Here is a 288,358-nt window from a genome sequence, read left to right on the forward strand (position 1 = left end):
AAAAGCGGCATTGTCACTGAATAAAGCCCAGTCTTAGTATAATTTAACGTATAGTGCCAGGAAACGTAACGACCAATTACACTGTGCAACACGAAATGTATCCTTTACATGAAAATATGTTTTTCTTATGTATTTTTGCATGAAAAAAAAAACAAATCTGTAAGTACTTTTTGTGTATCACGTACCAATTTTGTAAACGAAATTGAAAAGTTTGAAATTTTGTACTGTGAAATACCGTATTTTTACGGGTGGTGATGAAATAGATTAATGAATGGATTGGTAATTGAAATTTAATTTAATTTTTCAGCATCAAGGATATAAGAGACGTGATCCTACAGTTTAAGGTGGAATCCGAGCCATCGCGTCGTTTAATGTTCTCCTACCTGGAACCAAATCCGAGATCCCATGCACCGAAGGCGCGCGTGCTACCCACTAGACCAGTGGAGAGAGCAAAAATTTGCTTAAGATAAAAATTGTTGTATATGTAGTACCTTAAAATATACTCTCATTTAAAAATCATCAAAGCGACATTTTTTCCTTTTTTACAGAAGGAATAATTACGCTGTTTAAAGAGGGGTTCTTCTTATCCCCCAATTTTCTCCTACCGCATACGAGTCTTTTTCTGTTATAATAGGGAGCACTAGTCTCATATTTCTCCTCACTCTTTCAGGTAGTAGCCTATTAATATCTAGTAATAAACAAGTTCAGATTTGTGTTGACTAAAACTGCTGCCATATATTCTATCATTTAAGTAATTTTGGGTTCGATTGTATTGTTATTTCCTGAGTGGTGTTTCGTTAGGAGTGGTCGGACTTGCCGCGTTGTGTATTTTTGTGGTAGTGTGTGCTGTACATCTGGGTTTCAAGAAAATGTTGAATAACTGTACACCTTCTGTTAAAAAGGCTTATGAACTGCACTTTAGCTGTAGGGTTGGAGGCTAGGGTAAGTCTTGGGCTCCGCACGTATGTTGCACTACGTGTTACAGGAATTTGAGAAACTGGGTACAAGAAAAATGTATTTCTATGAAATTTGCTGTTCTTATGATTTAGCGCGAACAAATAGATTATGTACTGACTGTTACTTTTGCGAATTATTGTAATCATTTTGCAAAATTCTGCCATTATTTCAATTTATTCACTCCCAGCAAGTTTTAGTGGGTGATTTTTTTTTTTTTAATACGAGGCGCATCCAGAAAGTAAGTTTCCCACGCGTCCCATAGCTAGGAAACCGTTTGTTGTGCGAAGCGACTGCATGTACGTGAGAGAGTAAGGTCCTAACATGACGCATGCGCCAGCAGAACTTTCCTAATTCTCCCAGTAGCGTCGTGGCAGTGATTGAAGATTGGCGTCCCTATTCCAGCTCCCGCCGCGTGTGAAGTGCGAGCAGTGATAAAGTTTTTGAATGCACCGATTGAAATCCATCGTCAGCTGTATCGTTGCAAAAATGTCAATGCTCACCCTATTCGCCTTGCTTTGTGCTCTAGGGTCAGTTGCTTCAACACAGAACTTCTTGATCAACAGGCACTCCGTGACAGTGGTGTGCAATAAGGAGCGGGAAATCTCCGGAACTGCTTGCTCATGCCGTCAGGCCCATGGACTTGGCATAGCTAACGATGGATTTCGATTGATGCTATGTCCTGTGCATTCAATGTCCTTAAATCACATTCGTTTAGTAATTAATACTGTACATAGTTGCAATTTCAATATTTTAATGTTCTAACCCTGTTGTTAACGTTAGTTGTTGTAATTTTATTTGATCTCTTAATCTTCGCTCCTGCCCCTTTCTGGCTACGTTATTGGCTCTAAATATCTTTCATAAGAAAATTATTCATTGATTTAATTGTTTTCCAGAAATCTAGTTTTTCAATTTACAAATATTTTGAATCTTTCTGTTTTGTCTTTTTTAAAATGCAGCGTAATTTTAATAATCCGCTCAATGAATTTACGTGACTAAAAATGTACCTTACAAAAAAAATAAGCTAGCGACAAATGCGTCCCTGCATAACACTAGACTCAGTCTAAAATATATATAATTTTTACTTTGATCGATCTCTTCATTTCTAAAAACGTTTTGACTACACCCTTCTAACTTCCGTCCATTGATACGCCCCTTCCAGAGTAGCACTTACTGACTGAATCTGGTATAGGCTTATTATTACTGTATATTGTCACATTTTTCCTTATTGAGGAGGAGGTAGGTGAATGACCGCTCAAGACGTTCCCAATTTCAGTCATCTGCATCTGTGCATCAATCTCTTTTCTCGGAAACGACCGCGGAATCCAGGAGGGTAGGTATGAGAGGGTCTGTTTTGTCAATTGTTTTATCGAAACACCGCCCGAAACAATGAGGTCATGTGGTTCTCGAAGCAGTATATGAGAACGAGGTCGCATCGTATTTTGAAGTGAAGTAAATAAATAAGAATATCGCCTTCTTTCCTAAACGTTAAACGTTTCTCAACTTGATGTAATAAATAACGTATGATACCGATTGATACGATTGGCTTTGGGGGAGTATTTCTTTTTTATCCAGGGGTGTGTGTAAATAAATTTGGTGGGATGTTGGAGGGTGTAGATTACTCCCTGCCAACAAAAATGTGACGTGATGGAACATTTTGGTTTCCACCAATGGATTCAGCACCTGTCATTTAGCTGAAATCACATAATTTCATTTGAAGGACAGAAAAAAAGTTCAAATTTATTGCACAGTGTTATATTACACATTTTATGTGACGGAGAGACGTAAGCGACACCAATGGCGCTTACGTTTTTACGTAAAATAACAAGCAATACAAGATTGTCGTTTACGTCAGTTGAACATTTCTTACTGGAGACAAACTATTAGAGATAGAGTTACGCCACTTCGTCAGATGATAGAGTAAGATTTCAAGAGTCCACAGTTGAAATATTTCATTTTTTACAATTTTGGCGCTTACGTCTGTACGTCATATAAGCGACGATATATATATGACAACACCGACATTTTTATCTTTTTCCTACCTTTTGTTTTAAAATGAGGTGTCTTCAAATAAGTTCATCTAGTTTATATTTTCATGTGCCATATAGAATTGTTTCTTCGTATGCATGTGTGTAATCTTGTCTAAATTCATATAAATGTCGTGTTTTGAGCATAAGCAGATTTAGGGGTTGTCTATCGTGGGCGATTCTTCTTGGGGTTTGGAATACCCCTCAGTCGGGCAGGGGTGGACTGGCTATGTAAAAACGGCGCGGTCATATACTCTGGGAGGGTGCCGTCCATCCTAGTTTTTCGCTTGTATGCAATACCCCCTCCTAATAAAAGAAAGTAGCGGGGGGCTTCCCCCGGGAAATTAGTACACAAAAAGCAACAAAATATTAAGTAGCTATTGCAGTTAATCACGATAGAATTATAGAAATTCAATATTTTCATAAACAAACAAAGTGACTTTGAGTACTAAATATATTTGGCCTATATAAATCTGCACACTTTAACTGAGACTACAAAAATCACACCAGTTGTTTACATTCTTCGGCTACATTTGTTAACAGCCTAATTATAACTGAAGATTTGAGATAATGAAATGAAATGAAATTTTCGAGTTTTACGTCCCACGGTTATGCCAGTTAGGCTAAAGGAGACGGTGATGATGAGAGATGAATGAAAATGACGGAATAAAGAAAGTGGGAGGAAACGGGAGAACCCCGAGAAAACCCACGCACACGGTGTTTGTCCACCACAAAGTAAATTTGAGTTAAGTTTGGGGCTTATGCTATTTTTCATACTTCTCTCCTTTTAGAGCTATGTTCATCATAACATTAACTTATTTTTCATCTATTTTTAAAATCGTTAATATAAAGTATACATGAAACATTTACTACAAATTAACAAAAGTAAATTTAGAATAATTATATAGCTACCTAGCGAAAAAAGAAAATTCAAAAACAAAACTGGAAAATGAAATTAAAGTCACTGCTTTATGCTTGAAGAAGCCTTCGCATCTCCTTGCTTTTCTCACACATGTTGTCAATAAGATTGTTGTCGATTTTGGTCAGAATGTCTCTTTCTGAGTTCATCAAGAACAATGATTCCAGATGTTCATCGGTAAGTCTTGAACGGAGTCTTGTTTTTATGTAACTCCACTAGCGCCCCTAACGGCGAGAGTGGGAGGGAGAGACATGTAAAAATGATACAAAATGACCGAGATTAGAGTCAAATCAATATATTTCGAAGTCGCTGAGATCATTAATGGTACCACCAAAGCCTAAAATAGAAAGGGCAAGGTTGTAGGCCGAGTAAAGACGGAATCTGGGGGCGGAGCAGTGGGGGTGGGAGGGTTGATATATAAAAACCATCAAAAATGACCGATATTAGAGTCAAATCTATAAATTTCAAGGTCCCTAAGATATTATAATGACATTCCCGAAGCCAAAAACAGAAAGAGCGAGGCCGCAGTCCGAGCAAATACCGGGGTCTGGGGTGGAGCTCTAGCTGGCCAAAGGCTAGCGAATTTATAAAATAATTATGTAGCTTTGTTTTCTTTTTAAAAAAAATGTGTTCAGAGAGGATCTTTGCGCCTTCCCGAGGCTAAGACGGGTCTTAGCCCCTCCCGAGGAGGGCGCAAAGGCACTGATGTGAGGAGGGCGCAGCGGCCATCGGACCGGTACTTGATTATGGCCAGTCCACCCCTGCAGTCGGGTGAGGGTCAGAGAGTTTTCCCGCAGGAAATTGTTGATATAAAAACTCGGTTTTTGAGCAATTCTCTGTAATAAAATATAATATTTTTTTACTTATTTTTTTCTTTCAGAAAGTTGAAGGCGATGGATAAGTCCCTCCAGGACCCCCTCCCCCGTGACTAAAAGAAGCTCGCCAGTGGTTTTCAGTCATTATGTAAATAGAAATGCAATCTTTTAGGTAACATACCTTCATTGTATTTCAATATTTAGATAGCCGGTATGTCGAGTCAAAATCGCAATAAAACATACCGCCTCTGCTTTTTTTTCCACTTCGAACACTGACTAAATGGTAAGCGTTTCCGGCTTTTCCGCAGAGAATCTTAGAGAAAACTTAATGCGGGTTAGATCGCACAGTAAACTGTTAAGTACATGTCTCATGGAGGCTCGTTGAGGAAAAGCTTACTGTAACTTCTTAACTAACCACCGACCATTAACTAACTCTCAAGCAGCAAATGGTGTCCTTGCTAACGTAGTCTCTGACACTCTCGCCTTTAGTGCGAGCGGTCCTGCATTCGATTCTCAGTGGGGATATTCCGTCGAAAAGCAGTAACAATTTTTTCAGATCAGCAATCTTCAGTGGGACTTTTCGTGGGTTTTTCTCATTTACACCAGATAAATACTAGGATGGTACCTAACATACATGTCCCAGCCCGCTTCATTCCCTCCCCATTCTTTTCTTTCTTCTCTTTCCCCAGATAGTGTGTTTGCTGAAGATGTCATCCCTCATATGTGGCGGGATTAAGGCTATTATGCCGGTAATGCCCAATAGTCTTTCTAAAAATGGATATATGTATATGTGTGTCTCTATGTATGTTCCAGCATAACTTTGGAACGCCTGCAATTTTAATCATCTCGGTACATATACTACAGTCTGGAAAACAGTATTGTTGGAGTGAGATTCCCCTAGTATACCTAGAGGGGAAGGAGAGGGATGATAAATAATCACTCAGATGAATAGTGACACTTCTGATGTCATTTAAGTCCGATTTAAGCTCTAATTGGCACCCAAGAGGGGTGAAGTGGTGAAGACATCGTAAAAAAACATCGAAAACGACCGATATTAGCATTGAATCATCAGTTTTTATCTTTGTTAAGTTAATTGGTGGCAGTTCTGATGCCATTTAAGTCCAAGTTCAGTCCCAGCGAGGGCAAGACCCTCTGAACATCCCTAGAGGAGTGGAAGGGGAAGACATAAAAATGATAAAAATGATAAGATACGACCGATATTAGTGTCGAATCCATAGTTTTCAGGATCGCTTAGATATAGTATGAAACTCCAGACCCCATTTAAATTCAAGTTCAGGGCCCATTATCACCCTGGGAGTATAATGATGACATGCAGAAATAATTGAGAATGGCCAATATTAGTGTCGAATCCATAGTTTTCGGGGTCCTTGAAATGAATAGTGATGCTTCCAATGCGTTTAAATTCAAGTTTATCCCTACCGGAAGAGGACGAGGGAAGGAAAGAAGAAAAATTAAATGTCAAAAATTACTGAAATTTCAGTCGAATTCATAGTTCTCGGATCAAGGAAACGTCTGACATGTTTGAAATATCTTCTGGAAGATAGTACTCAGTTTAAGCTGGGATTTTAATCATATCAATTTGATTAAGGACATATTTCTGTGTCCCGGGTTCGATTCCCGGTGGAAGCTCATGTGGTTCGGATCCCACGTTACTCAGTAGGTTCACGTCTCATATAGCCTCGCTGCTGAACGAGACATTAAACCCAAAGTCAACTCAACTCAATATTTCTGGGTGTAGGGTCTTTCAATGTTTATGCTAAAAGTAGACTATCTTCTGTATTTTTATCATTACACTTTCACTGAAATAAATATTCTAAAGGCAAGGGGATTCAAATATTTCCCATAAATTTATTCTCCCCATGCGAAGAACGGGCATTTGAGATAGTATGTATATAAATAACAAACATCAAATTGTGTCGTGGGCCGCGGTGGCTCAGTGGTAGAGCGTTCACCTCTGGTGCTTGGGGTCCCGGGTTCGATCCCAACCCCCGCTAAGTGAACTTTGTGGTGGACAAACACCGTGTGCGTGGGTTTTCTCGGGGTTCTCCCGTTTCCTCCACTTTCTTCATTCCACCATTTTACTCATTACTCATCATAACCGTCTCCTTTAGCCTAACCGGCATAATCGCCGGACGTAAAATTCAAAGATTTCATTTCATTTTCATTTCAAATTGTGTCGTGTGTGGTTGCAAAACTTTCAAGAATAATAACAGCTATTTAATGAAAACAACAACAAAATACCTTGCACTTTCGACTGACTTTAATTGTAAGCAATGGGGTGAATTTAAAGCCAAACACACACAGGCACGAGGCCTTATTCCATTATAAGATAAATTATGTGAAGGTAATTGTGGGGCAGACAGACACGAAAATGCCGTAGAAGTTTGCATTAAAATTTGTGTTGCTTTTTACTACTAACATATCTTTAGGAACCATGAATTGTAATTTGTGATGAGTGGCATTTTTGCAGTTGGGAACAGTTCTAAATAGCCGGAAAGAGGGTTCTCTTTTGTTACGAATGAAAAGAGGATATTTTGTCGCACCTGCGGCCAACATTCTGAAAGTAGTAGACAATAACCCACTTCTATCTTGAAATTTCTTCCCTTCCTCGCTCCCATTCTCAGTCCAGATGTATAGGCTACATTTCTTTGTAAGCCCTTCGTTTTCCTCCAGAGTTTCGAACTGAGCGCTGCAAGCTTTCTTTTGTACTCGCTAAAGGCATTAGCAATTGCAAAGAGTTCAAAAAACAGCACCTGGTCCTCAGAAAACATACTACCTTCGCCGGAAAAGAAGACTTACGTATACAACAACCTTAACGGATAAAGGCAAATGTAACGGTCACATTTTACAAAGGAGTTGAGTTGATTTTGAGTTTAACGTCCCGTTCTGCAGCGAGGCCATATGAGACGTGGACCTACTGATTAACGTGGAATCCGAACCACATGAGCTCCCGCCGGGAATCGAACCCGGGTCTCCCACGCCAAAGGCGCGTATGCTAACCGCTTAGCCACGGAGGAGCTCATTTTACAAAGGAGGCCATAGAAACACACACTTGCATGATCAACTTGCATGAAAGATTTGTTTCATCATGCGTTCCAAGATTTTTTTGCCCTCACACATACCAACTTGCTGTCCAATTTGCAACCTTGGCATTACGGAAGAAAGAGTCACTTCACAGTGATTTCTTCTAACTAACTAACTAACTCTATGGCCTATGGAACCCGGAGGTTCAGTGCCACGTTCACAAAAGCTCTCCACTGACTTCTATCCTTAGCTAATTGCATCCAGTTTCTACTTTGTATTCCTATCTCTGCGAGATCCATCTTAATATTATCCTCCCATCTGCGCCTAGGTCTTCCTAATGGTCGTTTTCCTATGGGTCTACCAGTCAAGACTTTGAAAGCGTTTCTACTTTCTTCCATTCTAGCTACATGACCTGCCCACCTAAGCCTCCTAGACTTGACGACCCTAACAATGTTGGGTAAACCGTATAAACTATGTAGTTCCTCGTTATGAAGCTTCCGCCATTCCCCATTCTCGTTCCTCTTGGGTCCGAATATTCTTCTCAGGATCCTGTTCTCAAATACTTTCAGTCTATGTTCTTCCCTCAGAGTAAGCGACCATGTTTCGCAACCATACAGAACAACAGGCATGATTATCGTTTTATATATTTTAAGCTTCAAATTCCTCGACAGAATTCGCGACGACAAGAGATTTTGAACCGAGTAGTAACACGAGTTCCCTGCTTTTAGTCGACATTTAATTTCTTCGTGAATATGATTTTCGTCTGTTAATATTGATCCTAAATATTTGAAAGTATCCACTTTATCAAAAGCATTATTTAATATTTTAACGCCTCCACAATTTGCCGTATTACGGTCCCGACGCACTTCCATGTATTTAGTTTTCTCTGCATTTACTTCTAAACCCATGTCCCTGCAAGCGTTTAATAATATCTCTGCATTTATTTCTACTGTTCTTCTATCATCCCCTATTAAATTTACATCATCAGCATATGCCATAACCTGGTGAATGCCGTTCAACTCTAGGCCCTGGTTGCTATCTTTGATTTTCCTTATGGCGTATTCCAGCACGAAGTTAAATAATAATGGCGACAAGGCATCTCCTTGTTTCAGGCCATTTTCGACGTGGAAGCTCGTGGACAAAAATTTTCCTACCCGGACTTTACTTTGGGATTCACTTAAACATATCTTAATTAATCTAATTAACTTTCTCGGTATTCCAAGTTCTGTAAGAACGTTGTATAATGTTTCTCTCCTAACCGAGTCGTACGCCTTTCTAAAATCAATAAATAGTTGATGTACCAGAGTATTGTATTCCCACTTCTTTTCGAGTATTTGGCGAATGGTAAATATTTGGTCGATAGTTGATCGATTTCGTCTAAATCCGCACTGATAATCTCCAATAATTTCATCTGCATATGGGGTCAATCTTGCTAACAGAATATTTGAAAGGATTTTATAGGATGTTGACAGAAGAGAAATGCCTCGATAATTATTACAGTCAGTTTTGTCGCCTTTCTTGTGAATTGGAACAATGATTGACTCTTTCCACTCTTGTGGCAATTCTTCCTTTTTCCAGATAAGGAGAATGAGTTTGTGTATCTTGTTCCACAATTTTTCGCCTCCAGCTAAAATTAACTCAGCCGGAATTTCATCTACACCCGGAGATTTGTGTTTCTTTAATTTCTTTATAGCGGCTTCCACTTCTATTCGATTAGGTTCTGGAATATACGGTTCTGCGGTGTGTATCTCCTTTTCTCCACGCACATTAGTTTTTGGCTGCGTGTTCAGCAAATCGTCAAAGAAATCTTTCCATCTATTTAAGAGGCTATCCGTATCAGTGAGAACTGTTCCGTCAGATTTCTTTAATATATAAGCACGAGGTTGATAGCCTTTCTTAAATTCGCTGATCCCCTTATACATGTCCCGAATATTTTTATTTTTACTATTATCTTCAAGTTCCTTAATTTTAGCTTTCAAAAAATCCCGTTTCTTTGTTCTAAAAGTTTTGGAAGTTTCCCGCCTGATATCTGCGAAATTTTGTGTAGTTATTTCATTCGGATTTTGTAGCCACCGTAATTTTGCCTGTTTTCTCTTCTCTGCTAGTTTAATGCATTCTTGGTCGAACCATGGTTTGTTCCTACGTATTTCCGCGTGTCCCAATTTTTCTATTGCTGAACTTTTAATGCTATCTCTAATTTCAATCCAAGTATCCTCGACACTAGTGCACTCCGAGTCTTCTAAGACCGAGAATCTATTCGAAACCTCAATCTGGTATTCCTCTCTTACCTGGCTCTCTTCTAATTTCTTTAAATTAAACCTCTCCGTTTTCGGACATTGAATATTACCTTTATTCAACGATAATCTCTCCCGTATTATCGCTACTACCAGGTAGTGATCAGTGTCACAATCAGCCCCTCTAAACGACCGGACGTCAATTATGCTAGATTGTCTTCTTCTATCTACTAAAACGTGATCAATTTGATTATGTGTTTTTCCGTCTGGTGATGTCCAAGTGTATTTATGAACGTCGCGATGTGGGAATTTTGTACTCTCACTGTGATTTCTTCTACTGCTGTAATTAGCGGACCTAAATATAAAATAACCAACTTGCATGAACGAACACATACACGGTAAACACGCATGAAGAACGGCAAAACCATAATGCATGTTTACAGAAGATTTTGAAAGCTTTCAACATGCATGAACGAGGCCATACACGATCAACTTGCCTGTGGTTTCTTCATTTTCCATGCATGTTGGAAGGTTTCTTCATGTGTCTGCGTGTATGGGTCACTTCACACATATCCCATACATGAAAGCAAATTTTGAAATTGTTTCTTGCAACGAATAGCTAAAGCAATTATCTCGAGTAAGGTTCGTTAATGGACGCAATCCGTTAACGTATTAACGGATAACGCTGACTTCAACGGTGGCTAACTACATTCCATATGTTGTATATGCAAACGAAAGTTTGATTTTTTTTTTTTTTTTTGTAATACACAGCTAGGATGATTTTATCGGCCAAGTTTGATAGTGGAGTCAATCCATTAACATATTAATGTATAACAGACTTTAATAGTAGCTATCTCTAGTCCATATCCCATATATGGAAGCGAATTTTTAATTCTGTTTCTTGCAATAGATAGCTAGAAAATTATCTCGGTCGAGTTTATTAATGCAGACAATCCGTTAACATATTAACGGATAACTGCGATTTTAACGGCGGCTATCTACCCATATCCCATGTACGTAAGTGATTTTTTTGCAATAGGTAGCTAGAGGAATTTTCTATTTCCAATTCGTTAGCAAGTCAGTCTGTTAACATATTAACGTAGAACTCTTATTTTAACGGTTGCTATCTATATTCCATACATGGAAATATTTCGCGTGATCCCCCTTTCTACTGTCTTCACCTAGTTTATTCTTGCCTTTTTCTGCATTTTAGGTAAGTCAATTTTGAAACTTTTATTCTGAAGATGCTTACGTGTTTAATTATAATTTCAAAGCGAAACATTCCTTACATTGAATATCATCCGCGGCGAGAGTAAAATGCTCAGAAAAGCAGATTGTTACTGTATTGTTACTGGCTAGTATTTTGTATGCTGCGGCTTTTGTGTTGGTCGTCGCTTTATTTTTGGTTACTGCTGCAGGTTGTCAATGTAAAAATTGTGACTGAAATCTGCCATCGATGTTCTTGTGTTGCTATCCTTTTAGACTTCCAAACTATATTATGCATAAGTGTTTGAAGTCTCCTTCGTGGCTAAGCGGTTAGTGTACGCGCCTTTGCTTGGGAGACCCGGGTTCGATTCCCGGCGGGAGCTCATGTGGTCCGGATTCCACGTTAATCAGTAGGTCCACGCCCCATATAGCTAAGTTGCTGAACAGGACGTTAAACTCTAAATAAACTCAACTCTTATAGAACAGCTGTGTCCGTCCGTTAATCCCTCTATTGACAAGTATCTGAGCAAAAACGGTAAAAGATATCGATATGGGATTTCTTGCAATCGATTCAGCGTTCAAAGAATAGGTTTCATTTCCTCCTTAACTCTCTATTCAAACGGGGAGTGGTTCAAATTAACCATTTCAAGCTTCGAAGTGTATCGTATAAAACGAAAACGGTATCATATATCGAGAAGTGATTTTCTTGTAAGCAATTCAACGTATCATGGCTATTCTAAACACTGCGCCAAAACCGGAAGTGGTTTAAGTTTAATATTATTTCCGGTTTCAAATACTGATTTCCACAAAGCTAAAACTGTAAGAGGTATTGAGATGTGGTTTTCTGCAATCGACTCACTGCCGAAAAATAGGTTTCATCTTCTCCGTTAATCCTCTATTTACACCGAAAGTTGTTCAAATAAGACATTTCCGGATCCAACACTTATCTCATAAAAAACATAGTAATAGATTGCGACAAGCGATTTTCTGCAATCGATCAATGTCGCAAAACAACATTTTGCCACAACCTACAAAGGTCTACCAAAAACGGAAGTATTTGAAATTTACTACTATTTCCGGTTTCAATACTGACTTTCACAGAGCAAAAACAGTAAAAGGTATTGAGATGCAGTTATTGCAATCAATTTAGTGTTCCATGAATAGATTCCTTCTCCGTTAACTTTCTATTCAAACCAGAAGTAGTTCAAATTAGTCATTTCTTGTTTCGCCGTTTATTTCCATAGAAAGAAAACTGTCACATATAACAAGATGCGGTTTTTGCAAACGATTCAGCGTTTGAAGGTAACGTAACATGACTATACCGAATACTGTACCAAAACGAGGGGCCGCGGTGGCTCAGTGGTAGAGCGTTCACCTCTGGTACATGGGGTCCCTGGTTCGCTCCCAGCTAGTGCCAAGTGAACTATGTGGTGGACAAACACCGTATGCGTGGGTTTCCTCCCACTTTCTTCATTCCACGATTTCATTCATTTCTCATCATCACCGTCTCCTCTAGATTATTCAACATTACGGTGGGACCTAAGACTCAAAGATTTCATTTACTCTAACGAAACCAGAAGAGGGTGAAATTTAACATTACTTTCGGTTTCAATACTGATTTCAACAGAGAAAAAACGGCAAGAGATATCAAGATGCGATTCTCTCCAATCGATTCATTGTCCCAAGAATAAGTTCTGTCTTAATTAAGCCCCTATTCAAACAGAAAGTGGTTCAAGTTAGCCATTTTCGGTTTCAACATTTATCGACATAGAACAAAAGTGCTAATAGCTGCAGGCCGTTTTCTGCAGTGGATTCAGTCTCTCGAGAGAACATATCATCTCTAGAGTGCGGGAGAGCATACACCCACAGTACTCTACCAAAACTGGAAGTAATTCAAATTTACCACTACTTCCGGTTTCAATACCGATTTCCGTAGAGCAAAAACGGTAAGAGATATCGAGATACAGTGTTTTGCAACCAATTCAGCTTCCGAAGAAAAGGCTTTATCTCTTCCTTTAACCATCTACTTAATTTGCAAGTGGCTCAAATTAACGATCTCCCGGCGCCTTAGAACAAAGCAGTAAGGATAGCGAGTATTGGCTTTTTGATATGGATTCAACGTCTGAGGAGCAGGTTCTATCTTTGGTCTTATTAATCTATTGCAACCAGTAGTTATAGATGTACTCAGCAGCGGATCCAGGATATGATCACGGGAGGGGCTAAACTATAGTTTTCCGCTTTATCCAATATAAAGAAAGTAGGATTGAATCCCTTTTTATCCAGTGTATATGAGTGTCAATGGGGGCTATAGCCCCTATAGCCCTCCCCTTCGATCCGCGCCTGGATGTACAACTTCAAGTTTGAGTTGATTTCCCATAGTTTGAAAGTCCACTATAGTTTCACACTGGGAAGCGAAACTCGCTTGTTATTGTTGTAAAAAGAAACGAATTGAAGGACGGAAATGATACAACAGTAGGAAATATATTTCATTAGGGTTGTATATTTCAAATGCTTAATAAGCTACGAAACATTTAATTAGTACTGTACGTATGATGCTCATGATCAAATGCTTTCAAAGAACAATAAGGGTAGTATTCAGAGAGAATTCGTTAATCAATAGTTAGTCACCGACTAGTTAGTGTCATACTAGCACTTCAGTAAGAAAGGTGTACTTTTTGGTATTCAGAGTCTACTTTGAGTACAACTAAAAAATTGATTTGGGTGTGATTACCTAATATAACCCAATGCACCAGGTGAGAAAAATAAATGCGGCAACTACGGAAAAGAGATGTGCGCATGCGTAGTCTGTAAAAATGGAAACACATGACATACGAAATCCATGTGTCGCACAAGTTAAACCGTGGCTAAAAGGGTATCCTCTGCTCTAGATTAATTAGTCACATGTAATGAACTCCGTCGATTACTACGTCCTAATCAGGGTCTCTGAATACAGTTTTGATAGCCATCTGTTAGTCAACCTCGTAGTATTGCCTTAATCAGACTTCAAAACGACTCTGCATAAGGCCCTAAGTATTTTAGTTTGTTGGGCCAGAACCTGAATCGTTCTGCAATAACATTAATGACGTTCTATGATAACACTGCATAGTGTAATGATAGCGAACAAATGTCATGCAATACATGTTTTATTCTAATTTGATAACGTTAAATATTTCGCTCCTTATGCAGAGTCGTTTTGACGTCTGATTAATACCATACTACAGGGTTGACTAACGGATGGTTATCAAAAATTGTATTCAGAGTCTCTGATTAGGACGTAGTATTTGACGAAGTTAATCACATGTAACTAATTAATCTAGAGATGAGGCTAATCTTTTACCCACGGTTTAGCGTGCGACACAACATTTCGTATTTCGTATTTCCTGTATTTTCATTTTTACAGACTACGCATGCGCTGATCTACTTTTCCGTAGTTGCCACATTTATTTTTCTTACCCGATGCATTGGGGTTATAGAAGTTAATCATACCCAAATCATAATTTTAGTTGTACTCAAAGTAAACTCTGAATACCAAAAAGTGCACCTTCCTTAGTAAAGAGTTAGTATGCTTACTAACTATTATGTGACTAATACTCGATTAACGAATCCTTTCTGAATACCGCCCATACTGTCTAGTATGACTTATAATTTTGTATTAGACATTAACTTGCTTGACTTGGCAAAGACTTCAAAAATTTTTATTGATTAGTGTAACTTTTTAGGACTTTTTAAAATTATTTTCTACTTTTTAGCTCTTCTTTATTGTTTTCTGATTTTTTTAGGGCTTTTTAAAGTCGGTGAGTATTTTTTAAAATGTTTTCAGATATTCTCCTTATTCTTTCTTTCGAAGAACGGGGATTTCTATTTGTTCATTAGAAAACAGTTTAATCAATCGCTGTTTCAAATAACGCGTGCTAACTCTGTTTGTAGTCCCAGGTTCTATTGTTGGCGAGAGTCACGTTAAATTATATGTCTTAGACAAATAGATTTAGTTCTACAAAGGAAATTAAATTCCAAACTAAGACAAATAGATAGATATAGATATAGATATAGATATAGATATAGATATAGATATAGATATAGATATAGATATAGATATACAAATTAAAACGTTTCAAACTCTCTGGCGATATAGCCTACAAAGAACTATGACCAATTAGTTATACGTTTAGTTGGGTGTTGTATGTTCAGCAGATTGATTCCAAACACTTTTTATTTTTGTCTTTCGGTTGAATTAACTTGACATATCATCATCATGGTGGGTAAACATAGAAAATTCTCTGCCCCATCAGGAATATAACCTAAGACCGCTAGAACTAAGCGTATGAGCACTAACCATTTGGCTACTCGTGAGCATAGTAAATATACAAATACATGCACTACAGTTAGTGAACGTCAATCAATTGATGTGTCCAATATTCTTCAACAAATATATGAACATGCTATAATTAGTTCGTGATTTTTTAATAAATAATTTCGGCTTTAGGGAGCATGGGGAAATATTTAAGGAAAGGCGTATTTGACAATTAAGCAAATGTACAGTGACTCAAAAAAGTATTCATACACACAAAGTTTTTGACGTAGGATTATATATAAAGGTTAAATAAAAACAATGTTATAATCATCTGAAAATGTACATAATTTATTGTTTGTTTGTACAAAAAATATCAAAAGAACAAATATTTAGATTACAAAAATAAATAAATATACTTTCTCAACTCAAAAAAGTATTCATATAGCAACATGAACTACAAATCTCAACGAGTTCTAACAATCTGTACTAGAAAATCAAGTTTTTAATACTCTGTATGCATACCTTTAAAACAAATCATTGCCTCGAGACGCCTTGGCATGGACCGAACAAGCGTCTTGGTCATTTCTGAGGAAATCTTGGACCACTCGTCCAAAAATATTTTTTGTAGTTCTTCCTTGCTCGAAGAACGGCGTTTCTGTATTGTACGGGTGGTGGTGTCGAGATAACCCCACAAATGTTCGATAGAATTGACATCTGGGCTTTGTGGAGGAGTCAGAAGCCGTTGTGGAGCTTTGTACAGTAACAATTCCCTAATTTTCAAAGCGGTGTGCTTAAGGTCATTGTTCTATTGGAAAACAAAGACTCTGTCAAGACCCAACTTCTGCACACTGTTTGATAAGTTAAGGCGCAACATATTAATATACTTATTAGCATCCATGACTCCTTCAATAAAAACTAAGTTTCCCACTCCAGAAGACGCCATGCATCCCCAAACCATCACACTTCCTTCTCCGTGTCTTACTGTAGGGATAATATGTTGCGATTGCAATTCACTGTTTGGCTTTCGCCATACCCATCTTTTGTCATCTGATCCGAATATATTAAACTTCGATTCATCGGAAAATACAACAGTATCCCAAAATTCGTTAGGTTTAGTATGGTATTCGTTGACAAATTTTAGGCGCTTTTGTCTGTTTACTTCTGAGATGTATGTTTTTTTATTTTATTTTATTTTTTTTAATTTTGGATGCCCTAGCATGAAAATTGGCACTATATAGGCCTAGTACATTTCGTATAGTTTGAGGATTCACAGTGCAAGTAGATGTTGACGCAATTTCTTCAACCAAAGACACAGCACTTCTGAAGGGTGATTTTCGTGCTAAATTGACTACTTTCCGTTGGTAGCGGCGTTTAAGCACTTTTGGGCGTACTGATCTTCGTCTATTTTCTGTTGTTCCAGTCTTTTTATACTTCTTTATGATGGAACTACAGTGTCAAAACTTATTGAGAGAATTTTTGCAATTTCACGATAACTTCTACCTTCTTTATAAAGAGAAACAACTCCATCACGTTGCGTCAAGGAAAGTTCATTTTTCTTGCTCCCCATTTTGACTACCAGCACTCACAACAAGAGCAGACTAACAGACAGGCAATGAGCTGCAGGTAACGGACAATGCAGGTACAGTACGATTGCTCGAGCTGAATAGTACAAGTGTTCAAGGCACAGAACAGGATAACAGTCCCTCTGTATGAATACTTTCTTGAGTATCATAATTCAGTGATTCACATTGTGTTCGTCTCCTTATAGTCTTTGCAGATTTTCAATTCATGCAACTGTTAGTGCTCTTCCGTCTCTTTGTTTCAATATAACTTTTAATTTTCTGCTCTCTCATATAACTCACCAAGGCCGAAATTTTTGGGTGTATGAATACTTGTTTGAGTCACTGTATACAAGTAAACCATATGGCGAGTAATAAAATCATATGTACGAGTAATTTTAAAATTAATATTGTAAATGGTTATAAATGTAAGTGTTTAATAAAATAATTGAAGGAATAAGGTTCGTTCTTGTTGCTTTATTGAGTTGCGTAAGAGAACCATTCAAATGTATGCTTCACCGTCTCGAATTCGCAGCAAGTAACATCATGTATTTTGGTTTGCATCCGAAAGAGTAATAAGTAGCCTACAGTTTCACTCTAGACGTAATCCTCATTGCCTCATGTTTAATTCTCCATGAAAAAAGGAAACTTTGAGTTTGATAGCGCGAAGCATGATTTTGAATGTGGCTTAGGATAGCTTTAGGTTTTCCTATAATTTGAAAGAAGAAGGAATAATTTCAGGTAGAAGGAAGACTATGCTACGACTGTTCACGTAATGGTTCTTGAGTGAAGAAGCAAGGAAGTGGAAATTGTTATTTACGTCACGACACAAGATAATAGAGTCTTCGTCTGAATTCTTTTGATTATAGCTGTACAGTTGTTCTCAAGGTCACAGTGGATTAACTGACAGAAGATGAAAGGGATTTGCATCGTGACAACATGTCAAGCTCTTAGATTTAACAAATGTTCTAACAAAGCGCTTAGATACTACAGTGAAACCTCCCTTAACGGACACCTCTCAATTACGGACACTTGTATAATACGGACAGATTTTTTTGTCCCGACAAAAATATATGTTCTCTTAAGGAACAAAACCCTCCCTTTTACGGACACTCTCAGATACGGACGCGGACAATCCTTTTTTCCCCAAACGTTTCAATAACCTCTCCATAACGGACAAGAATTATTCTCAGTTCTGCGATCATAGGCGTCATTTCACACTTCACTTGAGGAAGGCAAGAGCACCACCGATATAAGACTTTTACGTTTTGTACTAGTATATTAGTAGACAATCGATTAAAGTATATGTATTCCTCAAACTCTTGGGAGGAGGCAATTGCCCCCTCCTGCCCTCCCTAAATGACGCCCCTGTCTGCAATAGGCCTATATTACAGTAGACAGAAAAGTCTGTTCTCCACAAGTGTAACTATCACGAGTCTAGACCTAGTAAACCATCAAACAGAACGGCTTCAAGCTTAATTTGAAATTCTTCTCTTTTTCTGTTCGCAATAAACTGCTTTCTGGTGGAAATCCTAGAAAACCTTCAAGAAGCAATAATACTCATGCAGGGTCAGTCGTATGGCCAAGAATTCTATGCGAAAGATCTTCGCTTCCTTAACAAATTTAATCCTTTTTCCTCTGGGCTTTGCATCTTTCCCGACAATTTCATAGATAATAAAACAAACATTGTTAGCTTTACAATAACATTTTCAACGAGCAATGTTTCTTCTCTTACGTTTTTGGAAAAGCTACATTTTTCTACTTCTGATAATGGAACAAGTCTGGGTTGGATTTTTTCCCGGCTTCCTTTTTTAATTTCTCTAAGAAGATCTTTGTAATTGGGGCTTGATCAATGAACATTTGCATTCCAATAATTTGCCTGTTTATCAATTCCGCCAACGAAGATAGCGCACCAGTACACAAACACAAACACAAACAAACACACACACACACACACACACACACACACATATATATATATATATATATATATATATATATATATATATATATATATCCGCAACCGTACTTAAGATTCTCAGAGGGCACTTGCTAATGAATGTTATTACCCTTGTAGAGGAAAAAGCATGCCTTTTTCGCTAAACAAAAGAATTTAGCCGTTTAGTTGGTTCCTAACTTGTCCTTTGAGAAGGGCACAAGTGTGCACGTACAAATGAGGCATATAGTCCATTATCTTTTGCAGTATACGAATATAGAGGGTGAGCCAGGTCCTTGGACACCTGCATAAGTTTGAAAAGCGATGGGAACGTAAAATGTGATGATGGGAACAGAGGTTTGATGAGGGGCCGCAACTTTTGGAGTGTATGTCATTCATGGCCGCTATCTTGAAATCCGCCATTTTGGATTCAAGTCATTTTTTTAATGGGAAGGGGGTGTACGACACATCAAATAACACTAGCTTGAGCTCAGGAATTTAGTGGTATAATTTGTTTTTTTTTTTTCTATCTTGTACAGTTTAGAAGTTATTAATGTTCAAAGGTGGGAAATTACCTTGATACTGACCCAGTTCTCTCTTTGTTCCAGGTGATCTAAAATAGGTCTGACACGTGAACAGAAGATCGAAATCACCTTATATCAGGGAAACGCAGCTACCGAACAATAGCAGCTGACTACAACAGACGGCACCCAGACAGAGAACCGGTATCGCACAATACGGAGGCTCACGTGATCACCAAATTCTGGGAGACGGGCTCTGTTCAAGATAGGGCACGTAGTGGGCGACCAAAGACTGACACCAATGAGGAAACTGCAACGGCGGTTGTTGCGTCGTTTGTGAAAAGTCCTAAACGAAGTACCCGTCGTGTGTCCCTAGCATGTGCAATAAGCCAATCCTCCGTTGTCCGGATATTGCACGCCAATCAGTGGCATCCTTACAAGCTGCACATGCAACATAAACTGAACGAGGATGACCCTGATCGCCGGTTGGAGTTCTGTATGTGGGCTACTGAACAACACAAACTGGATCCTGCGTTTGCCAAGGGCATACTGTTCAGCGACGAGGCGTATTTCACTTTGAACGGGGAAGTTAATCGACATAATTGTCCATACTGGTGTGACGCAAATCCGAACTGGGTTGACCCGAGTCGAGAACATAGTCCAGCGAAGGTGATGGTTGGTGTCGCATATGGGACACCCGCATCATTGGGCCATTTTTCATTTACAACACCTTAACTGCACCACAGTATCTGATGCTGTTGCAGGACCTTGTGTTCCATGCCACACTGAACCCTGACAGCATTTTCCCATCTTATTTTCAGCACGGAGCCCCTCCACGCTATGGACTTGGTGTCCGTGAATAGTTGGATGGACAACTGCCAGATCAGTGGATTGGTCGCCGTGGTCTCGTGGAGTGGCCGCCCAGATACCCTGACTTAACGCCCCTTGATTTTTATCTATGGGGACATCTTAAACAGATAGTGTATGCTCAGACAATCCGTGATTTGAGACACCTGGAGGAACGCATCCAACAAGCTTGTGACCAAATTTCAGGAGACATTCTCCTCCGTGTGCAGTCAGAGTGGTTGCGGCGACTACAGTTGTGCATTGCACGGGATGGACAACACGTAAAACATGTGTTGTAGCATTCAGTATCAAGGTAATTTCCCACCTTTGAACATTAATAACTTCTAAACTCTACAAGATAGAAAAAAAAAAAACAAATTACACCACTAAATTTCTGAGTTCAAGCTAGTGCTATTTGATGTGTCATACATCTTTTCCCATTTAAAAAAAATGACTTGAATCCAAAATGGCGGATTTCAAGATGGCGACCATGAATGACATACACTCCAAAAGTTGCGGCCCCTCATCAAACCTCTGTTCCCATAATCAGTTTTTACTTTTCCCGTCGATTTTCAAACTTATGCAGCTGTGCAAGGACTTTTGACTCACCCTGTATTAGCACAGCAACTATATATTATTTAATAGAAATGAATTTCTCCTTCATCCCTCCCAGTAATTCAAATAGTACTAAATAGAGTATTTTCGTATTGAATTTTACGAATTTACGCTCATACATAATGTATTTACTGCATACAATTACCGTCGTTAGGGATGGGCACGAGACGAGTCGAGACAGGATTTTCCTGACAAAATTCGAGTCGAGACACGGCTCTTCCAATAGAGAAATATACATTTTTCGAGTCGAGACATCACTTTTACAGTACATTTTTGAGACGAGACAGCCACAAATCTTGTCTCGTGCGCATCCCTAACCGTCGTGATAAATTAAATTTCTGTAACCTCTCTGTAACGGACAAAAATTCATGTCCCATTGGTGTCCGTTATTGAGAGGTTTCACTGTACTACAAATGTGAGAGTAGAATTAATAGTGAGTACCGTTCCACTGCACTGGCTATCTTCTTCAACTGCGAAATTCGATCTTGAATTGAACATATTCCCTTCTTCCCTTCTAGGTTGAAGGAGACAGCTAATACCTGTTAGTGGAACACAGCTACTGGAAGTTGTTCATTTTGCAATAATTTTAAACTAATTTTGATAATGGTCAATTTAATTCTTATCAATACCTACTCGACGTTCACAAATAGTCCTTCTCGAATATTTTGCTGCGATTAATGTACTTATCATTATGCATTGTTCAGCTCATTCAATGTCTATGTAAACATAGAACAATGCAATTTTAACTAATTAGTGCAAATACAAATTATAAATGCAATTTAAGGTACCGATAGTTGGATTTTCATACATTACAACATGTATTACCACTTAATACAAGGGTTGATTCATTTATATTAAGCCGAATTTGACTGTCACTTACCTAGGGAATGTTGTGTTTGCACCACTGGTTGTGTTCGACCTGTAGGTCACCTCTACTGACTATTACCTGCCATTGGATTTCCCACTGCAGGAGACTGTCTTGTAGCTGTACCGTGGGTATTTCATCCCACTCCTCTTTACGGTTTTCCACAGGCCGGAGACGGTACGAACTCCACAATGGTCAGGCATTGCTTGAGGAGTCCGAGAGCACTATAGTCCATTCGCCAGATATCTGAACTCTTGACAGGGATGTTAGAGAAGGTAATTGTCAAAATTCCAGTTTCATGTTTCATACCGCACATCGATAGAATTCTAGCGGTGTTTTCACCGTGTGGCTGGATGCTTTGACTTAGTACAGTTCATCTTGGTTCACGTCTTGTCCATACAATGTTGGGATTTCATACTAGTACATTTCAGTCAGGACATGAGTTTGGTACTACGCAGCATTTATTCTGGTGTCTCGCTCTACCTTTCGGAGAAGCAATTTGCTACTGTACGAGAAACTGGCCACGATTATAAAACTTTTTTCGGAAACTCTCTGTACGTAATGGCACAAACTTTACCACAGTCTTTGAGGTAAACCCATGGTTCATCAAGGGTAACAACCAACTTTCAGCGATCATCCGCGAGATGATATTCATACAGCCTGCTGCAGTTCCTTTCTCGCTCAGCTATATGTCATGGTTTCATGGCATGCATACTGCTTTTGCGAAAAACCGTGAGGTGTAAATCAATGTGAATGGCGCAATTGATTGTCGCCTGCGATGTGTAGCATTTGATGGCCATCGCATGCTGTGCGGCATTTGATGGCAATCGCACGCTGTGTGGGGGGATTTTCGGAGATCCCATGCGTTGAACTACACGCAATAGCGTCAGTGTCCTCTTTGCCGGAGGCCGGTTTCTAGCTGCTCGCATCGCTGTGATGGGTCGAGGATTCTGTGCCGCATATTTTCGTATTATACGATTACAAGTGGCATGACCTACACGAAAATTACACACTTTACACATTTCTACACTATGCGACGCCGTGAACTTAGCGTCGGAAAGGGCTACAATGAATCCCTTCCAGAATCTGTCCAGTTTCGGCGGCATTAGACTACGCCCCCTACACTGCTCTACTGCGTGACAAGGTACTGTTGCTTGCTGCGTGGCTATTTCACGGGGATGGGTTACACATGGGCAGTACAATTGCATATTGACTTCGGCTTCATATAAATAATTCAACCTATGTATAATTGGGAAACACATCTTCCACGTGGGATACTATACATATACCACATTGACTTGACATTTAGCCTTCCGTTCCAGGCGCTGCTATCGGCTGAAGGAATTTCACTCCCTTTCTTTCACTTACCAACAGCTGAACCCTTATTGGTTCAGCGTGTGGGTGTATCGAGTGTGTAAGCTTTAGTTTGCATTTTTGCCACGGATCAAGACATTTTGGCAGCATTATAGGGTTCGATTCCCGATAGGAACACGTGTGATTCAGATTCAAAGTTCAACAGTAGGTCTACGCCTTAATGCTGAAAATGAATAGTAGCATGCTTTCTTATTTCCTTTACAAATGATCAAAATTGAATTTCAGTGCATCACGAAACTATTATAATGTCCGTACTTTACAAGTTAATAAATATTCTGAATATACCTGAAATAAGGCTAGTTAACTTTTCATCATTACTTAGCTTTTGTTTGCTTGTTTGTTTGTTCATGTGTCTGTCTGTGTGTGTGTGTGTGTCCATTTCTAATTGCATTGTTAATAATTATGTGTGTTAATGGGTATGAAACCAAATGATTTTTACAGAATCAATTGAGAAATCAGTTTTGAAGAAGTAGTTTGAGCAGTGTTGATAACACCAACTATTTTTCAGTTCTTGAGTAGTTCGAAACCTTTGTAATGAGTAAAGTATCTAAAATTAAGTAAAATAATTTTGTATGAAACGTATTGAATATATAATTATACGATGTCAAATTCTTTCTGTATTTTCTATCTAATATTATCCTTTCTGTAATATTTGTACAGTCAAGAACATAAATAAGTTGAGTTGAGTTGATTTTATTTTAGCGTCCCGTTCAGCAGCGAGGCTATATGAGACGTGGACGTACTGATTAACATGGAATCCGAACCACCTGAGCTCCCACCGGGAATCGAACCAGGGTCTCCCACGCCAAAGGCGAGTACGCGGTAACTGCTTAGCCAAGAAGGATCTCCGGAACATAAATAAGTATAGTTAAGAGTTTTTATTTCTTATGCCTCCAACCTCTATTTATTTATGTTCGTGGCTATACCTCACATCAGAATTTAAAAAGTGCCTTGAAAGTGGAAAAACACTGGGGATTGATTTCGCAAGGGAAGGGTGCAAAACCAATTTTTCAGCCATTGTCACTGTGACTTTCATCTTGTAGAGCCACAGAGCCGCCACTGATACGACCAACAAGCTAGAAGAAGGAGCTGAAGTATGCAAGGTTTACGAAGGGTGTGCCAGGTAAACAAGGATGGGAACCACTGCACTGGAGTAACATAAACTACAGTACTTATCTTAATGTAGAAATCTATTAAGATAAATTGACCGCCTGTGATTTGTGATATGAAAAGTAGTCCTAAAAACTCAAACGGATAGCCACATCTGGTGTAGAGTTTCTGTAAAGAAAGAAAAAAAGCAATAAACATGGTTGAAAATGCGTCCTTTACAAGTTATAAGCTGCGACGGAAAATGAACATTAAAGTTCAATATCTGCAAAACTGCAGAACCTATTCAAGGAATTACTTAGAAATTAATTTGTGTTCTACCTAAATATTCGTATTTCAGAATTCTGACGTACTAATGCAACATTTTTTTTACATAGGAAATTGGAGTGTGGGATGATAATTTGAATACTGATTAGGCATACATGGCAATTTCCATGAAAAATTGCTTATACTTTCTTTCATAGTTTCCCATTGAGAACACCCCACCCAACCAGGTACATTCTAGGAACGTGCCATTTAAGTTCCATATGTACCGTTTACGTACCTGGTACTTGAAAAATGTACATTTCATATGCATAGCACGTGTCGCTAGGTACGTGCCTTTCGAGGAATTTCTGACACTTGAAAGGTACTTTTACATGCTTCACTGGAATGTGAGGAATGTGAATGGCACATACCCCATGTACCATGGCATGGTTGTGCGTAAGTTGCTTCGTATTGCGACTAGGGTTGCCAATTTAGCCCCTTTGTGACGAGATCTGGCCATTTTGAGAACGTCGTTAGTCACATAATTTCCAAAGAGCCAATAGTGGCTTTTTAGCCATATGCTTTTCACTTCTATAGCCACTTTCTGAGTTTAGCCACATTGTAATATATTGTGTGTGTCATTTTGCAATTTTCTGACGTTTGATGCGTTCTCTAGGTTGTAACATTCTAAACCCCACTGGCAGAATTGTCCTCATAAAATTAGCATTGATGGTTATATTGTGACGTTGCACAGCAGAGAATTAGTTCAAAACCTGTACGTTAAAACTAGACGTTAAATAAAATTGTCGGGAAGACGTAAGTTTAAGTATAAACTAACTCCTTAAAGAAATTCAGCCTGATAATATAGACATCCTTCAGGAAATGGTTATCCTTCCTTTTCCATTATTATTTGGCTATGAAACAAATGCCGGAGACATATACAACCGCTATATACAACAGTGTGGTGTTGGAATGTGTAATGATTAGGATGTGATGTTTTATTTTATGTTTTTGAAAGTTCAACACTTCCAATGTACCCGTAAAAATGTACTAAAGAAATAGTGCCCATGTTTTTTAAATATTCAATTAGAACTGGACAATCTACATGAAATTTGCAATCGATCAGTGAAAACGTCATCTTTCTAGAGCCTGTAGTTTCTGAGATCTCATTGTCGAGAAACATATATGTGTATTTTAAAAGAGCTCCAAAGATGGCAGCACAATTCATTTGCATGTATTTCGGAGAAGGCTTACTAAAGGCACAGGCCTTTGAACAATAATTTAAAAGGATAAACTTTGTGAAAAATATTTCTTTCAGTAATTTATTTAAACTACACTCTGACCAATATTTGTATTTGTTATAAACGTGAAATCACAAATAACCGTAAATCAAAGGTTTGAATGCTAAGATTATAGGTTAGAGCTCGGTCGCTCGTAAATGTTACTGTAGTATTTTAATAGATAGTTAAATTGCCACACAGATGCCGGAGGAGGGCATATATTTTCAGAGTTAGTTGCTTGGCTTTTTTTAAAAGTACAAGCTTCTAAATTCGAACGTAAAAATGAAGCGTTAAGGTTTTAGTATTTAAGTACTCGCACCCCCAGTTGCATAGCACTGCCCTAAGGAACATTACTGACATGCCTAGTACATTCCTGGCACATGCCAATGCCAAGTAAATGTGTCAAGTACATACACGGTACGTGATATACACATAATAGATACATTCCTCGGTATGTGTCATGCACGTACTTTTGGGCGGAAGTAACCTTATTCCTTACATGTGTATTTCACATGATTGCTCTATTCACGTACCTATCATGTACATTCCAATGTACCTCGAGGAACATTCTTTACACATGATCAGTATGTACTTGTGTTGGGTGGGACATGTGGTTCGGGTCTCACATAAACTTACAGTTCAACACCACATATAGACACTGTGCTAAATGGGATGCTAAATTCTAATACAATAGATCAATCAACCCATTGAAGCCTATTGCTTCTGATTGACTGACAACACTGAAAGGAGGGAGCAAATTCATTCCAACTGTTTAGGGTAAATTTTGTAAAGAAAGAAACCTTATTGTAATGAAACACCAAGGAAGTTTTTAGGCTGTGTTGATTGGGATTGAGATTGTGAATGGTAAGGCCATAAATATTTCCAATTGAAAAAAAAAAAGAAGAAAGAATTCGCTCAATCCAACAATACACAACATCATTAATAAGGAGGATACGGGGTCAAAAAGGTTAAAAATATCTGGATGTATAAAATAATTTTTCCATCGTTTAGCATGATGCAGACTACAGTGACTCACATTAATATTCGGACACTTGCATTTTCTTAAAAGTAGGAAGGTTTATGAAATAAATGAGAGCCGTGTGAGTGAAAAAAATAGGTATTTATATATTCATATATTTACAGAAAGAAACGAAGTACAAATACAGTGTCTTGAACGAAAGAAGCAGAAAGAACTTACAGATACTGATGACACTGTGTATTTGCAACGTCACTTTAATATTCGGACACCTACTACATATATGTTTTGTGTGTGTTGTTTCTTGCTCACAAACGCTTCACTAGTACTTAGTGGGAAACCCACGACGTTTCATGACTTCCTGTAAACAGTTGGACATGCTTCCAACAAGTTTGTTAGTAGAATGGGGCGATATGTCATCCCATGCTGCGCGGAGAGCCCTTTTCAAATCGTCTCGTGACATTACTTGTACCCGTTTGACCTTATGCTGTAACTCATCCCAAATATGCTCTCTAGGGTTAAGGTCGAGACTCTGCGGTGGTGTTTCAAACACTTTCGGACAATTATACAGCAATCATTCGCGCACCACATGCGCTTCATGCTTCGAGTCATTCTCCTGGTAAAATTTAAACATCCCCATAATTCCTAATTTTTCAGAACTTTGGTGGAGATTTTGCCAGAGAATATTCAAATAAACCTCCTTTGTCATAATCCCTTCAACAAACACGAGTTCTGCATCTCCCGATGCAAAAATATACCCCCATACCATCACACTTCCTCCTCCATGCTTTACGGTAGGTTGAAAATTTGCAGGATCTAACTCTGTATTTGGCTTCTGCCACACAATTACCTTGGCATCGGACTCATGGAGATTGAATTTTGATTCGTCCGTGAATAACATGCCATTCCATCAAGTTGCGGGCTTCTCAATATGAACTTTAACGAATTTAACTCTTTTATCTTTGTTAATTTTACTAATAAAAGTCCTTTTTTCTAGCTATTTTCCCATTAAACTCCTCACTTCACAACACTCGCCGCACAGTTTCAGGATGCGCCGTCTTCCCTGTGTCTTCATACAGCTCTACAGTTCATTTCGGCGCACTTATTCTGGAATTTGTCTTCACTTTCTGAATCAATTTGCGTTTCTCTCCATCATTCAGTTTCACAGGTCGACCCTTTCGAGGCTCTGACTCGATCTAATCATCTCTATTAAGTCTTTGCATAATGTCAAAACGGTGCTTTTGCAAATATTGAGTAGATCTGCAATTTCCCTGTACGATAGACCTTTCGCATGGTGAAAAATTACTAAATGCCGTTGCTTAAACGTTGTATTTGGTCCCTTCCGCCCCATTTTCCTTTTATGCTTTCTCTTGGTCACACTAATCACTCGTAAACGAAGCAGATACACATGTCCTGTGTCGGGACAAGTTAAACTGCAACTGGAACTTTTCCGCTGTCTCGCTTATTATTGATAAACAAACGTCAAAACAACTGTCCGAATATTAAAGTGGCGTCCAAAATACGATATATTGTAATTGCGTGCTCATAAAGTAGACTTAATTTGCATAATTTAATTAACTGATAGCATATTTGTTCGATCAAACCATTGCCTTTTTGCTTGTTTTCCGTTGGTTTCCCATTTATTATTTTTTCCATGTACAGCAAGCAAATTATGTGTAATATCTATGGTGTCCGAATATTAATGTGAGTCACTGTATGTTAAATGAAAAAAAGAAACTCCTCTAAGTATAATGATCTGTTACGGTACATCTAATGATAACTTTCTCTCTTCCCTAAGGGCTAAGGGGGCGATTTTCTTTTCTTTTTATTTTTTCTTTTCTTTTTTTATCTGTGTGTACGTGAGCGTATTCGTTATATTGCACTGGATTACTTCAGCACAATTACCTACAGCACTTTTGCTACGTTTCATTTCCGCCCGACAATTGAAGTCTTTGTCTTTGATGCTGTACTTCTATGTTCTTTTATTTTCCGAGGTTTTTTTCTTCTTTTTTTTAAGTAAGGAAGCGGAAGACAGCATAATTGCTTACTGTACACATATGCATAACAGAGCTTCTAATATTAAACTCAGCATGAATTAGTGTGTTTCTCTGTCATTTTCACGATAACTTTCATCAGTTCCGATTTTAATGAAGCTTCCTTTCAGGCCTTTAAGAAAATAAGTGTATTGCTTGGAGTTGAAATTCATCAAGAATAACCCGATAAAATCAATTCCAACTATGAAGATTGGGCATACAGGGAATGTAATAACATTTTTCTCCGATAATCGTTGGAAAAATTATTAGATTTTGATGCAATAAGATCTTCCAAGCACTGAGGTTGCAACCATTGCTTGAGGTTGGAATCAGTCAAAGAGGGTAAAAGGAATAGATTCACCTTTACTAAGAAGTTACCACATGTACAGTATTTACTTAATTTGATAAGAAAAAAAAACATGAACTGAAACGCTTTCAACAATGCGCCGCACATCGTCTGATTTGAACGAAATGCGCACCACAGAATATGTGTATGAAAGAGCATGCACTTCTTAGTTTGAAGATGCTAAATTACTACACCAGCTACCGTAGAGAGCAGGCAGGTTGCAGCGCTCGTAAACTTTGAAGTTTTTCGGACAACGCGATGAGTGTATTTAATCGTGTTCATTCGTTGTGTGTAGGTTGCAATTTTTGTATATTTTATTGGTGTGACAAACACCGTACACATGGGTTTTCTCGGGGTTCTCCTGTTTCCTCCCACTCTCATCATCACCGTCTCCTTTAGCCTAACCGGCATAAACGTGGGACGTAAAACCGAAATATTTCATTTCATTTCATTTTATTGGTATGACTGAAATGTTCAACTTTACAACTGGTGGGAAACTACTACTCTCTATAATTCAACAATTGTACGGACCGAGGTCACGCGTGAACTCTTCTCATATTCAGAAAACAGGCTGGATGTCTATCTAGCCAAGAGGCAATGTGTTCTTGAACAGAGCCATGTAAAAGTGCACAACCGAGAACACAAAATTATGACCAATTTTCGGTTTCAAACTGGGAGATTCTGAACATGTAGACACGAAAAAGACCATAGCCGAGGAATAACGAATGAATGCACCGTATGTTATTGGTTTGTTTTCATACTGTTGACACAACATTGAAAAATGAGTCCTGCAACCACCAATTAACCATCTTTTCTAATTAGCTCCTTAGGAACAAAACGAAAATTTAAAATATTACATTTATCATTTAGTGTTGCAAACTAAGTATGTTATCACAAATATCCAAAGTTTGCAAGCCTCTATCACACATACAGCACAACGCAGATGGGCAAGAGAATGCACATTGGAAGTACCTCAGCGTTGAATACTATGGTTATGGTATGACTTGTTTTGAACGAATAGCAACGAAGTTAGAAGGGCTTGAAAATTTGAATTTTCTTGAAAGGCTTTATTTCGAAAACGTGCTTAGGTAAGCATCATATCTAGTTACTTGTGTAGTTTTCAATGGATGTGTAAATTATTTTGCCGTTTACAGCACTTCGATATCACAAACCGTTCCGGAGATATTATAAACATTGCTGAAGTTAGCAACACTACTTAAATCATGTAATTGCAATGACTTGTTGTAATTACACTTACTAAAAGTTATTCCTGCAATGCTATAAAAGAGAAGGAAAACAACAACCAGCTTAAATACGTATTGTCCTCAAATAAGCCATTTTCAGCAGTGTTGCGAACTTCATCAGCGTTTATCATGGATAATGTTAAGATAACGAAGTGTAAACGGCAAAATAATTTGTTTGCCAATTGAAAACCACACAAGTAATTAGATATGATGCTTACCAAACAACATTTTCGAAATAAAGTATTTCAAAAAAAATCAAATTTTCAAGCCCTTGTAACTTCGTTGCTATTCATTCAGAACAAGTCATACCATGACCATAGTATACAACGGTTTGGTACTTCCAATGTGCATTGTCTTGTCCATCTTAGTTGTGCTGTATGTGTGATAGAGACTTCCAAACTTTGGATGATTGTGATGTGTTCAGTTTGCAACACTGAATAATAAATGTAACATTTTAACAAGAATGTTATAAAATAGAGGATCTGCCCATACGTATCTTCATTCTATGAACTCAGTGAAGCCGAAAAACAACTGAGCATTGTCTGAGCTGGTACGTCTGATTGGCTACTCTCGTTTCCGCCATGTTTGTTGGCTCGAAACATTGAGATCTTAGTGGGACGGAGCGGGCAGAGTAGGTGTGGCGAAGCTGTGACATGTGGCTTCACGATTTTGTTGTATGTTCAGATCCTCTATTTTATAACATCCTTGTATTTTAAGTTCTTGTTTAACATGTTGATTTGAAATGTGTAATATTCTGACGTAGTGGCATTTGAAAAAAAAAAAAAAAAAACTTTAAACTGGGATGGCAAAACTGTTCACTGGGTGGAGGTCTTCAATACGCAAAGCGATGTTGTCCCCCTCTTTATAGTTGCTTCATGTAAAGTTTCACTTTTCTCCCTCTTCTGGTTTCTCCGTTATAACGGATGATTCAGATAAATTGTCCACCATATATATATATATATATATATATATATATATATATATATATATATATATTAGTAGTAAGTATTCTGCCTATTGGCAGGTCCTAGGAGTAATGAGTTGTTTTTCCTTCTTCTTAAGTTTCAGTTTGGGCCTGGAAATGTTTCTTCCACTTTTCTCGATTTTCAGCTTCCTCTTTTAACTCCCAACTTTTTCTTCTAATTTTTAAGTCATCGATCAGTTGTGTTCCTCTCCTCCCTACTCCTCGCTTTCCTTCCATCTTTCCTTCTATGGCGGTATTAAGAAGACAATTTGTTTGCAAGATGTATTCAATCCAATTGGCCTTTCTACGAGGAATGGTGGCTAGAAGCGTCCTCTTCTGTCGTATTCGTTTTAAAACGTCTGTTTTTGTTACTCTTTCTGTCCATTTTATCTTCTCCATCTTCCTCTAACACCACATTTCGAAGCTCTCTAAATATTTCTTCTCAAACTTCCGTAATGTCCAAGTCTCTGAACCATAAAGTCCAATGTTCCATATATAAAACTTTACCAATTTCTTCCTAAGTCCAATATTAAGACTGCTAGTTAAGAGTGACTTTTTCATGCTGAATGCTTCTTTGCCTATGGCAAACTCTCTGGTGTAATACTTGTCTTTCGTCAAAATACTTCCCAGATATTTGAAATGGTCGACCTCTTCAAGTATTTTTTGTATTACTCTGACCCGTAAGGGTGAATTTCCACGTGATATTCTCATGATTTTCGATTTTTCGATGTTGATTTCCATTCTATATGGTTTCCCAGTGTCAACTACTTTGTCAAACATCTCCTGTAGTCCTTCTTTGGTTCTATCTATAATAACCGTATCATCTGCATACCTGATCTTGTTAATGATCTGCCCTCCAATCTTGAAATCTCCAAATCCCGTTAATGCTTCCTTCATTAACCATTCACTATAATTGTTGAATAATTGAGGCGACATACTACATCCTTCTCTGATTCCTCTTCCAATCTCAACATTATTGGTTTCTCCTTCATTCAATCGCATCTTGACTCGTTGTTCCATGCACTGGTTTGAATGAGCCGTTGGTTTCTTCAGTTGACCCCAATTTCTTTAAGTATTTGCAAAAGTTTCGTCCAGTTGACCCTGTCGAAAGATTTTTGCTAGTCTGTGAAGCACAAACACAACTCTTCCTTTATGTCCAGAACTGAGAGAGAGAAAGAGGGCTCGGCAGGGATCCCTGCCCTCTTGCCCTGGCCAGTCCGAGCCTGGGCGTAGAGATGGCCAATTCCGGATTTTTTACTTTCCGGAATCCGGAAAGTAAAATCGGAAAAAATCGTAATTCGGAAAAAAATGCGGAATTTAAAAAATCCGATTAAAAAAACCGTATCAATAGCATCCGCATTTGTGCGTTAGATTTATTAGCGTCACATTCATAGATGATGCCCATGGAAGATCTTGTCTTAAGTAAAATGTTTTGGGTAAAACTTAAAATTTCCCACTTGAAACAACTTTTATCCATAAACATCTTTTGCAGATTTCTTAGCCAAAACGCATCTTGGTGAAGATTGTTATCCCTGTCTGTCAAGTTTGACTGTGAGTTAGCGAAATCAAAAGCTTGTCTTGAGAAATGTTCATGAATAAAGTCACAATGTCACTTTCATCAAGACCTTCTTACTGAAAACCTATATATCAAAACCTTACCTTTGTTCGGTTATGAAACAGCAATTCACTTCTTGAGACAGATCTTGATGAAAAATGTCATTAGGATGCATCTATGAACACGGCTGTTAATCAATCGTATCACTGTTGTCCACCAAAAACTTACTTGGCCGGGGATCGAACCAGGGGTGTAAAAAGGGCCCCGCAGACACCGCGTTTCGGGGGGCCCAAGCCATCACGGGGTCCCCAAATCTTGATGTAGGATGCAGAGAGGGGGACCCATTGCACGTTGTCTGCGGGGTGGCCCCCAAGCCCTTAGTTACGCAACGCCACTGGATCGAACCATAGACAACAAACGTAAGTACTCTACCACTGAGCCATCGTGTCCCCTATTTCATAGAAAGAGACCTGAGAAAATTTAAGAAATTGCTTAAACTTGTTCGAAACTGTATCAAATGGAGTCCACATAGACGTATTTTTTTAAGCGTGTGCGGACAACTGACGTTGCGAATAATTGACCTACCGATAAACGACTTTCTACTGTATTTATTGGTGTATGTAAGAACGGGTTCCATGTCCTAATCCTCTCTCGAACAAGATATATGAAAATAAACATATTATTCGGAATAATGCGTGCTACGATGTTTTATTTCACGCTTGTGAGTGAAAAAACGTGAAATAAACCATGGCAATATGCATCGCAGTACTCATTATTCCTAAGGTGACCAGACGTCCCGTTTTAACCGGGACAGCCCCTTATTTTCTGATTCTCAAACGGGACGCCTAAATGTCCCGTTTTTAAACAAAAATGACCCAGGTGTCCCGTAATTATTATTCAAAATATAAATGGTCAATGCAAATTCTGCACTCTTCCGTACCAACACTCATTGAGCAGGTTCAGCTCTGCTTGGAACCTCTGAATGTTCAAATCGGAATTGAGTGTTCTGTGCTTTGAGTAGTACTTAAGTTACAAACGCTGTGTTATCATTTTTACTTATGTATTTTTTTAAATTAAAAACACTGCTGAGTCCCAAATTGCAATGTGGAATGCCCCCCTCCCATAGCCGATCCGTATGCGTCCCGTTTTTGAAAGTAAAAGTTCTGGTCACCTTGATTATTCCGAACACGACGGAATGTGGTACTGGCTGTTCCTAATACATCCAACCTTCCACCGAAACATTCCGTGTTCACTGTTGCAAAGACTTTCCTTCCTTACTATTTTTCTTCCTACTTTGGAACCACCTTAAAATCCGCGTATATCTGTCAATTATAATGAGAGCATGTCTGGAAATTATACCCTGTATAGAATCTCTAGTACATGCATTACACATTGATAAAATATGCATTTTTGATTTGCGTATGTATGACTTCCTTTACATTGATATTGACGGCCGCTGCACGGTTTCTTAAATTCGAAATCGGACTTTAAATTTAGCTCTTCCAAGACTTTGGACAGCTCTAGCTCTGAAACTATGCACTTTTCCCTACAGGTCCATATACACTTTTTGTCTCATCTTAGTGTGAGGAATCACCTCCCACAGTTTATCAGTAAAGTTCATTAATGCCCCATATATATTCTAAAATGATATGAAGTTGGAACTTTGAACTGCCCTTTGATGAAATTCTGCGTACACTACTGCTCATATTAATAATTTCACTGTAGTGCGCAATCCTTCCCACCCAATAAAACAAGTGTGAATCAGTGACAATGTTAGCTGTAATTTCAAGGGGCAAACGAACGTGCAGAGAAAATTTTGATGCGCAGCTATTTTTGTGTGTAACAGAAAATATAGTTTTATATTATTTGATCCATATTACAATATAATTTGTTCGATGGGGGGGAGATGCCATACATAGCCACCAGGCCGGGAACTCGTCCCCTAGGCCCCTTCTGGCGTCGTCACTGATATGATTGTAGTGTCTGCAGTCTATCAGGAAGGATACGTATCATTGTACTTCTCTTTAACCGAATAGAGTTAAGTAAACTTAGAGGATCTTTGCACGTGATTATTTCAGGAGATTTTTCCAGGGCAACTTATAATGTACAGGGATAAAGATAGTACTGTAAATGAACTGGTATTCTAGATCAAGCATGAATAGTGATATGTTGATATTTCCCCTCAGGCTACCCTTTGCAGTAATCAGTGGTCATTGCATACTTGCTAGCATATTTACGTATCTCGTTCTCTAGAGAGCCGGATTTACTTTATTTAGTCACTGTTGCAAAGGCTTTCCTTCCTTACTATTTTTCAAGATTACTGAGTCCATTAATTGAAGTCTTCATGCCCATTTATGCTACAAGGCTGTCTAATGTTGTGTTTTCGTTATGAAAATAGAATAGCCTAGTAGTGGCACAAATATGAAATTACATAACTAAGAGTACATTGTATTCGAGTACATTGTATTCAAGTAGCGCTTCTATATGAACTTAGGACTTAGATAATTTGCATACTGTACTGTAATGTCACCATTACTAGACACTTTTCGTCTGTTGTATCTACCAATGAGGACTCGAGTCAGTATAGACAGAGTATAAGGAGCAACGGACACGAAGAATTTTTGTCAGTACAGGAATTCTGATAAACTACTTTAAGACCTTTTTTTTTCTGTGGCACTAGTGATCCTTGAACATGAGAGACAAGGGTCAGTAGAAACCAGCTTATCTAGCCTCGAAACGGGTGTTTCTACTTGGAGGGCGGGGAGGGTGCTGTAGTAACTGTAGAAGACACCGGGTATAGCGGCGGGAAGGTTGTGCGTGTGAGTGAGTGCTGTGAAGATTGAAATCATGGATGAAAGAAGCAGCAAAAAGCGAAAACTTAGTTGCTGTGAAAATGCAGAAGAAAATAAACAACATAACCTTGAAACAGTGGGTAAGTGAAAGGATTCGTTGATGTTTTTTGTCTGTCCATGTTAACCATAATTTTTTTCCTCCTGGATGGAAGTCTATAATCAAACGTGGTGTGTGGTGATGGTTAGTTGTGTCGTGTCAATGTTTATTTTGTATTTGACTCCCGACCAATTCAACACCAACATGAGACTATCCAATTATTTACAATAATAGCTATGCAATCTACACGTTTTTCCAATTCTTGTAATTGAAATTGGAACAAGAATTGATACACGTGTTTAAAAAATTGAGTGATTTGCTTGAGAGAAATCCTATATAAAAGGTTACAACTAAGTATTATTTTATATATAAGTATAGAAGATAATAAAAATCGTAAGCATCATTCTACTTTTGAACTGCTTGTTAGTGCAATGTGGTGTAATCTAAATATTGTATGCCAGTTTTTATTTGTTCGCGCCGCGTTGTCGTGTAATTTCTTTGTGACCTTGGCCTTCCCGAAGGTTAATTGTGGATGCTCACAGCACCGTGGCCTGCCCCTGCAAGAACGTGATCACAGATAGCACCAGTGACAGAAGTATCACTGCCAGTGATTCACTATGAAGAGAAAAAAGATATAGGGATTTTCTGCAGATTTTATTTACACGAAACTCAAATAAATTGCTACGATTAGTTATAATCGCGCGCAAAGGGCTGTTGCTCTCCGTGGATTTTCGAAAAGGGTCAGTTCTACGAAACACGTGGTGTTTTTATAAATTTACTTACTATAGTATATAATACATGTTAAGTATTATAATTACTTTAGTTACTAAAGTTATCCCATGTGTGTAAATATGCGTGTAGTGATAATTTCATGTGGTGGCCCGGGCGAGAAAATTCTCCTCGGAGCGTTTCTCCGATCCTCTTCAACCTGCGTGCGTTACCAATGTTTTTGCGGTACTACTTTCACCCCAAGTTAATTTATATTCCCCCTCGTCGGGTGAAATCTGAAATCATCACTGCACGTATATCAGATATGCTTTTGTGTGTTTGCAGCTTTGCTTTGTGTCGGCCTTTCGTCTCCTTTTGAAAACATCCTGTAGGCATCCGCAACTCTGGCTGGAGTGTTATGATCCGACCTTCTGCAAGGAAATTACGAGTGACAGTAAATTACAGATGCGACTTGAAGTCGTGGTTGATAAAGAATATAACCTTTTTTATACTTTTTTTTTCTTTTGCAAACTGTTTCACCAATATTGTTTATAATCAGAATTGATCAGTTGTTGTTGAGTTGAGTTTAACGTCCCTTTTCAGCAGCGAGGCTATATGAGACGTGGACCTACTGATTAACGTGGAATCCGAACCACATGAGCTTCCGCCGGGAATCGAACCCGGGTCTCCCGCGCCAAAGGCGCGTACGCTAACCGCTTAGGCACGGAGAAACTCAGAATTGATCAGTGTTCGAAGTGGAAAAAAAGCAGAGGCGGTATGTTTTATTGCGATTTTGACTCGACATACCGCCTATCTAAGTGCTGAAATGCAGTGACGATATGTTGCATAAAAGATGAAATTTCTATTTACATAATGACTGAAAACCAATGGAGGGCTTCTCTGTAGAAACGGGGGAGGGCTATATGAAGAGACTTTGACCCCCGCCAACAACTTTCTGAAAAAAATATCCCCTTATATTTTAGTGTAGAAAATTATACACGAAAATGCTCAAAAAATGAATGAGGATATTAACAATTTCCTGTGGGATAATTTCTGGTCCCTCACTCGACTGTGGGGTATTCCAAACCCCCGGAAGATCCGCCCCATCAGCAGACAAATCCTAGATCCGCCCATGCTCAAAACAGGGCATTTATATGCATTAAAGCAAGAAGACACATACATACATACATAACAAAGAAACAATTCAATATGGCATATCAAAATATAAATTAGGTCAACTTCTTTGAAGATGCCTCATTTAAAAACATAAAGTTGAAAAAGATAACAAAAGCGTCGGTGTTGTCAACTTAGAAATTATTTCTACAAAAGAAATAATCTTTTTACGTACAAAGCTATTCGTTATTTACTGTGTATAAAAATGGATTTATTAAAGGTAGCCTATTTAGCACAGTGTTGGGAAGTAACGTAACGCAAGTAACGCGTTACTTTTTAAGTAACGTTTCCTAGTAACGCGTTACATTTTTTCCAAAGTAACTGTAACGGTAACGCGTTACAAATTTTTAAGTAACGTATCTAGTTTGCGTTACTTTTTTCGCGTTACATTTCGAATGAGTAACTACAATATATGTATTTTTTTCGGAAACGTTTCTTTCCTGTAAGTGAATTTCTCAGAATGAAACAATCTAGCATGAACTACGTATGTCAGTGACCGACAGTCACAACACACAGAGAAACAGATAAGTTCGTAGTGCCACTTGCTGTTTTTGGAAGATGAGGACAGCCTCAGGGAAATGACGTGTACTGATTGCAAGCACCTGGAAGATTTTGTCGTAGATTTTAATAGCTCCAAATCAATAGCCTACATTCAGTGAGTGAACTAGGAGTGCAATGATAACGATAGTCTATTTTACTTTGATTGGTGTTGTTTTTATATAAAAAAAAAAAAGAACGAAAATATTTTACCGTTCGAACATTTGAAAGAATACTTTTTTCTTAAGAACTGAGGATGATGGTAGACAAAATTTAAAAGTAAAGTGTCTGAAGTGCCCCGCGGAAAATATTTATCGACAACTAGGGTGCCATAATTAATGTGAGGGGTTAATATGAATAAACTGTGTTTTGATGAGCAAGCCTACTTTATTACTAGAAAATAGTTTGCTGATGGTATGTAATATAGGATTTCTTTCAGATCAGTTTGCTTATCCTAGAGTCCCGTTGATTATAGAGTAGCGTTTATCTATATTCTTTATTTTTAATTTTACATAACAACATTGTTATTATTATATAATTAGTTTAGCTGAATAATAATAAGCAACCATTTTTTCTAACGGATAGGGATGAACATGAGTCAAGCTAAAACTCGATCGACCTGAATTCAAGTCTAGTTTCGAGTCAAGTCAAGGGTAATATCCTCGAGTCGAGTTCCGAGCCGATTCAGTTTTTCGCGTCGAGTTTCGAGTCCAGTCGAGTTTGATAAATGGCTCGTTCGTTTTAAGTCGTCTTGAAATCATGGCCTGATTACGCTGAAAAACGAAAGCTATGGAATAATTTTAGTGCTGCTTACGAGAGGGGACACTGCTCGCATCTCGTCTTGTCTCGATAACGAGAACACAAGAATTTTTTTTATAACAAGCTCAGCTCGGTTTGGCTCATCCCTACGAGTAACACAGTATGGCACTTTATCAATGTTACATTATATGAAAATATTCATATATCAAGTAAAAATTTGTCCTTGCATTTACATAAAGCGATTCAGAACGTGCAATAATAATAATAATAATAATAATAATAATAATAATAATAATAATAATAATAATATTAGCGGTAGTAATAGTAGTACGGAAAATTGTAGTCATATTTTTTTCACATTTTTAAAGTTTCGGACCTAAAAGTAACGCGTTAGTAACGCGTTACTTTCGAAGTAAAATAACAGTTACTTTTTGGGGACAAGTAACGCGTTACTAACGCGTTACATTTTAAGAGAAAGTAAAGTAACTTGTAACGCGTTACATTTTTACAAGTAACTTACCCAACACTGATTTAGCATCTACTTTCCAGTGACGCTATGTTTTTATCATTGAAAAACACAAACGGTATGTCTTCATCACTATAAAACCAGAGACTATATGGCATACCACCGCGTACCGTCTAACTTCGACCACTGGAATTGATCCCTTAGAATAGCTGACTCACTCGCTAACGCTCGCTTGGCAATACTATGTGAATTAAATATTAAACTTGGACACAGAAAGGAACCGACATGACTACTAACCTATATGGGAGATCTGTGTTCTAGAACCTTGCCGAATAGCTAGCAGTGCCCATCTTTATGTGCTTGGGCACAATCCCCCAAATTTACTATTTTTTTTTTAAAAAAAAAGATATAGTAGATTTGTAGTAACTTCTTGTAACTTTTTATAAAACTTTCTAAAAGTAAACGATATAATGAAAGTTTGATTTCAAAAATTATGCTCCCTCCAAAAAAATCTTACGGGCGCAACATGCGTCCTAAGTCTGCGCCGCCTGCAATCGCCCCTGAAAATAACTACCAAGTAATAGTTGTCATATTTTGAAATTTCAGTTATTGAACCCACTTTCAGAAGTGTTTCCTATTATAAACATACATTAAAAATTTAATACAATTGTAAGTATTTTACTTTATTGTTTTTCTAATTTCAAAAGAGGCATATAAAAGCACTTAATTTGATACAATTTAATAAATTTGTGGTTAACTTTTTTTTTTTTTAATCATTAAAAACATTTCTTTGGTAGAGCACAGGTTTAAGTCTTGACTCAGGGATTATTTCAGGGGGTGACCTGGGTTGGGATAATTTTCCCCCGGGAGTCATATCTTCGTTTATGTTCAATGTGGTTTACCAGTGTATTCACAGTGGTATTTTTCATTCCCCTGTGTATTGGAAGTCTCCGGGGGAAATCTGAAATCAACACACTCTTGCCCGTTCATCACAACCCAAATCACCCTTCCACACACTGTACTGAATTTTAGAATTCAACGCTCAACATAAGGTTGTGACTAACCTATCAACAGAATAAATTATGGCAGCTCAATTTAGGAAAAGATCGACCTGCAAAAATGGGGAAATCAAGTTACTATAATCATTGGATAACAGAGACGTCAATTTTATTTTAAAATAATGAACGTTTATATTTTTGAAAGACTGATATATGTCTATATAACATATTTAGTCCTTAATAAACTGCACAAGTTCCTCAAATTCGCATTATTTTGTAGATTTGCCGGCTTTTACATAAAGCTATCCAGTTTGTGGTGATGCCTTTTTTCATAACAGTGTGCACATTTTGAATACTGTGAAAAGAAATTAACAAGAATGGAAAAAAAGACGTGGAAGAAAATCTACCAGGGCTTTTATTTAAGGGTACCATCTAACATTCGCCTGGGAGAATTGAACCGCAGTCAAGATAGCTAGCCATAGGATTCGATACGGGGATCTCGCAGAATCGAGAAAAAATCCACAAGGGATACTTGACTCTTGAGGGTGGGCTTCCTTCTGGTGATTTTCTGAGAAATTAGTCAGCCGATTTTGTTCATATTTCATAAATAAATGTTTCACTAACAACCTGATAATATGGTATAACAAATTTGCCCTGAAAACTTCCCACAAGGAGGTAGTTTACTTGTGGGAATGTCTTTTCTTCGAGCTAAGTTTCCAGAAAATCTTTATAATTTTATTCGTATTTCGAAAATAAATGTTCCAGTAATAACTGCAGTATAGCGTAGGGTACGCGGTAGCTCAGTGATAGAGCGTTCACCTCCTGTGCTTGGGGTTCCTGGTTCGATCCCAGCTCGCGCCGTGTGGAGTTTGTGGTGGACAAACCGTCATCGTGAGTTTTCTCGAGGTTCTCACGTTCTTTCTTCATTCCACCATTTAATTCATTTTCTATCATCATTGTCTCCTTTAGCCTAGCCGGCATAACCGTACGACGTAAAACTTAGATTTCATTTTTTTAGTATAACGTGATTTAGTTTAAAAAACTGGAGCGAGAGAAAGTTTAGTACGGTGGCCCGTACCTTTTCATTATTATGTATATAGCATACAAAACTATCTGATATCGTACATAATAACCGACTAAGGCAAAACAGTAAAGGTCGATTCGGCACATTAAAAGGTTAGGGTGAAGGCTCCCCGCTTTACCGAATTTGGCACCATGATAGTTACGGCCCTGCATCTACATGGTACACCTAGGCTTATATATTCAAAATGTATTTTGAGGGTATTCTCCCCTGCCCTGAAACCTGTCTGGATAAAACACTGCTGAAAAGTAAGAATAAGACGCTAAACTCCATAGTATGAGAAATACTTTTTTTTTCTGCTTGGTGGAGAACAACTCTTGACTGAAGTAGTTCGTGTTTAGTATCGTCTACAGTGCCATGTGCCAAGTATTTGTGTATGGCATTGTGGATGCTTTGTCCCCACTTAATAACATTGTAGACATGCATGTCCGTTGCTCAAACTGATAGACAGTGACTACTTTCTTGCGTCACTAGAACGAACCGCTGTTTTGAACTGCTTGAGCAGATGATTCAGAAGGGATGGGGGGATTCTCTGCCGCGTGACAAGTGGCCCAAGCGCAACCGTGATAATTTCACAGAATTCTCGTATAAAGAGCCACGTGATTTGTCTTGATCTGGCTGGATGTTTGGCGGGAAACAAGTGTATGCATTATTGTGGAAAGCTTAAGAAATAGAGGGATTGTAAAAGATAAGTGTTGCCACTTAAAAAAATAAAAGAATGCGGTTATTAAAAGTCCTATCAATAATCAAATATGGAGCTGCAAGAAAAGTGAAAACTCAGAGATGTTATTTACTGTGTAAACAGTCATTTCCAGTTAATAGATATTTGACGTGGGAACAAGTTTTATCCATGGAGAAGTGACAAACAACAAAGGAGGGAGGGAACAGGATACAAGAAAGGAGTAAGAAGTGTTTGGGGTATACGACTAGTCACGGATCCACGAGTAGTTTATCTGCAAAACCATGTTCTTATTTGCCTGTCACGATTGCTGTGACGTTTTCCTCTGCTCCCGTCAAATGCATAAGCATTTTAGTCTGCTTCTTACGCTTTCCTTGTAATTTACTGAGAATGAAATCAGTAAACTATGACATCTCAGAGCATCGGGCTGTGAATGAAATAATCACAATACAGGCTATTGATATGAACAACTTGGATTTTGTTGTTTAAAATGGACGATAATACACTGTACAATAAGTATACGTCAAGAGATACTTTATAATTGGTTCCATAATACGCATTTTTAAGCAATAAATTATCACAATCATAACTGGAGGTTCTGCTAAGGCAAAGAAAAAAAGGAATTCAACTGCCACTCTAACTGCTTATTTACAGTATAAACCTTATTCTAGACCAGCGTTTCCCAACCGGTGCGCCGCGGCACACTGGTGTGCCGTGAATGGGCCGCTAGTGTGCCGCGAGGAAGTCGAAGCAAATTATTAATTCTATAGCAATCAAATTGCAAGACGAAGGAAAAATGTATATTTTTATTTCACATTACTATGAACCTCTACTATGAATCTACAACTTTAAGTTTCATACCGTGTTACTTTTCTGTACATTTTTAATGTTGAAAAAAATATTTGTTATCATTGTTGTGACTATTATTGCTTCTTTATTGTTGCAGACTATTTTGTAACTTGAAAATTTAAAATAACATTCAATCCTTTCGACAAATTAAATACATTTGTGTTTTAAAAGTAAAAAAGATTTGTTTGTTCGTTCGTTATTTAGTGATCTTACTTCTAAGTGAAAGGTTGGATACAGTTTTCGAATAAGAAAGCTTAGTTTTAAAAACCTGAGTCCAATATTTCATTGCAATTGTTTTATATTTTTAAATTAGAATGAAGAATAAGCATAATAATTTACCACGGAGAAAAAACAGTGATTGAGCTTTCTTCTCTGTGAGAAGGAGATCAATAATCGCAGAAAAAATACTAATTTTATATTTACAAATAATTATATCTATGAGTGCGCCGCGAGAATTCAAGTTACATCCGTAGTGTGCCGCAAGTTGAAAAAGGTTAGGAAACGCTGTTCTAGACCCTGTATTGGCTGACATTAATTGTAATCGATTGGTGTCGAACAGGTCCTGGGTTTGAGCCTCTGGACCTATAATTGTGGCTAAATTTCCAACGTTTTACACGTGGTTAGAAATGCCGAAAATTTATACGTGTAACATAATACGACTACGAAACACCTTCAACCATACAAAGAATAAAATATTTACCTGGACAACGAACATTTATTGGCAATTCCACTTCAAAATTATGAAAATAGAATTGGAATGTAAAGGTGCTTTCATCTGTAGGCTACAACGACTAAAGGAAATTAGTTTCTCATTAATACACCAATATATAGGAGTTTTTTCTTTTTTGAACATAAACAATATACTAAAACGGACTTTTCCTTAAGTTGCCTTGCATAGTATGGGAGAAAAGAATATATGGACCCGGAAAACGGGAGCGAATTTCATTAATATATTGTATAGAGCGAGTGCCAATAAGAAAGCTTAGTTTTAAAAACCTGAGTCCAATATTTCATTGCAATTGTTTTATATTTTTAAATTAGAATGAAAAATAAGCATAATAATTTACCACGGAGAAAAAACAGTGATTGAGCTTTCTTCTCTGTGAGAAGGAGATCAATAATCGCAGAAAAAATACTAATTTTATATTTACAAATAATTATATCTATGAGTGCGCCGCGAGAATTCAAGTTACATCCGTAGTGTGCCGCAAGTTGAAAAAGGTTAGGAAACGCTGTTCTAGACCCTGTATTGGCTGACATTAATTGTAATCGATTGGTGTCGAACAGGTCCTGGGTTTGAGCCTCTGGACCTATAATTGTGGCTAAATTTCCAACGTTTTACACGTGGTTAGAAATGCCGAAAATTTATACGTGTAACATAATACGACTACGAAATACCTTCAACCATACAAAGAATAAAATATTTACCTGGACAACGAACATTTATTGGCAATTCCACTTCAAAATTATGAAAATAGAATTGGAATGTAAAGGTGCTTTCATCTGTAGGCTACAACGACTAAAGGAAATTAGTTTCTCATTAATACACCAATATATAGGAGTTTTTTCTTTTTTGAACATAAACAATATACTAAAACGGACTTTTCCTTAAGTTGCCTTGCATAGTATGGGAGAAAAGAATATATGGACCCGGAAAACGGGAGCGAATTTCATTAATATATTGTATAGAGCGAGTGCCAATAAGTAGCGCTTTTGGCATTGCAAGTAGATACGTTTTGTTGTGTTGTTTTTGTTTTGTTTTACTCATCGGCGGCTACTGCATGTTAGCTTGATGGACTTACGTACAGATTACTTCAGCGGCACTCATAACGCCGACGTTCTTAGTACGTTAGAGATTGATATCTCAAATATGTCACACTGTTCTATTTCATTTTCGTGAAACGAAACTAATTACTCCACTGATATGTAGTATCCTCCAGATGGTGATCAGAAAAATGAAAACAGCTGAACGAAATTGCAACTTACCAGATTAATATGGTGTCGGGCAACCTTTCGCCTTCAGAACAGCCTTGATGCGACGTGGGATGGAGACATAGAGGTCGTGAATGGTAGCAAGTGGAATTTTACACCATTCCTCGTGCAGGGCATCAGACAGTTCTGTGAGAGAGGATGGAGGTGGAAATCGTCGCCGGAGTCGTGTTTCCAAGACTGACCACAGATGTTCAATTATGTTGAGATCTGGGGATTGGGCGGGCCAGGGGAGGTGTTGAACTTCATCCCGATGTTCCTCAAACCACGCTGCAACAACGCCAGCTGTGTGAATGGGTGCATCATCATCCTGGAAGATGGCGTCATTGTCCGGGAACAACATCCGGACCATAGGTTGCAAGTGGTCTCCTAAAATTGTGACATAATCGTTGGCAGTGATTCGTCCGCTAAGTGTGACCACAGGACCCAATGAAAACCATGAAATGGCGGCCCACAGCATCACCGATCCGCCGCCATGTTTCACAGTTTGGCGGAGACACTGCAGATCATAAGCTTCTTTGGGCGTTCTCCACACACAAACACGGCCCGTGGTTGAGAATAGGGTGAAGGATGGCTCATCTGACCATATCACACGTTTCCAGTCCTCAACGGTCCAAGTTGCATGGTCGTGGCACCATTTGCGGCGTTCGAAAGCGTGCGTTATGGTCCCTGATGAGCGGTTTGGCCCGTGCAACACGACCCCGTAAGTTCATGACATGTAATTCGCGGCGGACTGTGATTGTCGAAAGAGGGTGGGGGAGGTGCTGATTGAGTTCCTCCGTCACTTGCTCCGCAGTGGCACGACGGTTCTGCGTGACAATGCGCTTTAATACCCGGCGTGACCTGTCACTCATGATTTTCTTCCGCCCACTGTCCCGCTTTCCCGATGTGGTTTTCCCGTGTGTTGTGTAGGCCGTCATCACCTTCGACACTGTCTCACGCGACACACCTAACACAGTAGCCACTGCCGTCACACCCACTCCACATAACCGCGCACCAACAATTTGCCCTCTTTGAAAATCTGAGAGATCTCCCAGTTTACACTACCTCGAAGACGAGGCGAAGACAGACATGTGAGGAACTGGTACTACAATTCAGTGTCAATGGAGAAACCAATCGGCACCACCACCATCAACTTGGGAAACACTGCAAGTTGGGTTGATGGGTCTTACATGATTTGACTTGGGGCCAGAAGGCAACGCGAGCAAACACCTGTGTTTCTTTGGTGTCTCGTCTGAGGAAGGAGCCATTTCTGGACAGAATGTTGACATATGATGAGAAGTGAGTCCTGTACAAAGCTGCACGGAACCGTCATCATTGGTTAGCATCCCATGAACCGGTTCAAAACCAACCCAAACCAGCACTACACAAGAATAAAGTTCTCCTGTGTGTTTTGTGGACTGCTCGCGGCATCGTCCATCGGGAACTGCTACCAGCTGGTCAGAGCATCAATACAACTGTGTACTGCCAACAGTTGAGCCGTGTTCAGGACAAGCTCAAAACTGGATCCAGCACTTCTGAATCGCAAAGGGGTCCTCATGTTACAGGACAACGCTAAGTCCCACGTGGCTAAGATGACCCAGGACACCATTCTACGCCTTGGATAGGAAACACTATTGGATCCGGCTTACTCCTCGGACATTGCACCTTCCGATTATCACATGCTTCATTCCTTGGACAATCACCTTAGAGAACGCCAGTTCAAATCGCAAGTAGATGTGCAATATGCACTTGATACCATCTTCGCTTCACGTCCCACCAAGTTCTACCGCGATGGAATTCATATCCTTCCAGAACGTTGGCAGAAGGTCGTCGATGCTGATGGAGACTATTTTTTATATTCCAGGTACGTCTTAGGTTACATATCAATGTTCGAAGGTGGTGGGTGAAAAAGCGACAGAACTTCCTTGGCCACTCTTAATAATAATAATAATAATAATAATAATAATAATAATAATAATAATAATAATAATAATAATATGTCCTGCTCAAAGGCAGATGTTTGACCCGAAGGTCCATGGGTATTGATTCCAACTCGTACCAAGTAAGTTTTCTGGTGGACAAACACCGTGTGCTCGGGTTTTCTCGGTGTTCTCCCACTTTCTTCATTCAATCACTTCAATTATTTCTCATCATCACTGTCTCTCTTAGCGTTGGTGCATAACGTGTGACGTTAACTAGATATTTCATTTCAATTTCACTTAATGTGATATTTAACTTGACATAAAAACGCAGAAAGGAAAAAAGTCAGTCGTAATATTAATTACAATTACCGTGCCAATTAGTTAATATAGGCTTAAATTAAAATTTTATTACTATTTCAGCTACAATTAGTCACAATTATCATTCATTCCCCAACTTTGGATTGAATTCTACAACAAAGCTCCTTATAGTATTTCAAAATAAGTGAAGAATGTGACGACACGACCAGACAACTCAATTCGAGCTGACCCGACAACCCGACCCTAGCTGAACCGACCCAACAACCTGATCCGACAACCTGACCCGACTCGTTTGATAGCACTACAAGTGAGATTAGTGAGATCTGGCCCTATTGAGGAATGAGGATAATGAGCCTAAGCACACGCGACTGCGAGTGGGCGCTGATTATAAAATTGGTATGTCTAGTTCATGACCGTCGCAGTTGTTACTTTCTGTTTCAGTCCAGTTGATGTTGGAATGTTACTTTGGATAAAGGGCTGTTAAATTTTCACTCCTTAACCATTCAGCAGGCAAGTCCAAGATAAAACAAATTTGGCATAAAGAGCCTATAAGCAGTTTTGCAGTCCATTCTTAATTTTCGGAAATACATATATCTATTTGATTTGATTTTCAGTTTAGCTTCCCTTTTAGCAGCGGCTATATGAGACATGGAACTACAGCTTAACATGGGATCCGAACCACGTGAGTTTCCGCCGGGAATCGAACCCGAGTTTCTCCCGCCAAAGGTGCATATGCTTACCGCTTAGCCACGAGGGAGTTCGGAAATGTCTTTAGTAAATAGGTGCCGAGATCCCTCGTGGCTAAGCGGTTAACATACGAAAATTTGGCGTGGGAAACTCGGGTTCGATTCCCGGTGTGAACTCACGTGGTTCGGATCCGACGTTAAGCTATAGGCCCACTTCTCATATAGTCGCGCTGCTGAAAGGGACACGAAACTCAAAATCAAATAAAATTAAGTCATAAGTGTCTAGTTGAGCAGAGAAGAAAATGTTGAAGAAAAACTACTTCTCTCATTCCATTTAAAAAACAAAATGATAAAGAAAGACAAGTCCCGGAATTTTGTATATAATTTTCGTGAAACAGAAGATTTGATGAGCAGAAAAGCAGACTTGACTTCTATAAGTGTATACAGAGGCAGGGACAGCGAGAGAGGACACTTCTCTTCAGAGCAAAAGTTCTCTGGTTTGATCCCAGGCAGTCTGAACTTGTAGTTATTATACCCATCGAAAAAAATAAAATCTTTGTTTTACGTCCCACGTTTATGCTGGGTAGGCTAAAGGAGAAGGTGATGAAAGATGAAGAAAATGGTGGAATGAAGAAGGTGGGAGGAAACGGGAGAATCCCGAAGAAACCCACGCACAAGGTGTTTGTCCACCCACAAAGCTCACTTAGTGTGAGCTGGATCGAACCAAGAATCTCATACACCAGAGGTGAATGCGCTACCACTGAGCCAGCGCGGCTCCTATATCCATCGATTTTCTCGAAGTTCGTTTTCTCTCTCACTATGTTCAACAATTTTTTTTTCTAGGATTATTCTACTTCGTACAACAGGCATTGAACTAGTGCTATTAAAAGTCAGGCATTGGAACAAAAACATTATTTGTATAGTTATTTCAATAAACTCTAATAACGAAGAACTTGTTTGAGTATTTGCTACAGAATTATTCAGATAATTGTGATACACTGGTCTGTTCTTTATTTGGTGTTCGAAATCATCTTACAAAGTTTGTGTTTTCATTTGCATGTACAAAGTTCAGCAAAGTTTAGAAATGTATAAAAATGAAACAAACTCAACGCAAGGCAAAAGCACTATGCGGTTAGGAACCTTCTTAGATTTAACAAAATGAAATTTGTAGTATAATGTCCCATATTCATGCCTTTCAGGCTAAGAGGGATGGACGAATCATGAAAGTGAGTGATTATAAAAGAATTGTGTAAATTAGAATTTGGGAGGAAATGAGAGAACTCCCGAGAGAACCCGTGGACACGATGTTACCCACCACAAACTTACTTGGACGGGGATCGAATCGCTGACCCCACGCACCAAAGGTAAGCGCTCTACCACTGAGCCATCGTGCCCCCATATAAGCACGAGAACTGACTGCCACAGAGCAGCTTGGTATTGCTACTCCATCACCTTAAATGTGATTTCGGATTGCGCGTAACTGTTATTGGGTTTCTTACTTCACAGAACCCCTCATATATTCTCAAGTTCCCATGTGACAAGCAGATATCCGAATCTGAATGTTAATTTGAATGTACTTGTATACGTGATCTGAATTTCAGATTTCTACGTGCAATCACAAATGCGTTTGAATATAGACTCAAGCCTAACAGTAAATTCGTTGCTGCCCTTGGATGGACATTTAGAACTGGCGGTGAGTGGGAACAGTAATATAATGTATAGCAGACAGAACGTTCATCAGTCTGGGTGTAGTAGTTCTAAATGTGAAAGATGACGTCATGTTGATTATAGGTAGTAACATTCTTCTTCTGAGTCTTCGAAGATAATGAATGGCTTAGGTTGGCGGATGGAAAGTGAATGTACTACAGAGAATCCACGGCTTAACAAGTAGTTTTTCCCAGAAAGGAAAGCGGCCGCCGGGCATGTCATTTTCAGTGGGGAAAAAAGTAATTACGATTATTACATAACGTTTAGTTCGCGAAACATAGTACGTCCTTCTTAAACATTTTATGTTGAAGTTCTGTTGTTAATGTTTCCATAATACATTCATTCTAAAATTCATTATTCGAACCATTGACTGGTTGTCAATTGAAGTACATAGAATATGCTATTAGCAATGAGGTATAACTATTCCTCTAAACTTTGGCGAGATAGAAATTCCCAGCGGAGTGCTCTTTTACGAAAATGATTTGCGTTCATAATCTCAGATTTGATTATCTGTAGCACGCATAGCTTCCAGTGTTGATCCGCATTGTAAAGCAGTTGTAGGTCTACTTGAAGCAAACTGTCCAGGAAGCCCCCGTAGCCAGCCCAAAAATGTAGAGGGGGCCCGGTAGAAGTTAGGGGGGCTCGAGCCAAGTATATTATAGTTCATCAAATAGTAACATCAGCAATTCATCATATCTGCTCTTGGATGTTTAAGTATTTTGCTTCTACATAATTCTATTATCCCCCTCTACACACACACACACACATTAAGTTAACATTCTGTAATCTACATGAAAAAACTTGATTTGGTATGATTTTCCGTTGATTTTATTAAATAGGTATTACTAACTACACGAATTAGAATTAAAATAGGCCTATATATGTTTCAATAGTCCCACATGTAATACTGTTATCTGTAAAAGCCAGGTCGCTACAATAATAAAATGTCCTACCAATGAGGGATACTTTGTGTCCACAACATAAAAAGATGTCAATTTACGATAAATCAGAACATTAAAATTGAATAGATGATTAGTATGTTTCTGGAAAGCACAGGGACAATAACTAAGAAGTTCTGAAAATTAATCATATTACTAGTGAATATAATGAAAAAAGGATAACATGTGAGCAAAAATTAACCCCCCGATTGGTAGTGCGAGGGTTACAAATATATAATAGAAAAAACAGATCTATTTTGTTACTAACTTTATTTGTTTGTAAAACCCCAAGGATAAATAAGGTAAGAGTACAGGCTGCATTTTTACAACACTAACACTTAAACTCATTTTACTAACTCCAGCGCAACACATTTTTAGCAGTGTCTTTGTACAAGAGTCAATATTTTCTTTAAAAAACACAACTACCAGTAATGTATATTGAATGGGGGTCAGAAATATGCAATTATCGTCCCTCTAAACAGAGCGGTAAAGTTAATGGAAAATATCTATGAATATTAAGATCAAGAATGAGAGATGATCTACAGTGGACAGATGACGAGAAGAACCCTAGCAGAAGTAGTATGACGTAGGTATGGGCTCGCGCACTTTTCGCACGGGGTTTCAAATGACACCACGGAATAGCACACATAACTATACCCGGAGTAGCAGACGACATCTAAGTATAGACCACACCTCAAAAACCGAAAATGGACTTGACCGTGTCGTTGACCTTTCCCCGCTTCCCCTGTTTTAGGGTTCTTCTCGTCATCTGTCAGCAATACTGTGAAATAAGGAAATTAAACTTTACTTAGGCTCTTGTTTAGGGTTAACTTGCGAAGTTGCCCGTCCGTTTTTATCAAAATTTTGAAAATTTACCTAGAAGAAATAGATAATTTGATTGCTTGTGTGCTTGATAACATGTAAGTAAAGCGTAATTTATGTGTAATCAACATTACGTGCAAACAGGCAAAAATTAAATTTTTGGGCCCATTGCAGTCACTAATCACGTTTTCTATAGACATATACGGAATCTTTTTAGAAAGAATTACAACCATCCTTTGTTTTATATTTACAACGGACATCGACATGGCTTACATTACAATAAAACTTTATTTCCTGTTGTCCTGTGGTTATATTAATAAAATTTCATTCCAAATACCACAGCAATAAAATTGTTAAAAAAAAAACTAATTGGCTTACAGATTACTTAATTAACACCATAGACAGGACAGAGGCATTGGGGGTGATTTTTATTTTATTTGATTCTTAAATAAATGGTAACAGTGTGATAATATGGTGAAAATGTCAGGGGTTACAAGGCTACATGTTGGTTTAGGGGAGAAGGAGATTATGGGGGTGCAAGCATGTTTTTCGCCTGAGGTATAAAATATTTTAGAGCCGCCCCTGCCAGGCAAATGTCCGATATGGTAACTAACAAGCAGGTCCCAAGCCACTTCTTTTCTTCCCCCTTCCCCGGATAATGTGTTTGCCGAGGGACGTCACCCCTCTTTTATTGGTAATGCCCAAAAATATGTATGAATAAATAACATTTTGTATGTACTAGAAGATTACGCATACAAACTGTGAGATAATTCTTGATAAAAGGTGCGTGGGAGACTGGACCGTCATACACATAATGCTTTAAAATATAGTAATATACACGAACATGGAATATTCACAAATGATAATAATAATTCCAAAATCACAACCTTATTCTTTTTCACTTGTTCTTAAGTTGCCAGGAAACTGAATTTTACATTACGTAACTACGTGGAGAGAATCTAAACACGCGTATTTATTTCTGAGTAGAAATTGAATATCCTAAGGGCAACAGGAGAGCAGTGCCTCAAACCACAATGATGTGGCAACGTTGTACTCAGTCTTTGTTTGGATCAAGTGTGCTGTAATCATTTTACATCACATTACTGTTTTGCATTGCTTTAGCATTACTCAGATAGTAATAAAGAAACTTCAACGGAATTTCGTCATATTGTTTGCAAGTAATCATTATTTTATGATCTACAAAACTGAATTGATTGCTTGCATTTTGTTGAGCTATGATTTTTTAAAAAGTTGTTAAACAAAGATAAAAAGTTGTTACATGGTAGTGGAAATGTTCCATTTTTTAACAGTATTTTCATGAGTGTTAAAATGTGTGGAATAAAATGTTTTGCTTTCAGTCCTATCAGTAGTTGCGTAATTGTAATATTACTTATATATAGCGTTTTTTTCTGGCAGTACGCAACAGTACGACGTACCAGCACCTTTTTAATAAAAACTAATATTTCCTCTTCTGTCTTAAAAAGGGGTTGACATGAAACTTCGAAAATACCAAATAGTAAATATATAGTTTTATTGAAAATCAGAGTTTTTATTGTTTTAATTTTCCTTTTTTTCTTTCTAGAGAGAGTTGCGAATCTTTGTTTCTTCTTGAAGTCAGTTAATTGTATTCAGGGAGTAGAAATATTTGGGCCCTTCTGTCTTTCGTTCGCTGGCACGTCCACTCTCAATTTTTCATTCCTTTCTCGCACGGTAATATAAACCATAAAGTCTCTGAACCTATCAGATGTCTTAAGGAAACGAACAGTAGCAGCTTACTCTCGCCCGTTTACAGAATGAGAAAAAAGCAAGAAACAAATCACTAAAAAATATTGATTATCATTAGGTTTATCGTATTATAAAATTAAGACGTTAGAATCAGACATTTTTTAAAGCATCTTAATATATATGTTCGTAAGAGTTTTAGTTACAAGACTGCAGTGATATGATACTGGATATCATCATAATTATTTTGTTATTGTTGTAGTTAATAATAATAATAATAATAATAATAATAATAATAATAATAATAATAATAATAATAATAATAATATCCTGTAAGATATACAACCTTTGAATCATTATGAACCTTTCTCATAGATTAGCAAGAACTTTTCTCATTATTCTATAATTAAATCGGTCATTCTAAAAGGGATTATGTTCCATTTGAAATACATTGGACACATTTCTTTCTAACAATGACCGATTCAATTGTTAATTTAGTTTTGATGAAAATATTCGGTGTTGCGAATGTGCCGGTAGAATACGTAGAGGAAAATAGGATGAATTGCATGCACCTAAGAAAGACATAATTGTGAAGTTGTTTTGTGGCATATGAAACTCAAAATTTCATCACATCCCTCCTGTTTGCATGAAAAGAGAAAAATTCTGTAATTGTGTTAGGAACAAAATATTTATTTTTAAAAAATGGTATTGCGTTGCGCTGAATTGCCTACAATATCCGGTTAATTCCACACAGTTTGCTGGAAGTATAAACCCATGAATAACTTGTGGTATGTTTCAAAGTGGTATTGTATTGAAACACACATCTATTGTTACAATTGGGAGCTTCTGAAATCTGGAAACGAGGATTACAATTTGTGGGATTCACCACATTAAGAAAATCTTTTCCAGTTAAATGAAATATCAAGAAACGTAACTTAAGTTTCTTAAAGATTAGAGTGTAACTTACTTCAATTTAAGAGGCATGAAAGAAACTACGCGTACATGTAATAATACAATTCACCACCATTCATTTGTTTAAAATAGTAGTTAAACCAAACCATCTCTGCATTCTGTGTGAGACAACTTAGAACCGCAAGTTTCCGTCTACAAAAATCGTTGCAGGTAATGCATAAATTTCCACAGCTTGGTAAGTGAGCTTTATCACACAAGAGAGATCCTCAGAATAAACCGCACTTAGATGTCTCTGGTGGAATCAAATAAAGGATCTCCAAGTGTCACGAATGTTAGGGACATATTTGTTTATTTTGTATTGCTTAATTATAACTGTTTGAGAGTCTCACACGGGAGGGCCCACAAGTTGTCGCTAAAATCTGATTGCCACATAGCACATCTGATAGAGCATCATGAGAAATGAAAATCAGCAAAATTTAAGGTGCTATGGACCAGAAGGATGGGAGCTACAGGGCTTCAAAATTTGAATATCCAGAAAAAAAATAATAATAACATGGAAATATTTACGTTTAAAGTAAATATCTTGAAAACCGTTAAAGCAATCAAAACAAAAATTGCCCAATATAATGAGAACACAATGCCCTATCAAAAACCATAAACAGTGTTGTCAATTCAGCATAAAAATATTTTGTACATAATTGGAGCCACGTGTGCTGTAAATGTACAATGGAGAAGTCAACAGATGGTAATAAGGGAATCTGGGTCTCATACTACGAATTTAGTTCAAATGCATAACACAGTATAACATAGCAAAATGTCAGCAGTGTCACAAAATATTGATGCATTTGAAAAACGAAATTGAGTGATGCCATTTTTTACGTCGTGTCAGCTCCGAATCGATGTAGGAGTGTAAAGTGGGATCCGAATCGCTTTGAAAGAGGAAGATTACAGCCGTTTATAGAGCAATAATATTTTCCTTGATTTCTTACCTCAAGTTCAATCCTACGAACTTGGAACTTATTACAAAGTATTTTGTAAATAAAATTTCGTTAGTTAGAGGTATAATTCAGCCCTGTATGTCAGGTAGATATAAAGGTACAAATGATAGTGTAGGGTTGCATCTCGTAATCTTTTACCTGTGTTCGTTTCAAGCGTATGTTTTTTTATGATTTTCTTGTTTCTTTATACATATAATATATATATGTCGAGAATGGGCATAAAACGGAAGTTTCTGTAAACTTCTTTAGTAAAATAGTCCGTAGAGAAAATGTTATTTAAGCAAAATTGTTTTTTTTCGTTTTTTTATAAACGATAGAAATAATTTATAGTACATAAAAGACACAAAAATTAACCAATCCTTGACACTGTGCACTGTTGGTACATGCACGATACGGTTGAATTGGATCAAGACCCATTGCTGCTTGATGAAAAAGTCACTGAAACAACAAGTTTTAAGGAGAGCGTTTATGTTTTAATAATTGTTTCATATAATAAACTCTGCTTCTTTTAGAACAGAAAAGGAACCTATTACACTGAAAAACTAAAAAGAAAAGAAAAAAAGAAGGAACTTTGGAAAATTCATAAACGTAACATATAATTAGAGGGTAGTTCAAAACTAAGATAACACCAACATATCACTTTAATCTTGTTTCTTTGATTCCCAAAATGAGGTTACCCTACAATTAATGCACGTCTGAGTAAAACAATCTCGAACAATAACAGCTGAACTAAGAACATGAGAGTTTTACATTTGCAATACACCAGCTTCACAAAAGAGTTTGATACTGGTATGTCCAAGCAAGTAATTTTTTTCCTTCGAGCCTCAATCAATTGCTGGAATATCTTGCTCCAGCTGAGTTTGCTTCTGATAGTACGTGTTGTCTGCTCGCACTTGCTCTGATGGGTAAAACTGAGGGATGAGTGACTGGTGTGAAATAAGTCTTCTGTATGCGAAATAACGACAGAAAGTCACTATCATGCGATGCACAAAAGTGTAATTGGAAATGTTATCCCACTTTTATTAGTTCTTCAGGATTCGTAGTAGATTCGTTGAATATACTCACATTCTCTCACAATTAACTGTCTATATCTCTAATAGTTTCTAATAAGTTTTCTTTCCTTTCTAGAACAGAGACAGTATTGTCTCTTCCTGAAAATTCATGTAAGGATAGTATCAAATCATTCATATTTTCTCCTGTATTTTCATGTATTTAAACATTTTTGCTGGTTGATAAAATCTGCCTTCTTTATGAAAGAGTTGAAACAATCAGAAAAATACACTTGAAAGAAACAGATGCAAGATTAAACGGCACAAGCCTATCATTTGTAACTTTATATCCACCTAACCTACAGAGATGACTTGTATATCAAACAAAGGAAATTTTATTTACAAAATATTTTGTTACAAGTTTGAAGACCGTATAATTGAACCTAAGGTAAGATTTAGATTTCTGGGCTTTCAGCATCTATGGCCATTTAGCCCATCGCGTTTTTGAAGGATGACGTCCCTCGGCGAGCACACTATCCAGGGAAAGGGAAGGAAGGAAGCGGCCTGGGACTTATAAGTTAGGTATCACCCCGGTATTTGCCTGGTGTGAATGAGGAAAACCTCATTCAGGGTGACTGGCCGGAAAAATCGTTATACACTTTTTCGACCGAGTGGACCCCCGAACCTAAGGTAAGAAATCATGGAGAACAAGATTTATTCTATAGACGGCGGCAGGGGCCGCGGTGGCTTAGTGGTAGAGCGTTCACCTCTGGTGCTTGGGGTCTCGGGTTCGATCCCAGCCCTCGCCAAGTGAACTTTGTGGTGGACAAACACCGTGTGCGTGGGTTTTCTCGGGGCTCTCCCGTTTCCTCCCACTTTCTTCATTCCACCATTTCATTCATTCCTCATCATAACAGTCTCCTTTAGCCTAACAGGCATAAACGTGGGACGTAAAACTCAGATTTCATTTCATTTTTCTATAGACGGCGGCAGCATGAATATATACAGATTTATAGATCTTTTGGAACAGGAGCAAGCAGTAACAAAATGACAATGTATCAACTCCAGATGGGACATGTCGCTAAATCAAAGAAAGCAAAGTGGTGTCGCCTTAATCGAAGTGTTGTGGAATTCAAGAGTTGAATCCAAGAAACAGCCATAATACAGCACTTTGATGAAGTGTCTCACTGTATTTTATTTTGTGACTAGTGATTCTTGGTACTTTGTTTATTTTATGATTTATGCAAACCCTCGTAGAATGTGTTACTTTATTTTGTTTTCCGTAATACATTCTGTAACTTCATGTAACATTTTCATATCTCGATGTAAAACATATAATATCTAGTTATATAGTGTAAGTGTGCTTATACTGTTTCAATATGTACTTTTTAATTTATTTTTTTTTTTTTCATTTAGAAACTACAAAATTTTGTCATTTTTTGTCAGTATTACCAACATAATTTTGCATTAGGCAAATCTTGAAAGACGAATCTTGAATTCAAGATTCGTCTACACTTTCTCTTGAGTTAACATCCGTAAATTCCATTGCCTGAGGTTATTAGGCGAATCTTGAATAGGCGAAAGTTGAAGTCACCCAAACTATGAGTATGATAGAAACTACTGAAATTCGGAAGAAGGCGGAAAGGAGAGGTAAATCTATCCTCAACAAGTTGAAATTTTCTACGGTGGAGTTTTGAGATCCTTCTCCGAGACGTACTTGGGTTTATTGAAAAGTTCCAACATTATTATTATTACGAATTTATTTTGAAACTTAGTTATACATAATATAAATATCTCATACAAAAGACTATTTGGTTAAATATTGATACTGGAAAGAGACAGAATTATTTTTTGCAAAATTTAGTTTGAAGGGTGTAAATTTCTAATGACAATTTCCACGAAATTAAGAAATTCTGATTTCGGGTTTGGAAAGCGATATAAATTTGTCACAACCAGAGGCGGATCCAGGATGGATTTCTGGGGGGGCGGTGGGTTGTAATACTGCTACATAGAGCTACTTTTAAGAGCTCCAAACTCTGGTATGGGTTTTATTTATGTATATAATACGAAAGCTTCCTCTTCTGGGAGGCGATTGCCCTGATCGCCTCCCCCTGGATCCGCCCCTGGTCACAACTGACAAAATACATGTATAGGCGCCCCAAACGTATACATTTCGGGGTGTGATGGTGAGTGACTATTTTTGTTCCTAGCGATTTCCATTAATTAGAGTGAATCGACTGTTTTGGGGTATGTCAGAACTATTTTAGTCGGTCTTGACATTGTGAAAAATTATTTAAAAGAGTTTACTGAGCACTTGTAAGAGTATTTCCAGCGTAATAGAACTTGAAATGATCCGTAAAACTTAGTTTTTTCCTTTGAAGAGCGAGCATTCTGCTTGATAATATTAAAGTGTATAAAGTATATTTAAAAATACATGCTGATTTCTTAAACTGAAAGTTTTGATTTAAGACGTTCCGATATGTGCTCAGTTACTAAAGTATTTCTTTTTTCTTCATAAGAATGTTCACTTCTCATAAATATACATTTCCTTGCGTGTGTCATGCAACTTGGAAGCAGAGTGCACTGCCCGATGGTATTGTGTCAATCAGCGTAAAGTTTTAGCTGTGATTTATATGTAACTTTATTTTTGTAGAAAGATATTTTTCGGTGTAAGCGAATAGGTCATCAGAACAAATATATAAAGTCGAAAAGTGAAAACAGAAGTTACATTACGTATGATAAAAGCTGCTGACGTAGAAGAATAGCTTTTTCTTTAACTACAAAGTAAGCGTCTTAACTTTTCATTAGTTCATTCACACCGGAACTTTAGTCTTCTTTTCGTGTGAAATGTATTGATTTATGTTTTCTTGGGATGTATTTGAACCAAGTGACGCAAATACGGGGTCTTGATATGATTGAATGCCACATATAACGTGCACAATGTCATTATGTGCATTTACAACAACTTGGGACAATGAATAGAAGGTATTATTAAATGCCGAAATGGAGAACATTCAAATCAATATGTATGTACGAGGTCTATCTGGAAAATAAGCGGACTGATGGCAATAACAATACATTTCTATGCCAAACTGAAAACTATATTCTGGTTCATTCCGTAGCGGTGTGCCTCAACGCAACGGTAAATCTGTTTGTTTGCGATAAAGAGCATAGCAGCTGTAATTGATTTTTGCATGTTTTGTGTTGTGTTACGTTACACTCCATATTAAGTACGAAGGCTGGTCCATTTCACATTAACTCGTTTCTTCATCAGTCTCTGCCGTGCGTTGATGGACAGCTGAAATGATTCTGATGGAATTTTGGAAGTAGGGCTACCAACGTTAGTTTCTTACTGCCTTCTTGATGGCCTCCACGCCTTAAGCTGATCGTGATAATTTTAGTGCTATTTAAGGATACCAGGGTTCGGAAATTTTACAGGTAAATGTGAGTGATTGGCATGGAAAGGGGCAAATTTTGCAGGCGACAAAGATAACTGAGAAAAATATGATCAGAGGCAGGCCTACTACCCCATAGAGCAATAGGCAGCAATCGTTACGGAAAAAATATAAAAATGTGTCCGCTCATACAGACAAAAAACGCTGAAATATTGAAGCATGTGAATTATGGCAAGAGGTTATTGTTTAACGTACGCTTCAATACCACCAGACTAACATTGTAGCCCTCAATATAAAATAGTATATTTAAAAAAAAATAGCAGTAGGGGAAAGTTGTACAAAATGGGGACCCTTATATATTTTAGTACATGAAACCAAATCTGTCAATGATAAAATTGCTAGATGTAAATCAAAACATTCAGTGGAATGTTGGCTACCATGAAATAGCCCTGTTTGTATCATAAGAACGTTTATTTTAACAAAAAAATAAGGGAAACTGAGAAAGGGTGAAAGTCCCTGTTTTATACTACTAGTCGGGTAAAATGGGGTTGCCTTTAAAAACTTACCAAATACTTTCAAAACTTACAAATATCTTGCTTAAAACTCTTTACATCTTGTTTACAACTTGTTTATATCTTATAGACATATCTAGTTTACAAATATCTTGTTTATAATTAATCAAAAAAGAAATAAAAATGAGATTTTCGTACTAAATAAAACTAATTAGAAATAAAATACTTTTGTCTAGTAAGCAACAATTTAAACTTTACGTGCTACAAAAGTCACAAACAGATATATCATCCTTTTCGTCCACGTTAGAACAGGCATCGTGTGCCCACCCATTGCAGCCAGAACACCTAATCCATCCTTCTTTTGCTTTTGAATGACTATAGAGTCCGTTACAAAAAACACAAACCACATCAGAATTCTCTTCCTCTTCCGACGATGAAGATAGTATTGTTTCCCTCTTGAGTTTAATTTTCTTTAATTTCGGATCTCTAAGAGTATAACCCTTATCAGACAAGATCTCACTTTTCATTTCAATATGCTTGCTCACTTTTCGTTCTTTACTAGTAGATCCTAGGATTAGCCTTATTTAGCAAACTTTCTGTAGATCTTTAGGTGAAGGTATGAGCAATTTTGATGAAATGCGAAAACTTGAAAAACTTTCCACCGGATCCCAATTAATCCCAGATATTGAAGATTGAGAAGGTTTAACATTTTTATGTCGGAGAAGTGGCAGCCTCATACGTGGAGTGTTGATATAGTTCTGCAGCTTGTGGCAGGACAACAAATGGGCACAGAGGTAGGAAGTTGAGAAAGCTCCGCAGTTGTTGTCGATCCGCATGGTCTTTTGGTCTTCTCAAATAGAGTGAATAAGTGATCAGTAAATGCATCTCTGTTTAAGGGGTATATTCCAGGTTTCTTAACCCTTAACAGTTCACTACCTTTGAAAATTATCAAAAAATTATGATATTTGCAGTATGTCGTCTATTTGGTTTGTATATCATTTGAAAGTAGTTTTCTGAATTTTTCCGCCAATAGTTTTCGAGAAATGAGTTGTGTCCAAATGGTTACTTTGCACAGTTTTCCGTAAAGTGATTTTTGAGTACTGGTAGCCATATAGTAATAAAGAAAAGTTGTCTCATAAGAAAGGAGAAATAAATGAAACATGGTAAGAGTTGTTTACTTTATAGGATTTAATATCTAAATCTTGAATATTAATTTATAAGAAAATGTAAGGCACTATCTATGAGTCCACATGGAAAAAAATTATGTTTACATTTCGCTGAAAATACAGATTGAATAAATATTCTTCTTTTTTATTTCATTTGTTATATTTTTAAATTTGAATATATCAACGTAGTGTAACAGTGACTTAGGGGTCTAGAAAGGATATCAATTACCAAGTGACAAGAACATTCCTTATCGTGGTACATATACTTACAGATGGAACTGCATAAAGGAATTCTTTAGTGAGCTTGTTACTCCGACTTACAAAAACGACATCTTCCCTGAGATGTGTGGGCTGGCCAGTGAGCAACAAACTCTTTCCTTGTATCATCACATGGTCACGTAGCAACAGGTCGACATATTTTCACTTCAGGTTCGCCCAAGCTTTCTAAAGATGGTTTCTCTTGTTTAGGCTTTCTGTATGATACTAGTGCAGATGCAATCAGCCCGAAACACTTTAAGATGTCTGGATGATTTCCCAAGTACGTTACACTCTCTTTCGTAAGGTAATCAGCTGTTTACAACAACTAAATCTAGCATGTACCCAAAAATCCTAAGACACCATCGTTTTGATTTTATTGGTGTACGGCAGAGTTCTATGAACATGTTTGACTTGTCTACACTTCTCATGTGTTTGCCTCAGAAGATAAGAAAAAAATCTTATCTTCTGCCTCCTAAACGATTTTGTCTCATTGTTGGAAGAGTTGAGATTTCCATTACATCCTTCAGATATTGCATTAATTTCACACTTGTAAAAAGTTACCAATGTACACGACTAAAAACTCAGACTCCTTTCTCTTGAATGAGGACGGTGATTTCCCATAATTTTTCAGCAAGACGGAGATCCACCTCACTATGCGTTATGTTCACGCCAATGGCTCGATAGACCATTTCCGGGACATTGGAATGGGCGACGGAGACGGATAGAGTGGGCCAAATTTTACGCCACTAGAGCTCTTCCTCTGCTATCATCTGAGGAACCTCATTTATCAAGAACCCATCCATGATATCCACCATCTGATGCAGATAATTTTGCAATGTTGTGAAACCGTTGACATGCTGTTGCGAATCCATGCGCTTTGCGGTTTGTCTTGCTCAAGAAGGATAGCACATAGAGCAAATAATGCTGTAATGCCAAATTTTCATACTGTGACAAAATAACTTCTGAACCAATAACGGTAGGTGAAATAGTCTGTATCACTGTTTCCCTGAAATTGAGGTCGTGTCAGGTGACACCCCACATATCCCCTTCCATTTAAAAATCCAAAGTTGGATCCAAGATTACGGCTTTCAAGATGGCCGCCAGGGCAACCATGTCAAACAATATGGTCCAATACCCACCCGAAAAACATATCCCATAAACCAAATGTGAATGCCAAGATGTTCCTGTGCTACAGGAGTCTTAACTGACTGATGCCTCACTCTGTACTATATCTCAGGTATATAATCTGGATCTGAATCACTGAAAGTAAAATCAGGTTCTGAATCCGAGGTTCCGAAATCCGATAGATTAGAAGAGAAAGAGATCACTACTGTTGGCCTTATGCTTAGTTTCCTTCCATAGGATATATCAACGGAAATAAGTTCTTCATCCATTTTTGACGAAACACAGTCACCTGCAAAAATGTAAATAGCCTATCACAATATTTCTCCTTTGCATCTGACATGAGATTTCACAGTAAAACTTATTTATACACACATATACATTTTGAGCCTGTGTATGAAATTTAAAATTTGACTAATAAACAGAGTACTATGTTTATTATTCACGTTAGATTTTCTACAAAAATATCAAAAGATACATCAATATAAGCTAGTCCAATATTTTGTATTTTTTCCTGTAGAAAGTATCCGTTACTGAACAATGTAACCGAATGGCTACGTAGTATATTTTTATCGTAAATAGTAATCAATTTTTGACATTATGCCGTTTTCATACTTGCACATTGTTGGGCAATGACTTACAAACAAGAACATATTGAGAAAAATAAAAACATAAACTGCTTACCTTCAGTACTTAATATTTTTTGTCTGCTTCCAGCACTGCTTGCAAAACAACAACATATCCACACACTATTTCCCGCATAAAATTCACCAGAGTTGTCCCAAGGGGGCAATAGCTGCTCTCCCTTCGCAGAAAGTATGTACAGGGCCATTCCACGCGAAAGTGAGCCTGAACCCAAATTTTCGAAAAGTGTCAAAACCAATGCATTTTTACATATATATGAAGTAAATAGAACAAAATTTACTTTTCCACAAAGAAAAACTTATTTATACTTACAATTCACGTAAAATTTTAAATCTAAGTTGTGATTTTGTAACGTGACAGCTGCGGGGAAATTTTTTATTCTTGTTATCGGCAACATTTTACGGTAATTTGTGCATGTTTGGCTGAAGTAACTTCGAGCTATTCAAGATGCTTCTTTTTGCTACAAGCTGCAGTTGAAAAAGTGTTTACAGGATAAAAATTGTTTATAATATCATTAAAGATATAAACGTCAATTTGAGTGTCCTGCCCGTGACAGAAAACTACCAAAAGTTATTGTACTGAATTACTAAATTTGAGAATGTGGTTCGTACTTAGTAGAAGTAACAATTTGCACGTATACTTCACATTTACCAAATTTTGGACTAATGCTAATAATATATTTCGATTTATTTCAATTTGAAAACTTGTCCTGCCCGTGACAGTGGGCATGCCATTGGTGCGAAAGTTTGTGTACATTGGTTATTCATGATAGAAAATGATTCCATGTCTACTAAAATAAAGTTTTCTAAGCATGAACATTATTTACTTAAATAGAGGATTATCTATTACTGCCAGTATGGCGTTTTAACGTTAAATAAGTGTCATATAAATATTATCATTAGCGTCACCTTTTTGTTCGTTTCAAGGGAGAAGTGGATGGGATTGGAGTACCTACAAGAAGATCAGCATGGAACTTTGTGAAACAAAAGTAATTGTAGAATGTGCTCCTGATTTCGTATCAGCTTTAAGCTTTTCGTTTCAAAATGTATCTGTTTTACTATCATCAGCCGAAATTGAAAAAAAAAAAAAAAAAAAAGACGCTTTGAATAAAAGGCGAGAAAATGCTCTTATCAATTGAATGTCTCGAACCAAAACACTTATATTCTGCAATTTTACAGCGAAAATTGAGTAGTTTGTCGAACTTTTAAATCAGAGCTTCATCCGTGTAAAATCTTTAAACTCCTAACAGACTTTTATTGAGATTCTGAAAATGATGATTCCGAAAGCCATGAAGCTATCCTGAGCGACGATTTAGGTTTGCATGTTAACAAGGCTTGTGTTAGGCCAGCTGTTGAAGATATAACACAAGGAACATTTTTGTTGATGGAATTTTTCTCTAGTGGACAGAAAAAGAAAGCATAGACATGCAACCAAGGATCTTATACAATATTAGATATATTTTATAAGATCCTTCCATGCTACTATTAGATATATTTTATAAGATCCTTCCATGCTACTATCTCACATAGCCCAGTGGAAGAGGACGAAGAAGTCAAGGAAATTCGTATGAAGACCGTAAGCAATTGCTGTAAAATTCTCAAGACTGTTGAAGATGTGTCTTACATGCATTTCAATCAAATAATACCTGTGATACCAGCAGTGTCGTGGCGTTGAGGGGGAAGGGGCGAGCGGGGCAACGGCCCCGGGCGTTAAAGCATGAGAGCGCAAAATTCAGGAGGAAAAAATAAAAGATATATAAAAATGGAAGGAAAAGTATTAAATAGTGCTCAAAATCAAGGAAAAGCAGGGTTTATTTTTGAAAATTTTCTTACGCATGGCGCCAACCATGGTGACGCTTTGCGGCTGGTCTTTCGACCTCACTCATATTTTCGGGGGCGCCGTCGTATACTCTCGCCCCGGGCGCTGATTTTCCACGGCACGGGCACTGGATACCAGCACCTGTTTTATATACTGTTAGACAGTGTTTTGTACGAAGTTCCCTACAAGGTGGGTGTAAATGGGCAAATAAAACCATTTCCTAAAGTGTAGGTGGTGAGAAATAAGTGTAGTACATATTTTATATTATATGATAAAAGCGAGTTCCAAGTAAAGTAAATATAATTATTTATGTAAAATGCTATAACAGAACAGCAGAAATTAACTTATTTTCCATTTTATTTCATTTTTGAAATCATTCTTATTGAGATGTTGTGTGTTGATTCACACGGTGTCCTGCCCGTGACAACCATGTGTCCTGCCCGTGACACAGTAAAGTTGAGTTTTTTTATTAATATAAATATTTGGCAAATTTCTCTTAAGTGAAGTTTGGTAAAAAATTTCATCATTTATACATTTGCGTTTAAATAAAAACATTTTGAGCTAAGAATTCACAGAGTTTTGTAACATTCACTTGGTGTGTCGAAAGTCACTTCTCTTTTTTGTCCCCGCCCGTGACAGACGTTTAGGAATTAATATTTTCTACTCTAAACAGAAAAAAATACTGAAAACATCAGCTACATATACTCCTAAGTCTGTACTGCTCATGTATCATACAATTAGCAGAATTAATGTTGTATTTTTAGAAATATACAACTTTAAAGCATCAAAAATGCAGTGTAAATGTCCTGCCCGTGACGATGGAATGGCCCTACACAAATAACTACAACGAACAATACCGAAATATAACACTCTTCAACCCAATAGGCAAAATCAAAAAATGTGTAACCAAATGGTTACGAAAACTCGTTAAGGGTTAAAGCAACTTACTGCCGTTTGCACTGAAGCTGCTTTACAAAAGCTACTTTGAAGAGTTTTCCCGACTTGATAAATGGTTACTTTCCGGCCAGGATGATTTATCAATCATTTCCTTACTTTCCCAGAATAGTAGTTACTTAGAGATGCCATGAAACTAACATCCAGAGGTTGTAATCTGTGGGATGTGTAGTGGAAAGCAGAACAAAAATCATTCCTTTTCTTTGCTAGATTTGATCAGTTATAAGCTCTTGGCATGTTAATTGCGACCGTCTAATAGAAGTAGCACAGGTTTCTCAGAAGTTGGATTTGCAAACTCTAAATATTTATTAAACCAAACCAAAAATTTTCCTTATTTATCCAGCCACTCTTGTGATACACAACAAATAAAACAAGAGGTGCATCATCCATCAACATATGATTCTCCCTTTTCCTGGGGAAGACAAACATGGCAGGCACAAAATTACCAGTAGCGTTTATACATATTTTTGTAGTCACTAAAACCCCTTTTTCAAATGATGTGAAAGCACCTACTTTTTTTACAAAGAGGGCAAGCACTTTAGACGGCTTATTGGGTACCATCATGATGCCTGTCTCGTTAACATTATAAATATCATTCGGAGTGAAATGATATTGTTCATATAAAGACTCCAATAGATCAAACACATTTTGACAGTCTAGCGATTAAATCCCTTTGCCCTAACCATAGATGTCTTCTTAGGATCACGCGAAGAAAAGTTAGGGTGCCTCAGAGAAAACCGTAAGCCAGTGTTTTTCAGCAATCTTCTTGTCCCTGTTAAACGAGTGGGAAATACGGTTCGCTTCAGTTAACTCGAACGCATGAGAACGTAAATCGGTTAGTGTCAGGCCAAAAAGACTTTCTTCTAGTGTTGGTATGTGCTGGACTGTAATACGCAGCCTCAAGCGGGCTGTAATACGCGAACTACAAGTAAATTGTAATGATGTTACATGTCGTCTAAAATGGGGACGTCTCCAATTTGTACTACCTTCTATGTCCCCGTTTTGGCAGAATGTGACATACATGGAAAAACATGGCTTCCCTATACTCATAGGTTATATAACCCAATAAGTGAAACGTGTAAACAATAGCTTAAATCTAATGAATACATTAGTGTATTTACCAAATTTATTTTTACATGTAATCAGAGAGTAAGTCAAATAGTAGAACTGCGACACATCGGAAAATATTTCGCCAAAAACTTCAAAGCAATACACATCCACACTAACTGTACAGTGATGTTTTTATTCCTGCCCAAAATGGTATAACCGTTGTCTTGAACAATAATGCATAGCCTTGCCGCTGTAAGCGGCGCCAATCATGTAGAAACTAGGGATGGCCACAAAGTTCCGGTTCCGGCGGAACCGGTTCTCGAAGATCCGGTTTTCAGAACCGGTTCCGGACCTGGATCCGAAAACCCGGTTCCAGAACCGGGTCTTAGGAACCGGTTCCAGATCTGGATCTGAAAACCCGGTTCCAGAACCGGATCTTAGGAACCGGTTCCAGAACCGGATCTGAAAACCCGGTTCCAGAACCGGATCTTAGGGACCGGTTCCAGACCTGGATCCGAAAGCCCCCAAAGGCCCGTAAAGGAGGCACAAAGTTCACCTTCAAAAATGATGCAAAGAGGACCATGCGCTTGTGCCTTCCCCGCCCAGACCCGCTTGTGCCCCCAGAAAAAAAATTTGGTTCACCAGTGGGTGTTTAGCCAAATGAGTTGGTCAGTTTGCCTGTTTAGCCAATGAGTTTGCCAGTTACCCAGTTTATTTAGCCAAATGAGACAAGCTGCCGCCGCCTGGGCGCCTGCCTGTCGCTTCCACCATTTCATCTAGCATACTGTTCACAGCTTGCCAGCAGCTCGCGTTTAGGTAGGGATGGTAACAGTTTCCGTTCCAACGGAACCGGTTCCGCGAGGAACCGGTTCTGTTTTCAGAACCGGTTCCAGACCTATATCCGAAGAACCGGTTCCAGACCTGGATCCGAAGAACCGGTTCCAGACCTGGATCCGAAGAACCGGTTCTGGAACCGGATCCGTTCAGACCCGAAAACCGGTTCCACCAGGAACCGGTTCTGGCCATCCCTAGTAGAAACACCATGTCCCCGTTTCAACCGCCGTCCCCGTTTTATACAACTATCCCCTACGCCAGATTATTACATATTTCAAATCTACATATTAAATAGGCACACAAAATACCACAATTATTGTTGTGTGTTGGAAACCACGGACGGTGCAGTATCATAAACATTGAAAAACAACCGAACTGTTGAGGCGTCTACAAGAGTAATAATGCAAGTGAGACAGTTGGATCATTTCATGTCGATAGTACCTTGTGTCGAGTGGCGTGATCATCATAATTTCCATAAAAAGTCACCTCTCATAAGACTTTGCAAAAAATATAGCGAATTGATACAATGCAATCGGGATATAGGTTTCTCCTTGTAATTTAAGATATATTTATCTAGAATTAAGGGAATTTAAGTCCAAACTAATACTTGAGGGTATTGTAAATTTCATACCTTATTTGATACATTTATTACGTAAATACAGCTGTATGTATATATAAATGGATTATATAGAAAAACAATTTAATAATTAACACCCTGTTTCAAAAAGAATATACGTATTACGAAGAATTATTTTGTCCAAACTATCGATCGCTGCGCCTCGGCTCGGCTATTGGGAGAAATGAATACATCGTCTAGTTTATATTGATAGCCGCTAGATGTCAGTTGTCTTCTGTTTAGGACTAGCTCAGGAGAGTAATGCTCCCGGAAGTAGGAACGAAAAACACAGTTCTGATTGGTTGGCGTTATCCATTTCTTGCTACGTTGCATTCAAATAGCAGAAATGAAACGATTGTTGTTGTCGGTCTTTGTTGGCGAGTGGGTTAGCACTATATGCTAGTAATGAAAGTCTTTTGGCGTGAGTACAAACCCGACCCGAGGAAAGTTATTTTTTAACATTTTTTAAACATTTTTATAACATTTTAAAATTAAAATAATATGAAAATAATACTCTAAAAAGTGATTTACTTACTTTTGTGCAGATAAGTAGTAGTAGTAGTAGTAGTAGGAACGGGTTAGAAGTCCCGCAGAGCTCGCTTTGTTCCCCTTGTACTCCATGATATAAATTTTGTGATGAATTTAAAACAACTGGCTAAGACAGCGCGTAAAACCGCTGGCTAGAGTAGCGCGCGAAAAAAAACGTACTTCCGGGAGTATTACTCTCCCGAGCGGGTCGTTTCTGTTTTGCTTGGTAACAGTCATATGTTTAAAATGGCTACTCCGCAGGAGAAATCATTTTGTGTTCTTGAGTTTGCGAAGTGCAGTTCTGTGATTACAGTGCAAAGACGTTTCAGGTTGAGGTACCAAGTTGATCCTCCAAATGGGTGGAACATTCGGAAATGGTATAGACAGTTTGTAGATACAGGATGTGTATGTAAAGAAAAATTCCTGGCCGCCCTCGTATTCCTGAAGAAAATGTTGCACGAATTCAAACTGCTTTCCAACGTAGTCCTTCAAAATCAACTCGTCGTGCCAGTCGGGAGTTACAAGTGCCGACAACAACAATTTGGTCTGTTTTGAGACGTCGGTTGGTTATGAAGCCGTACAAGTTACAGCTGTCACAAGCTCTGCGTCCTGATTACAAACGGAAACGTGTGGCATTTTGTAACGAGATTCTGGATGCTATTGACAATGATAACACTTTTGCACAATGCATTGTGTTCAGTGATGAAGCGACTTTCCGTGTTAATGGTTAGGTAAACAAACAAAATGTTCGAATTTGGGGCCTACAGAACCCACATGCAGTCATTGAACATGTACGAGATTCGCCCAAAGTCAATGTATTTTGTGCGATATCCTGATCATCTGTTTACGGCCCATTCTTCTTTAATGAAAACACTGTTAACAGTCAGCAGTATCTCGCTATGTTACAAAACTGGTTGTTTCCGAGGCTGCACGAAGACAACTTTATTTTTCAACAAGACGGGGCACCCTCACTGGAGTTGCCAAGTGCGTGAATATCTGAATGAAACTCTACCGAACCGTTGGATTGGTCGTCAAGGAGCTGGCGATTTAGCATCTCAGCTGGCCTCCACGGTCACCGGATTTGTCACCCTGTGATTTCTTCCTGTGGGATTTCGTTAAAGACAACGTTTATGTACCACCACTCCCACAGAACCTGGAAGAGTTGAAGAACCGAATCCGTACTGCCATAACATCAGTGACGCAGGACATGCTTGCTCGATTATGAGAGGAATTTGAGTATCGATGTGATATTGTTCATGTCGCTGATGGAGGACATATTGAACATCTGTAATTTGAACTTTGAACTGTAATTTGAACTTGAGAGGTTCGTAAATATGTGTGTAAAATTTCATATTCGTGTGTCTTAAAGTTTAATAAATATATGCATTCGAAATACGTATATTCTTTCTCAAACAGGGTGTATATGGAGAGTGATGAGACTTGCTATTATGTTCTACTTTCTGTATCTACGAGAATATGTTAAAATATGAATATCAAAGTTCGTTTTTGTCCGAACAGTAGAATTTAGTTACCTACATTAATTGAGACCGAAGGTTGTACGGATAATCAAACATCCATTTATTTAAGAAAAGCACGCATAGTACAAGTTTAGTTTTACTTTCGAGTGACAATAGGAGAGAAGAACGTATGATCGTGGAAAACATCGAATTCTATATTTCAAAGGATTTAGCACGCTTCATGACCCCCACAAGCCAAAGACGGGCCACGGCACTTAAATTTTCTTATGAAATACGAACAGAATTTCGGAAAATTTCACCCAAAGAAAATTTATCCTCAGAAGTAAACTATCCCGTCGAGGCTTTGCCATGAGAAATGACAATACGTATGCAAGATTTATCTTACTTTGAATGTATTTTATCACGCTAGCAACAATTTAAGCTTGAATACTGAAACATTGTTCAATTTCGTTTCTCAAGATTTTCTTTCCTCTCTACCTATTATTTTGTCAATAGTTCACAGAACACTGGCACCAGACATTTTATATGCATAATCTTTGAAACTTTTTCCCATACTTTTCTCATAACTTTCTCAGATTTAGTTGAATATTTTCCTTAACACCTTTTCAGAACTGGAAATTGTTCATCTAACAGCTTAGCATTAGCCCTAATTTAAAAAGTGATTCTGATAAAAAGGAAAATTAAACTGAATACTCACAATATCATGTTTAGTTTACTAATCTTGCGAAAGTTTATTTGCTATTGATATCGTGTACTCTTACCTCTTAGCAAATTCTGTGTGCGTGGGTTTTCCCGTTTCCTCCCACTTCCTTCATTCCACCATTTCATTCATTTCTCATAATCAGTCTCTTTTAGCCTACCCGGCATAACCGTAGGACGTAACACTTAAATTTCATTTCATTTCTCTTAATAAAATATTTCTTACTGCTGCAATTTGGGTCACTTTGGTCATGACTTTTCCATGTCACATGAATCTGGGTCTTGCTTTACAGATTCGGTCTCCCTTGGACAAATCTGATGACTCAGACAAACCTAGCGATCCGGACAGGCCCGACGGCCCAGAAGTAACCCAAATATCTGCTCCACAGCATTTTATAGCATTAGTGATTTCCACTAATCGAGCTAGAATATTTACGTGTTTCATTCCCTGTGAGACATTTTTAAATCAAGGTATTATGTCTTGAAAATTTTAAACATAACTTTATGTATAGGTATATTTGTCTTCCCACACTGAAAAATAATGCAGTAACTTTCAACACAAACTACGCTAAAAGATTTAACAAACCATTGTTTGGGCTCAGCGGCATCTTTTATGCTCTACGTAAGTTTTATGGACTCCCTTGATTAAATTTGACAATCCCTTATAAGAAAAACATATAACCTATCTTTTATGTAATTCTCAGGCATTAGTACTGTTACAGAACTTGTGACTATCCTTCTATTCAGTGTTTTGACACATACAGACGCAGACATCAAGAGAGAAAGAAGGTTACAGGTTTAATGAGAAGAGAGGAAAGCAAGCAGAATAGTTTTTGTTAGAATCTATCTATTAAAATGTTACAATAGCAATTAAAAACGCCTGAGCTCGAAGCTATAACTTCGGCTGTCAAATATTTCAATTACGGTTATATGTGAATTCACGTTTAGCAGAGAAAAACATTTTAAATGTGTGTACTTTAAATAAATTATTTAAATACATCTTTTTCAATTGTTCAAAGCCTTTATATTTTAATAAGCCTCCAAAATCAATGCAAATGAACTGTGCTGCCATCTTTGGTTCTTTTAGACTATATATTTGTGGACATTTATATGTTTGTGGTCAATCCTTTCGACAATGAGATCTCGGAAACTACAGGCTCTAGAAAGATGACGTTTTCACTGATCGATTGTAAATTTTTCGTAGATTGTTCAGTTCTAATTGAATATTTAAAAATAACATGGCCATTATTTCTTTATTACATTTTTACGGGTACACTGGAAATGTTGAAATTTTTTTAAAAAAACTAAAGCGTCATATCCTACGCATGATACATTCCAACACCGCATAGTTGTATATTGGGGTTGCATATATATCAGGCGTTTGTTTCATTGCCAAATAATAATGAAAAAGGAAGGATAACAATATCTCCAGTCTAAAATGAATAATTTTTGAGTGTTTTGCCCAATGAACACCATATATCACTCACATAATTAATTGTATATATAATGTATTTGCTTATTACATACTGCATGCAAAAAGAAAGAATACACTTATCATACGTGAATTAGAAACTTTAATCGGAAGTAGGCTCAAATCTTCCAAACGATCCGAGATATTGAAAAAATAATCGAAAAAATCTCCCTTTTATAGTATTCTTTACGATTTTTATCACGACGTCTTTAACTTTTGTCTATAAAGGGACATGTACAGATGTGAGGAATGGCAAGGAGATTCATGCTCATATGTGAATGATGCGCTGTGTAGAGAGCGCAGGTTCAGCTAGTCTATGTATTAAAAGTTAGGTTTATATGTTTGTCTCCAATCCTTTCGACAATGAGATCTCGAAACCACAAGTGCTAGAAACGTGTCGTTTTGACTGGTCGATTCCAAATTTTGTATAGATTGTCCAGTTCTAATTGAATACGAGTATTTAAAATATATGACCGTTATTTTGGTTACATTTTTGGGAGGTACAATGGAATTGTTGAAATTAAAAAAAAAAGTAAAGCAACATATCCTACTAGTTGCACATCCCAACACCACACATTCGTATACAGGGGATGTATATCTCGCAGGCGTTTGTTTCATAGCCAAATAATAATGGAAAACGATGAATAACCATTTCTCCAGTCTAAGATGAATCTTTGTTGTTTGGAGTGTTTTGCCCAATGAACACCATATATCACTGACATTATAATTAATTGTGTGTGTAATGTACTTGCTTATTACATGCTGCACGCAAGAAGAAAGAAAACACTGATCATACATGAAGTAGAAACTCCAACCGGAAATGGGCTTAATTTTTGCAAACGGTGCGAAATATTGAACAAATAATCGAAAAAAAATCTCCCCTTTATGGTACCCCTTGTCTTTTTTTTTTTTTTAAATCAAGACGTCTTTCACTTTGTCTAACAACAAGTTGTGAGGAATGACAAGGATATTCACGCTCATATGTGAATGATGCGATGTGTAGAGAGCGCAGGTTCAGCTAGTTACATTTAAAAATTAAATGAACGTAAAATAGAAAATAATGTAAGTTCCCACGGTTATGAGCTTTGACCTAAAGGAGAGGGGTGATTATGAAAGTAAAAGTTTAGTGATTTCCCATCGGGAATCACACCCGGGACTATGTGCACGAAAGATGCACACGCCAGGCACTAGACTAGTGGGATGGACTAGAATTAGATTAATAGCATACGTATTTACATGGTATTGTCATAATTATGGTAATGTATGTATGTAATTACCACTAAACTATGAGTAGTAGTTTATTTTTAGGGTGATGTATATTCGAACAATTTTCTCAAAAATGACTCAGGCAATTCTGTTTATATTCCATAAGTAAATAGTTCGTTAATAATCCTCCAGTTGTGTAAAATATTCCTTATGAAAATAAAATACAAAGGATAGTTTACTCTTTGGGATTATTTTTTTCAGACTACTTTCTGAAATACGACTTACGCGATTTTGGTAATATTTAAGAAATAAATATTTCATTAATATTCCTGTAGTGTTGCACAAATCACTTCGACGAGAATATCCACAAGGGATAGTTTAGTCTTCAGGCGTTTTCTTTTTTTTTCAGCTTTGTAAAACACCACTCTTGCGACTTTATTTTATAATGAAATATTGCATTACCCTTCCATATGGCATAAGTCATCTGTATTGAAAATTCTACAAGGGTTGATTTTGAGTTTAACGTCCCTTTAAGCAGCGAGGCTATACGAGACGTGCATCTACTGATTAACGTGGAATTCGAACCACATGAGTTCCTGCCAGGAATCAAACCCGGGTCTCCCACGCTAAAGGCGCGTACGCTAACCGCTTAGCCACGAAGGAGCTCAACTCTACAAGGGGTAGTTTACTTTCGGCAATAAGTTTTCTGTGGGTGAAATTTTCCGAAAACTTTTTTATAATTTTGTTCGTAATTCACAAGAAGATATTTCATTAATAATTGCGTAAGTACATTATTTAGTTTAAGTAGTTGGAGATTGAAAGTTTAGTGCAGTGACCCATACCATTAATTTTGTTACGTTGTGGCAACTATTTTGCAAAGGATAAAGTCTGCAGAGCTTCCTAAAGTTTATAAAGGGAAATTTCATCATAAAAAATCTCTAAAAGTCTTTTCATCATTCTCGACAGGAATGTCATAAGCCAATTGAAAACCTGGTTAATTACAAAAAAAAAAAAAAAAAAAAAATACACGGTGTTAACAGTTACTCACAGTGAAAGTTAAACACCTAAAGAAATGCCTTCATAAAGCAAGGATATAAAGCGATTTGCAGTAAATTCGCGCCATTTTACGTGTTTGGAAGTAACTTGGAAAGAAAAACGTCATATTGAAATGTTGAGGATATAGCAGGGTAGAACATAAGATTATGAAATAGAATCGTAAGTGTTTGTGGCGTGTGAGTTTAGCTGAGAAATACGTGCTAAAGCTTATGACGTTAATATATTCAAAACAAGATATGCTGTCACAATACTTATGTTCTAGGTCGGTATATTCTCAACATTTAACGTTACCTTTTCTTTTATAGTTACCTTCAAACACGTAAAATGACACGAAGGGAAATCTTCAACGTTCTACACTTGTTTTGTAAGCTGAATGGGAAATTGATGAATACAAAATAAATAAATAAATAAATAAAATAAAATAAAATAAAATAAAATAATAAAAAAATAAAAATAGAGAATAATTAGTTTAGCGAGTGTTTGGAAAGGGGAGAACACCGATAAAACCTACCGACACTATTTGTGTAAAATGGCGCAAATTTGAAAGCAACTGATTCATAACTGGTTAGTCATAGCACGAAGTTTTCCCAGAAATTTTCTCAGGATTTTTTTGTCTGGGAAAATTCCCAATCGTAATTAGTATCCGATTAAGAATTAATATCTATCAAATGGCCAGACTACTGAAAGTTTTAACGTTTTTTTCGCATTCGGTCTTAAATATGCAAACTTCAACATTTAGTTATAGGGTTTGGTGTATTTGCATATACGCTTGTGTGTATCGAAAATGTTTCATTATTTGGAGCAAGTTGCGAAGAATTTTCTCACAAATAAAATTGTATCATAAAAAAAAGGTACTTTGTGCTAAACATCATATGAGAACATATATTTGATGTAAATTTTAATACACGAGTACTTGATAAAATTTTTAAAAACATGTTCTTAAATTTAAATTTTCAGAAAATTTTCTGTAGGAATATTTACACCACGTAACTAATGTTGATTACCTAGCGAAGACTTGAAAATATTGCTTTATTCAATAAAAAAAGGGGGAGATTTTGATGAAGATTTTTGCGGAAAACTATTAACCCTTTTGGGATCTTATGTTTTTGGGCTATTTTTTAGACTTTCAGTCAAGCAGCTACTGCATCGTCTCTATTTATGCTAGGATCATGGTTCATACCTCATTCTCTTCAGAATAGAGCTGGCTTTCAAATGGTACCACTTGCATGCTCATACCATATACCAAAAGCGGGAAAAAATGTCAAAGTGAAAATTTCGGAGGGAATTTTTTTTTCTCGAACTTTGGCCCCCCTGGATCCCCCCCCCCTGTGTGAACGTAGCCATCTAAAAATATCTGGGAAATAGTACTTGGTATACTGAATGTGTGTGCCAAATTTCAAGTTTCTATCTTGAATACCAAGGACGAGAGAAATTTTATCAGGAATTCCCACCATGCCCCAAATTACCGTAAAACACCATGATCTCAGGTAAAAAATTTCCTGAGACATCCCTAATTAACCTAGGGTCATGTTTCGCCGATCATTCTCTTCAGAATAGAACTGCCTTTCAGGCGGTATGACTCACGTGTCTCCATCATGTATCTAAGGCGGGAAAATGAGGAAAAACGGGATTTTTGGGGTCTAAATATCCTTTTTTCAACTTTTAGCCCCCCTGGACCCCCCTGTTTTAACGCAGAGATCTGAAAAAAATCTGGTAAATACTACTCGGTGGGCTGAATGTTTATGCACAATTCCAATTTTCCAGGTGCAAAAGTAAGCCCGCCAAAAAAAAATATACCGACAATGTCCCATATTCCCGTATACAGAGGGAAATTTTTAAACATTCCCTGAGACATCCCTAATTACCCTAGGGTCATGTCTCGCCCATCATTCTCTTCAGAATAGAACTGCCTTTCAGGCAATACCATTCACTTGTCCCCATCATGTATCTAAGGCGGAAAAATTCCATAAAAGAGATTTGTTGGTAAAAATTTCCCTTTTTCAAGGTTTAGCCCCTCTGTACCCCGCTGTTTTAACGCAGAAATCTGATAAAAAATATCTGGTAGATACTACTCGGTGGACTGAATGTTTGTGCACAATTTCAATTTTCTACGTGCAAAAATAAGCCCGCAAAAAATAATACCGAAAATGTCCAAAATTCCCCTATACAGAAGCTTATTTTGGTAAAAATTCCCTGACACTTCCCTAACTACCCTAGGGCCATGTGTCGCACATCATTCTCTTCAGAATAGAACTGCCTTTCAGGCGGTACCATTCACTTGTCTCCATCATGTATCTAAGGCGGGAAAATGAGGAAAAACGGGATTTTTGGGTTAAAATATCCGTTTTTTCAACTTTTTGACCCTCTGGATTCCCCCCTGTTTTAACGCAGAAATCTGAAGAAAAAATCTGGTAAATACTACTCGGTGGACTGCATGTTTGTGCAAAATTTCAATCTTCTACGTGCAAAAATAAGCCCGCCAAAAATACTTTACATAAACCTCCCCAAAAAGTATTACACGAAAATATAAATTTTAGACTTATGACGTCATCACCTCCTATGTCTTGACGCAGGAAGGTGTGAAACCATACGTAATGTTTTCTACAATGCCTCTGGACTTGAAAGAAAAAAAAAAAAAAAACCGGACGAAAAAGCTCAAATAGAAGAGTTATAACGCAATGTACCATGAAACACCCCGTATGGTACAAAAGTTACCATAAGATCCCCAAAGGGTTAACATTTACTTCTTACATATAAGCAAGCTATTCATATTTTTGTATGAGTGGTTGCACGTTGAAACTCTCTATTTTAAGTGAAGGTTAGCGTCTTATGTAAGGCAGACACAGCATTACATAGAATACCTACTCTCTACGTCCAGAAATAAGATCAAGAAAAAAAAAAAAAAAAAAACCTAAAGCTGAAACTTTAATGGTCCAATTGCTAGATACTCAGAAGAGTTAGTTGGCGGTACCACAAACTTACCAAATGAACATTTTATGGATTCCTGATCATTTTTATAGTACTTTGTGGCAAATATTTGCTTAAAGTCCGTAATAGAGACTACGACTACGCGTTATTCTGATTAACAAATAGTTACATTCTTCAAAAGCATACTTCACCATTAACAATGTCTTTTCTGGGAGATTCTTATTTTCAAAATCCTAATCGTGAAGTTGATAACGAGAGCTAAATAATTGCATCGAATCGAATTAGGTATGTGCTTTAATCCAAGAGACTGTTTTCCAAGTTCCTTTAGGAAAGTGTTACCCTGTGATTCATGTGGATTAAATAAATGAATAAAGCTCAAAGTACTACGATAGCACGTAATGATATCCCTTTTATCTGCTTTGTTGAGAAAATCTGAGGCTGAGAGTTTCTTTTCATATTTCGCATAGCATTTTAGTTAATCTAGCTTGGTTCATTCCCGTTGTGCCTACTTCCCGTTGTGCCTACAGACCCTCCAGCACTTTAAAGAAAATATTTTTAATTATCTTATCTCTAGGCAGAACGGTAATTCCCGTTGTGCCTACTCTTTCGAGACGGGGAATTATGTGCAGGGAGGAATTTTTGTAGGGAATATTTTTTAGTATTTCTAAAAGCTTCTGTAAAAACAACCACCACCTCTACAAGTTTCATCATACATGGAAAATTGGTTGACTCAGTTGCAAGAATGTTAGACATTGTATGTGAAACAAACATTAAAAAAAAAATAAAAAAGATCTAATATCAAGCAATTTCAGAACAAAATTTTATTTGGGTTTCCAGTAGTTTACCTCCAGCATGCTAAGACTTGCAGTACTAAAAAATGCCACAGTTCACATCCCCAAGACATGTCTGGCCAACTATTAAACAAACAACGCAAGAGGATGCATAAGGCGGCCTTTAAAAAGAGTGTTTGTCTCCATCATATCTCTTTCCTCGAATTGATTGATTCAGTTGCCAGTAACCCGTTTGACATTGTATCTGAAACGAACACGAAACAGACTTACTTCGGGCTAATATCAATTCATTTCACAACCGAATTTTAATCGGTTTTCCAGTAGTTTATCTCCAGCATACTAAGGCTTGCAGTACTAAAAAGTGCCACAATTCACATCCTCAAGACATGTTCGGCCATACATTAAACAAACAATGCAAGAGGATGCATAAGGCGGCCCTTTTGAAAAAAAAAGAGCCTTTGTCTTTTACATCACTGCTCCTTCTTTGGCATTACCTTAACAGGTAATTTGTCTTCTAACACGATTCTATACTACATGCAATGTTACATATACTTATATTGTCAATGTAAATACTACATATCGTCAATGTTAATACCATATATCGTTAATATAGCCAATATATTTAAAACATCTCACCATCACTGTTCTAAATGCAAACAGTATGCAACTGCATCTGTGTAAGCCACCAAGTCTATTACATGTGATTCCAGACGTGCCTTCAATGATTTTATTTTTTGTTCAATTCGCTTATATTTCAGCTTTGGTTCCTTCGGCTTTTTTCCTACCTCCAACATCAGCATACAAGCTTCATTCTCACTCTGTTCTTGCTGCAACAGCTGTACAAATGTAAAAATATTTGGATGTTCTCTTGTCAGTTTTCTGTTTAATTTAGAGTGCCAGCCCTCTACAACATTATTTGTTCTTCCCTCAACATTATCATATTGGTTCCATATATCTCTGGAAAAGAGAGAAACATTAATTACATAAAACAAATCAAAGCTTGACAATAGACATTCAACAACGATTGGAAGTTGCATGTTAACGTCTGTCGTAGATAACGTTAAGGATAACGTCTGTTGTTTGTTGTTAGTAACACGGTAAATTTATAAGTATTCAGTTTTGTAATCATTACACTAGTATAGAGTTAATTTCAGATCTCTGGTATGAGCAGATTAAAATTTCGTATTGGCATGCAGATCTCAGAAATGATTTTTTATGGAATGAGAATAATAATTACGCTTACCACACTCCATTAAAGACACTATGCACCATTTCATATCCAGACACTTCTGAGCTCACAATTGTAGAACACATAGGCAATACAACAATGACAAACGAAACTAATGGAAAAACATAAAGGACTAAAATGACCGAATGAGTAGGCCTATATATGAAATACTAATCACTGCTAACGTAGATTTCGTTTCCCAAACGAAAACCACATATATTTGAAAAAAAAAAAATCAAACGAAAAACAGATAGTGAAGTAGCGTAGAAAATAAGGTAACTACTATATCGTACTTACTTTGTGAAAATGGCGTCTGCATCGTCCAGCCATGTTTCGACTAAATAGTCATGAAACTTCTCTGCGTTTTGTACTTCCGGGGCATTTTCCTGGAGATGCAGGAACATGTCACCCACTTGCTCCACTGGCACAAGTGGTAGTGCAGCAGCACGTCTTATCCACTTCCTGACCTCTCTGTCTTCTTCATAAAAAGTGGACAACCCCAATGACTGAACTTTCCTCCATAAACATTGGGTGTAATGGAAGAAACACCCACGAATGGCTGCATCCGGAAAAACACCAGTAACGGCATTGATTACCGCTCTTTCAAAGTCTATAATCACTGTAGTAGGATTAAAGGAAAGACCATTTGCAGAAGCCGCATCTTTAATGAGAAGCAGCATCCTACGATAGTCTTCCTCTTTCTTAGAAGGCAATAAACAAAATAGAAACGGAAAAGTCTGCCCCAAATATGTCCCATGTATGGTGTACAGCTGCTGATATATACGGGGAGCTGCTTTAAAAGTACCATCCATCCAAACTGTCTTTGTGGTTGAAAGCTTCCGTAAATTTCCGGTTGTCCCAAAGACCTGCAGAATATAATATTAATATTTAGCTCCCCTAATATATTGATAATTATTAGTGTATTAGCTAATTAACATATTAACAAACTTATTAAATTCAAACAAAATATATATTTAATATTGAATTTTCAGACATGCTGCAAGCTTGAAGTGTGATGACCAGCATACTTAATTCTAGCTAAAAATTTAAGGATGCATACTTGAATGTTAAAGTTATCTAAAGCTCGTGCCCAGAATATAATACAATTGAAATCCCTTATTTGAATCAGTTAATTGTATTAGTACACCTCTGGCTCCAAAACTAAACTTTGAGGATCCTATTAAGTAAATTCAAACTAGATGATATTAATTAATGTCTGTAAACTTAACACTGCTAACATTAAGTACTTTACGAAAGTTATTGTAATTAAAATTGAATAATAATAAATTCAGTTACCAATAATCGATCAGAATCAACACCATCATCAATTAAGAGAAATTCCTCTCCTGTTAATGTCTGTCTTCACCTGCCCTCTAACCTAATACAATTTCTTGTTGTGGGAAGTTCAGGCCTTTTTGCGCTTCTACAGTTATACAGGGTATGTTTAATTCCCTCAAATGTTGGCAAAGCGGCTGCAACCTCTTCCTGTATCCCTTCCTTTGCAATCACTTCTCTGAAGATAGAAACAAATGAAATAAATAAAAAAAATACATGAATAGTTTCGTTAAAATTTACCTGCAAAATACATTCATCTGACTAGTGCAATAAGCTTGAAGTCAAAACTTGTAAACTGAGATTATTTGTACTGCTAACTTGAACTTGTATCACACGACTAGCGAGATACTAGGCTACCTTCAAGAAACTGACTTCAGTTTACCCAGATCAACTATTTGGTGTCTCTTAACGTAATGTTAAAAAACGAAAGAAAAAAGTAGTTAATTTTTAACTAGAAGATAGAACTAACCAATAAAATAACTACTCATTTAAAAAGAAAATTTAGTCTTACCTGTAAACTTTTGGAACTGCATCTACAGGATTCTCGGACACTTTACACTTCATCCTGTCTATTAAGCATCTTGCTTCAATTTTGCTCCTTTCTGTTTCATGAGAGTGTACTCCACTCTTTGATAAAACATCGTCACCCAAAACAACAACTGTCGCTTTGCACCCACGTGTACATTTCCAATATGTCTTTTCTTTACTACGTCTATTAATCCGGTATAAGAACCCTTCGTACGCGAGCACTTTCCCCCCGTATTTCGAACTGACAAATTCTGCCATTCTGTGCTGCTTACTATTCCTATTGATACTTATAAAGTGACAGATTAAAAATTTGAATTGAATTTTATACAGATTACTGTCTCGATCTCAGAACTTTCACTTTTCGAAGCCGTCAGGTGTTCTGAACGCTGATTGGCTACCGGTGAACACAGTAGCCAATCACCTTCAAGAGTACCAAACTGAAACAAAATCTTATAAATCCCTTTCCCTCCCCGATTATCTGACCTTTTGATTTGAGTTGAAACTCTACAAAAACATTCAATTATGATATTTGTATTTTGTATTCCTGCTATTTACATTGACAATATAAATATGAAAATAGAAGTATGTATGATATTATGGCATATAGTATAGAATCACGTATAGAAGACAAATCAGCTGATAAGGTGATGCCGAAAAAGTAATTTTAATGTAGGAGACTAAGACCCTTTCTTAAGGGCCCCCTTATGCATCCTGTTGCATTAGCCCTATTTGTTTAATATATGGCCATCAAACATGTCTTAAGGATGTGAACTGTGGCACATTTTACGTACTATGAGTCGTAGCACGTTGGAGATGAAATACTGGAAAACTGAATAAAATTTTGTTGTGAAATGACTTGATATTAGACCGAAATAAGTTTATTTTCTTGTAACTGAATCAATTACAATATAAGTACGACATATTGCGTGTAATACAGAATCATGTATAGAGGACAAAGCACCCTCTTTGTGATGTAGAAGACAAAGGCTTTTTTTAGAAAAAGAAAAGAGACCGAATTATGCATCTTCTTGCATTGTTTGTTTAATATATGGCCAAATATATTTTGAGGATGTGAACTGTAGCACCTATTACGTACTGCGAGCCTTAGAATGTTGGAGATGAACTACTGGAAAACTGAATAAAATTTTGTTGTGAAATGACTTGATATTAGACCGAAATAAGTTTATTTTCTTGTAACTGAATCAATTAATTTTCCATTTCTCTGTAAGTATTAAAAAAACACATCTCTACTAAAGTAGACGTGAATAACGCTGCTAATAACAAAACTGTGCCTAGTCATTTTTTCTGAGAAGAGCAAGTAAGATAACATTTAAAATATATGATGAAATTTAAAGGAATAGTTATTCTTCTTACAGAATCTATTAGAATTACTAAAGAAAAAATCCCTAGAAAAGATCCCTCCCTGCACAGAATTCCCCGTCTCGAAAGAGTAGGCAGAACGGGAAGTAGGCACAACGGGAATTACCGTTCTGCCTACAGATAAGATCATTAAAAATATTTTCTACAAAGTGCTGGAGGGCCTGTAGGCATAACGGGAAGTAGGCACAACGGGAAGACACCAACATGGAACATCCGTAAATAGTCCAGTCAACGTACGTAAAAAAGACACTTTACCTTGAACAAATTGCAATAGAAATTAAACATGCGACAAAATGATGCTGAGTACATTCTAAGCAAACCTGAAAAAGTACTCAAGAACATTCCGTCTGGAAGGTCGTTAAATCCAATATGGCCGCCGTTGATGGTCGTTTACGGCAGATATAATAACATACGGAGTAATTATGTGACTTCGTAACAAAAACTACAGGCTCGTAAACGACAGTAACTTCATTCACTTATGTTGTGGGTTCCGTTAAATGACAACGTTGCAGTTTCATTTAACATTGGGCACATAGAGTGTATAGCCCAAACTGTTCGTCCGATTAAAAAAAAAAAAAAAAAAATCCTTCACTTTAGATTGAAAACCTCATAAGTTTTTTGAAAGTAACAACTATACTTTTCCATTTATTTCAATTATAGTGATTCTTTCCGCAATGCTTTCATGTTTACCTTTCATGTGTCTGACAGAGTACGCTTGCTCAATAGTACAGCTCCTGTTCCATAACCTTTAGTAAATCACATATGGTAACTTGCTCATTGTCGTTCATATCCAAATATTCAACTATTCGCAAGAAAGCATCCTCTCTTTCAGTCTACATAGGCCTGCCCTTTTTCTTCGGTTCATATTTATCTGATGACATCCGCTTCCTCCTCTTTCCTGGAATCCGCTTTCCTTTTCTAAAATGTACACTGCAAGTAATGTGGTACACTGCGTCTTTCGCAAACAAATCTCTGGCAAATTCAATACGATTTTTTACAGTCATGGCCAATCATCGTTGAATTCTTTACATAATTTCAATATTGTCTCTTGAAAAGTGTTTGCTTTTAGTGGATTTAGGCTGTTTTCCTTCCACTTAACCGTCATATCTTTCAGGCTCCCCACAAAACAAACAGTTAAGAGCAAAATAAAATGCAGGCGAATTTGAACGCACAATACTTGCAGATGTCTCTTCATCAGATGGTATTCTTGATTATGTATCCTTCTTGATTTGACTGGGATTCACGTACTTCCATCGGCATGTTTGATGTACTATTTTTCCAGAATTGGCTGTCAGTGCAGCTGTACATAATTTACTCACGTTCCGAATTCCTTGCTATCCTTTCTGAGATAAACATGTGGATCTTTCATCTTCTGTGAATACCTTCTTGCATATAATGCAACTCTCCATGACAAGTGAGCAGTATCATATTCAATGTTTTCCACTAGGTGTAAGACACAACAACAATAGGATGAACATTAAAAACTTGCATAGTAAAATTGAAATCACTAGTTGCAGTTCAGTATTCAACCATTCAGCTATTTGAACAATAGCCACAGAGTTAGCTTTACACTTACAGGAATAATAAAGGACCTACTATGTGTAGATAGTGAAAAAAATACAAGGTGTCTCAAAAGTCCTCTGACATAGGGAAATTTTGTTATTATCACAGTTACAACAAAACGTAAGAAGGGAAACCATCTCCAAATATGATGTTTTCAATCTAAAGTGAAGGATTTTTTTTTTTTTTAATCGGACGAACCGTTTGGGCTATATACTCTATGTGCCCAATGTTAAATGAAACTGCAACGTTGTTATTTAACGGAACCCATAACATAAGTGAATGAAGTTACTATAGTTTACGTTAACGTGTTTATGGCCAGCCCCAATTTCAAACGTGCCCCCACTCATCATACCCTTACAAAATGTATCCACCTCCCGGTAAATGGCAACGTTGCATTTTTATTTAACATTTGAAGCATAAAGAGAGTACAGCACAAACGACTCGTCTGATTTAAAAAAAAATCATTCACTTTAGATTGAAAACATTATATTTGGAGACGGTTTCCCCCTTACATTTTGTTGCAACTCTGATAATAAGAGTTACTCTATGTCAGGGGACATTTGAGACACCTTGTATATTAGAGGTATGTTCAAAGCTTCATTCGAAAGAACACATAATGGTGAACAGCTTTCACAAGGGATGTTGAGCCTGTAGTTTTTGTTACGAAGTCACATAATTACTCTGTATGTTATTATATCTGCCATAAATGACCATCAACGGCGGTCATATTGGATTTAACGACCTTCCAGACTGAATATTCTTGACGACTTTTCCAGGTGTGCTTAGAATATGCTCAGCATCATTTTGGCGCATGTTTAATTTCTATTGCAATTTGTTCAAGGTCAATCCTCGTCTTGACTGGACTAAAAGTGTTGCACAGATTTCAACGAAATTTTGCAGGTAGATACTAGACAAAAAATAGTGACCCGTATTTTTCATTTCTGCCTAAATGGTTTGAAGGGGCCTAAACCCCTACCGAAATATTTTCAAAAAAGCTCGAAATCTGCAAAAGAACATGAGCAATTTGCAGAAAAAGGCTTATACACTTATTAGATAGAAAATTAAGGAATACGGGTTTTCTCTTTTGTGTGAGGAAATGGTTGCAGGGGGAGCAACGGCTGCTATTCAAATATCTCCAAAAATAATGACAAAGACCAAAATCAAAAAGTGGCAGAAGCGATTCCGAGGAAACTATGCATGCAGATACTAGACTTAAAAGTAAGAAATATGTATTTTTCTTTTCTTCCTTCCAGTACATGATGTTCATCTATGACGATGGGCTCTGCAGGACAGCAATATATTTCACCTTCCATCATTTAAGGCATCAAATACTTGGCTGTGGGAGTTTAAAACAACACTCACAATCGTATCGCGAAAGGTGACGAAGTTTATATCTACGACACATATGTCTGAAGACAGAGGACATACTGTGAACCGTAAATGTCTTTATTGACAATGTAAAGCACCATATTATCCAATTCGGCCCAGGTAATGTATACAACTCCGATTAAAGTGGTTTCAAAGTATAGAAATGCATGGCGTTCGAACCATGGCTGCTCAGGGAATGAAGAAAGTGGAAACAGTTGTCCAATCCTAGAGTGCGACAACACACAGTATACAATACAACCTACTATCTCTGCCGATGGAGCTTTGCTGGCGCCATTACTTATTGTTCTGAAGAAGCCAACTTATGAGTTCGGCCCACACGTGCACAACACCGGGGTTCGCCCCTGTAACGTACATCTTGCCGCCTCAAAATCAGGAAAAATCACAAAGGAACGTTGCCGCTGTTGGCTAGAGCACGTGTATTTTCCTACAACACAGCGTCAAACAGTTCATCTATACGCTGCTGAAGTCGTCTGCTATGAATTTTACTGGGCGCAGCCATATTGGTTAAAAACAAACTTGTTGTCAAGGTGGTTGCTAAGGCAGTTTCGATGGCGTCGTATGTAGCACCTGGGAGCCTTGTGAAATAAACTTAACGGGATGATCTACCTTTTCTCGGCAAAAAATTTTTATATTGGACCTTATGGGGAGAACATGGCTACCGAATTTCCTCAGTTTCTAAGGAACTAGGTATCTCTAATGGGAAAGAAAAATTTTGCAGCATTCTACAGAAGTTTATTAACGGGTTGAAATACTTAAATTGTATATGTGTCTGCTAATTTAGCAGAAATAAATTATTAAAAAATAAATAAATTAGTTTCTTTTTATACAAATTATATGTCTAACTTTGGAACGAATTATGGTAGAAAGATCAACTTTTTTTGTTTTATTCCTTGAGAAGAAACGACTCTAATAGTTTTAATCACAACCATATCTGATACGCTAATTAAAAATAGTATTTTAATATAAGTATTAAAGTCCACCTGTCAATGTTTGACGAGGGTAAGTCACGCCCCACTCTAAGCTTGGCCACGGAAAGGGCGGGGGTTGGTGAAATGGAGGGGGAAGGGGGTGGATGTCTGAATGAAACAGGTTCTCGACCAGTTTCTGAGATTACCTGTCAGCTGCCAAATACTGTTAGCTTTATAGAGTTTGTCTCCCTCAAATGGTTCCATACTAAGAGACTAAACGATGTGGTGTGAAGTATCCTCTTTTCCCCGTTACCTCTGGAAGTTCATCAAGATGCATTCTAGAGTGCGCGGGAAGAACAGTATATATCAGAAAACGCTGCTATTTTGGAAATTTTTTCCCCTCCGGACAAATATTATAGCATACAGTAGTGGCGAAGGGAAGGGGGGCAGAGGGGTGCCCCCACAGGATTCCGACAATGTAAAGTCCTGGCCCCCATATATAGGTGTCCGTAAAAATTGTCCCCTAAGTTCTTTTTAAAATAATGTCTTGGGAATATATTTCAAATTTGAGGTGTTTTCCTGGTAGCCGTCATTTTCCAACATGGCCGCCGCCCTACTTAAATCTCTCTCTCTCTCTCTCTCTCTCTCTCTCTCTCTCTCTCTATATATATATATATATATATATATATATATATATATATATATATATATATATATATATATATAAGAGAGAGATTGTGAACCAAGGCACTTAGAAAGATAATTTTGGTGTCAAACTATAGGTTTCTGAGGCCGATGAATTTAAATATGGCATTGTTTATTGCCACTTAGAAACCTTACAACCTGGCAACACTGTTGTCTAACGATTAACTGTACAAAGTTACAAATGCGTATATGCACGCATTACTCTAGGATGTAGCGTACTTCCTTAGGACTAAACGAAACCTACTTTTTCTGGTAGCTTTCATCACGACAAGACATATTTTACATGGTAACATGAGAGAACATTTGTCTAAATCCAATATGGCAGCCAATATGATGGCTAATTACTAGGCAACCAAGTAATGGACTTATTCAAATGCCTGTGAGTCCTAATTGGCCTAGAGAATGGGAGAAAGAGGCAGGATAAGGTCTTATTGAAGAAGCGTCTCCTGAGGGGGCGAGGGAAATTTAAAATACTCCATTTTTTAATGAAAAACACGGTTTTGCCTCCTTGTCCGCAGACAACACTGCACACCAAATGCTTTATAAGACGTTCTCTAAATAGCCCTGTTAGATCCAACCTGTATTGTGTGTAAACCGTGTATTTTCACGGGGGAACAGCGGAGCAAAAGCCCTGTTTTTTTTGGTGATATTTCTGGTTTCTCGTGCTTACTTCGCTAAGACTAAGCACTGTAAGCCAGTCTCCAATTATCCTATAGCAGTGTTAATTTCAGATCATTTCCTCCGGAGGCACCACGCACAGGGGGGAAAGCGACTAAAAATTGCGTGCTCCACAGAAATTTCTGCGAAAATCTCAAGCACCTGAGGGTGAATTTTGTAGCTATTGGGAGAATTTCCCCTCAGAATCCCCCCTGAAATCATCACTGTCCTAGGGAGTTGAAACAAGAAGCAGGATACGCAGAAAAGAAGATTGTTCTGAATGGGGGCAGCTATGTGTATGTTTAGCCAATGGAGCCATTTGTATCTTCGTGGCTTTTCACTCTAACACCAAATAATAATAATAATAATAATAATATAACTTTTGCCTCCTGAAAATAACTAGATGGTAAAGTTATGGTCGATACATTTTTGGAATTCGAAGGCATTTTAGAATGCTTGTCTATCATCTAGCTATCAGAAATAATTGATCACCATTTTCTCTACATATCTATAATTTTCTTACAAGGTAGAAACACCTCCTCGGAAGAGAGAGAGAAAAAAAGAGAGAGAAAGTGGCCGAACTTGGGCTATTGAACGTGAGGGCAGGATGTTTACATTCGCATTGACACCTGCTGTGAAAACGGTCCCTTCATATCTCTCGGGACGGAAACAGAAGAAAAGGGTGGGCGCGGATTCCTTACCCTCGTCAAACTTCTTGACAGGTGGACTTTAATACTTATATTAAAATACTATTTTTAATTGGCGTATCAGATATGGTTGTGATTAAAACTATTAGAATCGTTTCTTCTCAAGGAATAAAACAAAAAAAGTTGATCTTTCTACCATAATTGGTTCCAAAGTTAGACATATTATAATTTGTATAAAAAGAAACTAATTTATTTATTTTTTTAATAATTTATTTCTGTTAAACTAGCAGACAAATATACAGTTTAAGTATTTCAACCCGTTAATAAACTTCTGTAGAATGCTGCAAAATTTTTCTTTCCCATTAGAGATACCTAGTTCCTTAGAAACTGAGGAAATTCGGTAGCCATGTTCTCCCCATAAGGTCCATAATAAATTTTTTTGTGCCGAGAAAAGGTAGATCATCCCGTTAAAATTATTTTTTTTAAAAAAAGGCAAATTTTTTCACGAATAGCAATGAATTTATTTACTCTATGCGTATAGGAAGCCTATATTTATCACAATATGAAAGAAAATTACTCAACATTTTAACTACTGCGATCGCTAATAAGTTACTGGCGTGAGTGACAATTCTAAGCATGTACATGGGGACCCTATAATAATTATTTTAGATTGAGATTAATTAAAATTATGGAAAATTGTTATGTTATACACTTTTGTCGTATTGTTTGTTTATCTTGAGTGAAAACGTTTAGTATGAAAGGAACTTGTTTTTTTTTAATTAATGATTAGATATTCGGAGTAAAGGGATAATTACAGCGCTAGAATAACCAATCCATTTTAAAACATACAATTACGAATACTTGATGTCAGAAACTTAGCATCGCTTTATGGAAATAATTTCCTAATTTATTCTTCATTTTGTTTTGTTAGCGAGTGTCCATTCCCTGCTTTGAACTGGTAAAGTTGAAAGGTGCCACCAGAAATGATTATTTAAAAGGTATAATTCTCTAACTATCCTATCTAATGTCCTATTGTTAACTGAATTATTTTCTTTGCGTCTGCCACGAACTGCGTAAAGATTTGTAACATGCCAGATACACATCAGTGTTTCTTTCAGAATAAATGTTCCGGGGGGGCATACTTAGTAGTACGGGGGCACTCCTTGTACTATTCTATTTATTATTATATTATAGACGTATTACTTTGGTCTCCTCCGGGGGGGCACTTTCAGAGCTCCGGGGGAGCAGTGCCCCCCACAAACATGTCTGAAAGAAACACTAATACACATGTATTAAAACTTATAAGGAAAACACGTACCAACTTACGCTGGGTGGTCACTTTACGTAACACTACATCTATGATTATTCAGGGCAGTTGAAGCTCGAGCGCATGTAAGGATGCATTTGTAGGGAGCAGGCGGATCAGTGAAGTTGGGTATGCGTGGGAAGAAAGACAGGTACATAGAGCGTACACCAGCCTGGGCTAGTAATCACTACAAGTGGATTTGCATTTCAGTTTCTTAGTAACCATGACCCTTTTTTAACGCTGTTTCTATGTTCTCCCTCTACATAAATACTTTTGTTGCACGGAACTATTTTTGTAGATTAATTTTCGAAAAATAATTCCGTATTCGTCATGCCTACTTAGTGTAGATCGGTAGGATGGAACAATTATAGTTTGTCAAACGAAATGAGACAAATTAACAAGTCCGGTTTAAAGTTTACTATATTGCCTGTACTATATTCTTACCAACATTCATGTGCGGTAAGGTACGGTTAGGTTAGCTTGTACTTATTTAAATGTGGTTGTCTTACATATATGTGTAACGCCGATTTACCAATTTTAAAATCATACATTGCCTGCAAATCTCAATTGTTTCAAATTTGTATACCTATATGTTACCACAAGGATAAAATCATGATCAAACTTGCGCTATTGACGTATCACACTCCAAGCTGGGGCAGGCACTGTTCGAAGATTATAGTATGTTTTTTTTTTTAAACATGTGATTCAGTTATCAGTATTAAGAAACGATATTAGTGTTCTGAACATTAATATATATTAAACAGTTAGTGAAATTAGCCTAAAAATGTCACAAATAAACAAACAAGAAAAGACAGAGCAAGGGTGCTTTTGGTTAAAAAAAAAAAAAAAAAGTTTGAATTTCTTTGTGACAATATGCAAGGAGAGAAAGCGTCCTTCAAAAAGATTGAGATATTCGACTGTTCGCCCAATCGTTTGTTGTATAGTGTGGCTTTGTTATTGTTCCTCTTTAATATATTATATAGTACAATATTTCTAATTTCATTCTTGTTAAAACGAAAAAAATGCATGTATCTCAAACTATTATGGTTATATTAGAACGCGAAGCAAATCATTTTCAGAGGCGAGTACGTAAACTTCTTTATATAGCCCGCTCAAAGCTGGTTTGTTTGTAACCAGCTACCTAAACAGGAAGCGGAAATGACGTTTTCTTCACCAGCGTATTGGACGCTTGGAGTGGGCATTGTGAAAATACCCTACGCGCCATTGAACCAGAAGAAAAAAATACTGTGCTACTTACAATACCTCAAGGTTTATCTTGGAAGTTGCAACCACTAAGTTAGATGTGTACTTTTTTTGCTTGTGGAAGACATTTGTGTGCCGCTTTTCGGACACTGTTATTTTACAACAGTCTGATATTAATTTGTATCTACGGGATAACATAATCAAACTACAATCTCTGACACATACAGTGGCTCAAAAAGTATTGGTCTGTGAAGATATGTAACATGTCACGGTGTGAAATGGAACGAAAATGCAACAATAAACGAACATTCGCTGTACTTCCAACTTATGTATTATCCCATGTAACATGTAAGATCGGAGACAAAGCAGTAACCGTGTCAAGAAAACAAATTTAAAAAGCAAAAAAAATCATCACAATTGCCACCAAAAAGGTATTGGAGAGTCAAGAATGATTACTAGTTTTTCTAAACATTGTTACCATTCTTAGAACTTGTAGGCAGGGGCGGATAGGTCCACCGGGATACCGGGACAATGCCGGTAGGGCCCCGCCAATAATAAAGTAACGAGACCCAGTGGTGGAATAATACTGTACTTAATTTGCATGTTCCATTCGTTATGACAACTTCCGACAGAATTAGTAATTGACCATTAAATTGTTTCTGAATGCCAAGGGCCCTTGAAATGTATTCTAGTACTCAGCAATCTTGAGGTGTTTCATGAATGTTGTAATTTCAGGATGTACGAAAAGAAAAATAAATTGAGAAAAATGTACACTCATGTCCAAAATGATTGTCGCATATCTATAACTATCTTCTTGAAAGAATATAATTTGATAAATTATTTTGCAGGGTACTTTTAATACTGATACTATATGTATAATCGGGAAATGTATATTTGTGTAGGGATGCGCACGAGACAAGGTTTGAGGCTGTCTCGTCTCGAAAATGTGCTGTAAAATCGATGTCTCTACTCGAAAAAAGTATAGTTCTCTGTTGGAAGAGCTTTGTCTCGACTCGAATTTTGTCAGAAAAATTCTGTCTCGACTCATCTCGTGCGCATCCCTATATTTGTGGTAAATTTCATAGGAAAAGAATTATAAATACGAAAATAAGAATGAGTAAAACAAAATGTTGCTAAATGGACAAGAAAGTTCTATTGTTTTTATTTACTGCTCTTTTGACATGAAATTTGCCACATACATGTCTGCCGATTATACACATACTAACATTATAAGAAATACCGGGCGAACTCGTTATCAAATTATATTCCTACAACAACATATCAATAGACATGCGACAATGATTTTGAACATGAGTGTACATCAGTAGATAACGCTTATGTGCTGCACGAAAATATTTCAAACCTAAATTCTTAGTCAGATCTGAAACTGATCGATACATATTTTTTTTATGCATAACACTTCTTAAGACTTTAAATTGCACTTTGTTTTGCATGAGATCGAGAGGGTAGCCACAGTAGGTATGTAGATATGTCCTTCCTTCCCTCTGAAATTTCTGTAACGATTAAGAGAAAAAACAGAGAAAAGGGAAGAACGTAGGAAAGAGAAAACTCTAGGAACTTAAAAGAATAACGATTATATTTGACGTAAATATTATTTGATACTTTAGAATTCCGCCATTGGACTCCTCCGACAGAAGGCAATAGCAAACCACTGTCAGTGTTTAAGTTGCCTGGGGACCATAAGGTCAAAAACCAGTTCTCGGCTGAACACTCATCATCATCATCATCATCATCATCATCGCTTTAAAATCAATAATAAATAAAACATTTACGAGAAAATAAATAACCATTTTCGCAGGAGATCATGAGCAGCTGAAATTAAAAATTTTACCCGAGTAGGACATTTGGCGCCCATCAGAAAAATACTCGGCCACCAATTGTTACTTTCATAACATTTGTATACTAGAGAAGTTTGCAGTACAATTGTCTGAAACATTGGAGCCGTGTTGGGATTTCCTTCAATCCGAAAAATGTATGGCCGAACAGTGAGGGGAAAATTTTTGATCTGAAAAACGCCTGGTTGCACATAATTTAGTACGGTATTCCCTGTCCTCATGGTAACTGAAATGTTTGTTTTTAGTACAGTTTTGAAAACAATGCAAACGTTGCTTATTCCTAATTGAGACGTTGATGAATGAACATGCGAAAACATTAATAATGGGAATTTTAGCAATTGATATTGAAAAGCGTTTATATGCGTCTCATTTAACAAATCCTATTGTTATGAGGGTATTTCAAGTTTTGAAAATGGAATCTAAGTTTTACGTCCCACACTTATGACAGCTAGGTTAAAGGAGACGGTGATGATGAGAAATGAATGAAATGGTGGAATGAAGAAAATGGGAGGAAACGGGAAAATCTCGAGAAAACCCATTTACACGGTGTTTGTCCACCACAAAGCTCACTGGCTGTGCTCCAACTAAGGATCCTATGTACCAGAGTTGAATTTCAAGTTTTGTTGCAATGTACAGCGTGGTCCAAAAGTACGTATACAGTTCCGTACTGATCTGTCATGACATTTTATATCATTTACTTATTGTTATCTATACAGGTATTTTCTTAGTTTCTTCCTTATATATTCTTAATTTATTTTCACTTATAAGTTAAGCTCGGAGCAAAACAAAGCAAATAAATTCATTATCTTAATAAATTAAGATGTCATATTTAATTGAAGCTGGTATGTATACCTATTTTTGGGCCTATTATACGAGCTCTGTATAAGCTCTTATTTCTCATTTTGTGATGCAGCTGTAGAGATAGCTGTAGTGATTCAGAGCCATCAAGGACTGATAGGAAACAAAGTTCCGTTCATAATAAAACCAAATCATATTGTAAAAACTGATTGCTGTTTTTCAGTCCTCAAGCAATATAAGTTGTACACAAATGCCTTTCCTAGGCTCTTTCTTGCTTACAAAGTTATACTTACTTTGTTTTCAGGTTTCTTACGAAAGAAGATTCTCCAGGTTGAACTTGATAAAATACAGATTAAGACATACTTTATCTCCAAAAACATTCGGAAATATTTATGCTTATGGCAATTGAAAGGGACAGTTTAGTATACCTTAAAAATGATAACATTATAGATCATTTTGCAACAAAAAGGAAAATTTTCCAAAATATGTTACTTTAGTAGGAAAATCTCTGTTGTATTGTTATGTATGTATTCTACATTGTTCTGAGTCATTTACATTGTCTTCAAACTTGTATTGCTTTCAAATTGAAAAATTGTAACAAAGAGACGTTGGAAGCTGAAATTGTGTTTTCTAAACATGAACACAAGTTGCAGATTGAAAGCCGTTCATAAAATAATAAAAAATATTGTTATGCATGAGTTGTGAGAAATCAGAGGCTCCCGGGCCCCGGTTATAGCACCTATCCGCCCCTGTTGGTAGGTTCTCTGTTACTCATGATTGCGCACAAACTCTTCGGCATCGAACACACCAAGCTGTCTGTGGTCTCACGAGAAATTTTACCCCGCTCTGCTAGTAATGCACTTTTCAGGTCCTATTTGTTACAGATGTCGTGTTTGCAAATGTTTTGTTCCAACCAGTACCATAAATTCTCGATTGGGTTGATATCGGGTGATTGTGGTGGTATTTCCATCCAACGATGTGTGTTATATAACAACCAGAGCTAAGTATTTAGGGCTGTATGCTTGGGGTCATTATCCTGTGTGAAGACATTGGGGAGGGAGACCCATTTCTTCCAAACTTGGTGGAAGATGTGTCTTCAGAATGTTCATGTAAGCCTTGTGGTCCATTGTCTCTTCAATAAAGTATAAATCACCCACACCACTTGCGCTCATACAACCCCATACCATAACAGAACCCCTCCCCCACCATGTTTCACAGTGGCCCACCATTTTCACATCCAGTTACTCATAAGCATTCTTCTTCCTCCACACTATCTCACGTCCGTCTGACTTGAAGATATTAAACTTACTCTCATCGGTAGAAATGACTGTTTTTCAGAACTCATAATTGTTATTTTTGTGTTCTTTCGCGTATGTCAATCTCTTTTTCTTGTTCACCTTACTTATAGAGGGTTATCCACGGGCTGTTCTCCTCTATATCTCCTATCACGAAGCACATTTCTGGTGGTTTCAGCACACACAGTCACTCCTACATAACATTTCACTTTAGCTGCCAACTTCGGCGCACTTAACCTCGGAGATTTTTGGCCACTTGACGCACAATGTTTCGTTTTGCTGTCACTGAAAGCTTTGATGGTTGGCCGCTTCTCGGTGCATTATCTACTCTATTTGTTTTCTCATACCGGTAAACAATATTTTGAACCGTTTTCTTGGTCTCCGAATAGTTTTGCTGATTTCCGCAAACAATTTTCCGTTCCGAATCAGCTCCACTACAATCTTGCTTTCTTCTTCCGTTTTTCCTTCGCTTTTCTTCCTATTGCTGCTTCACGAAAGGCAAGATATTACTGCTGTCCACTTTGCTACAGCTCGAGTATCCAGGGGCGGACCAAGGGTCGGGCAACCCGGGTAACTGTCCGGGGCGCCACAGCCAGGAGGGTGCTAAAACAAGCCTCAAAAAGTAAATTTTATAAAGTGTTTTCTACTGACTTTTTAAATTTATATTCTTGTAAACCAGCGTCAATTACGTCATCTTTTCCCATTCCACCATTTAAGAAGAGAATTTTATAGTACTCAACAGGAACTATTGGTTTTACTGTTCCTACTACCAGATGAAAATGCTAAAAGTTCTCTTGAAGTATTAAAATATGTGGCGAGTAGTCAGCTGACAAAATTTCCCTAATGTAGCAATTTCACTCAGAATTGCCTTCACTCTTCTTGTCATCGTGGCTTCAAGCAAAAGGGATCTCTCAAAATTAAAATTAACTAAAAGTTATTTGAGATCTACCATGTGCCAGGAGCGACTCGTGGGACTCGCCACAATGTCGATTGAGTTCGACATTCTTCAAGACATTGACATAGATGCCATTGTCAGAGATTTTGCAGACAAAAATCTCAGTACGTTATATTGTAATTGTTGTGAGGTGCTGAAAATAAATGTATTTAAAATTGTTTAATTTGTTGCTAATTTTCAGTAACAGTGTAATTTAACTTTTTATTTGTTTTTCTTAAGTTTGGTTATGCTATTAATTATCACGCCTGAGACCAAAGGTTGCAAAGTTAGGAAAACAAATTGTATAAATTATTCTAGTACTGTTTTTATGGAAGAAAAAGATATGGACGCCTTCTCATAAAATTTCCTAAATTGGCTTTGATATGGTTTACTTATCAAACTTAAGAAAGTTACAGGATTTCTAACACTTGATAAAAATCTGTTATTAAGCTTTAGTCTTGTAAGAGTGTTCAGCTTTTGTATAAATTCATGAGATACGTTTTATAAATGCTATGGACTTCAACTACTATGACCTACATAAAAAAAGGTTGTTTATGTTGCTGTGCGTAAAACACGTTCAACGTATGTGAAAGATATTTATTGGCATTTCACGTTATTAGAATAGATTGTTACATGGTCAGATATACGGTAGAATCACTCCTAATATTATTGATATAACAAAACAATTTAAAATATAGCAGTAATCATTTCACCATTAGTATAGTATTCAATAAATGATGTTTGATATTGTTTTTGTTTATACATATCGATACATAAATAATAAAACACAATGTAATTGATACCATATGTATATTTTTAGGTACTAAATATACCTGTATGAAGTAATCGAGTATTATTTTTTCTTTTTTGAAAAATGGGTTTAAAATATTAAAATCACAAATGTAAAATATAGGCTACGTCTAGAGGGCGCCAAAATGTCACTTTGCCCGGATGAAAATTTTGTCTTGATCCGCCCCTGCGAGTATCTTGTGTTCAAAGAGACACGGGTCCTAGAGGGTGAGACCACCTCAGAGGGCGCGTGTTCATAACCAAGATGTTTGCTCGTAAATACTTGGCGTTGAATGCTGCCCGACCTCCAATATTGCTGTTCTGTTGGAAAACCACGAAGCATATTCCAGTTGTCTGGGTGCGTACGTCATATACACAGGTAAGGGAAGTTCCTCTAAGAGCGCGCGGCCTCTAAGAGTACGCTCAACAATTTGCCAGATCTGGCAACGCTGTACGATGTTTGTTTGTATTCCTGCAGAAGCGTCGTTGTATGAAAGGTGGTTGTACACAAGTTGTCTGCTGCCAGCATCTGTGCCCTACGTTTTATTGGTAAGTAAATATTTTTGATACTTCCAGTGTAATAATTGAGTTCCCATTAATTAGTGTGTGTGGTTGAATACAGATATATTCTGTTTCTAAGCTTAGTATCAAATATTAGGTGTCACAATCAAGTTTGGGTATAAGGCAGATAATACCATCATATCTGGAAATTACTGCACACTTGCGATAGATTTGTAAAATGAGTGCGATTCCTCTAAGAGTACGCATTTTCTTTCCTTCAAGAGTACGCGCGCACTCTTGGGGACCGGTGATGCCGTACTTTTGGAGGACTGTGTAGACAATTGAATTTGACTATCAGAGAAGATCACCTTGTCAGATTCTTTTCCAATTCTGACACTGCGGGGTTACTTTGAGGCAAAATGAATAGGTTTCTCTAATATAAACAATAGCAGTGTGCATCGCTGTTGATTCGCATAGCCCGAGAAAGTAGGTAGGCCTAGGTATGATGTGAATCGCTGGCGATTTACATGGCTCACTGAAGTAATACTAATGTGAAATCACCGATGATTTACATTATAGCAATGTGAAATTACGCTATTCCTGAAGTGAATGAAGTAGGACAAAATCTCAGAAAAGTGGGTATGATTACTTTCAGGATCAGAAAATGACAAATTTGAACCTACTGCATGCGAACTAACCTCGGAAAAGAGTCAAGTAACATACTGCAATGATTTTTTAATGGTTTTTGTTTAGCTACAGTTTCTTTTTTTAAATTTTTCCAGAAACTGCCCCAACGTCCGTGCGACAGATAAAGCCAACATTCAGCCCTCTGCAAGAACAAGAATTGGCTTAGTACGTAAGGGACCTTGATTCTATGCTTTACGGTATCACATGCCAACAATTGATGGACTTTGCGTTCGACTATGCAGAGAGAAATCAGATCAACACACCTTCAAGAGAGAGAAGAAGAAAGCCGGAAAGAATTGGATATATGCATTTTGCAAAAGGAATAATAACATTGCGCTCACCGGAGAAATGCAGCCTTGGAAAAATAATTGACTTCAACAAAACTCAATACACGATATTCTTCAGCAACTTTCAGGCTGTGTTACAAGACAAACAATTTCTCTCTCATATAATGTTTAATGGATGAAAATGGAATTTTAACTCTCCCAAATAAAATTCCAAAAGTACTTTCGCCAATCGGTAAAAGGCATGTGGGTAAAGTTGTCTAGTTAGAGGGGACAGACGATTACTGTTCTCTGTTACATGTCTCCAATTGGAGTTTACGTGTCTCCAGCAATCATATTTCTCAGAAATAGAATGAAAATAGTGTTGAATGAAGATGGACCTGAAGGAACTTTACCTCTGGTCTCAGATTTTGGATACATAGCCAGCGAACGTTTTTCGGATTGGTTGAAACATTTTTCTCACCTCGTGAAGCCAACTCAAAATGATGAAGTGTTGCTACTTTTTGATAACCACACCACACACTGCACTTTGGAAGCAGTGCTGTATTGTAGGGATAATTACATTACCTTTCTTTCTCTTCCTCCGCATGCAAGCCACATGCTGCAGCCCCTTGACAAGGGATTTGGACCTCTGAAGACTACCTTTGCAGCTGAATGTGACAAATGGATGGTCAACAACCATTGATCACCCGTGGGAAGAATAACACAAAGGGACATTTCCGGTAGCATCCACATTGCATACGAAGGGATTGCAACAATTGAGAAAGCTTGGAGTTCGTGTAAGCTACAGGGATTCACTCTTTCAATCCTGATGTCTTGAGCGAAGTAGACTTCCAACTTTCGGCACTGATCGATCAACAATTGTGCTCTGCTGACAGCGAAGAGAATGGTGTAACAACATCAGATGTTCCAAATGAACCAGTAGCAGTATATCGTCAGCATGTCTGCCTCTTCCTAAACACTCAGGTGTACAGAGCAGGGAAGAAGTCTGAGATTATGACGTTTCCACCGTTTAAAAACAAACTTAAAACATCCACAGGAGCAACTTGCAAGAGGAATAGGCCTAACGATTAAGTTGATGCCAAGACTGAAGGAAGATATCGTGTTTCTTCAGACCAACCACGATCTTCATCCGAGAATTACTTCTGCCCTGGATGTGATGAGGAGTACACGCAACCCATCATCGAGGTTTAGGTGCAGTGTCATGCCTGCAAGAAGTGGTGGCATGAGGCCTGTTCAAATTATGAGGGCCTCGGGGTTTTTAAGTGTGACAGCTGCTAATGATCATATAAATGTCAGATTTTAGATGCATAATTTTATTGTAATGTTCTATTTGTTTTATTTGCGCATATAAGTTTCTGTTTAGTTTAAAAGCATACTTTGGCATAAATTGGCAGTTTTCAATTCTATTTTGTAATCTAGGCCTAGGTTAATTGTAGGCTATCTTTTGGTTTCCCTCATTATCAAGAATTTGAATACTTTTGATGTTACATTTATATTTGTATTCATTTAAACCAAAAGAACTTTGTACCTCTTTTCGTATTTCTGTCATAATTTTCTTTGAATTGTGTAATATCATCTTCGTTTGCTGCCTTGTAATAGTATTATTCTCACATAGCAAATGCGTACTCTTGGAGGACACATTGCGTACTCTTAGAGGCATAGTCCTTCAAGAGTGCGCAAATGCATTGTTTTATAACAATGCGTCTATTGTTGTAACTATTGCGTCACTGTCTTTATATTTGCCTCCAATTTTGACCTTAAGGAATGAATAAAGATTTGTGATAGAAATTATTACTCTGGGTGATTTCCCTTTTTTTCGTTACGTGTTTAAAGACTAAGTGCGTACTCTTTGGGGAACTTCCCTTACATGAATATCCTTCGTAAACTTTACTATTACATGTAATACGGTTGTCCTACTATTCCTACTTTTGTCTCATACCTTTTTTCCGACCAATACTTTTTTGGGCCACTGTAATCAATGCTCCTCTCCAATATACAAAGATGTCATCAAATACGCATGATATCACATTAACTGTACAACAGACAAGCCGGCACAGCAGCAGAGTTCTCCTTTGCCACGAATCACATCCCGACATGTGACATTTGTGCACAGGTTGCTGTGATTCGTTATGGTTGGTGTAAGAGATTACCTTGTTTACAACATTTCTTTGTGGAATATCATTATTGTGACACACTTGTTGCGTAAGATATTGTGCTTAAGAAACTGTTGGTCTGTGTTATAAAGTGGTGGATAGTACTTGCAATATGTATTTCTTCAATGCACGTCTAACATATGCATTTATACTTTCATCAGAATTGTTTGTGATCATTTGTGGATTGTGACCTTTCTAAACTATTTGGATTAATTTGGTGGGGATGTGGCTCCCCTTGCAACAGTTTTGTTAGCTTCCAATAAGCGTAATGTCACCAAGGATGTTACTACTACCAAGACAGCCTTCTACAATTTTAAAGAAACTCAATATCTTATATATCCCTTTATTCTTAATCCTCACCGTATCATTCTTCTAAATCTATGACATCTAATCTTCCTTGAATTCACATTTATATTTCATATCATTATCTTAACAAATACTTCTTTATATCTTTATAATCTTAAATCATATCCATCTTCAACCAAACTGTCATAAATCTATGTCATCTCTATAACTTATTTGCACAGGTTAACTATCATTTACTTGGTAACCGCAAGTATCACATTTGTAAACATTTTCTGCCCAACAAGTTTTTCCGCAGGAAATAACAAATACGTATATTTTAGTTGCATATCTAGTATGTACATACGCCTTTTTCTGCAAATTATTCCTGTCCTTTTGGAGATTTCTAGCTTTTTTGAAAATATTTCCAGAGGGGCTTAGGCCCTTTCAAACCATTTTTCCGCAGAAAAGAAAAGTACGTATTTCTTATTTCCATGTCTAGTATCTGTATGCACAGTTTCCTCGGAATCACTTGTGCCCTTTTGTCGATTTTGGCCTTTGTCATTATTTTTGGAGATATTTGAATAGGGGCCGTTGCTCCCCATGCAACCGTTTTCTCACACAAAAGAAAACACCCGTATTAATTAATTTTCCATCTAGTATGTATATATGTCTTTTCCTGCAAAATGATTCGTGTCGTTTTGGAAATTTCTAGCTTTTTTGAAAATACTTCGGTAGGGGCTTAGGCCCCTTCAAACTGTTTTTCCGCAGAAATGAAAAAAAAAACATATTTCTTATTTTAAGTCTAGTATCTGCATGCATAGTTTCCTAGTAAATGCTTATGATCTTTTTTCGATTTTGGCCTTTGTCATTATTTTTGGATATAAAATACCTAAATGGGGGCCGTTGTTCCCCTTGCAACCGTTTTCTCACCCAAAAGAAAAAAAACGTATTCCTTAATTTACTATCTAGTATGTATAGGAGGGGCGCGGTGGCTCAGTGGTAGAGTGTTCACCTCCGGTGCTTGGGGTCCCTGGTTCGATCCCAGCTCGCGTCGTGTGGACTTTGTGGTGGACAAACACCGTGCTCGTGGATTTTCGCGGGGTTCTCCCGTTTCGTCCCACTTTCTTCATTCCACCTTTTCATTCATTGCTCATCATCACCGTCTCCTTTAGCCTAACCGGCATACGCTTTTTTCTGAAAACTGCTCATGTTCTTTTGGAGATTTCGAGCTTTTTTTGAAAATACTTCGGGAGGGGCTTAGCCCTCTTCAAACCGTTTTTCCACAGAAACGAAAAGATACGAGTCACTTTATTTTGTGTCTAGTATCTACCTGAAAAATTTCGTTGAAATCGGCGTGCGACACTTTACGGGTGTTCCGTGCAAGTCCCAAATGTCCTAGAATTTCTTTCTAGAAGTTTTAGCCATTAAAGTGGCAATGTCGTTGGTTTCTTTATTATTGAAGCATTTGCTGAGCAATGAAAGACTTTTTTTTTTTTTAAATGTTTTTGAATGTAATCATATCGTGCTTAAGTATCATAAATAAACGTTGCGTGACTCACTGCATATATGTAGCAATACCTGCAATCTCTCTCCGTACTCGGCTACTTGAAAGCCAGTTTCAAATTAAAAATGAAAAAAAGCTGCAAGTGCAAGAGGTGTCATGGGGTACGTGGAAAGTTTTATTTTTTTAAATCTTGATGTAGAGAAAATATTGAAATTTAGTTATTGTTAGTGTTTGAATTAAAAAAAAAAAAAAATAACACATGTTGTATATTTTAATAAGATTTTGGCGAGACACATCAATGCTAGTGACGCTATGCTTCCAACTATAAAATCAGAGTGCATGCCGTTTTTCTCCAATAGTGGAATCGTATCATTTGTTGTTCCAAGTTAAGAATTTAATCGAAATCGTTAGTCTATCGTATTTTTAATATAATCTATAGTATAAAATATGGGCATTAAAAATGTATCCTTGTCAGAAATTAAGCACAAACACAATTTGAAAGTAAGCCATCAGAGTGAAGTTTTTATTTGTCTCGATTCAATCTGTGTCTTAGGTGTGTTATAAATTTTATCTTTAACACAACTGATAACTGTGACACGCGTGAATCTCGTTGAGGTTTATCAAACATACGATTAAAAGAAAATACGTGGTGTTCATGAAGAGATTTGCAAATACAAATATAGCGTCTATTATCAGTCACAATAAAAAATGCATGTTTTTCGCGGATTAGTAGCTTTACCTCCTCGTAGCACTGGAAAATATAAGAAAATCAGTTCACATATTTATTTAATTGACCTTATTAAAATTTTTGAATCTATGAATCTTGGTAGCACAAAATAATATACTGTGTTTCCAAATGCAGCTTACGAAACACACAATATAAATACTGTAACAAGAAAAGAAAACAAAACAACAAAAAAAAATCAAATTACACACAATCTATATACAAGGTGTTAATGAATTATACCGGCAAACTGTAAGAGGTGATCCCTTACATCAAAATAAGAGAAACAGTTCATATGGACATATGGCGAAAAGTGCGTAGTTTCAGAGCTAGGGCTGTCCAAAATCGCGAAAAAGTTAAATTTCAATAGGCCCTACTTTGAATTCCAGAAACTGTGGATAGTGGTTCTTATCAGCGTAAAGGAAGCCATGCATATACAATCGAAAAGTGCATATTTCATCAATTGTCAATAGATGTAGACGGTATTCCCTACAGGGTGTATTTCTCAGATATGTTTTTAATAGAATTTTCAGATAAACCCTGATTTTCAAGAAGGGTCCACAGGAGGCAGGAGGTAAGCCTTGACAACAATGCACATCCAGTGCTTCGGAGGGAAGGCGGAAGCGTTAGGAACCGGCTGCTCCATGTTTCCTTGTGTTCGGAATAACGTGTGATGATAATGTATTTCGTCATGTACGTTTCGTCACGTTTTCTTCACTTACAAGTGTGAAAGAAAACATCGAATCATGCGTTTTCCCGAGTACGAGAAACGTGCTGCTGACTATCCTTAACACTTCCGACATCACACCAAAGGATTCCGTGTTCACTTCTGTCAAGGCTTATCGTTTGCCTACTTTATACCAATCATGAAGTCAGAGCATATCTCAAAATTTGGTTGATGGCATGTCTGGGGAATTTCACCCTGCAGGGAATACTTTCTACACCCATTGAACATTAATGAAATATGCACTTTTGGATTGTGTGTGCGTGACTTTCTTTACGCTGACAAGGATCACCACTCTATGATTTCTCGAATTCAAAATGGGGCCTCTTGAAGCTCGGCTTTTTCGCGATTTTGGACAGCCTTTGCTCTGAAACTATGCACTTTTCCCCCCACAGGTCCATTTTAACTTTTTGACTTTTGATGTGAGGAATCACCTCTTACAGTTTGTCGGAATAGTTCGCTAACACCCTATATATATATATATATATATATATATATATATATATATATATATATATATATATATATATATATATATATATATAATATATGGCTTATGGAATCCGGAAGTTCAATGCCGCGTTCACAAAAGCTCTCCACTGACTTCTATCCTAAGCAACTGAATCCAGTTTCTACTTTGTATTCCTATCTCTGCGAGATCCATCTTAATATTGTCCTCCCATCTGCGCCTAGGCCTTCCTAATGGTCGTTTTCCGATTGGTTTTCCAGTCAAGACTTTGAAAGCGTTTCTACTTTTTTCCATTCTAGCTACATCACCTGCCCACCTAAGCCTCCTAGACTTGACGACCCTAACAATGTTGGGTAAACCGTATAAATTATGTAGTTCCTCGTTATGAAGTTTCCGCCATTCCCCATTCCCGTTCCTCTTGGGTCCGAATATTCTTCTCAGGATCCTGTTCTCAAATACTTTCTATGTTCTTCCCTCAGAGTAAGCGACCATGTTTCGCAACCATATAGGACAACAGGCATGATTATCGTTTTATATATTTTAAGCTTCAAATTCTTCGACAGAATTCGCGACGACAAGAGATTTTGAACAGAATAGTAACATGAATTCCCTGCTTTTAATCGACATTTAATTTCTTCGCGAATATAGTTTTCGTCTGTTAATATTGATCCTAAATATTTGAAAGTATCCACTTTATCAGAAGTATTATTTAATATTTTAATGCATCCACAATTTTCCGTATTACGGTCCCGACGCACTTCCATGTATTTAGTTTTCTCTGCATTTAGTTCTAAACCCATGTCCTTGCAAGCGTTTAATATGATCTCTGCATTTCTTTCTATTGTTCTCCTATCATCCCCTATTAAATTTACATCATCAGCATATGCCATAACCTGGTAAATACCGTTCAACTCTAGGCCCTGGTTGCAATCTTTGATTTTCCTTATAGCGTATTCGAGCACAAAGTTAAGTAATAATGGCGACAACGCATCTCTTGTTTCAGGCCATTTTCGACGTGAAAGCTCGTGGACAAATATATGCAGGGTGAGTCAAAAGTCCTTGGACACCTGCATAAGTTTGAAAATCGACGGGAAAAGTAAAAAGTGATTATGGGAACAGAGGTTTGATGAGGGGCCGCAACTTTTGGAGTGTATGCCATTCATGGCCACCATATTGAAATCCGCCATTTTGGATACAAGTCAATTTTTTAAATGCGAAGGGGGTGTATGACACATCAAATGACACTAGCTTGAGCTGAGGAATTTAGTGGTGTTATTTGTTTTTTTTTTCTATCTTGTACAGTTTAGAAGTTATTAATGTTCAAATGTGGGAAATTACCTTGATACTGAATGCCAGAACACATGCTATACGTGTTGTCCATCCCGTGCAATACACAACTGTAGTCGCCGCAACCACTCTGACTGCACACGGAGGAGAATGTCTCCTGAAATTTGGTCACAGGCTTGTTGGATGCGTTCCTCCAGGTGTCTCAAATCACGGATTGTCTGAGCATACACTATCTGTTTAAGATGTCCACATAGATAAAAATCACGGGGCATTAAGCCAGGGGATCTGGGCGGCCACTCCATGGGACCACGGCGACCAATCCTCTTCCCTGGCAGTTGTCCATTCAACTATTCACAGACACCAAGTCCATAGTGTGGAGGAGCTCCATCGTGCTGAAAATAAGATGGGAAAATGCCGTCAGCGTTCAGTGTGGCATGGAACACAAGGTCCTGCAGCAGCATCAGATACTGTGGTGCAGTTAAGGTGTTGTAAATGAAAAATGGCCCAATGATGCGGGTGTCCCATATGCCACACCACATCATCACCTTCGCTGGACTATGTTCTCGACTCGGGTCAACCCAGTTCGGGTTTGCGTCACACCAGTATTGACAATTATGTCGATTAACCTCCCCGTTCAAAGTGAAATACGCCTCGTCGCTGAACAGTATGCCCTTGGAACGCAGAATCCAGTTCGTGTTGTTCAGTAGCCCACACACAGAACTCCAACCGGCGATCAGGGTCATGCTCGTTCAGTTTATGTTGCATGTGCAGCTTGTAAGGATGCCACTGATTGGCGTGCAATATCCGGACAACGGAGGATTGGCTTATTGCACATGCTAGGGACACACGACGGGTACTTCGTGTAGGACTTTTCACAAACGGCGCAACAACCGCCGTTGCAGTTTCCTCATTGGTGTCAGTCTTTGGTCGCCCACTACGTGCCCTATCTTGAACAGAGCCCGTCTCCCAGAATTTGGTGATCACGTGAGCCTCCGTAGTGTGCGATACCGGTTCTCTGTCTGAGTGCCGCCTGTTGTAGTCAGTTGCTATTGTTCGGTAGCTGCGTTTCCCTGATATAAGGATGATTTCGATCTTCTGTTCACGTGTCAGACCCATTTTAGATCACCTGGAACAAAGAGAGAAGTGTGTCAGCAAGAAGGTAATTTCCCACATTTGAACATTAAAAACTTCTAAACTGTAGAAGATAGGGGAAAAAATACACCGCTAAATTCCTGAGCTCAAGCTAGTGTTATTTGATGTGTCATACACCCCCTTCCCATTAAAAAAAATACTTGAATCCAAAATGGCGGATTTCAAGATGGCGGCCATGAATGACATACACTCCAAAAAAGTTACGGCCCATCATCAAACCTCTGTTCCCATCATCACCTTTTACTTCTCCCCGTCGATTTTCAAACTTAGGGAGGTGTCAAAGGACTTTTGACTCACCCTGTATATAATCCCTCCCAGAACTTTTGCGGACCTCAATTTGGATTTAAATGGCATCAGATGTGTCACTGTTCATCTCTGTGATCTGAAAAACAATAGATTTGACATTAATATAGGTCATTTTCGATTATTTGTAAATGTCTTACCCCTTCTTTGTTACATCGTCAAAGTGATATGACATGTTTGAACTTCATCTAGGTTGAAAATTTGATCGAGATCGGTTCGGTGGTTCAAGAGCTTGAGTCACAAACATAATCACTTTCAATTTTGTAATATAGATAGATTAATAAAATATTTATTTGTGAAATATGAAAAAAAAAGTTGAAATATTTTTGAAAAAGTAGTCTGAAAAGCAACTCACCTCAAGAGTGAACTATCTCTTGTAAATGTATTTGTAAGGAGTAATTTACGCAACATTATAGTTAGTTAATGAAACAAATACTTACGAAACTAATAAAATCTTCTAATTGCTTTTGAGAAAATCGTCCGAAAAAAAATCATCCCAAGAAGAAACTACTCTTCGTACATTTTTCAAGACAATTGAGTTGGGCCATATTGGCAGGTTATTAATGAAATGTGGACAAAATTACGAGTCGTTTTTCAGAAAATCGTTTTACCTCCCACGGTTATGCCGGTTAGGCTAAAGGAGACGGTGATGATGAGTAATGAGTGAAACGGTGGAATGGAGAAAGTGGGAGGAAACGGGACAACCCCGAGAAAAACCACGCACACGGTGTTTGTCCACCACAAAGCTCACTTGGCGGGGGCTGGGATCGAACCCGGGACCCCAAGCACCAGAGGTGAACGCTCTACCACTGAGCCACCGCGGCCTCGAAAGAAAACTCACCCCTAAGAACAAACTACACTACCCGTCCTCGATTTTCCCCACAGAAACTAGTTATACCACATTGTGAAGCTATTATTGGAAAATTGATTTGTGAAATATAAAAATCGTTATAGCTGTTTTCGAGGAAGTCAAAAATTTTAATTTTCACCCTTCAGTAAACTACTCTTTATTTTTAGAGTAGGATAGACATTCGAAGTTCCTCTGGAAAATAATAATACTGATAAAAAAACTTGGAGAATCAAGTAAAAACCTTGTTGACAATTTGATTTTTATTCGTTCAGCGATATGTAGCTACTACTTTACTACATCAGGACGAACAGACTTTGAAAATCACCTTTTCGGTATGTATGGTACGTCTAAAATCGGTGAAATTTCGAATTCGATTTTTTCATGATCACCATAATTCGTTGTCTCTTTTGGTTGCTCGAAAGTAAAAAGGAATAATTGCGGACCGGATTCTGCCCGTGGGTCACCATTGGCAATAAGTGGTACATAATACGCTGTCATTTTAGATATGGATATATAATGATTTAACGCTCATTTTTTTTTTTTTTTTTTTTTGGCGTTAAAATTTGACTTACACGCAACATTCGTCTCATTTACCGTATAGATTTCATTTCACTTCTAAACTACGTTTGATAAATTTCATGTTGAAAGAAAACTACTTTCTGTCATTTATTGCCGCAAAGCTTCCCGTTCTCCATTGTATTATTATGTAACTTGTCTATAGCAAATATCTTGTATTTTTTTTCTGCTGAAAGGGAGAGTGAAACATTTTTAAAGGAAAAATAATAATGTCATTACATTATAAAAATTTCCAAGAAAGTAACAATGTGTTAAATAATGTACGAATCAATTTATTAATTTGCTTTGTCGTGAGCTTGTTAGATATGGCAACCGTGCAAGTTATTATGAAGTTTCCGTTCCATCAAATAGAGGGTGTGAGTGAGCGAAAAGCTGGGTAAGTCAAGTTTCCGTCATCGCCTACTCTTCGCTCCGCTGTTCGCTCTTCTCAGTTGAGGTTTAGCGATATCTTCATAACGTTCTGCAGGCAGAGCGAGATAGGTTACTGGTGGCAATCTAGTTTAAGTAAACTGTTCCTATAATTTATTGTTTTCAAGCAAGGTGAGACATCTATTTGGCTTCTTATATACATTTGCTTATACTATTTTTCATTCAGTAATCGTAGTTTAAAATTTCAAGTTTAGTGGGTTAATCCTCTGTTCGGAACTGGTAACATTTGCTGCTTTCCTGTGGAAAGAACCGCCTGGGTTTTGAGAGGGGATCATTTGGTGTAAAGCTGTAGGATATTCAAGGAATTGTTATAAGTAATGTGCCATCACTTATTTAGTTTTCTAAAACCATAGCGTTTAGTAACATGTTAATATTGTAATTATATTATAATTATGTTCTAATCTAATGACATGTCAGCGATTCTCACCTCGTGTTACTTCAGCCAATGTCTGAAATTTTGATAATATGGCGATTAATGTTCGTAAAGATTTTTCCCCCTTGACAGTGTAAACTGTGTTTAAAAACTTTTTGTACTGCATTTTTAATCAATTAACTAGATAAAAAATGTCTTTAATTTTGTTTTTCTAAAGTCTAGAAATAATACTTTAGTATTATAATTTGAAGTACACACTACTTACCGTATAACGTAGGTAAGATGGGTAGGTCAGTTTATTTTCAAATATACCATGATGTATGAGTGACCGATATTTAATTAATGACAAGATGTATAGTATAATGTACTTCGGTTGCGTAATAGTTCGAATGACTGCATCGAGAAGGAAAACTACCACGTGCTGGAGCCGGCTTGAGTTCGCGCTTGCCTTACGCTGGAAGTAAATAGTGAACATTCATTCCCAGGAAGTTAATTTACATAATTGTGAATTTATGCGATGGCTTTATTATTCGTAATAAAACCTGTGTAAAACTGGTATGCAAATGTTGATTGTGACATGATCACTGTATAAGGAAAACTTTGCAGAAGTCTAGTAGTCAATGAAGCTGTTCAGTTTTTTCTCGCATAGGGTGGTATAGAAATGCGCGCATGCTTATTGCTACAGATACTTGAAAGGTTAGTTGAGTATATCGCGTGTGCAGAATTAATATATGTATATATATATTTAACTGCTGAATATAGGTAAAATTAATAATTGATGCTGTGACAAATGTAAACTCCTCAAATTACTCTTATACAAAAGCTTCCGGTGTTTATAAATTTCGGATATTCCATTAATGGACGCAGATTGAGGACTGGGATATCTACAACGTGTGGAAGTATAACTGCAGTATATAAAACATGAATTAATCCCAAACCAATTCGTGCTAGGTGGCCACTAGAAAGCACGAATGCTATCGAACTGTCAGAACAGGCGCGGAGCAAAGGGGGGGCTCAAACAGTAGCAAGGAGATGCGTTAAGGAAGCAGGCGCGTCAGTGACCGTGGGTATACGCGTAAACGTGGATAGTGGAAAAATTGTGGCATAAAAAAGTGCCTTGTGTATGGCACATTTATGCGACACTTGTGTAGTCACTTTGTGCACTGCCTTCACATAATGTCTTACAAAGTACTACGTGTTAGAGCACGCTTTCCATTTCGTATTTCCCATCTTAATATATGATACTGATGTCGTAACTTACAACGTACAAAACTTCATGCCGCGTAAAATGAAATATCTAAAATTTTGCCTAATTTGTCATTTGGTTCAGATGCAACTCCCCTCTTAGTAGTTTTTGCTCTACTAAATTTATTTCCATTAGTGCGGCATACACGTCCTAGGTTAATAAGAGTGGGTTTGAAGCTCTACCATATTATGCTTTGTCTTTTTACAGAACCGCATCAATACATCAACTTATATAGACCATAATTTAACTTAGTTTTTCTCTCTAATTAATCACCCTACACTGAACGTTACTTTGGGGTTAAGTTCCAAAGTTGGGCGTCCGTTTCCAGCAAAAATTTTAAAATTTACAGGAAAGATATGGATAATTTGATGGTTTGTGTGGTTGATAATACGAGTCTCAAAAAATCTGTTATATATAAGCGGTTATAAACACGGAATTATACGGCGAGCGGAGGAAACTACTTGGCGCAAGGTAACAAAACAGTTGCATTGTGGGAAAGAAACGAGCATTTATCAACAGTGCGAATGTACACCCATATCCAAAATGATTGTCGCATATCTATAACGGTCTTCTTGTAAGAATATAATTTGATAGTGATCTTGCAGGGTACTTTTAATGCTGATACTGTGTATAACCGGGAAGTGTATATTTATAAAAAAATTCATAGGAAAAGAACTATAAATACGAAAATTATAACTAGTAAAACAAAATGTTGCTAAATGGACAAGAAAATTTTATTTACTGCTCTTTTGACATGAAATTTACCACAGATATGTCTTTGCCGATTATACACATACTGACATTATAAGAAATACCGGGCGAATTCGTTATCAAATTATATTCCTAGAGCAACATATTTATAGACATGCGACAATAATTTTGGATGAGTGTAAAAGGGCAATGAAGTAAGTTTTAACATTTGTGAAGCAATACGTTGATAAAGAACAAAATCTTTTAAAAGCTTGAAGAGCACGGATTAATGAACCTAGTAACAAATTGCAGAAAGTGTGCAAAGGAGAGAACAGCGAAAATACATGGCGAAAGCGGACGCCCACCTTCGGAATAAATGCCTTACTTTGTTACTTATGCTGACATTTCGTCTGATTGTTAATTTCTCCGTAAATTTTGTATTTCGAGGCCGCCATCTGCGGCAGTTGACCCTTCCAGAATGTTCTTTATGGACACCTTCGATCCTAGTACTCTAGTGTTAGCGGAAGTGTTTGTAATGTAACTCGTTCAACTCTTACGGTAAGTATCCTATCAGTTGTTACAACTTGGACTGTAGCTTTCAACTGATTCTTCTAATAAAATATCTGAAGACTGCCGTAGTGTTTAACGAACGGATATGATGTGAATGTAATTGTTTTAAATAATGGTAGTATGTTCTTACTTGCCCATATGAATTTAGAAAAGTTACATTAACTTGCTCTTCAAAGTAAACAATTCCATCAGATTGGAAAACAGATATTCTTCCCCGGATTCAACGTAATATTTACTGAATGCTTAAAGGCACTTTGTGTGCAGAACCTACGAAAAATGGTAGTTTAATAAAGAAGCCATGTGGTTAAGAGCCGGAAAGGAGGTCCAGAAGCATGAATGCGTGAAATTTACGAAAGAGAAATGAATCTGAGATTTTTCTTGGAATTCGTACAAAGTAAAGAAGTTGAATGTCTCATTTGTAAATGTTAAAAGCTTAATCTTGGCTAGATTTTAAGTAGACTCATGCTCACATCAGATATTAGGGTGTAATGAGGCAATTAGTTCCCTATATCCGAAGTTAGCAGTTTCAAGTGATGAATGTGACATTTCTATTTTATCTTTCATAACGTATATTGGTAAGGAGGAATTAAGTTTTGTGGAGCAGAAAGTGTGATGAATGTGGGAGAACCTTCTAAGTTTTGTCTGCTTTTCACCTTTCAATTAAAGGGTCCCGTGTTCAATTCTCGGTTCAGTCCTTTCAAGTGTAAACCAAGTAGCGGTTTACGTGTCCCTTTAAGCGAGTAGTCTTCTTGATAACCTTGGTATTTCTTAAGGATGTTAAGCCTAACATTCAAAACAAAATACATTTCTGCTTGCCTGATTGCCTGTTTTATAAAGAAGTCAAGGTTGCTTAAATACAGTATATTGATAGGAGTTGCCAAAATTTATCAACTGCCTACGTAGCTTCCAACATTAGCTTGGTTTGGACTTTGTTTTAATTTTATTGAATGATATCTACATACTAAATTTGTAATTTAATACCCCAGTTTTAGCGAACTGATTGATACGTTGATCTTAAAATTTTACATGCAAATACATTTAACGTAATAACAGGATTTTCCCATCGCTAAGGCGGAAGTTTCCCAATTTATATATAATTGTGTTTTTACTTGTGTAATTGTATCTTTTTGTCCTTCTGAAATTACTCGTGACAATTATATTAACAAGTAGGCCTGTGTAAAGGTTAGTACAACGTATTTTTATCAAGAGTCCTTCATGAGTCGGTACTCATTGCATTTGTAACCAATTAGTCCCGGTTTCATGTCCAAATGGACAATTTCTCTTTTGGCATAAGCCGAGAAGCAGTTTGAATTTAGCTTTAGGCTTATGTGATCCCTTCCTGCATAACCTTGTTGCATAACACCAAAGCGAAACACTTATTTCTGTCCATATGTAATATAAATACATAGGGCAAATTATTTAAACAAAAAAAGATGGTTTTCTATAAGTGTTTTTTTGCCAACCCTGCAATTGACCTAGTTTAATAGACCCATCGTCGCTGATGCGCCTACGGACGCGCTACCCTGCTAGTTCACGGGCTTCGAGCTTTTTATTGGGCGCCTAGCCATTTCCTCACTAGTTTTTATGGGATGTGTCCTGACCCTTATGTGAAGTTATAAGGCCCTCCTGAAGTGATTCTACACCGATGAATGCAGTTTCTCCCTTAGGAAACGCTAAGGTAGTAACAGGGAATTTACTTATAAGAAATGAGTCTAAGTTTTTAACCCTGAGCAATCTATTCCCGCCTCAAGAGCGCCGGTTCTTTTTAATCTGAGTTTGATTGCAACTCTCTGGGAAGTAGTTCTAGTAAGCAAATTAGTAATTGAAGAATCTTCGGTACGAAGTAACAGAAGCTTTGAAGCAATTATTTCTGTGGCACGAACGATTAGGTATTCCTGTTCATTGTTTAGACTACATGTAGGCCTAATTTGAGTGCGTGGAGAATCATGGTAATGGGAGCAGTGAGTGGAATATTGTAAAATGTAATTTCACTTTCGGAACACTATAATAAATAAATAAATAAATAAATAAAGTGGAAAGAAACTCTACCCAAACCTAACTATAACATTGAAAGTGAATTTCAAAATCTTCTGTTGTCTACATGAGCTTATATTGTAATTTACCTAATTAACTAGTACGACAAATAATCTTACTCCGAGAGCAAAGCTGCTATTTTTGCTAATTAAAAAGTGCGGATGAAAGAATAGTTGTCTTAAATAAAAATTTACCATTACTTACCATTAATTTAACATTTAACCGCGAAGCAACTTTAAACTAACCACTAACGTATTTGGGTATCTTCCATGTTGCCAAAAGAACACCAAAGAACCAATTAGTCTGCAGCATCTACAGATTAGGAGCAAATGAATTAATAAAGGAACGTAACTGTTACTAGAACCGGAACTGCTTGAATGCAAGAACTGTGAAAGAACTAAATTGAACGAGTAGAATTGTGCGTGCCATATAATTACGTAGCCACAAATTTAATTGAAGATCAGTTATAGCTTTAATAATGGATGGATCAAACATGTTTTCCGATAGCACTTCCGGCGTAATTTCAGATAGTTTTCATACAAGTTGCGTATAGAACTTGCAATGGTAACGATTTGCTTAAATGTTGTAGTGAGATAGGATTGTAATTTTCATGTAAAATTCCGAAAGAAGGGACTTGAAACAGCAAATGGGCCGAAGTAGATAAGGGAGTGTATTGACATGAAATGAAGATTAAATAAATTTGCGTATGCTTTACCTAGTGGACATGTTCCTGTTTAACCGAAGAGGTGAGTTTTGGGTACGAAGGTTGATAGCGGGAGTAACGAAATTACTGGATTCATTCATGGGCTAATTACTGCATTTTGTATTTTCTTGCATTCATTAGATTATGAAAGTGACAGCGTGTGGGCATGTTCAGAAGAGTCCGAACCAAAAACTTAGTCCTTGTATTATATTTATCACCAAATTGACGAAAGTGAATTTTTGGAATTTAAAGTATTTTGAGCCATAAGAACGAATTTGTTTTGAATAAGGGGGAAATTTTTGACAGCATTTAGCTCCGTTGGCAGAAGTGTAAGTTCACCCAACAAATTTTCAAGAAGCTTCTGTTAATGATATGGATCAATGTGATCATAACTAAAATCAGTAATGTTTCTAGCATGAGGTTTACGTACACTTCATTGTTTGGTTTAAAGCAAGAAGTTGTCAGGGGAGAACATACGACACTGGATTTCTTACTTGTAGCAAACTTCACTGTTATGATCTATACGCATGCAGTATGTTAGAATTATTTGAATGTGAAGTGGTCATTACGATAGTTTTCTTTAACGGGAGGAGGGTACTTGAATAAGTTTGAAGTTCGGCAGTGAACACTATCAAACGAATTACTGTATGACAAAACTGTCATAGCCCGATTTGTCTGTATGGTAATTGTTAATGTTACGAAAGGTTTAGTGTAAAAGGTAGGTGCGTGCACGCTTAGTTCCAACAGAAAGGATCGTGAACCTTGAAGCAGGTTTAAAAAAAATTTTTTTGAAGTAATGACTTGTCGCTGCTTTTGAATTGTTTCAGATATTTTCAAACATCGGGATGACTATTAAGAGTGTGTGAATGTTCGTGGTCATGTAGCAGGTATAGGCCTATTCCATAGAAGTTTTTGAGACTGCTGAAGCGCATTAAATAAAATCGTGCACGTTTGCGAAATTCTGTACCCAGTTAAATGATACCGTAAATTATTATTGTACCAGACTGGTTGAGACCTTAGGGCAATTTATATCTAAGTAACTAGGTCGTATTTTTTTAAATTGTATTTTCAATAACTGGCTAGGGCGAAGTAACTTCATAGTAGTCACATTGGAGTGAATTAGGTACATTTGATGTAAAGTTAAGATTGATTCACTGAAACTGTAGTTTCGTCTTTATTGTTCCCTAATGTAATGTGTATTTTCTCATATGTGAAGCAAGTTTATATTCGAATAGTTAATTTTTAAGTGGTTTTGAAATTAGATTCTAAAGTTAATTTTTCTTTTTCAAGGACATAGAAACATGCCTCTCCCAGAACTGCAGAAACCAGCCCCAGACTTCAAGGGTACCGCAGTGGTCGATGGCCAGTTCGAGGAGATAAGTCTATCTAAATACAAAGGAAAATATTTGGTTCTATTCTTCTACCCGCTTGATTTGTAAGTATGATTTCTATAGGATCTTAAGACTTCATTTCAATAAATGATCATTTAACTAAAGCAAGTATTTTACTAATTTGTTAGTGACTAAGTAGTGAAAGAAATAAATCTTGAGATACTGTACTAAATTTTTATTTGAGGAAATAAAATACAATGTTTACGCTATTTTATCAATTGTCCATTTAAAGCCATTACGATCCTTAACAATATATTTCCTTCGGAAAATAATATATATTAAAATTTTATTAATAGTGCCAAATTTTATATTAATAGTGTATATATATATGAATGACTTCCATAATTCGTGTAATTTCGTAGAGCACTGGAAATTTTCACACTATTAATATAAAATTTGGCACTCCTATTGAGAAATCAGTTTTTCGAATTTCTAAAGAGGAGAAAATTGCAGTTTAGCCCCCGTTTTGGGGGTGTAAACACACAACTTAATTTTCCTTATAGGAGATTCAATGTTAAATTTTGGAAGCAGTTTTCTCCAATAATTATTCGTAAAGATTTTGGGGCAAATGAGTTGTATTTGTTACAAAATGCAAAAACACTCATTCACAAAACTGGTAAAGCAGTCTCAAACATTTTGGGAAGGCCCCACTTTTGGGGGGCAAGGGGCGTAAAAAGGTGGTGGGTGATGTTATCAAAATCCCCAAATTTTCGGAGTGCCAGTAAGCGTCAGATTAATCACGAATGTCAGAATTAATGCTTCAATGCTTCTTACATGTAAGAGTGATAGGGGGCGAGGTATTAGATGGATCTTTATAAAAATTCAATTTTGTTCCGCAAATGCCAGTGGGCGTCAGATTTTTCACAAATGTCACAGAATTAATATTCAAATGCTCCTTTCATGGCCAGTGACTTGTGGGGCTATAGCCCCCTTTCAAAAATAAAAAAAATACCGTAAATATTCTTAGTAGGGACATACGAGAAGGTATTTTTTGTTAATGTGAAATTTGACGTCATTGTAGCAAGAGTATTTTTCAAATCTGGAATGTTATTTTGGTAACGCACAGGCTTACGGTGCATCCATCAGATGATTGATCTTTATAAAAATTCAATTTTTTTCCCTTGAATGAGCGACAAATGTCACAGAATTAATATTCCAATGCTCCTTGCATGGTCTATATGGGGCTATAGCCTCCTTTCAAAAATTAAAAACATCATAAACATCCTTACTATTGACATACGGGAATGATTTTTTCTCAATGTGAAACTCGGCGTCGGGTTAGCAAAAAGTTATTAATTTATCAAATCTGGAATATTATTTTGGTAATGTACCGCCTTAGGAGGGCACGGGGTGAAGCATAAGTTATTGGATCTTCATAAAAATTTCATTTTATTTTGGATAATCCAATGTGTCAGATTGATCACAAATAATACGAAATTAATATTCCAATGCTCCTTGCATGTGGCAGTGACTGGTGTTGGGCTACAGCCACCCTTCCAAAAATCACATATTTTACGGTAAATATCCTTAGCAGGGACGTACGGGAAGGAGGTAAATATCCTTTACAGTTTGCAGTTTGTCATTGTAGAAGAACGTTTAGATTTTTAAAAATTTCGAATCTAGTGTAAATGAATATCGTCTGTGTAACAGATTGAGAGTATAGCTTTTTAATCACTGGAATATAATCACAGAATCTTGCGTTTCTAAAAACCAAATTGGACTCCTCTTATAGCATAAAATGTCACCAGCAACACAAAACAATGGAAAATGCCGCAGGTACCACGAACGAAAAGATCTTAATGGGAAGTAATATTTTAAAAATTAAAATGTTTTCTTTATTCATAGAAAAAGCTAATCTTTTCCCTACTTCTTCCACAATAACTGAGATCCCATCTTCCACGCAGTAGCCTACTCGTATACTGCACATACGTCAGTAAATTGTATACTATGGACACATGGTTGTAGTAAAAACAAATGTCTCGCGAGGAATAAGGATCAGGTTGAGTCAGGCTATACCATAAACCCAAGAAAACATATTCCTTTCTAAAAACGCTTCTTTTGGATCAGTTGTCATTAACTAAATAGCTTAGATTTTATTAATCTAAGTGTAAGACAGATAAAATGAACTTACTCTTATTCAGCATGCCCTCGTGAACGAGCAAGACATGAATTAATGCGATTTACTAGAGCCACTGTGAACACCCTCTCCAACATCTGGATGACTATGCTCTGCACAATTTTTTGTTTCCCAATAAGGAGGAATGACCGTAATAATATCACAAGAATAATCATAGAAGCGAGTGTTATTGTATTTTCTAACTAAAATTGCAAATTTACCCATGTGACATTCCCGTTAGGCAAAAGAGATTGAGTCAACGCTCCTGAAAGAAATCCACATATGGGTATTATCTTATTGTCACAAACATTTATTTTCTAAAATAATACCAAATTTCACATTGTTAAAGAAATGCTTCTGCTAGTAGGTCTTTGCGTAAATGTTTTGAATTCCTCTGCTCTTGCTCCGCAGTGGCACGACGGTTCTGTGAGACAATTAGCTTTAATACGCGGCGTGACCTGTCACTCATGATTTTCTTACGCCCACTGTTCCGCTTCCCCGATGTGGTTTTCCCGTGTTGTGTAGGCCGTCATCACAGACTGTCCCACGCGACACACCTAACGCAGTAGCCACTGCCGTCACACTCACTCCACATAACCGCACACCAACAATTTGCCCTCTTTGAAATTCTGAGAGGTCTCCCATTTTACACTACCTCCGTCTGTTGCAGCCACTGGACACTGCTGTTCCACTGCGTCTGACGTAGTAGGGAGACCGACCTAACACACCACCACCAGCGGTCCGGCGCTGCGGGCGCCACGACGCCACTGCCAACCCATACATCTGACGTGTTGCAAACTACAGGTGTTTCAATTTTTCTGATCACCATCTGTATTGCGATAATTAAGTTCGTGAGTATAAAGTATAATCACTTTCTGATAAAACAATGCTAGTCTTGTCTCACGCATCTACACCACGTTAGAGATGTAACTGCGAAATTTAGGTGAGGTTCAAGGTTTTCTTCAGTCATACACTACCCATTTGAACTCAGAACTCATCTGTGTGGGAAAGCTTCAACTAAAGTAGTTGTTCTGGTTCAGTGTGCTGATCATGAAACTTGAGATTTATATATGATAAAAGGATTTTGTTCTCGCGAAACAGGTATTAAGTTCGAGAGTTCAAGATGTTCGATATTTTTAAGATAGCTATTGTTGGAATACCTAACTAAAAATGGTTTAAAATTCAATTGTTGGTAACTATAATCAAGGTTGATATGTTTAAAACGAGGGCTGTTGTTTTATTCAGTTTGTTTTAAAAGTTTTAAACAAATTGTTTTAAACGTTTTTTTTTTTTTTTTTCGATGCTGGTTGGACATGTTTAAAACAACTAAAATATCAGATTGAAGAAGCTAATTTAATTTTCTAACAAACAACCCATCCTCCGCAGGATTTGTGCATGGAGTAAATTACAAGCAGTTATATTATAACAGCAATTACTGAACGAAATTCTGCACATCAATGTGCGTATAACGAAACAAACAAATTCAAGTGAAGTATTTGAACATTTCTTAATTTCCAAGAATAACGGAGGTTAAACACACTATACACTATTCTAAGATCCAAATTCACAAATTCAAAACTTGGGTATTTTATCATTATCATTTCCATAATAATGAACAGTTCTCACATCATATGTTAGAAGAAATACTTTGACAAATACAATACAACTCATAGAAAAGAGCAGTGACTAGCCTACAAGGAGCAAATGACATTTTAACTAAACAGTTTTCAAGATAAATTTCTATCTGCAACATGGGTAGCTAATAACGATTAGTGTCTACGGCATAACACAATTAACTCTAGACACCCGCCAGGGATTTTAACAAAACGGTACTCTCTCATGTTCGGGGCTCTGGTGACCCCCCTAATTATCAGTGTCATGAGTTATACACCATTGGAAAGCTTATAGACCACAAATTCCAACGAGGTAACATTCGTGAAATTCCCGCCGTATTTGTAAAAAAAGAACAGACATAAAAAATCATTAAAAATATGAAAATATTGACTTTGCGGGGCCCTGGCAACCCTTGCAGTCTCCCTACGCAGACAAAATGATGCTAATGTGTAGGCCACATACTTGTGACAATAATATAAGAAATGGTAGCCATTGCGTAATGAACTAGTTTTATGTGGGAAATATTTTAAAAAAATATATACGCAGAAAAACATTCATTGAATTAGACATTCTTTCCTCTGCCCCACTACAGTACCACGTCCATATGCAAATCATTTTTGCTGCACACATCATGTATACGAACAAGAATTATGCTTCTAGACCACCTCAGTGAAATATATCTTGTGTTATATGGGATCGTCCCGAAAATAAATGTAAATTAACCAAATTTGACCCCCTCTTCCTCTGTAAACAAGAAGTACACATACAGGTTACTATCATGTAGGGGACTACTTCATTGCTTCACATACCAATTTTTATGGATGTACCACAAACGGGGGAGAAATACCCGCCAAAACCTGATGAGACAAATTTTAAAAAACTTCATCCAACTCCAAAAATTGGCTAACTTTGCCCCTTTCCTGCTACCCCATATAAGCAAGAAGTCCAAATACACGATATTACCATGTAGTGGCCTACTTCATTGCTTCATGTAGCAATTTTTATGAATCTATCCCCCAAGAGGGGAAGGGCCCCCAAAAAGCTGTTGAAAAAGCAAAAAAAAAACCTCCTTCCACATACATAAAATCCACATCAGCAAAGCTGCATCTTTCAGGAATAAATTGGTACCTTAATTTGAGGTTTAAGACTGAGCCATTGAGGTTTAAAGCCCTGATAGAACGTAACACAAAGAAACTAAACTACATATTCTGTGAACGGAGATCGGAAAATTCCCGATTTCTTTCTCCGGAATTGAACATTTGGGCGGATCGAGATTAGGGAAGTTCCCGTAATTTGATCTAGCGGTTGAATATAGATGGCAAGCAATACCTAAGTGTGTAAAAATGTAATATATATATACCTATTTAGATTGTTTTAAACAAAATATACATTTTAAACATGTCTTTTTTTTTTGTTTAAAACAAAGCACTTTGTTTTAAACGTTTTAAACACAAAAGAAAACATGTTTTAAACATGAAAAACTTTCTTTGTTTTTTTTTTTTTAAATCATGTTTTTTTTTTCAACCCTGACTATAATTAGGCTAACAGTTATCGGTTAATTTTCCAAGGATTTTTATTTTACGTATTATGCTTTATTTTTTGAATACTTTTTAAAGTATCTGAACCCGTAGAGAACCAAAATTATGTTCACAGTAGTGATCGCATGCCCAGTGTCGTGCTTTTGGGTTGCTCTAGTGATTAGATAAATATGTGAGTTAGTGTGCTGGGGAATTTTGCTGTAGATTTCTAGTTTCGGTTTAAGTATGGACTGATTGCTGTCGCTAAGTGTACTTGTAACTTTTATCATTACTGTTCATGTTAAAACTTCCTGCCAAAGATTACTATTTCCTTTCAGTACATTTGTTTGCCCCACCGAAATTATTGCATTTTCCGATAGAGCTGAGGAATTCCGGAAGATCGGCTGCGAGGTAGTTGCTGCCTCGTGTGATAGCCACTTCTCTCATCTTGCATGGTAAGTTCAACAGAAATTTTGTACTACTACTTCCTGTTTAGCCGGTTGTTTGTGCATTCTATAGATCTTGCATCTCTTAACCTTACTGCATTAATACAATATAAACTGTGCTGTTCAGAAAGATTTTCATTCTCTTGAGGTGGCGGGGCGTTCCAGAAGACGTTTCATTTGCTACTATGGTGCGGTGTCTTAGTATTTCTGGTATGTCGGATACGAGATGGTTGCTATGAAGTCCAATGAAACCTGTTCGCCATCTGCTGAGTTTGGCCGCAGATCTCGAACCAAAGAAGTGTAAACTTGTAGAAACTTCCACTAGGCTGTAGCTGAAGCAATCTGCTCTTGGGAACGGCACGGTTTTAGTGGAAATAGATTAGTAGTTTAAAATATTAACACGAACGGACTGCACAGGAATTTCATTAATATTAGACCACTATATTTTTTTATTACATCAGTAAAATGATTTATTTGTACTTTAGCATGAATTTAAATACAGAATATTTCTCCGATTGTTCAGGTTAAATTTAACACTGCTTGGGTAATGTTTCTTTCTGCATTCAAGTGTTGCCCACTGGTATAATTTTTGTGGAACAGTGGTGCTCACCATAGGTCTGTACATTCAACAGGAGATAGTATTAACTTGGAGGTTGGGAATAAGTTATCCTTATGCTTTTCAGCACAAAATATAAATCAAATTGTAGTTTCCTGTGAGAAGTAATCTACCAACCACAATTCGTTTTACGGGGGGGGGGGGGGGGGGTTGAAAGGCTTTCTGTTTGTCATAGAAAGTAGAATTGATTAGATTCTTTAATGTTCAGTATGGATTTTTTTTTTTTTCATTGCTGTATTGGAGTGCAGATTTACTTGCTCTTAGGCAAGAGGGCGATCAGATGTCCTCAAAGTTGAAATAGTTTGCTAAGTGGTAAAAAGTGGTTTGGTAAGAATGTACGTACAGTCCGCAGCAAAAAACCTGAAACACGAACATGTAAGTTCGTGAAACTACGCCTAACCGTGCAGAGAATCGACATAACGTCTAAGTGGCACGAATCACGTCAGGAACCTCGACGTCCTCCCCTGCAGTTATTTTGGAGCAAGACTTCATTGTTGCACAATAAGCTTACATGCTAATGTTGTAGGTTTTTTGCTGCGGACTGTACCAGTAAATTTCGTGCACTATAAGTGTTTTGTATTAATTTCGGGAATTTTATTTTTTCGGGTTTAAAATGATCTAGTTTGCTTTAGTTAATGACATTAATGCCTGTACGTTAGACCTATCAAATACCGTGCGTTATTTTCCACCAGAGGCAGTACCATAAGCATTGGCAAATATAGCAGTTGGCTGTCAGTCCAGTTCGAGTCAGTAGTACAACTAGGGCTTGTCACTGCAGTTTTTCTTAGCCTAGTAAAATTTTTCATCTCCTTCGAGACTCAAAACAATACTTTAAATTTTTATTTTTTTTAAATTGAAACTGTTATTTTCTCGCAGTTGATTGTCCGATTATCAGGTGTTGCCTGCAGCGTTGAGAATGTCAAGCCTACATTTAAACGTCCTGAACAAATGTACCCAGTACAAGACTCGGTTTCTCAATAATTCGTGTTCATTCGAGTGCAAGCGAATATAATTTGTGTAAACATTGTATAGCGTGTCAATAGAATCTGAATTAATTCATTAACTTCAGTTAGATATTTTGTGTGTCCCTTGTGACAGCTTCTACAGAATTTGCCAATAATACGCATGCACTCGACCTCAAAGGGGAAAAAGCGCATGGGATAGAACATCATTGAGAAAAAGGAAATTAGGTTGAACAAGCATTTAGGAATTTAATATTGAAGTGTGTACTCATGTGACTCTTAAATCTACAGGATTAACACCCCTCGTCGTGAAGGTGGTCTAGGCACCATGAATATACCTCTTCTGGCTGATAAGAGTGGTGCCATTGCCAGAGCATACGGAGTCTACAAAGAGGATGATGGAATTCCATTCCGTGGGTTGTTCATCATAGATGATAAACAGAACTTGAGACAAATAACTGTCAACGATCTTCCTGTTGGTCGGTCCGTGGATGAAACTCTCCGCTTGGTTCAAGCCTTTCAATATACCGATACCCATGGAGAAGGTAAGCTTATCTGCCATCTCAGCTTGGTATGTAAGTGTACGATCAAGTATACTTTGTCTGATTCAGGTTCTTTGGTATTTCGTGGGGTGCTGTCCAGGAGTGATGACACTTTGGTGGTGGAATGAGTTTTGTTCGGTATCTTAGTGTGTTCAATGCACACAAATGCAGTGCTACCAGAATCCACTGTGTCTTGACATAGGTACAAAATAAAAACAATTAGTGAGTTAGCGTATCAGTGTGTGTAACCTATCACACTTCGACTAGGTTCGTCCACACAGTCGGTACGTCTGCCGTAATTGCCAGTTGGCTTGATTCTTGCTTTCAGGTGAGGTTCGCATTATCGATATACAGTGTTCGATAAAACACTGCAATAAAAATGAAAGGTGAAAGCTGAGTCCACTGAAGGGTACTTTACGTTCCAATCGATTGATCTCCAAAACTAGCATCCGAAACACATGAAAAAAGACGAGCTAACTGAGGGATGCTCCATCGTACTAAAAATAACTTTCAAGGCAGGTCTCTATGGTCTTGATTTGCGGAAAAATAGTTCTTACATATCCAGGTACAAATTTGCAGAGAGTATTTGGCGAACAAATTGGGGTAAATTTCGTCATTGGACTCAATTTACCCCCACATTCTAATTCCACCAATTATTTAATTTTAATCAGTCTCCGTTAGACTACAGGGCGTGGTACGTAAAACAAGGTGCCTACTCATCCGTGAATTTAGTTATCTAACATTAATAATGAAGAAAATTTTCAAATCGATGGGACTCTTATCAGAATAAAATGTAAATGTCTGAAGATTTTTTTTTTTTTTTTTTTTTCAGTTTCTTGTATGTGCATTCATGTCCAAAATGATTGTCGCATATCTATTAACTGTCTTCTTGTAAGGAATATAATTTGATAATGATTTTGCCAGGTACTTTTAATACTGATATTGTGTATAATCGGTAAATGCATATTTGTGGTAAATTTCATAGGAAAAGAAGAAATAGAAATACGAAAATTACTGCTCTTTTGACGTGAAATTTGCCACATGTCCTTGCCGATTGTACACATACTAACATTGTAACAGATACCGGGCGAATTAGTTATAAGATTATATTCCTACAACCTATTTATAGACATGCGACAATAATTTTGGACATGTGTACAGTTAAGATTGAACGAGGGCAAGTTTAGTTATTCTGCTGCAACATACAGACCACCGGCCGGTTTTTTCATTGTGCGGCCAGGAAAATATATTTTTATAAACTTCCCGATCATAAGATTGAAACATTTTGGACTGTAAAAACGAAGTTGTGAAATCGATAGTTTGAGTGGAAACCCTGTAAAAGTAATTTTTCTTAAATTAAAATCTTATTGTTAGTACATTACAATACCAGTGTCAACCGTCGGTTTCGTAAGGAATAAGTTAAGAAACTTCACATACTTACTCAAATTGTTGGCGCAGGTATTGCAACATTTTACTAGGGAAGAAAAAAGAAATTGTTGAGCGTCACGACGGTTATACTGTTTAGTCTATAGAAAACTGAAAATTCTGTCCGTGGCCGAGAAGCTAACGTGTATACTTCCTGTAAGCATAGTCCAGGATTAATTTTTGACTGGGACAATCAGTTTGAAGGCTCTTGCTGGTGTATCTTGGGCAATAGTTAGGCAGCGCTACTTCCCGTTTACGGAAGGACGACAAACGTCATACTTTCAGGAATTATTCATTGACTATCTAGCATCGTAAAAAGTAGGTAAGGCTCAGTTCTAATTAATGTCATTGATGAACAAGAAAAGACGTGCCTGTGTTCCGCTCTCGTTGTGTTTTGTAGTTTATTTACTTTGACAAGTAGCGCTTTTCAAATGTTTCATGCCACGTAACTGAGTGCATGCTACTGCGTCTGCGCAGATTGATGTAGGTGGCGAGTGGGTTGTCGGGAAGGGAACGAAAAGAAAATAGAAAAAAGATGGCCGATGGTGTCCTCATGGTGGTGCCCACGTGCACGGAGTGCACAATGAGTATGGGATAGTTGACTATTGATTCAAGAAAGGAAGATGCTATACGGTTGTTACAGGGACACGGCGTGCTTCCGTTGGGTAAGTTGTGTTCCAAATGTAGGGAAAGGAATGTGTTTCGCTGTCAGAAATCAGGTTTCGTTTGAAATTAGAGGAAGACGACGAAGTGCTAGTTTTTCTCCTAGCTTTTCAGGGGAACGTTTTGTAGGGCAAAACTAGATTTTTTAACGGTGATGCGCCTTATGGGTTACTGGTGTTTGAATAGTCGTCCAAACCTCAGTAATGCTACTATGGATCTTAATATTTCCACACAAACATATGTCGATTGGTTTAGCTTTTGTCGTGAGGTTTGCGTCTACTGGGCTATGGATTCCTCTACTAAACTTGGGGGGTCCAGGGATAACAGTTCACATAGATGAATCCAAGTTTGCGAAACGCAAAAATCACTGCGGCCTTGATCGATGGCACGTGGGTTTTTGGAGGTTACGTGGTTGGTTCTGGCAATGTATTCATGTCAAGAACAGAAGTGCTGAAGAGATGTTGGGAGTTCAACAGTGGGTGAAACCTGGTACAATCCGCGGCAAAAAACCTGCAACATGAGGATGTAAGTTTATTGTGAAACTACGCCTAACAGCACAGGGAATGAACATAACGTCTAAGTAGAACGAATCACTCCAGGATAAACCTCGGCCTCCTCCCGTGCACACTTATTTTGGAGCAAAAGACTGTCATTTCGCAATAAACTTATATGCTCATGTTGCAGGTTTTTTGCCGCGGATTGTACAACTATTCATAGCGACTGCTGGAAGTCATACAATAGGTTGGATTTCAGCACTTCAGTGTGAATCATAGCCTGAATTTCGTAGATCCCGTTACTGACGCTCATACGCAAAGGACAACATTCCGAGATATGGGAACAAAAGACACCATTTCGTCGGACATCTGGCCTACTTTCCTTTCAAGAAAAAGTATCTCCTCATAACGCGGTTTCACACCTTCCTGTTGAAGTCGCTCGATTATATTCAATCATTTGAGGTTTGTGAAGATAAATGCTTCATGGCACTTTCTCTTTCATTGCATTTCTGAAATTTGCCCTTGTACTTAATGTATGTGTGGGAGCAATTGATCGCATATCGCATGTTCCGTGCACGTGAATGATTCTTTACTGTTGCACTACCTACAAAATTGATCTATTTGATGTACAGGTGGTAATAGAACACACAACAAACGGAGATCACGCTGTATCCTCAGTGCATGTTGCAGTGTGAATACAGCAGGATCTGAGTTTGTGTTCTATTACTACTTGTACATGATATAGAATCATTTCTGTAGGTAGTGCAACAGTATCCTCGTGCACGGGAGATAAAAAGTAGCTGTTCTTAACTATTACCGTATATTGTCCCAGTTTTCAGTCTTGACACTGTTTATCCTTTGTGTGTAATCCTCATTAATGTAATATTCTTCGTACTACATACTTTCACATTAACTTGATTTACATATAAAAGTTGAATGTTAACTCGCGACATGTCCCTGCATTCTGCTCATGTCGAATCTTTGGATCTAAGGTACGTGTTACTTTCCGGACCATCATTATTCATACGACAGGAATGAAATTAAAATTAGTCCTGTGCTACTGGTGGAAGAACTGGAAGTTCGCCTTCCGCCAGTGCCCAGATTTACAATAAAAGAATACAGTAACCCTATGGATGGACGAGCTTGCATTACACAAATCGGAGTATTGTTTTGAATCCCAATTTAAAACTGTAGGATTGGTAGCCGAAAGTCATGCGTCAAGCTATTCTTGCACGATGTCGAGCACTCGGCTTTAATCATGCTCCTACTACTGACATTTGGCATAATTTCGTCGCCTTCTTGATTACAAAAGTGAAATTACGTAGTGTGCGGGTTTGCCTCCAGTTGAACTGAAGATAGTTCAATGAGCACTCTTTGCGCCAAAGTTTGTAGTTTTCATGGCTTAACTTTCGAAGTTTCTGCCCATCTTGCACAAGACTAATCAGACCAGAAGCGAATTGCCAACTAATTGTGCCAGCATTTTGCTGCAGTTTCTAATTCAGCTAATTATTCTCTTGCCTTCCTAAAAGTTAAAGCACGAGCTGGTGTACTTTTACGTTGTACTTCAGCAAATGATTTGCTTTTTACTGGTGCTGGACCTTACCACTGCTCTCAGTAGCACTAAAATCTGTACCTGCGCTCGACTCGCTGCATCATGCTATGCTTCAGTCTTCCTGCTACTGGCAAACATCTTAGACCACTTATGATCGTATAAAGATTGAAGAACAATTTCCTGCTTCCTGGAGTGAAGCTTATTCCTATCCTGACACCTGGAAAATCTGCAACATCAATCTTGTTATAGGACCCTGGCATCGGGGATGTACCGACCCCATAGCCGTTTTTGGGAACTGCAATAGAGACTGGTCCTCCAGATTGGGAGTTGAAGGGACTCATCACCCTTCCCATTAAAACTCTTGCTGCGATTGAACGCCTAGGTTAATAATCTGCTGTAGTGGAATGTTACTGAACAATGCCTCATGAAGCTTGCCTAATTTTGTTCACTTGGCAGATTTATAGACTGTTGGTTTATGGGCCGGATTTCAATTTGTCCTGTGTTCTCATGACGCTAGAGTGAAGCTTCTTGGCACTTAACCATATTAGAGTAAGTCCCTGAAAGGGAAAGCTGAAAATTCATGTTGTACCTCCGAAGCCTGGCCTGCCATGATCTGGTGGAACGATGGTCTAATTAAGTAGCGATCAGTCGAGGATGGAAGTTGTGCTGGCTAGTTGCACATTCGACTGTCATTGCTCAGCTTTTTAACAAGGGTTGTAGATAGTACTTGCCAGTCTCGTTAGCCTTCCAGGACGATGAAGGGTAAGTAGATTATAATTTTCTCATAACACAGCAAATTGAGATACAAATAGAAAGCAAAACAGGAAAAGGTCGTGGAATGTGCCACGGTATTTGGTTATTCGATTCAAAGAAAGAAACTCAGTTTGAATCAACGTACACCATTGTCTGATATTTGCAAACTTGGAAATTGAACACTTTTTGTACAGAATGACAGTTATTGATCACGCACACCACATTGGGCAGTCCCAATAAAAGTTAAAGTACATAAATTGAATATTAATAAAAAGACTTGATTACTTGGTTTGACTTTCAAAGATGTCAGAAGGAGAGATAAAGGACGAAATGCTTGAGCAGCATGTGGACGTTAAGCGAATCCACGTTCGCAAGAGTTCTGCTACATCGAATTCCTATCATTGTCTTGAAATCCATAATTACCTGCCAATCTTGCTGTAGCAAATTCTTGTTTCAACATGAGACTGCATTTACTTTCCCTTTGCACTGTTTTAAGTGCCTGACTTTTGGTCACTCATTTACGCAATATCTGATGTGTGGAAATTTTGACGTAGCACGTGTTCCAACATAGTGTTTAGGCATGCTAATTGTGAAGCAGCAGATCCGACTTGGTCTCATGACTGTCTGACATTCAAGAAAGAAAATTAAAGAAAATCCGCTGCTGAGGCCAAGCGCTGCATCAGGCTGATGCAGACTTTTGCCCCTGCTTTGTGTGAAATTACTTACAATTAGTTTCCAAGGATCACATTGTCAGCACTAACATTTGATCCTCTTGCGCCAGTAGTGAGCACTAGAAAGGACTCACAATATCGAATTACTATCCAAACTACCATTACTGGAGAACTTCCGGGGATCCTGCCCTCACGATTTTTGAGGGAACAATGCTTGGAGTACACAATCACCTAAGTCGAAACAATCTAGTCTACTACTTCTACTAATCAAAATCAGCATCGAACCTTGCAGTTGAGCTATTTAAATCTCGATCTGTCGCTCGCATAACGTCTGTGAAAAACCTGTACGTCCGCACTGTCCTCCAGATAAAACTAATTACTCAGTCCTGCACAGTGAAACCTCGGATGGAAGGTAAGGACGATCGTAATAATTTGCTCTTTTTAAAAGGTAAGAAGAAAAAGGGAACACAAATCTTCAGTAGTTAATTCTAGCCCATAATGACTAGTCTACAATGGGATATGAATTGCTATTCTACTCACTTCGAAGAATTTATACACTTTGTCATTCAACTTGTAATTGTCTGAAAGAAACTAATATTACTTGCTCTTCTATTTCTCCATGACCATGACGGGGATAGTCGTGCAGCTGGCAGTAGTATTTAGAATAAAGGAAAAATATTCCACTTTCATCCAGGTGAACAGTGATTTCTAGGTTCTGTTAGTTTTCTTTGACACCTGATCACTGTCTGCAACATATAGATCACACGACCTGAAGAGTTTGCATAGACTAGTCTACACGGCATAAATAAATTCCTACATCAGTTATTTCGGTGGGGAACTTCAACTGTTGTGAATTGCGGGATTCCCATTGTACCGAGCGTCGAGGTCGGGAATTTGAAACTTTCCTCGACACTTCACACCTTATCTTTAAACGATGGCAGTCAAATTTTTCCATCGCCACAGCTAAGTATTCACATCGGGATCTTTGTTTGCTGCCCACGACTTGCAGTTAGTATTCAGTGACATGTCAGTAACATGATTTATGTGGCAGTGATCACTTTGATTTTCACTGGGTTACCTGCTTTAAAATTCTATACATCGCCTTCGTTCCAGAGCACGGTACGTGATTAAACAAGGGAAACGACGTAGCTGGCGCGGCATGTCTCAAGCTGAACAGAGAATAGTTCGAGTGCTGTAGTTTCATCCAGTTCATCTTCAGGTCTATTCCACTTCCGTCGACGTTGTTGCACTCCTTTTGGAAGACTGATAACCGACCACAAGCGTATCGCCAATGAATTGAGCCAGCATTTTGCTCGTTTTTGGTGCGGCCAATTAATCACCTGATTTCTGTAAATTAAAACAAGTAGAGTATATACCCTTAGTCACCAAATAATGATCAGAACTCTTTTGCTGCTGCTGAACTTACCACTGCTCACTAGTACTAAAAAAACTCATCTGGACCTGTGCTTCCAATCTTCAACATATGCAACATGTTTGATCTATAATTATATCTGGATTAAATTGACATACGACGCTTGTTCTATCCTGAAATTTGGAGAATCTACGTCCAGCTCCAGTTGGCAAACTTTTAACCAGTTGCTTATGCAAGGTATTGAAGAAAATGATCAATGGTAATTTAGTGTGGTGCTTGGAAACTCGTTGGTTTGCAGTAACACTGGTTTCCGAACGCTCTTTCCACTTGTTCGAGTTTGCAATCCAGAACTCTTTTCGCCAGCGGAATCTTTTTTAATCTGAAGGCTTGGATTCATTTGGCTTTATGAAATATTACGTCTACTACTTTGGGGAGTATGGTGTTAGGCTTCTTTCTACACTAGTTTCTTGGTAATTTTGATTTTGATTAGAATCTACCTTCCCACTGCTTTGTGTAATAGTAGTTTCATATCTTAATGGGGCATAAACCTTTTTTGATAGCATCCAATTTCTGAGCCTCAGTTTGATCACCGGCTGTCTTGGGCAGTCCATCTAAGAGAACTAAAATATCGCTAAGAGTACAGAAAGTGTTCTTACTTTTGCTAGGTGCTTATTGTATTGTCCTAAGACTGTATCGTACCCTAATCCGTTCAGTTGGACTATGGATGTATTTTTTTTATGGATCCACCATTTACAACATTAAAATTGAACACTATCTTGGTTTACATTTGGCGACGTGTGCATTTCGTACCAGTCTTACTCCCAGCTTATATGTTGAAGCCTACGAGCCATCTTGAACTAAGCGCAGTCATCGGTTGATGCTCTATTTTGCTAATCTAAAATTAATGCGTCACCATCCTTTTGTACTGAAAGCTGGAGATCGCTATCAATATAAACACCGCTAGCAAGCCTTTTGGATTCGTGCTTTGAAGCTTTTAGGTGAAATTTCTGTTGAGGATTCCCCTCCTTTCTATTTATACCCCCATGAAATTTACTTCGATCTCTTTCCATTTGGACCAATAGAAGAAGCCCTGCACTAGCCCTCAAGAATTTCAACAACTTCACGTCTTCGCGGTCTTACTGATGGTTCCAAAAATGCTAATTGTGTTGCATGTTTAACTCCTTGGCATTGCACATTCATACTTAATACGTAGATTTCACTACTTCGTGGCGAAGACCCATTATTGTGTACGGCGTGTGGAGGTAGGTGAAGTATTAATCTCGTGAATTGTCCTGATCATGCTCAGCCCATCGAGCTAATTTTACTCTACCAGCAAATTTACGTTGCTCAGAGATGACCACCAAACTATCGGTTAAGTTTAGTAACTTCGTGTTAAGTGTCCTACCCGCATTGATTGTCCTAGTGTTAGTACTTATCCTTTTCCATGGGTTTGTCCCCTGTTCAGTCACTAAACTCTTTAGTTTCCAGTTGACTATCCCGACAAGTATGAGTTAAGTTTTGTATTAACTAGGTCCTATCTTTACCCTTGCTGCGTAGCTCCAATAAAAATTAATATCCCACTGGTACTAGGTTTACTCTAGTGCTTTTTACTTTGAATGTTTTCACTTTTCTTTCGTTGCCGAGTTGATGGGTTAAAAAGGAAATTTACAGTTTAAGGCAACCACTCCAATGTCATGCTCATTTTAACATTTAACACGTGCTTAAATCATACCTGCAGTAGTAAAAATTCAGAAAGTTTATGCATGTTGCCGTATACTCGTAATCTTCCCTTTCGCCATATTATTTTACTTAAGTGACTATTCGTATTGAGTTTAAAGGTTTCTATATGAATGTACAGTCCGCAGCAAAAAAAACCTGCAACATGAGCATATAAGTTTGTGAAACTACGCCTAACACTCAAGGGAATAAACATAATGTCTAACAAGAAGGGTGTCCAAAGTGTAAATCAGATTTCAAAAATGATTGTGCAGATCGTTAGGGGGTCTCATGGAATAAAGATCGGCACAACAAATTTCGGCGGAACCCCATATTTGGGTGGGGCAGTGCCCCGTTTGCAATTTTCGGCTTTCGTAGTAAAAATCTGCCTTTTTGATTTGAAAATTGACTTATTGTTGTCGACAGTTATTATTAGTTTTTATTTGCGCAAGGGCACTTCAATTATGGGTCGAAGATCTCTGTGGAGATGCCTCCCCGCCACAAGTGTGACACATGTTCCCCTTCATTTTGACCAGCTGAATTCAAATGTCATTAAAAGTTTTGTTGAGCACATGTGCGGCACAGCTCTCTACCTAGTTTCTGGGATGCTGAATCACAAGTTGAAATAGAACTGAAGGGCTTGAAATAGAAGTGTGGCAGAATCAGTGCTTACTGTGTGGATTGAAGCAGATATTTCATGCCTGTACATGACATGGATGTTCGGAAATGGGCAATTGAAAAAGCAAAATAATCATCATCTTTGAGTTTCAAAAGTTGGTGCACTCATTTTAAACGGAAACATATTGTGTACTAGAAGTCTGGGATACGTTACCGGAATTAGATATAGACAATACTTGCAATTCCGATCAAAGTGCTTTTGCAATGGAACTGCACTATAATCGTATGTTAGCTATAAAAGGTAAAAAAAAAAAAAAAAAAAAAAAAAGTACAAGCTTCTGCACAATCCAAGAATACCTTATCTCGTAGCCATACAATAATGCCAGTGGAAAATTAGCTGGGTCATTATATATTGTGTTGCAAGGACAGACAGGAAAATTTGGACCACAGGTCAGGAATAATTTATTCCAGCCCCCAAATGTTAAGCTTTCTGCTTCAAAATCGGGAAAGATGTATGTATAATCTGTATTTGGAGTTGATCCGTGACGTTTTGGTTCCTAACATAAGGGACAAAAGTGTCGCACATGTCGACCATGCTCATAGATTCATAGTCATCTTTTAACGAGAGATGCAGCAACACATTCCGGACCAAAAACTTTATGTATCAAATACTCCACTGGGAACAACTTGGGCTGTATAACCATGGGATGTTTGGGATTTAGAATACGGAAGAATTTTGTACAGAAAATATGTCATATTTTCACACCAAATTGATATAAAATCTCTCCAACGTAACATTATAAAATTACAATCGCTAGTTTATGAAAAACTATCATCGCCAAGATACCATGATGTGTTCAAATATAGTTGGTATAAGTCACATATGTAGATGCGAGGCCGCCAGAATTTAATCCAGTGAGTTTCTAATTTTTTTTTTTTTTTTTTTTTTTTTTTTTTTTTTTAACTACGCTATCATATGTGATGAGTGCGAAGATATAACTCCTGAAATGTAGTTGGTGCTGCAAGTCTTTGCGCGGAACATTTTAGAACAGTTTCATTTCTGTAAAACATAAAATTCATAAAGTAAGCATAGATTCTGCCAAACTTCAGCCCTTCAGTTCTTTCAACTTGTGATTCAGCATCCCAGAAACTAGATAGAGAGTTGTGCCGCACATGTGCTCCACAAAGAACTTCTAAGGACATTTGAATTCATCTGGTCAAAATGAAAGGGAAACATGTATCACACTTGAGGGGGATCAACCTCCTCACACAGATCCCAGACCCACAATTGAAGTATCTTTAAGCAAATGAAGACTAATGATAACGACTGTCGACAATGTCTATTTTCAAATCAAAAGGCCGATTTTTAGTACGAAAGCCGAAAATCGCAAACTGAGCACTGCCCCACCCAAATATGGGGTTCCACCGAAATTTGTTGTGCCGGTATTTATTCCATGAGCCCCCCCCCCTAACGATCTGAAAAAGCATTTTTGAAATCTGAGATTCACTTCGGACACCCTCCTTGTAAGTGGCACAAATCACGCCAGGAGAAACCTCGGCGTTCTCCACTGCACTTATTTTAGAGCAAAAAACTTCGTAGTTTCACACTTACATGCTCATGTTGCAAGTTTTTTGCTGCGGACTGTACAAACTTTCCCCTTTACATCCAGCAGTTCTAAAGAAACAATATAGTAATGTCTCTTGACCCCTTCGGGATTGTTTTCAAAAATTACATAAGCTTGTTGCGAATGGATATTATAAATTTCTCATTTCACTTTTTGCATTTCAAAATTAATACCAGTTTCATTATGCAAGTGATGCTACAATTTAACATTTTTAAATGAGCTGATAGTATGCATTATACTTCGACCGACCCAGCGAATATTCAGCTAGGCTGAGGTCTTTGATCCTTTGCAGCTTTTGGCTGACATTCTCCTCAGTGGTGTTAGAAACTTATTCTAATGTAACTTCGCAATATTTCATAAGGGTTATAAGAAACATTCATCGTTGGCAGAAGAAAGTATTACAAGGAGATTGGCTTTATGTAGCAAGTGTTAACTGTATCTATATTCAGTAGTCACTCACTTGGGAGTTAATCTTCTGATTTTCTAGCTGTTTAATTTATTCCAAACTTATTGTAGCATTTGGAGTAGAATGTATGTAATAAGTTTTAGCATAATATAGCTTATTACACCTCATGATTTTATTCAGAATCTAGCTTTAAAGCTCTCTATTGCTTGCAAGTTGTTGAATTTTAATTTTTAAAAATGTTTTTAAAAAGTTGCACTTTGTTGCAATTACAATAATTTGCACGCAGCCTTATGCTCAATAGTATGCCCATAACTTGGCTGAATTAACATTTTTCCATGGGTACTTATACTATCACCGTAATGTTTTAATCAATTGTTTTAATGGGGGAAAAATCGCTGGCACAAAAATGTGTTCAAAGGCTGAAGTGTACTTAGTCCCCACATGTAACTAAAGAGCACACATTTAAAAATTAGAACTGCAGAAGTACTACTAATAATTGACTTAAAATTGCTCCTGAGTATGATTCAAGTGCCATTTAAGAGAACACATGATACAAAAAGTCGTAAGGGAACGGCTTAAATCTCTCATGAATTTTGAAGGTGTTCTTTTTAGGTTAGTAAGTCAACTTATGGTCTTGCACTAGGGAGTTAATTGCAAGACATGAAGCTACAAGTGTTTCATTTAGTGATGTACACTCGTGTCCAAAATGATTGTCGCATCTGTCTTCTTATAAGAATAAAATGACAATGATTTTGCAGGCACTTTTAATACTGATACTGTGTATAATTGGGAAGTGTATATTTGTGGTAAATTTCATAGGAAAAGGATTATAAATACGAAAATTGGAATGAGTAAAACAAAATGTTGCTAAATGGGCAAGAAAGTTTTATTTTCGTTTTACTGTTCTGATTTACTGCTGTTTTGACATGAAATTTTCCATATACTTGTCTTTGCCAATTATACACATACTAACATAAGAAATACCGGGCGAATTCGTTATCAAATCATATTTATAGACATGCGACAATAATTTTGGACATGAGTGTACGTCGGCCCGTAAAGTGTTTACACGTAAACAATCCGTAGACAATGTAAACATCGTACTCTATGTAATCTATAAGGGGCCGCGGTGGCTAGTGGTAGAGCGTTCACCTCTGGTGCTTGGGGTCCCGGGTTCGATCCCAGCCCCCGCCAAGTGAACTTTGTGGTGGACAAACGCAGTGTGCGTGGGTTTTCTCGGGGTTCTCCCGTTTCCTCCCACTTTCTTCATTCCACCATTTCATTCATTACTCATAATCAGTCTCCTTTAGCCTAACCGGCATAACCGTGGGACGTAAAACTTAGATTTCATTTGTATGTAATCTATGTAAACAATAGGAAATCAATTTAATATGCCAATTTAAAGTTCATAACTAATGTAACTCCTAGTAGTTCGAAAAAAGAAAACATAGGTTTAATAGTAGAAATTGAGAATACATTTTTTTTTATTTATTCAAACATGTTAATAAGTATGGAGTAGAAATAATGTATTGTTTGTTAGGTCGACCAGGTATCTGCACCTTGCAAGATAATACTGTGGAGAAGTACTTTTTATTTTCCAACATAAGTGTAATAGTTACTATTGATACTTGTAGAAAGTGAATGTTAATGTTACATGAGAAATTTAGTTTTCAAAAGGTCAAGAGAAGAGACGTTGCTTCAAAATAATAAAATTGGAACTGCTTCAAGCATTTTTTTTTTTTTTTTATTACATCTCCGCAAGAGTTGTTTCGGTAATGTATATAATTTTTAAAGTTACTTCATTATTCTTTCAAATTCTAGTGTCTTAAACATAGAGATGCAAGGGCTCGGAAAAAAACCGGCTTTTTTGGAAAAAAACTCTGTTTTTTCTGCTTTGCTTTTTTGCTTGGGAAATTTTGGGCTTTTTTCAAAATACTGCTTTAAATTGATAAAACAGACTTTGTATCGCTTCTCTATAACACAAAAAATCATTTAATTAGTGGTTGATGCTGATAATATAAAACATCGAAAATAAACTATGAATTTCGAAAAAATATTTCAAACAATTTTTCTTCAACATATTTACATTATGAATTCCACAGGATTAACCAATGTATATAATAAGAATTTTTTAACCTCCTATATACAAAAGTAAGCAGAGTTGGCAAGAACCGTGGTTGTTTTTGAAAATGCCAAAAACCCGTTTTTTGGGGGATGTTTAAACCAGGCTTTTTTGGTTTAAACCAGGCTTTTTTTGACTTAGATTTTTTGCTTTATGTATTTATATTACATATTCACAGAAATAGCCTAAGTTTGTTTCGCCTTGATGTTATTATGCAACAGCGGGGTTATGCCGGAAGAACTCCCATAAGCTTAAAGAAGTGCGGTCAGTAAATTTCTTAAGTTGAGAATCTCCCGCCCTAGCCATTGGGAAAATCCCGTCATTACTTGAAATGTAAGACAATAACGGGAAAATCCTGTTATTGCTTTGCATGTAAAATTTAAAGGTCAACGTACCATAATCAGTACGCTAAAACTGAGGTATTAAATTACAAATTTAGTACCGGTACTTAGATATCATTGAAAGTCCAATCCAAGCTAATGTTGGAAGCTACGTAGGCAATCGATAAATTTTGCCAATTTCTATCAATATATTTAAGCAATATTGGCTTCTTTATAAAACAACACGCATTTAGGCATGTAGAAATATACAATTTGGTTTGTTTCGTATATTTAGGCTTAACATCCTTACGAAATACCGAGGTTATCAAGGAGAAGACTTTCGCTTAAACTGACATCCGAACCGCTACTTGGGTTACGCATGAAAGAAGGATTGTGGTTCGACCGAGAATTGAACATGGGACACCTTGATTAAAAGGTGAAAGGGAAATAAAACTATTGCAGGTAGTTTATCTGGAAACGTCACCATGAAGTTCACACGATTCGCATTTTTCATTCTTTTTATTTTTGTGGTTTAAACCAGTTATTAAAAAAAAAAGTTGGTGTAAACCAGCCAACCCTAAAAGTAAACACTTCTTTTTAAAGAATACACAAATAACTAGCAAAATAGTATGTAGTATTTTTACTTCAAAATATTCCATACCCTCTTTTTGAAATAAAATAAAATTAAAATAAAACATAAGAGAAATACTTAGATTTATATGATACACTTAAAGGCTGCACATCTAGAGCTTTTGGTTCTGTATATTCTTGAAATTCTACAGTTAAGTTTTATAGAACCACCATCACAGTTTACCCAATCCTCAAGTTTTCTGGATTTTTAACAAGAGGGATTCAACATATTACGGACCTCCCCCTTCCCCCCCCAAAAAAAAAGACTACGGAATATATTTAAGTTAAGCTAAATACAACTGCACAACAAACATGACTGAGTGATTAGCTTTTGCGCTTCTATCGGGAAGTCCGGGATTCAACCAGCATTCGACCATTCTGACAAAGCTTTATTTAATTCCATCTGTGAATGTAGAAATAGTGCGTGTACTGTGAGTTGGGCGACTTCCTTTATTGTTTTTAAATCGTTATTATTACTAATTACCAGCAGTGACGGTTTTGCGAAGGTTAGGGGGGCGGTCTTTCGGACTGAAGCCCGTTCCCCAAAGTTACGGAATGTCTGCAACAAACGAAATATCTATTATTTATGCCTTTACTCATAAACTTTAAGCTCCCGTCAAATAAAAATTACGAATGTTTTAAAAAACTAAACATTAGTAAGAAATCCTTCCCAAAATACTTTTCTAAATCTGCCACTGATTCTCAGTATAAAATGATTTTTAAAGTTGTATCCGGAAGATTATTGCTAAACATATAAACGAAACGAAATATTAGTTATGCTTGTACTCATAAACTTCAAGCACTTCCCAAATAAAATTAGGACTTTTTAGGAAACGAAACAATCAGAAAAAACCCTCCTAAAGCACTTTTCTAAATCCGCTACTGATTATTTGTATAAATTGGTATTCAAGGTTGTGTCCGGAAAATTATTGCTAAATCACTTCACAGCTACAGTATAACAGAAATGTGGAAGTACGGTTTGACGGATATATTGAAAAACGTACGCTTTGACGGATAAATAGAAAAACGGGCAAGTTTAACTTTTGCGCTAGAAGCTAGAGTACTAAAAGCTCTTAGAAATGAAACACGGATGAGAAACTAGAGAAGAAAAAAGATGTCGATAACTCAAAAGTTAAAATAAAGTTAAATAGCCTCTAAAATTACCCTCAAATACTACATTCTTCTTGTTAGCTTTAATTCGTAAAACATGTGCTCCATCCATCTTGATGGTGAATTTCAGAGCGAAATATCACATTCAGGTCATGGAATTTTTATCTAACTATAGAATATACTATAAGAAAGCTATTTAGATAGAAAAATTATGAAGTTGAAAAAAGCCAAAATTTCCAAAATTCTCGTTTCTTTCCCAAAAAAGCCGGCTTTTTATGTGAAAAAAACCATCGATTCAAAAAAGCCGGCTTTTTTGCATCTCTACTTAAACATGCGTGCACATTAAAAATATGGGTTCAATATGTAATGAGAAGCATGTTATTTCTGTGGGAGAAGTGTAATGTTATTTTAAGAACCCTTATTAAATTAGCGGGGTGTTAGTTTGCTAGGCAAGCTTGCAGAACACAATAACTTTCGTAGTAACCTGGGTAGTTTAAGCCTGCGGGAGCGAGGGCAGATGAGCACCACAATGGGTTAGGAATTTTAATCTAATTTAAAGAAAGTTTGGCAAACAGAATATATTTGTGATGTGAAGTTGTTCCCTTAGGTAGATTATATAGATGCCATTATACAATTAGTCTACTACTACTACTACTCCCTTCAGACTAAAGATAAAAATAAATAATTGTAAAGTTAAAATTTGTGCCAACCCCAGACTACCTGCACCAAAAGCGGGCTAGCCATTAGACCAGCGGGGGAGGACTTTCCTTAATTTAACACGAAGAAAGAAATTACTTATAATTTCCTTTTGTGATTTTAACGTATGTTCGAAATTTTGTGCACATATTCTCAATTTGCACTTTTCTGTGCAAGAAAATAAGTACACTAGAAAAATAATGGCGTAGATTACAGTAGAAACTAGTGTAGACATAAAATTAGTCTACCACATCAGTTTTCGTCACCTGTCCACAACTGAAATTGGCCAAATCGTCAAGGAACGTACTGATGTAATGTTGCATCAAGAGTTGAACATAGTTTGGTATTGGCAGAAATTGTTGGAGGATGAGAGGAACAGTTTCCGGAACTTCGTTCTTTGTCAGGCTTTCCAATGCTCCCATATTTCCTTTTTCCTATATATTTGCCTCTCTTCCTATACTCCTATATTTCCTATATTTTAACGAATCCTCTTATATTTTTGTGGCATTTCTACTTCCACTTGTGAAAATAACAGCATTAATAGATGCTGTGCAGAACGCCTGGGGAAAGTATAAAGATTAACTTACTTAAGAATGCTGATCCAAAGAGACTGCATGGGCAAAGGTTTTCAGAGAAGAATGTGCGTTAAGAAATGTGAAGAAAGAAGCTATATCAAAGGAAGTTTGAGTGAATATCTGAAGAAATTAAATGAAATGGACGAAACCGTACAGAAGGAAATGGAAGTAGCTACTAGACTGAAAGATGCTGAGACAAGAGTATCTTCTGCGCTATCAAAAAAGGATATGGCTGACGTCAGTGTTTCCAGGCAATGATCCAGACCGCATCCTTGAAGATGAATGAAGTACAGAAAATTCAAGACGAGCAGAACAAAAAAAACGGAAGATGGCAAATAAGTATATTCAGGCACTGAAGAAAATGCGTTAAACTGCTACATTTACTGTTGTGTATATATTTCCGTAGATGCACTAAGTTGTGTGCATTTGGTATTTAGATACTTAACAAACAACTCTCCGTATTTGGGGGGGGGGGGGAGAAATTGACATAGAAATGATAGGATCTTGCAAGTGATCAAATTAGTCACATCTTGGAGACGTATATTTAAAAACACTGATTTTTCTGAGCAGATCCTTTTTACACTTTCCTTATGGTCGTTGCTTAGTACTGTGAGCTACATACGAAAACTTTAAGAAACTCGTATAAAATTTTGCAACGAAATTACTAATTTAGTTATATTGAGAGTAGAATGTATGTTCATATAACAATTGGTGTAATTTCCATGTGATTTTTTTTTTTTCTACCTATTGGATAATTGAAATGTTTCTTCCAATAGAGAAATATCAGTTTGTTCCTTGTTCTTTCAAAATGTTTCAGTAAACATTTGAAATCTTTTTCACAGCTTCACGAAACCACCTATATTTTTTTCGGCGTGATTTTTATTATTTTTATTATTATTATTATTATTATTATTATTATTATTATTATTATTATTATTATTATTATTATTATTATTATTATTATTATTATTATTAGAATTGGGAAGCCTGCTATGTACAACCCTTAGGACAAGTACCAAATTATTCATTTAACTCCCATGAGCGTTTTGCTAGGTCCACTGATACGAGCGTTGCTAGAAATTTTCTCACACATGCTAATATATACTTCAAGAAACCGCATAGGATTCAGTCAGTGCCATGGCTCATGTATAAAATGATTGCATTCGCAATGTTTTATGTAGATAATAAAGAAGCCCATGAATAAAGTGGAGGTTCTAACTAAAAACTTCGACACTCATTACCGAGTTTAATAGCTATAACTTTAGTGTACATAATTTACTGTTAGATTAAGGAATGATTTAAAAGCATACAGTCTAAGAAAACATTGCAAAACTTGAACATGTCAGGTTTCATGTTTGGCTTTCTTTTTCAGTGTGCCCAGCTGGCTGGAAACCCGGTGACAGAACCATGAAGCCTGATCCTAAACAAAGCAAGGAATACTTCAGCCAAGAATAGTCCTCCTGTAATAAGGTGCTAAAATTCATGTGTGAAATTGTGATCAGAATGTTACCGGCACAGTATTTTATGTTCAAATTCAAATGTTCAGTTTAGTCATTGTATTCAGTATTTTTGAAAAATGTTAAAATCACATTGATATTTTAATATAAAGCTGCAAAACTTCGTAAGTTGTTCAAGAATGTTTCCAAAGGTTCATTGTATGATTTGTGCAGCTTAAATTGTGATATATCCTGATCTTAAGGTCATAATTGTACCTTTCAATGAACAAATAAATTCTAAGTAAGATTTATTTTAGTTTATTGCATTAAGTATAAACAAAATTAGAAGTACGTATGAATCTTGGCTTTTCGAAAGATATTCTATGCCCTAGTTTTTCATTTGATTGGAGCAAATAACATGAGCAGTTTCTAAAGAGATTGTCATCCTTCGTCGCGCTTAAGGGGCTATTGTAGCTCTAGCTTTCACTGTACTTACGATGTTTTATGCTTTTTTTTTTTTTTTCTTTCTTCGCAGTGAAATCTCGGTGCCATGGTTTAGTCATGAAATAATGAAAATGACTCCTGTGCAGAATAGCTTTTCCTTGTACGACTACCCCAAAGGAGTGTCGTAACTTGGAATAAGCTCTAAATTAGATTTTTTTTTTTTTTTTTTTGTGTGCAATAATCATTTGTATTAAGGATTTTTTTTTTAATGCAATAAGTAATACTATATGCAAAATTTCCCCAAAACAAAGTTTTAGATAAAAACTTTCTGGCGTATCTGTAAGACATAAGAGTTACTTATTCTGCTGATTGTTCGTTGATTGCAGAGAAATTTCACTTATCTGTATTAGTCATCGTAGTCCTTGACTGTAGACGCAATATGATGCAAAAGTCGGGAGATGGCGTCCTGGAAAATGTTTGGGGATCTTGCGATTATTTGTCACCCTTCATGATACTAGTGGCAATAATTCCTAAAAGTTCGTGCATAGAACCAGCGTTTTTATTATTATTATTATTATTATTATTATTATTATTATTATTATTATTATTATTATTATTATTATTATTATTATTATTATTATTATTATTATTATTATTATTATTATTATTATTATTATTATTATTATTATTATTATAATAATATTAATTTTCGTTTTACAAAATAGCGAATGTAAATTCACTATTCTAGCTAGAATTGTTCCAGACAATTTGTATGTAGTTAAATTTCTTGAATTACGTTGTTCCCATATCTGTATCTCTACCCTACAGGCTTTGAAACTGTAGTTTAGTACGGACGAAAGCAACGAGATTATAGTTCGTGATATTACAACGCTAGAAGAAAATTATAACTGCCGTTAGAAGAAAGTTAATTCTACTTCCTGTATTTTTTTCTGATTTGTTTTGAGACTTGCAAGTTTTTTTTTATAATTACTTCAATCACTGAGAGTAGTAGTTAATAGTAAATTCGCGACATTTTACCAATATATTCGTGTATTAATCTATATTCAGTGAGGTAAGACTAGCGCTTAGCAGGGGCGGCTCTATAATTTCATTGAGCTAGGGGGGAGAAATATAGTAATACTTATATACATTAGTGTGTAAAACGTAGGAGTTTCGCGTGCTGTCACTCCCAATTGACATGTACTTTAACTATACATAGTAGTGCTACAGTATAAGGAAAAACACAGAAATAAACATGTGATCTGAACAAAAATGACGCTTCTATATAGAGGTAGTAAGACTGTCTTCCCCCAAATATTATAGGAATGAAATACTCTTCAAAAGACTGATCACGAGAACGATGTATGCACTGCAACGTGCTCCCATATTGCCCATAATTGATAAGTTGTATGTAGTCCCATTATTCTGACAACTGCTGGATGGTCAATAACGCATTTGGATGTGCTGAGACTTCTCTCCACATCATCCCAAATTGTTCCATTAGTCGGGGAACACGCAAACAGTCCATTCGCCGAATGAACTTTCGTTCCAAGAGCTCGGCCAGCATGACTGTTCAATGTGGTCACGCATTATCTAGAAAAGTCTAAGCAGACTGCATCTCTGAAGACGTATGTGGATAAGTAGTACAGTGCCATTGACCGGTGTGTAGTCTTCAAAAATTTGGTCTGTATGTCCATGTAACATTCCTCCCCGCAGATGAACAGCCTCGGTAAGTGCTAATGAGGGAAACAGTGCCATTGTAACTTGGCTGTAGCGTTAAAAATTCCATTAATTTTAGAGGAAAGAAAAATACTTTTCAGAAACAGTTCACAAAATATTCAGTTCTCGGAAATATCATTGCGACAGTTTTAGGTTATTGAGCAAGCAATAATATGAATAGGTATACGTAGTTTAAACAAGTCACTGTCGCACAGAGGAGAGGGGGGGAAAAAATTGAATCTTGTTAATGCCTGCTCTGAACAGAAGAGGGTAGTTAATGTATTCTGTACGGCTTCTATGGGTAAGTTATATATTTATACTTCTGTAATACCTCATATATGCGTACTCTTTGTGGCAGAGCAAGTCTCCGAAATTATCTACAACAATTGAAAAAGCAGTAAAACTTTCAATACAGCAGTACAGGTGAGTTAAAATTTAATGCATACTAGACAATGAAACTGAGCAATACTCTGTTGGTACTAGACGTGGTGAAATACATGAATTGTTTTTAGATTTGATGTTGAAACGATTGGAAAGACTAGGTTCTTCAATTATTTGTGGTAATAAAAGTTCTGTGCAGGAGACTGGTTTACGTTGCACACCTTTAGTGCAGGCAGTCTGTTTTAGGAGCTGATAGTTTTCGATGTATAACACTCAACTGGGAAGCAGTTTGCAGAAGCTGACCAAGCAACCGAAAGCCTTTTATTTGGCCTTAACATTTCGTGGACTGCAGCTTTTGAGTTGAATATATGGAACAGTACTGCAACGTAGGCAAATTGAAATAGTAATTCGATTATCACTTGTCACTGAACTGGAGGTTTCAGAAACCTTTACTTTTAAGGTTGACAGTTCAAACTGTAGTGTTAATGTTACAACCAATCGTATAAAAGATCTTCAAATCTCTTACAATATTTGATAGTGAAGTGTGGAGGTATGTCATATAAGAAGGTAGCTTAAGCTTTTTGTTTTAGGGCAATGAACTTTCGAGTTTAAGCTCTGATCACATCCGATATCAAGGAAATAAAACTGCACTCGAAAAATCTTGCCATAGTATTCTTCCAAGTTTTTTTTTTTTTTTTTTCTGTCCTCAGAAGATATGAAATATACCTAAGCATTTAGATAATTAAAAAAGTCAGAAAAGGAACAAGATGGAGGGGCGCTGAAGGGTTAAAACTTCAAAGTATGAAAGAAAATCAAATTAAAATACTGAAGAAAGTAATGTTCCTGGCTTTTAATAAGCATGTATTAAAAATAGCGTATAATTATTGTAGATACTAGGTTTTTACTATACTCAAAGTACAGGGAGTTGACTCTGTAAGTATTTACAGTAAGAAGTTAGTTTACACTGTATTTTTGAAGAAAAATTATCAAAAATAGTATTGAACGCGAGTCATAAAGGGTGTCATCCATACAAAAGTATTGGGAAATTGGTCACGAAATTTGAGTGCTTGTCAGGATAGAACTACTGAATAGTGCTAAACAACTTTTGAGTTTTTGCTAATCGAACCAAAAATGGCGGAAAGGTCATGTGTATTGAATTTGTACTGGACATAGAATGGTGTACTTTCTTTAATGTTTTTGCATAAATTACCGATGTGTAGTTTGTCTTCCACGGCAATTTTTTCATGTACAGTCAAGTGTTTGCTTTACTTGAAGCGCTAATTGATGAAAAATAATTAATTTACAATTTTCATAATTTAATTTCGGAGCCCATTCTGTACGTCTTGGTGAAACTTAGCGGAACTCAGCGCAAGCTATTGTATGTGTTATACCGATTATCGAAAAGCAAAATGTACATTTTGCGTTGTGTTGACGCAAATCCGTACGGAATGAAACTCACGATCTGCAAAGTGAAGTAGGAAGGTAAGTATATTACGTACATTTTATTTACCGTATAGGTAAGTTACTTCGGGTTAGCATTAAACTGTCAGCATATAGGTCTACTTTAATTTTATTGAAATTGTCATTGTAAATAGAAATTCTTGTAGAAGACTTCGCTATTTTACTCTAGTAGTACTTCAGTACATATTACTTGGAAGTAGACCTCACCACTTCGCCAATGCGTTAGCGAAGAGTAGAGATGAGTATTGACTCGGGGAAAGCAAATGGAATCTTGCATGCAGAAAAGCGATGTATACTGTGATGCTATAGTTCCAAAACCCATTTTTCCTGAAACATGCGGGCACAATATTTCTGATGTCAACAATGTAAATCGTGTTAGTCTGTATTTTTATGGTCTAAGTTCTAAAATTTGCGTCAATAATCGAGGATTTTAGATTTCTGAGCTTTCGGCATCGACGCCCATTTAGCCCGTCACGTTTGAGGGATGACGTCCCTTGGCGAGCACCCAATCCGGGGAAAGGATTGGGGAAGGAAGGATGCGGCCTGGGACCTATAAGTTAGGTACTACCCCGACATTTGCCTGGTGTGAATGAGGAAAACCTCATTCAGGGTGAGGAAATAGAGGAAAGCTGGTTTTTCTATTTAAAAAAAAAAAAAGTGTAAGAACCTGACTTTGGTGACTAAAGTAGGATTCAGAAATATTGGCGGATGAGGCAACTCTTCAAAGTGGGAACAAGGATCAGCGTACCGTTGCATTGGAATATTGCTGTGCTATCTTTGTTACCTGTCGATGGATCGAACAGACGTTATCATAGCGATAATAAATATATATCTTTCCGAAAATAATCTGAAGTGCAGCTTCACTCGCCAATATTTTTGAATCCTTGTATAACACATATTGTAAAACTTTGTCCCGTATAGTTTAAAGGTAGAGCGTTAATAAAAAGAGCGTCCGGAATCTACTCCCACTACTGGCTTTTATTATAAAATTTCCACTATAAAAAGTATTTTTACAAAATGTTAGACAAATAATAGCTTCAAATTTACAAGGTTATAGGTACTTTGACCGTAAGGTCGCAGACAGGATCTCTGCAAAACTTCGAAGCAAGCAGTGGGTTAGTTATGTGACCACAGAGCCCCGAAGCAAGCTAAGCGGCTGAGGTTGGAATTCACGACAAAGCCCCGAAGCCGACTAGAGCCCTGGGGTTAGGTTACTCCTAATGCTCCGAAGCAAACAATAGGAGGGGCACCAGGGAACTGGTCAGAATTTGCGGTCGTCCAGCCAATTTATAGAGGTTCTCGGGTGGCGCTGCTGCTCAGTTATCTTCTGCTCCATAGAAGGGGCGAAAAGCCCGTCGTCTGTAGGTGATGTATCTATCTGGTGTGTGGAATCCTCTTGCTAAATCCCGTAGTGGTGTTTGTAAACACTGGCGTGTGGAATTGTTGATACAAAATGCCACGTAGGACATTACAATATCTTTAATAGGGGAGAATAGAATAATAAAGAAATACAGAGGTGTTAGTAAACGCTTGCAGGAACTTGGGTTTAGAAGTAGATGCAGAGAAAACTAAATACATGGAAGCCCGTTGAGGTCGTAATACTGCAAATTATGGATGCCTTAAAATATCAAACAATACTTTCAATAAAGGGGACAGTTTCAAATATCTAGGATCAATATTAAAAGACCAAAACCATATTAATGAAAAAATTAAATATCGATTAAAAACAGGGAATTTATTATTCAGTTTAAAACCTTTTGTCGTCGCGGATTCTGTCGAGGAATTTGAAGCTTAAAATATATAAAACGATAATCATGCCTGTTGTGGTGTATGATTACGAAGTATGGTCGCTTACTCTGAGGGAAGAACGCAGACTGAAAGTGTTTGAGAACAAGACCCTAAGACAAATATTCGGACACAACGGGGATGGGGAATGCTGGCAATTTCATAATGAGGAAATTTATACGGTTTACCAAACATTGTTAGTCATCAAATCTAGAAGAGTCAGGTGGGCAGGTCATGTAGCCAGGATGGAAGAAAGTAGGAGCAGTTTGAAAGTTTTAACTGGAAATCCAATCTGAAAACTACCATTAGGAAGACCATAGAGCAGATGGGAGAACATAAGCTATATCTGGCAGAAATAGGAATGCAAAGTAGAAACTGGATCCTGTTGGCTAAGGATAGAAGCCAATGGAGAGTTTTTATGAACGCGGCATTAAACCTTCGGAGAGTGAGTGAGTAGAATATTCAAATACGTCCTTAAGCTCTTCATTATGACATTGACACGACTACAATACATAGTGGGCCTTATGCAGTCATTCTGACGCATGATTGTCATACTAACGAGTTCGACTAACATATGTTTCCTTCAGTCGTAAGGTCTTTAGTATGAAGCTAATCATACGTCAAAACGACTCTGCATAAGTCGGAGAATGTTTTTGAGATATAGTCCAAAATTTCTATTAACTCCTAATTGATGTTTATCTGATCTTTAATCGATAGATCACATCAAGCTGAAGAATCAATATGCTTAGTAGTAAATTCCCGTATATAGTTTCGAGAAAATCTGAAAAAAAAAAAAACTAACTTCTGTGGCGCTAAAAAGTACTTCCTTCGTTAATAGTAATTGGGAAGAAATTATCAATGTATATGTAGCTTTCCACTGTTAACACTGTATCTATTTTTGTTTCCCTGTGATACGCATACACCTTTACCCAAACATGTAAGTTTGGGTTTTCTTTTTACCCATAAATAATAGTTCTTGAGTCGGAAAATTTAGTCAGTCTTCAATGCCAAAATTTCAGTGTGAACTGTAATAGAATATTCCTGATTGGAGAGGATTGAACACACTACTTGTTCAGATTTCACTTTAAAGTGTATGGGCCTTATGCAGAGTTGTTTTGACATATAATTAGCTTCATACTAAAGGCCTGACTACTACAGGAAACCTGTTAGTAAAACTCTTTTGTATGGCATTGATTACGCGTCAGAACTACTCTGCATAAGGCCCTATATCTCGCTCTGTAGATAAGAAGTCCCAAAGGCTTCAGCCGAGAGACTGAAGTTTGTTTTTGAAATGAATGTAACTTGGACTTTGAAACTAAAATTTCAATTTAGCACAACTGTTTGAAAACTGCTTGTGTGGATTTGAATTTATCAGGTTATCCATTGTTGATTGAGGATCGAATCCATTATTGTTTCGTGTCTCAGATTTTTGATTTCAATGCCATTTCTCAGGAAATTTAACTACGCCGTTCGATAATTCATGTAGAAGTCAATACAAAGGTAAGTCATGAATTTCTAACTGAACGAACGAAAAATCAGTCTTGGTCTCTCCATGTGAAATCAACTAAGCCCAAAACCTAATGTAAGATTTCGATCCAACTTGGTGTACTATGCTCCGCCATAAAAAGTTCGCATATACTGTAACTTCCACATTTTCATTAATAACTCAGTTTTCTTAATATATTATCACTTCTTTGTGCTTTCCTTAAGAAAGCAGTGTAGTAATGAATAATTATAATTTTGGAGAAAAAATAAGAAAATTGTAAGTAAAAAACTTTTATTCTTCTGAAATCTTAGTTTGTCAAATAATTACGCGAAGAATATCCCGAGGTAAAATGGCTCGACACAGTGCACAGGTATTAGAAACACTCACTAACATGTCAAGTTTTTGAACAAAAACATGAACTGAACAAACAACAACATATTTCTACGTTGAAGTCTGAAATTCACACTTTATGCACAGTTGCAATTTGCAAAATCAATCAAGATCTTCAGTTAAAATTACTGAAATAGGGAGAAAACGACTATTTAAAATGAACGACTATTTAGTGTGAACGTGCGCTTGGCGCTATATATTAGCAATATTACAACGTATTCTTTCAAAAGTTGTCTCGGTGGTCAAGCGTGTTTAGTAGTGCTCTTGAAATTCTAGCATCGAAGGGCGGCAGTTCGAATCTGCCTCCAGGAAGTTTCTTTTCAATATTATGGACGTTTCTTTAAATATAAAGTTCCGTGTTGAAGTGCTTGAAAAAACAAAATCAGATGAACCATCACGTTTCAAAGTTTAGTCACATTTATTCACCCCTTTCATCATTTATATATGAAGACACTAAAATGAATGTTCACATTATAATGGGAACAGATTTCTGATTTGAGTACCAACCTTAAACCACAAGTCCAAAATGAAAATTACTCATGTCCCTGATACCTGCAATATACAGGTGTATATGTAGAGAAAGAGAATGTGAGAGAAAAAACAATATACTTGTATTTTTAATTACAACGTAAACAGTTATTGTAATTCATCATCTAGATTGTTATAAAGCGATTTGAACGCTTGAAGCGACTTAATGTTCATAAAGCATCTTTTTCTTGAAGCTATTATAATTAATGTCGCAAATATCCCGACGCTTTGTAATATGTGACAGAGAAATAAATACGTGTTTTTAGCAGGATAGTATCGTCTACCCCTTGCTTCTATTGATGATATAAAAGTAATTTTGAGTTTATTGTCCCTTTCGGCAGCGAGGCTATGTGAGACGTTTACCTACTGATTAGCGTGGAATCCGAACGACATGAGCTCACATCGGAAATCGAACCAGGTCTCTTACGTCAAAGGTGCGTACGCTTATCGCTTAGCCACAAAGGAACTCGGTATGAAAATAGCATACCACACATTATACCATATCACTTCACCGACAGATTTGTTTTATAATAAGTTAAAATAGTACTTCTGGACACTAGCGAAAAATGCAATTGCTATTTCATGTACCGTGAGAAAAATACAAAGCATAAACAGCAAGAACGAAGCAAGGAAAATGATTCAATGTAAAGTGCTTTGCCTCTCTCGAATAAATCACCCAATATATTACAAGGGCATATCTCGAGCATTTCTAATAGAATTAATAAAACGTGCTGACTTTATAATTTGCCTGTGTGGTCTAGTAGCTAGCAAGTGAGTCTCTGATGGACGGGGTCCCGGGTTCGATTTCCGGTGTGAGAACTTTTTGAATTTTAAATGTTATCAGTGTGTCTGTGTCCCTGACGTTCAAGGTTACTGGAAATAACTGTAAAAAGTGTATAACCAAGTAGGAAATGTACACAAGTTACTGACAAGGGGAAAGCAGACTTTGGTAAATGAACTTCGGGGCCACCTTTCGCGAGGTAAGAGTGCACATTTAAAGTGTCAATATTACAAACTGCAATAGCCAGAAAATCCGTCTTAGAGTTTCTGACTCTCCGCATATGTGATAGAACGCGTTATCAAGTGGCAGAGTGAGGAGAATCTACACCTCACGCACAAAAGGTCCCGCTCGAGTCACTTTTCTTGTTTTAACCAATAAAATAGCCATTTGTAACTACAAGTGAAATATTAATTCGCCATATGTACATAATGCATACAATAATAAAAATGTTCAAATCAGTTGTATCCGTAAATATATTGACAGTGGCGTATTCAGAGGATGGCTATCGGGCTCAAGCTCCCCCAAAATAAATTTCGTATATGCACACTTTCATTAAAATTTGTCGGCACCCAAAACGAAAAATGTAACTACTTATTCACGTGTTGTGCATAGCCCCTCCCCGAAACAAAATCCTAAATACGCCACTGTATATTGATATCACTAGATGGATTATGGTTACCACAGTCGTTGAGCAAAAAATGTTCTTGACGCTTCGTATCCATATTTGTCCGGGATATGAGCGGGAAGTCCCCTTTGGTAATAATGGATATATGCTACGACCAGAGGCATCATTTGAGATTTCGCTTGAAGGTGAGAGGAGCACCAACGACATAAGATTTTCACGTTTTGTACTAGTATATTAATAGACAATTGATTAAAGTATATGTATTCCTCAAACTCTTGGAGGTAATTGTCCCCTCTTGCTCCCCTAAATGACGTCCTTGGCTACAACTGTTATAGTTTCCCATCAGGGGCGGCTTGCCTATAAGTGCTGCAGAGCTGCAGAACTACCAGCTATTTTAGTGGCATAAATGTATTTTCAATTGAGTTGAATTGTGTTTAATTTAATCAAGGTAATAACATGTAATGATGATATTTGGTCTAACGGTGTCCTGAAATTGTACTGCTGGATATGCTACATATCGTAGTATTACTGGAAACACCTTCTGAAGCTTAATAATATTGCAAGAGCTGTGCACGGATTGCCCTATGCTTTAGCATTGAAACCAAAATCTTCACCAGCCGCACTGTATTACGTTTTCCTTGTCTCTTAGATAGGATTTACTAGAGCTGCACTCCCAGCAGCTCAGAACTTCACGAATACTTCCGAAGAAGTCGAAGACACACGACGTGATGTACATGAGGCTCCCTTCTCTTGTTTTTGATAATGGTGTTGTGCGCTTTGAAAGTAATAGTATTCCATGTTCAAGTGTGTGCAAATTTTCTGAACAAACACAATTTGTGTGACAATTTTAAGGAAACCGTAAACCTTTTGGAAATTCTTCAATTACCCCAACGACAATAGCTGAAGCAGAACGTTACTTCTCTAATTTTCAAATAGTTAAAACATTTTCGGGAAGCACAATATGTCAGGAAAGAATCAATGCTTTGGCTGCCTTATCAATCGAGCGTGATTTCATATCCATCATGCCAAACTTTAATGATAGAGTAATAGGACATTTTGTACAGCAGAAGACACGTCGGATAGACTATTTACAAACGATAAAATATTTATAATTCAGCAGTATTAATACAATTTCTACCTGTAGACATTACATGAATCCGAAATTGTTATGGTATCTGAAAACAGTGTTTCTTGCGATATGGGTATGGTATTTTTAAAGTTTGTTACACGCAACGGTGGCGTATTTAGAGAGGAGCTATAAGGCTCAAGATCCCCCGAAATTCATTTAAACTTGTAGGCATCCCAAAGGAAAAATTAAGTGCTTATTCATATGCTGTGCATAGCTCCTCCCGGAACAAAATCCTAAATACGCCAATGATACCCAATAAGCAAAACAATAGTGTTTTGGTTGCGATACAGTAAAGTTGTATATATATTTGTTAATTTCAATTATAATTGCCATTTACGTATAACGATTAGAGTGCTAAAAGATATGCAGTTCGTGTAGATTTTATAATTAATTACTGCAAACGGGAAATTTAATATACAAAAAACACACTGTGCAGAACTACCTCAGATTATGGTATCGAGCCGCTACTGTTTCCCATGCTATTGTCGTCTGAAATGACGCTCCTGGTTATAGCTTACATCCAGCATTACCAAAAAGGATTTCTCTTTTTCCCCTTTTGTAATTCGCACACTGTCCACTTATAAAGACACGAAGCGCCAAAAACATTTTTGCACTACTGTGGTGCCATAATATATTTAGTGATATCAATATACAGTGGCGTATTTAGGATTTCGTTTCGGGAAGGGGCTAAGCACAGCACGTGAATAAGCACTTACATAAGCAAAGGAGGGGAAACAAAACGTGATGAAAATGTGGGTTGGTAGACCCGTGCAGTGTGGTCACACGGTTAGCGTATTGGCCTGCGGAATCAGAGATCCTAATTTCAATTCCAACGCAAAGTAACAATTTGGTGTACTTTTTGTACTCAAATAATAAGTTCATACATTTTAACTTCGATAAAAATAATGTATTTATCCGTAATTTATTAATTTGCAAGAAAATATAAATTGCAACAAAAGTGTTTTTGTTGTAAATAACCTTATGATCTCTAATCATAATAACCCTATTACTAAGTATCACTTCATAAAGCTAATTTGCAAACAATTATCGAAATTTGTATTGTATGTAACTGGAGTAAAGTACTAATTGAAGTTAAGTGTATAACATTATTATTTGGGAAAACAAATAAAGAGGTTTCCTTGCGGGGGATTGAACTCAAGACCTCTGAGGGTGGAGTCCAGTACGCTAATCATCTGACCACAGACTACGGGACTGACTGACAACCGATATTTTCATAACGTTTTCCTGCGCGCTTTATTTGTATGTCGATTCAAGCGCAATCGGTGAAGGACCTGTCTTCAATTCTGGGTCAAATCATTGATCATTACTTTCTGGAGAATGCAAATGTGCAATAAGAAAGGTGGATCACATTTAAAATTTTAAAGTTACTTCACTTACCTCGGAAGGAGGTAGGGATGGGGTTGCGTTTGGTATCATTGGATAGCCTTTTCAAAACTATTTAACACGTTTTTGTTTTCCTGATCTGTATATTTGGCGAGATATTTGACGATTCCGGGTCTATACACACACACACACATTATATATATATATATATATATATATATATATATATATATATATATATATATATATATATATATATATATATATATTCAGGGTGGTAGGAAACTCCACCGAAACAAGAAAAAATGTCCTTTTGCACTTTTCTCGAGGACACAGAGTTTCGGAGCTACATGGTGCCGAAAACGTGGCAAAATACACTTTAGAGCGCTATATCTTCTCTATTTCGAATGATAGAGGCAAGGCGGCATGGTCACCTCAAAGGAACGAAACCTGCTCTATTCAAAGATGGGTATGTCGCAATCGTGAAATCAGTGCACAAGGGATCCCCAAAGGAGCGTAGGAACTCCTGGAGAAACTGTCAGGTATAGATACGTCAAAAGAGGCGTGACGGGATTGGTTCCCACCTGGTAACCATAATTAGTTGTAACCATATCGAGATCTCAGAGACGAATTGATGGACGCGTCATATGAGGTATGTGTGGTTGCATAACCACCAGGTACTGATGGTGACCAACAATGAAGTTGTGCATATGAAGTGTGGGTGAATACACTTCGGGAGGTGACTCCACAACTGGAAACAAGGAAACAAGTCATGAACAGAAGTCGAAAGAGGCGACGTGTTGCAGCATGAACCGAGCAAAAGATCGCCGACACACCGTGGGTAAAGTAGAATATCTCCCGAACGAATTGAGATAGTGACGTCGGTCCACAAAATGAGAAAGAAAATCATACTCAAAGGAACTGATGGTGCAAAGAGAATGGAGCAGATGGAACTGCGCAATGGGAGTCCATACAGGAAGAAGGGGATTCCGCAAAGCTGACATGGTAGGGGCAGTGAAATGTGAAACACACGTATGTACTATGACGTGTTACGTATGGCTTACGTACGAACTGTGGTATGAGAGCTGGAAAAGTGGGGATTCCCCATTGCTGCGTCGGGGACCAATTCAAGGGAACACCGCCGGACATGGATGTTGGTACAGTGGTTCCGCAACAACCTGAGTATGCAGACATTGCAGGGCCGATAATCGCTGTAGGCCCTACCGAGTAGGCAACTGAGGCATGGAAGACATGGACGAAAGTAAACATGCGTACAGGCAAACATGGGCTGTATTTTCAAGGATGATACACTACAGCTCATACTGGTGTCCGTGATGAATACGTATCACAAAGAATGACACTAAAGGTTTCAGAAGTCTTACAACAGTCTTGCCTGTGGAAACACTAAAGAAGATGCTCAAAATGACGTCCACCACTCTGAACACAGGCATTCAGACGTCGTCGCACAGACCGGCGCACACGTCGAAACGTGTCTGGTTCTTCCCGCAAAGCGGCTCGGGCGTGTTGTTCCAACGTTTGGATATCAGGTACCGGAGTAGCATAAACAACAGTTTTGAGATGCCCCCATAAATAGAAATTCAGACGATTTAAATCCGGCGACCGGGCAGGCCACGACAGGACCGCCACAGCCGATCCACTTGCCCGGGAAAACAGAGTTCAAATAATCACGCACGGGGCGACAGAAATGCGCCGGGGCACCATCGTGCATATACCACATACGTTGTCGTAAGACCAACGGCACATCCTCCAGAAGTGTAGGAAGTATCTCGCGCAAGAAGTTCAAATAGATAGGCCCAGTGAGTCGTTGTGGAAGAACAACTGGTCCAATGAGATGGTCACCCAGAATCCCTGCACAAACGTTGATACGAAACGTGCTTGTGGCGGGCCTGTACCATTCCATGTGGATTATGCACAGACCACAGATGACTATTATGAAAATTCTGGATACCATCCCTTCCAAATTGGGCTTTATCTGTGAACAAAATGAAGGAGAGAAGACCGACAATTGTTGCCACCAAATGGAAAACCTAATTACAAAAGTCCAACCTGGGAGGAAAATCCCCTGGCAATAGACCCTGTACCCGTTGCAAATGATAGGGGCAAAAATTGTTTGCATGAAAGATCGGCAACACCCTCTCATGACTAACATTATGCTGACGGGCAAGCTCGCTGGAACTTACACTCGGGTCATCGAGTACTTGTCGCAAAATACGTTCTTCGGCATGCACAGTGCGTTCCTCACGTGATCTTCCCGTGTCATACATGGCAGGGTGGAACGTTCCGGTCTCACACAAACAACGAAACAGCGTTGCAAATGTTGTATGATGTGGTTGGCGGCTATTGGGATATCGATCGTTGTATAATCGGCCTGCCTGCTTACCATTTCCATGTGCTTCTCCATACACAAAAATCATCTCGGCCTGTTCCTGATTGGTGTAATGGGCCATTGTCACAACACACTACACTATGAACGTGATTCACAACTCAACGTAGTAGTTGCCCACTTCAACTTCACGGATTACTTTGACAGACAAGGTAGGTCTGCTCAATGGTGATGTATTGTTCGTGGGTTGTGCACTCATTGTTTCTTCAGTGCTAACTCCGTGTGCATCGGAATGACCTGGATCGGCAATTTGGGGATCCTCTCGAGGCAAATCAAAGAAGTACGTATGTAGTTGAGTCTAGCCGTATGGTAGCTATGGCCCTCTGTTTGTGAGCGTGCAATGTTCCCGAAAATAGTCAATGTTTTGCTGTAGGCAGTGTTCGAATAAACGAGGGGGTGCAGGGGAAATCACCCTCACGTAAAAGCTTATCCCTGGTTTATATCATGAAAATAACATGGTATCCCTGGCAGGAATAATTAATACCACTGCATTGTTGGTTACCACCAGTACCTGGTGGTTATGGATCTTCACCACAGCGAAATGAAACTCCCGCTAATTTTAAAGTTTTTTTATAATATCTTGAAAACAAATAACATTATTGGAAAAACAAAAACATAGTGCACTAAATAATATTCTGCATGTGATACCGTTATCACAACTCACCTATCTTCTTTGGGTGTGCCGCTATTTACAAAACCCGCAAAAATGCTAAATCTCTCGGCAGTTGCAAATGGAAAGCAGATAAGTGAGTTGTGATGACGGTATCACATGCACAATCACAATATCTAGCGCACTATGTTTCTGCTTTCCCAATATTTGTATTTATTTTGAACATATTACAGAAAAACTATAAAATTAGCAGTAGTTTAATTTTCGCTGTGGTGAAGACCCTTATGCAACCACACATAGCGAATATGACGTGTCCACCATTTCGTCTCTGTTTGAGATCTCGACATGGTTACAACTAATTATGGTTACCAAGTGGGAAACCTATCCCGTCACGCCATTTTGACGTATCTTTACCTGACAGTTTGTCCGGGAGTTCCTACGCTCCTTTGGGGAATCCCTTGTGCACTGATTTCACGATTGCGACATACCCATCTTTGAATAGAGCAGGTTTCGTTCCTTTGAGGTGACCATGCCGCCTTGACTCTATCATTCGAAATAGAGAAGATATAGCGCTCTAAAGTGTATTTTGCCACGTTTTCGGCATCGTGTAGCTCCGAAACTATGTGTCCTAAGGAAAAGTGTAAACGGACTTTTTTTCTTGTTTTGGTGTCGGGAATCACCTCCCGAATTTTGTCGGTGGAGTTTCCTACCAACATATATATATATATATATATCGGGTGTTGCAAAATAAGTGTTACAACTCTTGGGAGGTGAATCCTGCCACTGAGATAAGAAAAAAAGTTCTCTTGAACTTTCGGCTATCGGACATAGTTTCAGATCTACAAGGTGCCGAAAGCGTGGGAAAATGACTTTCGGACGCCAATAGTTCGGAAACTATCCAACGTAAAGAGGGCGGGTAAAAAATTCACTGAAGAAGTCATACCTGCTGTATTGAATTTTACGTGTTTCACAATCCTACCATGCACGCGCAAGGGATTCCCCAAAGGAACGTAGGGAGTCCCGAATAATCTGCTAAATGCAAATCGGTCTAAATGGATATGAATTGATGGGGTTTCTACCAGGTAACAATAATTTGTTTGTATTAAGTCGATATTTGGAACAAATACAAAATGGCGGACACTTTGATGTATGTTGTGTGTGGTTGCATAATCACCAGGTACGGATGCTGGCCAACAGTGAAGTTCTGAGTATTAAGTGTAGCGAATTTGTACTTAAATGCTCTAGAAAGACATCTGGAGTGTCGGTAGAGCGCAACACATGGAGCAGAGTGATTCACATGTGTGGAAACACGTAACGAAAAATGCCCAGAAATGAACTCATACTCAGTAATTGTGAGTCCAAAGCGTCGGAAATATAAGGATTAGCGTCAGGAACATGAAAGTCAATTCACCAACAATATTCCCTCAAACCGATTCAATATGATGTGCACGGTTGCATACCAATAAGGATGCAACAACTGAGGACAAGTTGAAATTGTGCAAGGGGACTCACTAAGAAACTGGGTAAACTAAATGAATGTCTCTAATGAGATCACATGATCGATATTAAAATGCGGACAATTTGTGTATTGATATCGATATGGAGCTAGTGGAGAAATATCAACATGTGCCACTACTGCTGGGACTCCATCCCACGTGGGAAAAATATGAAAATAACTACTCGGGTCTTGAATCTGAGGCCGTGGGCTCCCAGTAGGATTGGAAACTGCGACCACGCGAGCGAAAGCGAGCGCTCTAGCCCCGAGGTTCGACGGTGCCTGACTTTCTCTGTATACATTTCTTTGAGGAGTACCCTCTTTGTTTGGCAAGCGCTCTTGTACAGCCTCCCAACATGTTTGTGTGTTACATTTTCTTACTACTACTGCACAGTTGTAAACAATCAGAGCTTTAAGATGTTTCTTCCTATTTCTCATGGCGTTTTATCTTCCATGTGTATGGTGTTCCAGCTGTAGTGTTACATGTGCCAAATTGGTTCATTTTCGTCTTTGTCTTGGCATGTGTACTGTGTGTAAGATACATATTTCTGGAGGTATTTGATATCGAGTACGTCATATGTCCCAGAAGACGTGAGACATGATACAAGTTTGTAATTTTCACGCTCTATCACAATTTGAACCATGGATTAAGAGATTTCATATGTGTCGACTGTGGGACAATGTCCGAAACAAAATGGGACATTGATACAATGTTGTTCTAGTTACGTTCTACCAAAAAGTGCACCAGATGCAATAGCAGAATGTACAACGTTATTTTCCTAGTTTTCGCATGTGAGACGGTGTCCCAGCAGTGGTGAGACATGTTGGCATTTGTCCATTAGCTACATGACGATATCAACACACACATTGGCCACATTTCAATATCGATCATGCGATCCCACTACAGACATTCATTTAGTTTTCCCAGTTTCTTAGTGAGTCCCTTTGCACAATTTCAACTTGTCCTCAGTTGTTGCATCCTTATTGGTATGCAACCGTGTACATCATATTGAATCGGTTTGAGGGAATATTGTTGGTGAATTGACTTTCATGTTCCTGACGCTAATCCTTACATTTCCGACGCTTTGGACTCACAATTACTGAGTATGAGTGCATTTCTGGGCATTTTTCGTTACGTGTTTCCACACATGTGAATCACTCTGCTCCATGTGTTGCGCTCTACCGACACTCCAGATGTCTTTCTAGAGCATTTAAGTACAAATTCGCTACACTTAATACTCAGAACTTCACTGTTGGCCAGCATCCGTACCTGGTGATTATGCAACCACACACAACATACATCAAAGTGTCCGCCATTTTGTATTTGTTCCAAATATCGACTTAATACAAACGAATTATTGTTACTTGGTAGAAACCCCATCAATTCATATCCATTTAGACCGATTTGCATTTAGCAGATTATTCGGGACTCCCTACGTTCCTTTGGGGAATCCCTTGCGCGTGCATGGTAGGATTGTGAAACACGTAAAATTCAATACAGCAGGTATGACTTCTTCAGTGAATTTTTTACCCGCCCTCTTTACGTTGGATAGTTTCCGAACTATTGGCGTCCGAAAGTCATTTTCCCACGCTTTCGGCACCTTGTAGATCTGAAACTATGTCCGATAGCCGAAAGTTCAAGAGAACTTTTTTTCTTATCTCAGTGGCAGGATTCACCTCCCAAGAGTTGTAACACTTATTTTGCAACACCCGATATATATATATATATATATATATATATATATATATATATATCGGGTGTTGCAAAATAAGTGTTACAACTCTTGGGAGGTGACTCCTGCCACTGAGACAAGAAAAAAAGTTCTCTTCAACTTTCTGCTATCGGACATAGTTTCAGATCTACAAGGTGCCGAAAGCGTGGGAAAATGGCTTTCGGATGCCAATAGTTCGGAAACTATCCAACATAAAGAGGGCGGGTAAAAAATTCACTAAAGAAGTCATACCTGCTCTATTGAATTTTGTATGTTTTAGAATCCTACCATGCACGCGCAAGGGATTCCCCAAAGGAACGTAGGGAGTCCCGGATAATCTGCTAAATGAAACTTGGTCTAAATAGATATGAATTGATAGGCTTCCTACCAGGTAACAATAATTCGTTTGTATTAAGTCGATATCTGGATCAAATACAAAATGGCGGACACCTTCATGCCCGTTGTGTGTGGTTGCATAATCGCCAGGTACGGATGCTGGCCAACAGTGACGTTCTGAGTATTAAGTGTAGCGAATTTGCACTCAAATGCTCTAGAAAGACATCTGGAGTGTCGGTAGAGCATAACAGATGAAGCAGGGTCATTCACATGTGTGAAAACACTTAACGAAAAATTTCCAGAAATGCACTCATACTCAGTAAACGTGAGTTCAAAGCGTCGGAAATATAAAGATTAGCGTCAAAAACATGAAAGCCATTGCCAATTCACCAATAATATTCCTTCAAACCGATGCAATATGATGCGCACGGTTGCATACCAATAAGGATGCAACAACTGAGGCCAAGTTCAAATTGTGCAATTGTACTCACAAAGAAACTGGGTAAACTAAATTAATGTCACTAGTGGGATCGCATGATCGATATTGAAATGTGGCCAATGTGTGTGTTGATATAAACATGTAGTTAATGAACAAATGTCAACATGTTGCACTACTGCTGGGACATCGTCCCACGTGCGAAAAATAGGAAAATAACTACTCGGGTCTTGAATCTGAGGCCTTGGGCTCACAGTAGGATTGGAAACTGCGACCACGCGAGCAAAAGCGAGCACTCTAGCCCTGAGGTTCGAAGGAGCCTCACTTTCTCTGTATTCATTTCTTTGAGGAGTACCCACTTTGTTTGGCAAGCCCTCTTGTACAGCCTCCCGACATACTTGTGTGTTTCATTTTGTTACTCCTACTGCACAGTTGTAAACAATCAGAGCTTTAAGATGTTTCTTGTTATTTCTCATGTCGTTTTATTTTTCATATGTATGGTGCTCCAGCTGTAGTGTTAAATGTGCCAAATCGGTTCATTTTCGTCTTTGTTTTGGCATGTGCACTGCGTGTAAGATACGAATTTCTGGAGCTATTTTCCTATATTTTGAGTATGTCATATGTCTCAGAAGACGTGGGACATGATACAAGTTTGTTATTTTCACGCTCTATCGGAATTTGAACCATGCAATAATCGATTTCTATTTATGTGTCGACTGTGGGACAATGTCCCAAAGAAAGAGGGACATTGATACAATCGTGTTCTAGTTACGTTCTACCAAAAGGTGCACCAGATGTAATAGCAGAATGTACAACGTTATTTTCCTAGTTTTCGCGCGTGGGACAGTGTCCCAGCAATAGTGCGAAATGTTGACATTTGTCCATTAGCAACATGTTGATATCAACAACCGTGCACATCATATTGCATCAGTTTGAAGGAATATTATTGGTGAATTGGCAATGGCTTTCATGTTCATGACGCTAATCCTTACATTTCCGACGCTTTGAACTCACGTTTACTGAGTATGAGTGCATTTCTGGGCATTTTTCGTTAAGTGTTTCCATACATGTGAATCACCCTGCTTCATCTGTTATGCTCTACCGACACTCCAGATGTCTTTCTAGAGCATTTGAGTGCAAATTCGCTACAATTAATACTCAGAACATCTCTGTTGGCCAGCATCCGTACCTGGCGATTATGCAACCACACACAACGGGCATGAAGGTGTCCGCCATTTTGTATTTGATCCAGATATCGACTTAATACAAACGAATTATTGTTACCTGGTAGAAAGCCTATCAATTCATATCTATTTAGACAAGTTTCATTTGGCAGATTATCTGGGACTCCCTACGTTCCTTTGGGGAATCCCTTGCGCGTGCATGGTAGGATTTAAAAACATACAAAATTCAATAGAGCAGGTATGACTTCTTTAGTGAATTTTTTACCCGCCCTCTTTATGTTGGATAGTTTCCGAAATATTGGCGTCCGAAAGTCATTTTCCCACGCTTTCGGCACCTTGTAGATCTGAAACTATGTCCGATAGCAGAAAGTTGAAGAGAACTTTTTTTCTTGTCTCAGTGGCAGGAGTCACCTCCCAAGAGTTGTAACACTTATTTTGCAACACACGATATATATATATATATATATATATATATATATATATATATATATATATATATATATATATATATATATATATATATTGTGTGTGTGTGTGTGTGTGTGTTTGTGTGTGTCTATAGACCCGGAACGATCAAATATCTCGCCAAATATACAGATCAGGAAAAGAAAAACACGTGTTAAATAGTTTTGAAACATGTGTTAAATATGCTTGTTTTCCATAGAAGGCTGCAAGTGTAAATCATAATTTTGTCAATTTACAAAATGTTTCAAAATGCAAACTTCCCACTTCCCAATATGGATTTAAATCGCAATACTAACGATCAGTGATAGTCAGGTTTTGTAATTTTTTCACTTATGAATAGCCTCGCTGCTGAAAGAGACGTTAAATTCAAGTTCAACTCAACTCATATCCTGATATAACCGTACCGACACAAGATTTCGGATAAAGGACACACGCTATGACTGTTGTAGATTTGAATCGGGCTTCGGGAGTGGATCTTTAAAATTATGTTTTTCTTATGTTTTGTAATAAAAGGATATACAGGTGTAGAAGTTTCAAAGGAAATATAAGGCCAAGGAGCAAATCTGTCGAATGATATTTTTTTTTTAAATATTAGCATCCTTGTCTTTGGTGCGAGACATCTGAGTTTGAATCCGAAAGTAACTCCGGTTTCTGAATGTAAAAGCGCATATTGTTTATTATAGAGGAGATATTTGAAAGTAATTTTCTAGAGGAAGACTAATTGACATACATGTAACACTTCCCAAGTGTAACATTCCGATTTTGATAAAATTCAGCAGTTAGATACTACACATAAGAGAATAGGTGTTTTTTTTTTTTATCAAAATCTGTTTTAGGGAGCAAAAGCCCCACTCAAAATTTTGAAAGTTGAGGCCCGAAAAGCAAGAAGAAGTGGACCGAAGTGAATGAAATAGTTCACAGATATTGTATACGTAAAATGAGGGAATACGTATTTCGTATTTTCCTGAAAAAACGGTTGGGTGGAACACGGACCCCTCCAAATCTCTAATCACAAAATATCAAAAGTGCTAATAACAGTATGTCAGAAGTGCCTAAAGGACATGAAGAATTGCAACAAAACTTTGTATAGTGACAATACGCAAAAATAAATGAATATGCGTTCTTTTATTTTATGCCGAAAAACAAAAGCCCCTTCCCAAAATTTTGAAAGTCAACGGATGGAAGACAAGAAAAAGTGGACCAAAGTCAATGAAACTCTGCACAGATATTGTAGACGTAAAATGAGGAAATACTGTTTCGTATTTTCCTTAAAAAAAAAAAAAAGTTGGGTGGCGCGCACACCATCTAAACCGTTGATTACAAAATATCAAAAGTGCAATTCGGAGGGGTCTTGACCCTAATACTGTTTTGGGGGCCAAGGCCCCCTCCGAAAAAAGTAAATTTTACCGTAGTAGCACAGGAAGGAGTGGACCGCAGCAAATGAAATTGTGTGTAGGTATTGTATATGTTAGATAAGGCCTCTCGTGTTTCCCAAGTGTCCGCATCCAATTTGCATCAAATTTGGCACATCAACAGTAAATAGGAAATAAATCGACACGTATTTCTGTTTATGTGGAAAAACATTGTAAGGAATAAAGGCACCTCCCGAAATACTATAAAATACGCTATAATGTTTGTTCTTACTGTTGATGTGCCAAATTTGAACAAATCGGAAGGGGACACTTGTTGAACATGAAAGGCCTTATTTTACATACATAATATCTACTCAATTTCATTCGCTTCGGTTCACCCAACCGTTTTGTTATTATTATTATTATTATTATTATTACTATTAGGAAAATTCGAATCACGTATTCCCTCATCTTACGCCTACAATATATGCACAAAATTTCGTTTACTTTGGTCCACTCTTGCCTTTCGGGCGTCAACTATCAAACTTTTGAGCGGGTGCTTTAGCCCATAAAACTTTCTCCGCAGAAAATAAAAAATCCGTATTGTAATATCCCATGTGAAGTTGTTTACAAACAAATCCACGCATCAAGTGTTTATAAACACCACCTCGTGCTTCATCAAGAGGAACTTCCACCAGGGGGACCTGCAATCACCTGCAGACGACGTTTAGCCCCTCCCACGGAGCAGAAGACGAAACTGAAGCAGCAGCGCCACCGCCACCCAAGGGACGCTATAAATTGGACAGAAGAATCCAGCTCAGTACCAGTTTTCTGGTGACCCTCCTTTAGTATGCTACGGGACTCTTGGAGTAACCTAACCCCAGGCCTCTAGTCTGCTACGGGACTACGCCTATCCTATCTCCTGGCTTAGCCTGCTACGGGGCTCTGTCTGGGAATCCTAACCTCAGCTGCTTAGCCTGCTACGGGGCTCTGTTGGCGACTTAACCCGCCTCTGCTTGCTACGGAGCATTGGTTCCCTAATTCCACTCCTCTTAGCCTGCTACGGGGCTCTGTTGGAGATCCTGTCTGTGACCTTACGGTCAAAGACCACCTATACTCACCTTGATTCTAGAGAAATCAATTTGTATAGTATTTTGTAAAAATACTTTTATAGAGGAACTTTTTATAATAAAAAATACTGGTAGTGGGAGTCGATTCCGGACGCTCTTTTTATTAACAGTTCTACCTCTTTCTTATATATGAGACAAAACTACACAAAGTTTTGCATGGTAGAGGCTTGACCGGCTCAGAATAAGCTCTGGATACTCCCCTACCGGACAGTACTTTTATTAACCGGAAGTGGACTTTTTTTCTTTGGAAGGTATGTGAATTTTCAAGTGCTAGTGCTTTTAGTGAACTGAATTTGTTTATGCCTCAAACTAGAACTGGTAAAAACACTTTTCCAGAAAAGATTTTTAATATGGAGCAGAATTCGCATCTTTCCTTTAATGTACCACACCTTACTAAATACTCGGGTCATGTGACGGAGGATCCCGATAGGTTCTTTATGCTCTTTGACCATCTTGCATTATTACATTCGTGGAACGAACAGAAAAAGAAAAAGCTGTTACCTACGTATTTGCAGTATGTCGCTCTGGATTTAGTTTTGCAATTAAAAGCTCAGAATCAGTTGGACACACTAAATTATAATCAATTAAAAGACAAACTAATAGATTTGAGCAGGCCGAAACTTCCAGCGTATAAGGCGGAATTTGAAATTTTCCAGGTTCAGCAAGGGGAAAATGAACCTATAAATGCTTACTTTCTTAGGAAATTAAGAGTAATTAGGCAAGTTTTACCTCAGGCCACCGAGGAACAGAAAATCAATTATTTATCATTAGGTTTGCAGAATTTTTTATTTTTTTTTTACAAAAAATAGCATTAGAATCCTTTACAACCGTTCAGGCTCTACAGACTCACTTACATAATTTAGAAAAAGCAAATGACTTGATGAAGAAACGTGATTATGTTGAGCTACAACAGGCCATTTACTCGCTGTGCGAACAAAATACCCCAGTCAGCAATTTACATTCGAGACCGATCGCTGGCGCTTCCTTTGCTGTTCTCCAGCAGCAACAACAAATCACATATCCGTTATATAATCCAGCGCATAATTGGAGTCAATATCAACAACCTCCTCCTATGTTCCCTGCACCTTCTGCACCACAATTACAAGCTACACCACAAAATCAAATACCTACAAGTTCCTCCCACCAAACTGCGAACCAGAATCCCCCGCCCGACCCCACGGCGCCTAGCACTTCTAGTAATTCTAATACAACTAATTCGTTAGACTTTTCTAAATTAGCAAACCAGATGGCCGAACTATCACTTTTGGTGGCCCAGAATGCTATGAAAGCTTCACAATTTAGAAAAGGCGGCCGTAATAATCATAAATCGAAAAACACAAATAATAATCAGAACCATCAGAAAAATGGGAGAAAGAATGGTCCTAAAAACCATAATAATAACAATGATAGGCCTAGACCAGAAACTGTCACTGTATGTGGGACATGCTATAAGAGAGGACATACTTCCAGCGTATGTTTTAAAAATACACAACAACAGGGAAACGTATAGACGGGCCCCAGGACAGACCCTTACAAGAAAACGTTCTGGAAGCCGAAAACATAGATAAAAATGAATATCAGATGACAGGGAACACATCGCTATATGCAGTGGCTCTTTTTTCGGAAAGAAGAGAAAGTGTTAACACGTTAAATCAAGACCATAAATTATTAGTTAATGTATCGGTTAATAGAGAAAAATATCCTGTAATTATTGACACCGGAAGTTCGTTGTCTCTTTGGCCTACATTAGCCTTTCCTCCTAATACAAAATTAATCCCTTTTAACACTAATTTGAGAGGAATTGAGAATTCTATTATAAATCTAAGATACATAGCTTTAATTAAGTTTAGATTGGGCTCAACGACATTCTCACATTATTTCAGAATCTTAGAACATGGAGACTTTCTACCTCTATTTGGCGAGGATATTTTAAACCGATTGCAAGCAAAGATCGATTTGCAAAATCATACACTGTCAGTGTATAAAAAACCTAGACCTCCACAGTATCCAAGGGAGATTAATACTCAGGAAAAACTATCGGCTAGTGCCATGAATACAATTAGGCAATGCAAGTCGGCTGATGTTTTCACAACCAGAAAAGTCACTATACCTGCCAGTACGCATTTCTTTTTACCTATTAGTATTAAAAATCAGCAGAAAAACACAAACATTTTTCATTTCTCCATTAGAGAATTTATTAGACAGGCATGGTCTGCAAACATTGCCTACCAAAGTACCTAAAAATAACCTCACTCTATTAATATCGAATCCTACAAATAACCCGGTAACACTAGCAAAGAACACACCTGTAGCATACGTAGAAGAGAACCTTCAAGAAATAGATTTACAGGGTAATTGTCCAGATAGTGGCCATGATGACGAAACTTTTTACAGATCAGAAAAAGAAATTCAGGATCGATTAGAAGAAACAAAATCATTTTTTGATATTAATTTGTTTGACATAAACCCGGATTTATCGGAAGAAAAAAAGAAAGCCGTACAAGATTTACTCTTTAAATACAGAGATGCTTTTTCCTACACACCAACAGATATTGGATATTTCCGAGGTTATATACATAAAATAAGGATAGACAAAGGAGCGTCCTTTCATCAAAGATCTCCTACGGTTCCATTAGCGGTAAGGCCTCAAATTGACTTACAAATTAAGCAACTCTTAGGCGCTAATATTATCAAGGAAACTAGCAATCGTTCGTTTTCATCGCCATTGATCATTGTGAAAAAGCTCTGGACTTCGGAATTCCGGCTAATTTGAACCTCCAAGCTTGCAATAAGTTCTCACATTATTTGAGTATTCCATTTCAAAATACGGAGGATATTCTACACATTTTAAGAGGAAAAGCCTGTATATCCACCATTGACATAAAATCTTCATATTTTCAGCTATTGTTGCATCCCAAAAGCCAAAAATACATGACTTTTGAGGTCAACCATACTAGAAAGGCATATAAATTCCAGAGGTGTACCATGGGTCACTCCAGTTCCGCCGCCGGACTCAGCATAGCTGTACGCATGCTTTTAGAGGGCCTATCACCCCGTATAACTGCCTTTGCTGATGATTTGGTCATAGGAAGTAAAAATTGGAAACAACAGTTATCGGATTTAGAATTACTTTTTCAAAGATTAAGAAAGCATGATTTTCGTGCCAGTCCAAAGAAGACCCACTTATTATACACAGAATTGGACGTTTTAGGCTTCACAGTTAGTGGGAAAGAAATTAAGATTTCACCCAAAATCGCTAACAAGATTCGAAATTTTAAGAAACCAACTACTAAAAGAACTCTGAAAAGCTTTTTAGGATTATGCTCTTATTTAAGAGCACATGTCAAAAATTTCTCGGAAAAAATAGAACCATTTCAGTGCCTTTTAGACAAGAATCCAAAATTTAAATGGACCTCTCAGCATGACGAATTATTTGAGAAACTTAAGACAGACATCATACACGCGCCATCTTTGTTTCTCTTCGATCCCTCATTGGAAATACGCGTGTATACTTACGCTTCCTCTATCTCCGCGGGAGGCTTATTAGCATGCTATAACCATAAAACGAAACAAGAACGTGTTGTTGCCTATGCTAGTTGAAAGGAAAGGAAAGCATCCACTTGGCAAAAAGAGCTGTACGCCTTAATTTGTTTTGAGAAAATTTAGATACTTCTTACTAAATAGAAGATTTAAATTATTTATAGACGCCAAATGCTTGACATCTCTCACAACACAAGCGGACAAAGTTGGAAAATTTAGTCGCTACCAAATATTCTTAGCAGACTACAATTTCGAAATACAACACATTAAAAGTCAATCACACCCAGCGGACATCTTTAATCGTTTAGAGAATAAACAAGAAATTAAACTGGAAGAAAAACAATAAGTTGACAACTTTTCGGACACAGAAGATTCTAAAGTATTTGCATCCCTTTCTTTAGACACTACTCTCCAAATTGAACAACCTATAATCCTACCAAATTTAGCTGAAGAACAAAGGAAAGATCCTTCATTCTCTGACATTATTTCTGTTTTGGAAAATAAGGAACCTAATAAGTTGTCTACTCTTCGGGCCGCAAAATATTTTTCTCTAAAAGACGGGATATTATACAGAACACAGAAGCATCCCCAATTAGGACTGCTATATTTACTTTGTGTGCCGAAATCTTTATTAAGTAAGTGGTTTGATGCCTTACACAATAACCCCATGAAACCACACTTTGGATATACCAAAACATATCATTCGGCGCTTAGGAAATACTACTTTCCTAATATGAAAGCGTACATTGCCAACAGAATTAAGACATGCATTTTCTGCCAGAAACTCAAGAAATTACCAGTTAAACCAGCGGGTCAATTACTCCATCACCCACCTAAGCCGATCGCAACAGCTTGGCAATATGATTCTATTGGAAAAATAACAGTGGGAAATGAACAATTTAAACACATATTAGTGGTCATAGAAATGTCCACAAGATATTGTGTGACCAAGGTTGTGGACAACATAACAGCGGAAGAAATTGAACAATTTCTTATATATGACATCATACTCAAATTTGGACCTTTTTCATATTTATATCTGGATAGACATCCAGTACATAGCGCTAAGAGGCTGCAAAATTTGACATTTGCAGCAAAATTTAAATTTTGCCCCGCATACGACCATAAAAACCTAGGCATAGTGGAAACATTCCACAAGACAATACAGAATGCACTTAAATTTTTCGTGCAAGAAAACCAAAATCTTTGGCTGAAGCTGGTACCATATATTATTAAATACATTTGCAATTAATACATCCGTACAAGCCGGAACTATATATTCAGCTTTTTTCCTCATGTATGGGTATGAACCTAAGACCATCTCTGATATTGCGTTAGCGTCAACTCCAACATTATGTGTCAACAAAGAACATTTGAATAAAATACGTGAGAGTGTACAGAATAACTTGATCGCTAGCTATAATAAGCAGAAAAAGTATTTCGACAGCAGACACCGACAAACTCAATTTGAAAAGGGACAAAAAGTACTGGTCTACTTTCCTAATCGGCAAATAGGAGTGCCGGAGAGATTCTCAGCTTCCTACGTGGGACCCGTCCAAATCCTGGATAGACTGAATCTTAACCTTTATAAGATAGAATTTCCAAATTCTTTTCGGCAGAAAATACAAGAAATCTCAATAGACCGAATTAAGCCATTTTATGGAGATAGAAGATATAGAACAAGAATAAATAACTTCTTTTTATTTTCTACACGAGCGAAAAAAATATACAGTACTCACCACTAGGAAGAAGGAAATACAGAGACACGACTTTAGCAGATAAATACACTTTTCATTACGATGCAAACATTCATTTCCTCTTAACTTTACAAAAAGCTGATTCATTTATTTTACGGTGGACTGAAAGAATGCTGAGATCTGCATTTTTGCATTTAGGAGGGAATTGATCTTTACAAGGACAATTAACTTATAATCATACAACTTCTTCATTCTTTGAGCTAGCCACCAACATAGAATATAAATATTCTACAGGATGTTCCAAAAATCACGATCACTATACAGGACCATCATCATTAGCGGCAGTATTTAAAATTGGATTTTTCTATTAGAATATATATATATATATATATATATATATATATATATATATATATATATATATATATATATATATATATATCTTTAGCTCAAGTATTTTACATCTTATAAAGGGTTTCCGCGAAATCAAATTCATAAAGCATTATTATGTTTCTAATTCTAAATTAAAATAACGATTAAATGTAGAACAAAATTATTACTTGACTGCTATTTAATATTATTTTTGCTACTCAGCATTTTTTCTTCTCTTTTTGTAGAGAGTACGCATATTCAGTAGCAGAATGCTGATCCTTTTCACTTATCACTTCCTAGTACTGCTTATAGACGGCATAAGTGGCAATGAACTTGTATTTGCACAATATGGGATTTCTATAGCTAAGTTCAAGCCCATAATCAGTTACGACAATATAGAATTCCTACCTTATAGGCTCCATTTAGACTTTTCGGCAGTACACCTTCCGAATGATTCTTGTACTGGATATGAACAAATAGTATCACTTATGCACGATAAAGAACGTCAATTCATTAATAAAGTCAAAGATATAATACCTTGTGATTTTAAAACAGGGTGTTCCAAAAGACCGCGGCGGATGATTTTTAACCTATTACTTGGACTCGCAAGTTTTGGACTTAGTGGATATAATCTATATGAGGTTCATAAATTAAAATCAGCTATTAGTCAAATGCACGCACAGAATGATTATCTAAATTCTCAAATACAAGAAATTAAGAAAAGTAATTTTGAACTCACACATTTGGTGACGAACTTTTCAGTAGCTGTCGAAAAATTGATAAGCGAAACTCATCATAGTATTTTGAAATTGATATATACAACGGCCACAAATGAACGTTACCTGATCGCTCTTCTTAATTTTCAAAATGTAGAACAACACTTTGATACTATAATACAAAGCATTCTTCAAAATAAAGTTAACGACGCTTTAATAAAACCTGCTTTAGCTAAAGAAATGATTAGACAGAATATAAACCTAAGAGGCACATTAATGGAAAGAGATCTTGGTTTATTTTACCAATGTTGAAAGGCATTTTTAATCTCATTCCACCCAGAATCTGCCAATTTAGACATTATAATACAAACACCAATTGTGCACACTAATGATTATCACATTTTATATAAAATTTATAACAATGGATTTCTAACTAAGACAGCTCATATACGTATTCAGACACCTGAATATGCAATTTGGACAGACCAAGGAATCTATGAGTTAGACTTATCACTATGCCAATCACATAATATGTTCTCTATATGTAAATTACAGGCACAATCCCGCTCTCAACAAACAGGCTGTCTATTTAATTTAGTTTTTCGAAATACAACCGATAGCTGCCATCTGAAACCTACTTTGTCACGGACAGAGGAATTTTATCTATATACGCCCATGGGACTTCATCTTACTACGCGTAAATCTGCTAAAATAGCACTCCAAAGAAACCACATGTTAGCCGCTGATGGAGTTAATCGCTCATCAACTTACTTTTTTAAGTATGAAGAATTTCAACGCATAATTACCGATACTTTGAATCTCCCTACTAGGACCTCAGCTAACTTCACGTTAATATATAGAAATTTGCCAAAAAATCCAAATTTGAATTTTACTCATAACCTTCAAAATTTACAACGCACCATAACTTCGATGCATTCCTTACTTCAATACGAACAAAATTCTTTGCTGGATAAGATGCCACAATTACATCTTTCCACCGCATTCCCGTGGACTATAATTGTTATAGCCATTCTTATTATCATATTATTGATTGGTCTTGGCATATTCTTATATTTTATTTATAAACGCATTATTCATAACAATGCCTCATTGACATTTTACATTGTACAGGATCTCCACTAATTATCAATCGTAATAATTTTTTTTCTCTCTCTCCTTCCAGTATGGAGCATCTTTATATAACCGTATTAATTGCAACTTTTTTAGTATTCCTAAGTCTTATTATTCTATACATATTATAGCTTCGTCTTCGCTCGTTACCAAACAAATCTAGAACGACCCGCATAGAAATTTCATCTCCTATTCCATTGGAAACATTTAATACCAATAATACAACTAAGGAGCAATCGCTAAGACAGACTCCAACTCCACTTACTATAAGTGAATTAGTATATATTTATTGACGCCAAACCAAAAACAGCCCTATCTCGAGGGAAATGAAGTATCATGTACCATGTACGGATCCTGCCTGTATATAGGGACCATCTGTTTAGTGCTCTATTCCCTTACCACATTACTGCTCCGAAAAAGTGATTTTCATTTATTTCAGTACCACAAGTGTTTAGTGCTCAGTGATTTTTTGCGTGTGATTCCTCAGTGTTGCCAACTATCGCATAAACAAAAATAACCCTTCGGCTTATTTTTAAACAATCCAGGGGGGTGTAATATCCCATGTGAAGTTGTTTACAAACAAATCCACGCATCAAGTGTTTATAAACACCACCTCGTGCTTCATCAAGAGGAACTTCCACCAGGAACCAAAAGATTAGGCTTTCTTTTGGTAAGAATTTCTACTTTCTGTAATACATAATTTTTGAGATATATTAGCATTTTCATTAACTATGCTCATATTCAACTGACTTCCCCTATATATATAATATACAGCTAAATCTTTTTAATTCGAACTTGGATAATTGGAATTATTGGATAATTCGAGCAAAAGTTTATTCCCCTTGAAAACTGTATTAAAGGCAATGGTAAAAAAAATTATGAGTAAATCGAAGTTTTGAACCCCTGTTTGGATAATTCGAAGTATTTAAGTGGAAAATTTTGCAGTGTTCGACAGATTGCAAATAGAACAATGCAATTTCAACTTTTTAAATTATTATTATTTATCTGTTATCCAGAGGCGACCGTGGGAAAGAAAAAGCTTTGTTTGTTGACACCACCTCCGCTGAACTCCCTCCTGCTGTTCCGACAGAAGGTGCTTGGTATGCATCTCTTCTCAATAATCTGGAACTGTAGAAGTTTCTACCCTTCTGTAGAAATTTCAACGATCTTGAACCCTGTCTTCCACTACCAAATGACAAATGACTTGTACGAAATATTTGTGCAATTCTTTCTAACTGTACTAAAAGCAGTGATTAAAAAAAAGTAAGCAGATTCGTTTGTGATCTATTGGCGTACATTATGCACAATGTCGAAGCGCGGCGCGTATTCTAATTCTTTACGAAAATGTTGTGCTTTAAAGGTAAGATGCACTGCATGTTAGTCAGTTCATATACAATACAGTTATTTTGTTCCCTTTATCCCCCTTTACTTAAAAATTAGCGTTTTTGGTTAATTCGAATTTTGGATAATTCGAATTTTTTTCGTGTCCCCTTGGACTTCGAATTAAAGAGACTGCACTGTATATATATATATATATATATATATATATATATATATTAAAAAGCCATTCCCAAATTAATTGAAAAAATAAATTTACTCTAATCAGGCTCGATCCGCCGCCCTCCGTTTTTAGAACTTCAACAGCATGGGCGGTGATTAGGGGGACAAAGGGGGGCAGTTGCCCCCCACTTTTTTGAAGTGACCCATTGATGTATATACTTCCATTTGGAAATGTAAAGTTATTGTATATATTATTGGTTCATAAAAAAGAATGATACCATATGTTTGCCGTTGCGTGAAACGTATTGGTTATTTCTCTTCTGGTGATATTAAGAAAGCTACAGGATGTTTTAATTGCCACGGTAAATAGTCCAAAATTTAATCTATTGGAGTGCAATAATTCCAGCGTACTTTCGTTTCTTCGTATAATGTTAGTCAGCCGCTTTGAAACTAATTGAGATAACACTTCGAAAAAAAAAAGTATTTCCCCAAGTTATTCGTTAATTGCATAAAAATTGACAGTTCCTAAAATAACTTTTCTAATAGCAAGAAATATTGATAAAAAACAGTAATAAGAAACAACTACCTTTTTCATTGTTTTACAGTGTAATATACGAGTGAAGTGGTGTGTTTAGGAGTGTACTAGTGTATATACAATTAAATTTCGTGAATTCAACATAATTCTAGGTTTCAGAATTATTTTGTGTAACTGGAGTGTAGAGTGATTCTAAGTATTGTTGAGTTTAGATGTATTCCAAGAAAGTGAAAACTGTACCTAATGGCAACGAACATGTTTCGGTAAACATGCATTGCTCGTAGTATTTATTGTCTTTCTAAGAGTAATAATATACATTTAATAGCATGTGTGGAATTAAAAATATGTTTTCATTAATCCCCGGTTTCAATGTAACTTTTGAAAAACAAGCCTCATTATTCATTACTATGATTAATATTACCCTTTCTATTTATTTGTTTTGCAAAGTTGTTATTAAATAATCTGATCACAAAATTTTTCATACAGAATTTTAAGATGTTCATGAGCAGGAAATCAAATCTCTTCTTACACTTCTTACACGTTACTAGTACCTACTTCCGTTGCTCTTGCCAATTTACTTAATAAAATACGAAACATGATATACGGTATTTTAACTGGAAAAGATAGTCTCCTATTAGTTATACAACCTTTCGTCAAACAAAGTGTTAGCATCAACCAGGTAAACTAACATTGATATGCAAATATTCAGATCATGTCTTGCCCCTCCAGTTTAAACGTCCAATCGCCGCCACTGTTCAACAGCATTATTAAACACGCTTGGCGACAGAAGGAACTCACGAAAATGTGTTTGATATAGCTAATAGAATCGCTCCAAGCGCAGGTTTACACTTGGAGTTTAAAATAGCCTTTTTCTGTCTGTTTCAGTAATTTCAACTGAAGATATTGATTGATTTTGCATATTGGAACTTTCGTGAAGTGTGAATTGTTTGTTCATCTCAAAAATACATAATTTTCTGTTCTTTCAATTTTACGTATTTGTGTGTGTTCCTAATACCTGTGCACTGTGTGGAGTCATTTTCCCTCAAATTTCCCTCGGAATATTCTTCGCGTAATTATCTGACAGACTAAAGTTTCATAACAATCAAAGTTTTAAATATAATTTTGCTTTATTTTTTCTAAAAAATCCTAGATAATTATTCATTACTACACTGCTTTGTTAAGGAAAGCACAAAGAAGCGACAATATATCAAGAAAACTGAGTTATTAATGAAAATTTGGAAGTTACAGCATATGCGAACTTTTTATTACGAATGACGATGTATGTAGGCCCCTATGAGAGATGATCATGCACAAAATAAAAGCCCTGTACCCCCTGTAGTTTCAGAGTACAGGGTAGTAAAATGGACAAATTTGAGTTTTTGTTTGCTTGTAGAGTCTTGTTTGCTTCAATTGATCATACTGTATATCCCATAAATATTGAGCTAGAGAGAAAAATAATATATCATTTTGAAGTGGAAAGAATAGGCTCCAAGATATGTAAGGCACATTTATTTGAAAATCAAATATTATTTTCCGGGAAAATTTTGGATCAGTAATATCTCAGAAAGTGTCCATTTGATGCATAGGGTGCATATGTGGCAACTTGCCAACTTGCCAATACTGGTGAAGTAAGGTGTAAGAAAATATTTAGCTCTTACTGACCTGCTGGAAGTGATGAATTTTCAGTGGTGCCTGTGTTGAATCAGTCGACTGACTTCTTCCACCTCTTTGTTGCTGAGCGTGTATGTACGGCTAGTTGCAGCTACGAGATCAACAAGAGAGATGATGTCACAATCAGGCAGTGAGAGAGAGCACATCTGGTATATCTGGATATACAAAGGAGGGTGCTGGTCCGAATCACCCAAGGAGCGACATAGCTTTTGAATGCACAGAGTTACAGGTAATGCTGCACCTGGATCACAGGACTACCCACTACTAACACTCGGAAATCTGCTGTATAGTCGTACGCTTGTAGAGGTATAAATCGTTGAAGTGTTTTTAATTTGGCTAATCAGAGTGCTCCTTTAACTGTGTATATTCGACGATAATCGTTTGGAATAAGATACAATGCATTCACCATATAATTTTATAATAAAATGACACATGTCTATTTACTTTATTTCATACTTCTCCCATATTCAGTTTCTAATGATCGGCGACAGTTGCCATCTACATTCATACAAGTATACGCACTCATCTCAAGATTTTTCACTTCATGATGTAGAGGCAGGGGTTACTCTTGACATCCGGATCTCACTTTAGGAACAATTTGTCATGAAAAAATAATATATAATAATAAACGCATGCACATGACTGGCGATAGTTCGTGTTGGTCCCTTCGAATCGAAGGAGCGCGGACCGAAATGAGTCCTCGGTGCTACACGGTGGTAACTTCAACACCCCGATTCTAGATATGTTTCGACTCGACGACACCCTGCCACTAGTGGCGCACTAGCGGGAATTCTTTGACGCGTCTCTATATCGACGATCGACATTTACCGGAAAGTGGGCCACGAGGTGTTAGCGATGTTTACGGCATGGGGTTGGTACTCAATTTCAAGGAAATTAAATGAGCACTTTCTGAGATACTGATCCCAAATTTCCCCGGAAAATTATATTTGATTTTCAAATAAATGTTCCTCACATATCTCGTAGCCTATTCTTTCCAATTCAAACTGATAAATTATTTTTCTCTCTAGCTCAATATTTACGGGAGATATGACCAATTGAAGCTAAAAAGGTTCTCTAGATATCGTAGTCGAGACGTTTAAGGCGTGTGGTATTAGTATTTTTAATGACCATGAGTATGGGTTCAATTTTTGTTCTTTACTAATTGGAAATTGCGTTTGCATTCAAAATAAGATTAATTATGATGGTATTTGTTCGGAAATTTTTCTCTTTCGGAATGAAGAGAAGAATAAAAGCAATACGCAAAGACAGAAAGTATTACCAGTACTAAACATTGTCAATAATAATTGCTACGAAAGACTAAAACGAACAGATGATCTCTTAACGAAGGGATTTAGAGTTGTGGCCAAACTATGTTAAGAACCATTGTGTTCAATAGTCCCCAACGGACTCGAACCAACGTCCACTCGCACCAATACAACCAAGATATTCGTTGAAGTGACAACTATACAATGAAAGTGAATATATATTAGTATTGTTGCTGTTACTTTTAGTGTTGTAAAATTTCCGGAAATTTTCAACCCGTTGGTAAAAAACGTTTTTTCCGGTTTCTTTCCGAAAAATATGAGAAAATAACAAAAATCTTTGTATTAAGTTAATTTTACTAGTAATGCAACAGTTTTTTTTCAAATGAATGAAAGTGTAAGTTGAGAAACTTCAAAATTGCGAATAATTAATAAAAGAAGCAATCGTAAATAGAACTGTTGTAATTATTCTTGAAAACTAATAGTCTGCACTCATTTCCTTTATATGCTTTTTCGTCGTTTATTCGTGGTTGTGCGTTAATTACAGGACTTTAACAGCTGCGTAACATCTACAATCTCGAAGCGTTTCTGTTGCAACAAGTAGGTCTCTTGAATGAAACTGAGTTCTTAATATGCTCTTTGATCTGGTGAAATTTTGTTAATTTTAAACAAATTAATTCTGAAGGGAGACAGCAGTAGACAAATTTCACTAATACTCATGCACGAAAACATATAATTACTATTATTAAATATTCTAATATAGACTTCTATATAAACTTTATGAACAAAATTTTGTATGTAAACAAATACCTGTTTTCTAGTGTGACATTATATGAAAATGAAAGTGACTATATGAAAATGAAAACTTCACTTTTGAACCACCAGACCGATCTCGATAAAATTTTCAACATAGATGGGGTTCGGATCTAGCATGAGTTTTATCATTTAACTTTGAAAGTGTAACTTGGAGGAAGGAAGGGGAATATATATATTGAAAATGACCGATATTAGTGTCGAATCCATAGCTTTTGAGGTTGCTGAGATGAAAAGTGACATTCCGATGCCTCTTAAATCCAAATTCAGCACTGCAACTTATGGGAAGGGAAGAGGATAATATATATATATATATATATATATATATATATATATATATATATATATATATATATATAGTTATCACTTAATCAAAGGTCCTCAGTTTATATTTATACAGTACCTAAACTAGGCTACGGAAAACTATAAAACATTTCATATTGCATTTATATATTTTCCTTTTATTATGGCATACGATTACTAAAATAAGTACACACATTCAAAAATTATACGTGTAGTCCTCCATAAGATGGTTCCAGAATTATATTTTATTGATATTTTTTGCTATGACAAAGAATCTCTATTTTAGCACAAAACAGCAACGTATATCAACAGCAAAGCAACTACATTTTTATTTATATCCTTTTTATATATTTCTTCTTCCTTTTCTTAAATAGTTTGTGCATCAATTGCAAATACATTCTGTCCAGAAAAGTGAAATACAAGTATTAAATACAAGCAAAAATATACACGTATCGTTACATATATGGCGCCATGAACAAATGGACCTTTTTTCTTTAAAAATAAAAAGAGAAATCCTGGGCCGTTAACTATTACATACGAGGTACATGACTTTCCGAATGACCCTTGCATGTATAAAATTATTATTCTCATCATCATTATGTCTCATATTTCATTTTCACAATAGTATTATTTTTATATTTTACTATGACATCTTACTTAATTTCACTTTAAATATATATTAACGTCGATCATAAAGGTGCATTCGAATTCCGGCGAAACAGTTGTTTAACTTTCAGGTCCTTTTGTAGCCATTGATACACAAAATAAGATGTAATTTAGTAAAATTTATATCTCAGATTAACGGACAGATTTACGAAAATTGCGAACTGAAATTGACATTTACATAATCATTATTATACACAAGGAAAAATGAAATACAGGATATAATTACACAAAATATAAATTAAGATTGAAATATCGATAATATCCAGAACAAAATATGATAATTAATTTCTTATCAAGATCACAAATGTACGAATTATTCCATTTATTGATTCATTGAATTATCTTTATAGAATTCAAATGAAGTACGAATAACAAACAAAATCATAACGATATTTACAGTGGAATAAAACAAGAATCAATTGCATACGGTTTTCTCGGACGCTGTAACATTAGCTTAAGTTACATGACCAACAAATTAATTCAAGTTGCTTTGAAAGTCATAGATCGGGATACAGTCTTGCGCGTTATTTACCTCTACAGTTCTTTATTTCTTACTTTGAGAATTTGTACTATCTATGAAATTTCTACGAAATCCAATTCGAACGAAATTAGATCTAATGAGTACATGCTTCTTAAGTGTACGATTACTATTACTGTTGCTACCAAGGTTAGGTTCGGTTACGCGATTACTATTACTGTTACTAATAAGGTTAGGTTCGATTATCTTACCGGCAAAATTAGGTTCAGTTCTCATTCGTTTTATTGGTGGCGAAATGTCGTGTCTCCTAACGGTTCTGTATTTGTCCTTTACACGATATCCACGGTGGTCTGTCCCACCACGGTTTTTTGATTCTTCTGTAATTAGGTTCGGTTACATAATGTGGAGGAGGGTGTGATTTTTAGTTGCAAAAATTTTATTACTATTTCAGAACACTCATCCTAATAAAATTATCTTAAAATAATAAATTTTCGAAAAGTAATGATAGTTTGAAGCACACTTCATGTTGTGTTAACTTTAGAATATTTTCTGCAAACCTATGTAATTGGTTGTTTTTTAAGCCAATAATTCATTCAAGAAAAGTAATATTTGAGGCGTTCAGAGCACTATGAATCCAAGTCCATTTTCAATAAGGTTCAGGTTTGCTCAGCAAATAAATTCTATTTCCAAACGTAATATCTTCGCAGTCAAGAGTCCGCAATAAATATAACTAAAACCACGTGAAAGGCCGTGGGATAGTTTCATATGACAGCCGCTAGATAGGGGTGTCAATGGGGCAGGAGGGTGTCCGCACCCACCCCACCCTGAATTTCAGATTTTGGGGGCAGTAAGGCAGTTTTAGAAACCTTTCGACAAGCAAGGTCCAACAAAATAAGCTTGAGGTCCTTACACTGAATAAATAAGGAGGAAATACAGATGATCGAAACTGGAAAGTTGTTCCAAATGATGTCGTTTTTTCTTCCCGTAAAACTAATGTTAACCGATTCCAAGTTGTACGGAGACTGACAAAGTACATTCGCGAAGTGTCCCCTCGGGATTCGTATAACATTGATTCAAATGCAAAGTTCTCCGTGGCCCAATGTGTATTGTACTAATTTAAGCGGCCCATACCGGTAATTTCCATATTTATGAGCCTTCATATATCCGGAATTCAATCATACACTACTATAACACTCGGACACATAGTTGCTTTTAGTTTCTTTAGATGTCACTGGACATGAATATGGTCATATGCAGAACAAATTGAATCAAGTACTCCTCTGACATATTTTACCCACATTGGCCGCCATCTTGGATTTAACTCTGTTTTTCAAATGGCAAGAGGTGCAAATGATACGTCAAATTAATGTAAACTTTTCTCGGAATTTCATTGGTGTACTGAGTTTTATCGTAGCTTATTGTATATACCATTAAATGTCAAGCACTTCATATTGAACCAAATAGAAAGTTGTGCAGGGCCCCGTGTGTATATGGAATCTTTTATGTGAGTTATCGTTGATGAAATATTCTCTGAACTTATATACATGCAGATACACATATGTCAATACGGAAATGGTAAGTCTTCATCCAAATCTGGCCGTATCTGGATCTACATTAGGCATTTTCACCGTAATACAATACTTCCTTATTATAGTATAACATGGAAGTAATAACAATCACTCACGGAAATGTAATAAGATTATGACACCTATGTTGTAAGGAGTTTTCCAGTTAGAAATTGTTTTGATTTCTCAACATCAAAAACGTAAGCGTAACTGATATTAATTTGCAATGCCTATTCGCGGAGTGCCTGGAGGGAATGAACCTGTAATACCTTCCAAACGGTACAAGCTACGGTAAAATACATTACACCAGTGAATATAAACGTAAATGTCCGGTGTAACACTTGCACCTATTTCCATTTGAAAAAGGGAAAGTAAAATCTAATATGGTGGATCTAAGGTAGCGGCCGGGGTGGGTAACATGTGTCAGAAGCAGTACTTGATCCAATTTGTTTTGCATATACCCATATTCATGTCCAGTGAGTAACATCTAAAGAAACTAAAAGCAATTTTGTGTCCAAGCGTTATGGTAGTGTATAATAGAATTCCGGATATATGAAGGCCCATAAATATGCCAATTACCGGCATGGGCAGCTAAATTTAGTACAATACACATTAGACAGCAGAGAACTTTGTATTTGAATCAATTTTACACGAATCTCGAGGGGACACTTCGCGAATGTACCTGGTGAGAACCAACATGTAGGCTGGAACCAACAACGAGTGCCTGCGATATATTAATTTCAGAACCGCAAGAACCCTATGTTTGTTTTCTGAATACAACATGAAAAATGTGTTTCCATGATAATTCTTTTATTTACTTTTTAATATTAGTTCTACAAGTAGAACAACCTTCGACTATGACACTTTCTCGCAAGTTAACTTATAAGCATTTAAACAATACAAGGAACGTTAAAAATCAAAGGGAGAAAATGAGACAAAATAAACTGTAGATTACCACATTGCGACGAGAAGTCAAAACATTCACATGAGAAGAAAATTAGTCTTCTGAATGGGTAACACTTTTTGACAGTTTTCTTTCTCTGGCAGATTTTTTTTTACAAAAATAAGATAAAATATAAATATGTTTAAAACAAGTCTTAAAAATGCATGTTTAAAACAAAATGTTTAAAACGTATATAAAATTTGATTTAAACAAAACCAATTGTTTAAAACCAGATTTAATCACTTGTTTTAAACATTTTGTTCTAAACAAAACAACCCTGCACCAGATTCATATTTCTAGTTGCCATGGTGACCTGGCACTCCGGATTTTTCAACCCATACACACACACACACACACACATATATATATATATATATATAATGCTTGTGTGTTGGCCCCCCTTGATGAGTTTCTCGCTACGCCACTGATGTCTGATATGTATTTCATTTATAAACTAAATTGCTTGCAAGGAAATGAAATGTCCTTCCTGCTTTCCTGGGGGCCAGTGTATGTGTAACTTTGGTGTATGTAGCTCCGGGTTCGATCGTTGGTGGGAAGTGAGCTCGAGCTTCAACCACATTGGCCAGTGCAAGTCTGTTGTAAAATAAACACATATGGTGACTACCGGCAGTGAGCTCCTTTATAGCTAAGCGCTTAGCGTACGTGTCTTTGACCTGGGAGACCCAGGTTCGATTCCCGGCGTGAGCTCATGTGGCTCCGATTCCACGTTAATCAGTAGGTCCCGTGTCATAAAGCCTCGCTGCCGAAAAGGACGTTAAACTCCAAATCAACTTAACTATCGGCAGTGTCATAACAAGAAGTAAAAGTCTTATCAATAAGCTTATATTGAAAACTTCACTCTTTGATCATTTCTCTTTTTCCTCTTTTTAAATACAGAACAATCAAAGTAATGCTATTCCCAAAGGACATGTGCCTGGGGGCCTAACGTGTTTACTGAATCTTAAGTATGAGGAAAAAGAAAACAGACAAAAACGTGGAATTTATTTACTAGTAAAATGGAGATTCTTTTAAAGCCAACCTTAGACCCCCTGTCGCCAAGGATGTTTAAACGTTATTCAAGCCTAACTCCAGGACCATCAGAATTGAAGAAGAAGATGAAATACAGGTACAAAAGGTAACCGATAAAGAAAAGAGAAACATAGAAATGGTACTCATCATAACAAACATATATCTACTTACACAAAAATGTTCTGCAGAATTCAATACGTTTCATATCGCTAAAATCAAAGAACAAAACACTTTGGGTTCGAGAGAGAACTGGTATTCATTGGAACTAGTTTTATCTTAACAATCTAGAGCAGGTACGACATAGTTGGGTATTTCGAGTAACGCTAATCCCTTGGCCACTGTAACTACAGTACCAAAATGCAGAATATTCCACTGAGTAACGTTATTCATTGTAACGTAATTCAGAGCGTACCATTTTAAAAGTTACACTGACAGTAGCAACGTAGCACAATCTGACCTTACCACGTGAAACAGGTATACAGGTATATACGGGCTTACGATACTTTTTATGTGCTTAGAGGGACTTTTTTACCTGTTTGTGGACCGATAATGACGTAATTTTACCCATAATTCATCTGATTTTTCATTAAATAAACACAATTCATTTTTTATTTTCCCTATTCATTTTTATTAGGCATTAGAAACCCCTATTCATTTTTATCAGCCCACAGAAAGCCCTGTTCATTTTTTATCAGTCCACAGAAAGCCCTGTTCATTTTTAACAGCCCTGTTCATTTTTTATTAATCAACAGAAAGTCCTGTTTACTTTTTTAACAGCCCATGTTTATTTTTTATTACGCATTAGAAAGCTCTGTTTATTTTTTATTAAGCAATAGGAAGCACTGATTGTTTTTTATTTACTTTATAACATATGTGTGACCTTTGCGCTGTTGCCCTTACTGTAGGAGTCCGTCGCGACTTCCCTTTATACTTTCACCGCTTGCTTTGTATATCTTATCACGTATGTGTGACCTTGTGCAATTATTTTTATGTCCCTCTTGACTTTCTTTTTTTCTTTTACCGCCTGCTTTGTATATTGTTACCCAGCACCGGACGCTAATGGTATTTTCCTTTATAGATACCGGCACACTTTGTATGTTTATCCAATACTTTAACTTAAGTAAGAAGACAAAGTTTACTTACCTTTGATAACATCTTCGCTGCTGCCTATTCCCTGGTTGCGGCCGATGGTTCATTGATGTTAACAATCTTGTTTATGACGTAGAATAACTTGTTGCGCGAACCGAAAGCAAACAAATATTGCGATACCGCAGTTATAGTTTCCGGTTTTAGGGTATAACCTCGGTTGACTATTTGATTCAGGTTATTATTGAATTTAATAAAACAATAATTAATTGGGTGAATATATAAATTTGATATTGTAATTTTATGAAAAACATAATTATTGTGCACTTATGTATTGAAGAAATTTTAAAAAGTACGAATACTATACATTATTGCAATATGTAGTCGTATATTTCTATGATACGTGTTAGACATGTGGATATTATTTGAAACTAACTATGTTTACAAGCTTACGCTGCATGCTGCTAATTGTTTATTACTCTTTTCCGAAACTTTGACTTATTTGATATTGATTGCGCGCACCATTTGATTGAAGGATATTTGCTGATCCTTACAAGATTGAACTATGTTCTTTATAGACAACACTTTTTGTTATTGTTAATACAGCTTGAATTGGAATTTTATTTATTTATTTATTATTATTATTATTATTTGAATTAAGAAAACAAGTATTATCTTACGTAAATAGAATTGGAACTTGGGCCCTTTGAATTACTACTGCGTTATGTCAGGATATATATGACTGGAAGAGACTTAGTTTTTGTATGTTGCAGGAAATTATCATAAGTGTGTGATTGTGTTTTTTTTTTGTATATGAAACTGGATATAGAAATAACAGTACATAACATGTAGATGCGATCATTTTTATTGCATGCCCCTATTATTTAAATGTGAAATTACACTTTACAATTATTTGATATGTATAATACACTTATTATTTTGTTACTAATTGCGGAGACCATATGATTTTAGTTTACTTTTGGATTGTGATATTCAGATTTTAATGTTTAGTGTGTGTATCCTATCAGTTATGTAATCGGTAAGATCGAACAAACAATTTGAAAATGCGTAGAAGTCTTGTTTACCAACCTAATTTTGTGCTGTTTAGATTTTCATATTATATATGCATAAAAATAGACATTCCATACATAGGTTGAATATATTTGAAACTGGAATTGTATTTTAGATATTTTGGAGGGTGGATTTTAAGGATACCTATTTTTTTTGTTTTGTTAGATACTTATTCTTTTATTTAGGGTACTGCATTTTTATTTACAATATTAATGCATATACATTCAAGATATAAGACCCGAATTTAATAATTTTATTACTAATTTAATACAGCTTGTATTCAAAATAATGGTGTCATTATGGATTGTCAAGTTAAGCGTGAATTTTACTAATTAAACTATATTTACTACGTATGGCACTAATTTTACTAGAACTTGCAATGGTTTAAGGTGTTTTGCTTGCATGAAATTAACATTAGCGGTTTGATTTACATTGGAGTTATTTGAATTATGCTTTGAAATTAGATTTTTTTCTTTATAACGGGAAACTTTATAGTTGAATTTACTTAGAAATCCTGTTACAGGGTTTGAATGGTATATACGTTTATTGCATGATGGTTATTGTTTTTGTAGGTGAAATGAATATCTGTTTACTGAATGAAGATATGATTACAGAAATATTTGATTTTGTTAGTCTTATCAGAAATTGAACTAAAAATTTTACGCTCCAGAGGTTACAATCGAACACTAAATAATTTTAAGTTTATCTTCCTACGATTATGCATGTTAAGGTAACTTGTATCAGAACACTTTGTGGTGACTTTCCCTTTTAAGATGAATGAAACGGTGGAATGAGAATGTCGGAGGAAACGGGAGAACCCCGAGATAAATTCCATATGTACGATGTTTGTCCATTACAAACATACATGGTCCAGAATTGAACCAAGAGTATTGACGATACTAACTACGAAGTGTGTTCACTATAAGTAAGAATAGAGGATATTCCATTGTGGTAAAAGATTACCCTACAGAACCATCATATGAAGATTTGGCTGATTACACTTTGTATTTTGCTGAACTAGGTCCTTTAGGAGATTAGTTTTGTATAGAGATACAGATTAACTACACGCTATTACTGTATGATGGTGAAAATGATTGACACTTTATTGTTTGGATATTAGATATAAGGGTTAATGGTTTCTAGAAAAGAATTCACTGAAACTTGTGTGCTTTAAGATTTTGGAATTTCAGATTGCAAGATAGAACTTTGTTTGATGTTATTTGGTTTATTTATGGATGTTGATTTAAATTTGTTGAACTATAATTACACTATTCAAACTTGAAACCTGTTTAATGTATTATATTCATGTAACATTACCAGAAACAACTACAAATTAGTTTGTTATATTACATTAGGCTATATTAGAAACTATTTATCAGAATTGGTAACTATATTTGAAATAAGATTGAAGACAAAGAACTATGCTTGAATTTAGCGATGAATAATATTTACTTATTATACTGATTAGAACTTTAATTATGTGTTATGGTACCTCCACTGATTTCCTACTTTATTGTTTACATTTTAGGATAAATTAGTTTTCTACGACTATTTGCAGATATTACAGTAGGATTAAAATTTATTTTATATTAAAATATGATACAATATTAAGTATGAACTATTGATAACTAATACTAACTACGGTTTACTAGGAACACAAGTTCAGACTATACTTTGTAGGTTTGAAATTACTCGTTTTTTAAGAAGTAGATGATTACTATGTTTTAAGAGCAAGGACAATTGATTTGTACAATAGTGACAGCTATTATACTGGATTGGAGATACTCTATTTATATAACTTTAATTTATTAGCATTGCAATTATCAGATAGAAGTACATTATTTATAAACATTGATGATACCGACTCTTTTAATTATCTATAAATGACATGTTTATTAATGTCATTTAGATTTGTTTAACTGGAATCAACTAAAGTAACAGTTTTAACTATGACCAATATTATGATTCATTGGAGAATGTTTTGAGTTGATATCAGTGAAAATGTACGGTAGAGACTTAATATATCCTTGGAATTATAGTTTTTACTAAAAAATGCTATGATTATGAATTATTATGATCTTGAGAGATATATTGATATGTATTGCTTTAATAATAAGAATTAATTGATTTAGAATATTAGGATTGACAGATGATTCATGGAATATTGTTATTTATTTATTTATTTTAGATACAAATCACCACAGCTAGTGACAAGTATTATCCTCTTGAACTACTAAACACATAATTGACAGATTCCCACATAGTACTTTATAACATAAATGCATTGCAATTACATGTAATGCTAACTGAAGAGTGAACTATCGACATTTAATTAATAGATAGCCAGGCCACCACAAATAGTGACAACTATTATTTTGTTTAAAGATATTTAAATATAATTGAGAGATGGGTATGTTTTGCTTTTATAATAAGATATATTTGGTTTACATTTATGGAGACACTTGTTTTCGGCATTAGTCACTTATTTTAGATATGAGGCAGCGCAACTAACGACAACTATTATTTTATTTGAAGTATTAAATACGTGAATGTTAGCATGATTTGTTCTTTTGTCATAAGATGTATTTGCTTTACATTAAAGTTGGATATTTTGATTATTACAATACTGAAATCTATATATGTTAGATCAGGCCTGTCCATGAATTGGCTCCCGGAGCCAAAGCGTGAGCGGGCACGAGCGAAGATAAGAACAGGTGAGCACAGGTGCTGCTAGCTTCGCTTCTTCCACTGCATCCGATAAGTGTTGCCAACCACACATGATGGCAAAAAACCTATGGCCAAGCCTGGCCAGAAATTCGCACGATGATAAGCATTGAGCAGACGCAAGCGTGAAATGTGCAGGTGTGTTCTCCCCCTCCCCATTTCGAAAGCAGTGACGCGAAAACACTGCAGGAAGTAAAATTGGTACGTTTTTTGGTTGAGGAAGACGCATGATAGAGGTTACAGTTAGCGTTGAAGTAACTAACAAATGAACAAGAAAGAAAGAAAGAAAGAAACTAATATTAAACATGTCATCTTACAGACGTAAAAACGACTGCAAAAATCGGAAACGAATTGTTTCAGACCTTTTTAGCTTGCTTACACAATTCGTGACGTTGTATTACATTAGCACTCGGTCTGTAATTTGTCATTCGCTTCACGTTTGCTAAGTTGTAAACGCCTTTCGTTGCTAGATTAATAGGAGAACGACGGGAGGTTGAAAATAATAATAATAATAATAATAATAATAATAATAATAATAATAATAATAATAATAATAATAATAATAATAATAATAATAATAATAATAATACGCATTATTATTATTATTATTATTATTATTATTATTATTATTATTATTATTATTATTATTATTCGGACCAAAGAGGGATGAAAATGGGGATTGGAGGAAATTCATAACTAGGAATTGCATAGTTTATACCGCTCACCTAACATTATTAGGGTTATGAAGTGTAGAAGGCTCAGGTGGGCAGGCCATGTAGCCAGAATGGAAGAAATTAGAAACGCTTTCATAATTTTAACTGAAAACCCAATTGGAAGAAGACCACTAGGAAGACCTAGGCGTAGATGGGAAGACAATATTAAGATGGATCTTGCAGAAATAAGAGTACAGAGTAGAAACTGGATCCAGTTGGCTAAGGACATAAGTTAGTGGAAATATTTTGTAAACGCGGCATTGAACCTTCGGGTTCCATAGACCATAGAGTTAGTTAGTTATTATTATCTAAAAGAAATGTTCAAATGTTGTTAAGAGACAATTACACAGAAGAACCGAGTTTCGACCAAACACTAATTTGCCGGAAGGAAATTCCAGTGCAGTCCAGCCTACTTTAAGCGTTATCCGTGCAACCCACGTTTCATGTTCAAGACATTGGGAATAATTGTTCGTATCATTCAGTTGGAACGTTTCCTTTCGAATTTACGCTATTACAGTAGACCTACGCTATTACAGTAGGCCTACGCTATTACAGTAGGCCTACAATATTGTGACTTTCAAAATCAGTCAGTAACTATCGAAGAAAGACAAGCGTGTAGCTTCAGTCGTTGAAATGATTTAACATTCTTTTTCACTTTTAACAAGCCACCGGCAAGCAACCAGCCAGGGACAATACATTTTTCCTTATTAAAAAGACACTCCTTGTTAAAAAAAAAAAAAAAAACTAATTGCAGTCACTAACGGTCACATTTAAAAATGGAAAATCTCTTTGCCTCTCTTAATATTTTGTTTGATTCTTTGCGATCAAAGTAACTTTAAAAGTGGAGTAAGGAATACTATTCTTCCTATTGATAGTGTAATAGTGGCTTCTAATCTCCACAACCAACCCCTTGCTAAGCCTATTCGTACACACATACATGCATAAGCTAATTTTCTGGAGATATACTTAGATAATTACAAACAAGTGCTACAGTTTTTTCTTATCAACAGATTATCTCTTTTCCTAAAAAGCGAAACAACATAATATAACAAACCCACACTCGGATATAACAAACCCACATCCCTCTTTAACAAAAGGAAAGAAAAAAGAAGAAAAAGAACGTACATAGTTTATCATTTGATTGCTGTTACAAGTTTGTATTGTCTATAGTTAACGGTTACCACATTGTAAAAAAACACTTTACACTGAATGGCAATCAGTTACCATACATACTTTTTTTTTTTTGGTAAGCTAGTGATTACCGCCAAGGTTGACAACACTTCCGCTCCTCTAAGGACAAAACCCGAAGATCCACGAAGCACGAACAATGGTATTTGCTCGTAGAATGCTCGTGAGCGTTCACGAGGAGAGTTTCCACTATCTGCTCGCCGTGGGCAGGGCTGTGTTAGATAGAAGGCAATACAACTTGCGACATCTGTTAACTTATTTGAATTATTAGAATGTGTGAATGCCAGTTTGATTTGTTTCCTTTTCATTATAAGATATATCAGGTTTACATTTAAGGATATTTGATTAGTATAATACCAAGATTACTCATGTTAGATAGGAGGTAGCACAACTAGCGACATCTGTTGACTTATCTGAATTATTAATTACATGAATGTCAGATTGAATTGTTTTACTTCAAATATTCATTTATTAAACCATAAATATTTTTAAAATGCCTGTATAGTAACAAGGTATATTGACGTTAAATACGACTCAGTATACGTCATTACCATGTACTACATCGTATTTAAATTATTAGATTTTTGAATGACAGACGTATACAGATTTTTGAATTATTAGATTTTTGAATTATTAGATTTTAGGACGTTTTGCTGTTATACTAAAAGACTAATTCTTTTGAATATTTATTCATTCAATCAATAAATACTAATGGATATGCATTATATTTTCTTTTACATAACTTTATATTTCATTTATTTTGCTGCTTATATTAATTTGTTATTGTAGACGTTTTCTTTTCTTAAAGAAATTTGATAAGATAAATATAATTGTATAAACCTAGGTAAATTGAAATTATATATTTATAGCCTACATATTGAATAAATACTGGTTTGATTTACGAGTTGATGATGAAGAGTTGAACAAACACACTATGAGTTTTATATTTGTATATCAGTAAGCATAACATTAAGGATAACTTTCTATGAATATGGACTAATTTTCTTGTACTGAAGAACACTGTATCCTTATTGAACAGAAATTTTTCAATTATATGAAGTTTAAAGAATCATAAGGAATATCTACAAGTAATTGGTAAAAAAAACTAAAACGATGAGACCTGACTTTATGATGTGAGATATATCAGGAGAATATGATGGATAAGAAAATAGCAATTTTTACTTATAAGACTCTTTATGTATTTTTGTTTAATAGTGACATCAAGTATTTTTATTTCAGATTGATTACAGACAAAAACTATACAATATTTTCACTACTGATAAATTACATGATAATTTAATTATATTATAGATTATGACATTTACAATATTAAGTGCTTTGAAGGTTTGAAATCCTTCCAAGACAATGTTTGTGAATAGATGAATGTTATGCCCTTTTATAATGTTTTAATAAACGTATTAATCAGGGGATCATCACATTGTAGGGTTTGTTCATAGTTTCAGCACATGCAAAGAATAATTTGATTATTAGTAACTATAAGCGCTTGTTCATCTTAGGTGACAGTTTGAGACTATATTGACTTTAACAATTGCATAGATTGTATTCATTACAATGATTCCTTTATTTTCTGCAAGATATGTTTTATGATACGTTTGTTGATCCTATCTCTTCAGTATAGTGACAAATGTTTTAACTGTATTGTGATATTTGAATGAAAATGATAAAATGATAACAACCAATTTGTTTATTATTAGAGGTTCATTTTGCCGAAGAGTATGAAGGATATGAGGCTGTAATGAAGGAGAAGATGGATTGATTGTGTTGGCTGGATGACTATAGAAATATGTGCGAGTGAGTGGTGTGAAGATGTTTTGAAGGAAATCAGCAAAAGCACCAGCTTTGGAGGAGTTTGTCTATATATATAGGTAAGGCATCATTTGATAGTTGATATGATGTTTTACTGTTTTCCGCAAAGAGCATTGAAATGTTTCCAGTACTTGTTAGGACGAGTGACGTTAGAGAGTATTACAGATTTTAATCCGACACCGTAGCTTGTAACCACAGATGTAATTCTTGACCATCCTTTGAAGTTGTCGGTGATGACGGAGTGCTTATGGATTTTTGTACTTGATAGTTATTCTAAAATTGTTGAGAGCGAGTGATAAATGTGAGATATTTTGTTGGTAATGTTGGTTGATAAGGCGTTGATGTAGTTACTGGTATGTAAAATGAACTAGCTTCTTGGATTGAAGATGTGTTGGTATGAATGTCATGATACAGTGCGTCCATTGATGTACGGTTGTAATGGGTCTACTGTTGCCGATAAATATGTTTTGTGTTGTTCACAGTCGAATTTGTCAAAACGGATGGTAGTTCTTCGAAATTTTGTAGATTGAGTCGTATGATGTGTACTAAGTTGTAATTTGATCGGAAGAGGTTTACTTCCTAATAGATCGAGAACATCAATTTGGATTTGTGAAACGTGATTAGCAGAAGTAATGACAATATCTGGTGTGCTTTGTGATACAGGCCTAGTGGGTTTGGAAGATCATGAATGATACCAGGTATGTAAGTTATGACAAAGGTTTGAAAGGTAGATCTGTCTCTTTCTGATCTACTGTGCATGTTGAACTCGGCCATAATTATGAATTTCTTATTATTATCGGAAATGTGTTGCACGATTACAGTAGTTAGCGGTTTTACAGGTCTGATATAAACTGTAGCAACGATTATAGTTATATTACGGAAGTATAAAGTAATGATGAGATATTCAGGAAGATTTGGCAGCCTATAAAAGTGTCGGCGTGATGGAATACGTGGAGAAAATTCTACAACTGTTTATCCATTTGTGCGTCTCCTAGGAAGGTGCTAGCCTGTAGAATTAATGTATATCCAGAAAAATGACAAATGATGGAGGGAGTGAGAAAGGTTTCGTTAAGGATAAACACTTCAACTCTTTCTACCACTAACAGCGCTTCGAATAAAGCTTTATTCTGCTGAATGGATCTAATATTGAGAAATATAAAGACTATATCCATGATCACTAGGTTAGACAGTAGTTTCCAAAGGTATTTTGTATGAAAATAGATATTTTGACCAGAATAAGTAGTATGAAATGTAACATGGAATATTTCCTTTGCTGCGTGGATTTCGATTCTACATTTTTTTGTTTTTTTCAAAATTTCACTTTTAATTTTGTCTCTGCATTTTTATTTTCAGTTTTACTTTTTTTGCTTTTCAAGTTGCAGTTTTGATTTTACTTCTACACTTTTTTATTTTCCGTTTTATTTTTTATTTTATTTTTTTTTTGTTTTTCAAGTTGTATTTTTAGTTTTAGTTCTGCATTTTTCAGTTTTAATTTTTTGTTTGTTTTAAATTGTATAATGTTGATTACTCTTGATTTAATATTGTAATGTACGTAACTTTTGTAAAACTAAACATTTCAGTCTGACAATCATGCAGTTAAAATTTCAAATATGGTAATATTTGTCAATTGGTATGATGCTTCATATTTAATGTTCATACCTAACGGTTCTGTAGTAATCAAATCCACAAGAACTTTGTGGTAGACAATCATCGTGTTCGTGGGTTTTCTCGGGGTTCTCCCGTTTCCTCCCACATTCTTCATTCCACCTTTTTCATTCATTACTCATCATCACCGTCTCCTTTAGCCTAAACGACATAACCGTGGGACGTAAAACTCAAAGATTTCATTTCATTTTTTCATTAATCCACAAGAATTCATAAACCATATCTTATTTTAGAAGTTAAATTAGCAACTATCATGTGTGGTTGTCATATTTCAAATAATATAATTATTGATACTAGATACGATATGCTGTATCTATTGCATATGAATAACACTAATATACCAATCAAATATTGTTCTGTGATATTATAAATCAAATAGTACTTATCAGAAGCTAAAACACATTAACGTGTCAATTAAACTCTCCATATTTCATAACATATCAATGTTTATTGTTAATTATAAAATGGTGCATCTATCGATAATAAAAATTCTCTACCATATCTTTCTTGATGCCAACTCCCAAGTATAACCTGCCAAAATGTATCAAAGTATCAATCGTAACCTTACTAGCTAGCAATAATGACCGTAAACTTTCTGGTTGCTCCACTAAAGTGGAAGAAATGCAGGTGCAGTAACAAACTATCTGGTCGTACCAGAAGCTATGTTATGTCTATGGCTTCCCGTTCTTCAATCATGCAAACTTATTCTAACCAGTTGCAATTCTCACCAGCTGCAAAGAAAGCACACGCTACACCAGATATAGTGGACAACACTATGGACATGGAAACAAATTCTACTGCGGCTCCAATTTTACCTCGAACTTTATCTCAATCAATGTACTTGTTTCTGTTAACCCATTTCGATTCAGGTTTCTCAACTGAGAAACAAGTTGCTCTACAACTGTACAAGTACCTTCCTCGTGCGTCACTCAAAGAAATAGTCAAAACTAGGAACGGCTTTATTTTCAAACAGAAAATGCAAACTTGGTCAGCACTATAAAAACAAAGTACATATAGAAACCTTCGACAAAATGATAAACTTACTAACCACAATGCATCTCAAGACAAGCAAATGCCACCACCTCGCCGTCCTCCTCTCCTTTCCGTGATGAATTGGGGTGTTGATCCTTATACCAATAAAGAAATTCAGGAGGAACTTACCTACGAAGGACACACACTCCTGAAGGTTATACAAATTAGAAATATTACATGTCCTACGTACATTGTTCAAGTACTAACACCTTCTCAAACCACTAATGACTCTCTTCTAACTAGTGGGGCATACATTTATAACAAAAACAGAGTTAAACTTTCACGGTCACCAACACCCCCTAACACTTCAATGCGAAAAATGCTATACATATAATCAACACTCTACGGCAATATGCCAAATACTTTCTGTCTGCAGCTATTGATCTGGTGATCACTCCAGTCATTCATATCTCCAATCTACAACCTCCCAAAAATTGTTACACTTGCCATGAACAACACCCAACATATAATTACAAGTGTAAAGGCAAATCCGTCCATACCAAAGTTCACCCTGAGTAGATGGTACCACTACGTATATACAACTATTCTGCAAACGTTCTACAATCACTGGACTCTTCTATCTACTTCTTAAAAAATGAGTAATTTAAACCTACAAAGTATAGTCTGAACTTGTGTTCCTAGTAAACCGTAGTTAGTATTAGTTATCAATAGTTCATACTTAATATTGTATCATATTTCAATATAAAATAAATTCTAATCCTACTGTAATATCTACAAATAGTCGTAGAAAACTAATTTATCCTAAAATGTAAACAATAAAGTAGGAAATCAGTGGAGGTACCATAACACATAATTAAAGTTCTAATCAGTATAATAAGTAAATATTATTCATCGCTAAATTCAAGCATAGTTCTTTGTCTTCAATCTTATTTCAAATATAGTTACCAATTCTGATAAATAGTTTCTGATATGGCCTAATGTAATATAACAAACTAATTTGTAGTTGTTTCTGGTAATGTTACATGAATATAATACATTAAACAGGTTTCAAGTTTGAATAGTGTAATTATAGTTCAACAAATTTAAATCAACATCCATAAATAAACCAAATAACATCAAACAAAGTTCTATCTTGCAATCTGAAATTCCAAAATCTTAAAGCACACAAGTTTCAGTGAATTCTTTTCTAGAAACCATTAACCCTTATATCTAATATCCAAACAATAAAGTGTCAATCATTTTCACCATCATACAGTAATAGCGTGTAGTTAATCTGTATCTCTATACAAAACTAATCTCCTAAAGGACCTAGTTCAGCAAAATACAAAGTGTAATCAGCCAAATCTTCATATGATGGTTCTGTAGGGTAATCTTTTACCACAATGGAATATCCTCTATTCTTACTTATAGTGAACACACTTCGTAGTTAGTATCGTCAATACTCTTGGTTCAATTCTGGACCATGTATGTTTGTAATGGACAAACATCGTACATATGGAATTTATCTCGGGGTTCTCCCGTTTCCTCCGACATTCTCATTCCACCGTTTCATTCATCTTAAAAGGGAAAGTCACCACAAAGTGTTCTGATACAAGTTACCTTAACATGCATAATCGTAGGAAGATAAACTTAAAATTATTTAGTGTTCGATTGTAACCTCTGGAGCGTAAAATTTTTAGTTCAATTTCTGATAAGACTAACAAAATCAAATATTTCTGTAATCATATCTTCATTCAGTAAACAGATATTCATTTCACCTACAAAAACAATAACCATCATGCAATAAACGTATATACCATTCAAACCCTGTAACAGGATTTCTAAGTAAATTCAACTATAAAGTTTCCCGTTATAAAGAAAAAAATCTAATTTCAAAGCATAATTCAAATAACTCCAAAGTAAATCAAACCGCTAATGTTAATTTCATGCAAGCAAAACACCTTAAACCATTGCAAGTTCTAGTAAAATTAGTGCCATACGTAGTAAATATAGTTTAATTAGTAAAATTCACGCTTAACTTGACAATCCATAATGACACCATTATTTTGAATACAAGCTGTATTAAATTAGTAATAAAATTATTAAATTCGGGTCTTATATCTTGAATGTATATGCATTAATATTGTAAATAAAAATGCAGTACCCTAAATAAAAGAATAAGTATCTAACAAAACAAAAAAAATAGGTATCCTTAAAATCCACCCTCCAAAATATCTAAAATACAATTTCAGTTTCAAATATATTCAACCTATGTATGGAATGTCTATTTTTATGCATATATAATATGAAAATCTAAACAGCACAAAATTAGGTTGGTAAACAAGACTTCTACGCATTTTCAAATTGTTTGTTCGATCTTACCGATTACATAACTGATAGGATACACACACTAAACATTAAAATCTGAATATCACAATCCAAAAGTAAACTAAAATCATATGGTCTCCGCAATTAGTAACAAAATAATAAGTGTATTATACATATCAAATAATTGTAACGTGTAATTTCACATTTAAATAATAGGGGCATGCAATAAAAATGATCGCATCTACATGTTATGTACTGTTATTTCTATATCCAGTTTCATATACAAAAAAAAAAACACAATCACATACTTATGATAATTTCCTGCAACATACAAAAACTAAGTCTCTTCCAGTCATATATATCCTGACATAACGCAGTAGTAATTCAAAGAGCCCAAGTTCCAATTCTATTTACGTAAGATAATACTTGTTTTCTTAATTCAAATAATAATAATAATAATAAATAAATAAATAAAATTCCAATTCAAGCTGTATTAACAATAACAAAAAGTGTTGTCTATAAAGAACATAGTTCAATCTTGTAAGGATCAGCAAATATCCTTCAATCAAATGGTGCGCGCAATCAATATCAAATAAGTCAAAGTTTCGGAAAAGAGTAATAAACAATTAGCAGCATGCAGCGTAAGCTTGTAAACATAGTTAGTTTCAAATAATATCCACATGTCTAACACGTATCATAGAAATATACGACTACATATTGCAATAATGTATAGTTTTCGTACTTTTTAAAATTTCTTCAATACATAAGTGCACAATAATTATGTTTTTCATAAAATTACAATATCAAATTTATATATTCACCCAATTAATTATTGTTTTATTAAATTCAATAATAACCTGAATCAAATAGTCAACCGAGGTTATACCCTAAAACCGGAAACTATAACTGCGGTATCGCAATATTTGTTTGCTTTCGGTTCGCGCAACAAGTTATTCTACGTCATAAACAAGATTGTTAACATCAATGAACCATCGGCCGCAACCAGGGAATAGGCAGCAGCGAAGATGTTATCAAAGGTAAGTAAACTTTGTCTTCTTACTTAAGTTAAAGTATTGGATAAACATACAAAGTGTGCCGGTATCTATAAAGGAAAATACCATTAGCGTCCGGTGCTGGGTAACAATATACAAAGCAGGCGGTAAAAGAAAAAAGAAAGTCAAGAGGGACATAAAAATAATTGCACAAGGTCACACATACGTGATAAGATATACAAAGCAAGCGGTAAAAGTATAAAGGAAAGTCGCAGCATAACCAAACAGTAAGGGTGCCAGCGAAAAGGTCACACATACGTGATAAGATATACAAAGCAAGCGGTGAAAGTATAAAGGGAAGTCGCGACGGACTCCTACAGTAAGGGCAACAGCGCAAAGGTCACACATATGTTATAAAGTAAATAAAAAACAATCAGTGCTTCCTATTGCTTAATAAAAAATAAACAGAGCTTTCTAATGCGTAATAAAAAATAAACATGGGCTGTTAAAAAAGTAAACAGGACTTTCTGTTGACTAATAAAAAATGAACAGGGCTGCTAAAAATGAACAGGGCTTTCTGTGGACTGATAAAAAATGAACAGGGCTTTCTGTGGGCTGATAAAAATGAATAGGGGTTTCTAATGCCTAATAAAAATGAATAGGGAAAATAAAAAATGAATTGTGTTTATTTAATGAAAAATCAGGTGAATTATGGGTAAAATTACGTCATTATCGATCCACAAACAGGTAAAAAAAGTCCCTCTAAGCACATAAAAAGTATCGTAAGCCCATATATACCTGTATACCTGTTTCAGGTGGTAAGGTCAGATTGTGCTACGTTGCTACTACTGACTAATAACGTTATTAACTAGGAGCAGAAATGGGTTACAAAATAGTAACCGTAACAGATAACGAATTGTAAATATTGCACATTTCGTTAAGTTATCCACCCTTGGTTACATTACCAGTACACATGAATTTAACATTACTTTTCACATTGGTATCACACTTTAATCTCACATGGACACTTCGAACTTTGTTTCGATTAAGGTTAGTTTGGTTCAGGTTAGTACTGTTTTGCACCATTGATTTATTTTCAAAATTTTGCAGTGTCATACCTAGATGATTGAAGTTAATGCACTGCATTACGTTCCGTAAAATCACCATCTGATTGTTCACTACTATCATTTTGGTCTTTTCGTTGAATGAACATTTCAATCGAACAATCAGTATAAGCATTGGTGGGAACACACGTTCTTTTTCTGAATTTCACGAATACTGTAATCAAATTTCTTCCCGTCTACATGAACTAATGTGTGTACATATCATTAAACGATTCTATTACAATTACTTCATCTCCAGAATTTAAATCATGTTGAATGTATCGTGAATACAAGCAATCAATAGCATTCACTAGACGAAGATGTCCATAATTTTTCGCACATTGATACATATCAAAATCTTCATTACACGCAGCATCAGTAAGACAATCAAAAACATTCGAATGAAGAGAAAAGTCAGGATGATCTCATCCAACCAATACTGCAGTCAGGGGCGGATCCAGGAAGGGGGGCAATCGCCCCCCCCAGAAGAGGAAACTTTCTTATTTTATATATATAAATTAAACTCATCCCAAAGTTTGGAGCCCTTAAAAGTAGCAGTATGACAACCCACCGCCCTCCAAGAAGTCGGTCCTGGATCCGCCCCTGACAGATGGGACAATTAAAGCGGGATCTTAGCGATTGCATGAATCGACAAATGGAACAAATGAAACAACTCGTCAATAAAATCAACAGTAACAGTCAACCTTTATCAGAACAGATTAATCAGAAAAATCAACGGATTGAACAAAGAGAACCTGAACCTTCCCGAAACAACAGAAAATGCAGATCCTGAGTTAGCATTAGTGAAATTTACTGAGTTTTCGCAAAAACATACTGTTGGTTCATTTGATCAGCAAAATCTTGCTTTAATTGTCCCATCTGTTGGTTCATTCGTTCCATTTGTTGCTTCGATTGTTCCATTTGTTGTTTAATGAGATCGGCCAGGTCAGGAAAGATAATTTCTCTGTTACCATCCGATTCAGATATATTTCCAATATCAGGCAGATTCATGTTGCTATTTCTGAAGATCTTTGTGCCACTCCGTCATAAAGTATACTCCGTCTTGATATTTGTTTTATCAAAATTACTATGTAGCCTTAAAGTCAATTTGTACCCTTGGATTTTACTGCTTAGGAGATTGTCTACTAAACTTCGTCCGGATCTCCTAAGGTTCCTTGCGGCAAAGTGTTCGAAGTCTTCCAAGTTCTCGAAGTGTTCCTCCGGTGGATATGGATGCACAATTCAAAACCAAGATAAACTAACTTGTAATATTGTGCCGAGCTGTGCCATCAGTCGTAGCTCAAAATACTTATTAAATGAACGCAACAAAATGGGGATGAAACTGATACACAATACGGTACTTAACTGTAAAATTATGGTTGAATTTAAATGAAATTCAAATGTTTCAATTTTGAAATTGACTAGTTGGGGAAATAGGAGAGAGAGAGAGAGAGAGAAAGGATTTAACTAAGATAAAGGAATGAGCACTAGCCTGGTAGATCCAACGATGCTGGCGGCATCCTGGTCATCTGAAACGATGAATGTCTTTCTCTGAAGGAGCCTGGATAAACTGGAGTCAGTCAAAATCTGGATCTCTATCCTGTTGATCTGCAAGGGGCGTCGAATTATCTCTTGACAATGCGTCTTTACGATGATGTTCTTCTACACTTTCATTCCACTAGTTTCAACTTAAACTCGATGTATCTGCGGTGATAAACCAACAGAATGGTATTCTTAAGTTATGGAGCTGGTTGTTCTCCAAGGGTGCGATCCGCTTTTCTCGTCGATCCTGCACCTCGATGACTTTGGCGTTCAATGAACAGGGAAGTATCAGGCTGTGCGTAAAGGCATGCGGAAAATGAAGAAGGAAACTAGTCGTGTTTATTGACAATTTCAAAAGTGACAATTAACAAATACATGCTTATTCAAACTGTCTGGCAATGTACAACATTAGTAAAAGTTTTGTTCCGATAGATTTTAAAGAGTTCATAGTTCTTTCGTTGATAAATGTAATTCAGTAAAATAATTGAATTTAGCGAATTAAGTTAAGAGTTTACACAATTATCACATGGTCACTTCACATCTAATACATAGCTACTTCACATATATATAATGATCGAAAATTACCGATATTAGTGTTGAATCCATAATTTTCGGGTTCAGTAACATGAAAAATGACACTTCCAATGTCGTTTAAATAAAAAAAAATCAGGCTTGCAACTTAGGGGAGGGGGCAGGGGAGATATAAAAACGATTGAAAATAGCCGATATTAATGTCGAATCCATAGTTTTCGGGGTCGCTGAGGTGAACAGTGAATGCAAATTAAGCCCCATCAACATTCCTAAAGGGGGAGGGTGTTATGTAAAAGTAGTTGAAAATAGCCGATATTAATGTCGAATTCAAAGTTTTTGGAGTCGCTGAGATGAGCAGTAACACTTCCGATGCCGTTTAAAACCAAATTCAGCACCGCAACTTGGGGAGGAAGAAGAAATAGATATATAAAAATGATTGAAAATGGCCGATATTAGTGTCGAGTCCATAGTTTCCGGAGACGCTGAGATGAACAGTGACACTTCCGATGCCGTTTAAATACAAATTCGGCCCCATCAACACTCCTAAAGGGGGGTTGTGACATGTAAAAGTAATTTAAAATGACTGATACTAGTGTCGAGTTCATAGTTTTTGGGGTCCCTAAGTTCATTGGGGACAGTTTTGTTGTTCTTTACGTCCAAAAGGAAACGTATTCTCCCTGTGCGAAGAACGGGTATTTTCAGTGCCGGTTCTGAACATTTCTTAAGTGTAAGCAAATAATATTTAGGCGCCCCCACTTAAATGATAATAAAAGAGTATTAAGTTGTAATGGACAAAAATCATCAAATAATTATTATAATTGCAAATTTCTTCAATATCTCTAGTCTCCCTGTGAATATTAAGGAAAAATAGCGAATTATAACTGATTGACTGTGAATGGATACTGCACATAGTTCCGTTTTTAATAATTAGTAGCATTTTTTATTAAATAAGCTTATGACACAACTAAGGTATATAGTGCCTTCCTAAGATGTATTTCAACAAGTACAATCGAAACATAAAAGTCGAAACAGGATAAAACTCATGAGCTTGTAGTCTAACACAGGTTTGATTTTGACTATGAGGTATGCTCTTATGCTTCATTTAAAGCATATTTACATCGTATTTTCTACTACCAGTAATCAGGGGTAAAAGTTGACCTGAAAAGGTAGGGGCATGGCGTCCCCCGTGCCTATCTTTACCCATTGTAATTTTTTTTAGAAAGCAGGGGGATGCCACGAATATTTTCTGGAAGCGGGGGACGACGTTCTTCCCCATTACTCTTCACTTTTACTCCTGCGATTATGGTAATTAGCGTAATTCTTGTTTTCTTTGCTACTGAAAAGTTCATATTATAAAGACACTTTTCTGGTTTTCAATTTGACAAAATCTCTTATTATTGCATCCCTATTCATTTCATTGAGTATATCATTTTGAATGGCCATCATAGTTAGTTCATTTAATCGTTCTTGAGATATATTAATCTTAAATGGTACTTTATTAATTTTAACTGAACTTGTTTAATACACAACAAATGACCAAAATGTTTGCCTTAATAGATATTTTGTTTGTCTTCGATCCAGTGGCGGAAGTTCAAAATCCCCCTCCCCGGCAAAGATTTTTTTGAAGGCTCCGTAGGCCTATAAAACAATTCCGTCCTTTTATGTCTTTTTCCAACATAGACTTTCGAAATCAGGCAATGAGTAATACAATGTAAACACAAACAGTAGCGCATCCAAGATTTATCTTTTGGGGTCGGAAATTTTTCGCAGTAGCCTAGAAAATGCAAATAATTTTGTGTATTAAACCCAAGAATATTTGCTAATTTATTATAAAAATTAAAAGTTCTGGGGGATCTAGACCTTCGGACCACCTCCGTCGGTGCGTCTCTAATAACCAAAACTAATAGCCAACTAATAACCAAAGCAGGTAACTAATAACCAAAACTTTACTTTGCATTAGGACTATTATCAAATGTTTCAAATTTTCGCTCTATCTAAATTTAATACGAGAGAATGGATTGATGATGATTGTTACACTGTAATAATAAAACGAGCATAATGTATACGCTGCTATGATTGACAGTGAGAGCTCTGAAAAACATTGTTACTTATAATCCTAATGACCTTTCGATTACAGTTTCAATTTCGATTGCAGTTATCCCTTCTAGTTATATGTGAATATACTGTGTGAAAACTAATTGTGTTCAAACACATTTTGAAATACAACAAGTTTAACTCAGACACGTAATCGAAGAGGCCGTATCTATTCCATTTTAATTTAATGATTAAATTACTGCAATTAAGTAAAATAAACTTATAGTTTCAAAAGTTTGTCGACTTGCAAATGCTTCGTTAGATTTAGGCTACAGTACTGGCCTAGACAACTTCCTCACCTCAACATTTGTATGATTATCACTTTTGAAATTTTGTCCAGAAGTCGAAAGAGGTTTTTATTTGAGCTTTTGCTTGCCTTTCACCTTCTTTCAAGTTTTGTAGCCTACTTTTCCGATAAAATGCCCACTTGCTTCTTTATCGTTAGCCATTATTATTACATGAAAAATGAAGTACTTTTGAAAAGCACATAATTATAAATACATAAGAAAACGAAAGGACTCAGGATAGAAACGAAAATGTTGACGAATGACAAATGGACCAATAGACATTAACAAACTGAGCATTAAGAAATGGGCAGCAATTGTGAGCCAGTGATGTTAGGAACTTAAAATATCCATTAGAAATGACCAAAAATCCCATTTGTACTACCCGTCTTTTCTTAGTATTCGTCCCCTCTCTTGACCAATGGACAAGAAAAGCCTAATCGCTTGAATTTCGATAATGTGCATTTCATTTACGCAGGACTTTTTCAACCATTAACAGTGGCCATTGAACCGATGTCTTGTGGGGACATTGTTTATGAAAAGGCGGAGCACTCTTGAAGACATTTCTTCCAACTATGATAATACCACCCAATCCGTAAGCAAGACGTGCAATTGACTTCCTTTTGTTTGTTAATCTGTTCTTATTTCAGACATATTTGTCAATGATATTCTCTAGTGTTTAAATAGTGTGGTAGTTAGGGTTTTAGAACATTTATTTTTAGGAACTAAGTATTTTTGTTTGTTGTATATTAAATTAATTGAAGGGCAAAGTTAAATTAAAAGAATTATATTTTTTACAAAAGCAAGGCTTTATTTTTGAACTTAAAAGATTAAGGATACAAAATAAATTTTTACTATTACATGGGAAACCAATTTGTTTAGCTTGGAGCTTGAAAAAATGACATCATTTGATATATAAAAGTGAAAAATAAAACTTATGGTAATAATAGCAATTTTCCACCCATGTCCGAGTTTAGCTATAATGTAGGATTAAAATTTGAATGAATACTGGATGATTTTTTGGTTGATTTTTGGATGATGCCTGCCCTTTATCTTACCTTTTTATACGCAATGACTTATTATTCACAGTTTGTTAATTTTTTTACATAATTAAGTATTATTTTATATTTTTTATATATAATTTTTACTTTTAAAAATACAAAGAACAATGTTGATTATTTAAGTAAGAATAAAACGTTTTGATATATTTTATATCATATGATGAAATTTTTTTCAAACTTAAATTTTATAATTTTATTACACTAGCAAGGTCAGGAAGCGGTTGTTGGGAGAGGAATGAAGAGTCTCTTCTATTTTATGCATATGATGGGATTGTAGAAAGACTGCGGCTGTCTTTAGTAGTAATGTTGTGGTGCTTAATACATCATCTATTGAAAAGCTAAATTTCCCTGTATTTTATCTCATATTCGTAAAATCCCCCTTCTTCCCTCTTTAAAAGATCTTCCCTAAATCTCCCTGCTCCGTGGGAAATTTTCGCCATGTTTCCCAGATGGCGGACGTTAAGTAGTTGGGTGCGTGAAGCTTCCAGTTAATATCAGTTTATGAAGCGCTCTTAGGAAAAACTGACTGATTCTTTTAACAAATAATAATCTTAAAGTAGTGAAGTGCTGTGTACTAAGGTTTTTTTCCTTCTTGTTGTTATCAATACCTATTATTACGTACAAAATGCCACCTAAAGCCTCAACAATTCCACGCAATACAAAGGCGTCAAGTCCATCGAAAGAAGACTTTATGAAACAAATTTGTAGTGAAGTGAAGGCAGCAGTACAAACACCTGAAGTAACAAATGTGATTGTAGAAGCTATTATTGAGACAGTAACGAAAGTTGTGGTGCAGAAACTAAAAGAAACTATCGATTTTAATACAGAAGTAGTAGAAGAAATGAAGGCTTCAGTGTCAGAGCTGAAATCCAAGTTGAAGGAAAAAGAAAATAGAATCGCTTCTCTGGAAGAAAGTGTAGTTGAACTTGAACAATACCAAAGGAGAAATAATATAAGAATTTTTGGAGTGCCTGAAAAAGAACAAGAAAATACAGATAACGTTTCCTTGTCAGTCTTCGAGACTAAATTAAGAATTAAACTTGAGCCTACGGATATCTGCAGATCTCATAGAATTGGTCCTAAAGTTCGTGGCAAAACAAGGCCTATTATTGTTAAGTTTACGAGCTACAGAAGCAGGGCTTTGGTCTTCAGAAACAAAAGGAAACTAAAATCCAGCGGAATCACCATAAGAGAAGATCTGTGCCAGTCAAGATTACAACTCCTTAAGATGGTGACAACGAAATTCGGTACAAGGGACGTATATACACAGGATGGGAAAATCGTCATCATAAAAGACAAGGTAAAGCATTTCATAACCACAGCTAAGGAACTTCAGTCGGTGTAATTACACAGAAGAACAAAACTGGGAAGTGCTTTTATGTTTCTTTCTATTATTGTTATATTTTTATTTCACTAATATTTTTTTAACCAATGGTTAGTGTCGTCCTTCTTATAAAGTGCAAGGCAGAAGCACTACATCTGTGTGTAAAAACTAACTCCCCCTTTGTACATTATCTCGTTTGGACTGCTTTTATTACCAGCAACTTTCTGTGCAAAATAACTTACTCTTTAATATTCGTTATGTGCAGACAATCATGCTTAAAACATTATCACGATGATGTTTGCTCGAAAATGGACAATAAACTGGAGCATGTTTCATATATAGTGAATATCTTATACGTTGTGTGCTTATATTCTTTATTTATTGAGTGTGTTGCATTGTATCTAAAATGCTATAGTGTTGTTGCTTGTGGTTTCCATGATCTGTGCCCCTTTTCTCAATCTTAGCCACCGATGGAAGCCCTTGTTCATTTGCAACCTGACTGCAACTGTACTGTAGATACTCACAAAATGTCTCATTACTGCTTTTTACGTTCTTACTATGTAATATCCTTTAAATGGTTTTATTGTGTCTTTAGCTTACTAAGTATGAATTCTCGGGAAATTGTAAGAACTTCAAAATATCCTACAAACTTCTGTCTCATATCTGAGGTAAGTGCCAGGAGGATAATCACTGGGTTAGATATTATAATATACATAATACGTACCGTGTGTCATAAATGTAACTATGAGTACGATTATGGGTAACTCTACTGGACATTCTCATATTCTTGACCTCTCTGTTATTAACAGAAACCGTGCTGTGGTATGCACAATACCTTCAGATGTCAAAAGAAAATTTACCGTTATGCATGCTAATGTTCGCTCACTTCTTCCGAAAATTGATGAAGTAAGATCTCTTATCGCTACGAATGAATGTGCTATATAACTGAAACATGGTTAGATAAATCTGTTAATACTGAACAAATTGATGTACAAGGATATTCCATTTTACGACAAGACACGGGCAGGGGTGGGGGGATAGTAGTATATTATCTTAAAAGCCTAGAACTTATGACTTTTGCATCCAGCTCTGGTGACGGATTAGAGAGACCAAACATAGAATTTCTTAACTTTACTGTAAAAATAAACTCTTAATCAATAGGTTTTGCTGCATTATACAGATCACCCAATATATCGTATACTTCACTATCAATTATTGAAGATATTGTCATCGAGCTCTATCCACAGGTCGATTCTCTGTATTTAGTTGGTATATTTAAACTCAATATTAAATAGATTAAATCTTATTCAAATAATTAATGAGCCTAATAGGATAACTGAAACAAGTGAAACTTTGTTAGATGTTATTGTTACTGATAACAGAGAGAGACTGGCGTTGCATGGGGTTAGTCCCCTTATTGGAAATTCTGATCACTGTGTTATATACGTGGTTCTTGATATTAATAAACCGCCTAGCCCGAAACCTGAAATTCTTAGCTGTCGAGATTATGGTAGTTTTGATGAAAATCTTTTCTTTAGCGATGCTCAATACATACACTGGGAAAACGTTGAGTCATTTGAAACAATAGACGGTAAGGTTTCCTTTGTGCAGAACGCATTAACACATATATTCGATGTACATGCTCCTATTAAAAAGATCAAGCTTTCTAAAACTAAACTCCCATATCTCTCAAGTAATACCAAGCTATTAATGAAATTGCGTGATCGAGCACATCTCAAGTTCAAGCGTACCAAAACCCAACAAGATTGGGAAGAGTTTAAAAGGCTTAGGATTCGTTTACAACGTCAGTGATTCGACAAGAAAAAATTGCTTACTTCTCTTATCGTATTAAAAACTGCACTGCAGTTAAAGACAAATGCAAACTAATACAAGAGCTGGGTCTTTGTAACAGGAACAATGATGTAGCACTTTCTAGTGAAATCAATGATCCAGATATTATTAATGATCATTTCGTCAGTCTTCCCGGTTTGCCTCCTATTAATTCTGAGAGAGTTGACAATCAAACTAAGAAATTTCTGTCTAAAAAAAACATCCACAGCTACAGACAACATTTCTATTCAACCCAATAAATGAATCCGATGTGAGAAAGGCGGTACACAGCATAAAATCTAACTCAGCTGGCCTTGATGCAATAAGCACTAAAATGATCAAATTAGCGTTGCCATTCATACTATCACCTGTAACAAAAATAATTAATTATTCACTAGTTAACGGCTGCTTTCCTACTGCCTGAAAAACAGCAAAAGTGGTACCGCTACCAAAGAAACCCCGCGTAACTTCCTTAAACGAGCTACGTCCAATTAGTATCTTACCAATAATGTCAAAGGTTATAGAAAAATTAGTAAACCAGCAATTATACGACTATGTAAATCATAATAATATTATCCCTATTATTCAATCCGGTTTTCGTAAGCATCATAGTACTGTCAGTGCGATGCTCGAGGTAACAGATGGGATAGTAAACGCAGTTGATAAATCTCAAGTTGCAATCATAGTCCTCTTAGACCTAACCAAGGCCTTCGATCTAGTTAATCATAACCTGTTGTTGGCTAAACTAAGGTATTATAAATTTTCTGATACCGTCATAAACTGGATTGAAAGCTACTTACTAGGCAGGAAGCAACAAGTATATCTTAGGACAGCTCAAAATCCCTTATCTTCGTCACTCGTTGTAAACAAAGGAGTACCTCAAGGATCAATCTTGGGTCCCCTTTTATTTTCTATTTACATTGCTGACCTCATAGATTCCATTAAATACTCTACTGTGCATTGCTACGCGGATGACACACAACTTTGCATCATGTCATCACCACAAAATATTGAACAAACTGAAGAACTTGTTAATAGAGATTTGACCGCTGTATCTGAATGGTGTACCGATAACGGTCTTGTCATCAACCCAAGTAAGTGTACATTTACGATTATAGGAACCTCACAACAGTTGAGTAAAATCAAGGCAGCGGATCTAAAAATAAAAATTATGGACACTTATATTTCTTACTCTACCCATGTGAAAAGCTTAGGACTCATATTGGATAAGGAACTAAACTATAATAATCATATATCTACTCAGTGTAATAAAGCTATTACTTTATTACGTCGACTTTACAAAGCCAAAGACTTTCTATCTCAGTCTATGAAATTATATCTCATACAAGTTCTTGTTTTACCGTTATTAGACTACTGTGACGCTGTATATGGACCATCTCTCTCCGTTTACAATTCTAAAACTATACAGAAAATACATAACTCGTGCATTAGGTTTGCCTTTAACTTAAAGAAATCGGAACATATCCTACCAGTGCTAAATAGAAACGACATTTTAACAATGTCGAGAAGAAGACACCTACGCTATAGTTGTTTGATATATAAAATCCTTAAAACTCAATCCCCACAATATTTATATTGTAAATTTACAAAGCGGTCGCAAATTCACTCTCACGTTACGCGTAACAGTGAGAAATTCAATGTACAAAGACTTAAACTGAAGATGGTGCAAGGATCATTTTCTTGAGCAGGTCCGAGAGTATGGAATGCGATACCAAAAGCTATCACGGAAATAAAGTCATTTAATTCATTTCGAAATTCATTAAAATCACATTTGATGAAATCTCAGCGACTGGCCTCTGGCACTTACGACATGTACAGTTTTATGTAACAACTTAGCTAAATCCAACAATATCGATACATTTTATTGCATATGTCACTTGCTTATTTTCTGATTTATTCTTTTACTTGTATTTTTTTAGTTTTTTTCTGTTCCTTTTGATGTGAAATGTTTAATATTGTATTCTTTTGACAAGGGTTAGGTGGTACAGCAGCCATGGCCGAACCTCGCCCGCTTCAATAAAGACATTTTCATTTCATTTCATTTCAAACTAGCATCACTTGTAAGTGTGACATCGTCGCCAATTGAGAACGAGTCAATTTATATTGTAAGGAGGTGTTTTACAGCAAACCACACATCGTTTCACTTTATTGTTCTTTTGATGTATTTTATCTGTATCTCAGTCTGTGTAATATTTATTTGAAGCCATTTGAAAAAAATTTTTATCATTAAATTTTCTCTAATGAATATTTACATTTAAAACACAAAATTCATTTTCCAATTTGGCGCCTACTTCACCTGGTGCCTTCTGCGAACGCGTAGTATGCAGGATTCAAGATCCAGCCCTGGGTATTTTGCTAGTATTTAATAATAACGAATAGAAGTTTCACATGTTCAATTTTTCAATATATTTCTCGTTACTCAAATTTACACTTGTGCGATGTATATGTATGTGTAAATAAGGTCCTCTCTTTTTCTAAGTTGTTCAAAAAATATACAAATAATAAAGAGGGATTTTTACTAGAAATCAGAAAACTAAAAAGTAAAATTAAAACCTGTTGCTTTAAGTACTTTTCCTGCTAGTGAAGTACATTTTATATACGCTGCAGACACGTTACAGCAAATAAGATTAACATCAGACGAAGAAATAGATTTCGAGATTTCCAGAAATTTTACACAACACAAGTAAGATACGTATCTCCATAATATATATATATATATATATATATATATATATATATATATATATATATATATATATATATATATATATATATATATATTTGATTTTAACATAACGGTATTAACAAAATGATTCTGGTCCCGTTATTTTAACATTTCCGTGCCGTAAAGCTGGAACTTCAGAAGATTGTTTAAGATAATTTAAATGTGTCTATCTTAAATTGTTATATTTTAGTATATTTTGTAGTCATAACTCCATTCTATCATGGTGCTAACTTTAAAGGAGTGGTGCACATATATTTGACACACATTTTCTCTATTCTAATAAAAGAAACAACCACTCAATGATCTTAACTGTAAACTATTAAATATAAAATATTTTTCATTTTAAATGCATAATGTAGTAAAATATTCAAAAATTTCAATTTTCCCAAATTTTCTGTTTTTTTTCAAGCTCGGAAATAAAAAGGTAAAAACTTTTTTTTAAATCAAAAATTTCCGTTTTTTTTTTTTTTTTTTGCAGACCTTCACAACACTAGTTACTTTTATTAGTATTATTATTATTAGCGTATATTGAATTTAAACGGCGAAGTTACTGTATAATACGTTATCATTTCTGTAATTTTCTTGCATTGTATGTTATTTAGTTTATTAGTGGGCACTAAATTGTCTCCAGGTCATCGACTAAATTAATTTCGGCATGCACTTTGGTGTAAATATCATAATAGGAAGAGCATTACAGGATAAGAAATGAATGAAATAGAATGAAGAAAGTGGGATGAAACAGGAGGAATCCCGAGAAAGTGACTCACAAAGTGTTTGTCCACCATTGACAATGAAAGTTCTGAAACAATGGATTACTTGTAATCCTTATGTCCGTTCGATTACAGTTTCGATTTCGATAACAGTTATCATTTCGACTTAAAAACGCATATATTGTAAGAGAACTAATTGTATTCAAACAAATTTTGAAATACACTAAATTCAACTCAGATCCATAAGAGGTCGTATATATTCCATTTTAATTTAACAATTAAATTACTGTAATCAAGTAAAATAATTTTACAGTTTCAAAATTTTGTCGACTTGCAAATGCTTCGTTAACAGTAACTGGTATTGACAATACCCTCTTCTCAACACTTGTATGATTATCACTTGCAAAATTTATCCAGAAGTCGAAAGAAACTTTTTCTAGAGCTTTCGCTTGCCTCTCAATTTCTTTCAAGTTTCGTCATTATGAAAAACAAAGTACTATTGAAAAGTGAGAGCACATATCATAAATAATAATACAAAAAGATTCGGGATAAAAACAACAATGTGACGAATGACATAGACATTAACAAAGTGGGCATTAGGCAATGGGCAGCGATTGTGAGCCTGTGATATTAGAAACTTAAGTTAAAATTTCCCTCAGAAATGATCTAAAATTCCAGTTGTATTGCCCATTTTTTTATAAATGTTCGTCTTCTTTCCTGGACCAATGGACAACAAAAGCCTAGTCACTTGAACTACAATAATGTGCATTTCATTTACGCTGACTTCTCTCAACCCTTAACCGTGATCATTGAACTGAAGCATCATGCGGGGATACTGTTTATGACAAGACGGAGCACCCTTGAAGATATTTCTTCCAACTGTGATAATGCCACCCAATCCATAAGCAATAAGTGCAGTTGACTACTGTTTGTTGATCCGTTTCTATTTCAAAGACATATTTGGCAATGATATTCTCTAGCAAGGTTGCGGAAGTGTCGTTGGGAAAGGAATAAAGAATCGTTACATTTGTATTTTGTGCATATGGTGAGATTGTGGAAAGAACGCTGTTGTCTTTAGTTGTACTGTCATAGTGCTTAATGTAACATCTATTGAAAAGCTAAGTTTTCCAACATTTTATCTCATATTCGTAAAATCTCCCTTTTACCTTTCTTTCTTAAATCTCACTGCAGCACTGGAAATTTTCCTCAAACTAGCATCACTTGTGAATGTGGACTGGCGTCAGTTGATGTACGAGTCCATTTCAATTGTAGAGAGGTGTGTCATAGCCCATCACGCAGAGATTCGACTTTATTGTCCATTTGATGAATTTTATCTGTACCTTAGAATGTATACACGACTCCAAAAGTGCATTACCACCTGCAATTCTCCTTTTCCTGCAATAGCAGGCAGCCCAAAAAGCTCGGCGCTTCGGTTGGTTGCGAATTCGAAAGGCGTTGGACGAAACCTCAATTTTGTAACAAATATATCAGTGTGGCAAACTGCAAATAACAGAATAAAACGAATTATTGAAAATGACAATTTTATTATCGTGGCGGAGTTGGATGACATCAAAAGTTACAACATGATCTTACTTAAGCAGTTCAAACAAGATCAACGGCAAGAAAGACATGTCACAGGAAAGCATTTCTCTCCTCCTCCGCAACAAAAAATAATCTCATAAAAGAAAAAAGTTACATAATGTGAATGTTTAATATAAAAGCCTCACCAAATATTTTGAAAGTTGACAACGGAAAATACAAGAACAACTGAACCGAAGTGCATGCGAATGAATTCTAGACGTAAAATGAGGATACGGGATTCGTATTTTCCTAAAAAAAAAGTTGGGTGGGGCACGAGCCCCTCCAAACCTTTGATCACGAAATATGAAACGTGCTAGTAACACTATGTCAAATGTGTGTAAAGGACATGAAGAATTGCAACGAAACTTTGTGTATCGACAATACGCCAAAAATAAACGAATACGGGTTTTTATGTTCTGTGGAAAAACGATTTTAGGGGGCAAAAGTCCCCACGCAAAATGTTTAAAGCTGACGCCCGAAACGAAAGGAGAAGTGAACGAAAGTGAATGAAATTCTGAACAGAGATTGCAGACGTAAAATGAGGATACGGGTATCGAATTTTCTTGAAAAAAAAATGTTGGGTGGGGCACGGACCCCTGCAAACCTTTGATCACGAAATATGAAAAGTGCTAGTAATACTATGTCAAATGTGTGTAAAGGACATGAAGAATTGCCACGAAACTTTACATATAGACAACACGCAAAAAACAAAGGAATACGGTTTTTGATTTTCTGCGGAAAAACGGTTTCAGGGAGCAAAAGAACCCACCCCAAAATTTTGAAAATTAATGCCCGAAAGATTAAAGAAGTGAACCGAAGGGAATGAAATTTTGCACACATATTGTAGACATAAAATGTGGGTATACGGGTTTTGTATTTACCTGGAAAAGACGGTTAGGTGGGACACGGGCCCCTCCAAACCTCTGATCACGAAATATCGAAAGCGATAGTAACAGTATGTCAAATGTGTGTAAAGGGCATGAAGAATTGCAACGAAACTTTGTGTATCGACAATACGCCAAAAATAAACGAATACGGGTTTTTATGTTCTGTGGAAAAACGGTTTTGGGGGGCAAAAGTCTCCACGTAATTTTTTAAAGCTGACGCCCGAAAGGCAAGAAGAAGTGAACCGAAGTGAATTAAATTGCGAACAGAGATTCAGACGTAAAATGAGGATACGGGTTTCGTATTTTCTTTAAAAAATGTTGGGTGAGGCAGGGACCCCTCCAAATCTTTGATCACGAAATATGAAATGTGCTAGTAATACTATGTGAAATGTGTTTAAAGGACATGAAGAAATGCAACGAAACTTTATGTATAGACAATACGTAAAAAACAAAGGAATACGGTTTTTAATTTTCTGCGGAAAAACGGTTTCAGGGAGCAAAAGAACCCACACCAAACTTTTGAAAGTTGACGCCCGAAAGATAAAAAGAATTGAACCGAAGTGAATGAAACTTTGCACACATATTGTAGACATAAAATTTTGGTATATGAGTTTTGTATTTACCTGAAAAATATGGTTAGGTGGGGCATGGACACCCCCAATCATTTGATCACGAAATATCAAAAGTTCTGGTAAAAATATGTGAGATGTATGTAACGACATGAAAAATTGCAACATTGCTTTCTGTATGGACAATACGCAAAAAATAAGCGAATACGGGTTTTTATGTTCTGTGGAAAAACGATTTTAGGGGCCAAAAGTACCTACGCAAAATTTTTAAAGCTGACGCACGGAAAGCAAGAAGAAGTGAACCGAAGTGAACTAAATTGCGAACAGAGATTCAGACGTAAAATGAGGATACGGGTTTCGTATTTTCCTGATAAAAATGTTCGGTGAAGCACGGACCCTTCCAAACTTTTGATCACGAAATTTGAGAAGTGCTAGTGACACTGTGTCAAATGCGTGTAAAGAACATGAAAAATCGCAACGAAACTTTACGTATAGACAATACGCGAATAAAAGGATTACGGCTTTTTTTATTTTCTGCGGAAAAACGGTTTCAGGGGACAAAAGAACCCACCCCAAACTTTTGAAAATTTACGCCCGAAAGATAAGAATTTAACCAAAGTGAATGAAATTTTGCACACATATTGTAGGCATAAAATGTGCGTATACGGGTTCGTATTTACCTGGAAAAGACTGTTAGGTGGTGCACAGACCTCTCCAAACCTATATCAATTCTGTTTTTATATTCTGTGGAAAAACGATTTTCGGGAGCAAAAGCTCCCACCCAAAATGTTGAAATTTTATGCCTGAAAGGCAAGTTGAAGTGGACCAAAGTGAATGAAATTGCGAAAAGATATTGCAGACATCTAATTAAGGAATCCGGATTTCGTATTTTCCTGGAACAAACGGTTGGATGAGGCACGGAACCATCCAAACATTTTATCAAGAAATATCAAAAGTGCTAGTATCAGTATGTCAGATGTGCGTAAAGGACATGACGAATTGCAACGAAAGTTTGTGTATGGACAATACGCGAAAAATAGACGAATATGAGTTGTTTTATTTACTGCGGAAATACGGTTTTAGGGGGCAAAACTATCACCCAAAATTTTGAAAGTTTACGCCCGAAAGGCAAGAAGAACTGAACCGAAGTGAATGAAATTATGCACAGATATTTTACACACAAAATAAGTGAATACGAATTTTGTATTTTCCTGAAAAAAAAAGATGGATGGGTGGGGCACGGAGCTCTCCAAACATTTGATCACGAAAACATTGTAAGCGTTAAAGGTGCCTCCCGAAATATTATAAAATACTATATATACTGTTTGTGCTTACTGTTGATCTTCCAAATTTGAAAAATCGGATGGATACACTTGTGAAACACGAAAGGTCTTATTTTACATATCCAATATCTACACACAATTTCTTTCGCTTCTGTCCACTCCTTTCGCCACCAGACGCCTCGGTCCACCCAAAAGTTTTTTTCTTTGCAGGAAAATACGAAACACGTATTCCTTCATCTTACCTCTACAATATTTGAGCACAGTTTCATTCACCTCAGTCCACTAGTTTTTGACTTTTGGGCGTCAATTTTCCAAATTTTGTGTGGGGGCCTTTTCCGCTTTACCGTTTTTCCACAGAAAATAAAAAAAACGCATTAGTTTTTTTTCGCATATTGTCACTACACAAAATTTCGTTACAATTCTTCATGTTCTGTAGGCACTTTGGCAAACTGTTATTAGCACTTTTGATATTTCGTGATCAAAGATTTGGAGGGGTCTGTGCCCCAACTAACCGTTTTTTAAGGAAAATACGAAACCCGTATTCCCTCATTTTATGTCTACAATATCTGTGCACAATTTCATTCACTTCGGTCCACTTGTTATTACCTTTCGGACGTCAATTCTCAAAATTTTGGGTCTGGTTTATCACCCCCTCAAACAACTTTACCGCAGAAAATAAAAATACACGTATTAGTTTATTTTATGTGTAGGATCTACCTACCAAAATTTTATCAAAATCGGAGTGTTACACTTGTGAAGTGTTACTTGTCAGTCATTGTAGAATTATTTTCCTTGTTTTTCCATCAATAAGAAATTGCCTGACAAGTAAAGGGTCCAAATGGATGAACCGAGTTGCGGGATGAGACTTAGTGCGACTGATAGAGCATATGGAAATATGTATATGTGCAAAGTTATAAGGGCTGAACGCCATAAGAAACGGAGGGGGGTCAAAATTTATGGGAGGAGGGCTATGCTATGTTATTGAAATACATCAAATAAACTATTGAATCATGAAAATAGTGAAAGATAGACAATGCAAACGGTGATAGTTTCTCATATTGACAGAAGAAGAATGGGCAGAGTAGATCGCGAACCTCTGGCGGCACCTTCAAATCCGCCATTTTGAAATATGTGATAATTTTGGAAATGGAAAGGTAGTGATGTGATATATCAGTTAGGGCCAGCATGTTCTCAAAAGTCAATTATGAACTTTAGTGATCGGTATCTGTACTTAGTTGTTAGATTTAGGATAATCTTCATAGTTATTTACGAAAATCTGGGAGACTGATACTCGTATGTTGAAAGTTTGGACTATCACGAAAACACATATAAGTTGAACATGTCCAAAGCCAAGAAAACTAACCTCGAAATTTGATATCCAAGTTGTATATTATTATATTTCACTGTCGACTATCAAATTTCACTGTTAGTTTTCTTGGTTTTTAGATATGAGTTATTTTTTGTCCATAATACGACTAATAATGCTAAAAGACTCACAGATCAAATTTAGTTCGTACCTTTAGCATTTCTTACAATCAACGTTCAATTGTAGTTCTTAGCCTTTCAAAAGTATGAGCCTCATAGACTCCTTCTTCCTTACAAATATTAGTATCAATAATATAACATATTGAAAAATTATATTAACGGTAACCCACCGACAAACTGTAAGCAACCCCTGTAAAATGAAATGAAGTATTTCATTTTAACGAACCACGATTATACTCTTTAGGCTAAGGGAGACAATGATTAAGGCATGTGAATGTTGATGGAATATATGATGGAATGAGAATGTGGAAGGAAATTGAAGTATCCCGAGAAAACCCACACACGATACGATGGTGTCCACCACAAAGTTTCTTGGCTGAGGATCGAACCAGAGGCCCCACGTACCAGAAACAAGTGTTTACCACTGAGTCACCGTGTCCTCCCCCAATCCCTAAAAGACGCGGACATCCAGTTAAGAATAACTGACATAAAAAAACGTACTTACCATTTTCTCACAAAGGAAACTCCACGAATTCCACATTCTGACCGTTTGTACTTCTTGTATGTTGGTTTATTACAAACATTACTTAGTATATCGATACATCTGTCAGAATAATAGTGTTTGCTCCAAAGTAGGGCAGGTGACTTAGTGATAGAGCGCTTACTTCTGGTGCGGGATGGACCTCGTTCGATCCCAGACTTAAAGTTTGTAGTGGATACCATCGTACCCGTGAGATTTCTCGGAATTATCCTGTTTTCTCCTACATTCTCATTTCACGTATTATTTCCCAAAAATTAGCTTCCATCTATTACCTCTCTTTATTATTGGATCGGATTTCAGTTTAGCATCCCTTGGGTAGCAAAATTACATGAGATATGAAGCTACGGTTTAACATGAGATCCGAAATGCTTGCGCTCCCGCCACGAATCGGAGCCGGTTCTCCTATGCAAAAGTCGCAGACGCTACCCAATATCCATGCGTGATCTCTCTGTCTTCGTTAGCCTAGAAGGCATAACATTTAAACTTTATGGAGTTCATATAATTTCAGTTCTTCCTCGATAACCAATTCTATACTAAGCCAAAGTATATCAATAAAATGTGTCCATCTTCCCTTTTTTATAATTTTAATGATGTTCTTGTAACTTTGACCGTGTTCTAAGATTCCTGTTAGTTGAAATATCGTAGTTAACTTGCCTGGGTCAACGTTTCATAAAATATCCCGATAATTCTTCAATTTCTTTGAGGTGACCTCCGTGCTGGTCCTGTACCATATCGAGTTGTGCATTAATGGAAGCCATGGCTAAAAATAATATACATTTCCTTTCCCCCGACTTCGATCCGAAATTTTGTTCTCGAGTTATCGCTGTTTTGGGCATTTTTCCGACTGGTTTTTGGCTGGTCATAGCGCCAAAAGAAAGCATTTGTGCACCCAGGCTGTCTTATGGTGTCAGGAATCAGCTCCCAAAGCTGTCAGTGTTGTTTTGAAACACGCTCTATATTTCTATCCTGTTTCTGATTAGCTTCTCTTTGCCAATCAATTTCCGGTATTCCCCGAAACAAACCAAAAGTGAACTAAATTCACTAAATCGACTACCCCCTATGCTTTCTTCTTGTATAGTACTTATTATATATTTATATTGTAGTTGACAGAGATTGCCAATATTGATTGAAATATCTGGTTAAAATGCTAGTATAGGAATTCCCTCTTCAGTACAGAAATTCCCTCCTTGCATCCTACCGCAATTTTAGGCGAGATGGGATTAAGTAAGATGGGAATTCCCATCTCGCCTAAAATGATAGGCATTCTTATCTTGGAGACGTAAGTGGCTGATAAATCGTTAGGCTAAGTGGGATTAGGCTAGATGGGATGGAATCATCTGAAAAGGTAGGGGGACGGTAGGTAGCGGCATGACGTCACACCGTACCCCATGCCTATCTTTGTCCATTGTAAATGCTTAGGAAGTGGGGAGTCGCCGTACCCAGTTTTTTGGAGGTGGGGATAGGGTCCCCCGCGTTCCCACGCACTTTTACCCCTGCTGCTAAGTATTAATTGCTGTGAGGACTAACGAAAAATATTATGTAATAATAATAATAATAATAATAATAATAATAATAATAATAATAATAATAATAATAATAATAATAACGGATCTGAATGATAAATATATTTTTTCAACTTTTATTACAATTGCTGTCTGTTCCCGTGAATCTGGTTATATTGTTTTTGTAAGGAATAAAGAGGCTTCAAACAACAATATGATTTGTATAAAAGAAAAAAACCCTTATCAGTTGTATTACGAACTGACAACTGACCTTTTGTCTGTTTTTTTTAAACACAATGTTAGGAGGCACAGAGGCCACCACGCCTGCGGTGTGCTTGCTTTTTTGCCTCACGCAGCTTCAGTACTACAGTTAAGACCTTCATTCTGTCAATTTATATGTAGCTATCACTCAGTCACACAGGTTCTTTACAAGGCTGAATTTTAGAAGAAAGGTTTTGTTCATCGGATAGGAAGCGAAGCCCATCGTACGTTGTAATCCCTCCCCCTCTTTTGCACAGTGTGTGAAATTTAACTTGTATACTGTAGTAAGTTACAGAAAAGAGAATGCTATTTAAAAAATTACATTATCGAATAAGATTGACCATTATTACAGTATATTCAATATGAAAAATATTCATTTAACAGTCGTCGTACTTAGTTGTCTGCACTGAAATTCCCATAATGTGCTTTTTTCTTTTCTAATATGAGCTCCGAGCTTCTTCGTGGCTAAGTGGTTACTGTACGCGCCTTTGGCGTGAGAGACCCGGGTTCGATTCCGGTGAGAGCTCATGTAGTTCGGATTTCACGATTAATCAGTAGGTCCCGTCTCATATAGCCTCGCTGCTGAAAGGGACAACAAAATCAACTCAACTCATATTCAGCACCATAGGAGACAGAGTTGGCGTGGGTCAATGAAAACTTGACCCACGACCCACTGACCCACCACCCACTGTGACCCACGACCCACTGACACACCACCCACCATAACCCACTCTGCCCACGACCCACCAACCACCGTGACCCACGACCCACCATGACCCACCACTCACCGTAACCCACTGTGACTCACCACCCACGGTGACCCACCGTGACCCACTACCCTTAATGAACCACTCCCATCCACTTTGACCTACTCTGACTCACCAAAATCAATCGTTATCAAGTCTGAACACGATCCACGGCCTCTTCTGAACTGACTAAAGAGTTTACACTTGTAATAAAACAAGACTGTGAAATTGTCACTAATCGGAGTTTGAATTTCTAGTCAGTCGCTCAAACACCACTCTGTTACAATAATGGTGGTACTGACCTTTACGATATAAAATGGTAAAGTGTTTGTCAGTGAGGAAATTGAAACAGTTCGAGGTGGAGGGAAATTGGTGTGTGCCTAAAATATACTTGTACTGAGAGAGTATTCTTGCAAGTGTTAATTTCTGAACGCATTCCACAAGAAAATACCCCTGTACAATATGGAAAAGGTTATGGTTTCTCAGTTCACAGTATTTTTCTCACAAAAGACTTGAAAAATCAGTTGTTCATAGGGTACCCTATGTGAGAGCATTTCCATAAAGTATGCTCATAATTGTAATTTGTGTAATCACTAAAACACCACGTTAAATTCAAGTTACAAATATGCATAATAGCAATTATTATGAACATTTATTCAAAGTAGTTTACCTAAAGCAAAGAAGAGACTTACTAAAAATTAGGTACAGTCAGCGACAGTAGAAACTGGAGGTTGGATACATAAGAAATGATAGCTTTTTCCAGTAGCAGAATAGTTTCACTCGATGTCTGATAGTTGGACAACCAACATGACAGCAAATACGTGCCCGAAAACATAACATGCCATTTGGAGGGAAAAGTATTACTATCTGAGAGCGTCACTTAGAGACACAACCACGAGATAAATCTGCAGAAATTCCATTCACTTTAAGATCTAAGAGATAGGAATTAATGCAAAGGAAATGAAAAGAATAATACGCATCATGCAGAGACCCAAAAAGTATGGAAAGCTAAACAAAATGAGAAAAGAAGGAAAGAGGGAAAGGAAAGAGCAAAAGACATGGGAATAAATTAAATTTTAACACTTAAGGATAAGCAGTGTCCGTCCTTCCTCCTGCCCCTGTATCCGTCCTGGTTTTTCTCCCTTCATAGGATAAATCTCAGTCAGTATCAAACGCGAACATCATTTATAGTGTTTAATTCCTTCAAAAAAGTTAACTCAGTTCAGGCAGAGACTCGAACCCCGGACCCCTAGAATGACAGTCAGACGTTGTAACCACTTACCTACACAGGCTATAGCGACTACTTTTATAAACCAGCCATTACCCGCGCTGTTATCAAACGTCTTAAATCAGCCATTGTCGGGAGTTACCCCAGTTACTCTTGAAGTTTGAATTTTATTTATGGCCTTCAGCCATCTACGGCAACAGGCCCCATGTTTTCATTAAAAGCATTTGTCCTGTAGATTAAAATCAAGAATAACTTAATCTATACTCTTATTTACTGTTGTCAATATATATATACAGTGGCGGATCCAAGGGGAGGGCTATAGGGGCTATAGCCCCCCCCCCTTGACGCCGAGGTATACACTGGATAAAATGGGCTTCAATCCTGCTTTACACTGGATAAAACGGCAAAATATGGTTTAGCCCCTCCCTTGATCATATCCTGGATCCGCCCCTGTATATATATATATATATATATATATATATATATATATATATATATAGAGAGAGAGAGAGAGAGAGAGGTATATTAAAATCGGATTAATGGGGGTTAAAAGAGTGATTTCGTAACTGCGAAATGGGTCTTCAAGACGATGAACGTACCACTACTGACATCTGGTACCGGTGTTACGTAACACACACATTAGAAATAAAGCTTCGAAACGAAAACTTGCACGTTGTGCCGTGGATAAGTCGGTAAGGTGCCTGCTTACTGCGTGGGCAACTCGAGTTCGAGTCTCGAGTACACCAATTACTTTTTCCTTCAAAATACATTTCTATATTTTTATATATGTTATTACTTGCATTTTTGTAAATTATCTTAAATTAGTGAAGGTTCAGTAAAATCCAGAAGGTTAACATACATATATATGATTGTTTTATCCGTATGTACAGTCCAGAGATGGAGCGGGTCGGGGGACCGCGGGTCAACAGAACGTGACCCACTGCAACCCCCACCCACCAGGACCCTCTCTGACTTAAGAACGTATTACGACCCACAGACTCATTCTGCTCAGTGCATTGTAGACAGCTTCTGAACACTGGTGAGTTTATCTACTTTCAAGGCATCCTTTTTCTTTTCATTTGTTTCTATTGACAAAAGAACTTCAGGCAATTTTAGATATTGATATTTGCAATTGTAATAATAGCAATAGGACTTATTTGAGAAGCAGCCTGTGATTTCTTAGAGGAGCTAACTACTGGGAAAAATGTTTGAATCATGTGTAGTATAATATATGAATTATTATATAAAAAGTTGAATGTAACTATGTGTGCATGATCATTATATCCAAATTGCAAAGTCAAATGAAATGATTTTTGGTATATACTTAGGCCTCAATCTCAAATAGGAAGTTATACATCTATCGGTTTCATTATATTACATATTCTAAGAGGGTCCGAATTTTTGCGAAAAATTTAGTATCTCGGAAGCCGTTCAAGTTGGAGAGCTGATATTCAGTATATTAATTCTTTATCTAATATAAATAAAATAAAGAGTTTGTTTGTGTGTTTGTCTGTATGTCTGTCTGTCTGTCTGTGTGCGGCCTGGGAAACAGACGAGTGGACCGAGAGTTACCAAATTTTGGTCAGGGGTACCTAGCCCAGGCGCCAGATCAAGACGAAGCCGTTTTTTTAAATTTCGAACCAGGGGGGTCTCAGGGGGGCTTTTACCGGAACCGCCTTGGGAACCAGACAAATAGACCGAGAGTTACCAAATTTTAACTTGGTCCTTGCTCCAGATCAAAGTTAAACGTTTTTCTCAAAATTCGAACCAGGAGGTCTCAGGGGGGCGTTTATCGGTATGTAAAAGTAGTAGAAAATTTCCGATATTAGTGTCGAATTCATAGTTCTCGCGGTCGCTGAAATCAATAATGAAGCTCCTCTCGCAATAAACTTCCAAATTCACGCTATTCGGCTCCTTGCCAGGGGTCACCGGGGGGAGGGATGAAATATCGAAACATATAAAAGTGATCCAAAATGACCAATATTAGTGTCAAATACATAGTTTTCGCGGTCGCTAAGATTAATGGTGACACTTTTATAAGCGATGACTTGCAAATTCAGCTACCATTTTATGCGGACCGAGGGTCACATGTGTGTGGGGGGAGGGGTTACCAAGATGTAAAAATAATCCAAAATGACCGATATTAGTTACAATTCCATAGTTTTCGCGGTCGCTGAGATCAATGGTGACACTTTCATTAGCGATGACTTGCAAATTCAGGTGAAATTGTATGCTGGCCCGGGTCACATGTGGGGGACGTCACCGAGACATGTAACAATTATCTAAAATGACCGATATAAGTGTCAAATCCATAGCTTTCGTGGTCGCTGAGCTCAATGGTGAAACTCCGAGCGCAATCACCACATTCGGCTAAGGGCCGGAAGTCACGGGGGGGCGACACCGAGACACGTAAAAGTAATCCAAAATGACCGATATTAGTGTCAAATCCATAGTTTTCACGGTCACTGAAATCAATGGTGACATTTCCTTTAGCGATTACTCAAAATCAGCTACCATTGTATGCGGTCCGGAGTCACCGGGGGATACCGAAACTTGTAAAAATAATCCAAAACGACCTATATTAGTGTCAAATCCTTAGTTTTCACGGCCGCTGAGATGAATGGCGATTCTTCCAGAGGCGTTGACTTCTAAATACAACTCCCATCGCCAGGGGACCAGAGACGTTCTTTTTAAATTTCAAACAGGGGTGTCTCAGGGCGCGTTTAGAGTGATATGTAAAAGTAGTAGAAAATTACCGATATTTTATCGTTTCGTTATTCAGTTTGTTTACATAGATATTTTATCTGACCCTTGCGAATAGTGGGTATTTCAGCTAGTTATTAATAAATGCAAGATATAAATTATTAATAATATACAGAGTGGACCAAAAATAGGTATACAGTACCGTACTGATCAGCTCATTCACTTTATATAATTTCTTATTGTTATCCAGCAGGTAGACTTAGTTTCTATATTATTTGTTTTAATGTGTTTTACTTACATCTTGAGCTCAGAAGAGTCAAAGTACGTAACTCATAAACTAGAATGTTATAGTTGATCAATTCAGAGGTGTATGCCTACTTTTGGACTACGTAAACAGATAGGAATGTATCGTAAAAGAAAGAGACGAAAGTGTAAACATACATAACCGTACTTGACTTTATATAATCTATCTTAAACCGCGGTCACTAATCTAAGATAATGTAGGAAAAATTGCAAGAAAGAAAGTAATAATAATAAATATGACCAATTGCAAATATGGTCAATTGCCTGAAGTTCTTTCTTTAATAGAAACAAATGAAAAAAAAAAGAAAAAGGAAGGCCCTGAAAGTAAAACGTAGACAATTTCATCATTCCTCAGAAGAATTTGTCTACAATGCACTGAGCAGAATGGGTCGGTGAGTCAGAGTGGATCGGTGGGTTTTGAAGCTTTATTTATATTGCGTGTGTTACGTAACAACGCTACCAGATGTCAGTACTGTTGCGACGAATTTCTTCAAGATCCGTTTCATAAATTTCCGAAATAACTCTTTTAATCCTCAATGAATCCGATATATATATATATATATATATATATATATATATATATATATATATATATATATATATATATATATATATATATATCCAGTAGCGTACCCAGGAATTTATTTCGGGGAGGGTCCAACTAAATATGAAGGTATTTTATATTAAAATTCCTAAAATTGCCCCTAAAATTAGGCTAAATTTTAAAAAAGTCGAAATTTCGGGGGGGGGGTCCGGACCCCCAGGTCCCCCCTGCGTACATCCGTATATATATATATATATATAATATGTTGACGACAGTAAGTAAGAGTATAGATTAATTTATTCTTGATTTTAATCTACAGAACAAGAACAAATGCTTTTAATGAAAACATGGAGCCTGTTGCCGTAGATGGCTAAAGGTCGTAAATAAAATTCAAACTTGAAGTGTAACTGGGGTAATTCACGAGGGAAACAATCACAAGATAAATCTGCAGAAATTCCATTCACTTTAAGTTCTAAGAGATAGGAATTAATGCAAAGAAAACGAAAATAACAATACGCATCATGCAGAGATCGAAAAAGTATATAAAGCTAAACAAAATAAGAAAAGAGGGAAAGAGCAAAAGACATCGGAATAAATCAAATTTTAACACTTAAGGATAAACAGTGTCCGTCTTTTCCCTTTTTTGTCTTGGTTTTACTTCCTTCATAGGATAAATCTCTTTCAGTATCAAACGCGATCATTTATAGTGTTTAATTCCTTGAAAAAAAATGTAACAGTCTGGTCGGAGACTCGAACTGAGGACCCACAGACTGACAGTCACACATGCTGTCCACTTAGCTACACAAGCCATACCAGGTAGGCTTTTAAATCAGGCATTATACCCGCTATAATCAAACGTGTTGTTAAATTAGCCACTGTCTGCGATCCACCCCAGTTCCATTTGAAGTTTAAATTTTATTTACGGCATTTAGCCATCTATGGGTAGCAGTCCTCTTGCTTTCATAAAAAGCATTTGTTCTGTAGATTAAAATCAAGAATGAATTAATTTGTACTCTTGGGAGCTTACTAGTGCACCAACATACCTATATATATATATTATAGGCTGATCCAAGGGGGGCTATAGGGGATATAGTACCCTCTTGACGCTCAGGTATACACGGGATAAAATGGGCTTCAATCCTACTTTACACTGGATAAAGCCACAAACTACGGTTTATCCAATCCCTTTGATCATGCCCTAGATAATAATCTGACACACACACACACACACACACACACACACACATATATATATATATATATATATATATATATATATATATATATATATATATATATATATATATATAGTGCTTGTCAAAAGTTCCGGAACGAATAAATATCTCGGATAGAATGCGTTTTTTTGAAAATATGAAAGATACAAAAGTTGCAGGATATCAACAGAACTATCGGAAGCTCGGGCCTGTCAAAATATGTGCAGCCCTTTGTGGGCCTCACTGGGCCCAACTTTGATTTTTCAAATTAGAACCCAATTTTTTTATTACAAATTAGGTATCTCCGAAGCAAACTAAATCAAAATATGTGCTGCTTAAAGTGATAGGATGTAAGTACCAGGTCCTACAGGGCCGCAAACACTATAAGGGTGAGTAGTGTGACAGGTTCTGGAACAGCTAAAAATCTGTTAGAATGCGTTTTCTGAAAATTTGAAAGGTACAAAAGTAGCAAGATACCAATAGTCCTATCGGAAGCTGGTGCGGCCCTGTGTGGGATCCACGGGGCCTAACCTTGATTTTTTAAATGATAACCCCATTTTATTATAAATTTGGTATCTCCGGAACAAACTAAATCAGAATAAGTACTGTTCAAAGTTGCACGTAGACACAGCCGAAAGGATATGAGGTGCATTTTACAGGAATAATTGTTGATCCCCTCAGTATTTCTTCCCACTTAGGCTTGCATAGCAACTCATTCTGTAGTTGTTAGACGTAACAGCACTTTGCGATGTCGAATTCATTTCCGACAACCCCAGTGGCCAATGTCCCATATTCACTTTGTACAGTCTGTCAAGGAAGTAAATGTACACCTGTTTTACACCTGTTACATTCCTGCGCTCCAACCATGAAGAATATGAGAATTAAATCAATCAAATGTTTACTGAGTGGCAAGAAGAAATGTCTAATCTGAATAAGACATTGCAGAGTGCCAAAGTGTAAGTACGAATAGTGCATGGTGTAAATAAATGACGACACCAAAAGAGAAATTGAGAAACAGCTAGTAAACGGAGAAAAAAAAGAGTAAAAATTGTCGAAGTGGGAACATAAAATACAAATGCATCCAAATATGCCAATACCTAAACGTTTGCGAAGCGAAGATCCTGGTGTAGTGGTTAAGACGCTAGATCATAAATCCAAAGAACGTAAGTTCGGAGTAAAACGATTTTTTTTAAATAATGCATACAGCACGTGAGAAGTGGTAAAAGAGAGCGTATTGCCCGTTTGAAACGTTAAGTGAAAACGAGGCAAAAATTCCAGTGGCATTTATTAGAGAAGTGAAACAATGAAAACGAGGTAGCAGGTATATCTAATCAGGGGTATCAGAGGGTGGTGATCGGAAAAACGAAATTTTCCCGAATTTCACACATGTGAGTCTCTACAACAGACAAACTTCATCAGAAATATGCCTATTGCAGAGACCATGTTACACCACCGATTGCGCTAGCCAAAGTTTGTTTAACAAATGGTGTAGTGCTTTTTCCTTAGAACGATAAATCAAAAAGTGTATACTGCAGATCAATGAAGTGTTTCGAATGTCCTGATAATTTCCTTCCCCTTTCCAAATTAACATGCATAAATCGTCTCTATCATGATACAAGTGCTTGGGTCTACTTTCTTAAGGATCGCTTATTTAGTATAAGAAGTCACTCTTTGATTCTTCACGATTGCTTTGAAAAAAAAAAATAACTCTAAAAAAAATTGAAAGGGGACAAGCTGTAAATAGGCGGTCAATATGTGAAAGTGACATCGTGATTGTCTGTCCGATCACCACGGGAAATCGAATGAACCGTTTGAAATGAATATTTGAATACATTTAGTACTTGGACAAAAATGATTAGCTGACGTCCACTGGAAACTTGACAAAACTTCACCCAAACATATTATGAATTAATATTTTACTCGTAGTTAAAAATGGCTGCTTTTTTGGATAAAGAAAAAAAACAAGAAAGAGTTAAGCAGGAATCGAACCCAGGACCCTTTACACCTGAGTCGTGGATCTTTCTAACTCTGCCACGCCTTCACTTAGTACCTTTACGCTTCGTCTCATACATGAGGCGAGTTGGAACCTTTAAGACGCTTTCCCCCCAATATTTCTGGCAATTGCGCTACTCCAGTTTGTAATATTAACACTTTAAACGTGCAGTACTACCTCCGAAGTATATCCCCGAAGTTTATTTTTAAAAGTCTGCTTTCCCCTTGTTAGTTAACTCTCGCCGGGCTTTTCTCACCTTACTTCCATACAATATATGTTCTAAGCGAGGAAAGGAGTATTAAAAATGTAAAGAGAGAGAGTTTCTGATGAAACTCTTGTGATAGGAAGATGAATCTCGGCATTTAAACTCCTCCTTACAAATCTGTGACCACGTGGCGCATCGTTTTCGGGAATTCCAACTCTAGCAAAGAAAGCAAGGCAACTGATACAATATCTTAATTTCTAATTTTGTATTCATAAACTGGCCAAAGTGAGTAAGCATTTTAGCTGTTTACAATAAACATAGAAGATATTTGGCAGTTGGAATCACTTGGATCTTTTTCATTTCACTTCGATTGATATACTATTCTATTGGAGAAGAGGTTTGAATATTTCGCAAAAAATATTTCCATAAACTTATTCTTCTCGTTCGAAAAATGAACATTTCAACTAATTCGTGTCGGACCTTTAAAGATTGCTCCAACTTATATTTTTAAACGAATTGTATATTCTATTTTTTGATTTTTAAAAATTTATTTACAGGTCTTTTGAACCCGTATTACGAACCTAGACAGCGGCGCAAATCTGTCTTCAACATTAGGGGGAGGGGGTAAGACCGTTCACATATATTATTTAAAGCGACGTTCAAAATATTATGAAGTTGATAAACAATGCTGTGGAGTATCAGGGTAGCAGAATTGTCTTCAACATAGGGAGGCAGGCAGATTTGAGGATTATTCTGGGGAACATCAATTTCATCTCACTTTCCTTTGTGGCAATCGGACACAAATCATCACTTTCCTGAAAAAAAAAAACTTCAAATCGGATTTTGTGAGGACAGTCCTCCTCAGTTCCAAATTGGAGGAGACATGTCCCTGTCATTCCCCCAGCTTTTTCTCCAGTGAACCTCGAATCACAATTTTACGAAGCTAAAAATCAAGTTTAATTATGGATCACAATGGTTCAGCGAGCCATCAACTTTTTGACTTTAATCTATTTTGGGTTGTGTGGAAATTGCTCTAAGTTTGGCTTGTAGATTAATAGAGACCTTCACAGTTCACAAATATATCATCTTTCCTGAAACTGATAGTTCTAAGACTGATCAGTTGGTTCTATGGGCGTGTAACATCCCTTTCAGCAGCGAGACTATATGAGACATGGTTCTACAACTTAACTTGGGATCCCTAACTAAATGAACTCCCTTCAGAAATCAATCTCTTGATAGGTTGATTCCATAACTGTTACATTTTTTCATTCGCACGTGAGTATTCCCAAATAGAATATGACCTTCCAGAATTCGTACTGTCATTCCACTTGGTATGAACACTAATTTATTGATCATATTCTCATTTAATAGTGGACATGATTTCTTTCTTTCAACATACTGAAACATCTAATAATAAAACAATATATACTAATATTGTTTCTTTCCTCTTTTTTTATGTTTTTACACAGACGAGTAATTCATTGACAACATTGTGTTTTTAAAAAAAGTGTGTTCAGTTCACAGTTAAAACAGAGATAAAACAGCCACCTGAATGCGCCTCAGGTTATATTGCTTTGGTTTTCTGCCTAGTGGTTTGCTCTTCTGCCCTCAGGTTAAATTGAACCAACCTGCTACTTTCATTTCAATTATTTGTATATTTAGTTTTCGATTTAAGCTTATTTTTATATTTTATTAATGGAAAGAAATCCAGAATATCGTTACTCTTGATATACCTAGGTAGAATCATACTTGCAGCCTTATATTATTACCTTAGACGAGAATAAGAAAAAATCTAACAGAAGGGGACCATAATACTACAAGTAATGGCCGTTCTTGAGACGAAAAGAGAAAAAAAATACTACAATTACTGGCTGTTCCTTTGATGAAAAGTAAAAAGAGTAAATATTACAAATAACGGCTGTTCTTCGGCGAAAAGAAAAAAAAGGCACTTGCCGAAAATTCGAACATGGATCGGCTGATTGGTAGGATAGAACGTTACTCACTACACCACACTCTCAAGTGTTTGTTTTCTTGCTATATACTTTAAACGTTCAGTTTATGATTTTTGTTTGTCTCGTCTTACCGTGTAACATTTTCTCTGTTTTCCCTGCTTGTCACACTATTCGTGTTATTTGTTGTGTAAATTGCATTTGCAAACGTAATATGTTTTGTTGTTTTACTTGGATCCACGGCTTTAAAAGTTTTAAAGGTCAATTACATTACGCGAAATGATTTTCTCATATTTTCCATCGCTTCAAGGGGCAAAAGATAATATCCATGGAAAAAATGCACTTACTTATGAAACAGAAAATACACCACGATACATGATTCTTGCTTTCATCTCTAGATGGAGAACTTTGAGCAAACAATATTGATCATTCACCTTCCGTGCAGCCATTATTTTATGCGAAAAAAAATATGTTACCTGGTATGGAATCGAATGGAAGTTTTCTAGTTGGAAGCCAAACATGATATTCAGTGGCGGCTTTAGGGTTTAGGTATGGGCCTACCCAAGAATTTAGAAAAAAAAAAATTAAACGCGAAAAGATACGATAAAGAGTAAATATATTTTCCACTTTTTATATTAATGGTAGATAATTATTTAACAAATAGCATCAACCACTCCTGTAAAATTTATTTTCTCCTCTCATTAATCAATCAAATGTGTGTATGTATCCATAAGTGAGGGAGCGGGCATACTCAAAATTAAAATCCGCCCCTGATGATACCGATATCCCACAGATTACTCTACCGAAAATGTATTTTTAACAAATTGTGCAGTGATTCTTTCTAAGACCAATAACATGAAAAGAGGACCGGTACTTCAGATCAGTGAAGTTTTGAATGGCACTGGTAATCCCCGTAGATATTGTTTGTCCTTTTTCAACCAACATTCGTAAATCATCTCCACCATATGTGTGATTCCACCCTCTCAAGGATTGCTCGTTATTATGAGAAGTCACTCTTCGATTTTTCACGACCGTTTTGTTAAAAAAAAACTTTGAGTTGCAAAGAATTTGGACCTATGTTGATTAGCTGTATTACTCAGAATTTCACCATGTTATCCCTACACGATCTTCCCACAGGAAATCATAAATCAAATAAGTTGGTATTACAAAGTTCAGCCCTGATGTTTAGAGCGAACCGGTAATGTTCTTCCTGTAATGATATTTCCACCAAAGTGCATGCCGAAACTCATTTATTCGATGACCTGGAGACAAATTAGTGCCCATTAGTAAACTAAATAACATGCAATGCAGGAAAATGACATAAACATTAACATATTATACAGTAATTTCAGCACTAAACAAAAAGTATTATCAGCACTAAACATTAACAATAATAATTGCTACGAAAACACTAAAACGAACAGCCGAGCTCCTAACCACAGGACTTACAGTTGTGGCCAAACTATGTTAAGAACCTCTGTGTTCCATAATCCCCAACGGACTAGAATCAATGTCCACTCGCACGAAGACGTAAGTAATTCGTTAAAGTTAGAACTATACAGTGAAGGTGATAATTTATTATTATTATTATTATTATTATTATTATTATTATTATTATTATTATTATTATTATTATTATTATTATTATTATTATTATTATTAACATACTTTTGAATATACACGGCGAAATTACTGTATAATCTGTTAATCTTTATGTAATTTTCTTGCATTGCATGCTATTTAGTTTACTGGCCTGGTACTTACACCCTATAACTTTGAGTAGTACATATTTTGATTTAGTTTGCTTCGGAGATACCTAACTTGCAATAAAAAAGGGTTCTCATTTGAAAAATCAAAGTTGAGCCCTCTGGGTCCCACACAGGGACGCACATATTTTGACAGGCACGAGCTTCCAATAGTTCCTTTGATATCCTACAACTTTTGTATCTTCTAAATTTTCGAAAAAACGCATACTATCCGAGATATTTAGCCGTTCCGGAACTTTTGACAAGCACGATATACAGTATATAAATTGTTTTGGCCTGCGGCCTTAACCAAGGTACCCATAAGCTAAATTTGGTAACTCTCAGCCCAGACCCCAGGCCGGTCCCAGTAAACGCTCCCCATGAGAACCCCTGGTTCGAAATTAAAAAAACAAACGCTTCGTCTCGATGACCCCTCTATTATGACCCCCGTTCCTAAGCTGATTGAGGCTAAATTTCTAAGTAAACGCGATCTTCAGTTTCACCATTGAGCTCAGCGACCATGAAAGCTATGGATTTGACACTTATATCGGTCATTTTAGATAATTGTTAAATGACTCGGTAACCTCCCCCCACATGTGACCCGGGCCCGCATACAATTTCACCTGAATTTTCAAGTCATCGCTAATGAAAGTGTCACCATTGATCTCAGCGACCGCGAAAACTATGGATTTGATACTCATATCTGTCATTTTGGATTATTTTTACATCTTAGTAACCCCCCCCCCCCACACACACACACATGTGACCCTCGGTCCGCATACAATGGCAGCTGAATTTGCAAGTCATTGCTAATAAAATTGTCACCATTGATCTTAGTGACCGCGAATATTTTGAATTTGACACTAATATCGGTCATTTTGGCCTATTTTAACATGTCTCGGTATCCCCTACCCGCTGACCCGCGGCCGCATACAATAGTAGCTGAATTTGCAAGTCATCGCTAATGGAAGTGTCACCATTGATTTCAGCGAACGCAAAAACTATGGAATTGTAACTAATATCGGTCATTTTGGGCTATTTTTTACATGTCTCGGTATTTCTCCCCCCCTCCCCATTGCTGCTGACTCCTGGTCTGCATACATTTGTTATTAGACTTGCAATTCATTGCTAATGGAAGTGTCACCATTGATTTCAGCGACCGCGAAAACTATGTATTTGACACTAATATTGGTCATTTGGATTACTTTTATATGTTTCGATATTTCAGCCCCCCCCCGGTGACCCCTGGCAAGGAGCCGAATAGCGTGAATTTTTAAGTTTATTGCGAGAGGAGCTTCATTATTGATTTCAGCGACCGCGAGAACTATGAATTCGACACTAATATCGGAAATTTTCTACTACTTTTACATGTCCCGATAAACGCCCCCCTGAGACTCCCTGGTTCGAATTTTGAGAAAAACGTTTAACTTTGATCTGGAGCGTGGACCAAGGTATTTGTGACTAAAATTTGGTAACTCTCGGTCTATTTGTCTGGTTCCCAAGGCGGTTCCGGTAAAAGCTCCCCTGAGACCCCCCTGGTTCGAAATTTAAAAAAAACGGCTTCATCTTGATCTGGCGCCTGGGCTAGGTACCCCTGACCAAAATTTGGTAACTCTCGGTCCACTCGTCTGTTTCCCAGGCCGCACAAAGACAGACAGACACACAGACAAACACACAAACAAACTCTTTATTTTATTTATATTAGATAAAGAATTAATATACTGAATATCAGCTCTCCAACTTGAACGGCTTGCGAGATACTAAATTTTTCGCAACAATTCGGACCCTCTTAGAATATGTAACATAATGAAACCGATACATGTATAACTTCCTATTTGAGATTGAGGCCTAAGTATATACCAAAAATCATTTCATTTGACTTTGCAATTTGGATGTGATGATCATGCACACATACTTACATTCAATTTTTTATATAATAATTCATATATTATACTACACATGATTCAGACATTTTCCCCAGTAGTTAGCTCCTTTAAGAAATCACAGGCTGCGTCTCAAATAAGTCCTATTGCTATTATTACAATTATCAATATCTAAAATTGCCTGAAGTTCTTTTGTCAATAGAAACAAATGAAAAGAAAAAGGATGCCTTGAAAGTAGATAAACTCACCAGTGTTCAGAAGCTGTCTACAATGCACTGAGCAGAAAGAGTCTGTGGGTCGTAATACGTTGTTAAGTCAGAGTGGGTCCTGGTGGGTGGGGGGTTGCAGTTGGTTACGTTCTGTTGGCCCGCGGCCCCCCGACCCGCTCCATCTCTGAACCGTACATACTGATAAAACAATCATATATATGTATGTTAACCTCCTGGATTTTACTGAACCTTCACTAATTTAAGATAATTTACAAAAAATGCAAGTAATAACATATATAAAAATATAGAAATGTATTTTGAAGGAAAAAGTAATTGGTGTACTCGAGACTCGAACTCGAGTTGCCCACGCAGTAAGCAGGCACCTTACCGACTTATCCACGGCACAACGTGCAAGTTTTCGTTTCGAAGCTTTATTTCTAATGTGTGTGTTACGTAACACCGGTACCAGATGTCAGTAGTGGTACGTTCATCGTCTTGAAGACCCATTTCGCAGTTACGAAATCACTCTTTTAACCCCCATTAATCCGATTTTAATATACCTCTCTCTCTCTCTCTCTCTCTCTATATATATATATATATATATATATATATATATATATATATATACAGGGGCGGATCCAGGATATGATCAAGGGAGGGGCTAAACCATATTTTGCCGTTTTATCCAGTGTAAAGCAGGATTGAAGCCCATTTTATCCAGTGTATACCTCGGCGTCAAGGGGGGGGGCTATAGCCCCTATAGCCCTCCCCTTGGATCCGCCACTGTATATATATATTGACAACAGTAAATAAGAGTATAGATTAAGTTATTCTTGATTTTAATCTACAGGACAAATGCTTTTAATGGAAACATGGGGCCTGTTGCCGTAGATGGCTGAAGGCCGTAAATAAAATTCAAACTTCAAGAGTAACTGGGGTAACTCCCGACAATGGCTGATTTAAGACGTTTGATAACAGCGCGGGTAGTGGCTGGTTTATAAAAGTGGTCGCTATAGCCTGTGTAGGTAAGTGGTTACAGCGTCTGACTGTCATTCTAGAGGTCCGGGGTTCGAGGCTCTGCCTGGACTGAGTTAACTTTTTTGAAGGAATTAAACACTATAAATGATGTTTGCGTTTGATACTGAATGAGATTTATCCTATGAAGGGAGAAAAAACAGGACGGATACAGGGGCAGGAGGAAGGACGGACACTGTTTATCCTTAAGTGTTAAAATTTAATTTATTCCCATGTCTTTTGCTCTTTCCTTTCCCTCTTTCCTTCTTTTCTCATTTTGTTTAGCTTTCCATACTTTTTGGGTCTCTGCATGATGCGTATTATTCTTTTCGTTTCCTTTGCATTAATTCCTATCTCTTAGATCTTAAAGTGAATGGAATTTCTGCAGATTTATCTCGTGGTTGTTTCTCTAAGTGATGCTCTCAGATAGTAATACTTTTCCCTCCAAATGGAGGAATATCCTGGCATGTTATGTTTTCGGGCACGAATTTGCTGTCATGTTGGTTGTCCAATTATCAGACATCGAGTGAAACTATTCTGCTACTGGAAGAAGCTATCATTTCTTATGTATCCAACCTCCAGTTTCTACTGTCGCTGACTGTACAAAGTTGAATATCACAAATAAGCCATTAGTAATACAAGTATACATTTTCCGTAACTCGTAATATTCCACCCTAAAATAAATCTGAAATTGGATTTATTTCCTGTTGGTAACTTTTTGTCGGTAAATCATCCGCAGTGGAATGATGTCCATCCTTCAGCCAAGAAATAACTAGCTCGTCTACTTTGATCATGTCTAGCGGTAGGCCATTAACATTGATGAGCAACAAGTTAGACAATGTTTGACCACTTAGTCTATTTCTAATATCAGTCATCTGTAAATTCATAAGGGAAAATCCCCATTCCCACTCTGTCGTGGAAATTGATAATACTTCTACCCGATTTCTGCAACTTCTCATCGACAATCTACTTGTTAGACTTAAGTCTGATAACGATTTTTCTTGGTAAGGTTTGAAATACTCAGCAAGAAGTATCATCTCTCTATCACCATACAACATCTTTTCCATATCGACCATGTCAGTTGGCAATGTCGACCCATGTAGAACAGAAACTTCATCTACCACGCCTTTGATAGGGAATCATGTGAATAAATTATCAATTAAAGCCTGATAAACTGATGATTTCTTATTTGTTTATAAATTTAATTTTTGTAATTACACATGAAGGTTTGATGCCATTACCAAGTTCCCTCCCCCGTCTAGAAAGCGAAAGGGAACGAGGTTCCTGGAAAGTGTTCAGAGGTGAATGGGAATTTCCCTCATTCTTCCCCTTCAATTACCACACTGCTGTTTGGCATGTGCCAAATTACGAGGAATTTCAATTAAATTATCATAGTATAATTATTTCCTTGTTGAATTATCAATACTTTTCAGTGGAAAAAAGGGATGAAATTTCAAAGTTCCAAATCAAAGTAAGTAGACCAACGTAAAGGGAAAAAGGTATAAAATTTTCCATACAATTATGTGTACAATCCAAACTTAAAATTTTCGTGTAATTAAGCTTACAGTACAAATTTTATGCCTATTTTTCTCACAACTTTATGGGTTAATTGCCCTATGCTGTAAGCGCTCCATATAGGAAACATAAGCTTCAGCAATTATTACAGTAGAAAGCAATGTATATATGAAGCCAAGCACTGTATTTTTTGTTTCTGATTTTTTTTCTTAAATAACATCGATCATTTTCGATCATTTTTACAAACCAACTCACTACCAATTTTCCATATATAGAAAGTGCCCTCCCCCACATAAAGGAGAATTTAAAAAATGCTAGGACACATTCTGTTTATTTTCAATAAAGAGTTAATACACTGAATTTCAGCTCCGTAAGTTTAACGGCTTGCGAGATACTAATTTTTTTTCGCAAAAATTTGGATACTCACTACCTCCTTAGGATATTATTATTGCATTATAATAAAAGCAATATAACATCCCAGTTTGGATTAAGGCCTAACTATATACCAAAAGTAATTTCATTTGACTTTGCAATTTGACCGTGATGATCAGGCACACATAGTTACATTCAATTTTTTATATAATAATTTATATATTACAGTGATTCAAAAATGTATTTTTTCCAGTAGTTAGCTCTAAAAACTCAAAGATCTCGAACAGGGACGTACCCAGGGGATGGGTCCTGGGGGCCCGGACCCCCCCGCAATTTCGACTTTTATGTAAATTTAGCCTAATTTTAGGGGCAATTTTAGAAATTTTGATATAAAATACCCTCATATTGAGTTTGGACACCCCCCGAAATAAATTCCTACGTACGCTACTGGTCTCGAAAGCCAAGTTGTAGTGTAAGTCCTATTGCTTTTATTACTATTAAAAATATCAATATCCAAAAGTGCCTGAAGTTCTTTTTTCACTTGGTTAGATATACTCACCTCAGGTAAGCTGACAGAAACAAGTGGAAAAGGAAGAGAAATGAAGGTCTTGAAAGTAAAACGGAGACAAATTTACCAGTCTTCAGAAGATACTGTCTACAATGCAGTGAGCAGAGAGGGTCGGTAGATCATACTGAGTCGGTGGGTCGCAGTGGGTGGTGGATCGCAGTGGGCCACGGTGGGTGGTGGGTCGCAGTGGGTCATGGTGGGTTGTGGGTCACAGCTTGTCACGGTGGGTGGTAGGTCACAGGGGGTCATGGTGGGTGGTGGGTCACAGTAGGTCACATGCTGTTGACCCACGACCCACTGACCCACTCAGAAAACTTGACCCACCGACCCACTGACCCATTCCATCTCTGATAGGAGATATAACTTCGAGGGGAATTTTGTCCCTGGAAAACCTCCCAAAATCATCAACGGTACGAAATATGTCTGCAATGCAGGATGTCAATCATTTCCAACTCTATGCTGTGTGACCTATTTTGCTTTTCATGTTTTCAGTAAACTAGACAGACAAAAGAAAGAATAGAGGCTTTCTTCCAGAAAATTGTGTTCGAGGGTGGGGGGTCACACAGGCCCGTATCCATGGGGAGTCTAGGGGGAAGGGCTCACCCTAAATTCTTACATGAGAATGATTTATAAGCATTAAAGTAGTCAGCCATTAGGATTTTTTTTGTTTTAGGATGATACTAGATTCGACTCCTGGTGTAAGCTCAACTTTCAGTCCTGTGTCATTTGCAGGTCTCGTTTCATACAGATTCGTTGAAAAACCTCTAAACATGTGCTATGACTAGTATGCGAACTAAAGTTTTTTTTATTTTATTTTTTTTTAGCAAAAAAGAAATTTCTTGCTTTAGACTCTGCCCTGTAATCCAGTTTTTCTGGAGGCGAGATAATATGGTTGGGAACGGCCAATCAGATTCAAGTTCCGAACCCACATTAAAAAGACCTTCCTTTATAACCTTACTGTTGTATAAGAACGAAAAACAAAAATATACTGATAGCTCCAGTAATAGATATTATGGGAAAGAGATTTAAAAAATAGGTGGTTTTGAAATAGAGAAAGGACAATACCTGAGCTTTATTAGTATTACTAGCATATATTACCCGCTTTGCTAAGTTGAAATGAAAATTTAAAAGCACAACTCCGTATTTCATGTGTTTAGTACCCGTGAAATATGCTGTTTTCGTTTTTAATGGCATCGATTTAAACAGCATCGGAAAGACCATTGACCATCTCGGCGACCCCAAAAATCATGGATTCGACACCAATAATGGTCATTTTCGGTCATTTATATGTATATTTTCTCCTCCCCCACTTTGCGGGCCATGGCACACGTTGCCCCCATGGGAAAATATCTAGATTCGACACTACTAATATATATATAATTGAGAAACAATATGTTTGTGACTCTAAATCTCCCGAACCGCCCCACCGATCTTGATCAAATTTGTAACATGGATTAGTTTTACGGCTGGGCTGGTGGAAGGCTATTCACTTTGATGGTAGAACTTAGGGGGAGGGGTGTAAAAATAAATAAAACTTAATAACTCCTGAACCACTCGACCGATCTTGATCAAATTTTCAACATACATGAGGCTCAGGCCTGGGATCGTTTTTGTAATTTTAATTTAACGGAGCAACGTGGGGGCGGAGAAGGAGGGGAGACATATAAAAATCAATTTATATAAGACTGAAAGTGACTATTTTTGTAACTTAATAACTTCTTGAACTATATCTTGATTATCCGACCGATCGCAATCAAATTTTCAAGATATATGAGGTTTGGATCTGGAAACATTTTTGTAATTTCACTTTAACGGTACATCCTAGTGTGTGGGGAGGGGGACATATAAATAGAAATTAATAAAACCTAATAACTTTTGAACCACCCAACCAATCTCCATCTAATTTTCAACAAATATGAGGTTCGGGCCTTTTTTTATCGTTTCACTTTGACGAGCCAATGTAGGGAAGAGGAGGGGGAGATATATGTAAATAAAATAAAATAAATATAACTGCCTTTGTGAATTCATCACTCTTGAACCACCCGACCGATCTAAATCAAATTTTCAACATACATGAGTTTAGGGGCAGGGATTACTTTAGGCTATTCACTTTGATAAAGCAACGTAGGGGAGGGCGAGAGGGAGAGAAATTTAAAAATGATCAAAAATGACCGATATTAATGTTGAATCCATAGTTTTCGGGCCCGATGAGACAAACAGTGACACTTCTGATGCTGTTTCAATGGAAGTTCAGCCCTAATAGTTGGGAAGGGGGGTACAATGGAGGAGAGGGGTATAAACATTTAAAAATGATCGAAACTGAGTGATATTAGTGTCGAGTCAATAGTTTTAGGAGTAGTTGAGATTAACAGTGACAATTCTGATTCCGTGTGCTGCAGCACGGGAGAGGGGGAGCTGTATATAATAATAATATTAATAATCAAAAATGACCAATATTAGTGCCTAATCCATAGTTTTCGGGATCATTCTGATGAACTGTGACATTTTCGATCCGGTTTAAATGCAAAATCAGCTCCGCCACTTGCGGGAAGGGGAGAAAGTGATATATAAAATGATCGATAATGGCCACTATCAGTGTCAAATTTATAGCTTTCTGAGTCGCTTAGATGAACAGTGGTACTTTCGATCCCGTTTAAATTCAAATTCAACCCCAATTTGGGGGAGAGGGAGAAAGAGATATTGAAAAATGATCGAAAATGACCAATATTATTGCTGAATCCACATTTTTGGGGTCGCTGAGATGAACAGTGTCACTTTTGATGCCATGGCCCGCAAATTGGGGGAGGAGGAAATATACATATAAATGACCGAAAATGACCATTATTGGTGTCGAATCCATGATTTTTGGGGTCGCCGAGATGATCAATGATCTTTGCGATGCTGTTTCAATCGATGCCATTAAAAACGAAAACAGCATATTTGACGGGTACTAAACACATGAAATACGGAGTTGTGCTTTTAAATTTTCATTTCAACTTAGCAAAGCGGGTAATATATGCTAGTAATACTAATAAAGCTCAGTATTGTTCTTTCTCTATTTCAAAACTACCTATTTTTTAAATCTCTTTCCCATAATATCTATTACTGGAGCTATCAGTATATTTTTGTTTTTCTTTCTTATACAACAGTAAGGTTATAAAGGAAGGTCTTTTTAATGGGGGTTCGGAACTTGAATCTGATTGGCCGTTCCCAACCATACTATCTCGCCTCCAGAAAAACTGGATTACAGGGCAGAGTCTAAAGCAAGAAATTTCTCTTTTTTGCTAAAAAAAAACTTTAGTTCGCATACTAGTCATAGCACATGTTTAGAGGTTTTTCAACGAATCTGTATGAAACGAGACCTGCAAATGACACAGGACTGAAAGTTGAGCTTACACCAGGAGTCGAATCTAGTATCATCCTAAAACAAATTAAAAATCCTAATGGCTGACTACTTTAATGCTCATAAATCATTCTCAATTAAAAATTTAGGGTGAGCCCTTCCCCCTAGACTCCCCATGGATACGGGCCTGTGTGACCCCCCACCCTCGAACACAATTTTTTGGAAAAAAACATCTATTCATCCTTTTGTCTGTCTAGTTTACTGAAAACATGGAAAGCAAACTAGGTCACAGAGCATAGAGTTGGAAATGATTGACATCTTGCATTGCAGACATATTTCGTACCGTTGATGATTTTGGGAGGTTTTCAAGGGACAAAATTCCCCTTGGAGTTATATCTCCTATGGTGCTGAATATGAGTTGAGTTGATTTTGTCGTCCCTTTCAGCAGCGAGGCTATATGAGACGGGACCTATTGATTAATCGTGAAATCCCAACTACATGAACTATCACCGGAATCGAACCCGGGTCTCTCACGCCAAAGGCCTTACACTAACCACTTAGCCAGGAAGAAGCTCGGAGCTCATATTAGAAAAGAAGAAAGCACATTATGGGAATTTCAGTGCAGACAACTAAGTACGACGACTGTTAAATGAATATTTTTCATATTGAATATATTGTAATAATGGTCAATCTTATTCGATAATATCATTTTTTTAAATAGCATTCGTTTTTCTGTAACTTACTATAGCATACAAGTTAAATTTCACACACTGTGCAAAAGAGGGGAAGGGATTACAACGTACGATGGGCTTCGCTTCCGCAGGCGTGGTAGCTTCTGTGCCTCCTAACATTGTGTTTAAAAAAAACAGACAAAAGGTCAGTTGTCAGTTCGTAATACAACTGATAAGGCTTTTTTCTTTTATACAAATCATATTGTTGTTTGAAGCATCTTTATTCCTTACAAAAACAATATAACCAGATTCACGGGAACAGACAGCAATTGTAATAAAAGTTGAAAAAATATATTTATCATTCAGATCCGTTATTATTATTATTATTATTACATAATATTTTTCGTTAGTCCTCACAGCAATTAATACTTAGCAGCAGGGGTAAAAGTGCGTGGGAACGCGGGGGACCCTATCCCCACCTCCAAAAAACTGGGTACGGCGACCCCCCACTTCCTAAGCATTTACAATGGACAAAGATAGATATGGGGTACGGCGTGACGTCATGCCGCTACCTACTGTCCCCCTACCTTTTCAGATGATTCCATCCCATCTAGCCTAATTCCACTTAGCCTAACGATTTATCAGCCACTTACATCTCCAAGATAAGAATGCCTATCATTTTAGGCGAGATGGGAATTCCCATCTTACTTAATCCCATCTCGCCTAAAATTGCGGTAGGATGCAAGGAGGGAATTTCTGTACTGAAGAGGGAATTCCTATACTAGCATTTTAACCAGATATTTCAATCAATATTGGCAATCTCTGTCAACTACAATATAAATATATAATAAGTACTATACAAGAAGAAAGCATAGGGGGTAGTCGATTTAGTGAATTTAGTTCACTTTTGGTTTGTTTCGGGGAATACTGGAAATTGATTGGCAAAGAGAAGCTAATCAGAAACAGGATAGAAATATAGAGCGTGTTTCAAAACAACACTGACAGGTTTGGGAGCTGATTCCTGACACCATAAGACAGCCTGGGTGCACAAATGCTTTCTTTTGGCGCTATGACCAGCCAAAAACCAGTCGGAAAAATGCCCAAAACAGTGATAACTCGAGAACAAAATTTCGGATCGAAGTCGGGGGAAAGGAAATGTATATTATTTTTAGCCATGGCTTCCATTAATGCACAACTTGATATGGTACAGGACCAGCACAAAGGTCACCTCAAAGAAATTGAAGAATTATCGGGATATTTTATGAAACGTTGACCGAGGCAAGTTAACTACGATATTTCAACTAACAGGAATCTTAGAACACGGTCAAAGTTACAAGAACATCATTAAAATTATAAAAAAAGGGAAGATGGACACATTTGATTGATATACTTTGGCTTAGTATAGAATTGGTTATAGAGGAAGAACTGAAATTATATGAACTCCATAAAGTTTAAATGTTATGCCTTCTAGGCTAATGAAGACAGAGAAATCACGCATGGATATTGGGTAGCGTCTGCGACTTTCGCATAGGAGAACCGGCTCCGATTCGCGGCAGGAGCGCAAGCATTTCGGATCTCATGTTAATCCGTAGCTCCATATCTCATGTAATTTTGCTACCCAAGGGATGCTAAACTGAAATCCGATCCAATAATAAAGAGAGGTAATAGATGGAAGCTAATTTTTGGGAAATAATTTGTGAAATGAGAATGTAGGAGAAAACAGGATAATTCCGAGAAATCTCACGGGTACGATGGTATCCACTACAAACTTTAAGTCTGGGATCGAACGAGGTCCATCCCGCACCAGAAGTAAGCGCTCTATCACTAAGTCACCTGCCCTACTTTGGAGCAAACACTATTATTCTGACAGATGTATCGATATACTAAGTAATGTTTGTGATAAACCAACATACAAGAAGTGCAAACGGTCAGAATGTGGAATTCGTGGAGTTTCCTTTGTGAGAAAATGGTAAGTACGTTTTTTTATGTCAGTTATTCTTAACTGGATGTCCGCGTCTTTTAGGGATTGGGGGAGGACACGGTGACTCAGTGGTAAACACTTGTTTCTGGTACGCGGGGCCTCTGGTTCGATCCTCCGCCAAGAAACTTTGTGGTGGACACCATCGTATCGTGTGTGGGTTTTCTCGGGATGCTTCAATTTCCTTCCATATTCTCATTCCATCATATATTCCATCAACATTCACATGCCTTAATCATTGTCTCCCTTAGCCTGAAGAGTGTAATCGTGGTTCGTTAAAATGAAATACTTCATTTCATCTTACAGGGGTTGCTTACAGTTTGTCGGTGGGTTACCGTTAATATAATTTTTCAATATGTTATATTATTGATACTAATATTTGTAAGGAAGAAGGAGTCTATGAGGCTCATACTTTTGAAAGGCTAAGAACTACAATTGAACGTTGATTGTAGGAAATGCTAAAGGTACGAACTAAATTTGATCTGTGAGTCTTTTAGCATTATTAGTCGTATTATGGACAAAAAATAACTCATATCTAAAAACCAAGAAAACTAACAGTGAAATTTGATATTCGACAGTGAAATATAATAATATACAACTTGGATATCAAATTTCGAGGTTAGTTTTCTTGGCTTTGGACATGTTCAACTTATATGTGTTTTCGTGATAGTCCAAACTTTCAACATACGAGTATCAGTCTCCCAGATTTTCGTAAATAACTATGAAGATTATCCTAAATCTAACAACTAAGTACAGATACCGATCACTAAAGTTCATAATTGACTTTTGAGAACATGCTGGCCCTAACTGATATATCACATCACTACCTTTCCATTTCCAAAATTATCACATATTTCAAAATGGCGGATTTGAAGGTGCCGCCAGAGGTTCGCGATCTACTCTGCCCATTCTTCTTCTGTCAATATGAGAAACTATCACCGTTTGCATTGTCTATCTTTCACTATTTTCATGATTCAATAGTTTATTTGATGTATTTCAATAACATAGCATAGCCCTCCTCCCATAAATTTTGACCCCCCTCCGTTTCTTATGGCGTTCTGCCCTTATAACTCAGCACATATACATATTTCCATATGCTCTATCAGTTGCACTAAGTCTCATCCCGCAACTCGATTTATCCATTTGGACCCTTTACTTGTCAGGCAATTTCTTATTGATGGAAAAACAAGGAAAATAATTCTACAATGACTGACAAGTAACACTTCCCAAGTGTAACACTCCGATTTTGATAAAATTTTGGTAGGTAGATACTGCACATAAAATAAACTAATACGTGTATTTTTATTTTCTGCGGTAATGTTGTTTCAGGGAGTGATAAACCAAACCCAAAATTTTGAGAATTGACGTCCGAAAGGTAATAACAATTGGACCGAAGTGAATGAAATTGTGCACAGATATTGTAGACATAAAATGAGGGAATACGGGTTTCGTATTTTCCTTAAAAAAAACGGTTAGTTGGGGCACAGACCCCTCCAAATCTTTGATCACGAAATATCAAAAGTGCTAATAACAGTTTGCCAAAGTGCCTACAGAACATGAAGAATTGTAACGAAATTTTGTGTAGTGTCAATATGCGAGAAAACTAATGAGTTTTTTTACTTTCTGTGGAAAAACGGTAAAGCGGAAAAGGCCCCCACACAAAATTTGGAAACTTGACGCCCAAAAGTCAAAAACAAGTGGACCGAAGTGAATGAAACTGTGCTCAAATATTGTAGAGGTAAGATGAAGGAATACGTGTTTCGTATTTTCCTGCAAAGAAAAAACTTTTGGGTAGACCGAGGCGTCTGGTGGCGAAAGGAGTGGACAGAAGCGAAAGAAATTGTGTGTAGATATTGGATATGTAAAATAAGACCCTTCGTGTTTCACAAGTGTATCCATCCGATTTTTCAAATTTGGAAGATCAACAGTAAGCACAAACAGTATATATAGTATTTTATAATATTTCGGGAGGCACATTTAACGTTTACAATGTTTTCGTAAACGTCCCACCCAACCATCTTTTTTTTCAGGAAAGTACGAAATCCGTATTCACTTATTTTGTGTGTAAAGTATCTGTGCATAATTTCATTCGCTTCGGTTCAGTTCTTCTTGCCTTTCGGGCGTAAACTTTCAAAATTTTGGGTGATAGTTTTGCCCTCTGAAACCGTTTTTCCGCAGAAAATAAAAACCGTATTCATCTTGTTTCTTGTGTATTGTCAACACGTAAAGTATCCCTGCAATTCTTCATGTCATTTACACATTTGACCTAGTGTTACTAACACTTTTCATATTTCGTGGTCAAAGGTTTGGAGGAATCCGTGCACCACCCAACCAATTTTTTTTTATGAAAATACGAAACCCGTACCCTCATTTTACGTCTGCAATGTCTGTACACAATTCCATTCAGTTCGGTTAATTTCTACTTGCCTTTCGGGCGTCAACTTTTAAAATTTTCGGTGCGAGCTTTTGCCCTTTAAAACCGTATTTCCGCATTAAATAAAACAACTCATATTCGTCTATTTTTCGCGTATTGTCGATACACAAACTTTCGTTGCAATTCGTCATGTCCTTTACGCACATCTGACATACTGATACTAGCACTTTTGATATTTCTTGATCAACTGTTTGGATGGTTCCGTGCCCCACCCAACCGTTTGTTCCAGGAAAATACGAAACCCGGATTCCTTAATTAGATGTCTGCAATATCTTTTCGCAATTTCATTCACTTCAGTCCACTTCAACTTGCCTTTCAGGCATAAAATTTCAACATTTTGGGTGGGAGCTTTTGCTCCCGAAAATCGTTTTTTTCACAGAATATAAAAACAGAATTGATCAAGGTTTGGAGGGGTCTGTGCACCACCTAACAGTTTTTTTAGGTAAATACGAACCCGTATACGCACATTTTATGTCTACAATATGTGTGCAAAATTTCATTCACTTTGGTTAACTTCTTATCTTTCGGGCGTAAATTTTCAAAAGTTTGGGGTGGGTTCTTTTGCCCCCTGAAACCGTTTTTCCGCAGAAAATAAAAAAAAAGCCGTAATCTTTTTATTCGCGTATTGCCTATACGTAGTTTCGTTGCGATTTTTCATGTTCTTTACACACATTTGACATAGTGATACTAGCACTTCTCAAATTTCGTGATCAAAGGTTTGGAAGGGTCCGTGCTTCACCCAACATTTTTTTTAAGAAAATACAAAACCCGTATCCACATTTTACGTGTGCAATCTCTGTTCACAATTTCATTCACTTCGGTTCACTTCTGCTTGCCTTTCGGGCGTCAGCTTTAAAAATTTTGCGTGGGGACTTTTGCCCCCTAAAATCGTTTTTCCACAGAACATAAAAACCCGTATTCGTTTATTTGGCGTATTGTCGATACACAAAGTTTCGTTGCAATTCTTCATGTCCTTTACACACATTTGACATAGTGTTATTAGCACGTTTCATATTTCGTGATCAAAGGTTTGGAGGGGCTCGTGCCCCACTCCTCCGCTTGATTACTATGACCCTGAGGCCCGAAGCACGGAAGAAAGAAAACAACTGGAAGCCTGGCACCAAGAACGTGGGGTAAGTGGCGAGGAGTTTAACCTGCAGAAGGATATGCTGGCTTATTGTGAGACGCGGTCACCAAATTTAGCCATGTCATCGAAGAGAAACAGGAGGGTTTACAATGATTCATCACATCATCCACCATTGCAAGGCTTGCGATGCGGACATATCGTACCTTGCAATTACTGAAGAATACTATTCCTGTCATTCCCGCGTTGGGATTTCATCATAAGACCAAGTATAGTACGAAAGCTATGCAATGGCTTATGTATATGGAAGACCAATTAGGGATAGAAATCCAGCATGCTAGGCGAGGTGGGGAAAAGTATATTAGTAGGTACAAGGTTGATGCATAGCACGAAGGACTCAACGCTGCCCTTAACTTTTACGGGTGCTATTCCCATGCCGGTAAGCTTTGTTACCCTTTTAACCGTGACGCTGTTCTGCACGACGCTCAAGACTCGTACAATACGATGGAGAAATGATATGAACAAACCATGCGGCGCCTTAGGTACCTGAAAAGTATAGGTGTAAATCTATACGAAATATAAGAATGTTCTTTGGAAAATAAGGTAAAAACGGATAAGGAAGTACAAAAGTTTGTTCAAGAACGTTGTACTAATCTGCCTGATTTTCTTATTCCTAAGAACTGTTACAACAGTGGACGCACGGACGTCTTTCATTCCTACGTCAATTGTGCGAGTGATGAGCGAATTGCCTATGCCGATGTAAAAGTCTATACCCATGGGTGATGTCAGGTAAACCTATGCCAGTTAAATCACCTAAGATTCATACGGGGCCGGACTTTACAGATGTGGGAAGTACCCACGGTGTAGTAAAATGCACCATCTTGCCTCCTAAAGACCTCTATTTTCCGATCTTACCATACGTTGCGGGAGGTCGATTACTCTTCGGTCTTTGCCGCACATGCATGGAAGATGAAAACACTAACGATTGTACCCATAGTGCCGCTGAGTGTGCTCTCACAGGAACATTTTGCACTTCAGAGTTACACCTTGCTCTTCAGAAAGGTTACAAAATAATCGTTATACATGATATATGGAAATTTGAACTCTTAGGTCCTGAAGAGGGGAATTCAGGTGGACTGTTCGGGACCTATGTGAATTCCTTCTTTAAGATGAAGCAGCAAGCCTCTGGTTTTCCCGCTTACTGTACCACTGAATAAGACAAACAAAAACATATCGATGAATATTATGCCCATGAAGTCATACGATTAAATTACAATAACATTAGGATGAACCCGTGATTGAGGTAATGTGTGAAACTATACATCAATTCATTGTGTAGAAAGTGGGGGCAACGCACATATGTCACAGAGAATAATCGTTAGTGATGAGGTCACGTTTCTTACGTATTTAACTACGGCAAGGTATGAAATTCGAAGTGTGCTGCCAACACATGTTGGCATCTCATTCTGACGTACAGAGACATTGAAAATGAAAACGGCCCCGTTAGAGTTTTCCAATGTGATACTAGCCGCATTTATTACTTCGTGGGCTAGACTTAGACATTACGAACTACTGAGGATTGTAGAACCTGACAGAGCAATCTACTGTGACACTGACAGTATCATGTACTCCCATGCGCAAAAAAAAAAAAAAAAAATGCGCGTATACTGTAACTCACGATTTTTCGCTATTATTTCATTTTCCATATGTTTATGGGTAAAATTTAGTTATTAGTAAGTGGAGATAATAGAAAGCCGTCCATCTAAGGAGATATTTCCAAAAAATATAATAAAATAATAAAAATATAAGCAAAAAACAAAATTATGTTCGGTTTTGTGTATACTGGCAATAATGTTTTAGAGGGAATTTTTGGAGTAGCACAGCACGATTGCAGAGGGAATAACAAGATTGGTAGGAGAAGAGCTGAACCAAGGAACTGGAAATTGGAGTAAAATATTTCATTTATTGGCTTAAATTTAGGGTGTAAATTGTCTGCCAAATATAAATTAGCTTCTGTAAGCAAGATGTTGAACGGAAATATATAAACAAAGAGAAAAACTGTTGTCTTAAGTTTGGAAGTGACATGCTCTATAGCCATGAGCATTTATTTCTTAAGAAAAAGATAGGCAACAAAAGAAAATCTGTGTGGTCAAGTGGGTAGAGTGACGAACTAGTAATTCTTATACTGTTTTGACACCAGATCGAATCCCATCCGGTCCTGTTCAATTTTTTTCTTTATAAAACATTGTAGAAAGTGTATAATTTTTATGTTAATAAAACTGAAACAATGCAATTAGGAAATAACTTTTTGTTTCCTCTGATGGCGTATTTATTTAGAGTTAGTGTACTATTAGTAATACCGATTGCTTTCAGTTTATGGTGTTGTATAGCTTCCTTTATCATCCTCTTTTCTTGAAAAAAAAAATTGTCTCCAATAAAGTATGAAAAATATATATAGTCAGAAACAGACATCTTAGTATCAAACGTGATTTATCGTGATGAAATAAACAAGTTTCCCGTTATTAAAATAGAAAACTATAGAAAATCATTGAATTTGGTCTTAATGTTTTTATTATGCTATATATATTCTTTATAAGACTATACTTTATAAGGCAAGATGAGCGATCATACCCTCAAATTTAGCTAGTGAGTGAAAGATGTTTTCGGCACAAATATTTTACAGGTTTAGGTGCATGAAACACCAATACGCCATGGTCTTGACCTTCGTTTATTTCACATTATTATCCGACATATCATAGCAGGTAAAAAGCAGCATCAATCGGCAAGAAGAACTGCAAGTTGTGGTCTTAGTCTGTTTTTGATGCTCCGGACTCGATCGCCTAGCACGCTCGTCTATACCTTGACTCATACGTCTATCATTCAGTGCAGGCACATATCCAGCTTTTCTTTTCGGAGGGGACCCGACACGAATCCTCGTAAGCACGTAATTCCAATGTTTCAAAAATATCAATAATAATAATAATAATAATAATAATAATAATAATAATAATAATAATAATAATAATAATAATAATAATAATAATAATGCAACAGTTCTGTATTTCTCTTAAACGTTTCTTACTTATCATTTATGAACCGGTCAAACTTAATTCTAACCCACACGAAATCAAAAAATATTTTCTAGAGACATGTAAGGAAAACTGTCTGCTACGTATATCACATAACAAAAATAGCAAATGGCAATGAGTCTATCGTTCTAATAAAGTAATGTTATAAACAGACCGGAAACGAAATTGTAATCCCATTTAAAAGTGTTCTTTAATTCCACCTGGTATCAATGGCATTACGGTATATTCTTACAAGTAACACTTCCCAAGTGTAACACTCCGATTTTGATAAAATTTGACAGGCAGATACTAAACATAAACGAATACATGTTTTTTATTTTCTGCGGAAAAACTGTTTTACGGGGGCAAAAGCCCTCACCCAAAATTTTGAAAGTTGACGCCCGAAAGACAAAAACAAGTGGACCAAAGTGTACGAAATTGTGCACAGATATGGCAGACGTAAAATGAAGGAATACGTGTTTTGTATTTTCCTGGAAAAAACGGTTAGGTGGGACGCAGACCCCTCCAAACCTTTGATCATGAAATATCAAAAGTGCTAGTAACAATATGTCTGATGTGTGTAAAGGACGAAGAATTCCGATGACACTTTGTGTATGGACAATACGCAAAAACTAAACGAATGCCTGTTTTAGGGGACAAAATCCCCCTTCCAAAATGATGAAAGTTGACGCCCGAAAGGCAAGAAGAAGTGAACCGAAATGAATGAAATTGTGCACAGATATTGTAGACGAAAAATGAGGGAATATGGGTTCCGTATTTTCCTGAAAAAAAGAAAAACGTTTCGGTGGGACACAGACCCCTCCAAAACTTTGATCGTGAAATATCAAAAGTGCTAATAACAGTATGTCAGAAGTGTTTAAAGGACATGAAGAATTGGAACGACACATTGTGTAGGGACAATACGCAAAAAAAAAAAAAAAAAAGAATACGGGTTTATTTTCTGCGAAAAATTGGTTTTAAGGGGCAGAATTCCATACCCAAAATTTTGAAATCGTGCACAGATATTCTAGACGTAAATTGAGGTAATTGTGTTTCGTATTTTCCTGGAAAAAAGCGATTGAGTGGGGCACGGACCTCTACGCTGTTGATTAGGAAATATCAAAAGTGCAAATAAGTATGTAAACGTCAGAAGTTCCTAAAGAGTATGGAGAATTGCAACGAAACTTCGTATAGGGAAAATTTGCAAAACAATAAATGAAATGCATTTTAATTTGTATGAAAAAACAGTGTTGGGGCCTACAGCCCCTCCAAAAAAACGTTAATATTACCGTAAAAGTGCAGGAAGGAGTGGACCGAAGCAAATGAAATTTTGTGTAGATATTGTATAGACTGTATGTAAAATAAGGACTTTCGTGTTTTAAAGATGTCCCTATCAATTTTGGCACATCAACAGCAAACATGAAATTAATCGGCACGTGTTTTTGTTTATGTGGGAAAACAATGTAAGGGTTAAAGTTGTCTCGTGAAATACTACAAAATACGCTATACTGTTTGTGCTTGTTGTTGATCTGCCAAATTTGAAGAAATCTGATGGAAACACTTGTGAAACACGAGAGGCTTTATTTTTCATATCCAAAATCTACAGACAATTTCATTCGCTTCGGTCCAATCCTTCCGACACTCAACGCCTCGGTCCACTCAAAAGGTTTTTTTCTCTTTTCAGGAAAATACGAAGCACGTATTTCCACATCTTACCTCTACAACATTTGTGAACAATTTCATTCAGTTCGGTACATTTTTTCTTGCCTTTCTTGCGTCAAATTTCAAAATTCATGGGGGGGACCTTTTGTCCTCTAAAAAGGTTTTTTCGCAGGAAATAAAAAAGCCGAATTTGTTTATTTTTTGCTTATTGTCCTAACACAAAGTTTTGTTCCAATTCTTCATGTAAATTTAGGCACTTCTGACATACTGTTATTAGCACTTTTGATATTTCATGATCAAAGGTTTGGAGGGATCTGTGCCCCACCTAACCGTTTTTTCCAGGAAAATACAAAACACGTATTCCCTAATTTTATGTCCGCAATATCTGTTCACAATTTCGTTCACTTTGGTCCACTTGTTTTTGCCTTTCGAGCGTCAACTTTCAAATTTTGGGTGAGGGCTTTTGCCCCCTAAAACCGTTTTTCAGCAAAAAAATAATAATAATAATAATAAAAATAAAAAAGCACTTATTTGTTTATTTTATGTATAGTATCTACCTGCCAAATTTTATCAAAATCGGAGTGTTACACTTGGGAAGTGTTACTTGTTAGAATTATAACAACAACGCATTGTCCACAGTTTGGACACTGACTCAAAGTAATCTGACATAAAAAAAACCTCAAAAGGGAAAAAGTAGGTTTATTAAAAAGTGCTTGAGTTTTGGTAAGGGACAGCTTCCAGGACCTCACGCTGGATACGTCACTGAGTCAATGCATTATATTTCTTTCTTGCAAAGATGATAATTAGATGCGTAATGTGTAAAATTATATCATAGTTTGACTTTTTATAGGTCCTTCCTTAACACATCCATTTTATCCGGCGTTCTGCCTGCCTGTTTTATGTCGGATAAGGGAAACTCTACTGTATTTTCAGATAGCATATACACAGGAGCTAGAGGTCTGCACGGGCTGGAATTTTTAGAACGGACCCGGCCCGTCCCCTTTAATTTATAATGTATAGGCATTAGCGGATTAAGGGCGGAGCCAATGGAGCCCAGGGCCCCCAACTCAGGGGGCTCTTTAAAATCCCTCTGTTTAATACTTACGCTCGCGGTATCGCTAGATTTAAGTCTTCGCATCAGCAGCATTTACCTGTTAATAATGAATGCAATTATTTAATTGTTAATAATGAATTTAACTAAACTAATTATTGTAAACTTGGAGCACATTCAAATATTGCAGCATAGTTCTCGGTAGTTCCATAAGTAATTTCAGAGACCACGGTGTTTCAGTGGTAGAGCGTTCATCTTTGGTGCATGGAGTCCTTGGTTCGATCTATGCTCGCGCCAAGTGAACCTTGTGCTGGACAAACACTGTGTGCGTGGGTTTTCTCGAGGTTCTCCCGTTTTATCCCACTTTTTTCATTCCACCATTTCATTCATTTCTTATCATCACTGTCTCCTTTAGCCTATCCGGCATAATCGTGGGACGTAAAACTTAAAAATTTCATTTCAAATCATTTCAATCAAAAAACAGTTGCAGGAAGTATGTAAATTCGAATAAAACAAACTACTATATACAATTCTGAGTATATTATTCTTTTATGAAATTCTCGCGAACCTTATTTCTAAATTGAAGGGTAAGAAGACTAAATTCATTCTCTTATTATTATAGATCCATTTCAATTGAAGCAGTTGGAATAGTTGGGAAAAAAAATAAAAAACATACCCTATATTCCAGTGTGCCACAATCGGTATAACGCGCCACACTGGTGTGTCCAGCAAAGTGAACAGTGTGACGCAAACTTTTTCCTATTATTTGCAAGAATATTTGTCGAGTTCCTGTTATTTATTATTATTATTATTATTAACGATTTTTCCATGGATCAGCTGTCTGTATAGAGTTAAGCAACCACAAGTATCACATTGAAAGAATGAGAGTAATTATTTACTTTAATAGTAATACAAAAGTCTATTTGCTTGTATATTCTACCAGTAATAACTGCATCCGTCTAGAAAGCTAGGACTAACAACAAAGGGATACCAAGTATTGACCACACACCGCCCCAAATCGTGGGTGACACAAGTTCTCTTCTACGCCTTAGAACAATAAGGGCTGTAGCGTTCAGGGAGAGAGAGAAACAACTTAATTCCATTGCAGTTATATGCTTATTAAATGTTAACTTATATTTATAAATTATGTAAGTGATCGTATCGTTTTCTGTTTATTATTATTATTATTATTATTATTATTATTATTATTATTATTATTATTATTATTAATAATAATAATAATAATTCTTATTATTATACATTTCTTAATACGTTGATTGCCATGTGTATGGAATTCCATACACACGGCTGTCCTGTACAGTAGAGCTTGATTATTTTCCATACGCAAACAATGTAGATATTCCAAGTTTGTTGTGTTCGTTCTATAGGTGTGTATGTAATTAGATACATATGGCGTAGAAATCAAAATTTAATGTCCATGCCACGTATATGCAAAACTATACACAAAGACATTTATGAACAAAGACATTAAGTTTGAGTTTAACGTCTCGTTCAGCAACGAAGCTATATGAGACGTCGGGCTACTGATTAACGTGGACTCCGAACCACGTGAGCTCTCGCCGGGAATTGAAGCCGGGTCTTCCACGCCAAAGGCGCGTACGCTAACCACTAAGGAGCTTATGAACAGAGATATTTATGAGCTAAAACAAAGGCGAAAACAAAGATGTGTGATGTGATTTTGAGTTTATCGTCCCTTTCAGCAGCGAGGCTATATGAGACGTGGACCTACTGATTAACGTGAAATCCGAACCACATGAGCTCCCGCCGGACGAAAACAAAGACCTTTGGAATTCACAATTGTTTGGACATTCCAGTCGAACCTACCTAATATTAACAACGTTTCTACGATAATTTCGTAACATTGTATTATTTCTTTTGTTGATTAACTTGGTTAGGCTTATTTAACACTTTCTTCTTTGCATCGACGTGTCACATCTCTTGGATGAAGATACACTAGCTCTCACTGGAAATCTAATCCAGAACCAATGCACTTGAACCATTTGACCACAACAAGGCACATTTAAAAAGAAGTTTCGATTTTGTTCTGAAAATTGTGATTAGGTGTAACATTTAAAAATATATTTAAGAAAGGGTACGGAGTAAACGCACTGTACTTTCCCGCTCGAATTTTTTACACTGACTTATGTTAGGCTGCAACTGTTATTGAAACATTTATTTGGGAAATTGCGAATAAAATAATGTTTTGGAAAACTTTGCTAGAAGAAACTTCAGGCCCAAAAGTAAAGTACCCATTGGTCATATTTCCGTTAGAAATAACTTGATCCATATATTAGAATTATAAAGGATATAATTGTATGTGAACTATAAGCAAAAGCGTCTGAGTAATTTCTGAGAAAATTATGCAAAAAGTCACCCCCAAGAATAAATTATCCCTTGTGGATCTTTTCAGTCCAAACGAGCTGTGCTATATTGTTAGTGTTTTCATAAAACATTTATTTATGAAATACGAACACAATCGCCTGAGTCGTTCTTGAGAAAATCACAGGGTAAAACTTACTGTCAAAAGTAATATACCATTTCTAAATTTTCCGGATGAGGGAATTATACCATATAGCTAGGTTATGTAACACGTATTTATAAAATATGAACAACAAACATCTCCTGAGTTGTTTTTAGGAAGGTCATCGGGAAAAGCTTACCCCCAAAGGTAAACTCTTCTATCTGTAATTTTGACAGTATATCGAGTAATTTTTAAGCAAATCGTCGGGAAAAATTTCACTGTCAAAGTAAACTATCTCTTTTGGATTTTGCTTTTCGGAGCAAGCGAGTTATACCATATTGTAAGATTATTACAGAAAATATTTTTACTGAAATTAGAATAAATTTGTCTCAGTTATTACTGAGACAATTGTCCAAAAAAAATCAATCCTTGAGAAAACCACTTCTTCTGTATGTTATCGGAATAAACTATTTATGCTCTCTGTTAGTTTATTAATGAAATATTTCTTTACGAAATGTGAACAAAATTGCCTGAGGCGTTAATGGGAAAACCATCGGGGGAAAGCTCACCCTGAGATTAAGCTACTCCTTCGAACGAGTTGTCATATTGTTAGGTAATTAATGATACGTTTATTTATGAAATGTGGTTGAGAAAATAGTACAAAAGAACGCATACCATACAGTAAATTACACCATATATATTTTTTCAGAAAAATTATTCATATGTGGTGGAGATTTGTTAATAAAATATATATTTATCAAAAGTAAATAAAACCGTCACAGCTTTTTTTTATTTGAGAAAATTGAATTATTTTAAATTTTAATCCTTCAGTAAATTACCCTTGCTTTTAGGTGTCGAAGGACATAAAATTCGAAAGATATTATGCTATTAAAACGTTATGTCTAGAATTCGGTGCAGATACGTTGGACAGTATGGCCTCTATTTGAGTGCGTGTAAAAGCATGACGAACCGAGAGACAAATAGATGGACAAACATCGAAAAATCATTTTTTTCGATATGTAGGAGCCATGTAACTTGAATTTATTGAAATCTGGTATTCGGTTTTTATAACTATCACCACACTTTCTTCTCGAATGTGAAAACGAATAGGCCTACACCGACACATAATGTGATAATTTGTAATCCCAAAAATTTAATTTGTTATGTTTAATGTGTGGTTACTCTAGAAAAAAAAAGCTTATGCATGTTACATCATTTTATTATCAGTTTTTTACGCTACTATATAATTCGGTACGATTATAGTTAATATTCATGGCATCTTTTGGAAGCATTTGCGTTCCTCACAAAGAGAGCTGTAAAATTTAGTTTTGTTTAAAGAAAGCACTCTTGATTTTTTTCACACAGACTTGCATTTGTTGCACTTGTGGATATGAAACAAAAGGAGAGAAAAAGAGAGTCAATACTTTAAAAAGAAACACACACACAGAAACACTAGAACAGTTTTTTTTCTTCATGACAACGAGCTATCGCTGTGACTGTGTTCCTCACGCTGTGTGTAAAGTTGCAGGTTGCTCTTGTTTTGTTTTTTCCTGTTCCTGACTCTCAGACACTCGCAGTGAGTTGAAGCTGTGTAAAAACGGAGAGGGAACGGTTAAGCATACCATACCATAAACTATAAACAATCGCTATTAGTAATAAATAGTAAGCTAATTCTGAATAAATACGTCATCAGAAAAACAAAAAGTTATTTCATTATTATATTATTTCGTTTCTTATTAACATAAAAGTTATACACTTTCTACAATGTTTTATAAAGAAAAAAATTGAACAGGACCGGATGGGATTCGATCTGGTGTCAAAACAGTATAAGAATTACTAGTCCGTCACTCTACCCACTTGACCACACAGATTTTCTTTTGTTGCCTATCTTTTTCTTAAGAAATAAATGCTCATGGCTATAGAGCATGTCACTTCCAAACTTAAGACAACAGTTTTTCTCTTTGTTTATATATTTCCGTATAACATCTTGCTTACAGAAGCTAATCTATATTTGGCAGACAATTTACACCCTAGATTTAAGCCAATAAATGCAATATTTTACTCCAATTTCCAGTTCCTTGATTCAGCTCTTCTCCTACCAATCTTGTTATACCCTCTGCAATCGTGCTGTGCTACTCCAAAAATTCCCTCTAAAACATTATTGCCAGTATACACAAAACCGAACATAATTTTGTTTTTGCTTATATTTTTATTATTTTATTATATTTTTTGGAAATATCTCCTTAGATGGATTGCTTTTTATTATCTCCACGTACTAATAACTGAATTTTACCAATAAACATATGGAAAATGGAATAATTGCGAAAAATTGTGAGTTACAGTATACGCGCAATATTTTTTGCGTATGGGAGTACCTACAGAAAAAAGGGTAAGGAACCCTTGTTACCGCTTGGAAACTATTTGGGTGATCTGACAAATAAAACTCCAGACCTCTCAGAAAATTAACTTTGTTTCTATAAATTATTGTCTGGACAATTAGAGTCCACAGTCATAGAAAATCCAAATAGCATCGTGCGTAGACCAGGGTTCCGTATCTTTAGCTGTAGAGGGACAAAGCCACACCGTGAGGTCAACAAAAAATAAAACGTATTGACGAACTTGACGTGACTGACGATGAACCTATACGAAAACGTGCAGGTGTACCTTACAGTTATAGGCCCACGAATGAGTGAATGTGACTTGTATGAATGTCTCTTTTCGTGTTATGAACCCCCTCCCCCGAATAGTCGTCGATGGGGAAAAATAATTAAATTTAATTTATTCTTAATTTATTTTTATTACTTGCTTCTTGTAGAAGTTTATAAGTACACTCTATGAGTGTATGATCATTTTAACTCGAAAGCTTTGATATTCTTGTAATCCAGGGACTTTTGGTGGACCGCTTCCTATGGAAGCTCACCTTATTTATATTTTCGTTTGCTGTGCAAACTCAATATTTAAACTGGGGCCGCGGTGGCTCAGTGGTAGAGCGTTCACCTCTGGTGCTACGGGTCTCGGGTTCAAACCCTGCTCCCGCCAAGTGAACTTTGTGGTAGACAAACACCGTGTGCGTGGGTTTCCTCGGGGTTCTCCCTTTTCCTCCCACTTTCTTCATTCCACCATTTCATTCATTACTCATTATCACCGTCTCCTTTAGCCTAACCGGCATAACCGTGGGACGTAAAACTCAAAATTTCATTTTCATTTCAATATTTAAACTAGTCATTTCAAGCTAGTGAGTGTGAGTGTGTATATAAAACAAAGTCTCTATTGTATGCATTCATTTGACTACAACATGTTAAAGTTCCAACATCCCTCTACTATATTAATCGCTGGTCCGTCAAGGGCTGGTAAAACTTGTTAAACAAGGGCTGGTTTTAAAAAATTCAAGTTTTCCGTGTTTAACGTACAAACAGATTTAGGTGGTGAATTTTATAATCTTCATGTAAAACAATTGTTAAAAGAATATGAAATTAATCATTATAGTGTTTCTTCCAAAATTAAATGCGCATTAGCAGAACGTTTTATACGTACATTAAAAGAAAGGTTGTTTCGTTATTTTACTGCAAAGAATACTTATCGTTATATTAACGTATTAGATCAAATTGTAAATAATTATAATCAATCATATCATTCAAGTATTAAAATGGCACCTAAACAAGTAAATGATTCGAACGTGAATCAAGTGTGGGAAACATTATACGGAAATATAAAGAATATAACTTGTAAATATAGTGCGGGTGATTATGTTCGTGTTAGTAAGTATAAACATGGATAAGAAAAAGGATATTTATGTAAAGGGTCACAAGAAATATTTATTGTTGATAAATGTATGAAATCAGATGCGATCATTTATAAATTAAAAGATTGGAATGGTGAAGAAATTAAAGGAATATTTTATGCACAAAAACTGCAAACAGTAATTATAAATTCTAAGAAAACATATCTCATTGAAAAAGTATTGAAACGTAAATATGGTTGGATGGATGTGAAATGGTTGGGACATTCATCAAGTATGATCTCGTGGATTAGATCAGATTCTATTCAGTCTGCAAAATGAATTTGAACTTTACACACGGCTTTTACGTTATTCTTCCTTCAAATACAAGTACCAATTTTTGGATAATACTACATCATCGTTTCGTGTTAAATTAGCACAACCTATTGCTTTAAGTGATGGGGAATGGGGTGTTGCATTAACGCAAATTAATATTCCGTGGAGTTTTTATAACGTTGGTGAAAATAAAGAAATTATAATTACCACTGTTATCGATGATAAAGTTGAACCTCATTATGTTCAAGTAACAACGGGATATTATTCATTGATTAAATCTATTCAACAGTTGATTCCTGAAAATGTTCGAATGTTACATTATTTACAAAATAAAAATCATATTGTTATTTAACATTCTTTAAAAATAGAAGATCAATGTATGATTGACCTTACACCAGGATTACAACACATTTTTGGATTTATTAATGAAAATACACTTGATATTAAAATGTTGTATACACAAAAGTTAGAAATGTTGATTTAATATTAACACGTGGAAAATTTCCAGGTGATTTAGATCAGGGTGTGAATTACCGGGGGGTATGAGGGGGATTTTCCCCCTCAATCACATTTTGTTCCCCCCAAAGAAGTCAGCTGAAGTATCCCCACCGGGGATGCTCGCTTTCCCTCCCAAACTATGATAAGTAAAACGTCAAATTTCACTGATTTTTTCATTTATTGTATGTTTAATCTTCTATCTGTATTTCGAAATGAGCAATGTAAACTATTCAGTTTTCGTCATTTCTAATATCCCTACTATTTTCACCGTTGTTTAGTTGAACTATATTATTATGACTACAGTTGTTACTTGCAACCGTACCTTCGTACCCTTCAGTTCGTTATCGTTCGTGAATTTGAATGTACTAATTCCTCATAACAAAGTCACATATGGATTTATAAATGATCTTAGTGGTTGGTCAAGGAGAAGTAAACAAATAACTTCTTCCACCATACTTGGCGATGGTCGGACATGCCACATTTATCCTCTACATTTGTATCGATTATCATTTTATTTTAATTTTTTTATATTTCATTTTCCAGTGTATTCTTTGTAAGAAATAATTAAAAAGATATAATTGAATGATTTAGATTGGCTATGATTGATTGATTGAATGATTGCCATAGGGCAGGTAGTATAGAGTTAGAAACTTAGCTTCATAGGCATTATATAAAGAAAACTAATTTATTATAATTATGTATAACAAAGTGAATATAAACTTAACCATCACCAAGGTGCCTATAAAATGAATAATAGTATCATGATATCTTGAGAGGTTCATATTCTCGTTTACACGTTAGGACTGTCTTATGTGGTTTTCACTAAAGTTATTAACAGAGTTCTCGAGAGCGTACTTACAATATTATAGCGTCCATTGCAACCAGGTGCTACACAACAATTTTCCGAAGTCACTGATCCTGTCTCGAGTAAGCACGAGTAGACACTGTGAGACGTGTGGTTGACAGATCTTTGAACGAATTGACTAAATTGTCTAAGGTTTTTTATAGTAATTTCATTACACTTTCATTTCTACCTTTCGCGGAACTAAAAGTAGAAACTAGGATTGTTTGTGAAATGATTTTCGTTTTCACATTTCTAAAACTGTCCGTGTTACAAACAAAACACGTTGTCATTTCCATTTAAAACGTTTTCACTCTCCTATATTGTTTTTGAAACTTGGAGATGATCCGTTAAGTATATACTTCTATTTATTTGCTATTATTTTTTAAATCTCAAAATGAGGAATGTCTTAATCTTCGGCTCAAAAAAAATGTCTGTCATCTGTTCTTATGAACTAGTGACTTTTAAATCTCAAAATAGAACACTAAGTATCAGTTCGGACGTGCAGAAAAGTCTGTTGGGGACCCGCGCGAGCCGGAAATACATTGGTTCTTTTCATTCATGCCACACGTGCAGACTTTCCCGCACAACTCTGCTGCGGACCCACAGCGGACGAAAATTCAGTTGCGGGGACTGCTGGCTCGCAGCGAGTCCGCACAGGTGTAGCGGGTCGGAAAACCATTGCTGGCAATGAGTCAAGCCACACGTGCAGACTTTCCCACGCCCGCAGAAATGGAAAGCGAACTGAATGAAGAACTATTCATTAACGAAATACAAAAAATCACGAGATATGGAATTTAAAGTGAGAAATGTATAGATAGAAATAAAAAGCGGGATTCATGGAATAAGGTGTGTGAAACCTTATGTGAGAAATTTAATGAAAAAACAGCATTGGTATTTATTATTATTACTTTTGAAATGTAAAAATCTAATATTCATGTAGTATTTACATTTGATTTTCGTTTAGCGTCCCTTTCCAGGAGCGAGGCTATGAATACTTTTTTTTAATGATAACAATAGACAACAAATACGCTTGGAGAACAAGCCTTTATTGTTAATGCAATTTCTTTGATGAGATTTCTTGTCACTCCGGAATGAACCGACTGTTTATAACGTACGTCGCATTATACTTTATGTCGAGGTCACGTATTATATAGCCTCTGTGCTCAAAAGGGACGCTCAAGTCCAAAATAACCATCAGCATAATAGCAGAACAGAAAAGAAAGAAGAAACATCGTTTTTCGGCTGACAATTGTTGTCTTTATTTGTTAATGTACTATTTTTTTTTTAAATAGAGTTAACACGAAAATTGTTGAACATCAGGGTACTCATGTGTTAAAAAAATAAAAAGCATGCTCGAGATATAACAGAAAAATTTTTGTTTCTCGTACAATTGATAACATTGTGCACGTTGTTGCTATTCTACAGATAACAACTGAATGTTTTCTTACATAAAGAACAACTTAAAGTTACCTTGCCATGAACTCTACCTATGTCACTTACAAAATAATCAGCCCATCTGTTTCTGCTTCCGTTTGCTGCATTGCCTACTTGTGGTGTGCTACACGTATTGGGGATTTCCTCAAAACCTTCTATCGTTAACCCTTTGGGGATCTCATGCTACAATTTGTACCATACGGGGTGTTTCATGGTACATTGCGTTATAACTCTCCTATTTGAGCTTTTTCATCCGTTTTTTTTTTCAAGTCCAGAGGCATCGCAGAAGACATTACGGATGGTTTCACACCTTCCTGTGTCGAGACATAGGAGGTGATGACGTCATAAGTCTAAAATTTATATTTTCGTGTAATACTTTTTTGGGGGGGTTTATGTAAAGTATTTTTGGCGGCTTATTTTTGCACGTAGAAGATTGAAATTTTGCACAAACATGCAGTCCACCAAGTAGTATTTACCAGATTTTTTCTTCAGATTTCTGCTTTAAAACAGGGGGGATCCAGAGGGTCAAAAAGTTGAAAAAAGGGATATTTTTCTCAAAAATCCCGTTTTTCCTCATTTTCCCGCCTTAGATACATAATGGGGACAAGTGAATGGTACCGCCTGAAAGGCAGTTCTATTTTGAAGAGAATGATTGGCGAAACATGACATTAGGGTAATTAGGGATGTCTCAGGGAATGTTTAAAAATTTCCCTCTGTATACGGGAATATGGGACATTGTCGGTATATTTTTTTTGGCGGGCTTACTTTTGCACCTGGATAATTGGAATTGTGCATAAACATTCAGCCCACCGATTAGTATTTACCAGATTTTTTTTCAGATCTTTGCGTTAAAACAGGGGGGTCCAGGGGGGCTAAAAGTTGAAAAAAGGATATTTAGACCCCAAAAATCCCGTTTTTCCTCATTTTCCCGCCTTAGATATATGATGGAGACACGTGAGTCATACCACCTGAAAGGCAGTTCTATTCTGAAGAGAATGATGGGCGAAACGTGACCCTAGGGTAATTAGGGATGTCTCAGGAATTTTTTTACCTGAGATCATGGTGTTTTACGGTAATTTGGGGCATGGTGGGAATTCCTGATAAAATTTCTCCCGCCCTTGGTATTTAAGATAGAAACTTGATATTTGGCACACACATTTAGTATATCAAGTACTATTTATCAGATTTTTTTTTAGATTACTACGTTCACAAAGGGTCGCTCCAGGGGGGCCCAAAATGCGAGAAAAAAATTTCCCTCAGAAATTTTCCCTTTGACAATTTTTTCCGCTCCTGGTATATGGTATGAGCATGCAATTAATATCATTTGAAAGCCAGCTCCATTGTGAAGAGAATGAGGTATGAGCCATGATCCTAGGATAAATAGTGACGATGCAGTAGCTGCTTGACAAAGTCTAAAAAATAGCCCCAAAACCCCGGATCTCTTATTAAATGTCACATTTATAAAAATGTTTCCTTTTTCTCACCTTAGAAATGGATTATTCGGCAACAATAAATCCATTATTTTTATTTAAGAGTTTACATTAAGAATTTCACATCTCCAATCTAAGAGAGTCCTCATATTGAAAGCTTTCTCAATATATAACGGGAAATGTCACTACTATAGGAATGAAATGAAATCCTTGAGTTTTACGTCGCACGAATATATACCGGGTAGGCTAAAGGAAATAATGATGATAAATGAATGAAATGGTGGAATGAATAAAGTGGGAGGAAACGGGAGAACCCCCGAGAAAACTCACGCATACGGTGCTTCTCGCACCACAAAGCCCACTTGACGCAAGCTGGTATCGAACCAGAAGAGAACACTTATCACTGAGCCACCGGACCCCACTACTATAGAAATCCCCCATCTCCCCTTCAAGACAAAAAATTTTCAAAAATGCTGAAACCTGTGCTCCATTATTTTTATTATGAGTTTACATGCCGAATTTTACATCTCTAACTGAAGCGAATCCTCACATTCGGTAATTTGTGAATAAATAAAAGGAAATTTTACTATTGTTGAAACGCTCCCTCTTGAGCGGGATATTAGGGAAGTCTCAAATAAATGTCTCATTTCTAATTTAAAGCCACCAATATGTCAAAAAGTCGAAATTAGTCACGCAATTGCTAAACTACGCCAGTGGCCGCTAATAACATCTGAAAATGTCTATGAATAGGTCTCTTAATGTTTAACTTTCTGTGCTCTTACAAACGATAATTAGTAAACATAATTAACTTACCTTAATGTAACAGCTAGAGCTCCTCGATGGCTAAGCGGTTAGCGTAGTTCGATTCCCGTCGGGAGCTCATGTGGTACGGATTCCACGTTAATCAGTAGGTCCACGTCTCATATAGCCTCGCTGCTGAACGGGACGTTAAACTCAAAATCAACTCATTAATGTAACAGCCAACATTTCAATTGGTGGTATCGCAAGTCTCATGAAAGTATCTTCTGCTTTAATTTTATCACTTATTTTCGATAAGAGTTCATCAAATGAAGTGATGCTCATGCGAAAATAATTAAATAACTTTTCTTCGTCATTGCGCAAATCAAGAAACTTCACCTATAAGCAGTCGTGAGCTTACGTACGGATGAACCCAGTATCGTCTCTGTTTCTTCCTTAGCATTTTACTGGCTCAGTATACAAAAGCAGCACGTTTTCTTCTTTCAATTTCCATCTTAATTCAACTGCAGCTGAAAATAAAATGAGCTGTTTTCTATGTCTATGTGAAGTGGTTTACCGAGACGCCCGCAGCAGACTTTTCTGCACGTCTGAACTGGTTGATCTTTGACGCCCGCACGAGTCTGCTGCGAGTCTGTTGCGGGCCTGCAACAGACTTTTCTACACGTCTGAACCGAGCCTAAAGGGTGAGATCACTTGGGATGGGAAAAAAACACTGATATGCGAAGAAAGTCCATGTGATAGTTCAAAAGGCTGCAAACTGGAATGCCGTGGAGTAGTGCTGGTTGCATATCGAACTGGATCACTAGGAGCAGGGCTGGCTGCACCTTTGTGGATTCGCCAGGAACTGGAAAGTGCTGGAAGCATGTCTGGCTGCATTGCTCTGGATTCTGGAAGTTGCTGGAAGCAGGACTAGCTGCATCTCTCTGGAACTGGAAGTCGCTGGAAGCAGGACTGGCTGCATCTCTCTGGATTCTGGAAGTCGCCGGAGGCAGGGCTGGCTGTCTCTCTTTGGATTCTGGAAGTCGCTGGAGGCAGGGCTGGATGCATCTCTTTGGAATCTGGAAGTCGCTGTCCCATGGCGGGAGTACGCTTGTGCACGAGCATCTCTGTTAGGTTGTAGGCAAGGCTTTTCGTTATTTTCATATCGCATTATAGGAAGAGGAAAGAAAAAAGAATATGGAGAGAGAAGTAAAAAATAATGTGACATGTTTGATACCATGTATGGACCACAAAATTACTGTTGACAAAGGTCACGGGTGAAAAAAATGTAATCGGTGACAGACAGAAAATAGTGCGATTTGTTTGTAGGAGGCAATAATTATTGCAAGTAAAATTTAAGGAAAAAGCCGTGATTGAATCCAATCGGGAGTCGAAGGCAGGAATTCGTGGAACGAGGGACAACACAATAAACTGCAAGGAGGAAGAAGGGATGGAAGTAGAAGTAAATTATTATTATTATTATTATTGTAGTCCCTATAATCTGGTGTAGTTCTTTCCTTGTTGTCCTCAACAGAAACAAAATATTTTGGTAGAAGAGTAACGGGAGGAAGAGGCTATTTTGTCCACTAGCATAAGTAGATCATACTACATCATAGGGAATTCAAGGTAAATGACCTGCGCCAAAGTGTATTCTTGGAGATTTGTACCGTAATTGTGTGCGAGTAGAAGGAATGTTCAAGGGTGAAAGTTTTAGTGTTCGTTTGGGTTGTGAGATGTTATATATTGTAAGAGTCTGGAAGAAGACATTTGGTGAGTATTACCTCGAAATCTTTTTTTTTCTTGATGTGTTGAGAATAAAGGAAACACCTAAAGTAAAATAAACAAATGGTAGAGCAATGCGGAATTAGTGAGTGATTTTGATGTATGGAAGGCAAAGGGGTCGTAGTAGAGGAAAGGACATAGTGGCGGAGTAGTATTTCGTTGGGGTGGGTCACGACGTAACCGTATATTTGAATCGAAAGAAACGGAATTTAGTCGCTTTGTATTAAGATGCTATGAAAATGGTAAAGGGTGGATGTGTCTATTCTGATATAAACAATGTCTATTGAGCGTGAGTTGTATGGAAATATTCAACAGATTTCGTTCGTGCATCTAAGGCGCCAATGTTTGAACAGAACCAGCTGTTCAAGAGTAAGATACAGGAAGGAAATAAGTGAACATAAACAAGTACTTTTCCTTGCATGTTTAGGAAAAGGTGTGTTGAGAACATTCAGTGTCGCTATTGTTCTAGTGGCGGGTTACGTACGTGAAGGGAAGAAAGGGGAAAAGGGATAAGAGGTTAAGGTGGAATGTTGGGAAGTGAACCCAGGAAATCAGGATTTGGGAGGTGAGATTTGAATGCATTGTACGGCCGGAAAATTCTTGCACGGGAGAAAGATTTTTTTGTGAAGTGTGGTGCCTACCTAACAGGGGATTATAAAATAAAGTTCCTTTAGAAATATGAATGCATGGTAGAACAAGAGACAAAGTCGGAAGGTTTGCCAGCTTAAAACTTTAATTAGACGATTTCAAAAAACGCTTATATTTCATTTCGAACTCTGAATTAGGTGTTGTTGGTGGTACGTAATGTTTTAAACGAATCTTTCCTATCAGTGTGGGTTTACCCTCTATGTCAACTAGAGCTTCGTTTGGAGAAACAGTTGGTATGAGCCTATAAGATCCTTTATAAATTCTGGACAGTGGTTTACAAGTACCAGGCTGAGAAGATGTGTCCAAAATCATAACTTGAGAGTCCGGTAGAAACTCTGTGGGCGGTTTGGTTGATTCGACTTTTTTCTTGAAGTCAAGAAATGCTTGATGCTTCCCATATTCAACTAAGTCCCTCATGTCTTTTAGTGCCAAAAGGCGGTCCTGTAAATCTAGATGTTCTTTCTCAACATGCAGCAAGTTATCTATTGGTAGGCGAGGAGGTACTCCATATAATAACTCATGAGATGAGACACCTAAAGATGTCAATGGAGTCTTGTTAATTGCGGAAGTGGCGTGAGGCAAATATTTTGGCCAGAGTTTTTGGTTAGATTGCCACAGAAATTTAAGACTGGTTTGCAATGTGCCCAGACGTTGTTCAACTTTGCCCAGTGTGAAGTGCTGATATGGTAATCCATACTTAACGGTAATGTTGAGTGATTTGAGAAAGCTCAGGGATAAAGTGGAAGTGTGGCTTGACTGACGGTCAGTATAAATACAGGGAGGAACGCCAAAGGGAATGATTATTTGATAGGTAATGAAGGAAATGAAATTGTCAGTATTTGGGGTAGTGATGGGTTGTGTAATGGTAAAGCCTGTGCAATGTTCGGTTGCGCATAGAAATATTGATATTTCTCTGGGTCACTGGCTATGAATCTCCCTGCTAAGTCCAAGCTATAATCCGAAAATAGGGAAGCTTGGGGAAAACGTTGTATGTTGGGGTTATTGGGCAAATAATTGCGTTTGAAAATTGAACACTGTTTGCAAGATTTGAGTTTACTCGCTAACCAAGATTTCAAGCGTGGAACGTAATATTTATAACATATCATCCAGTAAGGTTTGTTAAAGCCTACATGAGTAAGTTCACCGTGATATTCCTGAAATAGAGCAAGTTTTAGCGCGTCCGGAATACAGACAAGCAAACTGGTTTGCGAGGCACGATACATTTTTCTGTACAAGATGTTGTTCTTAAGAACGTACTGTTTTGTGAGACGTTGAAAGGTCGGGTCTGATTCATTTTTAGTGTTCAAAGTCGTAATAATTTTGCCAAAAAACGGTCCTGAAGCTGAAGATTTGGTAGGTCAGTGTTTTCACCTATTGTAGTTAGAAGAGTAGGAGGAGTGTCCTCCAAGGATAGGTGGGTCTGGTCAGTATCGGTCGTATTGGTAAAGAGGACGGCATCGGGAGTGTTCTAAGGCAATGGCGTCTGGTGAGACGTCCAGAGGAAAACGGCTAAGTAGGTCGGTGACTGCGTTAGACTGACTTTTTACGTATTTGATTGTAAAAGTGAAAGTGTTGATATAAGTTATCCACCGGAGAATTTTTGCGTTTGGGACAACAGTTTTCCTAATAGCGAGGAGGGAAATGTTATCAGTGATCACAGTAAAATGTTTTCCTAGAAGGTATTTTTCTAATTTCTTAAGCGAAAAGAAAATTGCATATAATTCCTGATGAAAAATATGATTCCTGATGGTGGGTTGACAGTTTTTGGATGCCTGGAAGAAACATAACAGACGGGCTGAATGACATTAGAGCCAAGGTCTTTTTGAAACAATACGGCGCCAACGCCTAGGGCTGAGGAATCGCACATTAAAATATGTTCTGTATTCTTTGTTGAGTACAAAGCAAGAACTGGTGGGGAAGTGAGAAGGTGCTTCATCTGGTCGAAGGCACGGTCTCGTTCAGGTGCCCTTATCAATTTGCGATTTCCATTCGAAATAGCTTCATAAAGTGGGGCTAATGTGAGAGAAATGTGACGGAAGAACTTCGTAAAGTAATTAGCCGAAGCTAACCAACTTTTTAAACCTTTGATGGTGGTTGGTTTTGGTGCATTGGCGAGGGCAGCGGTTTTCTCAAGATCAGGTTTCACTGTATGATTTTCCACAATATGACCCATGCATTTAATCTGTCTAGCGCCAAATACTGATTTGTTGATATTGAACAGCAAGGAATGTTTTGCAGCTGTATGAAAAAATGCGCGTAAAACTGTCATGTGGTCAAAAGAATCAGCATGGATATACATGTCATCTACGAACGAAGTGATATTATTGGTATATAAATCCCAATAGATAGTTTGCAATACCTGTTGTAATAAAATAGATGAATTTTTGAAACCCTGTGGAATTGAAATGAGTTGCATATGATTGAAGGGCAAAGAGAGGCCCTTTAAACTGAATGCTGTTGCAGGGCGATCATCAGGATGAGGGGATAACTGATAAAAAGAAGAATGAAGATCAAAACTCGTAAAAAAGGTGGAATCACTAAGCGAGTCTATCACGTCCTGTATGTCTTCTAATGGAGAAGCTAAAGTACGGCATTTCCCATTTAAAACCCGCAAATCAAATACGGCCCTAAGAGATTCAGAATTCGGTTTTAAAACAAAGAGGATGTTGTTTCTATAGGGGGAGTCCGAGTTTTCAAATATCCCTTGGTTGAAAAGTTGTATAACTAATTCACTCGCTTTGGGTTTCAACTTGTGTGGAATGACAAAAGAGTTACACTGAAACGGAGTTTTGTCTTCTAAATCTAAGGTTGCCACGAAAGAATTTATCTTGGTGAAATGGTCACTTGCCCATTGAAATAAAAAGGCATATTCGGAAAGTAATTCCCGCATTTGAGTTCGTTGTTCCTCATTCATATCTGGAGACAGCTGAAATTTACTAATATCTATGAGATGACCAATTTCTCTAAGACGTTGTTCTTTGTTGCGTGCCGCATCTTCCTCTGTAGGAAAATATATTTGCCTAACAGTCTGGATATTGTGGTCATTGTCTCGTTGGTAAGAGAGAGATCCTATAACTACCGGATGAGCCTGAATCGTTTGCTTTTTGTTTGTGAGATTAGCTAACGGGAGAACAAGGTTGCGTGTGGAAACTACAGTATGTGCCATATAACATTTACTTAAATTCCGAGAAATCGGTGTATGTAAGCGAAACTGTGCATCAGGGAAGTAACCATTAGTATCAAGTGGTACGAATCTAACAAAATGAGAGGGAATAACAGTTTTTGCGGGATGTTAAAACTAACTGGGTTTTTATCTTTTAGAGGTTGTGGCATTTTTCCAAAATGTTTCAAGGACAAAGTGCCTTGTGAGTAATCCAAAATTGATTGGTGACCTTGCAAAAGCGTGATGAAAGAAGGGGTGGGAAACTTTTGAAGGGAACTAACCGAAAAAGAATGGAGTAATTACGACCATTAAAGTTAATTTTGAGAATAGTAGCGCGATTTAATTGAACGGGTTTGTCTGACAAACCGTGAAGAAGGGACGGGAGATGGAAAGTATGCGCATTCGGTTCCAATAATTCAAATGGGAATAATCCTACGTCTGCACCACTATCTAGGCAAAAAAGTAATTCTTTGTTTGCGTAAGTGCCCTGTATATACGAAGAATTGCCCTTAAACTGCAAGGGAAGGGTATGGTAACCTTGGGTGGACGGTGTGGGAGAGGGAGAGGAAGGGGAAGGTGGGAGGAAGATTGAGTGGTTAACGAGCGGTGAGGTGACTCCCGCGCTAGTTTTGGCCGTTTTTTGATTTCTTAGATTTGTTTGTGCGGTTCCAGAGGCAGAAGGAGAGAACGGAGGGGGAGAGTACTGAAAAAAGAGATGATAAAAGGGGTAGGCAGGAATAGGCATTAGGGTAGATTGGGTGGAAAAAACATTATGTGATGGTGGTTGTTGATTATGACTGGAGCGCCAGTTTTTTAGGGTTCTTTCGATTAGTATTGTTGGTAGGTGAAGGTGTGTTTGCAGGATTATGTGAATGATGGCAAGGAGAAGTATTTTGCAGCAATGATGTTGGTGTGGGTTGCAGTTAGTACAGGAGGTTGTACTGAGGGTGGTGGAATGGGAATGTGCGAGGGAAGTATAGTGCAGAGTGCAGGATGCACATGAAGTGAGGGCGGGAGCAGTGGAATGAAAATGTCGGGAAGGAGGGGTATGGGAAGTGCAGTGTTGATAGGAGGTTGGAAGAGAATTGGTGGGATGGGAATGTTGGAGGAAGGATGAAGGTGATGGAGTATGGTTCGGGGAAGAAGGTCGGGATGGTTTGGAGAAAGAGAAACGAGTATGAGGACTTGGGGAACGAGAACGGGAAGGCGCAAAATGGACAGATGCAGGTTGGGAATTAGAAAGAGTATTGACGTGGAGACAGAGTTGGGATATTTGATCTGTTAGTTCGGACATAGCCTGCGCTGTGGTATCGGTCGCGGTGGTGGAATGTGTCTTTGTTTCGTTTTCCCGTTTTTGAACAAGGTGGTTGGTTCGTTCCAGGAAGGTTACTTCATCTAAGAGGGTGGGATAATCTGAAATTGTGCGCGTTCCAAACCAACGAATGTATTCTGGCAGCATATTAGAAACGCATTCTAACAAAAATTCCTGAAAGTCTAGCTGGGTATAAGCTTGGTCTGTTAAATGCTTTTTGGAAAAGACATAATGAGAGAGAGAGAGGTTCGTTGGGGAGCTGAACGCGTTAACGGTATTGGTGAATACGGGAACGGGGGACCTGATCTTGACTAAACTGACGTAAGAATTTAGATTGGATAGTTGCCCAAGGTTGGGATGAAAGGTTCTGGGTGGAAAACCAGAAATGAGTGAGTCCAGCTAAGGATTTCTCAAAAATTTGCACACATTTTGAGTCTGACCAATTATTAACTAAGGCGATCTTGAGAAAATTCTTTAAAAATAATTCCGCGGATGGGTGCGTACTTGGATCATATATGTCGGGAATGATAGAAACTGTACCAGAAGTATTATTGGTATTGTTGTCTGAAGTGGAATTCATAGTGAGAGGTATGAAAGATGTTTGTCTACAAGTAATAGGCATATCATAACAGAAAATATAAGTATAATGAAATATGAAAATAAAAGTCTTGCCGTACAAGTATGTGAAATGTACACAAGACAGTCTTAACAACGAGAGCTTAAATTCCTCGGGGAGAGCCATAAGAAATAATTTTAAAAAAAATATGATTGAATGATTGAGATTGACTGATTGATTGAATGATTGCCATAGGGCAGGTAGTATAGAGTTAGAAACTTAGCTTCATAGGCATTTTATAAAGAAAACTAATTTATTATAATTATGTATAACAAAGTGAATATAAACTTAACCATCACCAAGGTACCTATAAAATGAATAATAGTATCATTATATCTTGTGAGGTTCACATTCTCGTTTACACGTTAGGACTGTCTTATGTGGTTTTCACTAAAGTTATTAACAGAGTTCTCGAGAGTGTACTTACAATATTATAGCGTCCATTGCAACCAGGTGCTACACAACAATTTTCCGAAGTCACTGATCCTGTCTCGAGTAAGCACGAGTAGACTCTGTGAGACGTGTGGTTGACAGATCTTTGAACGAATTGACTAAATTGCCTAAGGTTTTTTATAGTAATTTCATTACACTTTCATTTCTACCTTTCGCGGAACTAAAAGTAGAAACTAGGATTGTTTGTGAAATGATTTTCGTTTTCACATTTCTAAAACTGTCCGTGTTACAAACAAAACATGTTGTCACTTCTATTTAAAACGTTTTCACTCTCCTATATTGTTTTTGAAACGTGGAGATGATCCGTTAACTATATACTTCTATTTATTTGTTATTATTTTTTAAATCTTAAAATGAGGAATGTCTTATTTGCTAGTGTATGGTCCTCATTACCTAGTACTTTGCTTTACTAGAAAGTTCCATTTAATTTGTGTAGTTAGCATACTAATCACTGCCTTTTACGCTTTACGGAAATGAACTTTAAAACTGTACTCAAAATCTGAGATATATTCTCTCGTGGCTATATGTTAACGTACACGCTGGGGATGCATCCGTAGTGAACAGACATGTTAGTGAACGTGAGTAAGCGCATAATTGAAGATTTGTTTCAGCGTTTGCTAATACGACTAATTCACTGTGTCATTGTCCGTGTCTGTAGAACCGCTTCAACTGGAGCGGGCTTTTTAAAGTTGACCCTTCATTTTACCATCTTTCTTTTAGCTTTATAATTTGCTGTCCACGCCAGTAATATTGTTTGGAAAATTTCAATATACAGTAAAAGCTCCTTATTCGCGCTTCCTTCATTCGCGTTTTCACTATTCGCGAATTAAAAAAATTCGACCCAATTCCTATATTCGCGGCTAAAGATTTCTTTATTCGCGGGTCTAATCAGTACGTACATACATAATAATAAAAAGGATTCCAATAGGTATCAACCCAATATCCTTTGTAAACGCCGTCAAATGGACTAATAAAATGTAAAATAGACCTTATTACAACTTTGCCTAAAGTATGGTGTTAAATGATATCGCCGCTGTATTGGTTCGGGCTTTAACATAAGCCGCCTTCGCCGCGATCGTTTTCTTTTTTTGAGAATGTAAACAAACAGAATGAAAGTAACCTTATTACTCAATGAATAAAGTTCCGTCCTTTGGTAAGAGCCGCTTTGCGTGTTTTATTGTTTCGTCTTTCCATTCGTTACAAAAATTGTGATCGAGTAACACGTCTCTACCGCTGTCTTCCTAATTTATACAGTAATGTCAACTAAGAAAAATGAGAAACGAGTTTCGACACGAAAAAAATCTGTGTTACCGCTTAAAGTGAAAATAGAAATGCTTGATCGTTTACGCGTTGGAGAGTCGTTTGCATCCATATCACGCTCATTCAATGTCAACGTTGTTGTAGTGGTGGGTAGTAGAGGGTAGTTGTAGTGGTGAATGTACAGATGGAGGATTTCAAGCATAGGAAGGTTGGTTCAATAAATTTAAGGTGAGACAATCATTGCATAACATTAAAATCGTTGGAGAAGCTGCATCTGCAGACACTGCTGCAGCAGAACGATATCCAGAAGAATTTGCAAACTTAGTAGCTGATGGAGGATACAAACCTGAGCAAGTATTTAATGCAGACGAAACTGCACTGTTTTGGAGGAGAGTTTCAAACAAAACATTCATTTCTAAAAGCGAAAAGTCTGCTCCTGGATTTAAGGCAGCAAAGGATAGAGTTACGCTGCTGCTATGTTCTAATGCATTTGGAGATTGTGTCATTAAACCACTGATGCTTTACAGATCGTTAAATCTTCGGGCTTTAAAAAATCAAAACAAGGACGACCTGCCATTGTTTTGACGTGCTAATAAGAAAGCGTGGTTTACAAGCGCTGTTATTTGTGACTGGTTCCGGAATTGTTTTGTTTCTGAAGTTGAAACTTATTATAAAAACAGAATTCAGACTTTAAAGCAGTTCTAGTTTTGGACAATGCACCAAGTCATCCTCGCGAACTTGAAACTATGCATCCAAATATAAAAGTGACATTTTTACCTCCCAACACGACGGCTTTGCTTCAACCTATGGACCAAGGAATAATCCAGGCCTTTAAGCTCTATTACATTAGACGAACCTTCAAAATCGTATTGGATAATATGGAATGTAATCCTGATATGAATGTTATGAAATGCCTGAAGAAATTTGACATAGCAAAATGCATCGTAAACATAAAAGAATCATTGGAAGAACTGAAGCCACACACATTGAAGTCATGCTGGAAAAACCTGTGGCCTGCTCTGACTGCGGAAAATGACGAAGAATGTTTGCAAATTCAAACTTTGACTGCAAACATCACCGAAATTGCGAATGGAATAGGACGTGATGTGTTCGAACAGATAGAATCAAGTGACATTCAGGAATTGCTTGAATCGCAAGATGAAGATTTGACTGAAACCGACTTGGAGAAAATGTTAAATTCACAGCCCATTGAAGAAGAAGCTTCAACAAGCACTGGAAACGTGACATTTAATTTGAAAAATCTTAGTGAAGGTTTAAGAATGGCAAATGAGCTTTGTGATTTCTTTATGAAAATTGATCCGTCTATGGAACGAAGTCTTATTTTTAAGAGGCAAATTGCTAATGCCACTGCTGAATATCAGTCTGAATTGAAGGAGCTTTTAAAAATTGCCAAGTAAGAAAAAATTACAAAATTCTTCAAACCATTGCCTAAGCCTGAAGATAATAATTAATCAATATGGTCAAAAACTTCAATTACAGTAAATTGATTTTTATATATGTAGTTTCTTTTGTCACCTAGGAATGTATCCCCTATAATCCCATATAAATTACCATTCCGTATTCACGTTTTCTGTATTCGCGGCATATTTATGGAGCATATACACCGCGAATAAAGAGCTTTTACTGTAATGTTTATACTTCATTTGATAGCGTAGCACATAGTGAATCAACTCAGTTGTAACCTAACAGTAAAGTAATTGTAAGTGTTGACTTCCTGGGTTCCGTCTCGGAATCGATATTTAAAAAAAAAATCGTGGTGAGCGCAGCATTAGCGACGAGTAGAAGCCCAAGCTCGAAATTTGAATTGAGAGTTTTTAAATATTTAGCCTTCGGTTTGACTTTCATGTCAGAAATTGGGACCAGCAACAATCCATTTCTCGAATGATAGGTTAATACGTACATTAAAAAAAAAAAAAAACGTAAGTCTGCTTTAACTGATAATTTTAGTGGTTTTCATAATACTGAAGTAGGTTATATTTTTGAAAGACTATGTGTAATAACGCAATATGAAAGATTTCAACATGAGTGGAAAAATTAACATATGCTTGTGATCATGGCTATCGCTCGGGCCGAATTATTAAGCAAATAAACCTTAAAGAGCTGCGGGCACAAGAGTGAGTACAACATTTAGACACATTCAGAATTGTTAGGTGTGGTGTGAGCATGTCAGACAATATATAAGTATATAGTTATTGTCGGTAGTTTTGCTGAATTAATAAATCTTATTTAACACAGATGTCATATTCATATATGTGTGTGTGTGCGCGGGGGTAAGGCATTATTGTCTTATTTTGAATTATTGCACCTTCAGATTTTACGCCCTGTTGGCCTAATTTTGTCCCCTCCAATATAGATTATCTAATTCGCACACTGATTTAGAGTATAATATTCCCAATACTATTAATGTTTGCATTGATATTGTAAAACAACAACAAAATATAGGACCATTAGTTCGAAAACTTAGTGTATATAATGTACAACACGGTGATGTAAAATCTTTTGTGTTTCACACACCGCATTATGTTAAAGTTGAAAAGAAATACTTTGATACGATAGAAGTAAACTTAAAAGATGAACACGGGTTAAAATTACCATTTCGTTTTGGAACTTCAAACCTAACACTTCACTTTAAACGAAAATGATTTCTGAAAGTATTGATGATAGTTTTTACATTACATTAGTTTCAAATGTTAGTGCAGATGTACATCCTACAATTAGCCCAAGATTTTATTAATCAATTAAAAATAATATTCGTTTATCAGAATCCAATTGGCATGTAGGATTAAGTGAAGTACATATTCCATTAACATGTTATAATGTGACCGAAGGTGAAAATGTTATATGGTACAAATTTAAAAATGCAGTTCCTATGAAAAGTAAAATTATTGTTGGATATTATCCATCCATTCATTATTTACTAGAAGAATTAACCGCAATATCAACTTTTATAAGATTTAGTTTTTTAAATGTTGTACATGTTGAATGTGATGAACATGTAGAATCAGTTACATTGTCGTCTACATTAGCTTCAGAATTAGGTTTTTCTGAAAAATTAGATCTTGTTAAAGAATCTCATGGATTCAAACCACCATACGTAGATATCGGATATCCACATCAAATTTTTATTGATACAGATATTATACAATATCAATTTTTAGGTGATACAAAAGCACCATTATTACGTATAGCAACAATCTCAGATATTAAATACGGAAAAGTTCAAACAATTGCCTTTGAAGATATTCATTATATCCCACTTGCAAAATTTTGTTTTAACACAATCGAAATGCTATTAAAAGATCATACAGGCCGAAATTTGCCATTTTGTTCTGGGACACTGACCGTAACACTACATTTTAAACGCTCTCCTGCATCTACTAAATAATAATAATAGTAGTAGTAAAGATGAGAGCAAGACGTGTTACTTATCATCGTGGACATGGAATACCATATTTTTCAGGACCTGTATATCAAAAGGGACATGGGATAGGTAGTTTCCTTCAAGGGTTATTTCGTTTTGCTTTACCATTTCTTAAACAAGGTGCAAAAACTGTAGGACGTCAAGCATTACAAACCGGTATGCAAGTTGCGGGTGATGTATTAGAAAATCGACCATTTAAAGAATCGGTTCGTGCGCGTGTAAAAGAAGCTGGTGATAGTTTAAAGACAAAAGCCATTAATAAAGTCGGGCAGTTGCGAACTGCTAACGGCAAGAGACGGTCATGCATGAGGAAGGCTCCTGCAATTGTAAAGTTTGGACCACCAACGAAACGTAAACATATACACATCTTTTCATAATGGCGCTCCTAAATTCAAATAGTTTTGAATGTTGTACCAATGAATTTGATTTCTTTTCTATACCAATGACACAAACAGCTATTGAAGCAACTACAAATGCTGAATATCGTCCTATTTCTACATGAACCTCAGAAGGACCTATTTAATTTGTTATTCCGGGAGAAACAGGGGAATATATTCATCCTGCATGTCTATATCTTTATGTACGTTGTAAAATTACTAAAGCTGATGGTACAACTTTAACTCAAGATGATACTGTTGCACCGTACATGAAGAAGAATGAATTTCTTACTTTCTTTATTTAGTCACATTGATATTTCGTTAAATGATAAATTAAATATTTCTTCATCAGGATCTTATCCTTATCGTGCATATATTGAAACATTATTAAATTATTCTTATGATGCTTCTGAAACACATTTATTATGTGCCATGTGGCATAAAGATACTGCAAAACATTTTAATAAATTGGATAATACAAATGCTGGTTTTGAAAAACGTTATAATAAGGTGAAAAATAGTAAATCTTTTGAAATGTATGGACGTCTTCATACTGATATTGTAAGTTTAGATCGTATGCTTCCTAACAAAGCAAGTTTACGTGTAAAATTACACCGTAGTAAAGATAACTTTTGCTTAATGTACGAATATCCTGAAAATACAAGTTATAAAATTGTACCTGAGGAAGTTATTCTTCATGTACGACGCATTGATGTAGATGCAGATTTAGCTATGCAATTAAATACATGAATGGGTTCGGAAACGGCCAAGTTACCTCTGATGAGAGTGGAGACAAGATTTTATACTATACCTGCACAAGTAATGTCTTACAACATTGATAAACTCTTCTTGGGTAATGTTCCTAAAGGCCTGGTTATTGGTTTCATCTCCAACACAGCCTTCAATGGGAAATCACATCTTAATCCCTTTGAATTTCGAAACTAACGTTAACAAACTACAAGTCGGCTCAAAATCATTTCCTCCCAACTCCCTCGACCCTGATTTTAATGATGATTTATACCTTCTAAGTTACTATACTTTGATTAACTGGTATATATTACCAAAATTATTTACATACTGTTACTCTTGATGAATATCCAAATGGATATGCTCTGTATGCTTTTATTCTATATTCAATAGGAACTTTAAATGACAACACATGGGATGTGGTACGAGATTCCCCTGTAAATTTAAAAGTATCATTTTCAGAAACCCTCAAATGAAACTGTCACATGCATTGTGTATGCACAATTCGATTCCTTAGAACGAGTAGACAAAGATAGAAATATTTATACTGATAACACCTTCTAATTTATTCAGTTGAGTACGATGAGGGTGGTTGTACACTTCTCTGCCTATCACGATAACGAAGATGAGTTTATTGTAAAGGAGCTAGCCATTGTAAATCCTGACGTTCCCTTTCTCCAAAATTGGATTTTTAAACCACCATTTCCTTTAAATAAGTTAGCTGAGCCGATCATAACTACAAACAAATATCTAGGTGAGAATGTGTATGGCATTACCTCTCACGAAGGCGATGTAGAACATTCACATCTTAAGGAAATACTTCGAACATATTGTTCAAATACTACAACCATATACATATACGGAATAACTAGAAAGTGTTTTCTTCAAGAAATTCTTCAAAGTTACAAATTTAGAAGAAATAAACTGTCCAAAGTATACTGCAATAAGTTTTCACGTTCATCGTTGTGCACATAATAAACATCGTTTTGGACAATATAGGTGCAGTGTTCATGAAACATTACTGTATAGTGAATATGTAAAAATATATCACTATGTGTTACATGTGAATAGCAGTGATAGTTACATACCTACTTCGATAAAAAATAATAATCTTCATCATGTATAGTGACGAATTGTTAAAAGTGTTACTAAGTGATAAAGTAACTGGTGCAAGTGTTACTGGAATTTACCCTATTGACAGACTTCCTGTAACGGTAAAACCTCCTGCTGCACTTGTGATTAATCTTGATACATCTGATTCTGCTGGTTCGCATTGGGTTGCAGTGTACATCGATGAGAAAAAAACATGGCTATTACTTTGACAGTCTTGCTATGGACAATCCCAAGGAAATAAAAAAAATATCAAAAAATACTAAAATGTACTTTACAAATAATCATCAATATCAACATGATAATTCTGTATTGTGCGGATATTTTGTTTTATTCTTTTTGCATGATATTATTCGCACTCAATCATTTCAAAAGTGTTTAAAAATATTTAACAAGAAAAAATTGAAAAAGAATGATGATAAGGTTTATAAACATGTAAACATTTTATAAAAAAAAGAAAAATATTTTTTAATTCTTTTTTATCATATATACATTTTTTAAAAATTTTTCAATATTTTTTAAAACTTACATCCCTGCATTTTATTTACAATTCCTAAGAAAAAACATCACAATCTTTATAATGCATTAGTTAATACTGTTGATCTTTCATATTTCCACCCATAATATAACTGTTGTGCATTACGATATGCACATTAGGGTCTACCGAAAAAAAAAAAACTTTTTTCGAAATGTTAAGGTGGGTAGTGCGGAAAAGTGGCCATTTGTGACCAAAAAGACGCCAGATTTTTTTTTTTTTTCAGATTTTTTGCAGGTCGTTTAGGTGGCGCGCATCGACTTTGAAGTTTTGGACAACAATTTCACAAAATTCTTAATTTATTATTTTATGTAATTATTTGTAGGTTAAAGTAATTTCTCATTTGTTCCTGGCAAATATAATAAATTTGTGCCTCAAGGAGGGGTCCTATGTTATTTACGTATTATTTTTGGCTAGAAAATTGATTTTCGGCTAAAATTCCTTTCTTTCTATGGATTTTTTCGAGTTTCTTTTCAGTTTGAATTTTTTCGATAGTTTCTCAATATAAAACACTAAAACACGGATTTTCAGCGTTCAAATTTATTACGGTTTCTCAGTCTCTGTCCAGCTCTTCGCTTATTTTCATTGCTAATTGTGCTATGAAAATAGGGGGCCGCGGTGGCTCAGTGGCAGAGCGTTCACCTCTGGTGCTAGGGGTCTCGGGTTCAAACCCTGCTCCCGCCAAGTGAACTTTATGGTGGACAAACACCGTGTGCGTGGGTTTTCTCGGGGTTCTCCCGTTTCCTCCCACTTTCTTCATTCCACCATTTCATTCATTACTCATCATCACCGTCTCCTTTAGCCTAACCGGCATAACCGTGGGACGTAAAACTCAAAAATTTCATTTCATTTCTTGTGCTATGAAAATAACCCAGAGCTCACCACGAGGAGGTAGCTGGACTACGAGCTCCACCCACTCACTCCAAATTATCATAGTAAACAGAAGTTTACTAAGAGTCTAGCCAGGATTTTCTTTTAGTTTTGTCTTTTAACTTTATAGTCACTTTTTGTTTGGAATGTCGGCATATGTCCTCTAGATTTCAAGTTTGCTTTGATGTAGCCCTCACGTGCGCTGGCGCCGAAAACGGAAGCAGCAGCCTCTTTTACAATTTTCACAAGTCGCTCTACACCTTGGGTGTGACAGGGGAAGTCTTGAAGTTGTACTATTTTTTTGTTTTTAATGAATTCATCTACTTCTTCATTTGTCATCTCCTTGGTCAGTGGAGGCTCGTGGAGGGAGCATGAAGCCCAATCAATCATCTCATAGTATTGCTCTGCATTAAAATTGATGACTGGTAAAACAAAAGTTCGTATTCTCTTGCCTTTTGTCAATCCTCTTGCTTTCTTAATTCTTTTCCAGCCAAGACTTCTGATGTCTGGATTTTGATCCGTTACTAAAGCCAGCAGAAGATTTTGAGGGTGAGCAAAAAATGCATTTTGTTGAATGACCCTATCAGTCAGATTTCTCAAGTAGTCTGGAAGAAATCGGGACAAGTGAATCATATTCCAGAGGTATCGGGCTCCGTCAGTTATCAATGGTTTCTTTTTGATCTCAAACCACACCGGTGCGTACACGTTCATTATATACCTTGCAAGAAGTTGCAGCTGTTCAGAAGGGTGGGGTGTGCTTACATACAGCCGAAGAACACTGCATTCTGTCGTTAATCATCGTGACTGGACAAGTGACCCAGGCTTTTTCCTCGCTAGAGTGCGAGGACCAACTCCGCTCGAAACAGCTGTAGAGATATCCAACATATATTGTTGATCCGTGCTTAAATCTGTTATACCTGACATTTCTTTCACCCATGGGATTGTGATAGGTTCAAACTTACAAATTGGAAGATTTTCACAGGTTTGTATTAGGGGTGTTCGGAACTCGATTTCGTATTCCGGAATTCGGAATTCATCTAATTCCGGAATGTTCCGGAATTTCGGAATTCCGGAACGTTTCGAAAATCCGGAATGTTCCGAAATTCCGGAACGTTTCGAAATTCCGGAATGTTCCGAAATTCCGGAATGTTTCGAAATTCCGGAACGTTTCGAAATTCCGGAATGTTCCGAAATTCCGGAATGTTCCGCAAATTCCGTAACATTCCAAAAGTTTGGAATTGTGGAATGCTCTAAAGTATGAATTTCGGAACTGTTTTCAACACTGAAATTTTGAAGCTCACTGTTGATTCTGGAATCGTAATATTAATATTAGTTCGAAGTTTGTATATAAAAGTTCGAAACAGTCCTGAGGCAATGGTTCTCAAACATTGTTACAAGGCTTTAATCCCACAAATTTACTCGCAAATACTTTCTCGTTTTCACTTTGGTATCTATGGAATATAGTAGCAACATGTCTTAAACAGTTATGCATTCTCGTATCTCCAATTATTGGAATAAAGTACAGCATTTTATCTTTATCTTTTACATTTTTTTTCAATCATTGCCATTTTGTATTTTGAATTACCAACAAGGAAACAATTTACATGTTTGGCATTTTAATTCCAAAATATTTGTTTTACTATTAAGCAAACAATACAAGAGCACACGAAACATTTGTAGTCATGTCATTTGGAATTATATTAATGAACTTTTAATCTAAAGTACAAGGAGTACACATGAGTAATACATAATTGTGAAAATTTTGACAACTGAAACCCTGAAATGGTATAACTGATGCTACCTGAGACGTCATCGAATAATGCAACAAAAATGTAAATGTAAATTACTATTGAAAGAAAAAGCAAAATTTCTGTGCTACAAAATAATACTGTTAGAGAACAATGATATGGATGAAATGTTATAAGAGCATGTATTAAATGTCAATTTTCATATAAATGCCCAGATGATTTTTTTTTTAAATTAGGGGAAAGCAAACTTTAGACGATATTAGACAAGGCAATTATGTATGCAAAATTAGGAGACATGAATTCAAATTATTTCCTGTAATAAAAATTAGAATTCAACTTTCCATGGTAGATTGCACATGTTCTATCTCCGAACAAGGTGAAATACGTGGAATTTACTATGGAAAGTTGAATGTTAATTATTATTACACGAAATAATTTGAACGCATGACTCTTAGCATGCAAGATTGCATAGAAAATTGCATCGCATAAAATGGGCTTTAGGGACTTTTAGCTTAACAAACTTCTTTTATCTCACTGATCATTTTTATCTGATTTATTTCAGAAATCAGGAGAAAGAAAGTTTTCGCCAACTTTTTTACTCAAGGAAAATAAGACATCAATTTTTGTAAAGATCAATTTACGCGAAGTACGAATAGTTTTTGATACAAATTAATTATTTCGTAAGAGCGAAATATGAACATTAGGCTAATACTTTTAATGTGAATATTAACATTTACGAAATGATTTCTTTCATTTTTAACTTTTACCATCGCTACTCACAATTTCGGGTATTCTAATTGAACATTTACCTTTCTTGTTGTTAGTTAGTCATTGGTGCAGACCCTTTCATCTGAATGCATAACTACCCTTCATATTGCAGCTTTGTATGAAAATGTACATATTCTGTTGGCTTGTATCAATGTAATTGTTTAAAGAAAGTAACATGCTTTTACATCAGAATTTCACAACATTGATAATATATTGGTGATTAATACAATTTCTCAACAAACCAATTTTAAATGTTTTTCACTCACACAATTCATTTGTCACCTTGCATAAAATTTTGATTAGTAGAGTTAGAACTAATCTTCATACGTAGGTTCCAATGCTTAGTATTTAACTGATAGACACCTTTATTTAGTTAGTTATTCAAATAAGTGTCGCAGGACAAGAAAAGAGTAGCGCGTACATGTGAATAATTATAAGATATTATGTAAAGTTTGCACCTCTATTCGATTTACTCTCGTTGTACATTTTGACAAGTTATGCAAATAATGCTTGATAAAGCTTTCATTAAAAAAAAACAGCAGTAGCATCAAGATTATAGAAGTTACAAAAAACATTAAACAGTAATCCCTTGTTCTAAGAAACTTTTTGCTGTTTACAGCATGCAGTATACTAAATACAATACAAGCGATGCATTATTAATTTTAGCTTTGCATGATTTGAACCTGAAATATGAAATACTGATTCTAGTTTCCAAAAAGTTCATGTAACATCAATAATGCATATTTTTACATAACACGGGCAGCAGCATAATAATTGTACATTTATATATCTGAAGATAAAAGAATATTAAACACTATTTTGTAACAAATTATGTAAGATACTAAACGGTACCACTATAATATCTGCCTACCAGCTATAACATCATAGTATTAAACTGTCATTACAAATTACTAGAATTTTGTGGTGTTATGAAAAAACTTATTGAATTTTGACTGGTTGAGTTTAAACTTGAATGACTAAATTTCAATTTAGTTTTATTTTTAGGCAACTAAGGCTAAAAATAAAAATAAAACTGTCGCGCGAGAGGCGTAGGTGTAAAGATGTAGAAAGGCAGAGTCCTGGCCGTACAGCTTTATATGTAACTTTTGAATAGTTCGTTATAGTTAGTCCTGATGAGACGATCCATGACCTCAGTGCTTTCTTTTCCCATATTATCTCTACTTTATTCATTAATAAAAGTTAAGGAGATTTTTCTCTTATTTTGATTCTTCGCCATGCCATTTTGATTTTTCTTTTTCCGTAATTAAAATATATTTTTATTATCTATATTTGCAAGTAAGAAGGTAGCAATATTATGCATTCTGTAACTGAAAATTTTTTAAAAAAATATGCTAATTAATTACTAATTTATTTTTTTACTTTTCAGCTCAACGACGGAAATTCAAAAGTTGTTCTTCCTCTATGGCTTAAAAAATGCAAAGCCTCATTTACAAACACTCGTCTAATATTATTTTTTTTAATTACGTGATCCTTGATTAATTCAACTAAATATTAGACGAGTGTTTGTACACAAAGCTTTCCAAATTACTTTAAGTCATAGAGGAAGGTAGACCTAATCAATTTCTGTAGGGTTGGTTGTTTTAATTTACTTTGCTGAGCTGAAAAGTAATAAGTTAAATTTACAATTAGTTAGCAATCATCTTGTAATTCAGAGGCGTATGCAGGGAATGGGTCCTGGGGTCCCCCCCCAAAATCCCGACTTTCTTGTAAATGTAATCTACTTTTAGGGACAATTTTAGAAATTTTTATAAATTCTAGCCTCAAATTTTATTTGGACCCTCCGAAACGCTTTAGACCCCTCCCGAAATAAAACCAAACTAAAGGGAAGAACTAGCTCGAATTTCTATGTTCCGATTTCTGCAACAATATCACGGAATTTACACTGAATCACTTATGATTGAGACTTTATGGATAACCAGACAAAGTTCCAAATCTTATGCGCAATCGTTCACAGTGAACGGATCTAGAGAATGAAACAAAACCAGTTGCCGTGGACCAAAACTCCTTCCTTCAGCCCAGCGGAATCAATATCCAGTTTCAAAGCTAAGCTTTGCGCACACCTCTCAGTTTGGGGTAACAGCAAAAATTATTTTTTCAATAAGAAGTTCCGGAATGTTTCGAAATTCCGGAATGTTCCGAAATTCCGGACTGTTCCGAAATTCCGGAATGTTTCGAAATTCCGGAACGTTCCGAAATTCCGGAATTCCGGAATTAGGAACAGCCCTAGTTTGTATGGCTGCTCCAATTAGTCCTGAAAGTTTTGACGGACCTTTCGTGGCGCCATCTAATATTGTAAATAAGTGGCGATACGGCAATTCGTTCAAATGAAGAAGACAAACTGCGTGTTGGAGTGGTTTGTCGACTTTTTCTTCAATCAAACGGATGACTCCATCTTTCCATCCTGTGTTTACCGGTGTGCCGTCACATCCGATCACTTGTATATCACACAAATTAATGTTGTTCTCTACAATGAAATGAAAAATACTATTTTTAATCTCCTCGGCAGTTCCAGATGAGGGCGTTGTTTGCCCTAAATAAACACACCCTGGTTCTTCTACTAAACACACATGTTCTTCAAAGACATCTTTCCGTAAAAACGATTTTTTTTGCTCCTTTGCTAAAGTTTTAACTTTACGCCCATCAAAGTAAAGTCCACTGATAGGTTTTTGATTTGGTTTTGATGTAGACTCAATTTCAGCTCGAAGTTTTTTTCATTTCTTGCGCCACTTTGTTTTTATCAACAACATTATCTTTGTTGTCATGTGAGATAATTCCCACATCTTCCAAAGTAGCAGGTACTATAAGAGCAACTTGTCTCCTCGAAGCCCCTGTTCTATAAGCAGCTGAAGCAACGGCTTTTAGATCTAGACGTTTCTGTGGTTTTCCTGACTTCGAGGCTGATGCCATTGGCTCAAACTCCGAATCACTTGCTCCAGAAATATCAGTTGCACTTGAAGTGTCTTCTTTTACCGGAGATCCGGTCCTCCTCCTCTTCATACTAGTATCTGAAATACTTGTTTCTGATGCAGACCTCTTCTTCCTTCTTTCATCCTTTTTTTTTGAATGATTTTCGTCATTTCAGGATCCACTTTTCCAATTATCATTTTTCTATTCGTTCGTTGGTCCATAAGAGATTGTTTCTCTGCTTCTGGCACTTTTTTCACTCTTTCACAGTTACACAACTTTTCTGGGTCGATACACTTGCACGAACAAATATCAAAGAGTTTGTGTCCACTATCCCTAAAACGTTGTAGTTTTTCTTGAGTCGAAGCACGTTTTGCAGATTTACGCAAATTCACTGAAGATTTGTTATAATCCAAAATCATGTCCAGCACTCATTTTTTATAAACTGTAGGAATCGAAGCCTTTGTCCAGATTTGTATCATCTTATTCGCGGTAGCGTTCGTCAAATCTGTGAGGGAAGGACTTTCACCAAATACATCCTTTCTGTGGTTTCTTTCCCAGAGGAAATGTTTCATAACATCACGATAACTTGGAAGTCTATTGTCGGGAAGCTCTTCTGGCCAACCAAATAGCAAGTCTTTGTCCGTCTGACGCAACACTTTCTTCTTACTCATAGGAAAAATACTTTATAAGAATTACAAAATGGTAGTATGTGCGCAGTGAACACTGAACAACGACAAAAAGTAACGCAATTCAATTATCGACACACGGGGAACACTAGCAGTCGACAGCCGCAAAGCTCAAGTCAGACTAAGCGTCTCTTATTGAAAACATACAAACCCCTCTGCCCACCCCCTTGTAACCCCTACGAAAATACCAAAGTTTGCTTCCCACTATCAACTCCTTCTCCTACTCCCTCTCTGCCCAACAATGATAACAATTCCTTCTCCGCCTAAATCTGTTACTGTATTTTTTTTTTACATCAAAGTCGCTTTACTTTTTCTTATTTTCTTTTCTTCACGTTTCACCGATATAAACAACATAGAACCCTTTCTCTGAGGCACAAATTTAATATATTTGCCATCAACAAAAGAAACACGATTTTAAAGTAGAAATAAATACATAAAAAAGGCAAAATAATTTTGTGAAATTGTTGTGTGTTGTTGCATAACCAAAACTTCAAAGTCGATGCTCGCCACCTAAACGATCACCAAAAAATCTGAAAAAAAATCTGGCGTCTTTTTGGTCACAAATGGCCACTTTTCCGCACTACCCACCTTAACATTTCGAGAAAAAGTAATGCACATTTGGTTTCTTTACAATATTTGTGTGTAAATTACAATATTCATTAAATGTGTTTCCACTTAATTCACTTAATGAATGACAATGTTTTCTTTCTAAATCAATGACATTATCTAATGCAAATATTCTTTTAATCCAAAGAGATTTCTCTAAACCTTTACAATAAAAGGCTGAATACTTTGAACATAATTGATATACAAGGTTTCGTATGCATGATACAGTATATCCTGTTTTGCTATTCCATTTCAAACCGTGTAAATTTTAAGTTAACCAATCAATTTGTTTTTGACAACCTAGTGATAATAAATTATAATCTATTGGTGATTTTACCAAGCAATGGAAATTTACTGTATCATCGCATGGTGTTAAACAAAACTCACGAATGATAAATTCGTTATCAGATATTTTAAAACTTTGAATATCGATAATATACTGATTTACACATGGTGAAATTTCATTTGTGTGATGAATGAAAAACGGAATAATCTGTCCAACAAATTCAGTATTTTTTAAAAGATCACAAATTTTACGCATAAACCATATAAATGAGATTTCACTATGTTCTTGTTCAAAAACTTCAAAAAGTTCACTAAGAGTTTTATCAAGAGATAAGTACTTCGTTGCAAATGTTCCAGTATTATGAAGATGAGTACAATCATGAGGAAGATTTAACTTGCATTCCATGCATTCAATTGGATCATTGTTATGTTGGATTATTGTATACTTTCATAGTTTTTAATACACAATTCACATTGTTTTCATCACTACATAACACACATGAAATACTAGCTCTATTCGAATACATTTTTTCAATCTGGAATATCCGATTTCCGTCTGTCTTTTCTTATGAAAATGTCCAGTAATTCCGGAAGGTAGTCTTAATAATTCCGCATACGTTTCATATAATTTTTCTCTTGTTAATATTCTAATAATATGCGTGTTTGCATGCAAGTAA

General features: G+C 36.7%; 1 protein-coding gene across 3 annotated transcripts; it reads left to right on the plus strand.

Annotated features, from left to right (window-relative positions):
• Positions 1-35,691: 35,691 nt before the first annotated feature.
• Positions 35,692-142,376, plus strand: LOC145688300 (peroxiredoxin 2-like). Of its 3 annotated transcripts, none has more exons than XM_081762308.1 (5): positions 35,692-35,890; positions 115,968-116,112; positions 121,654-121,770; positions 123,631-123,884; positions 142,002-142,376. In XM_081762308.1, exons 1-5 carry the CDS (start codon positions 35,806-35,808, stop codon positions 142,082-142,084), a joined length of 684 nt encoding a protein of 227 aa, XP_081618434.1. In that variant the 5' UTR covers positions 35,692-35,805; the 3' UTR covers positions 142,085-142,376. The 3 variants fall into 3 exon arrangements, with proteins under 3 accessions (XP_081618434.1, XP_081618435.1, XP_081618436.1); XM_081762309.1 differs by lacking the exon at positions 35,692-35,890 and adding an exon at positions 109,015-109,172; XM_081762310.1 differs by lacking the exon at positions 35,692-35,890 and adding an exon at positions 109,252-109,375.
• Positions 142,377-288,358: the final 145,982 nt, after the last annotated feature.

Source organism: Thermobia domestica, chromosome 6, assembly GCF_964235325.1.
Source record: "Thermobia domestica chromosome 6, izTheDome1.hap1.1, whole genome shotgun sequence".
NCBI classification, from domain to species: domain Eukaryota; kingdom Metazoa; phylum Arthropoda; class Insecta; order Zygentoma; family Lepismatidae; genus Thermobia; species Thermobia domestica.

Bases quoted from the DNA above. Each gene is read 5' to 3' on its own strand.
- LOC145688300 (XM_081762308.1), top strand. From the start codon at position 35,806: ATGGATGAAAGAAGCAGCAAAAAGCGAAAACTTAGTTGCTGTGAAAAT. The intron at 116,113-121,653 runs GTAAGTATGATT...ATTTCCTTTCAG, and splicing joins TTCTTCTACCCGCTTGATTT to TACATTTGTTTGCCCCACCG. The intron at 121,771-123,630 runs GTAAGTTCAACA...TTAAATCTACAG, and splicing joins CACTTCTCTCATCTTGCATG to GATTAACACCCCTCGTCGTG.